A 260,454-nucleotide genomic window follows, 5' to 3' on the forward strand; every position below is an offset into this window, starting at 1 on the left:
ATTGCAAACAATCCCTACAATTAAAAAAAAAAAGATATAACCCTACGTCAAAACTACTTTTCAGATTTTCGTTCCAAATATTTTTCTTAATCGGTTTTATTTTCTACGAGCTCTCGAACCGATAGTTTTGAAAACTTAGTGATAGCGAATTTTTTAATTACCCTGGTCCATTCAGTTTCGTCAGAAGTGATATCTAATAGGGGCGAGTAAATTGAATTCTATACAGGTCCTATGGCACAAGGTTCTGAGACAAATCACGTAAAATTTTGCGTAATAATTAAAGATTACACTAAAGTCTTCTATACGCGTTTTTTTACGCGGGTTTGCTCCATTGCTCAAAGGTGGTACAAGATTTTAATCACGTTTTTTGTTTTAGAGTAAGTATATATCCATTTTCAAAGAAAGAATCACAATTTTTGGAGTAAATACAGGTCGGACTCGATTATCCGGAACATCAAAACAAAATTCGTTCTGGATAATCGAGTTTGCCGGATAATCGAATCACAGAAAAAATAATCTAACTTGCGATTAACGAACATAAAACAAATATTTCTTTTTTTAATTTTACTTGTATGGTGCAGAGAAGCATTAAAAAATAAATTGGATAGTGATTATTTTCACTTAATTCGAGTATGTCCCAAACATGCCGGAGGTGACATAAATGGTAACAAATATGCTAAAGGGATGGTAAAGGGGAAATTTCAGAATGAAAATAGAAACGAACACCAAAGATATAAAATTCCGGATAATCGAGTCCGACCTGTACTGAAATTTAAAAAAAAAATGCGTTTTGTCCTTTAGATTAACCACTATTATAGTCAAACAAGGTTCAAACATTTTTGGACAGTTTTCTTTGTCAAGCCTATTACTACACGGTCCAATACAAATCTTGAACGCATCCCCCGCTTCAAAAGACCTTAGTGATAAAATATGTTACCGCAGCTCTGTTTAGTTGAAAAATTTTTATTGAAGAAATCTGTCTTTCACAGCATCGCATAGAATTCCAACTAGAAATTGAGTTCCCCACCAAAAGACAGGTTAACCCGGTTGTATTATTGAACATTCTCGATTTCGATTCCACATTTCCAATAAGAATACAAACCTCACCGTTATTAAAACATGTGCACCCCTACTAAATCACTTCTGTGTACGATGGTCATTCTAGGCAAAGTTCACTCGTGCTTTGTTGCAACACAGGCAGTAGGGGTGATGGTATTGGTGTGAGCATTCGAGTGGTACACATTCCGATTGGAACGTGCGCGGTGCGCGGAAAGTATACAACAACCTACTACGTATAGCTTTCTGCTTCAGCTTTGTACCAAACCGTAGTAGGGTAGGAAGGGAACCCTGTAGACTCGACCGACGGCTGTGCGTGTATGCTGCTGCTGCTGCTGCTGCGTTGACTGGCGACGACGAGAGATTTTAGTTGCAATTGGATTTCGATCCAAGTAGGCAGCAGCAAGCAAGGGATTCGCACTAGTGGGCGCTTCGTTCAGCGTTCGGCCTTCTTCGGTGTGGAGTGAAGTTGTGGCAGAACTTTCACTAATCTGTCGGGGCCTAGTATCGATTGTCAGCCGGCGCTTTCAGTGTCACATTTTGGCCAGTAGTGAGTGCGAATTGTTTCCTACCTATTGTCGGAGTTCTATTTTTAGTGTTGGGGGGGAAATTTAGGGAGAAATGGTGCCACCAAGCGAAATTGTCTCTAGCTGGTAGAGTGACAATTAGTGCTGGGCTACCGCCGTCGCAGCGGCAGCGGAGGAGAGGTTTCATGAATCAGAGCCGAGTCGAAGGAAGATTTTGTGTTGGTGTCAGGAATCACAGGCTAATGAATCTTCGAGACGTGCTTTGTGTGTGTGTGCATCGTTGTTAATTCATCATTTAGGTCGGTAGTGTAGGATCGCAGTGTCCGTGAAAGGGTCCAAGTGTTTCTTCAATTGCGATTTGATTCACTTTATCTAGCATTTGATGCTTAATGCAGTGTGTAGTTGAATCAGTGATATTGATAAATAGAAGATGGAACCCGTTTCTGGAGTATTAATTGTTGTTTAGTGTTGCTGCAGTGCAGCTAGCAGTGAACGGTACGATACGTACTCCAAAATCAACAAACAAAAGCCATGTTGTGTTGTGGTCCACCCACACAGTTCAAGAAATGAATGAAGGCAACGAAACCGCACTGCACCCAATACACACACACACACACTGCAGTATAGTACCATGTATTATGCGAACAGTTTGATCGCAGCGAGCATAGATAGAATGTTGCAATTGTTTCCTAGGTGATTGCGGCATACGCGCTGTGGGATGAACACGGATGGGCCAAAGACCGAACCCTCATCCGTCTAATGTACACTTTAATATTTAATGTGATGTCTACTTTTTATTTTGGTTGATATCGATCTAGTACGTGCGTCTCTTGGGTTCGGCGGCTCTAAGTGAATTGAAATTTTTATGTGCATTCCTCCCCTTAGGAAGAACCTAATTGATTGGGGCAGAGTTTTGTTATTGGAATTCTAAGAAGAATTATAGTGCGAATACCTTGTTGTACGGTTGATAATACAGCGGGAAGCTGTGGAGAGGGTCTGAGGAGAAAAAACCGCAATCATTTTTCGCTATCAGTGTATTCTAGGTTCCATATATTTTTTATTTAATTAGTAGGTGCTGTTAAAGACTTTGTTGTGGTATGATTCAGTGGCGAAACAGAGCGAATCAATGGATCATACATTAGTGAACTGCATGCAGGGCATAGGCCTGCTATGTTTCTTCAGCATGCTGAATAAGGTGTCATAGAAGAAGAAGAAGAATGTGCGGTTGTGTGACTGAGCGAAAGTGGTTCGGTGAACTGGGATTAGACGGATTGACTTGTCAAGTGGGTTGGTTGAAGATTAACAACTACCAGCTTAAAACTACAGCTTAGAAAATGCAGAACACTGCTAGTAGCGTGTTGCACGATGTAGCTACTGGCGACGGTTCTTCTAATCCCACGGAAATTAGATATAGCAACGATATCGATCGGTCCAGTGCCAGTGCGGATGTTGGCGGATTTGTCAGAAGCAAGCAACTGCTCGGCCTGTTCGGTGGTGACAAAAATATTCGACCTGCTTCCTTGCCAATTAAAAAATGCTTCAACCATCATACGGACGATGGTGATGGTAGTGGTAAATTGGATACAGAGAGTGATTTAAACTCGTCGCGAGAGCTGAATCAGTCGCACGTCGCAGAGGCGGCGGCATTCCTGAGTCCGAGTGAAGGTCAATTTTGGAAACGCTACGCAGAGGTTTCCAAGTTTCGGAAAGACTACAACAGCGAAGAATGTTCTACGACAAAAAATCGTCGAAGGTAAATTGTTCTGTTGCCCTTTTCGCGTTGATATCCGACGAAATTCTCATTAAACCTCCTCGATTACAGGTCAGATACATCGTTCATGTTAGCGAAGCAGCGATTATCTTCGTTCAGTCTCGGCGGTGGACAAGGAGCGGTTAATGCAGAGACAATGGACGATGATTTAGCACCCCTTTTGCCCAGCAAGCAAGAACTATCGCAGGAGGATCTCTATCAAGTGAGTTTATGCTTTGCGTGATCCGGAATCACCGCATGAAAAGTTGTGTACTACAAAGAATGATTCCGTTTGACGGCAAACGCGTGTGCACATTTGCGAGAAGACAGTGAAAAAGAAAAAAAAACAATCTTCTCCTCATGTGCTCAGGAAGTGAGAAATGGCATAATTTATTTAAATTGTACGTGACGTTTTTGATATCCTTTGTGCTCATGCAAACTCGCAGTGGCGTTTTAGCCGGATTAACATAATATGGGGCGACCCATAATATAGGCTGCCATTTGTTGATTAATTTAAACAGCCTCCCTTTTATTAACCCTCATGATAATAATGCAAAAAGCCAAATTTCAGTTACTGTGTGGATGAGGATATTTTTTTGAGTATCATCAGAAAGCACTGTTTAACCTTTAATTGATTGGGTAGGGTGCGTCATTGTTTAGTTAATGTTAGTCGTGTATGCGTTTATCTTTGAAGCTGAACGTTATTTAGAGATTCTGCAATAAAGTCTTTGCTGCCAAGCGCCACAGATAAGACTCACTTCAGCGTGAAATTCGTTAGGGATAACAGCTGTAACACTAGTATGTGATGAATGTGGCGAGTGACATTTTGAAGCAATCGAAGCAATCATCGCCTCGAACGTCAAACGATATTTTCTGATCAAAGATTTTTTGCAGTTCCAGTGATGTTTAAATTTATTCGATCAAGTTTGATATTATAGTAGCAGATACAGCATTGGAAAACGTAAATTAGGTAAATTTCTTCGATAGGCTATGTTCGGACCGAACAAAATCAAAGAATTAGTCTTTCGTGTATTTTTAACTCTTCCAAATACTCCTGATTTATGATTGTTTAATTTGATGTTAAATTAACCACCGATTAGCGTTACACGTTTTCGTCCTACTGACTGTACTCGTGCTAACCTAACTTTCGATGTAGTTGTAGTTCGTACGGATTTTAATTGTGCTCTGTCCGAATATTCCACAGACTTAATGTCTCTCGACTTTAATTCTCGAATCGTCTCAGACAGTCCTTCCGTCCACTAGAGCTGTATAATTTTAACGTGTTATGTGTGGTATTTCGTGATCATAACTTTCCCTTACTTGTTTGTTGATTTTTAACTATTAATCGATAGGTGCCTGCCAGAAACAACCTGCACTGACTCCGCTTCCTTACTTTATTAGAATTTTTCCAACAAACACTTCGCTTTTCAACTGAATTTATCTTAACTTTATTAAACAATCTTTCGCTTTAACCTTTACTTTTTTCTTCTCCTTCCTGTTATCTCTCTATGACAACTTCGATATTTATTTACTCTACTACCTTGACGTTCCTTCCTGTCACCTCGATCCCTGTGGTATTTTACGCATTGCTTGGTAGCAGGTTGGCAGTGTTCCCAACATATTCCCCGGCCCGTAACCCAGGTCCGGAAGTTACTTTCGGTTCAATGTTACCTACTTCTAACTCCAGCACAGCCAAGTTCGCTACTGCACGCTTGTAGCGCTTAGTTCGCGTACGCACCCATGCTTGTCGAATGCGACCATCTCTGGATATGATAGGCTCCTCTACTATTCCTCTAACCCAACACTTTCGGTTGTTTCCCTCGACGATGTAGACCAGGTCACCCGCCTTCAACGGTTTCGTTTCACCAAACCATTTGGTGCGTTGGTTCAGAGTGGGGACGTATTCTCTAATCCAACGCTGCCACATCTCACCAGCCAACTGTTGTGATCGTTTGTACGCATCCCGCAGAGCTTCACTAGGATTTGCCGGCGGAATACCTACGTCTTGTCGCTTCGAGGGGGGGCCACGCAAGAAATGGTTTGGAGTCAAAGCTTCTGCTTCCTCAGACTCCTGAGACGTATATGCAAGAGGTCGGGAGTTTATCATGTCCTCGGCTTCCACAATCACCGTCTGAAGGATTTCATCCGTAAGTCGCCTGCCATCATGTAACGATTTCAGTGCCTCCTTTACCGAGCGGACTAAGCGTTCCCACACACCTCCCATGTGGGGTGAAGCGGGAGGATTGAACGTCCATTTCGTTTTAACGTTTGTGTACTCGTCCGCACAATCAAACTCGATGTCCTTAATGAGTGCCGCCAGCTCTTTGCTTGCCCCTTGGAAATTGGTCCCGTTATCCGACAGAAACTCTATTGGCCAATCTCGTCGTCCAATGAAACGATTTATCGCCATCAAGCACGATTGTGTTGTCAGTCCATGCACGACCTCAAGGTGCACCGCCCGCGTAACCAGGCAGGTGAATAGTGCTATCCACCGTTTCTCCCTTCTGCGTCCCACGGTCACTTCGAACGGTCCCATGTAGTCTACTCCAACAAAACTAAATGGACGAAGACTTGGTGTTAAACGTTGCACCGGCAACGGTGCTTCTCGGGGAACTCGCGGACGATTGCGATTAACCTTACACCACATGCAAGCCGATGATACCTTCTTTACCACTGCATCCATTTGAATGATATGAAACAGTTGTCTCAGTTTGTTCTTTACCGTTTGTCTGTATCCATGGCCACACTTTTCGTGAACGTGCTGGACGATCAGATTGGTGATCCTGGAATCATCCGGTAAAATGACAGGAAATCGAAGATCGAATGGAAGATCCTCGGCCTGCGCACATCGTCCCTCCATACGAATCAAGCCAGCCTCATCGATTAACGGAGTGAGCTTTCTAAGAGGACTAGATTTATCGATTTCGAGCCACTGACTTACTGGGCGGTTTTCGTATGGAGGGACGATGTGCGCAGGCCGAGGATCTTCCATTCGATCTTCGATTTCCTGTCATTTTACCGGATGATTCCAGGATCACCAATCTGATCGTCCAGCACGTTTTGAAATGGTTTTTGGAGCTCACCGCAAAACATACAGCTCCAGGTTCCGTTACCGTATTTTACTGTTTGTTGCTCTCCCATTTCTACATTTTTCAAAACGAAAAATAAATTCTACTGCAGGTATTTTTTGTGAGAAGTGAAGTGCCAATATATATGCACTTGTATCTAAATAACTTTATAAGTCCATGACTATAACTCTAGGCTGTAAATGTACAAATAAATTTGTTATTTAAATACCCGACTTTCGAAATTTCCTTCATTGTAAAATTATTTACTCATGTACAGTTTACTCGGGAGTTTTTTTTTAAATTTTCTGTAGTTATATTTGTACATCGATGTTTTTTTATTTTAGTTCTATTTCTAGGATTTTTGCAGAAATTTCTTTGGCTTGTTTTTTTTTCTAAAGAACTTGGACTGTGGGGCCTATTATAGAAGTCGAGTAGACTCGATTTGATCATGTGAGTTAAAAAAATGAGTTGCTCGTCTGTGTAAAATTTATGAGTGCTGAATTTTTGAAGCAGATGAAATCGTGTCTGGGGATATAAATATATTGAGAAATAGGAAAAAGTCTATCAAATCATAACTGCTTTACGCCAATTTATATCATCTATTTTCCTAATTTTTCTTTGTTGTATTTTTTTCAAATTGCTGAACATACTTTACTACCATAAAATTATATACATATATGTTAAAATGTATATGTTAGTGTGAAATTTTACAGTTTTTCCTTTTTGACGTGTGTGAAATAATCCAAACATTAGTTCGGCATTTTGTTACCAAAGGTCGAGTTTTTCGTTGCATTTGTTAAATTATGGCCACAAGAAATATATGAGTTTTTGTTTTGTCATTAATTTGTTTATTTAACGATTAATTTGTTTCTTTCTCAAATTGATTCGAAAATAGCTGATTTGAGTGAGTAGCAATGAATTTTGTTTACTTTTCAATAACGTACATTGTCTCCTAATTAGTTATCACACGCAGTACCTATTTTAGTCCACGAGGAAAAAATGTAACGAAGGACGCGTTGGCTAGAATCTATGGCGAAAAAGCGCTAGCGTTTTGCCACGTGATTAGTAGTCAGTAACGTTGGAAGAGGATAATACCGATAATCTCCTTAGTTGGAATTTAGTTTATGCTATTAGTTTATTGTTAGCAAATGTACGCTTACTGCTAAATGAATTGAAGTTGGTTCGAAAACAGCTTCAAAATTCGTTTATTATTTTAATTCGATCGTTAGTAAGATGGATTTGACGTAATTTAAATGTGACATGCTTGATTAAATAATACAAACTCTTTGTCGTTTGAAAAAGCGGTTGAAAGACTCATTCTGGACTAATTCGAATTCGAGCCGCTGTAAATAAATTGCTAGGCTCAAAATCACAGTAAGCTATGATCGTGGATAAAAATTTCTCAGTACAAATGTGGTTTTTGCTTTCTCAACACCACATTTCGCACTTCGATGTAATACTTTTTCTAAGAATACTTATTGTTTAAAAAATACTGATTTTGTGTAATTTACCGAAAAATGCATAAACTGGTGGCTGAAAGCGGTGTAACATTTTGATTAAAAATGCCATGGAAGATTTCACACAAGTTTTGTTATATAACGTATTTTCGGTTAATTTTTTTTAAGTTGAAGAAATCATTTTCAGCTTCACAATGGCCGTTAGTAAAAAAAATAGTAGGAGGGTGGTATCCAAGACATGACCGCATAGTTGACGTAGGACTGCAATAGTTTTATATTTCCCTTTGAGGCTCTGTTTGATTTGAGCTCGTTTGACTTCTGGCACGGTTCGATTTTGGCACACATGTGCCAAAACCGAGCGATTATGTTTAATCACATTTCTTAGTTTTCTTGATTATTTAAATCAATTTAAAGGGGTGTTATGGTTTTGCCTTTCTCCTAGAAAGGTATAGCAATCACTGGAAAAACCAAAGGTATAAAAGTGGTCCCAATGGCCGAATGTCATATACCACTCGACCCCTTTCGACGAACTGAGCATTTTCTGTATGTATGTATGTATGTGTGTATGTGTGTGTGTGTGTGTGTGTGTGTGTGTGTGTGTGTGTGTGTGTGTGTGTGTATGTATGTATGTGCAACTTTTATTTCTCACTCACTTTTCTCAGAGATGGCTGGACCGATTTTCATGAAATTAATTGCAAATGAGAGGTCTAGTTGCGCCATAGGTTGCTATCGAATTTCATTGTAATCGGATTTTTAGTTTAGAGGTTATGTATCAAAATGTAAAAATCACGAAACATCAATATCTCAGAAACCACACAACCGATTTCAATGAAACTGGTTTCAAATGATCGGGCTGTCTCCAGAATCCTTAACTTTCAAATTTCGTTATGGTTGAACATATGGTTCAAAAGTTATGTAAAGAAAAGTTATCCTAAGGTTGTTTAAACTCACTCATTTTTCTCAGAGATAGTTGAACCGATTTTCACAAAATTAGTGTCAAATGAAAGGTCTAGTTGCCCCATAGGTTGCTATTGAATTTTATTGCAATCGGATAGTAACTTTGTCCGTTGTTCATAAAAATGTGAAATCACATAATGAAAGTAAACATATTGATTTTCTCCTAACGATCACTGGAAACTTTTTTTCTCACTCACTTTTCTCAGCGATGGCTGAACCGATTTCAATGAAATTAATTGCAAATGAAAGGTCTAGTTGCCCTATAAGATCCTATTGAATTTTATCGTAATCAGATTTCTAGTTTAGAGGTTATGTATCAAAATGTAAAAATCACGAAACATCAATATCTCAGAAACTGCACAACCGATTTGAACAAAATTGGTTTCAAATGAACGGGCTACCTAAAAACCCTTAACTTTTGAATTTTGTGGTTCAGAAGTTATGGAAAGAAACGTGTTCTGGATACTATTTAATTTCACTCATGTTTCTCAGAGATGGCTGGACAGATTTGCATAAAATCAGTGTCATATGGAAGGTCTTGTTGCCCCATAAGACCCTAATGATTTTTTTTTGCAAACGGATTATTACTTTGCCTGTTATGTTTAAAAATGTGAAATTTAGCTATTGAAAGAAACATATCCCGAAGACTACCTGGACTCACTCACTTTTCTCAAAGATGGTTGACCCGATTCCCACAGAATTAGTATCAAATGAAAGGTCTAGCTGCCTCATAACACCCTATTGCATTTTGCTGTAATCGGAATGTAACTTCGTCTGTAATGTATCGAAATGTGAAAATCACGAAACTTCATTATCTTAGAAACTACACAACCGATTTGAACAATATTGATATCAGATGAACGGGCTAGTTAAGGGTTAACTGATGAATTATGATTGAACACGTGGTTTCAAAGTTTGGCTGCTTTATACGTTCCCTTTTCATTTGATTATAATCGAACTTAAGCAACCGTTATGTATTAAATTGTTAATAAAACAACGAAAGTCTATTATCTCAAAGATTACATGACTTATTGGAACATAACTTGTGTCATACGAACGAGTCATCTCTCAAACTTACAAATGATAAACTTCATAACAATTTGATATGTGGATCAGAAGTTATGAAAAGTGAAGAAATTAAGAGACTATTCAAAACTATACCTGCTTTGATCAATATATGTGACCTCAACATAATTTAAATATGTTATCGTTCAATTTAAACGTTTCTGATATTGCTGATGATTGAATTTAATTCAAATTTCAAATTTTATACTTTAGTTACAACATCAATATTTTAGTACCCAAAGAGTGAATATTCCTTTATTGGATTGCAGCGTTCATGTAAATCTATTTTTACAAATAATAAGTTTAAATGAGAAAGGCTGGGTCTGACCGCTAGGTGGATTAATTTAGGTTTTTATGTAGCCGAAGCGGATGACCGGAATCGGTAAAACGGTTCCTAGGATATGACCGGAACATGTGCCGGTAATATTATGATCATGATATAAGCAGTACTAATTAATTAAATTTAAATTAATTAAATTAAATTAAACAATATTTAATTGTCTTGTGAATGATGGCTCATTATCCGTTCACCAAGCGGCAGAGACGTCACATAAAAAAAATTTCCTGCAGTTCGTGGAAAAAATCATAATGAAAAATTACAGTTTTAAACAAAAATGTATATTCACAGAAAATTAAAAAAGGGCATGAGTAATACAGAGTGTAGAGTTCAAAAATAAACAACGCATTTTATCTGTACAATGAACCTAATTTATATACCCTGCTATCTGCCTCTACCAACACGTACAGAATTTTGTTGTTCCCGGAGGCGGAATGTATTTTGTGGCATCCGAATAATCATATTGAATTTTGATATTTGCTACACTACGAAACAAGAAGAAGAAGACAATTCAAACGGCAATTCGATTGTGTTCCAGATCACAAAACGATACCTACGCGTTAACCCAACACGCCCCACTGTGCGTCGACAGCGGCAATGTAGTCTTCACTTGGCTTGGCTGCACACAAATGAATATCGAGTTTTACTGCACTGATAGACGACGAATGACCAGCGCTCTATTCATACATTGCTCGGTGCAGTCCTATTGCCTGTGCCAGCATGTTTTCCTTCAAGACATCAGTTTTAATAACATTCTAACAGCAGAACGTAAAACTGTTTGATAGTGGAGGTGGTTACGAACTTTCCGAAAAAGCTTCACTTTCAAGACATCAAAAGAGTCTAGGCTCATGGAAGCGAACATTAGTTGACCTATTGGAACGGGGAGATTCTGTCAATTTTTTTTGTCAGTGCTATACAGGATATCACAGAAGGCAGTTGGTGTCTACTCATAAACTCTGTGCCAGGAGTGCTCGCATGTGATTGGTACATTGTTCGTGAAAACTCGACCTTGAAACTTTTATGAAATATTCACTGTTTACCAATGAAATGATAATGATAACTGTTTACCAATGAAATGATAATGATAACTGAGGAATCACAAAATTGTTCATCATTTTATCAATCCAACGACATATCGATTATTGTAATCCATCATGTGGTTACATCACTATTACCGTTTGAAATCTTTCATTCCAACGTTACACCTTGGATTTAGTTTCCGCAGAATGTGTCTCGATATAGTGCGGTTAGACGTAGTCCTACGTCAAAAAAAAGTGTTTAAACAATATTTATCAAATATCTATTTCTTCTTTCTCCAGTCGCAAAGCTCATTGGTATCTAGCTCCGAGGGAGGAATCCTGGCGGAAGGCGAGGAAACCTCCAGTGAATCTCAAGTATCGGATAACTCGCGCAGTCCAGCATGCGTTCTGGGTTTGGTCGAGCGTTTGCTACGAACTCATCCGGTATGGTTTCTGCCGGGGATACAACGTTCCGGAGCAGTTCACTTGCTACAGGGTAAAGAAGAAGGGGTATGTCACCTAAGCTATTTATAGTATATCGCTGTCTTCAATCGATCTTTCTCCCATTTTACAGAATTTTATTGTTCGTGGATCGAGCCAATCAAGAACGATGGCAGTTTCTGTTCGATTGCCAGCCGAATGCGGACCGTATATTGAACACTACTTAATTCAATCCAACGACGGGCTGCTGAGTTTGGAGAGTTCACGTTTTAAGTTCGACTCCATTCCCTCGTTGATTGCTCATTACTCACAGTGCTGTGATGAGCTTCCGGTTCAGTTGTGTCTCCCAAAGGCACTCCGGGAAGCGAAAAACCGTCAGCAGCTCTCGTCTCTGGCTCTGCTGGGTCAAGAGTTTTGGCGTTACCCAATGGCGTCGCCCAAACCGAGAACTCTTCTGTCGGCCAATTCTAGTCATTTGAACACTCCCTCTGACGCTACCCATTCGAGTGGCATCGGACTAACATTTAATAATCGAAACGCATCGAATTTTCACACGTTTGGTCACGAGAGCAACCCGAATCTTGTTGCGCCGGGCGAAACGCCGACGGACACAATATCGACGCTTAGCAGTTTTACCGTCGGACACGGCCAACAGTTGTTAAGTCCAGAATCGATTGACAGTGCGGTCGTGTGCTCACCAACTGACCCCAATCAAACCGGAATTATTGGTAAGACAAGCACATTTAAATCGAAGCGACCGCTTCCGTCACCAACGGTAGCAACTTCATACGAAGTCGAAAAACAGATTGAAATTTTCAACGCCAATTTAATGTCGAATAACAATAGCAACAATAGCAGTAGCAGCCATGATTCAAAGTTGAACGAATCCGCTGGTTCGGGTAGCACCCTCGAGCGCCAGTTGAAAACACCGCGGCCTACACCGCCGAATACGCTGAATATAAAACCAATTCGGTATGTCAATTAGATTCATTAATCGTTATGTAGTCCTAATTAATATAGCTTAATGTTATTCAATAGAAGTCCACCAGCACCACCTGCGCGACGTTTGAAGCCGCCTAGTAGCAGCACCATAAGCACTCCAAACGATTCCAATCCAGCGTTTTCCAATAACATCACCGTGACTACAACGGTCACTTTCAGTGTTGACAATCACACTAACGCACAAGTGATCGAACTAGTTCCGCAGAATGAGGGAAACTCAAACTTTGCAACGGTTGGTATAAAAGTGAATCTGCAACCGTTTTTCTATCTGCACACTAGTTTCAGACTACATCAAGGCGACTTCCACCGGATGGTGAATGCCACATTCCATGCACGCTGGCGAAGACACAAGACGTCGGATTAACTGACCGCGTTTCCGACTCCGACGGAAATTTCTCTCAAGCAGTGCAGTCGCCTCTTGGGCACCATGGGAACAATGGTTTTTCATTCCGGAAGAACGGCAAGGCTGATGCGAGCTCTTCGATACATAGCACCCGAACCAGCAGACGGAGCAAGCGTAAGGAATCAAAGCATTACCAGGTGAGTGATTCGCATTGTGGTTGTAGCTGAGCATCTGAAAATAGAGATGTAAGCCAATTCAGGTGTTGAGATTTAATTGCAAATCAGTATGAATATTAAAAAAATGCATTGTATTCATTTAAGAAAAAAAAAAAAAAACAGAAAAGTTGCAAGTAATGACCAAAGAAACATGTCAAAAAATAATAATATTGTATCATTTGACCTAACTGTTGTAACTTAAAACCCATTTTATTTACAGGAATCTGATATTCTCGAGTCGCCATCTGTTTACTGTAGAAGTAATCTTGGTGATAAGATTAGTGATTACGAGGATATATGGACGCAGGATAACAATGGTAACACAACCCTCATCAAATTGGATAAAATATCTACTTTCAAACCTGCATTAGAAAAACCGACTGATCTTCTTTCTCCAGGTATAACATTCTAAGAAATCGAGTCAAATTGTCCAATTTTTTTAAAACAATTTTTTTTCTCTATCTTTCAAGGAATGGTGAGCCATGAACATTTCAATCAGCATGCTCTGACGGAGCCTCCTACGCCGTACAATCCCAACTTCCACGAACACTCGAAGAATTCACTGTTGTCTGCGTTTAGCACGGAAAACGTTATACAGTTGCGCCAGCAGCGAGATGCGAGCAGTGATCGCAGCACGCCTACCGAGCTGCATCACCGCAATATACTGAAAACTTTTTCGCCCGCACCGACACCGACGATGCAGGATAAACCGCTCATCAATCCAATGCTGGAGCCACGCCACCGAATGGGATTTTGCTTCCCCAATGCGGTCGCAAACCGGGCTGAATTTAATATAGCTGATATTGGAAACACCAGAACTGAAACTTCGCCACTGCATAGCAATACTAGCAAACAGGATAGTCCATTTTATGCCGATCCAGCTGATATCTTGAATGGAATTGTGCGAAGAAGCCCGTTCCTTAGATCTAACGCTCTTGCCAGCAATCAGAGGCACTCGGAACCACCGAAGCAACTGCTCTCGTCCGGATTGGGTACGCAGTCTCCACTGATGTGGACCGCAACTGAACAGGACGCCAAGCAGAGGGTAAGTAAATATTTTTGTGTTTAAAATTTTTATTCGTCGTTGTTAAAATATTCGGTGGAGACGCATTGTATAATATACACATTAGCATTATTAAGAGCGCGATTATTAAGACACATCATTGCGGTTCACACATGCGACTGAAATTATATATTTCCGACCGGCGATAGGGTCATTCTGGTAGTAAATCAACATGTTGTCATAACAGCGCGCTAATCTATTGATATTTTGATCGCCTTCGCAATCAACTGGCGGTAACCGTTCGGGTGAGAATGCAGCTCGTAAACTGTCATTTGTTATTGATGCTGTAGTGCACGTTTGTTATTGTTATTGTTAGTTATTAGTGCATATTTATTATTGTCTCACTCATCATAACCTCAAATGGAGCAGCCTTTGCTTATCAATCCCAGCAGCCACACTGTCATAGAAACGTAATAATATCGATCGTTGCATCATCGGAAATTATATTTCTTTTTTTTTTTCCTGTTGGGTACATTCTCCACTGCGACCAGTTATTTGATCTATTGTGGCGGGCCCCGTTTGATGTAAGCCTCATCATAGTGTCCTACCACTATTTGATTGAGTGGTTTCCACTTGCTGATTATAGGCATCGTCCCAATAAGGTATTTTTAAACGAATAAAGTTCACTGCCTTATTTGGAGAAGTCATCCAAACATCTAATGGTTGTAACATGTTTTTATCAAAAAATTGCTTCCTTTTTTGTAAGAGTGCTTCGCAGTCACATAGTAAATGTTCCGAGGTTTCTCTATCTTGGTTACAGAAGCGACAGGCATCATCTTGCAACTTACCTATCTGCTTTAAGTAATATTTGCTTGAGCAGTGACCCGTCACAAGGCCACTGAAGGTTCAAAGATCTTTTTTTGAGAAATAAGGTAGTTTTTGAGTTACTGTTTTGTTGGGTGATATAAATCTCTTTGATTGTCGAGCTGTTTCATTGTTTTTCCAGATGTTATCTATTGTTGATTTTTCCCACTTCTTGAGTTCCATTTTGAGGGCACATTCTGAAATCCCACAAAATGGTTCTGGTCCTATGAATGGTTGCGTTGATCCATTTCTCGCCAACAGATCAGCTCTTTCATTCCCTTCAATACCACAATGTCCAGGTACCCACAATAGGTTCACTTTACTATTTCTAGCTGCCTGTTGTAGTAATTGAATACAATTCCAAACCAATTTTGAAGTACAGGAAGCGGATTTCAGTGCCTTCAGAGCAGCTTGACTATCCGAAATGTCTATAGTTGCGTCGTAAACACAATATAGCGCATTCAATTATTGCTTGTATTTCTGCTTGAAAAACAGTTGGCCATTCACCCATCGGTATAGATATGTTGACTCCGGGACCTGTTGCCCCAGCCACAACTCTATTGTTCAGCCTGGAACCATCCGTGTTACATTTCTTACAAAGCAACATTATTTCATTTGTCGAGCGGATCACTTGAAATGATTATCATCGCCATCACTCTGAATGTTCATTGTTTTGATTTTTTTCATTGGAAAAAAATAATTTGGTAAAATAGAGTTCAAACTCACGATCAGTTACAGTTGACTAGATTTTTTTTTTCTCCAAAGCTACCTGTCGTTTGGTTGGACAGAGCAGTCGTTTGTTTTACTTTGCAAATGTTTAGGTTCTTTCCATTAAGATAAACAATTTGCTTTTGTTTTACGGCTATTTACAAATATCCCTCTATTTTGCAGAATCATTTCGCCGCATCGCTTGATGAGCTGCAGAATCCTCGGAGTACTGCGCATCAACTCCGGTACGGCGACCGATTGGAACGATTCGAGCGATTATCGTTGGAGCAGACTGAAAACAACGACTATGATAATGACCTACGTTGGTTGGGCGAGCAAACAAAGTCGGAACAATATCAGCCCAAGAATGTGATAATGGCATCCCCATGCCAAGATAATAGCAGCAATAGCAGTAGTAATAGCAACAGCCAAAATCCTCACCAGCGCTGCCGGACGGTGACGGTCCATCAGATAATTGCCAATCGATTGCCACACCTTGACTTACCGGAGGTACCAGGTAATAGCGCCAACCCGGCAGAAGCAAAAGGAAACGTTGAGAACGGAGGGGCAGGTACTCTCACCAGAACCCAACGCAAATCTGCCTACGATAATGTAGAAAAACAAAACGTCGGTATGTAAATTTGTTGCTTTTGCGTATTTCCGAAGGTACAATTGGTTTTTTGTTTGTTTAGCTTATGCTTCATCCCTTCTAAATAGTGCCCAATCAGATGATGGGACTGTATTCTCCGAGCCGTGGGACAGTTCTCAATGGGACAGCTTTCTACCTCAAGACAGTAAGTTCTAACTAGAAGAGAATGATGTGTGTATGTGTGAGTGATTGATAAACATAAAAATGTTTTTTTTTCGATACAGGTAACAATGCTGACACTATGCCTGTAGGTGATGCGAATGGTCTTCAACCGGCACATGGAAGCAATTTGTGCGGCCAGAACCGGTACGGATCACGTAACGATTTGACCGGCAGTTACAGCAGCCTTTCGCTGCGTCGGGATGCACGAACGATAGTGAAAAAATGTAGCAGCTCAACGTCGCAAAAGATTGCGACCATTCTGCGCTCGAGAAGCTGCCGGGATCGAGAGATACTTTGTGAGTATGGGTTTGGAATTTTTTTGAGAGGAAAATTTTTATTGTCTATGTGTATTTGGGCTTTCGATAGTTAGAATGGAATTTTCCGGTGTTATTTGTACGATTGCTTTAAGTTTTCTCCGAGATTTAGGAATTTATTTTCGCTGCAATAGAATAAATTTTCAAATTGGGATTGATTGGATGTTACATCAAACAACACCGTATTGGGAAGTCCCACTTCCCATACTCGAAACAATTTGAAGATTTTTGTTGCCCACTTGCATTAAAATTTTTATTTATTGATAACTTTAATAACGTTGATGATTTTTGAAAATTGTGTTTGTTACAAGTTTTTACAGCTTGTCATTTGGCCGGTGTTAAGTCAGAGCGGACCAAGTGACATTTTGATCATTTCGAGAAAAACGAATTTGAAGTTTGTTGCTCTGGGAATTACGAAGTTTTCAATATTTTTGCGCAGTTTTGATGTTATGAGTTGGAGTAACTCTTTAACTGTATCATGCAATGTGACAATTGAAAAAAAGGAGTGCCGTGAGCTCATAAAGGACAGGTTTGTAATTGATTAAATGTACTTGATCCACTCTGATTGATTCAAAGAAGAATCATTAATGACTTGGTCCATTATGACTGAACAATTGAACATAAAATTTTAGTCCATTGATCGTCGAACAGTCAAAAAGTTTTTAATCTACATGGTTAGCCTCTGCGACATCAACAATCATTGGAAATAGTTTGAATAAGTTTTAAACTGTATTTGTTTCAACAAAGCAATGGTAGGAACGTAATGTTTCAATGGAACAAAAACATGGTTAATTCACTCAATTAAGTTAATCGTAATCATCCACTTTCTCTGTAACTTTGGCCAAAATTGCCGTAGAATTGATGGTGGACTGGATGGTTTCCTCGTGTGTTGGTTCTGGAATATCTTTCCCGTCTGGATGTAGTGCTTCAAGGACAGCTTCATGAAAAGTTGGCACAGGTTCACCATTATTGATTAGAAAATAATATTGAACAGTTGCTCTCTGCGATTGGGCCTTACACACTTAAATGTCAATCGAGTCAGCTTCTTCTTGTATTAACCCGTAAAGACCCGGGACGGAACTTTTTTTTAGAAAATGGTCGTTCTCAGCGATGCTGCGGCCGATTTGAGTAAACTCGGAATATTATTCAAGGGGAATAGTTGCTCTAAGTTTTAGTAAGGGTGCCACCCCTCTGAACCCCTCCCAGTTTATGTGAGACCCAAATATGTCTGTGCCTTTTTTTATTTTTTCCTACTGATTGAACAAACGCATGGATTTATCATACGTATCAAATGTCCTTTGCATCAAATTATGTCGAGTAGATGAAATACGATTAACAAAAGTAAATTTTGAAGTTACCAAATTATTTCAGTGCAAAATCACATAACTACGTATTTTCATAGAAAGTCAAAAAAGATGTTCTACTGAGGGAGATTGTAGCTGTGTCCTTCAAGTTTTCTACTCTACATTTTTAGAATTAGGTCTTCTAAGTCCAAATATGTTAAAAGATTCATTCTAGCATATACAGATTTTGAGAAAAACAAGTTTGAATTCACTAAAGTACGAATTTTCATGGAAATTCGATTTTCTCAGTCTCTCACAGTAGGTTTCTATTTTGTTTTTCCATTTTTCAACTTTGCATTTTTAGAAAAAGGTCTCCTGAATTCAAATATGGCGAAAGATTTATTCTAGCATGAACAGATTTTGAGAAAAACAAGTTTGAATTCACTAAAGTACGAATTTTCATGGAAATTCGATTTTCTCAGTCTCTCACAGTAGGTTTCTATTTTGTTTTTCCATTTTTCAACTTTACATTTTTAGAAAAAGGTCTCCTGATTTCGAATATGGCGAAAGATTTATTCTAGCATGAACAGATTTTGAGAAAAACAAGTTTGAATTCACTAAAGTACGAATTTTCATGGAAATTCGATTTTCTCAGTCTCTCACAGTAGGTTTCTATTTTGTTTTTCCATTTTTCAACTTTACATTTTTAGAAAAAGGTCTCCTGAATTCAAATATGGCGAAAGATTTATTCTAGCATGAACAGATTTTGAGAAAAACAAGTTTGAATTCACCAAAGTACGAATTTTCATGTAAATTTGATTTTCTCAGTCTCTCACAGTAGATTTTTGTTTTATTTTTCCATTTTTTAACTTTGCATTTTTATAAAAGGTCTCCTGAATCCAAATATGGCGAAAGATTTATTCTAGCATGAACTGATTTTGAGAAAAACAAGTTTGAATTCACTAAAGTACGAATTTTCATGGAAATTCGATTTTCTCAGTCTCTCACAGTAGGTTTCTATTTTGTTTTTCCATTTTTCAACTTTACATTTTTAGAAAAAGGTCTCCTGAATTCGAATATGGCGAAAGATTTATTCTAGCATGAACAGATTTTGAGAAAAACAAGTTTGAATTCACTAAAGTACGAATTTTCATGGAAATTCGATTTTCTCAGTCTCTCACAGTAGGTTTCTATTTTGTTTTTTCATTTTTCAACTTTACATTTTTAGAAAAAGGTCTCCTGAATTCAAATATGGCGAAAGATTTATTCTAGCATGAACAGATTTTGAGAAAACAAGTTTGAATTCATCAAAGTACGAATTTTCATGTAAATTTGATTTTCTCAGTCTCTCACAGTAGATTTTTGTTTTATTTTTCCATTTTTTAACTTTGCATTTTTATAAAAGGTCTCCTGAATCCAAATATGGCGAAAGATTTATTCTACCATGAACTGATTTTGAGAAAAACGAGTTTGAACTCACTAAGGTACTAAGGTACTGACTAAGGTACACTAAGGTACACACTAACACAAACGTTTTGCGGTGCCAGTGCTCACATTGATTTTTTTTATCTTCGTTGGTTTGGTTAGTTATTCGTAGTTCCGACCGTAGTCTCCGTATAAATTGTCCAAGAAAACAAAAAAAAAAACTCTATCGTCCGCTTTATTTACTCTAAAGACTAATCACAAGCCACGTGACTCTTTTTTTTGTTTTAAAACTTGAAAGGCTTTAATTTTTTTTTCAGTTCGTATATTTCTAAACCAACCCAAAAAATAGAAACCTACTGTGAGAGACTGAGAAAATCGAATTTCCATGAAAATTCGTACTTTAGTGAATTCAAACTTGTTTTTCTCAAAATCAGTTCATGCTAGAATAAATCTTTCGCCATATTTGGATTCAGGAGACCTTTTATAAAAATGCAAAGTTAAAAAATGGAAAAATAAAACAAAAATCTACTGTGAGAGACTGAGAAAATCAAATTTACATGAAAATTCGTACTTTGGTGAATTCAAACTTTTTTTTCTCAAAATCTGTTCATGCTAGAATAAATCTTACGCCATATTTGAATTTAGGAGACCTTTTTCTAGAAATGCAAAGTTGAAAAATGGAAAAACAAAATAGAAACCTACTGTGAGAGACTGAGAAAATCGAATTTCCATGAAAATTCGTACTTTAGTGAATTCAAACTTGTTTTTCTCAAAATCTGTTCATGCTAGAATAAATCTTTCGCCATATTTGAATTCAGGAGACCTTTTTCTAAAAATGCAAAGTTGAAAAATGGAAAAACAAAATAGAAACCTACTGTGAGAGACTGAGAAAATCGAATTTCCATGAAAATTCGTACTTTAGTGAATTCAAACTTGTTTTTCTCAAAATCTGTATATGCTAGAATGAATCTTTTAACATATTTAGACTTAGAAGACCTAATTCTAAAAATGTAGAGTAGAAAACTTGAAGGACACAGCTACAATCTCCCTCAGTAGAACATCTTTTTTGACTTTCTATGAAAATACGTAGTTATGTGATTTTGCACTGAAATAATTTGGTAACTTCAAAATTTACAAGGACATTTGATACGTATGATAAATCCATGCGTTTGTTCAATCAGTAGGAAAAAATGAAAAAAGGCACAGACATATTTGGGTCTCACATAAACTGGGAGGGGTTCAGAGGGGTGGCACCCTTACTAAAACTTAGAGCAACTATTCCCCTTGAATAATATTCCGAGTTTACTCAAATCGGCCGCAGCATCGCTGAGAACGACCATTTTCTAAAAAAAAGTTCCGTCCCGGGTCTTTACGGGTTAATATGAAAGGTCTTCTCCAAACAATCGCTTGTGCCTTTAGAATTGTAATTTCATTACGGGCAGAAATCTAATTAGCTTGCATAAAACAGTAACAAACATACACTTACCACTCATTTTAATCTTCTGAGAAAATAATTCATAGGTAAAATCGTTAAGTTTTAAGTCAGTACTACTACTGTAACCTGAACTTCTTTCTAAAATTGTGGAATTTTGTGTCACCCACACAAATGACTAACGTTTTTCATTTACGTGTTCAATCAGAGTGGAACATGTACGTTTTTCTGCTTTACTGGTAAAGTATACTTTTTTGACTAACGGGCAATAAAGCATCCCGATAAGTTGCCTGATAGTGTTGAAATCCATTCATGCTGACTTCAAACCGATGCTGTAAATTCCGATAATTTCAACTTTTTTCTACTTAACACATGGTCCACTTTGTCTGCACACTATAAGGCATGATATCAGGTCATATTAGTGACAGCAATAAACGGTCCAAAAACATATTAAAAAACACGGCAGTGTGTGAAACTTCACAGATTCCGATGGGGGGTGAGTAAAAGAGTTCTCTGATATGAAGAATTCCGGAAACACGCTTTAAAAATTCTTCCGTTCGTTCGCTTTTATCAATAGCTGAACGACCGAGTCTCCTTGAAAATAACCACTTGGTTCATTCTGACTGAACACTGTGATCGCTTTTCATTGGTCATGCAGACAAAATTCATGCTGTTATTTCTGCTGTTTTAAAGATAAATAAAATCTGATTGTTGTGTGATGTAGCTTCAGAAAATCTTTATCCAAAGCTATCATTAACTCGTTTTTTCTAATTTTGCGACTTGGTCCGGTCTGACTTAACACCGACCATTTGTACAAAAACGTGGTGGTCTTAATACCAATCTTTTTAAACCATGACTGGCAATTGTATTATTAGCCAATTTGTACCAGGTAAATGCATCTTCAGCGTCTTTTCGCTCGCTGTCTCGCTGTTGATCCATACATTTCATCCGATATTTATTTCCTGAAAGAAATCGACTAAATCGTACGGCTTGTCCGGTTATGTCTTGTGCTTTCCAGTGTGCCGCCAGTAACTCATGTTAGACCGTCCTAGTTGTTAAAGTCAGACCCAAACGGTCGAATGAGCTATTTTTGCCAGTAGGATTGTAGTGCTGATCCCACAAACGTGCTGCAAAAGGTCGAATTCCGAAAACGACATAGAGACACAGATCCATAGGATATCAATATTCAATATAGACGACATTTCCAGTGAACCTTTGAAAGTCGAAAGCGTGCAGTTGTAACCCTTCGAGTCTTTCTAAGAATGTGGGCCAAGGAAAAACTATCAGTAAACTGGACGAAAGAGCAGCTTTTTCGAATTATTAGGGTTCAGATTGCGACATAAAAGCCGTTGGTCTGTTCATCACAGCCAAACAAACCAAATCATCGTGTCATTAGTCAGATTTTGACATTTGTTGATCGTCATAGTTCACCTCTATTTCGGAATACCAGTGGCCCAACCATACAAACCGACGTCGACTCAGTCCAATCATCACATTGCGGTGGTGTCGCACGCCACATCTGTATTTGATTAACTAAAGCAACAAATCGATTGAAAGCTGCGTTACTTTGTTGAATAAACTTAGTCGCACTTTGTTGACCTTTGAACTAGTCGCACTTGACACCGTATCATCGAAGTCGAGATAGGTTAAAATTGAATATTGACACAGTTTCCGCGGAAAAGGACGTACATTTATGTCCAGCGTTAAGTGCTGGTAGGTGTATACTGATTGGAGCAAAACCAAACAAACTGAAAGGGCTGAAGTGCTGATGAAATCGTGCGTTTAGGTTGCGAAGCGGGCTCCAATTGGAAAACTGCGGGATTTAAATTTAACAAGCAAATTTTATTTACTACCAGCCTGAATGTACGGCATGTTTACCTGCGGGATGAAGTGACTTCAATTTTTGTTTTTTTTTTTACATTGGTTAGAACTGTCAATGAAATCTTCTACAGTAATACCCATTCTCTTATTTCTGCATAGTTCTAGTGGGTGGTGAGCCTGGATTTCTACGCATAGCCCACTAACCAGATAATGAAGCGCGCATTGATTTGTTTGCGGTGGCCTGCTTCGATGCCTGATGTTGTTCATTCACAATTCAGTCGCTAGTTGAAACCAATGCATGCGTAGAAGGCGGACCCGTCGACTTTACCATTACCACATTACCAATACTATCGAACGTTGCAGTTAATATTTTCTGCCTGTTTCGGGAGCAGGAAGATTAGCGCTGTATTGGTGGGAGTTAAGCAAAGGAACTCGGATTACGTTCTGCTTGACTGTTGTTGTCGCTTTTGTTTGTTCGCATCTTCCGAGAGGGAAAGTGCATCTAGATGCTTTGCGCTTTGTCAGCACATCATCAGTTTGTCGATAGAAATTAATCCGTGCGGAGGTACTAAGACACAGTAGTAAAAATAATTTCAATTTGTAATTTTGGTGGTGCGCATAAGCATGCAATTGCTTTGGTAGCACCCCATAAACGCAACGTCGTTGTCGTCACTTAAGCTTCTCGATTCGATCGCGTGTGCTTCATATCCCCAGTTCAAAGCTGTTCTGATGAGAAATTTCAGATTTCGCCGATTTGTGCAGTCTGGGAAAAACCGTTTCTCCATAAGCCATGCAGTGGTTCAAAAAGTGGTTACTCGGAAGGTCCGGGAGCCAGAATAACAACCTGACTGAGCCGGATACTGGCACGCATTGTGCGAGTGGGTTTGCTGAAATAAATCCGGCGGTAAATAGTCTACCACCAACGTCGACGAGCAACTCGCGGCTTAGTGTTGACAATTTTGCAATCCGCAACAGTGCTAATCGAAACTGTAAACAACCTCATCATGCTGATAAAGACGGCCTACTGCCACTGACGCTTGTGTCACTGGACGCTGGCTATAATAGCGCATGTAGTCGTCATTCGCCGTCCAGGGTAGATAGCAGCATATTTACAGCAGCAGGCGTTTGCGCGCAGTCTGTTGATAAAGTCGGCGGTAGCAAAAATGCAAGTGGCGTCTTTAACGATCGGACGAAATCATACGAATATGGGCTGAACCAGAACAGCAGTGCTGCATCTGAACTGGAGTATAGAAATATTCGCAACAGTAGTGCGAACTCGATTTTCATAAATGACGATCTGGAGCTGCTCATTCTGGACGAGTACGTGATCGTTGATCTAGACGATATTATTCCCATAGAAACATCATATTCCGCATTGGACTATTTTGTGCACTTCGGAAGCGGTGTAGAGTATGGGCTAGCGTTGGACAAGGTGCAATCAAAATCGAAAAAATCGTCGCTTATTTCATCTGGCAATCAAAGTCCCATAGACATTCTGTTGATTCAGCAGGACGTGCTGGATGCACTGAACCGATCACTGATGGGACCACTGTATCAGCCGTTGCAGAAGGAAGAACCGCCGCTAGTAGTAGAATCGCAGCCTCCGTGCTCGATCAAGGCGCTCGATCTGATGCGAATGCAGAACACGCCGGTGAGCGTACAAAAGCGTTTCGGACTGGACGATGCCGGTAACATCACCATCGACGTTGGCCACATCGAGGAGGAACGTGGCGAATCCGTGTATCTCAAGCCACGTTATCAGAAGTATTTCCGAAAGCTGGAGCACGCCGAGGAAATGTCCGAGGGAACTAAATTTCGCTTGAGTTGGCGGCAGCTGATACGGAAGATTTTACTCTGTCTAAGGTGCAGATTTTCGGAAGGTATGTTCATTCGCGATCCAACCCCCCATGTGTAAGGTATGTAAGGGATGATTTAAAATACTGATAGTGTTTTGATTGGTCAGGCATTTCCGTGGAATTGTTTACAGTTTATTAGAGGGAAACAAGTGCCCAGAATTGGGTAAATGTGTTAGAGTTGGATGCAACGGAATCAGTTGAATTGTATTTTCAAATTCAGACATGTTTCTATTTTTATTGTATACAAATTTGTTCATTCCGGCTATATATGGGAGTATTATTTATGTAATCAGCGTTTCTTCGATAAGACGCGATTTATACTACTGTATGAATCAGTGTTTATTCGCAGCAGGGTAACTATCAGTCATATAGCTCGAATTGTACGTATGATATATACCCTCGTGAAGTGATTGACTACCCGTCGTGGTAAATCTACCAAGTCGAAAGTTATATTTTGATTTGTTATATAACGTCACTGATATTACGTTTACTAATAATTAGTCACTGGATTCTGTATATCGTACTTTCTCATTCGGCTGCTTGTATTCTTCATTTTGCTCACATTTCTGAAATTGCCGATTATCCGCAACACATGTAAGAGTAGAATGGGATGAAGGTGTGTGTTAGAGCGATCGTGAACGAACAATTACGAAACTCTCATATAAAATTACGCGCTGGAATAGGAAGGGTGTCAAAAAGTACAGCTTAACGCGAATTTACTAGTGGAGTTTTTATTATGAATTACTTCGAATATGAAAAGGGAAGCTACATACTCTAATAGCGAAATTTCAATCGATAATAATCAATATGAATACGAGTGGCCAGGTGAATGACCTTTCGGGTAAAGTCTTAATGAATTAAAACTATAACAACAACAATATGAGCAGGAAAAAAATAACAGATATTTTATTTTAGAATAATCACTATTTTGGTATCAAAAATAATTGTAGCTTCTAATTTTCAATCTCTGCACCGTTAAGTGAAGTGCAAGGAGGCTTCGTAGCCAAACAGCGCTACATGTATTTAAAAAAAAGTAACGGTTAAAATTTCAGACTGATAGGAGGTTGATTTAAATTCAGGAAGGCACTAAGAATAACAGCAGGAAGAAAAAAGAGAGACCATATGTGAGGAAAAACAAAAGAAAAAAGAGTGGAGAGGGAGATAAAAGAATAAGAAGAATGAGGAAAATGGTAAAGGAGATAGGAAGAAAAAAAAGCAGAAGGAAAGAACAACATAAGAGAGTAAGAAACAGGACAGGAAAACGAGAAAGAAAGTATGGGAGACAGAGAGGGAAGTGAGACGGTACCGAGAGAGTGGTTGAGAGCGGTTAACGAAACGAGAGAGAGAGAGCCGAGTAGACGAAACGAAACCGAGAGAGAGAGAGGGGAGGAGAGCGAGAGCGAGAGAAGAGAGAGAGAGAGAGAGCGGGAGAGTGGAGAGAGAGGGAGAGAGAGAGAGAGCGGGAGAGAGAGAGAGAGCGGGAGAGAGAGAGAGAGAGAGAGAGAGAGAGAGAGAGAGAGAGAGAGAGAGAGAGAGATGGAGAGAGAGAGGAGAGAGAGAGAGAGAGAGAGAGAGAGAGAGAGCGGGAGAGAGAGAGAGGAGACGAGAGAGAGAGAGAGAGAGAGAGAGAGAGAGCGGGAGAGAGAGAGAGAGAGCGAGCGGGAGAGAGAGAGGGCGGGAGGAGAGAGAGAGGCGGGAGAGAGAGAGGGCGAGAGAGAGAGAGAGCGGAGAGAGAGAGGCGAGAGAGAGAGAGAGCGGGAGAGAGAGAGAGCGGAAGAGAGAGAGAGCGGAAGAGAGAGAGAGCGGAAGAGAGAAAGACGATGATAAAAATAGAAACAAAAGAAAGGAAAAAACGAGCGAGTAAGAAATAAAAATAGTGCACGACGACAAAGAGAAAGTGAGACTATGAAGGACTAAGGTTATGTAGACATCTCCAATCAATTGGCCCAGTACCGATAACTCGTTCCACAAGTACCATTTTGAAATATAACGTACGACAAACTTGAAGTCCACGATTAATGCTACAAGTTTGTCGAAGAAAGCAGTGCTCTAACTTTCACGCCTAAAGTGTGAGAGCCAATATTCAGTGGGATATTCAGCCAATATTCGTGGTGAATATAAAAATATTTACCGCGAATATTGGCTGAATATAGCACTGAATATGGGCTCTCACACTTCAAGTATAAGAGTTACAGCATTGCACTATTCGACAAACTTGTAGTACTACTTAGGGACTACAAGTTTGTTATACATTGTTTCTCAAAATTGTACTTATGGAGCACGCGGCGCAAAAGCACCTTAATTTTAATATGCAACCTTGTTTTTCACATCGCCCTAAACAACGATGAAAAATGTACTACTTTTTTTTTTTAGTTAAAAAGGCAACTAGAAGCCAAAATACATATCTGTTTATGGATGTGATAAGTTATAAATTTAAAAGTTAAATATATAACGCGAAGATTGTTCAAATTTTCACCCTACAAAGTGTGTAGTAGAACCAACGTATATTTAAAATTTTGAAACTTGAAGCGAAAAATAAAATTTAAAACTTAAAGCAAAAAATAAAATTTAAAACTTAAAGCAAAAAATAATTGCACAAAACTACAATGGCAAAGAATTGTGTTATAACATGTTATAACAAACCCCATAAATAAAGTAAAATGCAGAGTTCTAGTAATAGGGAGAATAAAGAAAAACAAACAAAGATAAACAGTAGGAGGATAAAAATTAGTGCTGACATTTTAAATACTACTATCTACTTAACTACTAAATACTACTACAGGCCCCGTTCGATTTTGACAACACGTCAAAATTTTCCATGTTGCCAAAATCGAGCCATGCCAAAAACGAACGGTTTTTTTCCATCATAGTTTTTTACTTTTTTTGTGTGCTATGATGACAAACTCTAGGAATGGCCACCAATGGGTTAGTTTTTGAGTTCCAAGTCGTTATAGGTGGCGCTTGGTGGGTTTTAGTCAAGGGGATGGCAACATGCTATCTCTTTCTATGTTGAATGAGTGAAGAGTCTTCCCGACAAAAGCGGTAAATATACGGAACTTTTGCGGGGCTTTATTTTTAAATTAAGCCCAGATATGTTGCCTACTGTCAAACGTGTAGAGTTAAGATAGGGCTGGCCAATGGCGATCCAGACACTTAATATTCTCGAAAACGAATTAGAAACACGTCCTGTTAGGTCAAATAACGATAGTGGAATAGCAAAATTTATTTAACATTTAAGTATCATGGCATACTATAAATATCGTGGATTGTTTTAATCTCAATAAAATAATTAGAGGCATGGTACATATGGTAGGCATGGCAATCGTTGTTTCTAGGGATGGGTGATACTAGCATCGATTCCAACGGTATCGATTCTAGCGGTCGCAGCATCGATTATTTTCGCAACTTTACCCCATTTTACGGTACTGTTTGGTTTCAAAACTTTCTTAAAACATTTATTCGGAACATTGTACACCCCAAAAATAATTGTTGTTCTTTAACCCGTAAAGACCCGGGACGGAACTTGTTTTTTGGAAATGCTCGTTCTCAGCACTGGAACAGTCGATTTGAGTAAACTTGGAATTTTATTCAAGGGGAATAGTTGTTCTAAGTTTTTGTAAAGGTGCCACCCCTCTGGACCCCTCCCCGTTTTTATGAGACGCAAATATGTCTGTGTTTTTTTCTAATTTTTCAAACAGATTGAGCAAACAATGGGATTTTTCATACGTATCAAATGCTCCATGTATCAAATCATGTCAGGTAGATGAAATATGGTATGTAAAAGTGAATTTTGGAGTTTCTAAATTATTTCAGTACAAATTCACAAAACTACGTTTTTTCATAAAAAAAATCAAATAAAAAATTCGTTCTTCAAATTTCAAGCTCTACATTTTTGAAGTAAGGTCTCCCGAATCCATACGCGATGAAATATTCATTTTAGCATGCAAACTAAAGTACGTATTTTCATGCAAACCGGATTTTCTCAGTCTCCCACGGTAGATTTCAACTTAGCTCTTCAATTTTCAAGCTCTATATTTCTAGAGTCTTCTGAATCCGAAGATGGTGAAAGATTTATTCTAATATGCATTTTTTGCAATTTTCCTGTTGTTATAATCTCTAATTGAGGTCCGGAAATACTTCAAAGCTTTACTGCCGCTCCAAGCATAACTGTCCCATATTCTGTGCAAACCTTATGGACGCTGGGACAGTTATGCCTGGAGCGGCAGTTCAGGTATTATCAAATTTCAAAAACTCTAGAGTTTACTAAATATTTCTCAATTTCCGGAATTTTTTGAAAATCAATTTCTCAAATAAATTCAAAATATCTCTAAGCCTTCTTTTTTAATATGATACAATTAAAAAATTTACCTAAATTTTTTGAATTATAGTCATTTTTTGACGAATTTCGAGAAAAATGTCGTTGTTTGGAAACTTCGAAATTTCGCGTAATTTCGCGCAGCTTTACAGCCGGCTGCCTTTTTAACCATTATAAAACAACCATTTTCAAAGCCACAATGCTTTTGTGTCAATTAGATTAGAGATGATTAGATGAGGTTTATTGAGGTTTTGAAGATATGAAGTTCTAAAGAGCTCTGACTATGAAAAAGCCTATTTATCTTTTGGCATAAACAATCAACATAATAAAACATGTTCAGCAAATCTACCCGGAAACGTTAGGTAACAGACGCTGCATTGGAGAACGCATTGCGCAGCCTGTTTGCCCATGTGCTTTGCGGCTTTCTGCGTCGTTGCTGTGTAAGCAACTTTAAAACGATAGTGTCAGTGCGAAAAAAGGCAAACAACAGTTGCCATAAAGAAACTAATTCTTCTGGGTTAGAGCTTTTACTTATCACTGCTAATCCTGCTTCTGTATCAAACCGGTATGTTCTCCATTGCAGGCCACCCGCGCAACAAGACGGTTTTCAGTGGACCGGGTGAAAGCATTGGCATGTACGCGTTATCACTGGCGGACGATACAGAGTCGACATTTTCCCGTAATATTTCCAACTTCATCTCCTGCACCAAGGAATCGAAGGCGGCTCCGCAGGTTGTGATGCGCAATATGCGACAGTTCATGAGCGGCATGAAAAACTATCTGGTAAAACACGGTGAGGGCGAGTTCGGCAACGAAGTTCAGAAGGCACGCTCGCAGCTCAAGTCAGACGAATTCCTCAATCTAGACTCGATCTTGGAGGAGGTTATGCACCGGTTGGTGATACTGCCACTACGAGAGCATCTCTACGGGTTGTTTGTAGACTACTACACACAGTCGGGTGATATTCAGCTGCTGGTGGAGAAAGTTAAACTGACCGCTGGCCGGGTACCGATGGTGTTTGGAATTAAGGTAAGTGAATTTTTTTGCATTAGGCGGATGAGATTTGTAATTTGGCAGTTTTCTCCTAAGAACACTGTGACTCCACCCAGCGCAAGTGCATTACGCCAGATATCTACCCTCTTCGTACGGCTGCAGGAGGCGGAGCTGCCATTGGAAAAGCTTGATCTGCTACTGACGGCAGTGTCGACTATCTTCGAAGCGACCAGTTGCACTAACGGCCAGCAGTTGAGTGCAGATGATTTTTTGCCAGTATTAGTACTAGTGGTAGCCCATTGTGGCTTTATTGGGGCCGAAATTGAAGCAGAATATATGTGGGGCCTCATTCAACCATCGTTACTTAGCGGAGAGGCCGGCTACTACTTGACAGCGCTGTGCAGTGCCGTTCACGTGCTGAAGAATTTCTCCCTGCAGGATCACGACGGTAATTCTGGGTCGCAAGAGGTGAGCTTTCCTTTTCTGAACTGCATGCGATGATGATGATGATCCATCACCTTTTCTCGTCAATACAGTGGACATCGTCAACTTTCCCTGAGTGTTCGTCGGTGTTACGGGTTATCATACCGGACGAATATAACGGTTCCATTCAAACGCGAACTCTCCCGATTAGACCGCACACAACGACGCGAGAAGTTTGTCGGATCATCGCCCACAAGGCACGAATCACCAACGCTCAAGACTATGGATTGTTTAAACTAATTGATGGAGAAGGTAAAGTAGAATGTCATTCCCTAGTTTTTCGATTTATACTGATTTCCAATTTGAACCTTTTGCAGAAACATTGCTCCAGGACAACGAGTGTCCGCAGGATGTACGCATGGCCGCCTGCGGTAGGCATTGTATGATCGCCTACAAGCGTGTTGATGCAAAAATCGCCTGGCCTACCGTGATGCCACCGACGACGACAACGACGACAGCGTCGACGGCGACGACGACTACCACGATGACTATGATGACGATGACTGATACCAATCAATAGCGTTATGAAAATAGGTTTTTTTAAATATACACTTTATTTATTGCAACTCTCACTATCGCAGCAGGCTACCACACTAGCTAGGTTTCGTACATAAAAAAAAACATTGCAAAACAATAGCTGATGATGATTTGAAACTGTGACAAATAAGCTCCTGATGCGTTTTTATATATACAAACACACCACTATATATATGCATGATTTTTTTTGAAATTCTGCCGGCACTAACTGATGATTTATCTGGGTAAGAATAGCTTTCCACTGCTAGCACGTATGACTGCGAATGACATTCTGCTAATCGTAACCAATCAATTAATTTAAGCAATCTCGTATTAGTAGTGAGTGGGTGGTCAAACAACGACCGTGAACCCTTCGGTGTGACTGATTTTCGTTCTGTGAAAGTGCTTTCTGCGCTGCGTGTGTCGACAAAGCTAACTCTAATCATCAGCGAGAACAGAAATGTTTGGAGGGCTTTCTTCTCGTTTGTTTTAAAAATGAAAGATGTTCATCTTTAGCGTTAGATTTTGACAGCATGGCTCTAAAGATGTTTCAAGGAGAATCAGCAAACGGTTCCACTAAAATGGAAATAATGGAGTTGAACGGTTTCCCGATCTGAACTATTTTTTCCCGGAGATGGAGCGGATGATCAATTTAGAATTTTGTTCGTTTAAATATTAGCATAATCAAGCTGCAAAGCTAGAGTGCAGTTGACGTTTATCGTGGTTTTGCTAGTAGTAGTTCGCCTGAAATTAGGCTGATTCCTGCTTTATATCCGCAGGGTTATTACGCAACTCGCTTTACTGTTGATTTCACTTTGCGAGTTAATTTTTGTCAGTGCAGTCTCGAAAATATGCTCAAAAGCACTCCCTTGACTGTAATTTTTATACCAGCGACGAACTTGAAACTTCCGATTTTTAAAGCTATTTCTTCAATTTTTTGCGATAAATGGGAAAACGCCCAATTAATAAGTAAAAGATAAGAGAAATTTTTATCGACAATATTAAAATTATACCTCTAATGACCGCAATTTTTTTTTGAAGAAATAAGTTTAAACAGTTTTTTCAGTTGTTTGTTAATCAAATTACTTGAACTGTTGATCAAATTACTTCTGAATCGGGATGTGGAATAGAAATGAGTGCCAAGATTTTTTAAATCAAAGACAAAAAAATCTAGAAAACGCATGTTCGTGTTGCAAATTTTCAGGCTCACCTATAGCTTTTTCCGCAGAATGAGAAAATAACAAAACTGACCAATTTACTTTGTTATGACAGTTCTGTAAATTGGGCATCAAAATTATAAATTTTGTCTTTTAAACCACATTCGATAAGTTGTCCACAGAATGAAAATTAATAACAGTTTCTCATATAGCTGCGACTGTAGAAAATGTTTGGGACATTTGCATTGATACTTCTATCAGTGAATTTTATTCGCTAATTTCGACTTTTAAATTCTATGTTAAAATTCTGGTCAATTTTTTCGGTTTGTTTGGCCTTCATGTATATTTTAAAAAGCTTCGCAGGAGAAGTGTTAAAAATGGGAACAGAAGCTTTTGCAAAGAAGCTGCTATTTGCGTTAGTATCTTTGCTAAAGTTTAGTATTTTCATTTTTATCTTTTTGCACAGGGAATTTTAATTTTTTTTTCAGATTTTCTTATACGCGAAAGATAAATTTTGCGTATGCACGAATCGATCATTTATTGTCTAACGAAAACGTCATTAAACACAGAAATTACATAACCAAAAAGTTTGGGCCGTATTACAGAAGCTGCGACGAGCGACTCGCCTCACTTGAAACACATGATCAATCAAAATTTCTGATGCTCACAAAGGCAAAGATATGAAAAATTCTGTAACTGAGATTTTAGGAATCACCAAGGATAGGATTAGGCGATTATCGCTTCTTGTAAAAACTCAATTTTATCAAAATGGACCGAATTTGGTCTGCGGGACAGTGGACACACTTACAGTCGAGGCTTATTCTCTATTCACTATTATCATCATGCAAAAAAGCACTAACCTTGCTCTGCCGACTGGTTTTGTTGCCGTTGAAACTATTTTTATCGACCGGACCTGTCCTTTCGATTTCGTTTGAAGAGTTCACTTCCAATCGAAGTTTCAGGAATTGTATTTAAATTAGGTTCACCTGTAAAAAGGAAAAAAGTGTTATTCGGTGATGAGCAAAAAACTTTACCAGAGCAGAAACTCATAAAATATCCTACCATTAGTGAATAAACTGTTCATTTAGTCTATATTTTAAACGAAACACTTTCACACTCCTTGCAAAAAAAGGAAAGCTGCGCACGTGATATAAGAAAGTTTTTACCGCCAGACTACTTTGATCTAAAAAGCATGGTTTAAAGGGTTTAAATTTTCTGCAAACATTTCTGTTCACGCTTCGTCGCATAGCAATCGTCGTCGTCAACATGATCGAAAACCAACCGGAAGTGTAGTGTATTAACTTTCCAATGAATATTTAACCCATTCTAAAACATACTGTTAATCGTAAAGTACTTACTTGAGCAATATAGCGCCACACGATGTAAATAATTTTAACCTTTTTACCACTAATTCGCCCTTCGATCGAACCACTTTTGCCAGTCTCATATTGTTTGTTACAAGTACTCAGAGCTGAACCGAAAAAAATGTTCAACGGTTACGTTTAGTAGTTCCATCCTGTTTTGTATCATTCTTTAACTCTTTGTATTTGTCATAAAATGACCAATCGTAGCGTTATATGTTGCCAAAAAACGGTAGAAAAGCAAACAAATTGTTTAACTGATAAGACCATTTTCTTAATATATAATAAGCTATAACAATATATTTACCTTCTGTAAGCGAACTGTGCATCAGACAATCTAATAAGAGGAAAAAAAAATCGAAACAGTATCGATGTTTTGTGATCGCAACTACTATGTTACTAAAAGAATAATAATCGTGTGTGTAATTCATCCAACTCTGGACCAAGTCAGCCCTATTTCTTCCCACGTTTAATCTGTTTTACAGCGAAAACATTAAAAAAAAAGTTTAGTTACTACCCTAGTCAGAAGATCGTTTATTTTAATTTTGGCTTGCTATATACATATTTATCGACTTTGTTGACCGTTTGTTGATAGTCCATTTTACTGCATAATTAGTTGATATGCGGCCCCCTCTAAATTCCCCTTTTGGGGTGAGCCAGCAAACCAATAACAAAACCCGACAAGCGAACAGCGCGTGCAACTCGTTCGAAATCTAATTTCATCAATCTACCTAAATCTAATCGATTTTATGCATTTTTGCTAATATTTATCTAACAGTTTACTTACAACATATTTAGACAGCTCTCCAGACGGTGTGTCTTTTGTCTTACGTAACGCGTGCATTTTAAAACTAGATATTCCAGTACTATACTAGTTTGTAACATTTCATACAAAACAAAATCCTCCGTATATTTGCTCATCGTTCTGAAAAGAAGAAAACTAAAAAAAAAACTACCTAAATTGAACTCAATTGATGCTCACATTTATACATACTAGTAAGTAAAACCAAACAAACAATAACTCCGAGTCCCTGCCAAACTTGCATCAGCACTCGACGTTTTCCTCCCCTTTGTCCCATGAGGAATCATCATCAAAAGCGTTTCTCTGAAAGCGGAGAATGTAGTGAAAAGTTAATATTTTTGATACCAGCACATTGCACTGTGTAATTCTCAAACCGTACCCTCTTTACTCTAAAACCACTGTGTGCATGAGCGAATTTGGTTTGGACTGTGAAAATTTACACTTTTCCTGAACAAAAAACAAAAACTTAACATCAATCTTGCCAAATGAGAATAAAATCAATGATAATATTATTGAAAATATTATAAACAAGTTTTTGGATGCATCTATTTTTACATGATAACCAACTACGTAAGCTCAATGAAAGTAATAAAGCAAAATAAAAGTAACATTCGGTGTGTTTCACATATCTTGATAAATATTACCTTCCCTGTGTGTTAGCGAAGTGGAAGATGAAAGGTATGGTTCGAATCTAGGCTGACGAAGGTGAGTGAAACTCAAACGCACCCTTTTGGGTGGAGTCAGAATCTTTCAAGTACCAACAGAAACACGTGAATTGCAAGAGACTTTTCCAATTTTTTTAATAATTGTATTGTACTTACCTACTTCCGTAGCGTCCGTTGTGAATAATACTGGGCAGATTAGTGCAATTTCGTCTAGAGCAGGAGTGTTCGATTCATATCTTCATACCATGAACTGTTATCAACCCTAATAATTGTCTCTGATAACATGAAACCGTTAAAATATTAGCCCTTGAGACAGAATAATTAACTTTACCTAGTAAAACTCAGCTCGGTATTTCTAATATTTTCTGTAAAATTAAACGTGAAAAAAGCAACGTGGAAACTTTACAACCGTTTGTGAATTCGTACGCCGCTTACTTTGATCGTTGTTCTAGAAAAAATTCTAGAATTCGAATCATCCTAAAGGGTTGTAAACGCAATGCTTTTTGATGAGGGTTGGGTAAAAATCATATCGACACACTATCGATTAAATAAACTCTGCAGAAACCACAAATAACCGCCTTCAATTATTTTAAAAGTACAACAGTCGGAAATAGTTAATGCGTCATTGTGAAAACACAACCACATGTTCACTGTGGTGATGTACGCATAAGGTAGTGTTTTTACCTGTGAAGCATTAACTATGTCCGACTGTTGTGCAGTTGCTGTGTAAAAGAAATAATGGTAGGTGTTAGTATTGTGGGTTGAAATCCAACTCAATGTTGATTGTGACACTAAACCTGGAAAAAATAAACGGCAGATTTGTCAAAATTTCGCAGAAGGTTAGATTCACCCAGCAAAAAGTGGAGAGGCGGGTTCGCCAATGGCTTAATTGTACAGTGTTTACTCGTGACAATTTTTACGGTGATAAAGATTGGTGGATTCACCAGAAGGAAAAAAGAACGGTTGTTTTACCATGAAACAATTTAACTGCGGGTTCGCTGAATGTTAGATAGTGGGTTTATCGTGACAAGAGCTATAGCGGTTTCGCTGAAGTTTAAAGAACGGTGGGTTCACCGTGAAAAAAAAAAGCAAAAATCGAAATCGCTAAAAATATATGAATGATGATTTCAAGACGAATTGTTGAAATAGATTGAAGGGCGATTCGCCAAATGCTCATGAATTTTACTGGTTCACTGCAAATGTCGGTGAAAAGCTTGTATGACTCGTTTTCTTATGGTAACGTAATATTTTTTAAGAAACTAAAAAAATATTACGTTACCATAAGTTCAAAAAAAAAACTGAAATTTCAAAATCAAAATGGCGGCCATTTTAGCAAAAAAAAGTTCTTTCATGAAAAATGATTATTTAAAAAATCATAGAACATTGGAAAAGTCAGATATCGAAAAACGGTCATGTAACAAGTTAGAATGGATCTTCAATACCACGAGATAGTGATCCGAGTCAACGTTGGACGAGGACCCTGCTTGATATGAAAATTCAATACTTTGTTCGCTTGGGAACTTCGATCCCGTGACATTCTACCTAACTCTTTCGGGGTACTCTACTGAACGAACAAAGTCTGCAGATTATGTTTAGGAATTTGTTAAAAAATGGCAAACAAGCATTTGTTAAAAAATGGTAAACAAGCAAGCGTATTTTGGTAAAATAGAGATTTTCCGTCCGATTATGCTCAACAAACAATTTCGTTATGTAACAGCTCATTGAACATATTGAATATATTGAACAGCTTCATAGACTGTAAATTAACAAAATGTTAGTTGGGTACCCCCTATTTAATTTTTTTTTCTTCAGTGTAATTTGTATTCAATGATTAATAATACATACTAGAAACGAATTGTTTTCTATGAGTACCGAATTCACTATAATTTCAAGAAAAATTTAAAATTGTACTTATGTTGATTTTTTTTGACGTTGCACGAATGTTGAGTTTTCATATCTACGTTCTAGCAACACTGCAAAACATTTCTCACCACCAGGCTTGCCAGGTCATTTTTTCAAATGTCTTCACTTTCCGAGAAAAAATGTCTTCAAACATGTTTTCCACCTTGAGATGGTTAGGGATACCATCTGGTCTTAGGTAGAAATTTTTTTCGACAAATTTGATCTAAGCCTAAGACGATGCTACGATGGTACGATGCTGGCCAGTTGTCTTAGCCTCAAAACTCACCCTAGGAGAGATTGTTGGCATTAATAAAATCGCAGCGCCAGCCCTGCAATTTTCCTGTATCCATCTTTTTACGCGCCATAATGGCGGACGCTGTAATTAATATATCGTGATATGCTACCTTCCCTTTTGAAAATTCTGCATACGTCAGTGTTGACTCTTCGTGTATTTCGCTAGAATAACTGTAAATCTAGCAACATTATTGTTGCCAAAATAACGAAACTTACGTAAGCACAGAGGTTCGTAAATTACGAACACTCATCATAGCAAAGTCTGTGTCCAATAAACAGAAAGGACAAGTTTCGACCTATGCTTTGCTTTTTTTTATCTACGCCTCTTTGATAGACTGTTATAGATGTGAAGAGACAAATAAATGAGTAGAATTATTGTTGAATGATTGTCAGAGAGGCACAATGTCGCAGTGAAAAGAATTAAACATCGGGTGATTCAAGTTTATTGAAACCGCGGAGCATTTCAAATGCGTGCGAGACGTTTCGCGGGACGTATTTCTAAGCGGGACATTTTTTTAAACGCAGAACTGTGTCGTCACTTAACAATTACTAGGTGTTTAACAATTTCAACACCTATAGAAGATTTTTCGCGTCACTTCGCTGAAATTAAACAGAAGAGAAAATTCGTTTGTAGTGAGCGTTGTGTCCCGAAATCGTGAAAGTTACACTACAAAATTGAGTATTTAAATAAAATCAGGACAAATGCCAGAATATGAAAAATAAATCAGGACGCTCAAGTAGGATCTCAAAATCAGGACATGTCCTCCTAAATCAGGACGGATGGTATCCCTGGAGATGTCTCGTTCAAACCGACCGAACACTGAAAAAACTACAGGCAAAACGGAAAAAATAAAAATCAATATCTTCCATTTGTCAACAAGGATGTCTTCACCGCAGGGTAAATTTTTAAATGTCTTCGATTTGAAGACATGTCTTCCAATCTGACATCGCTGCTTACCACAAGTTTTCGGCAACGCTGTTCTTTTTGACAAGTATGCTGTCAAAGTGGAGAAACGTGATCAATGAGATATATATCTAAGAGGTATATATAAGTGAGGAAGAAGATATTTGTCTGTGTCTGTAAAAACCACGTGCTGTTGGCTTGTGACGTAGATCTCCGAAAACATGAAAATGCCATTTGAAATTGTATTCCGCACGGGAAGGCTTTTTCTGCCGTAAACTGTCATAATTTGTGAAAAACTCTATAAAAAATTACCGAACATTAATTTTTGGACATTGTTTTGAACTTCTACGTCATCAATGTTGACAAAGAAGGGCCTTTTAAACTATTTACCTTACCTGTTTATAGTCCATTGGAACATAATGTACACTGTAAAAAATCGACACGTTACTGCCAAGTGGATTCCACTTACTTCTGTGCTAATAGATGAAACATTTCATATCTACGTGGAATACACTTGAGTTTTAGTTCACAGCACAAAATCAAGTATCTTACACTTCGGTTTGACATGTCATGCATACCAGAAGCAATCATTTTACACTCGGATTTTAATGGCTACAAACGTCGAATGCCTAAACACGTTAAAATAACGTGGATTCCAATAAAAATCGATATGGATTAACATAAAAAAATGATTAGGTTCGATTATTGACACTCATATGTAAAGAGCATCAGGGATTAACGTGCGATTTATTATCAGTGTACATATACAATAGGCCGTATGATTAAAAGAAGTTACTCTGCTTCTCCCGTAAGGATTGCCCGGGATGAATAAAGCAAACGCTTTTATTCATACGGCTTAATGAGAAAAAAGAAGACATTTGTCTGTATTAGTAGCGAAAACCAGGCAAAAAATACGTGCTTTTGGGTTGTGATGTAGATCTCAGTCAACGAGCGAATGCCATTTGAAATGGTATTCCAAAAGGCATTTTCTGAACCTTGACAAACATATTGGCCCTTTTTACCATCTTCTGTACCTGAAGGTGCGGAAGAAGGAAAAGTTCTTCAGCTAGTCCTTACCCAAGTCAAAATGCTTCAAAGGCTTAGGATTGTTTTGTTTTCGTTTTATGTTAACTTACATTAAAGTAGTAGTATTCTTAATTCTACTATTTTTTTTTTTTTTTTAAGGGGGGCTTTGTTAGTAGCTTAAGTATTTATGATAAATATTAGTAAATAATGAGTATGTGTGTCCAATCACAAATGGTGACTTCTCAACACTGTTAGAAATTTGTAATTTTAATTGTTAGGATTTGTTTGCTTTCGCAATTAGGACTTATCATTCGTAGGGATTTAAACCTACTTGTCAGAAAAGGGGAAGTAAACTTACAACTAACTTAATTGCTAACTTATTGGCTATAAAGAGAGCTTATCGTAGCAATTGAGGATTGCAACGATTTTTGTCGAAAATTGTTAATAATTTTATTTGACATAGCTTCTAATGGTTCAAAACCAGTAAGTCTATGTAATTCGAGTGTACCAAACCAAGGAGGACGCTTCAAAATCATTTTCAGAATTTTATTCTGAATCCTTTGGAGCGTTTTCTTCCTTGTTGAACAGCAACTTGACCAGATCGGTACAGCATAAAGCATTGCTGGTCTAAAAATTTGTTTGTAAATCAAAAGTTTGTTCTTTAAACAAAGTTTAGAATTCCTGTTAATGAGAGGATATAAACATCTCGTATATTTGATGCACTTGGCTTGTATACTCTCAATGTGCTCTTTGAAAATAAGTTTTTTATCATAAATTAGTCCCAAGTACTTAACCTTGTCGGACCAACTTAAAATAACCCCATTCATCTTGACAACGTGATTATTGTTTGGCTTGAGGAAAGAAGCCCTAGGCTTATGCGGAAAAATTATCATTTGAGTTTTAGAAGCATTGGGAGAGATTTTCCACTTTTGCAAGTAGGAAGAAAAAATATCTAAACTTTTCTGCAATCGACTGCATATGACACGAAGACTTTTTCCTTTTACGGAAATGCTTGTGTCATCGCAGAACAATGACTTTGTGCATCCTGGAGGCAAATCAGGAAGATCTGAAGTGAATATGTTGTACAGGACTGGACCCAAGACTGAACCTTGAGGCACACCTGCTCTGACAGGAAATCTATCAGATTTTGAATTCTGATAGACAACCTGCAGAGTTCGATCAGTAAGATAATTTTTTAAAATTTTGATAAGGAAAATCGGAAAATTAAAAGTTTGCAATTTCGCAATCAAACCTTTATGCCAAACACTGTCGAATGCTTTTTCTATGTCTAAAAGAGCAGCTCCAGTGGAATAACCTTCAGATTTGTTAGCTCGTATCATATTAGTAACTCTGAGCAATTGATGAGTAGTGGAATGCCCATGGCGAAATCCAAACTGTTCATTTGCAAAAATTGAATTTTCGTTGATGTGTGACATCATTCTGTTAAGAATAATTCTCTCAAACAGTTTACTTATTGAAGAAAGCAAACTGATTGGTCGGTAACTTGAAACTTCAGCTGGATTCTTATCCGGCTTTAAAATTGGAGTAATTTTTGCATTTTTCCATAATTTGGGAAAATATGCAATTTTGAAGCAGCAATTGAAAATTTTCACTAAAAATTCCATTGTGCTCTCAGGGAGATGTTTGATTAGTATATTAAAGATTCCATCGTCACCAGGTGCTTTCATATTTTTGAAATTTTTAATAATTGATTTAATCTCATTCAAGTTAGTTTCAATTATTTCTGCAGGTAAAAAATTCTGGGAAGAAATTAAATCAAATTGACGTGTGACTTCATTTTCAATTGGACTCACAAAATTCAAATTTGAGTTATGAACACTCTCAAACTGCTGAGCAAGTCTTTGAGCCTTTTGTTCATTGGATACAAGAAAACGTTCACCATCTTTTCAAACTGGAATAGGCTTTGAAGGTTTCTTAAGAATCTTCGACAGCTTCCAAAAAGGTTTTGAATATGGTTTCAATTTTTCAACTTTAGTCTCAAAATTTTGATTTCTCAGAAGAGTAAATCTATGTTTAATCTCTTTCTGTAAATCTTTATAAATAGTTTTAAAAACAGGGTCACGAGAACGTTGATATTGACGTCTGCGGACAGTTTTCGAACGAGTTAGAAGTTGAAGATTTTCGTCAATTATTGGTGAATCAAATTTCACTTGAGCCTTTGGAACAGAATAATTCCTGGCATCAACAATTGCACATTTTAATGCTTCCAAAGCGGAATCAATATTCACTTCGTTTTGCAAATCAAGCTCATTATTGAAATTTCTCTCAATATGAGTTTTGTATCTTTCCCAATTAGCTTTGTTATAATTAAAAACAGAGCTCATAGGGTTTAAAACTGATTCATGTGATAAAGAAAAAGTTATTGGAAGACGGTCAGAATCAAAGTCAGCATGTGTGATCAAATCACTACATACATGACTTTGATCTGTTAGCACCAAATCAATTGTTGAAGGGTTTTTTAGAGAAGAAAAGCATGTAGGACTATTCGGAGACAAAATAGAATAGTATCCTGAAGAACAATCATTGAATAAAATTTTGCCATTGGAATTACTTTGAGAATTATTCCATGAACGATGTTTAGCGTTAAAATCGCCGATTATGAAAAATTTCGAACGATTTCTGGTGAGTTTTTGTAAATCACCTTTAAAATAATTTTTGAGCTCGCGTGTGCATTGAAATGGTAAATATGCTGCGGCAATAAATAAAATCCCAAGTTCAGTTTGAACTTCAATTCCCAAAGTTTCAATAACTTTCGTCTCAAGATGGGGAAGAGCACGATGTTTGATTCGGCGATGAATAACAATTGCAACTCCACCGCCGGAACCCTGAATCCTATCATATCTATGAACCACGTAATTGGGATCATATTTTAATTTTATGTTAGGTTTCAAAAATGTTTCAGTAATAATTGCAATATGCACATTATTTACTGTTAAAAAATTAAAAAGCTCATTCTCATTGGCCTTCAATGAGCGAGCATTCCAATTTAATATTTTAATTGTTTTATTTAAAATCATTGCTAAATTTCAAATTAGAAACAATTTTAATAGTAAAATTTGTGCCTATTTGAATGGCTTCAAACATTGATTTTGCCTGCAACATGGCGTTCATAAGATCGAACATTGCCTGTTGCAAAAAAGAAAGTTTACCTGCCATAATAGGCCCCAGGCAGTTGACATTAGAAAAAATATTTTCGGCAGCAATATTAGCTGGAGTAATAGGTGTACAATTATTTTCTAGCGTGTTTTGCTTACCCATATTAACGGTCATTTTCGAACTACCAACACTAGGCGGTATAATGTTCGAACTACCTGTAACTTGTGCATAAGTTAAACGGGTATGCAAAGGAGTAGGTAAACTATGCGTCACTGGTACGCTTGGAGAATTTTGTTTTGAAGTTGGTTTTAATTGAGAAATTGAATTTTGTTTACCTTGCCTTGCCTTAACAATTGCTAAACGGACTGGGCATTGATAAAAATTTGACATATGGTTGCCGTTACAATTCGCACAGCGAAAATTTTTACTCTCTTTCACAGGACATGTGTCCTTTTTGTGAGAAGAGTCTCCACAATTAAGACATTTTTGGTCCATGTTACAGAATTTGGAACCATGGCCATAACGTTGGCAAGTACGGCATTGGGTGATATGCTTTTCACCTCCGCCATACTTCCTATAAGTTTCCCACTTTACACGCACATTATACAAAGCATGTGCTTTTTCAAAAAATTTTAAGTTGTTAACCTCATTGCGGTTAAAATGAATTAAATAATTAACAAGGGAAATTCCAGTTCTCTGACTGTTTTCGCCTCGTGATTTTTATTTCATTAGAATTACTTGGGTAGGGGCTATGCCAAGTAATTCTGTTAAAGTAAGTTTGATCTCATCAACGGTTTGATCGTTGGTGAGACCTTTCAAGACAACCTTGAACGGCTTGGCGTTCTTGGTGTCATATGTAAAAAATTTGTACATCTTGTCAGTTAAATACTGAACAAGACGATTACGACCCTTTACTGAGTCGGCTAATAAGCGGCATTCACCTCTACGGCCAATTTGATAGGTAACTTTAACGTCAGAAACAAACGTTGAAAGTTCCTTTTTGAATATATTAAATTCAGAAGAAATAGTTACCACAATAGGTGGAACTTTCTCCTTTTTTAAAGATTTTATATTTTGTATAGTTTCATTATTGGTAACTTCCATTTCACCAGCTTCTTGCTCAGGCAAAATATCAAAAGGATTGTCACTACAGACACTCGAAGTGTCAGAAAGAGATGCCTCTCTTTTCCTCCCCGCAGCGATGCAAGGTTTCTTTTACCGTCCAGCCATTTCAGGTGATACGAAAAAAGTTAAAACAAATGTTAAATTCAAAAGTAGGTAGTCTTGAGAAAGACTGATGGGAAATAACTTTCAGGTAGTCTTTAAAAGACACACTGACAAAACACAAACTTTGAAGCTATAGGCAGTCAAAGACCAGTCCACAAGCAACCGAAAAAACGTCTGATCTGTAGGACAGTTCAAGACGCACTGAATAATTCTACTATTCTTTACAGCCGTCCTATGCCAACCGTCATATGCAAGAAGTTGTATGATAGTCCCTCTGATGACCAAATAAAACTAAAAACCTAAAATAAAACTTGATGATCATAATCTAGGCAGAGAAATACCGTTATAGGCGTGCTGGATTTAATATACGCTATGTTCTGGTCAAATCAAGAGAATCAGTTATGATGAAGAATTTTGAGAGCGTTCAAAGATTTATCCGAAAACAATATGTCGCCTTGAATGAAAAAATGAAAAATTATAAAATTCAATCCTAAATCAGCATTTTACTTTACAATATCAGCGATATCATAGAGTAGTTTTGAAATTCGAATGATGGATAAAGTCATACACCTAACATAATATGACAAATCACGGCATTTATTGAATCATCATCTAAGTTCAGAGGAATTAAATTTTAATTGAATAGTCATTTTCTACAGAATTACGGCGGCGAGCGGTAATTACGATAAAATTCGTGGCTTGTTCCACCATAAATATTTCACGGCATGTGTTTTTACTTGCACGAAAACGATTTAAATGACACTAATAATCAATCATTATAAAAAGAAAACTCACACTTTTCTGTTTTCAAGACACTGTTGGAATATAATGTTGGCATTGAGAATTGAAACCAAGATAAAATTTATTGCTTCACATTTAATTTGGAGAATACATCTGAAAAGGCCCAAGCACAATTGATACGTTAGGGCTGCATTTGCGGCAATTTGACAGCTAGCCCAGCATTCTCTGTCAAATCAACGTCAACGCAACACAAATGTATCCCTTGTGCTCGGGCCTAAAGGGTGAAGATTTAGAGGAAAAGGGGTGAAACGTACTAAATTTGCTTACGTGATGGGGTAAAATCTGGTTTTTAAATTTCTCTCATTTTTTCAACAGCTGCAAGCCTCAAGAAAAAAGTAAAGATTAGTTTTAAAAAAAGAACATCAAAGACATTGTTTTGTCGAACAAATTTTTTTAACGAACAACGCCCATTCTCATAGAACTTAGCTGAGCGTTTTTGTCACTAGGTCCGTTTGAAAATGTTGTACATGAAATTTCTCAAACCAGCTCTCATTTGCTTTGTAAAAATCACAAGAAGGTTGTATGCAAAGCCACGACCGCAAGGTTGAACTAGAATACTTTTACAAGAAAGATAACCCGGCTGCTTGCGTGTCAGTCATTTTTCCTAGTAAATAAACGTTGACCGTTCATTGGCAGTATTGTAATTTCTTTTTGTCTGATATTTTGAATGCAGTTCATTGAATATTTTTAAATTTTGTGCAAATGAGAAGTTGTGGTGCTGCCGAGTTGTAATATGCACATTTAATACGACATCATTAAACGGGAACGGAACAAAGGCTACGGTTATGCAGAACGCGAATGCCGGCGCGATACGATTCGCCTTACCGTGGTGAAATGTACAGCTCTTTTTAAGGCGAAGTAGAGCTATACATTTCAACAGATTTCGTCTTGCCGAATCGCATCGCGCCGTTATTTGCGTTCTGCATGACCGTAGCCAAACACTAAGCGACGCAAACACGTAATAATAATCAGAGTATGCATGTAGATGAAGATAATTAACTTTGGATTATAGCGCAAAACGAGAAAATATTAACTCTTCAAATAATCATTTGTGTTCTTCAAATTTCAGTTGTTCAATTTAATATCCGATGAAATGTTTGTTTATTATCTGATGAAGCTCTTATATAGGCCAAATGATGCATTCCCAATTTACTAGATCCATAACTCTGCCGACCGTGCTAGGGAAAGCGCGGTGTAACGACCAATCAGAGGTCGAATTTTGTGTTTTGACAAGGCTTAAGAGTTTTCAATAGTACAATAGTTCGAATGATAAAATTGCAATTTCATGCATTTGGTAGAAATCTTAGAAGATTTTCTAATCAATTGCTGCAAAAACGAAGGAAATCCATCGAAAACTAACCAATTTATTAGAATTTGAAATTTTTCTCACTTTTTTCAGTTTTAGATTTTCATTTCACATCCCTATGTAGCCGAACTTCCTGAGAGAAGTATTCTAATTCAAAATTAAATCTTCATTAATTCATTTGTTGTCCTTATAAGGACAATTGTTCAATTTATCATAGGATGTATTGTTTATCTTACATCTCTGTGTTACCTTGATAGTGAGGACTAAGGCGCACGGTCAACACAATGAGAAAGGTGTTTTCACATTGAAAACTAGACACGGCTTTACTGGAGGAAGTGTTGGCAAATGCATCTACCGCTAATACCACCGCTATCATACGAAAGCGCGTCGTTCCATGTGGGGAATATCAACAACGAAAAATGACGCGCGTCTAAGCATAACCCGAACTGTTTCGCCGTGCTGCTCCCATTTACCTTTACATCGGCCTCAGGGAAGTACCGGCTGCATCTGCATCTACCGCTGAGGCTGTCACTAAGCTGCTATTGGTACCAAAAGCTATTAACTCTTCAAATAAGTGTGTTATTTATTCTCAAAAGAACAATTGTTCAATTCAAAATCGGATTTACGCAATCGCATCTCTGTAATATTATCGACAATAATATTCTTCTGAACAAACTGATACAACTGTCCCATTAGGCCTCTGCCATAATAGACGCGAACCGTTTCGCTCGGCTGTAGGTTAATGTACAGCCATCAGTAGAGCTGTGCATAAACCTACGGCCGAGCGAATCGGTTCGCGCCGCTTTTCGCGTCTACTATGGCAGAGGCCTTACAGAAAGTTGCTGGCTGATGTATTCACTTCATGCAAGCCTGCTGCTGATGCTTCCCGCTACCACACTGAAACAGCATTTTAGTGAAGGGAGTGTCGTTGCATCAGCTGACCCTGCTACTATCGATGCTGATATACCCGCTGCAACAGCTACGCTATGCATAGCCATGCCACAGTTGTGGCCGCTATACGCTGGCCCAACTGCTGAGCAACTGCAACGCTATCCGTAGCCATGCCACAGTTGTGGCCGCCATTGGTACCCGCTGTACCTGCTTATGCTGGCCCTGCTGCTATCGATGGTGAGATCCGCTGAAACTGCTACGCTTATCCGCAGCCATGCCACAGTTGTGGCCGCTATCGGCTATCGATGGTACCCACTGCTCGCTCCCGCTGCTGCTAAGGGAGGACTGCTGTCGTTAGCAATGGGCGATATTGTATCGGTATCTGAAATATCGATACTTTCGAGGCGATATTTCGATTTTTTGAATCGATACACAAGCGTCCGATACTAGACTGTAACGATACTGAAAACCGCGATATTTGTATCGATATTCTTTTATGCATACGGACCAGCTAGCTGACATCGCGCCATGTTACAAGGGCTAACATCTCGATGTGTACACGAGATCACCGCCACTTTTCATACGCTATGTTATGCTGTCTGTCAGTGTCAGTGGAGCCCACACATCGTAGAACCGCTGCGATGTTTGCTGCGATAAAGCAAAGCAAGTCGGATAGAGATGCCAGCTAATTGATACGAGCCGGAACCACAGAAAAGCTGCCACTGTCAGTATAAATATCGCACAAGTCTATTGGCACTAGCAAAACTTAGATGGAGAAATAGATAGAGAGAATGTTGTGAGCCAAACGAACTGTCAAAATCTGAGCCAAGCGCAGCATAGGGCCAAATTCGAAATTTGTTTTACTTAAGCCACACATTTAAAGCCAAAAAGGAGTGCTCAATAATAACGTGTTCTCGAATACAAAAAATGTTCTCGAATTCAAAAATAGGCATAGCTCTACGTTGCATTATTAAGCCACAAAACTTATATTGTTTCTCTGACAATTGATTAAAATATTGTTTGTTTACATTTATACTCAGCTTCATTTGTTTTTATTTCAATTAATTCTACTTTCTGCGTTAAAATGCATCCACAAACCCCTCAAACGAAATTCAACGTTATCAGAAATGATGTTTGGCTTCGATTTAGTTGGGCTATAACCCAACGAGCGGAAGCCCAACTAAACATAGCCCAACGAGCGAAATTTGACTGTATTTTAAAAACAAATATAAGTTTTCTGGTTACACTGTTCAGATCGAATATTTGCAAGCGGAAACTAACTCATGCTTTCCGTCGACACAAGTTAGAGTACAAGTGAAAAATAAAATTGCAATATTATTTAGTTAGAAAAATTCAGCGGTAGACTTCACTATCTTATTTTCGCAGACATATCTAACTTTTTTATGTCATCAACTTCCTCATCAATTAATATGGAAGTGTGTCAATAATTTATACAAATAAGACGGGAGCTTCACAGCCCATTGGGCCAGTGAATACAAATCTTGAAGATATAAGTTGTTTAATTCATTTGTTTGCCAAAGCTCAGAATTTCTGCATGACCTGTATGTATTTGTTTGTGAAGTCATTTGATTCACGCTGCCCTAGAGAATGCGGATAGATACCAGAAAAACAACAAAAAGTCGGCACATCAAATTTTTATTGCTGGAAACCACCAAAATTTTGCTGTGCTGTGCTTTCAGCAATCTGTTCAGCAAAATGAAATTTGCTAATTGTTCAGTAATGCTCAATTGCATAAAAGTGACAGTCGTTTGCTGCATGTTCAGTAAAACAAAATACAACTTGCTGGTTGTCAGCTATGACAATTTGCCGTTCATTCAGCAAAGCATAAATCAATTTGCTGGTTAACCAGTTAGTTCAAGGGAACCATGTTTCCGTCAGGCACCAGATTCCATCCGCCCATCGAATCATAGGCAAATTACTGTTGAACTAGAGATGTATGATTATCATTTCAACTTTCAAGTTCATCTAGCCCAACAAGGACTTAGCTATGGTCCCATATTCGCTATCAGGGGCTTAGCGATGATCCCGTACCAGCTGCACAGCGATTTGGCGTGTTTTACTAATGACGGCTTGACGTAAATTTTTTGCCATATCCATATCAATTCTTTTGCTGGATTCCAGCGAACATTCATTTATTGTTTTCTGTTCAGCAAATAGTTTTGCTGTATTTTCGCAAATCACTGAATCGATTACTGGTTTTCAGTAAATGTAAATATCAAAAATTCAAAAAATGATCGCAGCTATTGTATCGATACTTCTGGTATCGATACTGTTTGACCGATATTTTGGGTATCTCGATATATTTGGTTCCTCGGGTATCGATACTGAAGTATCGATAATCTCCGTCGTATCGCCCAATGCTAGCTGTCGTCACTGTTCAGAACTATTATGAGCGGCTTCGACTAAAACAGGCTCTTATATAGGGATGAAAATAGGAATGAATTATTTTACGTACGTGGTGGAATGATATAACTTGAAAAATATGTGTGACTTCATTCCGGCTCAGAGCGATCATTTGATAAGCTCCACCTCTTTTTTCAGTTTCTAAAGTTTTTCCTCAGTTTCGTAGCACGGATGCACAAAAATGATTTCTTGTCGAGCCGGACCGATAGCACTCTTATTGAAGCAACAAAATAACATGTTTTGTGTCGTGTAGTGCAGCTTGGTTGAAAAAATGTTCCCGTCCCCGTGTCGCATGTAAGCAGATTATTGCGTTCAGTAGACAGTAGATAGTGTATCCAGCGAATAAACACCGATGGTGCTCTCACACACGCAACGGTTTTAACCCGTATCTTATTGCGGTTTGTAACATCAAGCGATTTCGTTTGCTCGCTGTTGCGTGTTGCATCATGTTGCAACTTGGCAGCTGGGAGACGACGAAATTCTGTTTATGCTGATTGATTGAATCGACTTCATATTAGCTCTGCATAGTCGAACTAACTGCTTTTGTTAATGCGTACTAACAGGGCAGTTAATTATTCAATGTCGGTTATGCTGATCGCAGTCTTTGCGCTGCCCCTACAGTGGGGGGTTTACTAAATAAAGTGAAAGTAAAAATTAGACAACTATAACAGAATTTGATTGCATCCCGCACAGAATGTCTGCTTGTGTTGATGCCAGAAAATTATTAACCTTCAATTATTTTTTTATTTGCCTTGAAAAAGCATGTTGCGGTTCAAAATCGGTTGCTAATTACAACCTTTAAGCTGCCCTAACATTGGGGGAATTAAGATACACGGACAACATGCACTGTGGAAGCTATTTCACATTCAGTAAATTAGACGGGTGCGACAAATTTGAATTGCTAGGATGCAACACAGAATGCTTGCTTGCGTTGACAAAAATTATTAACTTTCAATGACTTGTTTATTTGCCTTAAAAAAGGCATTTTGATTTCCGAAATTGGATTTCCTGATGGCAATCATCATGCTGCCCCAACACGGGGGGAATAATGGCTGTCTGGCGACACACGCTGCGAAAAACTGCGCTGCTCCTGAGACGTGGTGACCAACCACAGGGCTAGTGCTGCTGTTAAGGAAGGACGACTGCTGTTGTCGCTGTCTAGAACTATTATGAGCGGCTCCGGCTGAAACAGGCTCTTATATAGGCCAAATAGCATGTTTTCAATTGCAAGGTATATGATCCTGTCGACCGTGCTTGGGAAGCAAGCATATAACGACCAATCAGAGGTCGAATTTTTCGTTTTGACAAGGCTTGACTATTTTCAATAGTACAATAGTGTGAATAATAAAACTACAATTATCTTATTTTGGGAAGAATCTTAGAAGATTTTGCAATCTATTGCTGCAAGAACGAAGGAAATCCATCGAATACTAACCGATTTATTAGCATTTGAAATTGGACATATTTTTCACTGTTTTCGATTTTAGATTTTCCTTTCACATCCCTATGTAGCCGAACTTCCTGAGAGAAGTATTCTACTTCAAAACCCGACAACCGATTTTCGGATGTGTACGATTACAGATTTGGTTAATATAATGGAGAATTCATACATCGGTGGTTCGACATTTTAGGTTATGAAAAAAAAAACAACATCACAACATTATGAAAAAAAAAAAACATCGGTATTTGTTTTTCGACTATTTTATTCACATAGTATGCAGTTACTGGTATCATTACTGTATCTAAGTTTAGTATTTTGTGTCATATGAATTATTTATGCTTGTAATTATATAGCTTTTGACCACAACCATCATTTTACATATCAGTTTGATAATTTTGTTCTGTTATTAGTGTTTAATAATTATAAAACGAATAAAAAATTCACCTCTCTATTCCTAGGTATGGGTTGGTAGTTTTTTTTTAATGTTGTTTGTTTTCAACTGTATATTTATATATGTGGTTATAAAAATGCATATTTTTTCTTTTTACTTGTATCTATAAGAGATCGTAAAATAAATATTCTGAAATAATTTTCACAACACTGTCTGCATGCGCATAAAATTCTTCCTTGTTTTTATATTCATAACACATTTTTGGGAATCGTAATCGGGCTACTGCTTCTCTACCACTTTCCTATCGTCAACTCGTGGGAAAGTATAAAACTAGTTGGATGTTTTAAACTTTTTCTTCTTCTTTTTGCTTCCATTGGTTCTTTTCATTGCTCTCAGCCATTGAATTCGCTATCAGCTTGTTTTGTTTCAGTATTTTTTGCTGGTTTTTTTTCTTCTCAATTCTCACCTACATTTTTAATGTAAATACTACTAGTTGAGTCGTTGATATAAAAGCAGTTATTTCACTCTTGAACCTGGGCTTAAAGTATAAACGACACTATATTCGTCTGACACTGCCAACAAACAGTCAGAATTTAATGCGCAAAACACTTAATATTTAATAATTTTATTAATAATTTTTATTAGTAATATAAGTATTATATTGTAGAATCATATTTCTTTTTTTACGTTGAATCTACTTTGGTTCAGAACCAATCTCGCTCTGCCGACGGGTTGCCGGTTTGAATACTATTAAATTTCACTCATGATTTCCTTTTCGTTAAGCGCCTTTCCCTTTTGTTTTTTATCTTCGTCTTCTTGTATTTCAGTGTATGTAGAATCACCGTAGAATTAAATTCTACTCTACCCAAATAACTACCAACATTGTAATTTGTGAGACATCATCAATTTTTCTCTGTTGTTTTTGTTGTTGTTAATCTGGTCTGAAACACGGTAAATAATCTCCGTCTTAACGATGGACAGAGTTTTTTTGTTTAGTTTAGTTTTGTTTCGTTTTCGAGAGTGTGGTGCATTGAAAGTTTTAGAAAAGGTCGAAAAAGTATGATATGGGACATTTCATGTTAGTGTTTACTTTGTATGTTGATTTGCTGTTTTCGCTCAAGTTTCGGTAGCATGTAATTCGTGTTTGTTGTTTTGTTGCTTTTTTGACAATCGAAGTGGGCCTGCACACTGGGCCAGTCAAGAAAATGGACAGGAAATATTCGATGCGTTCGATAAAACTATTTGCGTAAAAATTGTCTAGCTACGTTTGGAACGTTTGAAGTTTCTGGTAAGTGTTTGTGTGTGTATATGTGTCTGTGTTTGTTTGTTTGAAATTTGATTTTGTTAGTTTATAGAATAGACAGCGTCTGAAAAATGTTTTCTTTCTACAGTTTTGATGCCTTAACTGTAGCGCGTGATACTAGAAGTATACCGAGTGATTTGTGAAATTTGTGCAGAAAAAGAACTTGTATTTGAGAAAAAAGCCAAAATATTTAAAATCCGTCGATAGGATTTGCTTCCTTCCGGGAAGGTGGAAAATAGTCTCACTGGATTACTTTTTATTCTTACATTGGTACTATAGGAAAGATACACCAAAAAATGTTACACAGTTAGGCGTAATCTGTGACCAAATCTATGTTCACTTGATGGGATTTGATGCGGATTATGGTTTGTTAGTTTACGCGATAGATATACGGATTTTCTAAACTGTAAATAGTTAGAGCAATTAGCTTTGATTTAGTTTAGCCTCGCAAAGTTTACTCTGCGGCTTAGGTGGACCAACCGGATTTACATGCATACATACATACATACATACGTACATTGCTAGAAGCGCACAAACGAACGCAGGGATAAATTGCCTAAACTGCTGGAATCTACAGTCACCGGTTGGCACCACTGCAGGCCAGCAGTACCAGCAGCAGCAACATCATGCTGGTTAATGGACGCCACTTCATACAACCGCCGTGCTGCATAGCAGCGGGATTCTCACCTGTGCAAAAGAAGGAGAAGGGGGAGGAAAATTTAATAGTGGACCATTAAAAAATTATCGAAAAATTCCAGCTAGCCATGATGTGTGGAATGTGTGGATATCGGATAAAGTGTAAAGCTGTGTAATATGTGCTAAAATTTGGCGCCGCTGGCATCGCAGTAGATTGTATAGTTACCGTTGAGAACATGAACCGACACCGTTGCCTGCGCGATGTCCGCCAGTGCACACGTGTAATTTCCGGAATCGTACCGATTGGCGTTCGCTATGTACAAGCGGCTCATGGCGCCACCTGTCAGCAAGTCCGTTTTGACGCTGTAAAAGGGATACGGGAAAACGTGTTAATTATTTTGAATACAGCATATTATTCACACTGTGCTAGCCGCTGGTGTTAACTTGGGTTGTTTAAATTGTCTGTACAGTTTTTGGCTAGGATAAATTTTCAAACAAAGCCACGTTCGATTGAGTGGAACTATTTTCCATTTATTCTCCACCACCCCCCGGGGGATCTAAGCCCGCACTCGAACTGCCTGGCTACTAGAGATACTGCAGATTGTTTCTTGTTCCCCGTTGAAGAGCACATCGCAGTTGGCTGCTGCTGCTGCTGTCGTTTAGCTTGCCAGGCAGAACATTCATTAGTAAAAAGTACGGCAAAGTTTGCTGCGATAACTTTTGCTTTTTTCATCTGTTTCTGGAAATGAATATTAGCTGTATAATAGAACAGCATCATTAGCTTACGTAATGAAGCTGCCGCTTTTGAGAGGATGAATTAAAGCAATCTTCAGCGGCGGTCGGTTGTGAAACCGATGGGATAATTGTGTTTTTGATAGCTTGCAGGTTGACTTCTAATTTCTTTCTAATTATTTTTTTCAACGTTGAGAAATGCAAACTTTCAATTGTTGTTTTCGTAACAGTTTCTCTGTTACGTTATTTTAACGGTTTTTTTTTTCGGAAAATCTGAAAGTGTGGAATGAGAAAATATATAAATTATTAAAGATAAGAAAGTGAAACGTAATCAACCAGCCAATCGTTTGAAACGGGAAACTCAACGTTGGAAAGTCGAAAAATTGAATAAAAAAATAAAAAGTCAAAGAGTCACAGAAGATTCAAGTTTCCGGTTTCAATTTTCAAGTTATATTGTGGAGCATTTTCTTTTCAGTCTCAAGAAGCTTGCTCTTTAGATTTGTGCAGAAGTATAAATTTCAATAAATAATCATTTGTAAAATTATTTACTTCTAGATCATAGTTTAACCAATTTTTCCCCGTTTGTTCAAACGATAGCAGCAGCTTTAAACTATGGTTGTTCGACCTTTGATCGATTAACGTCAGCTTTTAGCCTCCGTCTTCTTCGCTAGTTATTCCACTATCCGCCCGGATCTCTCTCTCTCTGATAGCATGATAGGATCCCTTTCTATTATTATAAAACAGTGAAACTTCGCCTTGAAGTCGTGAAAGTTTCAATTTTTTTTCTTTTTTGTTTGCTTTTTATTAATTAGTCTAGTTCCGAGGGAAGATGCTAGTTAGGCCAAGCCAGTAGCAATGGGCGATCTTTGAAAAAAAAAATCGATTCTCCTGCATCGATTAATCAAAATCAATAAAATCGATTCATGAGAAAATCGAGTTGGGAAAATCGATTCAACAAAAATCGATTTTTGTTCGGTATAAGCTTTTTACGACCTTTTTTGGCTATATTTATGGAGATTTTGTTTTGTTTGCGTTTTCTGGTTTATCAATCATGTTCAACGAGTTTTCGTTCACAACATCTACTAACGATACGGCTTTTTTAGTTTATTGCCATCTTCTTTTACCGCGTGTACTCTTTTGGCGGTTTTTTTTCTACTAAGAGTTTTCGTTGTCGCCCATCCCATAGACCGTTTCACGAGACGTTTGTGAACTTGATTCATGAACGAAATTTTTGACAGAAAGTTTGGAACCGCTGACATAATGCACGTGAAAGCATCATCAACATCAGCAGGATCCGTGACACCTGTCAGTTCGTGAAATGGTCTATTGTTTCGGATGCACTAAGAGCAATCGAAACCTGTATAGTTGGGTTGTTTAGCTATTCACGGATTTCCGATTTTTATAAATCATCCAAAAGAGTGTAACTTTCTAAGTAAAACGTGATTTTTTAAAAATCTATATCATTTTCCTTCGGTTTTTAAGAAAAAAACAAATATTCGCTCTAAATCGCTACAATGGCAGTTGGTAGTTGGGCGATCTGTCATTGTAGCGGTTTCGAGCGAATTTCAAGCAGTTTCAAATCGTGATTTAGAAAGCGAAGGACAATGATATAATTTTTTTTAAATCACGTTTTACTTAGAAAATTCAGATCTTTCAGATGATAGAAAAAACTGATACAGCTGAACAACCCAATTCATGAAAAAATCTGAACATCCGCAGCACAAACTCAAATAAACAAAAATGGCGAGCGCGACACCATGCAGAACAGAATGCAGCACGGCATATACACGAACATTTAATTCAACTTTTGCAATATTTGAGTTAACGAGTACCCCGCTACTCATAGTTGAAAAATAAGCGCATATGCCTTTTCTACCGAAATCAAAAAATTGGTGCTTGATAGTAAACACCCACAACGATAGTAAACAACGTCCCTACGGAAACCAATTTTCAAATAGTGCACTTACAGAGGTAACAAATATAAAATAATGTTGGCTATTATCCAAAATGGTAAATTCAATATCCAATGTAATGCAAAATTTCAGCTAAATCGGAATTCAGGAGTATTTGGTCTAAATTTCACTTTCTCGACTTCTGAAGAAAAGCACAGTTTGTAATAGTTTTTTTTTGTGCCAAATGTCTTATGCCTTGTTCATACTATAGCAGATATCGCGTGATATCGCGTATCTTGAAACATACATACATCTAGTTTTCACGGAAAATTGGAGTATGGGATTTGAAATCAAGATGAGCAATATTACATCATGTGAACGGGTTATTAGAAATGTATAAAACGTCGGGGTGTTATCCAAAAAATCGAAATTTCGCTAACTGTTCGTGAGGGCGTAACATTGAACACTACTTCTAAATAAAACTGTCAAAGTCCATTGCCACCCCAATATACACCAATCAGTTAGTAATGATTGTATACAATATATGTCAAACTTTCGAGGCGGTCTTGTGGTCGGTAATTTATATTCAGTTCGAGGTGCAAACTTGTCTCGTCGTTTTTTTCATCCTCGCTAGGGGTGGGTGAACGGCTCACGAGCCGTTCATATGAACCGGTTCTTAGAAAAAGCGAAAGAACGAACAGCTCACGAAAAAGAACCACGGTTTTTTGGGCGCAGCAGAACTGTTTGGTTCGCGTGAACCCGAAGTTTACCGAGACTACACAAACTGTCAACGCTCGTGAATCATTGTGAACCATGAGTCAGTTCAGAGCCGCTCTTGCAAAAGAGCCGTTTCACCCACCCCTAATCCTTGATATATTTCACAACGCATGCGTATTAGCCAAATTTCATACGGGTTTGTCTATTGATGTCGCGTTTACAAAGGCAAAAAAATGGTTACTGCGTTAAAAATACTGGAGGGACTTAATTTGGCTGCGGATTGTACTTTTTCAGCTCGACGACAAGGTTATCCAGCTTTCCTGACCTACAGAAAACGTCAAAATGGGCAGCGTGCCCTATCCGCCATTACCGTTCGTGGAAAGCTGGATATTCTGGAACCTTGTGGGGGTGGTGACATACTCATGAAAAAAGTTGTCATGGACGTAGACAATTTTTTTTCCTCATCTATAAGACGTAGACAATTGTTTGAACCAACATAAACATTTGAAATGCGTTTTCCTCGGTTTCATGTCTATTGAACTTTAGCCCATTCTTCAACTATGGTCATCCCGGTAAAAATTGACACATTTTTCAGATCAGTGTCCGAGTTCCGAGCACACACTTCTTCGGAGAGAAGAAAAAATTTTTGTATACTATCAATGAAGAAATTTTCTTCTCTTCGAAAAGAGGTGTTCTCGGAATTCGGCCGCAGATTACGTTAGCAACAATAAATGCAATCACTATTGTCTTCAAAAAATCGATAAATCGGCCCGAAAAGATCGATTTTGCAAAAATTGGATCGACTTTGCCCATTGCTACAAGCCAGTCTTTCCATTGTCCTGCTTGGTAGAGCAAGAATTGACTGCGAAAATTGTTGAAAAATAGATGCCCAATTTATTGTCCACTTTTAACTTTCAACAGTCACACAGACTTTTCGTTTTCGTGCGCTTATTTCAGTGCTGAAAATTTGGATGCAGAATCTAAGGACGAAGCCGGTAACAAACTGATTAGCTTATAAGTTTTTCAACAGAAAAACGGTAAACGTTTTTTCTATTATCTTCCAGTTGTTCGAGATGATTATGGGCCGTTCGTAAACTACGTCGTTAAATTTGGCTAATTTTTATTTTGTAATTTTAATAAATTTTCCCTGTACAGCAGCGGTTTTCAACCGGGGGGGAATTCCCCCCTAGAGGGGAATTTGACCGTTGCAGGGGGGGGAATTGCGAGTGGAAAAATTTCACATGTAATGCGCAGAGTCTATGCTTAAGAGTCCCGCAAAGATGAAACCAAAGGAACCAAATCAGTGTCAAACGAGGGTACCAATCGAGCAATGTAAATAAACAAGGTGATAATGTTAGGAGTGGATGAAAAGTGTTGTAATTGAGTGTAATGAAGAATATGTGTTTTTCCGAAGTTTTACTTACACATTTTAATCCAACATTAAACCTGTACACTGGTTCACTTAAATTTAACAAAACATCACCGGTGTAATCTTTCAAAACTGTGTACCTTGTGAAGAATTTCAAAAAATGATATTCGCTTATGCATGGTGAAAAACAGAACTGTATAGTTCTTGGCAACAAACGGCACAAAAACTGTGTTGCCGAAACGATAGATTTTCTCTTCGTGCGACTCTATATACATAGACTCTGGTAATGCGCTTTTGTGATTGACGGTGGTGCGACATTTTTTTCAGTGTCCAATGAATTAGCTCGCAAAAAACCCATGCAACAGTTGCGAATTATTTTGCTCTACACGCTCACTCTGGGCTACTCAGGGGTTGAGTTGAATTTTAATCATTTTTTTCAGTTGTTCGAAGATGTCAAATTATGAGTAGAATTAAATTGATCATGGCGGCAAGTTTTCTCAAAATTCGGTAACTGGTGCTTGCGTGTTGTTTTTGTTATTTTTTTTTGCAATTAAAAGCAAACAGAAAACCAAGCAAACCGTCTGAAAAAAGGAAGAAATAGAAATGTTTGAAATTAGTTGTTATCGGTAGGTAATTCATAAACTAATGCCAATTTTTCTTTTTCGCCAGGACTCGTTGGTTGGATATACGGCGAATAAATTCAAAGATCTCCCGTGTCCCAGCGAACAAAGGTAAATTTCTTGAAATAACCCCTTTTAAAATAAAATTCATTAAAAAGGGAAAATATAATAATATCGAGTCAATAATGATAATTTTTCCGAAATTCCCTCATGTTTTTGAGTCGAAAATGAGTAACATTTACGCATCGCGCATCAGGTATAATATGGGTAATATTTACTCAATTTTTACAACATTCGGTGGTACTCAAAAATGAGTAAAACAACTTCTACTAAATTTTGAGTACATACGGTTTTAGCGAAACTGATTAGGTTTTGACTCAGTTTTGGGTTATCCAGAGTGAGCGTGTATAGGCATTCATACGTCAAATCTCGCCAAACATGTGAACATCGTCAACAAGCACATTTCTCGCCAAACATGTGAAAAGGGCACACCTTCACAAGAGATGCTGAATTGTATGCCCGTGTATTGATGTTCTCCTGTTCCTGCTTGAAATCTGATAAAAATTAAAGTTTAAAAAGTCTTATATTTTTTAATTACTACAACTTTTCTTTCATGGTGCCAATAGGGGGGAAAAGCTTGTGTAAATTATCAAAAGGGGGTGCATGAACTGGAGAAGGTTGAAAACCACTGCTGTACAGTGAGCACAAGAATATTGCAGATCATTTATAAAAAAAACACCACCTAATAAAACAACAGTATATTTTTCATTCGACCGAATTCTACAATGTCATCAAGCAAAAAATATTATAAAAAGTTTTGTGCAATTTATGCACTGATTCAGATGGTACTGGGAATTGATTGATATAATTTAATTCATTTAGACAAACTATATTCGAGCTTTGTATCTAAGCTGTTATTCGATCAAACAACAAATTTGCTAGGAATATTTCTCATACATATTGCAAGTTTTCTTCACATCTTGCTCATGAACATTTGTTTTGCAGCCAAAGTTGGGTATTTTAAGGCCTTCACAGTAGTATAATAAAAATAGTGAACTTCTTTCATTCACTCTACGAAGGCAGGTTTTATTAACATACTATCTCCAGAAGATATTTGGTATGTAAAAAACCTTAAAGAACAAAGAACTGACAAAGAACTTTAGTTCAGAATCCCACCGCTAGGGTCGCTGCAATATCCAACTTTTCAGTCTTATACACAGAGAGATGGTGTTTTCGGCAAAGTTGTAGATAATGTTATCACACAAACTCTGCTGAAGGAAGACACTTCTCTTCGAACTCTTCTTGTTTTGGAAATATAATGGTTTATATTGAACTAGTCGTAGAATTTCGACAGCCTGTCTTATTTCAATGTAAATCTTGCAATAGGTTTGGGAATACGATCTTATGATGACCCTGTTGAAAGAAAGACGAAAATAAATTGTGTAGAATACTGTGAAGTCTTTCAATTGTGAAGTAGTTGAGATTTTTCGACGATGGTTCAGATCGAAACGAGATCCGAAAACTAGCGCTGTGGAAGGAGCTGTTTACTTCATTGGTCCGTCCGCTAAGGAAAGCAGTGGTGCTGCCATCCGTTGTCTCTGTAGCTCTGCTGCTACCCGCTGCTACTTAGTTAGGACCATCTTAGTGGCCATCCAATAGTAAACTGACTGGTTTGAGCAGGAGCCGACCAATCAGATCAATAGAACAGTTTGCACATTTTCAATAGCCCAGTGTTTGCCTAATAAAGGCTTGACAATTTTCAAGGCTTGATTATGTGTTTTAGTGTCGTATAGGGTGGAGGGCCAGATAATAAAAGATGCCGCACTTAGTTATGAAACATTGTATAACGCTCTATTTTTACACTGTCTATCTTTCTCAATCTTTTATGTTTTTCACCTTCGTCCTTCTATTTTCTTTAAATTTTCAGTTTCTATCAAATTCGTTACTCTTCAAGACTACTGTTGTTGTTAAATTTTCTCGCTCACTATTGACAAATTATTCTCATCACGCGGATTTGGTGGCAATGAAAGTCTTAAAATTTGTCTAACACGAGAAAAAATCCAAAATCAGAACGGTTTGCTTGATTGGTATAATGTCTTTGGCAATATTGTTGACAGTAATTTTATCCTTTCAAAAAAAAAAAAAAACCTATACACATAGGCGCCAACTTAAGGGGTTATTTTTCCCGAGGTGCAGTGTATTATTTTGCTCCCTCAATAATTCTAGAAAGTCATTCGTTTCTTTTTTTCATGTTCTCGATAGTTTTATTTGTTATTTTCAAACATCACAACCTTCACGCCATTTTGCGAAATTGTGGTCTATGATAGTTACTCTTAAAACTGCCATTCCAATCACTTAACGTCAAGACGAATCGCACGCAAAAATTTTAAGCAATATATTTCTAGAATCAGATAAAACAGATTTTTTCGAAGTCCTTTTGCCCCTCCAATAACTTTATGAAGTCGGCGTCTTAGCCACTACACCATAAGACAAAAAAGTTATAAAGAGACCAAAATGAAATTGAATTAGATGTCAAAAAATCAACATTTTAGAAGTCTGATTTTTTCTACGGAAACTATACAATAATAGCTAAACATTGATAGTTGTTTGAGCTTGTAGAAATAAAAATTTAAAATGTGAAATTTTCCGAAATTTGTTTTTTACAAAACTTTTATTATAGTTAATTTTTTCAAAAGATAAAATTATCATGTCGAAGTCTCTCTGCTGATCAAACAAACCATTTTGGCTCTAAAAATATTGTTATCATTAAAGTCACGCGGCTCAGTAAGTTTGATTTATATGCCAGCACAAAGTTTGGGTGCCTATCTATATAATGAGAATAAGTTGGTGTCCGCAAATCAAGATTTACCTCAAGAACAGATCACCGGATTGGCATGAAAATTTGTACGTAAAGGTGTCTGGAACCGAGAAAGGTAATTATGCTGTTTTGGGATCCCTCTTTGCTGTGTTAAGGATGGGCTGCCATACAAATGAAACACAAATTTCTACATTTTTTTTTCTGTATGGACTTCCTCACCCGCACTTCTGTTAATAGCAATACCTCTATTGAGAAGTGGCATGCTTATTATTATTGTTCATCAGTGCTTGTGTGTAATGTGCTACTCTTCCTTACACGCTTACTGTTCTACTATGCCGATACTCGTTCCTCTTGCCAAATATCACCAATTATAATTCCCTGGAGAAGTTTCGTCGTGCGTCCTTCTGGCCAGTTTTATTTATAAGAGGGACTTATTTTTTGTTAAGAGGAAGTCACGCAAAGGTATTTGTAGATTTCAGCGTAAAGGAAGGGTGACTGGTGGGGAGCCTGAGAATAAACCCATGCTTAAAAGTCCTTTTTGACATCGGATGGCCTGATTCTACTAAGATTCGAACCCACGACCATTCGCTTGACAAAGCGGACTCTGTAATCTTGCGGCTACGTAGCTCCCTTCTACATAACTCGAGAACTAATCAAGTCAATCGAACCAAAATTAGTATGTGGAAGTTCTTAGAAGCATGAACTGGTCCTATGGTGGTTTAACAACCCTGCTTCTTCTGGAAGTGAGGGGCCCATACAAATGAAATGCAAGTTCCTGCCAAACTCGAGAACTAATGAAGTAAATGGAACCTAATTCGGCATGAGGAGGTATTTGGAATAAAGAAATACTTATGTTGTAGTTCGAGACCCTCCCCTGCTCTGCAAGGGGAGGGCTTCCCTAAAAAAGAAAGACAAATTTCTATATAACTCCAGAACTAATCAAGCGAATGGAACTAAATTTGACAAGAGATATTTCAGGGGACAAGACATTTTTTATGGTGGTTTGATATCCCTCCCTCCTCAGAAAGGATGCACAGGAGCTTCGATCGCAGAGGCCAAATACCATCCAATATGGGTATTTTCGAAACCAGAATGATTTTCAGAGGCCGGAAATTACCTCCGCAAGCTATTTTGAAATCCACTTCTCGGCTTCTGCTCTCTGGAAAATGACCCAGAATTGTCGAATACCACCTAATTTGTATATTTCCGTCCGATGCGCAGACACCATTACGAATTTAAAGATGACGACTTCCGGTTTTCCAGAAACAGCTCAAATTGGCCGAATATCACCCAATATAGGTATTGCCGACACCAAAATGATTTTCAGTGGGCAGAAATTGCCCCAATCAATGTAAATTCAAAAAGACGATTTCCGGTTTCTGAAATCTTTACAGGTATGTCGCCAGTTGAGAGTTCTCACGCTTTCACTGTTAAAAATAATTAAATAAAGAAAAAAATATGCGGGACAAAGTTTGCCGGGTTGGCTAGTTTATGATAAAAATATTTTTAGTGCCAAAACTGTTTGTTTGATCGGTATAGTGTCTTCGGCAAAACTATTGATAATAATTTTGTTCAAGATAAAAAAAAATTACAGTGTGTTTAATGTTTGAAAAGACAAAATTTATATCTACAACTTTGCTGAAGACGTCATAACGATAAAACAATTTGTTCTGACTCTAAAAATATGGGGGAGTGTCTTTCGGCTTCGCAGTCTTTAGAATGTGAAAAGAAAACGATATTTTTCTCTTACACCGACGTTTCGAATAATATATATTCTTTATCAAGGCTCTACAAGTAAATTAAGATCAAAACGATTTTTAGAAACAAATACATAAATTATGCACATAACATCATTACCGAGAGGACCATTTTCCAGTGGAGTGGTTCTTCGGCTAGAGCATTAATTGTCAAAACAGAAAGTAATCATCCTAACAGAACATCCAAAAATACATTAAATTAGCTAAACATGATATCAAATACAATTCATGCTTCTTACATTATGCAAATTAAAAAAAAAAACAAATTAAAAACTGTACACTTTAACGAAGCGGAACTCGTAGCACTCTCAATCATACTAAACCATTTTTTCCGTAACCAGCAACCTTGCATGCAAACTCTATTGCGCACAAGTTATGCTGTGTGACACTCGGTGGAAGCTGTCATCGACCGTTGACGTTTGCTGTTGTTTATTTCTGTACTCCGCTTGACGTGTTGCATGATTGCTGTATATGTTGTGCTTAAGCCTTCAACATCACTGCGTTTGTTTACCGTATGATCGTTCGTGATAATGTGGCACATTTCCAACACGTTCAACGCTGTTTTTCGCCTATGTTCATCCAGGATACACACCTCATTCAACTTGAATGAATGGTTCTTGTCGATGCTGTGTTGGAGTAAAGCAGTTTTTTCCCTCAGGTGATGTATTTTGGCAATAGTAGATGGGCTGGTGGCATGTTCGTTTGACTTGAGCTCATCCAGTTTTTTAATGTTTGACCGGTGGTTGCTGATTCTTGTTTTGAGATGCTGTGTAGTGAGTCCAACATAGCACGCATCGCAGTTGGCACAGGGAATTTTGTAAATGACGTTGCTGCGATCTAATGTTGCGATCCGATCTTTGGTGTTCGTGAACAAATGGCACCATGTCGAGATATGGAATTCTACCTTCCTCTTCTCTTTCACACGTAAACTGTAGGTTGCTGTCATAGCTATTAAATAATTAAATTAAATTAATAGCTATGACAGCAACCTACAGTTTACGTGTGAAAGAGAAGAGGAAGGTAGAATTCCATATCTCGACATGGTGCTAGTCCGCAAAGCAGACCAGTCCATCAAAACGGAATGGTATTCCAAACCCATGGCCTCGGGTAGATTCCTGGACTTTTTCTCTTGTCACCCGTTGCATATGAAAATGAATGCGGTTGCCAACTTTATCATGAGAGTACGAAAACTCAGCACAAACCTCCCCCCAAAAGCGATCAACGACATCATAGACGAACATCTTAAGGTCAACCACTATCCTTTATCGCTGCGAAATAGATTGCAGAACAGACTAATGAGGAAGAAAGTACAAGATGCCCCAGCAGAAACATTGCCCACAACATACAAACCTATGCCCTACATCGACAGATTAACGGCGCGCATAAAGAAATCACTGCGTATAGATTTCCCAGAAATTACCCTCGCTACACGTAATGAGCACACCATAAACCACGAACACCAAAGATCGGATCGCAACATTAGATCGCAGCAACGTCATTTACAAAATTCCCTGTGCCAACTGCGATGCGTGCTATGTTGGACTCACTACACAGCATCTCAAAACAAGAATCAGCAACCACCGGTCAAACATTAAAAAACTGGATGAGCTCAAGTCAAACGAACATGCCACCAGCCCATCTACTATTGCCAAAATACATCACCTGAGGGAAAAAACTGCTTTACTCCAACACAGCATCGACAAGAACCATTCATTCAAGTTGAATGAGGTGTGTATCCTGGATGAACATAGGCGAAAAACAGCGTTGAACGTGTTGGAAATGTGCCACATTATCACGAACGATCATACGGTAAACAAACGCAGTGATGTTGAAGGCTTAAGCACAACATATACAGCAATCATGCAACACGTCAAGCGGAGTACAGAAATAAACAACAGCAAACGTCAACGGTCGATGACAGCTTCCACCGAGTGTCACACAGCATAACTTGTGCGCAATAGAGTTTGCATGCAAGGTTGCTGGTTACGGAAAAAATGGTTTAGTATGATTGAGAGTGCTACGAGTTCCGCTTCGTTAAAGTGTACAGTTTTTAATTTGTTTTTTTTTTTAATTTGCATAATGTAAGAAGCATGAATTGTATTTGATATCATGTTTAGCTAATTTAATGTATTTTTGGATGTTCTGTTAGGATGATTACTTTCTGTTTTGACAATTAATGCTCTAGCCGAAGAACCACTCCACTGGAAAATGGTCCTCTCGGTAATGATGTTATGTGCATAATTTATGTATTTGTTTCTAAAAATCGTTTTGATCTTAATTTACTTGTAGAGCCTTGATAAAGAATATATATTATTCGAAACGTCGGTGTAAGAGAAAAATATCGTTTTCTTTTCACATTTTAAAGACTGCGAAGCCGAAAGACACTCCCCTGAGTAAACTAACAGTCGATAAAAAGTATAGTCTAAAAATATGTGTAATTATCAGTACCATTTTTACATAAACCCTTTCCAAAAAATAAGTCGTGATTCAAAAAAATACTGATTTTATTTTTCACTTTCTTTTCCTTTTTTGTGATTCTCTTGTCATTAGTTTCAATAATATACTGTCTAAAATTTTTCGTTCTTCCCATTCTCAACATTCCCAATGTTTTCATTTTACATTTCTCGTATTTTTTTTCGCCCTCTTTTCCAGTTTTGTTGAAAGTTTGTTCCTGGTTTCCCCGTCATTTCATCTTCTTGTTCTAATTTTTTTTTCAAATTTTATTTTATTCTCTTTCTTATTACCTACTTTAATTTTTAAATTGATTCTGTTTTTTTTTTTCATCTTTATATAACATTTTTAAATCAGTATAATAAAAACACTATTTTGCGAATTTTGGTGGACGCTTAGCTAACATTCTAACCGACTAAGATTCTAACTCCGTTGTTGAAAACTGACTTTGTTATTAGCATTCGAAATTGCACAATTTTCGTGAGGCTCTCAATATTTTCGATATTTCAATTTGCACCCTTTTCTAATATTGTTGCTGTAAGACGTAACTCTACGTCAGAATAAATAAAAAAAAATGGGAGTCACTCCTCCGTCATAAATCTGTGCTAGTGAAGTTGCACAACGAACCACGTACGTTGGGCTACTTGGGATTAGTTTACCATCTTCAATGTACAACGATGACGGCGCCGGCTACGTCCTTACGGTCATTACGGTGAGCAAGGAGATTCTAAGGAAGAAGATGTAACAGTCGTTGTGTCGGGGAACGAGTTTACCTCTGCACCTCCACGATTGTGACGGAAAGGAAAGGTTCGTGTCACGAAGGTAAGTGACAAAATCGAAAAATGTTGCGCGTGAAATTTCTCATTACGATGAAGAACCATACGTATCTTTCTTGTTACACACTGTTGGGGTAGAATATCATGATTGTTGAAAAAGTACACGCAAAAGTTGAAGTCTTGTACAATCGTTGTGTCTTCCCGATTCGCACAAATGTTGCACAGAAATCGCACAATAAATGTGTGAAACGCATAACGCAACAGTTGTACTGCGAATACATTGACATAGAATGAAATCAGAATATGTATCATATACCGACACTTTATTTCTCACGTCGAGTGTATTAGTGACTGCTACTCATGGATTATTGTTTGTCATTCTGTGCACGCGCTTTTTTCTCAAGCGACGAGAGAAATTTCTCTCTCGCTCGTAGAATTTCCATGTATGTGCGACAAGACTAGACACGTCACATACAATTTGCAGGTTGCTCTTTCGCTTCTCTTTCGGTTCGGATTGCGACGCGCAAGGCGATATCTCGTTGCTTCACGAAATGAGCGAAACACCCGTGCTGTACATACTTGATACCAGTGTTGTTGGTCTCACTCATACTGTCGGTGCGTGCTTGCTGCTATTCAGAGGAATGCATGAAGAAGAAAAAGTATCTCGAAAGCGTGTGTGCAAAATACTTGAAAAGCGTAGCATAGGTCTCGTCCTCAAGCAGAAAGGAGGAGAATGGTTTTGCTTCTCGCTCGCTTTGCAATGCTGCTTGATACCAGTTGAGACTGTTTAGGTGTAGTAGTTTGGAGCTACCAAATACATTGGAGAAACGCTAGAGCATTAATTGCGTTATGCCCAACACGCAATCATTGTACTGGTTCCGAATTACATCAACAATTGCGCTAAAAACGCACTATTTTGTACTGGTTTCGCACCATCCAACTTTTGCGTGTAGAGAACCCTAGACACAAGTGCATGGTTGAAGTGAGACTACTTCAATTATTATTCATGAATGTGGTGATCTTGATAAGGGCCGTTTTTATTGTTCTTGCGGGCGAAAATGGTAAAGGCTGCTTCTAAAAGCGATAATCACTCACTGTAAAAAGCGCTGGCTTCGCTTTGGAAACTTATTACGCTTTATACAGCATATTGGAAAATTTTAAGAAAGACGGTTCTAGTTTGACTTTACAGGAGCATTCCGAACTCAGAATACAATTTTGTTTATCCTCAGGCACAGTCGCAAGATGCAGTTGCGGTAATCACTGTTGCGTGATCGAGAGTGCTGGGGCTCCTGCTATCTGCGTCAGTTTGACACGAGAAGAATATGATTGTTTTTCTTTCAACACGATACAGCGTATTATTTCGTTGCGTGACCTCCGTCGATCGTATATTCGTATTAGATACGAAACATAATCTCTCTGCGTCTTGCAAAACTGGAGAAATATCAGAACTTGAAAAAAGGCGGAGACATTCACAACATACGTCTGAATCATCGTGAACAGAAAGCGAGCTTGTGATTGATCAACCGCTGCTCACCAATTAATGTTTACCGGTTTGTAATTGCAAAAAAAATATTTTACCAAAAGTTAGAGAAAAACTTCTCCAATCGATTGAAACATTATTGAACACTAATATTTTAGGCAACATCCATAAATTACGTAACGCAAAAAGCGAATTTTATGAACCCCTCTTCCCATATGTAACGAAACGTAACGCCAACACCTACGCTCCCATAAAAATTACGTTACGCTGTAGAAGAATTTTCCTGGTAAGAATGCTCGTTTTTGGCGAGTCTCTTCAGAGTTTTTGTATTACGTAACGCTGATCTTACCTCCTCCACTCCCCTATGTAACAAATCGTAACGCTCAAAGATACCCCTCTCCCCCCTATGAGCGTTACGTAATTTATGGATGTCACCTTATTCGATAAATGAAATCTTCAGTATGACTTTACACTATACCATCTATACCACTATACAATACTATACAAAATTTTGGTAACTTTGACCTTTCGATCAGCACATTGGCGTTAAAAATCCGTTTGACAATATGTATTCTAAGAGGGAACTTTTTTGTTACACTTTACACAGCATGTTGTCCCACTAAAGTAAAACGTAGTCCTACGTCAAACATTTGTAACAGCCAAGCAAGGTTTCGTTGGGATATCGCAGACAGTGAGGTCCAACAATTTTCCATTTGCTTTTCAACAAAAGATGAAATTATGTTTGATGTTTTAATTGAATTTTTTACTTCAAAAATTATTAACTTTAGTATGTACCGAGAAAGTAACAGTTTTTTGAGCTGAATGTTGAAAAATGGATTTTTGTTGGCAAAATCGTAAAAATAAATCGAATCGATATATTTGTTTAGTACTTAATAAAAAACAAGTATGGCACGCAGTTCAGGACCGACCGTTTCCTTTGCTGTGCTCTCTCTTGAGTGAAGACGAAATTCCGCAACGCGCATTTCGGGAATCGTTTGTTGGCCGGCCCGAAAACATTCGTTCCGGAAAGGCCGGAAGAACTGCGAAGTGAGGACTCGGACCAGACGAAACTTGGACCGGCGGATGGCTTAATTAGTTCGCTCACTTTGTGCGTTTCCTCCGACGGTCGTAAATCATTTTGAAAAATTTAAGGCAGGTAGGTATATTAATTACGGAAAAATGGCTCTACGGCCCCGACTCGGGCTCAGTTTTTCTCTCCATCTGTCCGGAGTCCGAGTCATCGTTTTTCGCTTACTCATTCATAGTCAAGTGGCTGGAGAAAACATAGCACTGCAAACATTTAATTCAAATTAACTACTTTCGCTTCTAATTCGAGCAGCACCGTCGAGCCGCCGAGTTCCGTTTCCACTACGGTTGCTTTAGCAAAAAGTATTTAATTATAAAGTTTCTTCACTTGCTCCCGGGTGGAAATATTCTATGAGCTTTGTGGTACGCAGATCGCAGCAGTGGAAGGTTAAAAATGGTACCCTCTCCCCTACAAAGGAGGCCGTCTCGTGGTTTGGGGCGGTTCCGAGAGTAGATCAAGGCGGGCTCCGGGTGTCACATTAGACGGCGAGTCAAGGCTTGAAATTGATTTAATGAAAACTTGAAGATAGATTAATTACCTTATTCCGCCCCTGCTGGTGTCATAATTCAGCATCCGGAGGCCATGCTTCCACGTCACGTAACTGGTCGGCTGCGGAACTTTACTGATGATACACTTCAGCTCGATAGTGCTTCCGGCTTTGTAAAATTTATCGACGGTTGCAACACCTCTTTCGTCAACAATCTCCACTTTCGGCACTGGAAAGTAAAGTGAGTTCAGTTTAGCTTGGGTGAATGGATGAATGGATTGTGGGCGTATAGGAAATCTTCATCTAAATAACGACGGGCCGTCTTTCAATCCGTTCTCATGCAACATGTCCCCGGGTACATATTTATGGGAAACTGCAATTCGAACAGACTGCTCTACGGGACGGACAGCCGATGGATAGGACCAAGTTCTGTGGAATTATTTTGTGGGTTGCTACATACCGACAACGATAAGATAAACAAGATACACCAGGGGCGGATAGGATGAAATCTGACACTCATAATGGCCCTCATCTCGTTCGTTTGCGTACTGGATCAGAAGCTGCCAATTATTGGGAGGCTGATACTGCAGCGAGTACCGAGAGTCACTGCTATACGTGTGGCGGCCGACCGTAATTAGGTGGATTTCGTCCCCTTTCCGGCGCACCCAGGATACCTGCCACAGGGAGGGAGAGTGAGAAAAGAATCACGGTGAAAATTATGTTAGCTTTCATTAAAATTACCGCAATGCACAAAACGCTAATTAAAGCAGGCTGTGTGATGAGTTTTTTTGTTTTTCTCCGAGAATCAGTTTCCCTCAACTGATTGTGGTTAATGTATTTTTTTATTATATTCGTGAAGCATATTGATGTGTCATGTAACAACAGGTGAAAAAAAATTGAAGAATAAAAAAATAAAACTGACAGGACTTTTTGATGGCACGGGTGAATAATTACATGCCATAATTGTACTGATTATTCCATGCGGTTGCGTTCAAAAACGAACGGAGAAGATGCGTAAAGTTTTGAAATCGTGGCTTCGCCAAAGTCAGAGTTAATTTAAAGCTTATGGCCGAACTTTGGTCGATGGGTTTGAGCTTGATGCGATTTGTTTTGGCAACTGGCAACCGGAGGGGAAGAGGGAAGGGTTAATTGGCGCTTGGGGAAGGCGAAATCCCACTGGTAGTAATTGAAGTCCAAATATGCGACGACGACGATGAAGACGACGGGGGGCTGCAAGAAGTCGTGAAAGAAATTTTCAATGACAAAGCAAGCGCAGCTTCAAACCGGTAAAAGCGCACACTTCGGGGGTAAGCGGGCGAAGGAAATCTAATGACGTTTATTGTCCTGTGTAGCACAGTAGTCGTAAACGTTTAAGATGGAGCTTTAACATTTTATGACGGAGTGCTTGGATTACAGCTGTACTTTAATACGAAGATGTTCAGCGGGGGGTAGAATTGTGTCATAGCGTGGCAAAACGGTAAATAAAAAGAAGAACATATCAATATGTGTTGAATTTGGATATTTGGGTGTTCGAATCGATTCTCGAAGGAAGAACCAGCTGGATGCATAACAGAAATTAATTGAATAAAAAAAACGGAGTTTGCTATTTCCGATTCATTAATTTCGAAATATAACATCCGTCAAGTCGGAAAACACGGGGTTTTTATGCAAAAATACTGTAACAATAAAAAAATAATGTTTCAAAACGATAAAAAAATTGAAAAAAAAAATATCTTCCTTCTGTGAATCAAGATACAGAAAACGTAAACGAACTGAAAGAAAAAAACCGATAAAAATTATACCGACTTTTCTGAGAAATTCGCATTAAAAACACTTTAATCTAGGTATGAATTTACTGTAAAATATTCTCAGAATTCCGTAAATGGAAAGGCACAATCAATCCCCTAGACAAAATGAGTCCTTCTTAGAATAAAACTGACCAGTTGGAAGGAGGAACGAAACTTCGATTTGACTTCTGGCTCCTGACAATATATACCTATGTCTGTTTTATAATAAAACTGGCCAGAGGAACGTTTGTGAAGTCTCTTCAGGGAATTGGCGTTATTTGTAGGAGGAAGAAGGGTCGGCATAGTAAGGCAGTAAGCTTGAAACAAAAGGGTAGAAACTTACAAACAGGCACTGTTATAAATGATGAGCGATATTGCCAATAAAATATGTCATAATGCCAATTAAAATATGTAGTGCGAATTACAGAAAATAGAATACCACAATAAATTTAATACTTCAGGAAAAATCACAATTTCTTGTTAGTTTATGTTTATAATAGTGATTTACTAAATTTACTTATAGTTATTTGTTTTTCTATAAAAGCTATAATCTTTTATTTTTCTCGCTTTTGTCGACCATGTGTTGCCTTGAAGCTCAAACTGAAACAAAATGAAAAATTCCACAGCGCAACATTTTTTTTGCTTTGGCGCTTTTGTGCTATTTTTTATGTATTCTGATGCAACAACAAATGTCCTCGAGATTGAGTCTATTTCACCTTAAGAGGCAAAACCTTTGTTTTCCCATACAAACGTATAAATTTTAGTTTTTTTTTGGAAAGTATGATAACAATTGAGTTGATTTCCAATGCTAACTCAAAAGTACCAAAAATCATTATGGGACAGTTATGCGGGTCAGAGCTGCGATTAATCCAAGCAACATGCTGACTATGACGAGAGAGAAAATATCATCGCACTCGCTTCTTTCTCTCATAAATAGCCAGCAACCATCACAGTAAGCGTGAGGTTCCGACAAGTGATTCAATATCTTGTCTCTTTTGTTGCCATTTTCGGCTTCTCATTGTCAATCGTCGTGAATATACAGAGTTCACTCGGAAATATCAGTGCAATGCAAATCAAGGTGATTTTTGGAATATCAAAAATCGTTTCAGTAGCGTGATTATGTCAGTGCTAGCTTGAAGTTTGTTGCTATCAGGATTTTTTGAAATTGATCTGCTTTGCGGTCTGTGACGATCCCAACTCAAGATATGGCAACCAATGAACTAGGATTATAATTTCAAACCAGTGGTTATAGGTGTCGCTTGATGGGCTGGCACAACAACTCCGAGTATTCGGAACACAACCGGAACAGGTCCGCATTTTTACATTTTTCAATGAGAGGCATGGTAGGATTTTAAGCACTTCTATGCACTGCTTTGATCATCGTTACCATGTTACTGAAACATATTCCGGTCATATATCCGAAACCAGTCGATTAACTCCGGCCATCCTCTTCGTTAAAAGAAAATATGAATTAAAACTAGGAGAAAAGCAAAACCGTTCCGAACCAAAATTGAACAGTTTCAAAGTTGAACCGTGCCAACATTTAACAGGATCTGTATATAAATATACATACCCATACATTATTAAAAGTTTTGCCACCCGCGATTCATTTTTTGCCGCGAACAACACTGTCTTTAGTTTAACCTACAACAAGCACAATATTCAAGAATCAAATTAATAAACTCATGCTGTCAAAAAAACAAATAAAAATGCAATATTATTTTTCAGATATGAGATCATTTGAAAAATATTAAAAGAATTCTTTTTATTACAATTGGTGTTATGAAGAAGCATATTCTCTACTGAGAATAAAAATGAATGATCATACAGATTCAATATGTACCAAACTAAATACGCTCAGTTACAAAACGAAGTAATAGTTGTTTATTGACAATGCTTTTAGTCGGCGTGCAGCCAAACCGAACCAAGCGTCGAAAAACATTTACCGCCGCAATTGCTGTGTACAAGCTGTTACAGAGAATTTTTGTTATAATATCGTTATCAAATGCTCAAACGATTTCGTTACTTCATAATAGATAGATATTTACTTCTCATATCCACTGGGTGTCAATAACTCAATCTGAGAAAACGGCGCTTAGTTCGGTCTGATCGCATGCCGACCATATATCAATATCATACATATCAATTGAAGAAAAATCATTGATTTTATGTTTGCTATCCTCATAACATCATGCTGTCAAAATGAACTTGATATTTCTGCTGGCTCAATCTCAGTACAGCCATACCCGAATGATCGAGAAAGATAGCAAGAAAAAAATGAGAGTGAGAGTTGACGCTAAGAGAATCATTGTAACATCGCAAACTCTTTTGTAATGAACCATGCATCGTAGTTGGCTGATTCTGGTGTTGCATCATTTTGGCGTAATGTCAGTAGTATGATATTGACTTTCCGCAGCTCTGATGCGGGTACCGGCAGCATAGCCAGAGTTGTTTTATTTTCGTAGGTACCAAAAGAGCAGCTTCTCCGGTTTTACAAGCTTGGCCTGACTTTTACGCCAAATTGTAGAGATAGAGTATCTCTGCAATTGCTTCATATGTGACTTGTTCGAATTCTGCTTCTTTGACAAAATATAGCCTAATGAGCATTCAAAGAAAGAAAACAAGCATGTGTGTAGGTACCCAAATAATAATCTTTTTAATATGTACCGTGCTGGATCGAAATCCGTACACCTAAGCACATGACAATCTTCGACGGTCAATAAAAAATCAAGAAATCACATATTGCTTTGAACTGACTTGTTCACTTACAGGTCTACTTATATTTTATTACTGTTTTCAAGCAAAATGATTAAAATCACTCTGAAACTCGAAAAATTCATGTTTAAATAGAACATGTTTTGAATCGAAATCCGTACACAGTTTTTTGTCTGAATCAAAACCCGTACACTTTTGAATCGAAATCCGCACACTCGCGATATAGACTGGATCAAAGTCCATACAGCAATGAATCAAAATCCGTATAGATATAGAAGTACAAAAATGAACATCTTTTATTTATAATTACACTTTAAATTTACGAATAAATATATTTTGAGGATCGATTATTTCCTAAAGTTTCACACGGTTTTCTAATTTTTTATATCAGTTAAAATAGAGCAATTTTCGTAGCGTTTCATTGCGGCACCCCTTATTGTGATAACGGAAGCATCCCGGTACGACTTTCCCTTGCGCACCTCAGTCACAGCTCCTTCGGAATTGTTTGCCGTATATTTACACTTGTTTCCTTCCAGTATATGCTGAAAACAAGAAAAATGTTCAACGATATATGCATGATACACACGCTGTACGGATTTTGATTCAAGCAATTAACAAGAATCAAAATCCGTACGGCACAGTTTTTGTTAAATAAATACTATTTACACTATTTACCAGACAATATACAGCTCGAAAATGACAAGGACTTACCATTTCCATCAATTTCAAAAAGATTCACAGAGTAAAACACTTATATCCCAAAAAAAAATCGTTTTTATCTGAAGAACGTTTCCTTAGTAAATTCTCTAACGATACAACGAAATGACAACTGAAACCGATACACGATTGATTTTTCATTTTTAATATTTTTAATTCATGGCCTACTGGCGCATAGTTTAATTCAACAGAAGGCCAACAGCTCAACGGATATGTACATGTAATTATCATATGAATTATCACTTTTATAATGCTTAAAACTGAAGAAAAACATCAAGGTGTACGGATTTCGATACTGTACGGGTTTCGATCCAGCACGGTACTGAGGGTCAGAATAACATAGAAAAAATTCTGCTTCCCCAAATCAATGAATTATTTATTTTGTTGAAAATTTTCGATATTGGAAAAAAATAGTTGAAAATTTAAAAACAAAAAGTAGAAAGAGATTACTATGAAAACGTTTGTTCTGTGTTCGAATACTTTCACACAATTCATTCTCAGAGGAACATTTTGTGGATTTCACACACTTGAATTTCATTGCCGAATTTCGGTAATATATTTGGACATTTGGCTACTACCAGAAATTTCGGCACAAACTATCCGAAACCTCGGTAGTGAATCATGGTTTCCATTTTTGTTTTACTGAATTAAGAATTTAGGAAGTAAATGGAGGTTAAACCTGGGTATCCAGTTTTTCACGAGCGGTAATGGCGGACAGCGCATTCAGCCCATTTTGACGTTTTCTGTAGGTCAGGGAATTTTCAACCGCAGTAACGGAATAGAAAATATAACAACGTCGAAACGTAGCATAGCAACTTCAACAAACAATGGGCGTTTTGTCATTTAAATTCGTCGTGCGCATGCGAGGATCAACATAAACAAAACTGTTTATCGAAGTTGCTATGCTACGTTGCAATTTTTTTATGTTTTTCACTCCGTTACTAATTACTCGACCAACAGAAAACGTCAAAATGGGCAGCGTGCACTGTCCGCCATTATCGCTCTTGGAAAGCTGGATAGGTTTTTAAACTTAACTGAAATTTTTTGACTGGAATTGATGTTTAATATAAGTTGTTGATATTTCGGCTTGCCGTCTAATGGATTGCGTTGATTTCTATCTACTCACCACCGATGTTTCGGTCTTTTTATGGGACCATCATCAGGGCCTACAATATATTAGACATTTAACGTAGAATTAGTCTTACATTAGGACAAAATTACACTATCCGACATTGTAAAAACTACTCACACGAAACAGTATACAACGAGTTGAAATATTGTAGGGTCTGTTGATGGTCTCATTAAAGGACCGAAACGTCGGTAATGAGCCAACAGAAATCAACGCAAATTATTAGACTTAAATTTTCAGAAAAAAGCCGTTGGAATAAAAAACGTGAAAAAGTTATTGTTAAAAAAATTCTGCACTATAAAAGTGGCTATCTAACATTTTTTGAAGGCTCTTGGGATTCTATGAGAAGAAAATACATAAAAAAACAGTATTGATAAAAATATGACTCTGATTTTTATTTAAATTTTTGAAGTTTTTGAGATGATTTTAAGACAGTTTATATACTTTCCGGCAATCAATTCCCTGCCCAAAATTTTGCAGATCATGCATCATCAGTACGGTAATATTTTTCTTGGAAGAAGTTTTCAAGAAACACAGAAAAATTGTTACTAAGTTATTGTGTATAATTTAGTAAAACTCGATCTTTGTTTTCTTGGACTTCCTGCTTCTTAGCGCTGTAAGTTTAATTACAAGGAAACACTGTGAACTGCTTTTTTACTTGATTTTAAACTGCCATTCATTTCCGCTCCCTATTTCAGAATAAAACAAAACTGAACAATTTCACTGCTTCGATCTTCCATCATAAACTCACAGTTCATTTTGCACGCAAAAAGTCGAGACTTTTGCAGCCGTTTTCCTAATTTTTGATACTTGTGTAGAATTTTTAGCACTTAAGCACGATAAATTGAAACATTTTGTCTGTTTCTTTTAAAACAAAACGCACTGTATTCGTCACAGAAATCGTCACAAGAAAAACTTTTTGACGACGATTTTTGCGTCGAATTTGGCGCGTTTTATTTCAAAAGAAACACAATGTTAGCGAAATTTCTTACTTTTACTTCTTACTTCCTTTTTTTCATTCATATTTGCGGCCGCTGTTTGTTTCAATTTTTATACGCATAAAGAGTTCGCATTATCAACTGTCACGAAAATATCCATTTGTTCTGAAAATAACTTTAAAAAATAGTTACGAATGAAAAAGAACATTTTGTTATAAGGAGCCAATATTTCGATAGAAGACAATTATTTGGTGCCGCAGCTTGCTTCAATCTTTGTTCTTTGTTGGCTTTGATACGACTTGAACATAAGTCTTTGAACTTTTTGAAAGTAAATCATATCGATAATTACGCATGCTGCTATTTCACTGTTCCGTATTATCGTATGAAAAGCCATATTCATTTAAAATTCGACCGCATACAATTTCCTATTTATCCATGAGGAAATAAGGCACCTACAAAATAAGTAAAAATATGTTTTGCAGGGTTTTTATCAAACTTCAAGGAAAAAATACAAGAAATTTTTTTGTCTGCTGTTCTGATGAATTCTCGAACTTTTCGTCGAATACTTCCCATCAATTTCTGCACAGTGGCAACATCTACTCTATCGACCATTTTCGATTCGCCACACTTCTTCAATTTACGCTTGACTATTGCCCAATATCTTTCGATGGGACGAAACTGTAGGAAGTTTGGAGGATTATTCCTTGTTCGATAACATCGAAATTATTCAGCTTGTATCATTCCACAATGGTCCAGAAACCAAGTTTAGGGGGAAATTTGGGTCTAGAGCTCTATAGCAATGTTTTAGAGAAAAACTTTCTTCTACAAAGTTGTTACATATGATAATGCGCTTATTGAAAAATTATCAAAAATTAGGGTGACTAAAATTTTCGAAGCAATCAACTATCTAACTTTTTTATCTTTGAAGATAGAAGAAAAACTTGTTCTACAATGTTATAGCTCCAATAATTTTAAGTAACTTTGTAAAAAAATGGTTTTTGGCGCCATTTTGAATTTGCAAGAAATCGAAAATTTATAATGTTTTTCCGACGCCATTTTTTAAAAATTTATATCTTAAAACGGACAAAAACTGACGTTTTCAGGTCGTTTTGTGGTTCTAAGAGATCAGCTAATGTCTAAATGTGGTTTTCAAATTATGTCTTATATAGAGGACAAAATTCTCGGAAATCTGATGGTAATCTGATCCACGTAAGATGTTAGCATCATGTCAATTTTGCCCCAATTCACAATAGGTTTATCCCGACGTAAGATTAACTTATTTGAAATCTGTTTTAAGTAATATCAAGAGTGTAAACGATACTCAAAGAGTACAGAAGTCGGAGCAAGTAACTTTTCTAGTCTCCAGTCATTGACAAGGCGAGCAAAACGTTCTATTAGAACACGCGAGTGAAGCTTGGTTGGTGACAGTTGAGTTACGAACGAGTCGAGCTACTCGTCCAAACATCAACCGACTCGCCATCTGTAATATCAAAATTAGTCAGGTGAATACTTCTCCGTCCGGCTTGTCTTCTGTAATAAGCCTAGACCAGTTTCGGACGGCGTTCAACTTTGTGTTTTATCAAAAACGGACCAGCATAGTCCACACCGGTGACTGCAAATGGTGGCAACGGTACCACTTTTGATGCTGGTAAATTCTCCTTCAGTTGAGTTGTGTTGGTTGAGTTAATCCGGAAGCGTCTGATACACTTGCGTGTAATTTGTCGAATTGTCGATCGAGTCCAGACTGCCTGACCTAAAGCTGTTCGATGTGCATTTGCCTAAGTAGAAGGCGTACTACCGGGTCGATATCCGATAAGATGATGGGATGGCGGCTTTCAAACGGTAGATGGAAGCAGTCCAACAGAACAGGACGCAAGTTTGCCAATTTTTGCAGGGTTCACTCGATGAATTTCGTCAGCCAGCCTGTATGATAGCTACGGTAGCCAAGCGCAGTTCAGAGATTGTTTGATGAGGATTTTTCTCTCGTGCGGTTGGGATCTTGATTCGACAGTTGAGTATGAATCGCAAGACATAGCTTATAACACTCTGTATCTTACGGAAGCCACTGTACCTAAAAACCTAAATTAATCCACCTAGCGGTCAGACCTAGCCTTTCTCATTCAAACTTATTATATGTTAGAATAGATTTACACGATTTAAGAGAAAAAACACTCCTTGAAAATTTCTGCTGGTTTCAGCACAACTATACCATTATTAAATACTATACCATTATTAAAATAAAATTAAAAACCTAACATTCACACACATATGAGCATACATTAATACATACATATGCAAATATAATGAAATAAATATGTTTCAAATACATCACGCAAAAATCCAGATGACTACTTCTAGTTACCGGAGTACATCCTAAAATGGCTAAATATTGCCTAATCCGGGTATTTTGATGGCGAAGATGCCGACTTCATCCATTATGAGTATTGCGGAAGCGGTACACTCAAAGGCCAGAAATCAACTCAGGACACCATCTTAAATTTCTAGATACTTAGTAGCTTCCGATTTCTGGAAAACAACCTTAAAGGGACAAACATTACCAATGTTTTTCAGGAACATTATCCCGGGCTCGAAAGCCGGGAGTAAACTCCATATTTCACTTTGAAACCCGATTTTGCAGCTTTTGGTTTCTGGAAAACATCTACACACGTACACACCCACACACAAACATATACACCAATACATGCACACATGCAGAAAATGCTCGTTTCGTCGAACTGAGTCGAGTAGTATATGACATTCGACCATTTGGATCACTTTTCTACCTTTTAGTTAGCCAGTGATCGTTGAGAGAAAGTCAACATGTTCAGTTTCATTATGTGATTTCACATTTTTATGAACAACGGACAAAGTTACAATCCAAATACAATGAAATTCAATTGCAACCTATGAGGCAACTAGACCTTTCATTTGGCACTAATTTTGTAAAAATCGGTTCAGCCATCTCTGAGAAAAATGAGTGAGTTTAAACAACCTCAGGATAACTTTTCTTTACATAACTTTTGAACCATATGTTCAATCATAACGAAATTTAAAAGTTAAGGGTTTTGGAGACAGTCCGATCATTTGAAACCAGTTTTATTGAAATCGGTTATGTGGTTTTTGAGATATTGATGTTTCGTGATTTTTACATTTTGATACATTAAACCAAAAATCCGGTTACAACAAATTTCAATAGCAACCTATGGCGCAACTAGACCTTTCATTTGCAATTAATTTTATGAAAATCGGTCCAGCCATCTCTGAGAAAAGTGAGTGAGAAAAAAAAAAGTTGCACATACACACACATACACACATACACACATACACACATACACACATACACACATACACACATACACACATTTGGCCGAGCTGCAGGCCACCACGGGTCGACGCCTGGCGACCGTCGAGGCCATGCACACGTGTGTGACCACCGATAGGTGTGTGATAACATCAATTAGTCCTGGACCGGCAGCGGGAGCTTGCCTAGGGAGTGGTGGGGTTTCGGGCATTGGGCAGTCGATTCCCCGTAAAAGCCACGGCCACCCGTAAGCAGCTTCGACGGAGCGAGTAGTGCCGCTCCCATCATCCAAATGCACTAACCTGCCTATTGGGGCTGATACCAGTAAGGTCCCAATTATGGTGTACTGGTCGCTGTGTTTTTAGGTTTTTGAGATGGAATACGATTTTATACCATGACGTTGGGCTGGCACCTGCACCGAGCTCCCTTAGTAAAGTCGTGTGACAACGGCTTGAACGGCGAGGTGGCATACGGCTGCAGGGGTCTCCGTCCCGTAAAACCTGGCAGGCCTTCCAGTACGTTCCGCGATCATTGCCTGATGGGAATCAGGCAGGAGTGGGATCAGATGCCCTTTCCTGACTTACGCCGGTCGGGAGGCGTCATAGCTGCTCATAAGGGGCTATGGCGACCTTCACTAGCCATGACCTCACTGCTCCGGCATAGGCCACCATGGGACCATATAGGCGACCACTCCACCATGACCAAGGATAGCGGCTGGAAGGGGGACCCTTTTAACCAAAATGTTTACCATTAAAATCGACGAAGAGGCGAAGGTAGTGGATGGGGCGGACGGGTTAGTAAACCCGTTTGCCAGGCGGGGCATCGCCCGGTCTCCACCGAGACTGGCCGAGACCGGTAAAGGGGGCGCACAGGTTGGTACACCTTTTGCGACACCGACGGGGGAATTCCGAGTTGGGGCAAAGGCAGGCACGCCTAAGCCAGCACCAACCGGAACGGCGAAGACTGGTGGTAAGGTGGAAACACCTAAAACCGCAAAGGAGCGGGAACAGATATCTGGGGCTATGCTACTCTCTGCGGTAGAAAGCCACATGAACAAGTTCCCAAGCGTGGAGGCGGTGTCCGTACAACTTGATGAAATACTCAAGTTCACGGACGAACGTAGCAACATTTCGAAAGACCTGAAACAATGTCTTCTGTTGCTACGTATGAACGTTTGCAGCGCGAAGTCCGAGCTTTCGCAAGCCCTTAAACGGGCTAACGATGCCGAAAGCAAGGCACTTGCGCTAGAGGCGAGGCTCAACCAGCCTAAAAAAGGGAGTGCTGCAGCTGTGTCTAAATACACACAAACAGCTGCAGCATCGTTTGCCGAAGTCTGTTCAACCGAACCGACTGGCAAACGTGCGAGGGGCTCTCCGGGGGAAACGGCCCCCAGGACGCAACGAAGGCGGTTGTTCGGTGACAGCCATGAAGCTGGCTCGTCGGTCCAGCCGAGCAAAGAACCAGCAAACGGCGAACCGGCAAACGGCGTAGCCACGGATTGGACCACCGTGGTGAATAAGAAGCGGCAGAAGCGGGAACGACGCGCGAAGCGCGGCGACCGCAATAAGAAGCCGCAAGGGGCGAGTAGGCGGAGCAAGGGTGACGCCCTCATTTTCAAGACCGACGCGTCTAAGTACGCCGAAGTCTTGAAGGCCATGAGAGGCGAACCCAAGCTCAAAGACCTCGGCACGGACGTCAGGACAATTCGTCGGTCACGCACCGGCGAGATGATCCTCGAACTCCGCAAAGAGGCGAAGGGCAAGGGCTGTGCCTATAAAAAGACGGCCCAGGAAGTGCTAGGCGAGGAGGTTAAAATCCGAGCCCTCACTCCTGAAGTGACTCTCCAGCTTAAAAACCTGGACGAGATCACCGAAGGGTGTGACATAGCACAAGCCTTCGAACGTGAGTGTGGAGTGGTAGTGACCGCAGAGGCAGTTCGTCTCCGCAGGGGCCCGGCCGGCACCCAGGTTGCTACCATAAAGCTTCCACTAACGGAGGGTAACAAGGCCCTGAAGAAGGCCACGTTAAAGGTGGGTTGGTCGGTCTGCCCGCTGGGCACCTTCCAACAGCCCGACGTTTGCTTCAGGTGCTTTGAGCGGGGGCATAAATCCTGGTCGTGCAAAGGGCCCGACAGGTCCAATTTATGCCGCCGCTGCGGTGGCGCAGGCCACAAGGCACGGGACTGCGATGCACCTCCCAAGTGTCTGGTATGTACCGGTAAACGGGACGCCAAACACGCCATGGGAGGCCCCAAGTGCCCGGCTGCACGGCCGGCTACTAAGCCGCAGGCCTGAGGGTGATACAGTTAAACCTGAACCACTGCTATGCGGCGCAGCAGCTGCTACACCAAGCGGCTGCTGAGTCGTTGTCGGACGTGGCCATCGTCTCGGACCCATACCGTATCCCAACCGGAAACGGTAACTGGGTATCGGACAAGTCTGGGAAGACGGCCATATGCACGACAGGCAATTCCCCGGTTCAGGAGATTGTGTCGACCTCCAGAGAGGGGTACGTTATTGCCAAAGTGGACGGAGTATTCTACTGCAGTTGCTATGCTCCGCCAAGTTGGTCTACCGAAACGTTCGCGCAGATGGTCGATCAAGCAACCGTGGAACTGACGGGCCTACGGCCGTTGGTGGTTGCGGGTGACTTCAACGCTTGGGCTGTCGAGTGGGGGAGTCGCTGTACGAACCAGAGGGGCCAGGTCTTGTTGGAAGCTTTGGCAAAGCTCAACTTAGACTTGGCTAACATTGGTACAAAATGCACCTACAGTAGAAACGGTGCCGAATCGATTATCGATGTGACGTTCTGCAGCCCGGGACTGATCACGAACTGGAGGGTAGACGACAGCTACACGAATAGCGATCATCAATCGATCCGCTATGAGGTAGGCGTGCGGAAGCAAGCAGCGAGTAGGGCCAATATTCCATCCTTCTACGGCTGGAAAACATTGCATTTTGATGCAGATGTTTTTGGGCAGGCAATTAGATGGAAGCACGAAGGGGGTGAACTGCTCCCGGATGTGGACCATCTAAATTCGATGTTGTCATGGGCGTGCGACGCCACGATGCCTAGGTCTCGTCCGCCTAGAGAGGGTAGGCCACCGACATACTGGTGGAGCGATACGATAGCAGGCCTGCGCAATGCATGCCTCCGTGCAAGACGGAGGATGCAACGCGCACGTTCCGACGAGCAAAGAGCGGAACGCGGTGTCGCATTCAGATCCGCTAAGGCAACGCTTAAGAGCGCAATCAGAGCCAGCAAACGAGCCTGTTTCGAACGACTCTGCGCCAGTGCCAATTCGAACCCGTGGGGTGACGCCTACAGGATCATTATGACCAAGACTAGAGGTGCGCTAGCCCCGGCCGAACAATCACCAGCGATGCTAGAAACGATCATTCAGGGCCTCTACCCAAGCCACGAACCAAGTCCCTGGCCTCCGGCTTACGAGTCACCACCTACCGTGAGTGACGGCAGCCGTGCAGAGGCTGACGATGCGGTAAGGGTGACGGAAGATGAATTGATCGAGATCGCAAACTCCCTGAAGGTAGGCAAGGCTCCAGGACCAGACGGAATCCCGAACTTGGCCATCAAGACGGCAATCAAAGAAGCCCCTGGGTTGTTCAGGGCGGTCATGCAGAAATGCCTTGACGACTGCCTCTTCCCGGACGTGTGGAAGCGCCAGAGGCTGGTGCTGTTGCCGAAGGTTGGGAAACCACCAGGTGACCCATCGGCATACAGACCAATCTGCCTGCTGGACACGGCGGGCAAGGTGCTTGAGAGGGTAATCCTCAATAGACTGGTGAAATATACAGAAAGTGAAAACGGTCTATCAAGCAACCAGTTCGGTTTTCGAAAAGGTAGGTCCACGGTGGATGCAATTCTCTCCGTCACCAGAACGGCTGAGGTTGCAATCCAACGCAAGAGGAGGGGCATTCGTTACTGCGCGATCGTCACGCTTGACGTGAAGAACGCGTTTAACAGTGCCAGCTGGGACTCCATAGCCCTAGCGCTACAGAGTCTCAGAGTGCCGACGTCGCTGTACGAAATTCTAGGCAACTACTTCCAGAATCGAGTGCTAGTGTATAACACAAACGAGGGTCAGAAAAGCGTTCCGGTTACCGCAGGTGTGCCGCAAGGTTCCATCCTGGGTCCGGTACTGTGGAACGCTATGTATGACGGCGTGTTAAAACTAACACTCCCTCCAGGGGTGGTGATCGTGGGCTTCGCCGATGACATAACTCTTGAGGTCTATGGCGAGTCTATTAGAGAGGTAGAGTTAAAGGCCGCGCTATCAATACGCGTAGTGGAAGACTGGATGCACTCCAGGAAACTGGAGCTAGCGCACCATAAGACTGAAGTTATTGTTGTAAATAACAGAAAGTCTGAGCAGGAGGCATCGATTAGTGCCGGTACATGCACTATCGCCTCAAAACGCTCGTTGAAGCTTCTGGGGGTTATGATCGACGACAAGCTCACGTTCGGGAGCCACGTCGATTATACCTGCAAGAAAGCTTCCATGGCTGTGGCAGCGCTGTCTCGCATGATGGCAAACAGCTCAGCGGTTCGTAGCAGCAGGCGCAAAGTCCTTGCTAGCGTGACCACGTCCATACTCAGGTATGGAGGACCAGTGTGGTCCAAGGTATTGAGTACCTCGTGCCATCGCGGCAAACTCGAGAGTACGTACAGGCTAATGTGCCTAAGGGTCGCGTGCGCATACCGAACAGTGTCGTACGAGGCGGTTTGCGTCCTGGCTGGCATGATGCCCATCAGCATCATCGTCAAAGAGGATGTCGAATGCTTCGACCAACGCGACACGAGGGGTATTCGCAACACCATACGGTCATCCTCAATGGCCAGGTGGCAGCGGGAGTGGTCCAACACTACAAAAGGTAGATGGACACACCGACTCATTCCAGAGTTAGCAGGCTGGATTAATAGGCACCATGGGGAAGTAACCTTCCATCTGACACAGATCCTGTCAGGCCATGGCTGCTTTAGGCAGTACCTGCATAGGTTCGGGTACGCCGAGTCCCCTATGTGCCCCGCTTGTACGGGTGCGGAAGAAAGCGCAGAGCATGTGTTCTTCACATGTCCGCGCTTCGAGCGGGTACGGTACGAAATGCTGGCAATAAGTGGGATGGACACCACGCCAGAGAATATAGTGCGTAGGATGTGCGAAAATAGGGAAATCTGGGATGCGGTCATCACGGCAGCATCACAGATCGTTAGTATTTTGCAGGGCACCAATCGACGGGAAACCATCGACGTGCCCCAGTTAGTTAACGGTTAACTAACTGGCCTGTATAGGCTGCTCTGCTACCCATGGAGGTAAGTGCGAAAAGCACGACGGGCCCTCTCCCTGAAGTAATGCCTAACGGCGGTCCCGGGGAGACAAAGGGCTTTAGCTGTTCAGCTTAGGTTGCTCAGCATGGGTAAAAGCAGACACATACACACATACACACATACACACATACATACATACATACATACAGAAAATGCTCAGTTCGTCGAAAGGGGTCGAGTGGTATATGACATTCGGCCATTGCGACCACTTTTATACCTTTGGTTTTTCCAGTGATTGCTATACCTTTCTAGGAGAAAGGCAAAAACTGGAAATGGTACAACATTCACAATTGCAATGACGACTGTTCCTTTCAATTTGAGAAGTTCCGAAATTAATTCAGGCATACCTATTAGTGTCGTCTTTCACGTCTTTCGCTGGAGAAACTCGAGGCCGTTCCACCTAAAGTTGTTGTTTTTCAAACTCTAAGGTAGTTGACTACGAGAGACGGTTTCGGGTTCTGATGCGATCGAACGTAATCCCAGCGGTATCCACTAGTGTGTTGTTGGATTATGGCAATTCGTTTCCGGACATACAAATGGAGTTGGTTAAGCCGTTTCTGGATCCAAGCCAAGACAATTGTGTCTTCGTCGACCGTATCGTTCCATCCGATCTTTAGTTGTCACAGTCGTTGAGCCGTCGAGGAACTTTGCAATTTCTGAGTACATCACCCTCTTAGTGATATGGTGTTGGGGATGCGGCGACTGCTTCGTATCATTTGCGATGTACCCCTTGATGTAGTCTCCTTGACTCCACGTTCAACAAACGGCACCCTCTCTCCGGAATCCACCGCTTCCTAGAAGCAATTGTCGTTGAGTCTCGATGGCTTCTTTTGCCGAGTCTGCACCGAGAAGCGCATCGTTCAATATAAATTTCTTCCTTCACTAAAAAGTGGCGGATGCTGTTCCGTAGGTCACTGTTAAAGTTCAAGAAATCGCAGCGGTCGTGATGGGTGGACTCTCCAGAAAACACGAATGAAACGTCGGGCTTGAGACACGTGTAGTACTTGCCGGTACATTTTGGCAATGTCCCCGGAAAATGCAATCTAAAATTTTCTGAAGCGAAGAAAGAGGGAATGCAAATCATTTTGTACCACTGGACCCACCTGAAGAACTTCGTTTATGGACAGCTGCTCTGACGAGGACTTGGCCCTTGCATAAAAAACGACCCGACACTTTGTGCTCGAGCTGAATGGACGTAATACCGCGTGGTGAGGAAGATAATATATTTGCTGTTTAGGTGTATCATTGGCCTCAATAATCTCCCAACAATGTCCGAAAGCCACGTACTCCCGGATAACCTCAACGTAGGTAATGCGCCTGTAGCTCTGGATTATTCATCAATCGTTTTTCTTGAGGAGTCTCTTAAGGACCAGCGCACGACAGACACCTAATATAGAAGCATTCTCGTTGAATGATAACCGCACTATAAATCTTCACTCATCGCGTTGGTACGTGGACAGGAAGTGTGCTTCGCAAGACATTTCTTCGGTTGACAAAATTGGAACGTCAGAAACTTCCTCGATTTGCCAGAACTAGATTTTCGAAAAAATCGACTTTCTGGTATTTTTGAGCTGGGAATCTTACCAGCATGTTTTATGATCTTTGGACATCGAAAATATCACACCAGGAAGATACCCCGAAAAAAAGTTACCTAGATCCTCGATCTTCATTTGGTTTGGGCACTGCACACTGTTTCCAAAGCTGCAAAAACATGATCGAAATTACTTTGACCCAAAAACATTAATTTTAGAGTTGTAACGTCTTCAGCAAAGTTGTTCAATTAATTATTCTCCCTATTATAGAAGTTGCAATTCCATGATTATTACACTCAACAGTGAGAAACAAATTTTATTTTCAAAAGAAACTACTTTGTGGAAGACATTATACTCCTATCTGTCTATTCAAATGGATTTCTATGGAGTTTTTTATAGATTACTACTTAAAATCTTTTTTTGCTTTTAAACTTTTTATAGTGATTTTATACAATTTTTGAATGTTCTATAAAATTGTTTGCTACAATGCACAATGGTCCAGAAACCGAATTTAGGGGGAAATTTGGGTCTAGAGCTCTATCGCAACATTTTAGAGAAAAACTTTCTTCTACAAAGTTGTTAAATATGATGAAGCGCTCATTGAAAATTATCAAAAATTAGGGTGACCAACATTTTCGATGCAATCAAGTATCTAACTTTTTTATCTTTGTAGATATAAGAAAAATTTGTTCTACAATGTTATAGCTCCATTAATTTGAGGTCACTTTGTAAAAAAAAGTTGTTCTCAATCTTTGAAAACAACCGATTTATATTGAAAAAACATATTTTACGCTCTAACTTTTTTATTTGAAGTTTCATCTCAAAACTGTCTTTGAACGACTTTTAGAGCTTTTCAAGAGAAACAATTTGCAGCGCTGACATCGTAAATATCTCAATTTTACTCAAAGTTATTAATATTTTTCATCAAAAGATATGCGTTTTTCATTTGTATGTCATTCTTTTTGGGGCAAACATAAAAAATATCTCTTGGTCTCATTTTGAAGGGCATACTTGACTCTATAAATGGAGGAACTTTTAGAAATATGTTATTTTTTAAATTTGAGCAAATTCAATTTAAAAACAAGCCGAAAATTTCAATAATTTTATACATTATGCATATAAAAGCACCCAGATTTATTTTTTGGTATTTTTTCTAATAACTAGACGTAATTACCTTTAATTTGACCCAAAAAGATCAAAAATCGATCAACTGGTTCAAAAGTTATGAATTTTTTCAAATAAAATACATCGAATATAGCCGTTTTTTATGGTCACTCTATTTCGGAGCTGGTCCCCTTAACAACCCAACGAAACAATACGGGTTTGATTATTTTCAACATAGATACATCCCTGCGATTTTGAGCACAATTGAAGCACTTTGCGTAACCAACTTCGAAATAGGGTGACCATAAAAAACGACTGTGTTCGATGTATTTAATGTACCAAAAAATAAATCTGGGTGCTTTTATATGCATAATGTATAAAATTATTGAAATTTTCGGCTTGTTTTTAAATTGAATTTGCTCAAATTTAAAACATAACATATCTCTAAAAGTTCCTCCATTTATAGAATCAAGTATGCCCTTCAAAATGAGACCAAGAGATATTTTCTATGTTTGCCCCAAAAAGATGATATACAAATGAAAAACGCATGTTTTTTGATGAAAAATATTAATAACTTTGAGTAAAATTGAGATGTTTACGATATCAGAATGGCAAATTGTTTCACTTGAAAAGCTCTAAAAGTCGTTTAAAGACAGTTTTAAGGTGAAACTTGAAATAAAGAAGTTAGAGCGCAAAATGTGTTTTTCCAATATAAATCGGTCGTTTTCAAAGATAGAGTAAAACTTTTTTTTACAAAGTTACTTAAAATTATTGGAGCTATAATATTGTAGAACAAATATTTCTTCTATCTACAAAGATAAAAAAGTTAGATACTTGATTGCATCGAAAATTTTGATCACCCTAATTTTTGATAATTTTTCAATGAGCGCTTTGTTATATGTAACAACTTTGTAGAAGAAAGTTTTTCTCTAAAACATTGCTTTAAAGCTCTAGACCCAAATTTCCCCCTAAATTGGGTTTCTGGACCATTGTGCAATGAAACAAACAATATCTCCGAAGAAAGTTTATTTTTATCTCACATATATTTTTGGTTGTTCACGATTTTTACTAGAATAATGCGCTAATTTACACTAATCCCTCTTAACTCGAAAAATAATGATTTTGGAGTCGCAGTGTCTTCAGTGAAGTTGTTTTATTAATTATTCTCCATTTTGTAGAAGTTAGAATTTTGTGATAATTCTACCTAAAAGTAAGAAAAAAGTTTTATTTTTCTCATTTTTGCATATAAAAATCCACTTTGCTGAGTAAAGTTTTAGCACATTTTTTAAGAAACAACTTTGTCGAAGACACTATACTTGTATCTGCTAATGAACTATTGTAAAGTTTTCTGCCCCTTAAATATTTCGTTAAGATAACTTTTTATAGTGATTTTCTAAAATTTTTAAATCTTCTACAATGTTATTTACTATAATAAAACACACAAGTTCACTGAAGATAGTTTATTTTTATCTCTTAAGTTTATCTAGTTATTAAAGATTTTTATTAAAATAATGCACTTATTTATTTACAAATACCTGCACAGGAGACAGCGAGAGACAAATGCCTATATCTGGATTAAATGATGTTTTACTTATACTTAAATCTAGAAATGGTTTAGTCTTAGATATTTACAGATTTTAAAGATATCTGTTATTAAATTAGTGCATTGTTTCAATAAAAAATCGTCAATAACCAATCAAATATGAGAGATAAAAATAAACTTTCTTCGATGAAATTGTTTATTTTGGTATAGCAAACAACAATGTAGAACATTGGAAAATTGTAGAAAATCACTACTAAATGTTTAATTGGAAAAATTGATTTTTAGTTGCAATCTGTAGAAAACTCCACAAAAGTCCATTTGAAAAGGCAGATAGACGTATGGTACCTTTGACAATATTGTTTCTTATAAAATGTGCAACAACTTTGCCGAACAAAGTGAATTTTTATATGCAAAAATGAAAAAAGTAAAATTCGCTTTTCACTGTCAAGTGGATTAATCACAAAATTTCAACTTCTAAAAATAGAGAATAATCAATGGATCAACTTTCCTGAAGACACTATGGCTCAAAAATCGTTTTTTTTGGGTTAAATTAATTTCGATCACGTTTTTGCAGCTGTGTACAGTGTACATTGGTTTCATTGGATCCTGTTATCATAGCAGCACGTGGGTAACCAAGAGTCAACACTAAATCTTTCTCAGAAATCGTGAAATCTCTACCCGCTCCTTTGAAAATCGGGTAGGCAGAATCAATTGAACAATAGAGTTAGGGAAGAAACTACCGACAGAAATTTTTTCTTGTTTATCTATTTCTAACATATTCCATAATTTTTCTAATCTACTAAAGCATGCATGCATGTTTCGCTTAAAATTGTTTAGTGCTACCTCCAAAAATCAAAACTTATTTATTTATACGTAGATGTTCGTATATAAATGTTTATTTTACGGTACTACAAAACTTGAAAAAACAATCAAAAAGGCTCTGAAGATAGTTATTTCATCGTATAAACCTGCCACTTGCGTCAAAATGCGTAATTTGAAGATAGTTAAGGTTAAAATACCCCCAAAAATATCAAAATATGTCAAAAACTTTTTATTTTAGAATCCAAATTTAAATAACCATTCAATTATTCCCACGAAAACGACAGAATACAACACTGTGCTCTGGTTGCGAGTTGGAGTCATTCGTGAGTAACGCTAGGAAGCTAGTTACACACTATTCTGAACAGACGAATTGACGCGTCACTTGTTTTGCTCTAGGCCTTGAACTTTAACCGTTCCTGTGAATTTTGGTGGCCCTCGTTAAGCTAGAAGTGCGTCAAAGGCTCCCACCCTCTTTCCCCCGAAAGCCAACCGTGCGCCTCATTCAGCTGTTGAACCGATGGAGACGCCTAGTTCACCATTGGCAGGGAACGAATTTAGTAGTAAATTTGGATCTAGAGCTCGATAGCAATATATATATATATAGAATATAGAAATTAGGGTGGGGAAAAGTGGGGCTTTTGGGGCCCCAAACAACCCCAAACTTACCGGAAGTCGATTGGTTTTGTCTCCGCTTGGCGCATTGCATTTCAAATTTGTATAAAAATGTATATGGAAAAAACCTTTTTTTTTTCATTTACCTTCCTAGAGAGCTCAATTATGATCTAATAATGCACTACATTATGTTAAAGTATAGTATTTTAGATGCCTAACAACTTTCCAGAAAGCACTGAAGAGCTAGGATGCCCCTAAGAAGAGCAATTGCTGTTCAAAGTTGAGTATGTCGATTTAAATGCAGAAAATCTTGTTTTCAGCCAACATTACCAATGTACCAGCGTCAGTAGGATTCCCATCAGAAATAACCTACCGTAACGAGTTTATACACTCAGCTGGACCAAACAAACAAATTCAGGTCAATATTCTAGGCGTAGATAGAATCTACAACGTGTTTCAGAGGTTACTTCTGATGGAAATCTGACTAACGCCGGTACACTGGCAGTGTTGGCAGAAAAATGATTTGTAACATAAATTTCGACATACTCAACTTTGAACAGCTCCAGTATTTTTTGGCATACCCTAGCTCTTTGATGTCTTCGGCTAAGTTGTTAGGCATCAAAAAACCTATCATTTTAAGTTATGAAACCTATGGTTTGAGCCACTTTGAGCTCTTTAGAATGAAAAATACAAAAACGTTGGCTTTTCCATATAAATCTCCATCCAAATTTGAAATGCAATGCGCCAAGCGGCGACTAAATCAATCGACTTCCGATAAATTTAGGATTGTTTAGGGCTCCAAATAGAACAAAAAAAACTTGGTTCTGGCTTTCTGCTATCAAGTTTCGTTTTTTTCCATATAACGATTTCCCACCCTAATAGATATATAATGAAACGGTTTCGATGAAATCAAAAATTTAACTTTCTTTTCTTTGTGAAGATTGTTCCACAATATTTAGGCCCCTTTATCTTCAAGCAGCTCAGTAGAAAAAAGTTTTTTTTAACCTATTTATAGCTTTGAATTTTGTTGCATCGTCAATCAGTTTTAGTATTCCTCCATTGTTAAAACCAAGTATTTTTCGATCGATAAAATAAGTATAGAAGTATTAGAATTAAACAAAGTTAGGTTGTAAATCATGTGGGTGAAAACGGGTGTGGGTTGATAACCAAACCCTTACAATAACAAAATGGAATGAAAAAATTCAAAAAATATCGAACTTAATTAAAGTGGGATAATCACATTTGTTAGGTGAAGGACGATTCTCGGACAAAACTCGACACAAACCTGAAGGACAGTACATGAGCACAAATGGGCAAAGTTCATACGTACGGTTCGTTCCCGCAAATCGTTCACTCGGCAGTGCAAATACACGTCGTTTCCCAGCTGGGTGGTAACGTTGGCCGTCATGTTCGCGTCGTCGAAGAACGGATACGGATCGTGGGTAGTGCTTTCCTCCGATTCCTCCTCAAGGTCGTCATCTGGCAGCTCGGTGAACGGGGAGGAGATCTCGTGCCAAAAATGTCGAGGCAATGCCTTGAATGTGTTGTCAATGGTGCCGATTCTGCCGACTGCCGCCGGGGATTGAACAAGAAGAAGAGAGGTGAAATCAGATCACATTTGCGTTTAACCCTATTTGTTAGGCATTCTCCCTTTCCCCATGATGTGGCATCGAACAACAATGAGCTGAAAAATATGCCGATTGGTGAAAATCCCTTACCTTGTGTTGATCCTGTTACATGGTGCAACGATACGAGGGCCAATATAATCCGAAACGTTGGATGCTTCATAGCAGCATCTTCTAGTAGGCGGCGGCGGGCTGGTCTGGTCGTGTGTGTGCGTGGGTGTGTATCAGCGTGCTCCGTATCAATCGTTTACTGTGACAGATTACTGACGCCGATTGCTTTCGTTCGAGACCTACAATCAATTTTCATTTTGTCTGCTTGCGTTTAGTCGACCTGCGAAAAGCGAATCAATGCGAGCAATGAATCGGTTTGGAGTCGGCAAATACCGCACAAAACAAGCAGAGGTCATCCGAAAGTGAAGTCAGGCGGAATAAACGCATTTAACCTAGATAACGATGATTGCTGTTGTCCTAGAACAGTATTCAGTAATGTCAGTGGGACATAACCTATGCTACCGAATCAACTTCGCCGTTGAAATTGAAGTTTGTTTCGATTAATTTATTAATGCAATCCACAACCGTCAGTTTGCGGTTCAAAGTTGGATGTTTGTTTACTGCAAACTCATTTGAGTTGCAAATTTACAAATTACACGGTAAGTGCGATTGGTCTTTATTTGCTATGTGAGCCCTGTGCTCATGGAGCTTTCCTTTTACATCACGTACATGTTAATCAGATGACGTTGATAATAAAGATAAAGCGTTTTTCATCAGCATTGAAGAAAAGATTAAATGACGAGTCGAAAACAATAAAACCACCGGTGATGATGGCCTTAGTGTGGATTTTTCCCCTGCTGAATCCAAGCAAGCTTCGATAGGAAATCCAATCAACAATTTAGCTCGATGTTTTTCTCAAACTGATTTGAGGGTTTGTTTTTGCCCCCTTTGATGCGGACTTGTTGAATGCACATGTCGCAGCCTGATTCGCCAACTAAATTTCCTGCTCAAACAAACAAAAACATATGGCAAGGAGTTTTTTGTTTTCGGTTTTTGCTCTCGGACAAAGAAAACTGATGCCGCGAGCTAGTGCTTTTCAATAGCTCACTTTCCAAACATTTAGCCCGCATTTAATTCCGTGTTGGAGCAGTTTGAATTATTGCAGTAATGAGCCCCAGAATAGCCAGCATATAACGAACGCCTGTAGCGTTCGCCATTATGGCACATAAAAGCCTGGCATGATTCGAGATATTCTACATCGCGAGGCAGGCGATTAATCGTTCCACCCAGCGACTGTCAATTTCGCGGCATGGGATAGTGATGAAAGATGAAGAGTACAAATTTAACATAGCAATCTGAAATTTTTTGGGTATATCTATTTGACCTTCAGATATTTTTAATATTTTGACACTTGTAACAATTTGTGACACCTTTGTTATTTTTGACATTTTTAAAATGTTCTTGATAGGTCATTGAGATTTTATTTTGAGAAATGATTGACGTTTTTGTCATGTTTCTCAAGTTTTTTGCATGTTTCTCTGGATGCTTTGGTTTTGTGATTATTTTCCATAACCTCTTGTATGTAAGATGAAAATGTACAGTAATTTACCATAAATGCCTTCTCGTAATTAGCTGCAATAGTACCGTCGAGTATGCCATCGTCAGTTAGATTTTACTTCAATACTGAGCGAAAAAAGAGCAGTAAATATTTCATATTATTGTAACTTTTTCATAATCGTTGCAAACAGATGGAATGTTTTAATACAAGGAACCCGGCTTCCTGTGCGTAGTATTACGCCACTAGCCACTAGCAACATTGTCAAAGCAATACCAGCGTGGCATAGTTCAAATGATTGCAGTTTATTGTTAGTTTGCTTTTTGTCGTCTAACCAACGCCACTGGTGTAAATTCCTAAATTCCTAACGCAGATTACAGTGAGGTCAGGGCAACAATTTCCAGCATTAACACACTGGAGTTCCATCGTAGTAGGAGGGGAAAAACTTTCTGTTTGTTGCCATAACTGTTTCATCCAAGGTTGATTAAATTTGCACATATTTGCACAAATACTGTCCGTTTCGTTGGAATATGGCTGGGAGGATTTTGTCTTGCGAGCTGTCTTCCTTTTGATCCCTCCGATCACATCTTCTTATTTCGAACGGAGCAATCTAATCTACTTTATTCGTTTCACCACCTATCCAATTAGATGCTATGGAGTAGAGCACCTGAATTTTGCTTAGTCCTCAGCCGGAATTTAATCGTTTTGAACGCAAACAAACAAGCCAACATTAGGAGAACAAAAAAAAAACTCCGAATGGCAGCGCCTTCTATGTCAACTCAAGATGTGTCATTAAACCAAGCATTGTTAAATGCTGCTGGTGAGTTTCCAGAAATGGCACCAGCTGTGCTGTACTGTGTGTGTGTGTGTGTGTAACGAAGGAAACCTTCATTTTGCCACATCCACTTCCATGCCGTGCCGGATCACGAATTCCTTGTGCGATTAACAACGGGGAAGAAGAACACAACAACAAAAAAGCACATATACAGAACTTCAGCGACGAACGGACGGACGTTCCACTTCTTGTTCCGGCTCGGTGTCTCCGGCGCTTTATGTACGGGCGCGTTCCGGACCGTTTTATTGCTTTGTTTTGGACGGCAACAATGAGCGCTTAGAGCGACGCGACATTTCGAATCGATTAATTCGGGTCGTGTTTTATTTGCTTATTTGCTATTGCTTTGCTGTTCGTCCTGGATCTGCTCTGGAGGGGGTGTGCATTTTGGTATTGATTGTCTAGTAAGATGAATAACAAGATAACGCAGTTTGAAATGTTTTTCCTTCATTTGTCATTGGGTTTTAGCATTGCTGGTTTAAATTTCAATACTTGTACCTACATGGCACGATATATTTGAAATGAGTGTTCATTTCATTCCGCTTCCACTTTTCAAGTGTCAACCATCAGAGTTGGCAAGAAGTTGGTGCGTGGGAAAAATGTACTAGAGCTAAGAGTACCATTAATATGGCTTGAACACATTCACAACAGTAATTGGGTGCATTTTACCTCTTCGTTATTTAGCAAACGAAAAGAGATTTTTTTCTGGCAGAGCTGCAGTAGAGCTTTGATAGAAGGAGAGAAGCCAGTGTAACGCTCTACGGTAATATTCAATGACTTGTCATTTTTGTGCAGGCTGCAGGGCATTAATGGTACGAAGACTATCGTTACAGTTGTGTAACTATTGTTTGAAAATATCTGTGTCTGCTCATAAATAGGACTTCATAATTCGTTTCCATATTTTGGGCTTTCCTTTCTGTCGATGAGGACAGCCAAAAAAATTGAAACCTCTCATTATCTGTGATACGAAAAAGTCAACAAGTTACACTGCGACGGTCGCAGCAGTCATTGATTGAAAAAGTTGGTAGTGGTACACGACGCAATAAATCTTAGTGGTTAAAACCGACGCTGTCATAAGTTAACATTTATTTGATGGCATTGAAATACTAAACAGACATTCTCGTGAATAAACTAAACACTGATTTGCAAGTAAGTACCAAGCAGATAAGAGGGAGGGTAAAGAGTGAAACGTATTTACATAATACACTTAAGACTCGAATACAATGGATACAGTTGTGGCGGTTTTGTTGCGAAAACAGACAAGTTAACCCACCAGAAAGTTGCCACAACACAACCGTATCAATTTTGTTTTGGATCTTTGTTGAATCTGTACGATGCAACTTGAGTCCGTTCCGTGTTCTAACCGATGTTCGATACATGGAGGTTGAAAATGCTGTAAGCATCAAAACACTGTTACGGAATTAAACTCTTGTGTAATAGTCCGCACGTGAAATTCTACGAAACACGTTATAAAGGTTGCAGCGGAATCAAAGCAGAATCTTGAAACTTGAGCTGCTTTCGATGATTTGAATGAACTTCAGTTTATGTGTATGGAATAATTAGAATGCATTAGCGGGATTTGAATCTCCTTCAAAAGGCCCGTATCGGTACCGACTTTGCATCCATTTGTAATATCGTTTATTTTCTCCTATCTAAACCTGGGCTCAAGCGAGTCTTCACATGTGGTTAAAGCCAATTATATAGAAAGCATAGTGTTGTTCGGGCGAGAAAAGGTATTAAATAATCATTACTGCTATGCCTTAGGTACCTCGTCTCTAGTCTCGCTTTCTCTGGTTAGAGGCAAGGCAATTCATTTTGGGGAAGTATAAAGCGGGATGCTTCTACACGTATTCGTTTGGTTGAATTGGCCTTCATAGTCACGCAAGGTTAGGTTATTAAAAAGTCAATGTTTAAAGTTATCCACAAAAAAGTTGATTGCCTTCACAAAAGAATCCTAAACCAACATTTACTAGAACCTAGTTTATGAAATACAAAATACGAACTTAAATTTGTCAAATTCATCAGAAATGTTAATAACGTCAGTGGCGTAGCCAAGGGGGGAGGTTCAGGGTTCAAGCTCCTCCCCCCTTCCCATTTGAGCCTTCGATTCTCAGTTTTTTTTCTTCTTCTTGCATTACTTTCCATTAGGGTGCCAATGGAATATATGAAAGCTTCGTCTTCTCGAAAATAGTAGGATGGTGGTATCCAAGACACGACCGCATAGTTGACGTAGGACTACAATAGTTTTTTTTTTTACTTTTGGCACGGTTCGATTCTGGCACACATGTGCCAAAAACGAGCGGTTATGTCTAATCCCATTTTGTATGATTATGACCAAAGCAGTACTATGTTTCTAAGTACTCGGGTGCTAACATCAAGTATCTAGATCGTCAGCCTGAATTCATCAAGCGACACCCCAAACGACTTGGAACTAAAATTAGTTTATTGGTGGCCATTTCTACTGTGAGGATCGTCTTTAGTTACTTAAAAAGAAAAAAAAGTCATGAAAATAGAACCGTTCATTTTTGGCATGGATCGATTTTGGCAACAGAAAAATACCTTTCATTCTAATACAGTCAATTTTCTTTAATACACGAAAATGCAACCTGCTTTGAAATAATAAATTGATTACGATTTAGTAGAAATTAAACTTCCTTCTATATCTATTTATCTTGTGAAAAATGGCTCACTCACCGATCACAAAGCGGCAAGATGCCACATAATCAGTGCGTCTTGAACTGTCCTACAGATCAGACGTTTTTTCGGTTGCTTGTGGACTGGTCTTTGACTGCCTATAGCTTCAAAGTTTGTGTTTTGTCAGTGTGTCTTTTAAAGACTACCTGAAAGTTATTTCCCATCAGTCTTTCTCAAGACTACCTACTTTTGAATTTAACATTTGTTTTAACTTTTTTCGTATCACCTGAAATGGCTGGACGGAAAAAGAAACCTCGCATCGCTGCGGGGAGGCAAAGAGAGGCATCTCTTTCTGACACTTCGAGTGTCTGTAGTGTCAATCCTTTTGATATTTTGCCTGAGCAAGAAGCTGGTGAAATGGAAGTTATTAATAATGAAACTATACAAAATATAAAATCTTTAAAAAAGGAGAAAGTTCCACCTATTGTGGTAACTATTTCTTCTGAATTTAATGTATTCAAAAAGGAACTTTCAACGTTTGTTTCTGACGTTAAAGTTAGCCGACTCAGTAAAGGGTCGTGATCGTCTTGTTCAGTATTTAACTGACAAGATGTACAAATTTTTTACATATGACACCAAGAACGCCAAGCCGTTCAAGGGTGTCTTGAAAGGTCTCACCAACGATCAAACCGTTGATGAGATCAAACTTACTTTAACAGAATTACTTGGCATAGCCCCTACCCAAGTAATTCTAATGAAACAAAAATCACGAGGCGAAACAGTCAGAGAACTGGAATTTCCCTTGTTAATTATTTAATTAATTTTAACCGCAATGAGGTTAACAACTTAATTTTTTTTTGGAAAAAGCACATGCTTTGTATAATGTGCGTGTAAAGTGGGAAATTTATAGGAAGTATGGCGGAGGTGAAAAGCATATCACCCAATGCCGTACTTGCCAACGTTATGGCCATGGTTCCAAATTCTGTAACATGGACCAAAAATGTCTTAATTGTGGAGACTCTTCTCACAAAAAGGACACATGTCCTGTGAAAGAGAGTAAAAATTTTCGCTGTGCGAATTGTAACGGCAACCATATGTCAAATTTTTATCAATGCCCAGTCCGTTTAGCAATTGTTAAGGCAAGGCAAGGTAAACAAAATTCAATTTCTCAATTAAAACCAACTTCAAAACAAAATTCTCCAAGCGTACCAGTGACGCATAGTTTACCTACTCCTTTGCATACCCGTTTAACTTATGCACAGGTTACAGGTAGTTCGAACATTATACCGCCTAGTGTTGGTAGTTCGAAAATGACCGTTAATATGGGTAAGCAAAACAGGCTAGAAAATAATTGTACACCTATCACTCCAGCTAATATTGCTACCGAAAATATTTTTTCTAATGTCAACTGCCTGGGGCCTATTACGGCAGGTAAACTTTCTTTTTTGCAACAGGCAATGTTCGATCTTATGAACGCCATGTTGCAGGCAAAATCAATGTTTGAAGCCATTCAAATAGGCACAAATTTTACTATTAAAATTGTTTCTAATTTAAAATTTAGCAATGATTTTAAATAATATCAAGCGGGGGCCTAGTGTGGTTGGTAACGTCTCCGCCAACCACGCTCGACGCCTGGGTTCGAATCCCACCGCCGACATAGGTGTCGATGGTTGTGAGGTGGCGTGATCCACTCACAACCAACCCAACTGGTCTAGATTCAATCCTAGCCGACACCGGGAGATTTTCTGAGGCGAAAAATCTCTGGGATCACGCCTTCCATCGCATGAGGAAGTAAAGCCGTTGGCGCCGGTCCGTTAATAAACGGGTCGTGAGTTAGGGTCCTGGGTGTGGAGTCGCCTCCCTGGGCGTCGGTGATTGGCCACAACAGTGGCGGAACTAGACCGACGGAAAATAAGCGAGAATAAAAAAAAAAAAAAAAAAAAAAATGATTTTAAATAAAACAATTAAAATATTAAATTGGAATGCTCGCTCATTGAAGGTCAATGAGAATGAGCTTTTTAATTTTTTAACAGTAAATAATGTGCATATTGCAATTATTGCTGAAACATTTTTGAAACCTAACATAAAATTAAAATATGATCCCAATTACGTGGTTCATGGATATGATAGGATTCAGGGTTCCGGCGGTGGAGTTGCAATTGTTATTCATCGCCGAATCAAACATCGTGCTCTTCCCCATCTTGTAACGAAAGTTATTGAAACTTTGGGAATTGAAGTTCAAACTGAACTTGGGATTTTATTTATTGCCGCAGCATATTTACCATTTCAATGCACACGCGAGCTCAAAAATTATTTTAAAGGTGATTTACAAAAACTCACTAGAAATCGTTCGAAATTTTACATAATCGGCGATTTTAACGCTAAACATCGTTCATGGAATAATTCTCAAAGTAATTCCAATGGCAAAATTTTATTCAATGATTGTTCTTCAGGATACTATTTTATTTTGTCTCCGAATAGTCCTACATGCTTTTCTTCTGTAAGAAACCCTTCAACAATTGATTTGGTGCTAACAGATCAAAGTCATGTATGTAGTGATTTGATCACACATGCTGACTTTGATTCTGACCATCTTCCAATAACTTTTTCTTTATCACATGAACCAGTTTTAAACCCTATGAGCTCTGTTTTTAATTATAACAAGGCTAATTGGGAAAGATACAAAACTCATATTGAGAGAAATTTCAATAATGAGCTTGATTTGCAAAACGAAGTGAATATTGATTCCGCTTTGGAAGCATTAAAATGTGCAATTGTTGATGCCAGGAATTATTCTGTTCCAAAGGCTCAAGTGAAATTTGATTCATCAATAATTGACGAAAATCTTTAACTTCTAATTCGTTTGAAAAATGTCCGCAGACGTCAATATCAACGTTCTCGTGACCCTGTTTTTAAAACTATTTATAAAGATTTACAGAAAGAGATTAAGCATAGATTTACTCTTCTGAGAAATCAAAATTTTGAGACTAAAGTTGAAAAATTGAAACCATATTCAAAACCATTTTGGAAGCTGTCGAAGATTCTTAAGAAACCTTCAAAGCCTATTCCAGTTTTAAAAGATGGTGAACGTTTTCTTGTATCCAATGAACAAAAGGCTCAAAGACTTGCTCAGCAGTTTGAGAGTGTTCATAACTCAAATTTGAACTTTGTGAGTCCAATTGAAAATGAAGTCACACGTCAATTTGATTTAATTTCTTCCCAGAATTTTTTACCTGCAGAAATAATTGAAACTAACTTGAATGAGATTAAATCAATTATTAAAAATTTCAAAAATATGAAAGCACCTGGTGACGATGGAATCTTTAATATACTAATCAAACATCTCCCTGAGAGCACAATGGAATTTTTAGTGAAAATTTTCAATTGCTGCTTCAAAATTGCATATTTTCCCAAATTATGGAAAAATGCAAAAATTACTCCCATTTTAAAACCGGATAAGAACCCAGCTGAAGTTTCAAGTTATCGACCAATCAGTTTGCTTTTTTCAATAAGTAAACTGTTTGAGAGAATTATTCTTAACAGAATGATGTCACACATCAACGAAAATTCAATTTTTGCAAATGAACAGTTTGAATTTCGCCATGGGCATTCCACAACTCATCAATTGCTCAGAGTTACTAATATGATACGAGCTAACAAATTTGAAGGTTATTCCACTGGAGCTGCTCTTTTAGACATAGAAAAAGCATTCGACAGTGTTTGGCATAAAGGTTTGATTGCGAAATTGCAAACTTTTAATTTTCCAATTTTCCTAATCAAAATTTTAAAAAATTATCTTACTGATCGAACTCTGCAGGTTGTCTATCAGAATTCAAAATCTGATAGATTTCCTGTCAGAGCAGGTGTACCTCAAGGTTCAGTCTTGGGTCCAGTCCTGTACAACATATTCACTTCAGATCTTCCTGATTTACCTCATTGTTCTGCGTCATTGTTCTGCGTCATTGTTCTGCGATGACACAAGCATTTCCGTAAAAGGAAAAAGTCTTCGTGTCATATGCAGTCGATTGCAGAAAAGTTTAGATTTTTTTTTTCTTCTTGCAAAAGTGGAAAATCTCTCCCAATGCTTCTAAAACTCAAATGATAATTTTTCCGCATAAGCCTAGGGCTTCTTTCCTCAAGCCAAACAATAATCACGTTGTCAAGATGAATGGGGTTATTTTAAGTTGGTCCGACAAGGTTAAGTACTTGGGACTAATTTATGATAAAAAACTTATTTTCAAAGAGCACATTGAGAGTATACAAGCCAAGTGCATCAAATATACGAGATGTTTATATCCTCTCATTAACAGGAATTCTAAACTTTGTTTAAAGAACAAACTTTTAATTTACAAACAAATTTTTAGACCAGCAATGCTTTATGCTGTACCGATCTGGTCAAGTTGCTGTTCAACAAGGAAGAAAACGCTCCAAAGGATTCAGAATAAAATTCTGAAAATGATTTTGAAGCGTCCTCCTTGGTTTGGTACACTCGAATTACATAGACTTACTGGTGTTGAACCATTAGAAGCTATGTCAAATAAAATTATTAACAATTTTCGACAAAAATCGTTGCAATCCTCAATTGCTACGATAAGCTCTCTTTATAGCCAATAAGTTAGCAATTAAGTTAGTTGTAAGTTTACTTCCCCTTTTCTGACAAGTAGGTTTAAATCCCTACGAATGATAAGTCCTAATTGCGAAAGCAAACAAATCCTAACAATTAAAATTTCAAATTTCTAACAGTGTTGAGAAGTCACCATTTGTGATTGGACACACATACTCATTATTTACTAATATTTATCATAAATACTTAAGCTACTAACAAATCCCCCCTTATAATAAATAATAATGCCACATAATTTTTTTTTTTTACAATTACAAGCTCGTGGAAAAAAATATCGATAACGAATTACAGTTTTTAGGCGGAAATGTGTATTCACATAAAATTTAAAATTGACATAGAATTTTATGAACATGTTAACATTCAATTCAGGTTAATTTAAACATATTCAGTATATAGAATCAATCAGAAATTTTTTATCAGTTTGAAAATACCAAAGAACAATGAAAATACCATATTTTAAAGTCATATGTCTGTTATCTTCAAAAATAAACCGAGAAAAACAGTGTAGAGTTCAAAAATAAACAACGCATTTTATCTGTACAATGCACCAAATTTATCTACCCTGCTATCTGCCTCTACCGACACGTACAGAATTTTGTTGTCCCAGGTGGCGCAGCGTAATTTGCGGCACCCGAATAATTATATTGAATTCTGATCAGGGCTCCTGATTCCTGCATTGAATCTTCATTCGCTTCGTGAACCGTTCGCTGTGGACTAATGTCAATGTAACACGAACGCATACTTCATCGGGCGCGTACAGGTGTTCGGATGAACTGAAACGATCGATTCATGTCTTTCCCTTTTCCTGCTGTTTCTCATTATTTGCCGATTGGATACGGTTAAAAATCACATCGATGCAACTCAGTAAATATTTGTATCGGTTCACCGTGGCATTGATAGATTCATCATGGCAAATAAAATCGGGACGAAGACAAAATAGCATTCGCATCGAATCGTTCACTGAAGCTTACCAGAATTTCTGAGCTTGTTCATACATTTGCTGGTGCTATGAGACAATAGGCCGTATGAGTTAGGACGAAAATATACTGGCGCGTCTTGCACTGCGGAGACGGTTTGCCTCGCCGTGCGTTAGCTGTACATTAACCTGCGGCAGGGCTTTACTTAGGGCTGTACATTAGCCTACGGCGCTAGTATGTTCACGGCCTTAAAGCGTTGGCTTTATTCGCCGCTGCAAATACTACGAGACAAGCAGGACAAACTTTTTTGTTCATACGGCCGGGATCAAAAAAGCTTTTATTTTTGTATCTATGTCGTGAGGATTCAATAAAACAGCGAGCATAGTTTCTTAAGAAAACAATTAATGTTGGAAATCATACAAAATTTAGTTGAATTTATTATGATTGACGACGGGGAACATATTGTTCATATTTTTCTCGGTTTTTGAAGATGCATGGCAGCGCCGTGTTAGTTGTAAATTAATTAATTGTAAATTAATACAACTAATCATTTGCTTAATTTGCGAAGTCTGTCTCATTTATCTAGAATTTTTAAGAATATTTCAATCCGAATAACCAAATTTTTGAAATAACCGAACAGTTAGTGTGCTTACTAATAATTCTTGTACTCGGTAAATATGGTTACATATATTTAAAAATTATTTTTTAATCGATGTTTGCAATATACGGTAAATAATTAAATTGCAGCTTTAACCCTCTAGTGCCCAAATTAATTTTCAGACGGACTTCGAAAAAATCACTTTGAAACTTTATAAACATTTTTTAAGTATTGATTGAAACTTTTCAGAGGTTCAACTGAAGACCGTCTAAAGGCGGCACTGGGTACTAGAGGGTTAATTTATTTATCTTGGAGATGAAAAAAAGAATTTGCAACCAACAGATTTTATTTTATTCAAAAGGTATAGCGCTTTCTTCAAAGTGTTCTCATTGCTCGGAGGTGGTTTTTCTTAGTTTTATTTTCGGGGTGAAAAATGCGATACAGCGAAATAATCTTTTGCATACACTTAAAGATAGGTTTGGGCATAGGAAAATGAATGTTGATTAAGAAAAACGCAAAATGGCATATTTTAACAATCTTGTGTGCTGGGTTGGCGTGCATAAACAAACTAAGGTTGCTTCATAGGCGTGTTTTAATCGCGGGTTTTTACGCGAATTCCGGAATTTACGCGGTTTTTTACGCGACACGTATCCCTCGCGTAAAAAGCGGCTTAAGTGTATACAACAATTACTTAAGTTATTTATACAAATTTACATTTGTTGCAAACCCGATCAGAAAGAAAAAACATAAATGTAACAGAAGTTGTTAGTTTGTTACGGGGAAAACCTTCCAGGCTGTGTTTTCAATTTGGTCCCGTTAGGTGTTAAAATAACAGAAATTATAACAGAAATGATTCTACTAGTATCAAACACATATTAAAATTTGTTACTAACATATTAGCTTTCTAACAAAATAAGATAGTATATAATACAATATAATAACAAACATTGTTAGAAACAACAGGTTTTGATAAAAACGAAAAGTTAGTTAGACTTGTTCCAGAACTACTTCATTACATGTTTTGTTATTATATATATATATATATATATATATATATATATATATATATATATATATATATATATATATATATATATATATATATATATATATATATATATATATATATATATATATATATATATATATATATATATATATATATATATATATATATATATATATATATATATATATATATATATATATATATATATATATATATATATATATATATATATATTCAGATTCAATTTTGTAGTCAAAATTATATGGAAAAATACAAAATTGTATCAAAATATGTTGTTTGTATCTCACGTTGATAGAATTTTGTAATGTTTTAGTTGTGCTCTTCTGACCGGGAAGACAATTAATTTTACCACAGTTGAGATAAAAATATTTCAACGTTCAATACTTCTATTGCTACATAGTAGCAATAGCATAGTAGACAGACAGATTTTCACAATGATTATGAATTGCATGATTACGGAATTGTGAATATGTCCGCCATTTTGTATGTTTCTTTTGTCGATATTTTTTTCTTAACTCTTAAGTTACGTTCAAATAAATACAAATGATTGTTTCTTTGTGTCGCTTGAAAACATCTCAAAAAAAAAATCAAAAGAAGAAACCCTTTCTCAGAAGTAAAAATCTTTTCTATTTATTTAAACGGAACAATTTGATACCCTCTACCTGTATCTTCCTAGAGACTGTTTCCGCGTCCTGGCTTAACAAGAGCCAACTAGATAAGCTACGGATCAAAGCAAATGACTAAGGCCGTGAACATACTACTTATTCAATCAGAAGCAACCCGCCGGACATAGTCATATATATGTAATATATATATATATATATATATATATATATATATATATATATATATATATATATATATATATATATATATATATATATATATGTATATATATATATATATATATATATATATATATATATATATATATATATATATATATATATATATATATATATATATATATATATATATATGTATATATATATATATATATATATATATATATATATATATATATATATATATATATATATATATATATATATATATATATATATATATATATATATATATATATATATATATATATATATATATATATATATATATAATATATATGTACAGTCATGGAGAAAATAATAAATACACTTTTTGTGTTGGATAATTTTTCGTATTTGCGCACTGATTTTAATTGTTGTATGATGTTATGTTACGTCATTATGATCCGCAGACACTCTTTTTAAAAGAGGCACGGAGAAATGACTGAAGAATTTTTTTTGTCGGTGATTCCGAAAAATTTGTGCGTGAGTTAGTGTTTTTAAAGTGGCAACAAAAATAAATACTCTATTGAAATATATATACAAAACAATCCAAATTAGCTTCATTTCTCTACATATCGTTAGCAAAGTGACCTTGAACGTTACAAAACTCACTTTCAAAATTTCGTGGCTTGTCCTTTGTTTTGTAAAGCCATATTCAATCTCCCGGGTATGCTTACCACCAGGTTTTCACGAGTAGAAGCTGAACTAGCATTTCGCACTGCCTGTCCGACGTTCCATAAGTCTGTTTTATTCTTTGGATGATGCTTTGCAACCTAGACTTTCCCAATCTTCCATAGAATTTCTAAAGGATTTAAATTAAAAGTCTGCGCTGGTCAAACTAATAATTTTATATTTTCGTTTGAAAATCATTTTCTTGTTTTCAATGCTGTATGTTTAGGATCGTTACTCTCCAACGAAGAAGCATGTTTTCTTTGGCATACGGAAGCATTGCGCTACGTAAAATATCTACACAGTCGTTGATATTCATAGTTTATGTTATAAAATCAATGGGTTCCATACCAGCATCAGAAAACAGTATTACACCGTTTTGTGGTCACTTCCAAATTTTACTACTTTCGTGGTCAATTGTGCTTTGAAGGCAGTTTTCACCGGTCTTCTCACCAGCTGCTGACCATTTGAAACAAAAAGGTTGAATTTCGACTCATCCGACCAAAACACGATGTGCCGTTTAGTTGCACCCTAATCTAAAAACTTTTTAGAAAATTCAGTTCTTGCCAAAAAGTGTCGCTTTTGAAGTAGAATAAAGTTTCCTGTGTACCTAGGTGGTCGATTTTGCTTCCATATGTCGAAGAAAACATGCCACTTTGCTGGATCTCTATGCAGTATAACGATCCTAAACATACAGTATTGAAAACACGAAGATGATTTTTAAACGAAAAAATTAAATTATTAGTTTGACCAGCGCAGACTCCTAATTTAAATCCTTTAGAAATTCTATGGAAGATTGGGAATGTCTAGGTTTCAAAGCATCATCCAAAGAATAAAACAGACATGGAATGTCGTACAGGCAGCGTGAAATGCCAGTCCAGCTTCTACTCGTGAAAACCGGGTGGTAAACATACCACGAAGATTGGATATGGTTTTACAAAACACAGGTCAAACCACAAAATATTGAAAGTGAGTTTTGTAACGTAAAGGTCACTTTGCTAACGATATGTAGAGAAATAAAGCTAATTTGAATTGTTTTGTACATATATTTCAAAAGTGTATTTATTTTTTTCGCCACTCTAAAAACACTAACTCACGCAAAAAATTTTTGGAATCAGCGACAAAGAAATTTCTCCAGTTATTTCTCCGTTTCTCTTTAAAAAAGAGCGTCTGCAGATCGTAAAGACGCAACATAACATCGTACAACAATAAAAATCAGTGCGCAAATACGAAAAATCATCCAACACTGCAAGTGTATTTATTTTTTTCTCCATGACTGTATATATATATATATATATATATATATATATATATATATATATATATATATATATATATATATATATATATATATATATATATATATATATATATGCCGTGGGCTTGCATTTTTTTTCAACTCAATGCGTTTACATAAATAAACGTGTTAAAGCAATGGGGTATGTTTTTCATCATATTTACTCAGATTCTATCAGATTAGTTTGCGTAATAAAGCGCTTCTGTTAATTTGCAAACGATTTAGATCTGTAGCGATTTTGTGCTTTTGGCGCTTACGTCAAAATCCTAGCCCACGGTAGTATAAGCTTCTTCCTCGGCAATTTTCATTTTTCGTTTGGATTCGCCCCGAAGCATCATTGCGATTGGTAATACCATTCACCGTGAATATTCATCGGCATTGATCTGAGTCACAAAGGCTTCTGAAACGATGTATTCCCATCCGATCGCTCAATATCGCTTCGGATGACTTGAGTAAATCGTAGCCAATACGAATCAAACACGAAGGTAATCATATTACGTTTTAATAACTATTCATCGCCCACAAGCCACTCATAACAGTTCAGTTCACTATAGGCGTTGTTTCCATTGCTGAGTGAATACACTGTTGCCACGTGTTGTTGTGCTTCGGCAATAATGAATGAATACGAATGCAACGAAGTAATATTCAGCAGCCCTGATTCTGATATTTGCTACTATACAAAATAAGAAGAAGAAGACAACTCAAACGGCAGTTCGATTGTGTTCCAGGCCGCGTTAACCCAACACGTCTTACTGTGCGTCGACAGCGGCAATGTAGTCTTCACTTGGCTCCGCTGCACACAAATATCGAGTTCTTTTGCACTGATAGACGACGAGTGACTGTTACCTGTGCAAGCTATTTTCCTTCAAGATATCAGTTTCAATAACATTCTAAAACAGCAGAACGTAAAACTGTCTGATGGTGGAGGTGGTTACGAACTTTCAGAAAAAGATTCACCTTCAAGACATCAAAAGAGTCTAGGCGCATGAAAGCAAACATTAGTTGACCTATTGGGACGGGGAGATTCTGTTAATTTTTTTGGCCACTACTATACAATATATCACAGCAGGCAGTTGGTGTCTATTCATGAAGTCTGTGCCACGCGAGCTCGCATGTGATTGGTACATTGTTCGTGAAAATTCGACCTTGAAACTTTTATGGAATTTTCACTGTTTAACATTGAAAAGATAACGATAATTGAAGAATCACACAATTGTCCATCATTTTATCAATCCAACGATATATTGATTATTGTGATCCATCATGTGGTTACATCAGTATTAACGTTTGAAATCTTTCATTCCGACGTTACACCTTGGTTTTAATTTCCACAGAATGTATCTCGATATAGTGCGGTTAGACGTAGTCCGACATCAAAAATCCTCATGCTAAGTTTCAGCTCTATCGGACTTCATGCTGTGGAGAATACTCAAAGCGGTCAAAGCTTCACTTTTCACTGGATAAAAACCCGCACAGTATCGAAATTTTTCACTTTCACTCAAGAGTGTCAACAAATATCAACCCTTGCAGTTACTGCCTCGGCTTTCAACGGAATTCTTGGACTAAGAATTCAACGCCTTTTCTTTTTTACAAATGTCTCAGTTTTTCGTCAATTATAACAAAAGAAGGAAAAGGGGGGTTATAAAAACGTGACGTTAGTAGGGGGGGTGGGTCAAGAAAGTTGTGACAGTTTGTGACAAAGGGGAGGGGGGAGTTAATTTTTTCCAAATTTTGCGTGGCATCATTAATGGATGGTCCCTAAACAGAGAGAAGTGAACTTAACTCTTTTCATTTTTGCATATAATGTAATTCACTTTGTCCGGTAAAGTTATAACTTATATTACAAGAAACAACTTCATCAAAGACACCATACTTATATCTGTTTATTCAACTGGACTTTCGTGGAGTTTTCTACAGGTTGCCACTAAAAATCTATAATTTCAAATATAAAATTTAGTAGTGATTTTCTACAATTTTTCAATGTTCTATAATGTTGTTTGCTATAACGAAACAAATAATTTCATCAAAGAAAGTCAATTTTTATCTCTCATATTTCGTCGGTTACTGACGATGTTTATTAAAACAATTCATTAATTTACTAACAGATATCTTCAAAATCTGCAAATATCTGCAGACTAAACCATTTCTTTATTAAAGTTTAAATAAAAGACCATTTAATGTAGATATAGACATTTGTCTCTCACTGTATCCTGTGTATATATCTGTAAGTAAATTTGTTATTTGTTATTTATTGTTGTTAAATCATCTGACACATTGGTGGTCTTAATGATAATAAATATTACTAACTAAATGCTAATTAATATTTACAAACGATAAGAAACACTTTTAAAACATTTGAAACACGCTTTAAAAACAATTAAACATGTCGTCTACGAAGAATTTGTTTGAATGTTGTTACTGAGATGTTGAAATCGAATGAATCTGCTACGACGTTGAAGCTAGCTGACATGAAACGAACGGGGTCGTGTTGCCCATATGATGCAGTGCGATGCGGTAGCGATAGAAAGTTTCTCTGCCTTAAAGACCTTTCCGGAGCATACAGGTTTAACTGCTGCAGGATTTTTGGGGCGTCGATTTCACCGGTTAAAATTTTGAAGACAAACACAGGCTGTGTATCGAAACGTCTTTGCTGCAGTGTTTCCATGCCCAAAGCTGGCAGCGATCAGAGTACGCCGGTAGCTGCTGCGGGTCTCGCCACGGAAGAAAACGTAAAGCGTACCGTACAAATTTCCTTTGCACGGATTCAATTCTTGCAATCCAGTTTGCGTTGAATGGACACCACACTACGGAGTTCGTTTCAAGGACAGATCGCACCAAAGAGTAGAATAATGATCGGCCTGAAGGACAGGGCTGAATCCAACGTAACACCCAAATCTCGGACCTGGTTAACTCTTGTTAGAGTTTGACCAAGCATAGTATAGCTGAACATTTCCGGAACATTTTTTCTATGGAACAAAATCACACAGCATTTCAGGATACTAACTGTCAACAGGTTAATAGAGCACCACTTTAAAAAAAAACGTCGACTAGTCGCTGAAGTTCGAGACAGTCTGAAGTATTTCTTATTGTCTTGAATAACTTGACATCGTCTGCAAAAAACATTCGGCAGTTTTCTGGCAACACTAACGATACATCATTTATGTACAAGATAAAGATCAGTGGTTCTAAATTACTGCCCTGCGGAACGCCTGATACATTTGAAAAAATGAGCAGAATGTTGCGATCCAATCTTCACGTAGAGTGTACGATTTACCAAATAGGACCTCAGCCATTGCACCAGAGCGGGGACCATTCCAAGTTTCTCCATCTTAGCGAGCAGGATACCATGGTCGACGCAGTCAAATGCAGCTTTCAAATCAGTATAAATAGCATCAATTTGGGCTCCTTCGGTCATATTCTGCAGGCACGTTGCAGTGAATTGAACGAGGTTAGTAGCGGTAGAGCGTTCTGGATAAAAACCATGCTGTTCGATCGAGATATAGTGTTTACAGCTAGCGAAAAGAGCATCATAAAAAACGATTTCAAATACTTTTGAACAAGCGCTAAGAGAGGTTATGCCTCTGTAATTCTGCACGTTGCGTTTGTCACCTTTTTTGTGCACCGGGAGCATGGTCGATATTTTCCAACTGGTTGGGAAAACACATCGACGAAGCGACAAGTTAAATAGCAAGCATAGTGGTCGTACGAAAACAGCTTTACATTTTTTCAGGATGCAAAAAGGAATGCCATCAGGCCCAGGAGCGAAAGAGGAATTCATTTTGTCGATTGCAGCTTCCACTTGGCGGTCGGTTACTGTGAATGAGCTGAAGTCAATGACGTCTCTAGGGATACCATCTAAAGCTGAATCTATTTCAATAGTTGTAGCAGTAGAGCAGCGGAAGATCTGCTGAAAATGTTGAGCAAACAAAGCGCACTTTTCGAATGTCGTGTTTTCTTGACGATTGTCCAAAACATGTTCTTTGGTAGACCTTCTTCTTTTTGTTTGCTGTTAACAAACGACCAAAAACGTCGGGGGTTTCGTCTGATACAACTCTGCATCCGAAGAGTATACCGTTTGTACAGGTAGCGATTATAAATCCGATAGGAGTTACTAGCATGATTAAATGTTTGTTTCGTCAACGGGTTACGAGTTCTGCAATATTTGCGTAGCGCCATAGACCGCTGTCGTTTCAGTTGACGCAAGCGAGTCTTAGACCATGGAGGCTTAGGTGCTGGCCGGCGAACAGGAACACACTGAACAAGTGTAGTCTTGATGGTGTCATTAAAATACCCAATTGCATCATCGAGGGAGGGTCCACACTCCAAAAATTGCCAGTCGATTTGGGAAATTTAATAGCTCAAATGGTCGAAGTCAGCTCTGCGGAAATCTAAACTTTGTTCGGTTGAACAATTCTCAAATTCAACGGGCACTAATTGCTGGACCGTGATAGCCAGCGCAGGGTGGTTAGAGTCTAGAGGTACTAGCGGCTCATCTGCCTCAGAAAGTTTACACAGGGTATCATTATTAGTCAGAGCCAAATCAAGGAGACGGTCATTACTATTAGTCACATAATTCATTTGCGATAGGTGGTGTGACTGAATCCATCCAACAAAGCAGAACTCCCAGCTGAGATTTGCGATTGGATATAGTCAATGACTGGCATATAATTATTCATACGGCTCCAAACCAATCCAGACTGGTTGTAGTCACCAAAAAGCAGCACGAGATTGTCTCGGTTTAATGAAGACAAAACAGATCCAATGGATTGGACATGTTTCTCGATGGCAGTAACATCAGCTTTGCGGTCGGGAGGCAAATAGATAACACCGACACTGACTCTGTGAAGCGGCATCGAAACTATAATCCACAGGTGTTCGAGTGTATCACAAACGGGAGCGGGGTCAATATAGCTACAAAAGCGGTTAGAGACAGCAATCAAAACTCCTCCACCACGCGTCTTAATGCTATTTTTTCGATTGCGATCGCAACGATAAACGGTGAAGGTGCTGCCAAAAAGTTGCACTGAGTGAATGTTGTCGTCTAGCCACGTTTTTTTTGTCGTCTATTTTTGTCCGGAGACCGCGGACGTTCTGGTAAAAAATCCGTAGCCCAGGATTAGTCTCGATAACGGGTTGGTTTTTCGATGGATGACTAGAAGGTGCGGGAACATCAGGTGTTGAATCGTTAAAATCAGTAAAATACTTGCCGATGCTAGCAAGCTGGAAGACCCCTTCCCCATACTCAAACACAGGACCGGGACGGCTGATGAGCGCAGGCTGCAGAGGCACGACTGTGATGAGCGGGTCAGGGGCTTCCATATTGTCTAATTCGGTGCGTCCCGGGCCGGATCCTAAAAACACAAGTTGGTCGTCAGTGGAATTCGTCAAGTCGATTGAAGCGGGGAAGTCTTTATGCGATGATTTTGCTAAGCATAGCGTTGTCTGGTCACAAACATCCATCGATGATTTCACGGTTAATTTAGAGTTGTAGCGTGTGTACTGTCTGAAGCTGTCGGTTGAACTCTATGTATGGTGCGAGGCAATTTCGGTGCATTCGGTCCCCAAAAATCCTTTGCGCTATTCCGTTCCTCAAACAGACGAAAATAAATTCCTTTTGGCCAATTCCTAGCATCCAGCGCAACCTCTTTGAGCTGGATATCAATGCCAACTTTAAAAGAAATGAACGCAAACGACCTTATGTCAGCGTCTTTTGAAGTAGAATACTTCTCTCAGGAAGTTCGGCTACATAGGGATGTGAAATGAAAATCTAAAACCGAAAAAAGTGAAAAATATGTCCAATTTCAAATGCTAATAAATCGGTTAGTATTCGATGGATTTCCTTCGTTCTTGCAGCAATAGATTGGAAAATCTTCTAAGATTCTTACCAAAATAAGATAATTGTAATTTTATTATTCACACTATTGTACTATTGAAAATAGTCAAGCCTTGTCAAAACAAAAAGTTCAACCTCTGATTGGTCGTTATATGCTTGCTTCCCAAGCACGGTCGACAGAATCATATACCTTGCAATTGAAAACATGCTATTTGGCCTATATAAGAGCCTGTTTCAGCCGGAGCCGCTCATAATAGTTCTAGACAGCGACAACAGCAGTCGTCCTTCCTTAGCAGCAGCACTAGCCCTGTGGTTGGTCACCACGTCTCAGGAGCAGCGCGGTTTTTCTCAGCGTGTGTCGCCAGACAGCCATTATTCCCCCCGTGTTGGGGCAGCATGAAGATTGCCATCAGGAAATCCAATTTTGGAAATCAAAATGCCTTTTTGAAGGCAAATAAACAAGTCATTGAATGTTAATAATTTTTGTCAACGCAAGCAAGTATTCTGTGTTGCATCCTAGCAATTTAAATTTGTCGCACCCGTCTAATTTACTGAATGTGAAATAGCTTCCACAGTGCATGTTGTCCGTGTATCTTAATTCCCCCAATGTTAGGGCAGCTCAAAGGTTGTAATTAGCAACCGATTTTGAACAGCAAAATGCTTTTTTTAAGGCAAATAAAAAAATAATTGAAGGTTAATAATTTTCTGGCATCAACACAAGCAGACATTTTGTGCGGGATGCAATCAAATTCTGTTGTAGTTGTCTAATTTTTACTTTATTTAGTAAACTCCCCACTGTAGGGGCAGCGCAAACGCTGCGATCAGCATAACCGACATTGAATAATAAACTGCCCTGTTAGAACGCATTCACAAAAGCAGTTAGTTCGACTATGCAGAGCTAATATGAAGACGATTCAATCAATCAGCGTAAACAGAATTTCGTCGTCTCCCAGCTGCCAAGTTGTCACATGATGCAACACGCAACAGCGAGCAAACGAAATCGCTTGATGTTACAAACCGCGATAAAATACGGGTTAAAACCGTTGCGTGTGTGAAAGCACCATCGGTGTTTATTTGCTGGATGCACTATGTACTGTCTACTGAACGCAATAATCTGCTTACATGCGACACGGGGACGGGAACATTTTCTTCAACGAAGCTGCGCAACACGACACAAAACATGTTATTTTGTTGCTTCAATGAGAGTGCTATCGGTCCGGTTCGACAAGAAATCATTTTTGTGCATCCGTGCTACGAAACTGAGGAAAAACTTTAGAAACTGAAAAAAGAGGTGGAGCTTATCAAATGATCGCTCTGAACCAGAATGAAGTCACACATATTTTTAAGTTATATCATTCCACCACGTACGTAAAATAATTCATTCCTATTTTCATCCCTATATAAGAGCCTGTTTTAGTCGAAGCCGCTCATAGTAGTTCTGAACAGCGACGACAGCAGTCCTCCCTTAGATAGCGGATAGCGGCCACAACTGTGGCATGGCTGTGGATAAGCGTAGCAGTTTCAGCGGATCTCACCATCGATAGCAGCAGGGCCAGCAGATTCAGGTACAGCGGATACCAATGGCGGCCACAACTGTGGCATGGCTACGGATAGCGTTGCAGTTGCTCAGCAGTTAGGCCAGCGTAAAGCGGCCACAACTGTGGCATGGCTATGCAGAGCGTAGCTGTTGCAACGGGTATATCAGCATCGATAGTAGCAGGGTCAGCTGATGCAACGACACTCCCTTCACTAAAATGCTGTTTCAGTGTGGTAGCGGGAAGCATCAGCAGTAGGCTTGCATGAAGTGAATACATCAGCCAGCAACTTTCTCGAAGGCCTCTGCCATAGTAGACGCGAAAAGCGGCGCGAACCGATTCGCTCGGCCGTAGGTTGATGTACAGCTCTACTGATGGCTGTACATTAACCTACAGCTGAGCGAATCGGTTTGCGTCACTTTTCGCATCTATTTTGGCAGAGGCCCAATGGGAAAGTTGTATCAGTTTGTTCAGAAGAATATTATTGTCGGTAATATTACAGAGATGCGATTGCGTAAATCCGATTTTGAATTGAACAATTGTTCTTTTGAGAACAAATAACACACTTATTTGAAGAGTTAATAGCTTTTAGTACCAATAGCAGTATAGTGACAGCCTCAGCGGTAGATGCAGATGCAGCCGGTACTTCCCTGAGGCCGATGTAAAGGTAAATGGGAGCAGCACGGCGAAACAGTTCGGGTTATGCTTAGACGCGCGTCATTTTTCGTTGTTGATATTCCCCACATGAAACGACGCGCTTTCGTATGATAGCGGTGGTATTAGCGGTAGATGCATTTGCCAACACTTCCTCCAGTAAAGCCGTGTCTAGTTTTCAATGTGAAAACACCTTTCTCATTGTGTTGACCGTGCGCCTTAGTCCTCACTATCAATGATAAATTGAACAATTGTCCTTATAAGGACAACAAATGAATTAATGAAGATTTAATTTTGAATTAGAATACTTCTCTCAGGAAGTTCGGCTACATAGGGATGTAAAATGAAAATCTAAAACTGAAAAAAGTGAGAAAAATTTCAAATGCCAATAAATCGGTTAGTTTTCGATGGATTTCCTTCGTTTTTGCAGCAATCGATTAGAAAATCTTCTAAGATTCCTACCAAATGCTTGAAATTGCAATTTTATCATTCGAACTATTGTACTATTGAAAACTCTTAAGCCTTGTCAAAACACAAAATTCGACCTCTGGTTAGTCGTTATACCGCGCTTTCCCAAGCACGGTCGGCAGAGTTATGGACCTAGTAAATTGGGAATGCATCATTTGGCCTTATAAGAGCTTCATCAGATAATAAACAAACATTTCATCGAATATTAAATTGAACAACTGAAATTTGAAGAACACAAATGATAATTTGAAGAGTTAATATTTTCTCGTTTTGCGCTATAATCCAAAATTAATTATCTTCATCTACATGCATACTCTGACTATTATTACGTGTTTGCGTCGCTTAGTGTTCGGCTACGGTCAAGCAGAACGCAAAAAACGGCGCGATGCGATTCGGCAAGACGAAATCTGTTGAAATGTATAGCTCTACTTCGCCTTAAAAAGAGCTGTACATTTCACCACGGTAAGGCGAATCGCATCGCGCCGGCATTCGCGTTCTGCATAACCGTAGCCTTTGTTCCGTTCCCGTTTAATGATGTCGTATAAAATGTGCATATTACAATTCGGCAGCACTTAAACTTCTCATTTGCACAAAATTTAAAAATATCCAATGAACTTCATTCAAAATATCAGACAAAAAGAAATTACAATACAGCCAATGAACGGTCAACGTTTATTCACTAGAAAAAATGACTGACACGCAAGCAGCCAGGTTATCTTTCTTGTAAAAGTATTCTACTTCAACCTTGCGGTCGTGGCTTTGCATACAACCTTCTTGTGTTTTTTTTCACAAGTTTGCGAACAACTGGCTGAGGCGCTGGCACACATTCTTTAATGAGCGCAGTAATTTCATCCTCAGTGACATGCGGGGCAATGCGCGAGAGATAGATCCAACATTTTTCTGTCGGTTGCGGAACTGTGTCAACCAAATTGGAACAATTTTCAGCCGATTTTGTTCCACCCATCAAGTCCGATAGAATTTTCGGTCTTCTGGGAGTTTCAGTCGGTGAGACAACTCTAGGCCGTTTATTTCTACGAACAGCAAGCGGGATCGCTGGTGTTACACTTGCCAACAACTTATCGGAAATCGAACCGATGAATGTGTTAATTTGACCAAGCTCGTTTCTAACATCATTCATGCAACAAGTGATCGATTCAGCAACAGAAGTTATAGCAGCAACGGCAACATCGGAAGAATTGTTTGCCTTCAAATTCTCGACAGAATGCATGGAATCGTTACACAGCCAAAGCAAGCTTGATTGTCCATTGACAAAATCTAAGTTCGCTCGAACCCAACCATACAGTCACACAAGTGGCATTTGATCATGTTGAGGTTCTTTATAGAATCACAGCATTTGAAGCAGTTTTTTTTTCCATTTCTGAGGGAGCTTTTTGAGAGGCTGATTGCATAACTGATGGCGTATTGATAACGGCTTGCGCAACTTGCAGTGACTAAGCACTGATGATCGAATTAGCTTGGAGTGGTTGTTCACAGAGAGCGCTAGCAAAGAAGACGAATTGCGCGGGGCGGGTAGAGCCGATGTCAATGCAAAGCAAAAGCAACTATCACTTTAAACAAGTTCACTCAACATAGTCTTTTCGGCAGCCGAGCAGGAAAGTCGTTTTTCTTGAGTGCTCTGTGGATTACCGAAATTAATATCTCGCTTCTTCTAGCGTTGGTGTTGTGTGGCGTGCAAATACGCGTCGTTATTGGTGGAGGAGCCCCGACTGTCGAACAGCGCCAGTGGTAGTGGTGCTAATCGGCGCGATTGCGCTGCGTTCGCGTGTGAAGGTGGTGAGTCGTGCTTGTTTTGGCGCGAGTGCTGAAAGGCGTGCTGATCCAGCATCAGCGAAGGTCGATTCCCGCAGTAGAGAAGTACGGAGCTGTGGTAGTGGTTAGTTGGCGCGTGTGATGTGGAACCCGGACGGGGGGAAAGCGGACGGCATCGCCGCTCTGCAGTTGAGGAGACAGCGCAGGCAGTGCTGCTGATTCTCATACATTTAAAGATAAGTGACAAAACCTTTACTTTTTTGCCTTCTTTATTCTCGTATATACATATATATAATTTAAATATTTTGATTTCGCATTTCCTCTCTTTTATTATATATAGCCATTCTTTTTAGTTTTGAATATATAAATATTTTCATATATTTCATAAATTAGTTATTAGCGGCATATAGTTCACAACCGCTATGGCGGTTGGTGGATTGCCTCTTCCACCGGACCTCTCATCTTGTTCAGAAGGTGACGAGTCCGCAATGGATTTTTCTGACATTCCGAATAATGGAAACAACGCTTTTTTTGACGTCGTTAAAAAGCGTAAAAGACCTCGTAAAACTGCCCCAATTGCCCCATCCACTAATGACGGGGCAACTCGGGTTAAAATGTACCAGGTGAACCAACCTGGTCTTCGTTGGATCGTGTATTTTCGACCCAAAAACAAGCCTCTTAGAGTTGTACAGATGTGCAAATCTCTGAAGGAAAAATACTCGAGCTTGACCGAAGTTTACAAGGTCAAAGCTGATAGACTGAAGGCAACATTTTCGGATCCCCGACAAGCGAACGATGTCGTCCTGGACCCGAATTTCAACATCGAATACCGTGTTTATATACCGGCACGCGTAGTTGAAATTGAGGGTGTTATCACCGAACCGGATCTTACCGAGAAGGACGTGATGGAAGGTGGGGGATGCTTTAAAAATCCCTCCCTCCCAAAAATAAAAATTCTGGAATGCAGGAAAATGTATTCCAAGGATAATACGGGAAAATACTCCCCGAATGACTCGTTTCGAGTCACTTTCGAGGGAAAAGTGCTTCCGGATTATGTCGAACTTCACAAGCTTCGACTCCCAGTAAGACTTTTCATACCGAAAGTTATGACATGCACGAATTGTTTGCAGTTAGGGCACACAAAAACCTACTGCATCAATAAATCGAAATGCTCCAAGTGTGGTGAAATCTCTGAGATTAACCATACTTGCGGCGATCAACAGGCAAGATGCTGTCTCTGTGGTGGTGACCCACATGAAGTTGAAGCGTGCCCAAAATACAAATTACGTTCAGACGCGTTGAAGAAATCTACGAAACAACGCTGTAAGCAGTCATTTGCACAAATGTTGAAGACTGCCTTACAGCAACAGGAAAATCCGTATTCCAGCTTGGAAACGGATGATTCCAATGATGACGAAGAGGTATATCAACCTCTTCCGTCAAGTGGGGCCGTGCGGAAACGACCAAGCGTATCTTCCCCCAAACTTCCCAGAAAGGAGCAGAAGAAAACGCATACAGACACCCCAAGAGGTCAACCTTCTAAGCAAAATATTGCTAAGACGTCACCTCCAGGATTCAAACTTAATCCTGAGGGCAACACTTTTGATAAAGAGTTCCCTAAACTACCGGGAAAGAAATCTGCTCCCGCCAATAAACTGTCTCCGGAATCTGAAATACCGTCTACTGATGGACGTATTTCATTTAAAATGATAGTTGAATGGATATTTACCACTTTTGGTTTATCCGATACTCTTAAAAGTATGATTTCAGCTTGGCTTCCAACAATTTGCATGTTGGGTAAGTAACTAAGCACCAAATGGCCCCTCCTCTCGTTCGTATCCTTCGATGTCTAAATCAGACAACAGAAGTGACGAATCGACAACAAGGATCATACAATGGAACTGTAGAAGCTTGATTCCCAAACTAGATAAATTTAAACTCCTGCTTCACGATAGCAAATGCGATATTTTCGCGCTATCTGAAACATGGTTATCAACGGATACGACAGTAGCCGTTCATGATTTCAATATAATTCGTTTAGACCGAGGAAACTCTTATGGCGGAGTGCTTCTTGGTATCAAAAAATGCTATCCATTCTTCCGAATTCCTCTCCCAGCAATTGATGGCATAGAAATTGTTGCTTGCCATATAACAATAGCTGGTGAGAGCCTCACGGTCGCATCAGTCTACATTCCACCTAGAGCTATTATTAACCGGTTGCAGCTGACACAAATAACGGAACTGCTGCCGACTCCACGCCTTATCCTGGGAGATTTCAATTCTCACGGTATAGCGTGGGGAGCACCTGGAGATGATAACCGGGCTATTCTTATTGAAAGCTTACTAGACGAGTTCGATATGACCCTATTGAACATACCTGGGTTAGCTACAAGAATAGCAAGGCCTCCAGTACGTGAGAGCACTTTAGATTTATCTATGTGTTCCTCCTCAATAGCTTTGGATTGTAAATGGGAGATTATTCAAGATCCCCATGGTAGTGATCATTTGCCAATAAGTATTTCGATTATGAGCAGGCTCCAGTCTGTTACCACAGTCGAAGTAGAGTATGATCTCACCCGGAATATTGATTGGGAAAAATTCTCGAACATGATATCTCAGGAGCTCGAAACAACCGACGAGCTTTCTCCATCAGACGAATACAACTTTCTTGCAACATTAGTTTTAGATAGCGCGTTGCAATCTCAGACGAGGCCCGCCCCTGAGAACAAGTTGAAAATTCGTCCTAACAAACAATGGTGGGACAAAGAATGCACCGAGATGAAAAAAACTCTGAAAAGAGCATACCTAGCATTCAGGAAAGATCATTCCATTAAACTTTTTGATCAGTTTAGAGAGCTGGAACTGAAACAGGCTAAACTGCACAAACTGAAAAAAAGATCGTACTGGCAAAATTTCATAAGCACGTTACCCAGAGAGGCTTCTATGAGCTATCTCTGGAATACGGCTCGAAAAATGCGCAATAGGTCCGACAACAATGAGGCTAATGAATATTCTGAACGTTGATTTCGCGAAAAAGGTATGTCCAGATGCTGTCCCACCACAGCAGAAATTCAGCGACACAACGGTGATCGAAGAACCAGAATTTTCAATGCTGGAATTTTCAATTGCCCTCGCGTCTTGTAAGAACAAGGCTCCAGGACCGGACAGGATCAAATTTAATTTGATGAAAAACCTGCCGGATTCGGCCAAGATACGATTTCTTAAACTGTTTAATAAGCTTATCAGGAACAATGTGATCCCAAAAGCTTGGAGACAGGTTAAGATTATCGCAATCAAAAAGCCAGATAAACCTGCCGCAGATCACCGCTCGTATAGGCCGATTGCGATGCTCTCATGCATACGCAAATTGCTTGAAAAAATGATCCTGCGCAGACTTGACAACTGGGCAGAAACAACTAACCAACTGTCAGAGACCCAGTTCGGCTTTCGTAGGGGCAAGGGCCCTAACGATTGCCTGGCATTGCTAGCCACAGAAGCAGAAATGGCTCTTGGCAGCAAACAACAAATGACCTCGGTTTTCCTGGATATCACAGGCGCATTTGACTCAGTTTCAATCGAAATTCTTTCCGAGAAACTGCATCAGAGAGGATTCTCCCCTATATTAACAAACTTTTTGATCAACCTGCTGTCTGAAAAGCATTTACTTTTCAACCACGGTTCTTCAACAATAACACGAACAAGCTACATGGGTCTCCCCCAAGGCTCTTGTCTGAGTCCGCTGTTGTACAACTTCTACATCAGTGACATCGACACATGCTTGACGGACGGCTGCATAATGCGTCAGTTAGCTGACGATTGCGTAGTATCAGTCACGGCGTCTCTGGCTGTAGATATGAAAAACAGCCTGCAAAATACGCTAGATAATCTGACCAGTTGGGCCAGCTGTCTTGGAATTGAGTTCTCGCTTGAAAAAACGGAGATGGTTGTCTTCTCAAAAAAGCGACCACCACCCCGTTTGGAGCTAGTTCTGTCCGGAAGACCCATCACCCAGTCACCTAGCTTTAAATATCTCGGAGTATGGTATGACTCTAAGTGCACATGGGAAAAACATATAAATTACCTGAAGCAAAGATGCCAACCAAGGATCAATTTTCTTCGGATGGTAACAGGAACATCATGGGGAGCCCATCCAGAGGATTTGATACGACTCTATCAAACCACGATTCTGCCCGTAATAGAATACGGCAGCATATGCTTCAGAGGTGTCGCAGCTTCACACATGCTGAAGCTCGAGAGGATACAATACCGTTGTTTGCGTATCGCTCTAGGCTGCATGCAGTCGACACATACCATGTCCCTAGAGGTCATAGCTGGAATACTACCACTCAAAGAGAGGCTGTTTGAGTTGGCTTTTCGTTTCCTCATTAGATCGGAAATAGCAAATCCAATGCTTATTGCGAACTATGAGAAATGTTTGGAAGTTGTTCAGAAACCCTGTATGTCAGTATACCAGCGGTTCATGTCCATGGAGATAAACCCTTCGGTTGTTGCTCCATCCCGTGAGATTTCAACATCGCTCAACAATTCTTCTGTTGTATTTGATTTGACGATGAAACAAGAAATCCATGGAATTCCCGATCACCTCAAACCAACAGTTGTGCCATCAATATTTTCGGCAAAATTCGGCCACCTCCCAAAACAGAATTCCTTTTTCACGGACGGATCTGTGATAGATGGACATTCCGGATATGGCGTTTTCAACACAGATCATCACATATCTCGCAAACTGGCACAGCCCTGCTCCATATACGTAGCTGAATTAGTTGCCATACACAATTCGCTGCGAATTATCGAGCTCAAGACACCAGACAATTACTTCATCTTCTCGGACAGCCTCAGTTCTATCGAAGCTCTCCGATCGATTAAACCGGTCAAGCACCCGTCCTATTTCCTTCCGGAAATTAGACGGATATTGGAAGTGCTGGTTGATCGGTCTTTCATTATCTGCTTTGTGTGGGTCCCCTCTCATTGCTCAATCCCAGGCAATGAAGAAGCTGATTTATTAGCAAAAAGGGGTGCCATAGAAGGAGATTTATTTGATAGACCGATCATCTATACCGAGTATTTTCACCTGCCTCGACAACTGGCTCTGGAAAACTGGCAGGAAAAGTGGGATAAAGACGACCTTGGGCGATGGATGCACTCGATCTCGCCCAAAGTGTCTACAAAAGCTTGGTTCAAAGGGTTAGATTTAACTCGTGATTTCATTCGAGTTATTTCGCGCCTAATGTCCAATCACTATGTTGCAAACGCACACCTCTATCGAATAAACTTAGTCGATAGTAATCTGTGCGAATGTGGAGGGTACGAAGATATTGACCACATAGTCTTCGTATGCCCTAAGTACCACAGAGCAAGGGCCAAGCTTATAGATTCTCTCCGGAAACAGAAAGTGACGTTTACAATGCAAGTACGGGATGTGCTTGCTAGCCGCAACCCCGCGCTTGTTATACCCATTTACGACTTTTTAAGAGATATCAAGTATCGAATTTGATTATCTCTATGCTTTCTCTCCTAATTTCTCCCAACACAACAATCTTAAAAAGTTTCACACTAATTCTGTTTTTTTTTCTTCTTTCTTTCGTTCATCTTTTTTTATAGAAACATGAATCATCGCTTCTTTTTGAGAGACATGATCCACCGAACTTAGATTTTGATTTCAAAGAGATAAGGAACCATCACCCTCAACGAATAGTAGTAAGGATTAGTATTTAGTTATAAAGAGAAAAACTTTGATGTTAATGTTAGTCGTAAGCTTAAATGACATGTATTTTTAAATTGTATTTTTAAAAGAGAAAAGATGAGAGGGTTTTTATGCCTGTTTGAGGAGGAGCAGTCGGGATACAGGCTCTACTCAAGCTGGCTTTTCCCTACTCCAAAAGATATTCGGCCCCGTTATGCTTCGCGGTTGGGCCTAAATAAATATTAGAGTTAAAAAAAAAAAGTTCACTCAAAAAATCACAGGAGGGTTGTGTGCAAAGCCACTTTTAGAAGAAATATAACCCGGCTGCTTGCGTGTCAGTCATTTTTTCTAGTAAATAAACGTTGACTAATCAGATCAATCCAATTTTGCGCTTCATTAAGAATTGACCGTTTTCAATAATATAGTAAGTTGCTTGTCATGGTTGAAGCTTGAAAATTTTTAAATTTTGAGATGAAATTTTTTCGGATGTCGTGCTCATGACTGGAGGAAAAGAAAATTCAATACGTTATGAGACACGGAGATGAAGTAAAGTTTATAACTTTTACAAATTTCAAAATGTGAATTAACTCATTAGAAAATATTAACTCTTCAATCAAGTCTTTATTTCATCCTGAAAAGGACAATTTGTTGTTCATTTTAGCATCGGATAAGATGCCGATCACATTTTTGCGATATCACTGACAGGGCGAATAATGCATTCTTGTGATAAAGTAAACAATGAAATGCTGATATAACACTCAAAACTAACTTTTCATTGAATGCATTTACTAGTGCCCACTATCGCACAGACTGCATTTCACTAAAGTGCCTCACTGCATCAGCCACTATCGATGCTGAGATCCGCTGCAACTAGTTCGCTATCCATAGCCATGCCACAGTTGTGGCCGCTATACGCTGCCATTGGTATCCACTGTCCCTGCATCAGCTGGCCCAGCTGCTATCGTCGCCGGAATCCGCTGCAACTAGTGCGCTATGCATTGCTACGCCACAGCTGTGGCCGCTTTCCGCCATCTTTGGTATCCACTGCACTGCTAGTGCTGCTGCTAAGGGAGGACGACTGCTGTTGTCGCAGTCTAGAACTATTATGAGCGGCTTCGGCTGAAACAAGCTCTTATATAGGCCAAATAGCATGTTTAAAATTGCAAGGTATATGATTCTGTCGACCGTGATTGGGAAACAATATAGCATATAACGACCAATCAGAGGTTGAATTTTCCTTTTTAACAAGGCTTGACTATTTTCAATAGTACAATAGTGTGAATAATAAAATTACAATGATCTTCTTTTGGGAAGAATCTTAGAAGATTTTCCAATCTATTGCTACAAGAACGAAGGAAATCCATCGAATACTAACCGATTTATTAGCATTTGAAATTGGACATATTTTTCACTTTTTCGGTTTTAGATTTTCATTTCACATCCCTATGTAGCCGAACTTCCTGAGAGAAGTATTCTTCTTCGAAATAGGTAAAGCACTACACTTAACTATCTTCACAGAAAACGATATCGCAGCAAGTCAACAAACTAATTTATAGGAGTATGAAGGCTTTAATACAGTTTAAAAATCAGCAAAATCACGGACACCAAAATAAACACAATAACAATACAAGCAAGGTTGCCAGAAAACATTAAAACAAATTAGTGCAATATTTAAATAAAAATCTTCAATAACTTAATAAATATGAGAGTTTAGAATGAATTCTCGGTGAACTCATGTGTTTTATTATAATGAACAACATTGTAGAACATTGAAAAATTTCAGAAAACCACAATTAAAAGTTATAATAAAAAACGATTTTAAGGGTCATTTTAAAGAAAACCTAACAATAGTTCATTTAATTTAGCAGATAGGAGTATGGTGTTTTTGACAAAACTGTTTCTCATAAAATGTGCTAAACCTTTACTCAGAAAACTGGGTTTTATATCCGAAAATGAGAAAAATTAAGTTCTTTTCTCACTTTTAGGTAGATTAATCACAAAATTCTTGCTTTCGTAAAATGAAGAATAATTAACAAAACAACATTGCTGAAGACACTAGAGCTACAAAATCAATTTGTTTGAATGATAAGTAATTAGTGTAAATTAGTATATTATTGAAGTAGAAATCGTCGGTAACCAAATAAATATGTGAGATGAAAATAAACTTTCTTCGAAGAAATTTTTTGTTTCATTATATAAAACAATATTGTAGAGCATTGAAAAATTGTAAAAAATCATTATAAGAAGTTAAATTGAAAACAATTGATTTTTACGGGTGATCTATAGACATTTAAATTGGTAGATAGAAGTATGAGGTCTTCAACAAAGCTGTTTCTTTCAAGATGTGCTATAACTTTGCCGAACAAAGTGAATTTTCAAGTTCCAAAATGAGAAAAGTAGAATTCGTTTCTCGCTGATAAGTGAAAAAATCACAAAATTGCACTTTCGATCACAAAATTTCATTTTCGATAACATGGAGAATAATTAATGGAACATTTTTACTGGAGACAATGTGGCTCTAAAATCAATTTTTCGGGTCAAAATAATTTCGATCAGCTGTGTAAACAGTATGCGACGTCGTTGTTTCTCCCGCGGGAAACGAACGGCGACTACGCAACAGAAGACTGCTTTGAATGTTTGTCTGTCTGTGGGAAGGGAATTTTGTGATTATACTTGGTTTTGGAATAAGGCTGCTGTACGAGAGAGCTGGAATTTTGATGGGTACTTTTTTCGAGAAGACAAAACTTTTGATACCTACCGCTGAACGAAATGCGAAAAGTCGATTTCCATTGGCACCCTACTGTACACGCTATGTTATGCGATAAACAATAATTCGAAAATGGTTCTTGACTGAATTACCCAACGGTTTAGCAGCACGCGCGTTGCACGGTAAGCGGTATCGCTAAAGATAGCAAACTAAAAGCTTACCGTCTACGTTGTTCTCCCCTATTCTCTCTTAAATACTCTCCTGCACTCATCTCTTCTACAAAATAACCCGCATTGAGAGTAAGTGATGTGAGCATGCTGAACCACTGTTTTTCTAATCCCGTTTTGCTACAGGATAATAATTGATTTAGGTTACTCTCTCTCTCTCTTCAATATTCTCATAATTCACATTTATTATCATATCCCCCCTCCCCTAGAGGGGTTTTTTTCACATTATCGACAATCTCACAAGAATACTCTGTTTCTTCTAGTTTAGCCCAAAAGCCGTTGATTTATTTTTATGAGGACAAGTCTAGCTCTAACGGTAGCGATACCCGATCAGAAGAGTATAACTAAAAAATTACAAAATTCTATCAACGGGAGATACAAATAACATATTTTGTTACGATTTTGTATTTTCCCATTTGCTTTGGAACAAATCTAACAACTTTTTCGTCTCTATCAAAACCTGTTGTTTATAACAATGGTTGTTATTGTACTGCTCTATGTGCTATCTAATTTTGTTAGAAAGCTGATACGTTAGTAACAAAGTTTGATATTAGTATAATATTTTTTGTTATGATTTCTGTTATTTTAACACCTAACGGGATCAAAATTAAAACGCAACTTGAGAGGTTTTTCACATAACAAACTAACAGCCACTGTTACATTTTTGTTTTGTCTTTCTGATCGGGTACCGTATCCAGCAGAAAAACAGACACACTTCAAGGACGCAATGAGTTCTGTGAAATAGTCGTGCTAAACCGACAACTTGAAGGCAGTGTTGCACTTTGATGGTCGGTAAAACGTTTTTGTGGTGCTAAAACATTGGTACAAACCAGTTTAGATGGTGCGGAAAGTATAAATCCGATGGTCAGCACGGATTAAATGAATTAAAGCACAAAACCGAATAGAAACACCGAAACAAAAAGAACCGTTTTATTTTGTTTCTTGATGATGTGGTTGATTATAACTCTAAATGGCGACCGTGTTTTAGATACAAAATTTGAAGCGATAAATTTTCAAGAAAATCGTGCCAATTGTTTGTCTTTGAGTCACCAGTATAAGTGACAGCGATAACAATCCTTGAAACTTCTCGAAAAATTTTCCAATCCCGAGAACACAAAAAAAAAACAAACTTGTGATTTGTTTGCAACCGCACCGTCACTCCTGCTCTAGTTTACGGTGCGTCGGCTAAAAATAAACGAAAAGCGAAATGGTGACGTCTTCACCGGACTGTGGCGATGACGAACCTGCTATTATTTGGTTGTTGGAGGAAAGTTATTTCCGACCAACCAACAACAGACTACATTATGGAAACGCCCAATTGCCAGCACTTCAAGTGTAGCAACATCCAATCATTCCTTATCGTAGAATAGCGGTTCCATTCTTCGCCCCCGAGATGGAGAGAATGAATGAAAATCCACTCGAATAAATCAGTTTTCGTGGCAGGATAGTAAATTTAGGATGGCATGTGATTCTGTTGAACTTGCCCGCTTTTTGAATGTGTTCCGGTTTCTGGAAGGATCGGGAAAAAAATGATACAAATTAGAATTCGTTTCACCCGAGGCAGTTTTCAGCATTATCATCGCCAGTCTTCGTGTAAAATTTTCCCGGCTTCCGTTTCTTCTACTCAATCCCGTTACATGTGTTGGTTGGGGGAAATTTTTCGGAAAAGTTCTCTACAGCCATACTCGTAGGTTGTGAAGAAACGTGCCGGAATTACCATATAAATGGAAACAGAAGCGAAAAAGAAAACACCAGTTAAATTGCCTTCCTAACGGTAATGGGAATCAATAATAATGTGTCGATAAAATTAGCTAAATTGCTTTGAACTGATTTTTGTTGCTTGAATAGTCGCTTGAATAGTAACAAGTGATAGATCATGTCAATAGAATTATGAACTTGGAATTCATCGACTGAATTAACATATTTGAAGCTGTTTCAGGGATGACATTTGAATTTGCAAATTGCTCGAAACACAAACAGCAACCACAAATGTGCGTGCGGTGCGGAACTGATAACACAAACAAAGCGGGAAAGATTTATTTTCTGTGGATTGCTCAATTGGGCAAACAAGCTTTCACTCGTTGCGCTCGTTTTGTTTACATTTTTCGCTATGCTCAAAATGAAACATCAACACTTTATGCATATTTCGAATGTAAATTATGTGAATTAATTACTATGATTTTTAAACCGATTATCACCAGTATGAATATCGGAACAATTTTTGGTACATGGGGAAAAAATAAGTCTTTTTCTCAACAACTTTATCCAATCAACTGGCGCCAACTCTACGAGTACTGCTTTTACGATCCTGGCAATTTAGCAATCCAATTTGCATCTGACTAATGTTTGCATAACATTTCCCATTCAACGATTTTAGCACTGGTTTTAACAAGGGGCTTCTCGGCAGCTGACGCTGGCTACAATGAGCGAGACCGGTCTGTTGGCTAAATCGAGGTCTTTCGGGGACAGCTTGAAGCCCGCTGAGTCCACATCATTGGAGCACGTCCTATCACTATCACTGTTGTTACCTATTTCTAGTACAGCTGCGGTGCTTAGTTCAAGTGTGCTTCGTGAACCGCCACCCAGGCAGGCTTCTTTGCCGGGAGCACAATTTTTGCGAGATTAAATACAAATATTACGTCCTTGTTATAATAGCTTGCAAATTCATTCCATTATTGACAACCAAACGATTTGAAAAAAAAAATCAATCTTTAATAAATGCAATGATAATTACGTATGAATGTTTTCATTATTTTAATAGTTGTTGAATCGTACTCATTACTCTCGCATTCAGATTGGATCTGGTTATCGAGCTGTCCAATCTAGTCACGGTCGCCATACCGAAATACAAGATAGCTCGTGCCATTACGGGCTATCAGTTACAAAATGTGTTCATGAAATTGTAAAGAAACTAAACGATGTGTTAATTGAATGCTATATTTTTCAACGCAATGAAACGTACTTGTATTTTCTCTATAATAACCCTCTAGACGGGTGTTTAAGTGAACCGTTGGGTAGAATAATGATGTGCTAACCGATGGGTCAACGTTGCGCGGCAAAAAATTTACACTCCAGACACCATTAGTTCTCTAGCCCATGAATACATGCTCGACACCACTCCTGAGCAGGCTACGAGTTACATTATTATTCATTATCGCAACTGTTCAACCGGTTCCAGCAGAGAAATTTTAATTCATTCAATGCAGGTTTACAGGATTTTTTTTGCTTTCAGTTCAACACTCTGTTAGTTTTCCCGCTACGACCATTGCACCGTATTTAAGCACCACAAAGCGTTTACTTTTTGTTATTGTTTGTCACAGCGTGGGTTATGAAACTTTTCTTCTCTCACTTGAGAACACATTCTGGATAAGTCTTGTTCGGTTGGAAAGTTTTGCTTCAGTTTCTAAATTGTTGATTGATGTTTTTGACATTTTTGAAATTTTTGTCATTTTTGAAATTTTTGTCATTTTTGCCATTTTCGAAATTTTCCGATTCAATTTAATTAAAGCAGATGGCATATGTAGTAATGAAGGGAAAATGTGATACAAACTTGAAAAAATATACCGCAACTATATTCAATTACGATATAAAATAGAAGCTGTTTTTTGTAAATCGGTGTTTAATTCGCTCAGTTACCTGTGTTTTATAAGGAAATCAGAAATTTTCATTCTCATCGAACAATATAATTTGGGCTGTTTATTCCACGCTGCTACAAATGGAAGAAAATGCCACAACTTTTGATACCACCTAGTGTAGATTGTCACGGATTTTAGAGCATTTAGAGCACATTTTTGTAAAAATGGGTGAAAATTTGTGACTAAAGTTAAACAAATTCAGAAACAAACATAATAGGTATATTTTAATTATTTTAAGACTCATTACATATAAGTGAAATCTATAGATTTATCTATATATTTTGAAAGCCCTACTTTTCGCCTTTCCAAAACGGCCTATATATAAAAAACTCATGGAAAAATGACATGAAAGCGGAGTTTCGACCATAATTTCAAATTTTAGGGGTATTTGAAAATCTTCAAATTTAGGCTAAAGTATCACACGACTAGAGCTACAACCTACACTAGGTCACATGAGAAGTACTGGCATTTTTTCCATTTGTAGCACCGTCCAAAATTAGCACCGTTCAAATATTATTGTTCGATGAGAGTGAAAATTTCTGATTTTCTTAAGAAACATATATCTCAGCGAAATATGTGCCAATTTACATAGCAAAGCTTCTATTTCATTCGTAGTTAAATAAAGTATCAAAGTTTTTGTGGACTTGTAGTACTTTTCTTACAAAAATAACTGACAAATTTAAAGTTAAGTTGAAAACTAGCATGGAGAATTATAAAATATTAGAGTTACGCTCGAATAACTCAACATATTTTAGTGAAGATAGTACAAACATCTATATATTTTTAATTCTTTATTCTTCCCCTTTCCAAAACGGCTAAAACATTCAAAATTGGTTGAAAAACCAACGAGTTAACAATGATTTTCATGCGTTGAGGTAAAAAAACCGGTATTTTGACCATAACTTCAAATTTTAGGGGTGTTCAAAAAATGTCTAATATGAGCGGAAGTTGCACTGGATTAAACATACAACCTTCATCGCGTCATTTCAAAAGTTCTTACTTTTTTTTCATTTGTAGCTCAGAATGGCCGAAATCGCTTTCTAAAGGCCAGAATAGGCCAAAAAAGAAAATGATCCTGAATTGACCTCAGAATGGCTGAAATCGCCTTCTAAAAGTCAGAAAAGGCCAAAAAACTAAATGATCCTAAATTGAGCTCAGAATTGCTGAAATCGCCTTCTAAAGGCCAGAAAAGGCCAAAAAAGAAAATGATCTTAAATTGAGCTCAGAATGGCTGAAATCGCCTTTTAAAGGCCAGAAAAGGCAAAAAAAGAAAATGAACCCTAATTGAGCTCAGAATGGCTGATATCACTTCTAAAGGCCAAAAAAGGCCAAAAAAGAAAATGTTCCCAAATTGAGCTCAGAATGGCCGAAATCGTCTTCTAAAGGCCAGAAAAGGCCAAAAACGAAAATGATCCAAAATTGAGCTCAGAATGGCCGAAATCACCTTCTAAAGGCCAGAACGGGCCAAAAAAGAAAATGATTCCAAATTGAGCTCAGAATGGCCGAAATCGCTTTCTAAAGGCCAGAAAAGGCCAAAAAAGAAAATGAACCCTAATTGACCTCAGAAGGGCTGAAATCACTTCTAAAGGCCAGAAAATGCCAAAGAAGTAAATGATCCTAAATTGAGCTCAGAATTGCCGAAATCGTCTTCTAAAGGCTAGAAAAGGCCAAAAACGAAAATGATCCCAAATTGAGCTCAGAATGGCCGAAATCGCCTTCTAAAGGCCAGAAAAGACAAAAAAAATGATGTCAAACTGAGCTCAGAATGGCCGAAATCGTCAGCAAAGGCCAGAAAAAGAAAATGATCCCAAATTGAGCTCAGAATGGCCAAAATCGTCTTCTAAAGGCCAGAAAAGGCCAAAAAAGAAAATGATCCAAAATTGAGCTCAGAATGGCCGAAATCGCCTTCTAAAGGCCAGAAAAGGCCAAAAAGGAAAATGATCCCAAATTGATCTCAGAATGGCCGAAATAGCCTTCTAAAAGACAGAAAAGGCCAAAGAAGTAAATGATCCCAAATTGAGCTCAGAATGGCCGAAATCGCCTTCTAAGGCCAAAAGGGAATATGATCCCAAATTGAGCTCAGAATGGCCGAAATCGCCTTCTAAAGGCCAAAAAGGAAAATGATCCCAAATGGAGCTCAGAATGGCCGAAATCGCCTTCTAAAGGCCAGAGAAGGCCAAAAAAGAAAGTGATCCCAAATTTTGCTCAGAATGGCCGAAATCGCCTTCTAAAAGTCAGGAAAGGCCAAAAAAGAAAATTATCCCAAATTGAGCTCAGAATGGCCGAAATCGCCTTCTAAAAGTCAGAAAAGGCCAAAAAAGAAAATGATCCCAAATTGAGCTCAGAATGGCCGAAATCGCCTTCTAAAAGTCAGAAAAGGCCAAAAAAGAAAATGATCCCAAATTGAGCTCAGAATGGCCGAAATCGCCTTCTAAAGGCCAGAAAAGGCCAAAATAGGAAATGATCCCAAATTGAGCTCAGAATGGCCGAAATCGCCTTCTAAAGGCCAGAAAAGGCCAAAAAAGAAAATGATCCCAAATTGAGCTCAGAATGGCCGAAATCGCCTTCTAAAAGTCAGAAAAGGCCAAAAAAGAAAATGATCCCAAATTGAGCTCAGAATGGCCGAAATCGCCTTCTAAAAGTCAGAAAAGGCCAAAAAAGAAAATGATCACAAATTGAGCTCAGAATGGCCGAAATCGCCTTCTAAAGGCCAGAAAAGGCCAAAAAAGAAAATGATCCCATATGGAGCTCAGAATGGCCGAAATCGCCTTCCAAAGGCCAAAAAAGGCCAAAAAGGGAAATGATCCCAATTTGAGCTCAGAATGGCCGAAATAGCCTTCTAAAAGTCAGAAAAGGCCAAAAAAGAAAATGATCCCAAATTTTGCTCAGAATGGCCGAAAAGGCCAAAACAGAAAATGATCCCAAATTGAGCTCAGAATGGCCGAAATAGCCTTCTAAAGGCCAGAAAAGGCCAAAAAGAAAAATGATCCCAAATTTAGCTCAAAATGGCCGAAATCGCCTTCCAAAGGCCAAAAAGGGAAAAGATCCAAATTAGAGCTCAGAATGGCCGAAATAGCCTTCTAAAAGTCAGAAAAGGCCAGAAAAGAAAATGATCCCAAATTTTGCTCAGAATGGCCGAAATCGCCTTCTAAAGGCCAGAAAAGGCCGAAAAGGAAAATGATCCCAAATTGAGCTCAGAATGGCCGAAATAGCCTTCTAAAGGCCAGAAAAGGCCAAAAAAGAAAATGATCCCAAATTTAGCTCAGAATGGCCGAAATCGCCTTCCAAAGGCCAAAAAATGCCAAAAAGGGAAATGATCCTAAATTGAGCTCAGAATGGCCGAAATAGCCTTCTAAAAGTCAGAAAAGGCCAAAAAAGAAAATGATCCCAAATTTAGCTCAGAATGGCCGAAATCGCCTTCTAAAAGTCAGAAAAGGCCAAAAAAGAAAATGATCCCAAATTGAGCTCAGAATGGCCGAAATCGCCTTCTGAAGGCCAGAAAAGGCCAAAAGGAAAATGATCCCATATGGAGCTCAGAATGGCCGAAATCGCCTTCTAAAGGCCAGAAAAGGCCAAAAAAGAAAATGATCCCAAATTTAGCTCAGAATGGCCGAAATCGCCTTCCAAAAGTCAGAAAAGGCCAAAAAAGTAAATGATCCCAAATTGAGCTCAGAATGGCCGAAATCGCCTTCTAAAGGCCAGAAAAGGCAAAAAAGAAAAATGATCCAAATTGAGCTCAGAATGGCCGAAATCGCCTTCTTAAAGTCAGAAAAGGCCAAAAAAGAAAATGATCCCAAATTGAGCTCAGAATGGCCGAAATCGCCTTCCAAAAGTCAGAAAAGGCCAAAAAAGAAAATGATCCCAAATTGAGCTCAGAATGGCCGAAATCGCCTTCTAAAGGCCAGAAAAGGCAAAAAAGAAAAATGATCTCAAATTGAGCTCAGAATGGCCGAAATCGCCTTCTAAAAGTCAGAAAAGGCCAAAACAGAAAATGATCCTAAATTGAGCTCAGAATGGTCGAAATCGCCTTCTGAAGGCCAGAAAAGGCCAGAAAAGAAAATGATCCTAAATTGAGCTCAGAATGGCCGAAATAGCCTTCTAAAGGCCAGAAAAGGCCAAAAAAGAAAATGATCCCAAATTTAGCTCAGAATGGCCGAAATCGCCTTCCAAAGGCCAAAGAGGAAAATGATCCTAAATTGAGCTCAGAATGGCCGAAATAGCCTTCTAAAAGTCAGAAAAGGCCAAAAAAGAAAATGATCACAAATTGAGCTCAGAATGGCCGAAATCGCCTTCTAAAGGCCAGGAAAGGCCAAAAACGAAAATAATCCCAAATTAAGCTTAGAATGGCCGAAATCGCCTTCTAAAAGTCAGAAAAGGCCAAAAAAGAAAATGATCCCAAATTGAGCTCAGAATGGCCGAAATCGCCTTCTAAAGGCCAGAAAAGGCCAAAAAGGAAAATGATCCCAAATGGAGCTCAGAATGGCCGAAATCGCCTTCTCAAGGCCAGAAAAGGCCAAAAAAGAAAATGATCCCAAATTTAGCTCAGAATGGCCGAAATCGCCTTCTAAAAGTCAGAAAAGGCCAAAAAAGAAAATGATCCCAAATTGAGCTCAGAATGGCCGAAATCGCCTTCTGAAGGCCAGAAAAGGCCAAAAGGAAAATGATCCCATATGGAGCTCAGAATGGCCGAAATCGCCTTCTAAAGGCCAGAAAAGGCCAAAAAAGAAAATGATCCCAAATTTAGCTCAGAATGGCCGAAATCGCCTTCCAAAAGTCAGAAAAGGCCAAAAAAGTAAATGATCCCAAATTGAGCTCAGAATGGCCGAAATCGCCTTCTAAAGGCCAGAAAAGGCAAAAAAGAAAAATGATCCAAATTGAGCTCAGAATGGCCGAAATCGCCTTCTTAAAGTCAGAAAAGGCCAAAAAAGAAAATGATCCCAAATTGAGCTCAGAATGGCCGAAATCGCCTTCCAAAAGTCAGAAAAGGCCAAAAAAGAAAATGATCCCAAATTGAGCTCAGAATGGCCGAAATCGCCTTCTAAAGGCCAGAAAAGGCAAAAAAGAAAAATGATCTCAAATTGAGCTCAGAATGGCCGAAATCGCCTTCTAAAAGTCAGAAAAGACCAAAAAAGAAAATGATCCCAAATTGAGCTCACAATGGCCGAAAACGCCTTCTAAAGGCCAGAAAAGGCCAAAAAGAAAAATGATCCCAAATGGAGCTCAGAATGGCCGAAATCGCCTTCTAAAGGCCAGAAAAGGCCAAAAAAGAAAATGATCCCAAATTGAGCTCAGAATGGCCGAAATCGCCTTCTAAAGGCCAGAAAAGGCCAAAAAAGAAAATGATCCCAAATTGAGCTCAGAATGGCCGAAATCGCCTTCTAAAGGTCAAAAAAGGCCAAAAAAGAAAATTATCCCAAATTGAGCTCAGAATGGCCGAAATCGCCTTCTAAAAGTCAGAAAAGGCCAAAAAAGAAAATGATCCCAAATTGAGCTCAGAATGGCCGAAATCGCCTTCTAAAAGTCAGAAAAGGCCAAAACAGAAAATGAGCCTAAATTGAGCTCAGAATGGTCGAAATCGCCTTCTGAAGGCCAGAAAAGGCCAGAAAAGAAAATGATCCTAAATTGAGCTCAGAATGGCCGAAATAGCCTTCTAAAGGCCAGAAAAGGCCAAAAAAGAAAATGATCCCAAATTTAGCTCAGAATGGCCGAAATCGCCTTCCAAAGGCCAAAAAGGAAAATGATCCCAAATGGAGCTCAGAATGGCCGAAATCGCCTTCTAAAGGCCAGAAAAGGCCAAAAAAGAAAATGATCCCAAATTTAGCTCAGAATGGCCGAAATCGCCTTCTAAAGGCCAAAAAGGAAAATGATCCCAAATGGAGCTCAGAATGGCCGAAATCGCCTTCTAAATGCCAGAAAAGGCCAAAAAAGAAAATGATCCCAAATGGAGCTCAGAATGGCCGAAATGGCCTTCTAAAGGCCAGAAAAGGCCAAAAAGGAAAATGATCCCAAATGGAGCTCAGAATGGCCGAAATCGCCTTCTAAAGGCCAGAAAAGGCCAAAAAAGAAAATGATCCCAAATTTAGCTCAGAATGGCCGAAATCGCCTTCTAAAAGTCAGAAAAGGCCAAAAAAGAAAATGATCCCAAATTGAGCTCAGAATGGCCGAAATCGCCTTCCAAAAGTCAGAAAAGGCCAAAAAAGTAAATGATCCCAAATTGAGCTCAGAATGGCCGAAATCGCCTTCTTAAAGTCAGAAAAGGCCAAAAAAGAAAATGATCCCAAATTGAGCTCAGAATAGCCGAAATCGCCTTCCAAAAGTCAGAAAAGGCCAAAAAAGAAAATGATCCCAAATTGAGCTCAGAATGGCCGAAATCGCCTTCTAAAGGCCAGAAAAGGCAAAAAAGAAAAATGATCCCAAATTGAGCTCAGAATGGCCGAAATCGCCTTCTAAAAGTCAGAGAAGACCAAAAAAGAAAATGATCCCAAATTGAGCTCAGAATGGCCGAAATCGCCTTCTAAAGGCCAGAAAAGGCCAAAAAAGAAAATGATCCCAAATTGAGCTCAGAATGGCCGAAATCGCCTTCTAAAGGCCAGAAAAGGCCAAAAAAGAAAATGATCCCAAATTAAGCTCAGAATGGCCGAAATCGCCTTCTAAAGGCCAGAAAAGGCCAAAAAAGAAAATGATCCCAAATTAAGCTCAGAATGGCCGAAATCGCCTTCTGAAAGTCAGAAAAGGCCAAAGAAGAAAATGATCCCAAATTGAGCTCAGAATGGCCGAAATTGTTTTCTGAAAGTCAGAAAAGGCCAAAAAAGAAAATGATCCCAAATTGAGCTCAGAATGGCCGAAATCGCCTTCTGAAAGTCAGAAAAGGCCAAAAAAGAAAATGATCCCAAATTGAGCTCAGAATGGCCGAAATCGCCTTCTAAAGGCCAGAAAAGGCCAAAAAAGAAAATGATCCCAAATTGAGCTCAGAATGGCCGAAATCGCCTTCTAAAGGCCAGAAAAGGCCAAAAAGAAAAATGATCCCAAATTGAGCTCAGAATGGCCGAAATCGCCTTCTAAAGGCCAGAAAAGGCCAAAAAGAAAAATGATTCCAAATTAAGCTCAGAATGGCCGAAATCGCCTTCTTAGAGTCAGAAAAGGCCAAAAAAGAAAATGAAATGAGGCCAAAAAGGAAAATGATCCCAAATGGAGCTCAGAATGGCCGAAATCGCCTTCTAAAGGCCAGAAAAGGCCAAACACGAAAATAATCCCAAATTGAGCTCAGAATGGCCGAAATCGCCTTCTAAAGGCCAGAAAAGGCCAAAAAAGAAAATGATCCCAAATTGAGTTCAGAATGGCCGAAATCGCCTTCTAAAGGCCAGAAAAGGCCAAAAAGAAAAATGATCCCAAATTGAGCTCAGAATGGCCGAAATCGCCTTCTAAAGGCCAGAAAAGGCCAAAAAGAAAAATGATCCCAAATTGAGCTCAGAATGGCCGAAATCGCCTTCTGAAAGTCAGAAAAGGCCAAACAAGAAAATGGTCCCAAATTGAGCTCAGAATGGCCGAAATCGCCTTCTGAAAGTCAGAAAAGGCCAAAAAAGAAAATGATCCCAAATTGAGCTCAGAATTGCCGAAATCGCCTTCTAAAGGCCAAAAACGAAAATAATCCCAAATTGAGCTCAGAATGGCCGAAATTGCCTTCTAAAGGCCAGAAAATGCCAAGAAGAAAAATGATTCCAAATTAAGCTCAGAATGGCCGAAATCGCCTTCTAAGAGTCAGAAAAGGCCAAAAAAGAAAATGAAATGAGGCCAAAAAGGAAAATGATCCCAAATGGAGCTCAGAATGGCCGAAATAGCCTTCTAAAGGCCAGAAAAGGCCAAAAAGGAAAATGATCCCAAATTGAGCTCAGAACGGCCGAAATCGCCTTTTGAAGGCCAGAAAAGGCCAAAAAAAGAAAATGATCCCAAATTGAGCTCAGAATGGCCGAAATCGCATTCTAAAGGCCAGAGAAGGCCAAAAAAGAAAATGATCCCAAATGGAGCTCAGAATGGCTGAAATCGCCTTCTAAAGGCCAGAAAAGGCCAAAAAAGAAAATGATCCCAAACTGAGCTCAGAATGGCCGAAATAGCCTTCTAAAGGCCAGAAAAGGCCAAAAATGAAAACGATCCCAAATGGAGCTCAGAATGGCCGAAATCGCCTTCTAAAGGCCAAAAAAGAAAATGATCCCAAATTTAGCTCAGAATGGCCGAAATCGCCTTCTAAAAGTCAGAAAAGGCCAAAAAAGAAAATGATTCCAAATTGAGCTCAGAATGGCCGAAATCGCCTTCTAAAGGCCAGAAAAGGCCAAAAAGAAAAATGATCCCAAATTGAGCTCAGAATGGCCGAAATCGCCTTCTGAAAGTCAGAAAAGGCCAAAAAAGAAAATGATCCAAAATTGAGCTCAGAATGGCCGAAATCGCCTTCTAAAGGTCAGAAAAGGCCAAAAAAGAAAATGATCCCAAATTGAGTTCAGAATGGCCGAAATCGCCTTCTAAAGGCCAGAAAAGGCCAAAAAGGAAAATGATCCCAAATTGAGCTCAGAATGGCCGAAATCGCCTTCTAAAGGCCAGAAAAGGCCAAAAAAGAAAATGATACCAAATTGAGCTCAGAATGGCCGAAATCGCCTTCTAAAGGCCAGAAAAGGCCAAAAACGAAAATGATCCCAAATTGAGCTCAGAATGGCCGAAATCGCCTTCTAAAGGCCAGAAAAGGCCAAAAAAGAAAATGATCCCAAATTGAGCTCAGAATGGCCGAAATCGCCTTCTGAAAGTCAGAAAAGGCCAAAAAAGAAAATGTTCCCAAATTCAGCTCAGAATGGCCGAAATCGCCTTCTAAAGGCCAGAAAAGGCCAAAAAAGAAAATGATCCCAAATTGAGCTCAGAATGGCCGAAATCGCCTTCTAAAGGCCAGAAAAGGCCAAAAAGGAAAATGATCCTAAATTGAGCTCAGAATGGCCGAAATAGCCTTCTAAAAGTCAGAAAAGGCCAAAAAAGAGAATGATCCCAAATTGAGCTCAGAATGGCCGAAATCGCCTTCTTAAGGCCAGAAAAGGCCAAAAAGGAAAATGATCCCAAATTGAGCTCAGAATGGCCGAAATCGCCTTCTAAAGGCCAGAAAAGGCCAAAAAGGAAAATGATCCCAAATTGAGCTCAGAATGGCCGAAATCGCCTTCTAAAGGCCAGAAAAGGCCAAAAAAGAAAATGATACCAAATTGAGCTCAGAATGGCCGAAATCGCCTTCTAAAGGCCAGAAAAGGCCAAAAACGAAAATGATCCCAAATTGAGCTCAGAATGGCCGAAATCGCCTTCTAAAGGCCAGAAAAGGCCAAAAAAGAAAATGATCCCAAATTGAGCTCAGAATGGCCGAAATCGCCTTCTGAAAGTCAGAAAAGGCCAAAAAAGAATATGTTCCCAAATTCAGCTCAGAATGGCCGAAATCGCCTTCTAAAGGCCAGAAAAGGCCAAAAAAGAAAATGATCCCAAATTGAGCTCAGAATGGCCGAAATCGCCTTCTAAAGGCCAGAAAAGGCCAAAAAGGAAAATGATCCTAAATTGAGCTCAGAATGGCCGAAATAGCCTTCTAAAAGTCAGAAAAGGCCAAAAAAGAGAATGATCCCAAATTGAGCTCAGAATGGCCGAAATCGCCTTATAAAGGCCAGAAAAGGCCAAAAAAGAAAATGATTCCAAATTGAGCTCAGAATGGCCGAAATCGCCTTCTAAAGGCCAGAAAAGGCCAAAAAGAAAATGATCCCAAATTGAGCTCAGAATGGCCGAAATCGCCTTCTGAAAGTCAGAAAAGGCCAAAAAAGAAAATGATCCAAAATTGAGCTCAGAATGGCCGAAATCGCCTTCTAAAGGTCAGAAAAGGCCAAAAAAGAAAATGATCCCAAATTGAGCTCAGAATGGCCGAAATCGCCTTCTAAAGGCCAGAAAAGGCCAAAAAAGAAAATGATCCCAAATTGAGCTCAGAATGGCCGAAATCGCCTTCTAAAGGCCAGAAAAGGCCAAAAAGGAAAATGATCCCAAATTGAGCTCAGAATGGCCGAAATCGCCTTCTAAAGGCCAGAAAAGGCCAAAAAAGAAAATGATACCAAATTGAGCTCAGAATGGCCGAAATCGCCTTCTAAAGGCCAGAAAAGGCCAAAAACGAAAATGATCCCAAATTGAGCTCAGAATGGCCGAAATCGCCTTCTAAAGGCCAGAAAAGGCCAAAAAAGAAAATGATCCCAAATTGAGCTCAGAATGGCCGAAATCGCCTTCTGAAAGTCAGAAAAGGCCAAAAAAGAAAATGTTCCCAAATTCAGCTCAGAATGGCCGAAATCGCCTTCTAAAGGCCAGAAAAGGCCAAAAAAGAAAATGATCCCAAATTGAGCTCAGAATGGCCGAAATCGCCTTCTAAAGGCCAGAAAAGGCCAAACACGAAAATAATCCCAAATTGAGCTCAGAATGGCCGAAATCGCCTTCTAAAGGCCAAAAAGGCCAAAAAAGAAAATGATCCCAAATTGAGCTCAGAATGGCCGAAATCGCCTTCTAAAGGCCAGAAAAGGCCAAAAAAGAAAATGATCCCAAATTAAGCTCAGAATGGCCGAAATCGCCTTCTGAGAGTCAGAAAAGGCCAAAGAAGAAAATGATCCCAAATTGAGCTCAGAATGGCCGAAATTGTTTTCTGAAAGTCAGAAAAGGCCAAAAAAGAAAAAGATCCCAAATTGAGCTCAGAATGGCCGAAATCGCCTTCTGAAAGTCAGAAAAGGCCAAAGAAGAAAATGATCCCAAATTGAGCTCAGAATGGCCGAAATCGCCTTCTAAAGGCCAGAAAAGGCCAAAAAAGAAAATGATCCCAAATTGAGTTCAGAATGGCCGAAATCGCCTTCTAAAGGCCAGAAAAGGCCAAAAAGAAAAATGATCCCAAATTGAGCTCAGAATGGCCGAAATCGCCTTCTAAAGGCCAGAAAAGGCCAAAAAGAAAAATGATCCCAAATTGAGCTCAGAATGGCCGAAATCGCCTTCTGAAAGTCAGAAAAGGCCAAACAAGAAAATGGTCCCAAATTGAGCTCAGAATGGCCGAAATCGCCTTCTGAAAGTCAGAAAAGGCCAAAAAAGAAAATGATCCCAAATTGAGCTCAGAATTGCCGAAATCGCCTTCTAAAGGCCAAAAACGAAAATAATCCCAAATTGAGCTCAGAATGGCCGAAATTGCCTTCTAAAGGCCAGAAAATGCCAAAAAGAAAAATGATTCCAAATTAAGCTCAGAATGGCCGAAACCGCCTTCTAAAGGCCAGAAAAGGCCAAAAAAGAAAATGATCCCAAATTGAGCTCAGAATGGCCGAAATCGCCTTCTAAAGGCCAGAAAAGGCCAAAAAGGAAAATGATCCCAAATTGAGCTCAGAATGGCCGAAATCGCCTTCTAAAGGCCAGAAAAGGCCAAAAAAGAAAATGATACCAAATTGAGCTCAGAATGGCCGAAATCGCCTTCTAAAGGCCAGAAAAGGCCAAAAACGAAAATGATCCCAAATTGAGCTCAGAATGGCCGAAATCGCCTTCTAAAGGCCAGAAAAGGCCAAAAAAGAAAATGATCCCAAATTGAGCTCAGAATGGCCGAAATCGCCTTCTGAAAGTCAGAAAAGGCCAAAAAAGAAAATGTTCCCAAATTCAGCTCAGAATGGCCGAAATCGCCTTCTAAAGGCCAGAAAAGGCCAAAAAAGAAAATGATCCCAAATTGAGCTCAGAATGGCCGAAATCGCCTTCTAAAGGCCAGAAAAGGCCAAAAAGGAAAATGATCCTAAATTGAGCTCAGAATGGCCGAAATCGCCTTCTAAAAGTCAGAAAAGGCCAAAAAAGAGAATGATCCCAAATTGAGCTCAGAATGGCCGAAATCGCCTTATAAAGGCCAGAAAAGGCCAAAAAAGAAAATGATTCCAAATTGAGCTCAGAATGGCCGAAATCGCCTTCTAAAAGTCAGAAAAGGCCAAAAAAGAAAATGATCCCAAATTGAGCTCAGAATGGCCGAAATCGCCTTCTGAAGGCCAGAAAAGGCCAGAAAAGAAAATGATCCTAAATTGAGCTCAGAATGGCCGAAATAGCCTTCTAAAGGCCAGAAAAGCCAAAAAAGAAAATGATCCCAAATTGAGCTCAGAATGGCCGAAATCGCCTTCTAAAGGTCAGAAAAGGCCAAAAAAGAAAATGATCCCAAATTGAGCTCAGAATGGCCGAAATCGCCTTCTAAAAGTCAGAAAAGGCCAAAAAAGAAAATGATCCCAAATTGAGCTCAGAAAGGCCGAAATCGCCTTCTAAAGGCCAGAAAAGGCCAAAGAGGAAAATGATCCCAATTGGAGCTCAGAATGACCGAAATCGCCTTCTAAAGGCCAGAAAAGGCCAAATAAGAAAATGATCCCAAATTTAGCTCAGAATGGCCGAAATCGCCTTCTAAAAGTCAGAAAAGGCCAAAAAAGAAAATGATCCCAAATTCAGCTCAGAATGGCCGAAATCGCCTTCTAAAGGCCAGAAAAGGCCAAAAAGGAAAATGATCCCAATTGGAGCTCAGAATGACCGAAATCGCCTTCTAAAGGCCAGAAAAGGCCAAATAAGAAAATGATCCCAAATTTAGCTCAGAATGGCCGAAATCGCCTTCTAAAAGTCAGAAAAGGCCATAAAAGAAAATGATCCCAAATTGAGCTCAGAATGGCCGAAATCGCCTTCTAAAGGCCAGAAAAGGCCAAAAAAGAAAATGTTCCCAAATTGAGCTCAGAATGGCCGAAATCGCCTTCTAAAGGCCAGAAAAGGCCAAAAAGAAAAATGATCCCAAATTGAGCTCAGAATGGCCGAAATCGCTTTCTAAATGCCAGAAAAGGCCAAAAAGGAAAATGATCCCAAATGGAGCTCAGAATGGCCGAAATCACCTTCTAAAGGCCAGAAAAGGCCAAAAAAGAAAATGATCCCAAATTGAGCTCAGAATGGCCGAAATCGCCTTCTGAAAGTCAGAAAAGGCCAGATAAGAAAATGTTCCCAAATTGAGCTCAGAATGGCCGAAATCGCCTTCTAAAGACCAGAAAAGGCCAAAAAGAAAAATGATCCCAAATTGAGCTCAGAATGGCCGACATCGCCTTTTAAAAGTCAGAAAAGGCCAAAAAAGAAAATGATCCCAAATTGAGCTCAGAATGGCCGAAATCGCCTTCTAAAGGCCAGAAAAGGCCAAAAAAGAAAATGATCCCAAATTTTGCTCAGAATGGCCGAAATCGCCTTCTAAAAGTCAGAAAAGGCCAAAAAAGAAAATGATCCCAAATTGAGCTCAGAATGGCCGAAATCGCCTTCTGAAGGCCAGAAAAGGCCAGAAAAGAAAATGATCCTAAATTGAGCTCAGAATGGCCGAAATAGCCTTCTAAAGGCCAGAAAAGCCAAAAAAGAAAATGATCCCAAATTGAGCTCAGAATGGCCGAAATCGCCTTCTAAAGGTCAGAAAAGGCCAAAAAAGAAAATGATCCCAAATTGAGCTCAGAATGGCCGAAATCGCCTTCTAAAAGTCAGAAAAGGCCAAAAAAGAAAATGATCCCAAATTGAGCTCAGAAAGGCCGAAATCGCCTTCTAAAGGCCAGAAAAGGCCAAAGAGGAAAATGATCCCAATTGGAGCTCAGAATGACCGAAATCGCCTTCTAAAGGCCAGAAAAGGCCAAATAAGAAAATGATCCCAAATTTAGCTCAGAATGGCCGAAATCGCCTTCTAAAAGTCAGAAAAGGCCAAAAAAGAAAATGATCCCAAATTCAGCTCAGAATGGCCGAAATCGCCTTCTAAAGGCCAGAAAAGGCCAAAAAGGAAAATGATCCCAATTGGAGCTCAGAATGACCGAAATCGCCTTCTAAAAGTCAGAAAAGGCCATAAAAGAAAATGATCCCAAATTGAGCTCAGAATGGCCGAAATCGCCTTCTAAAGGCCAGAAAAGGCCAAAAAAGAAAATGTTCCCAAATTGAGCTCAGAATGGCCGAAATCGCCTTCTAAAGGCCAGAAAAGGCCAAAAAGAAAAATGATCCCAAATTGAGCTCAGAATGGCCGAAATCGCTTTCTAAATGCCAGAAAAGGCCAAAAAGGAAAATGATCCCAAATGGAGCTCAGAATGGCCGAAATCACCTTCTAAAGGCCAGAAAAGGCCAAAAAAGAAAATGATCCCAAATTGAGCTCAGAATGGCCGAAATCGCCTTCTGAAAGTCAGAAAAGGCCAAATAAGAAAATGTTCCCAAATTGAGCTCAGAATGGCCGAAATCGCCTTCTAAAGGCCAGAAAAGGCCAAATAAGAAAATGATGCGAAAATGGAGCTCAGAATGGCCGAAATCGCCTTCTAAAGGCCAGAAAAGGCCAAAAAGGAAAATGATCCCAATCTGAGCTCAGAATGGCCGAAATCGCCTTCTAAAGGCCAGAAAAGGCCAAATAAGAAAATGATGCGAAAATGGAGCTCAGAATGGCCGAAATCGCCTTCTAAAGGCCAGAAAAGGCCAAAAAAGAAAATGAGCCCAAATTGAGCTCAGAATGGCCGAAATCGCCTTCTAAAGGCCAGAAAAGGCCAAATAAGAAAATGATGCGAAAATGGAGCTCAGAATGGCCGAAATCGCCTTCTAAAGGCCAGAAAAGGCCAAAAAAGGAAATGATGCCAAATTGAGCTCAGAATGGCCGAAATCGCATTCTAAAGGCCAGAAAAGGCCAAAAAGAAAAATGATCCTAAATTGAGCTCAGAATGGCCGAAATCGCCTTCTAAAGGCCAGAAAAGGCCAAAAAAGAAAATGATCCCAAATTGAGCTCAGAATGGCCGAAATCTCCTTCTAAAGGCCAGAAAAGGCCAAAAAAGAAAATGATCCCAAATTGAGCTCAGAATGGCCGAAATCGCCTTCTGAAAGTCAGAAAAGGCCAAAAAAGAAAATGATCCCACATTGAGCTCAGAATGGCCGAAATCGCCTTCTAAAGGCCAGAAAAGGCCAAAAAAGAAAATGATCCCAAATTTAGCTCAGAATGGCCGGAATCGCCTTCTTAAGGCCAAAAAAGAAAATGACCCCAAATTGAGCTCAGAATGGCCGAAATCGCCTTCTAAAAGTCAGAAAAGGCCAAAAAAGAAAATGATCCCAAATTCAGCTCAGAATGGCCGAAATCGCCTTCTGAAAGTCAGAAAAGGCCAAAAATGAAAATGATCCTAAATTGTGCTCAGAATGGCTGAAATCGCCTTTTAAAGGCCAGAAAAGGCCAAATAAGTAAATGATCCCAAATTGAGCTCAGAATTGCCGAAATCGCCTTCTAAAGGCCAGAAAAGGCCAAAAAGGAAAATGATCCCAAATGGAGCTCAGAATGGCCGAAATCGCCTTCTAAAGGCCAGAAAAGACAAAAAAGAAAATGATCCCAAATTGAGCTCAGAATGGCCGAAATCGTCAGCAAAGGGCAAAAAAGACAATGATCCTAAATTGAGCTCAGAATTGCCGAAATCGCCTTCTAAAGGTCAGAAAAGGCCAAATAAGAACATGATCCCAAATTAAGCTCAGAATGGCCGAAATCGCCTTCTAAAGGCCAGAAAAGACAAAAAAGAAAATGATCCCAAATTGAGCTCAGAATGGCCGAAATCGTCAGCAAAGTGCAAAAAAGACAATGATCCCAAATTGAGCTCAGAATGGCCGAAATCACCTTCTAAAGGCCAGAACAGGCCAGAAAGAAAATGATTCCAAATTGAGCTCAGAATGGCCGAAATCGCCTTCTAAAGGCCAGAAAAGGCCAAAAACAGAAAATAGGCCAGAAAAGGCCAATAAAGTAAATGATCCCAAATTGAGCTCAGAATTGCCGAAATCGCCTTCTAAAGGCCAGAAAAGGCCAAAAAAGAAAATGATCCTAAATTGTGCTCAGAATGGCTGAAATCGCCTTTTAAAGGCCAGAAAAGGCCAAAAAAGAAAATGAACCCTCATTGACCTCAGAATGGCCGAAATCACTTCTAAAGGCCAGAAAAGGCCAAAAAAAGAAAATGATCCCAAATTGAGCTCAGAATTGCCGAAATCGCCTTCTAAAGGCCAGAAAAGGCCAAAAAAAATGGTCTCGAATTGAGCTCAGAATGGCCGAAATCGTCTTCTAAAGGCCAGAAAAGGCCAAAAAAAAAGGGGCTCGAATTGAGCTCAGAATGGCCGAAATCGTCTTCTAAAGGCCAGAAAAGGCCAAAAAAGAAAATGATCCCAAATTAAGCTCAGAATGGCCGAAATCGCCTTCAAGCGCCAGAAAAGACAAAAAAGAAAATGATCCTAAATTGAGCTCAGAATGGCCGAAATCACCTTCTAAAGGCCAGAAAAGGCCAAAAAAAAATAATCCTAAATTGAGCTCAGAATTGCCGAAATCGCCTTCTAAAGGTCAGAAAAGGCCAAAAAAGAAAATGATCCCAAATTTAGCTCAGAATGGCCGAAATCGCATTCTTAAGGCCAGAGAAGGCCAAAAAAGAAAATGATCCCAAATTGAGCTCAGAATGGCCGAAATCGCCTTCTAAAGGCCAGAAAAGGCCAAAAACGAAAATAATGCCAGATTGAGCTCAGAATGGCCGAAATCGCCTTCTAAAGGCCAGAAAAGGCCAAAAAAGAAAATGATTCCAAATTGAGCTCAGAATGGCCGAAATCGCCTTCTAAAGGCCAGAAAAGGCCAAAAAAGAAAATGATCCTAAATTGAGCTCAGAATGGCCGAAATCGCCTTCTAAAGGCCAGAAAAGACAAAAAAGAAAATGATCCCGAATTGAGCTCAGAATGGCCGAAATCGTCAGCAAAGTGCAAAAAAGACAATGATCCCAAATTGAGCTCAGAATGGCCGAAATCACCTTCTAAAGGCCAGAACAGGCCAGAAAGAAAATGATTCCAAATTGAGCTCAGAATGGCCGAAATCGCCTTCTAAAGGCCAGAAAAGGCCAAAAACAGCAAATAGGCCAGAAAAGGCCAATAAAGTAAATGATCCCAAATTGAGCTCAGAATTGCCGAAATCGCCTTCTAAAGGCCAGAAAAGACAAAAAAGAAAATGATCCCGAATTGAGCTCAGAATGGCCGAAATCGTCAGCAAAGTGCAAAAAAGACAATGATCCCAAATTGAGCTCAGAATGGCCGAAATCACCTTCTAAAGGCCAGAACAGGCCAGAAAGAAAATGATTCCAAATTGAGCTCAGAATGGCCGAAATCGCCTTCTAAAGGCCAGAAAAGGCCAAAAACAGAAAATAGGCCAGAAAAGGCCAATAAAGTAAATGATCCCAAATTGAGCTCAGAATGGCCGAAATCGCCTCCTAAAGGTCAGAAAAAGCCAAAAAAGAAAATGATCCTAAATTGTGCTTAGAATGGCTGAAATCGCCTTCTAAAGGCCAGAAAAGGCCAAAAAAGAAAATGATCCCAAATTAAGCTCAGAATTGCCGAATTCGTCTTCTAAAGGCCAGAGAAGGCCAAAAACGAAAATGATCTCAAATTGAGCTCAGAGTTGCCGAAATCGCCTTTTAAAGGCCAGAAAAGGCCAAAAAAGAAAATGATCCCAAATTAAGCTCAGAATGGCCGAAATCACTTCTAAAGGCCAGAAAAGGCCAAAAAAGAAAATGATCCCAAATTAAGCTCAGAATGGCCGAAATCGCCTTCTAAAGGCCAGAAAAGGCCAAAAACGAAAATAATGCCAGATTGAGCTCAGAATGGCCGAAATCGCCTTCTAAAGGCCAGAAAAGGCCAAAAAAGAAAATGATTCCAAATTGAGCTCAGAATGGCCGAAATCGCCTTCTAAAGGCCAGAGAAGGCCAAAAAAGAAAATGATCCTAAATTGAGCTCAGAATGGCCGAAATCACCTTCTAAAGGCCAGAAAAGGCCAAAAAAGAAAATGATCCTAAATTGAGCTCAGAATTGCCGAAATCGCCTTCTAAAGGCCAGAAAAGACAAAAAAGAAAATGATCCCGAATTGAGCTCAGAATGGCCGAAATCGCCAGCAAAGTGCAAAAAAGACAATGATCCCAAATTGAGCTCAGAATGGCCGAAATCACCTTCTAAAGGCCAGAACAGGCCAGAAAGAAAATGATTTCAAATTGAGCTCAGAATGGCCGAAATCGCCTTCTAAAGGCCAGAAAAGGCCAAAAACAGAAAATAGGCCAGAAAAGGCCAATAAAGTAAATGATCCCAAATTGAGCTCAGAATTGCCGAAATCGCCTTCTAAAGGCCAGAAAAGACAAAAAAGAAAATGATCCCGAATTGAGCTCAGAATGGCCGAAATCGTCAGCAAAGTGCAAAAAAGACAATGATCCCAAATTGAGCTCAGAATGGCCGAAATCACCTTCTAAAGGCCAGAACAGGCCAGAAAGAAAATGATTCCAAATTGAGCTCAGAATGGCCGAAATCGCCTTCTAAAGGCCAGAAAAGGCCAAAAACAGAAAATAGGCCAGAAAAGGCCAATAAAGTAAATGATCCCAAATTGAGCTCAGAATTGCCGAAATCGCCTTCTAAAGGTCAGAAAAAGCCAAAAAAGAAAATGATCCTAAATTGTGCTTAGAATGGCTGAAATCGCCTTCTAAAGGCCAGAAAAGGCCAAAAAAGAAAATGATCCCAAATTAAGCTCAGAATGGCCGAAATCGTCTTCTAAAGGCCAGAGAAGGCCAAAAACGAAAATGATCCCAAATTGAGCTCAGAGTTGCCGAAATCGCCTTCTAAAGGCCAGAAAAGGCCAAAAAAGAAAATGATCCCAAATTAAGCTCAGAATGGCCGAAATCGCCTTCTAAAGGCCAGAAAAGACAAAAAAGAAAATGATCCCAAATTGAGCTCAGAATGGCCGAAATCGTCAGCAAAGTGCAAAAAAGACAATGATCCCAAATTGAGCTCAGAATGGCCGAAATCACCTTCTAAAGGCCAGAACAGGCCAAAAAAGAAAATGATTCCAAATTGAGCTCAGAATGGCCGAAATCGCCTTCTAAAGGCCAGAAAAGGCCAATAAAGTAAATGATCCCAAATTGAGCTCAGAATTGCCGAAATCGCCTTCTAAAGGCCAGAAAAGGCCAAAAAAGAAAATGATCCTAAATTGTGCTCAGAATGGCTGAAATCGCCTTTTAAAGGCCAGAAAAGGCCAAAAAAGAAAATGAACCCTAATTGACCTCAGAATGGCCGAAATCACTTCTAAAGGCCAGAAAAGGCCAAAAAAGTAAATAATCCCAAATTGAGCTCAGAATTGCCGAAATCGCCTTCTAAAGGCCAGAAAAGACAAAAAAAAAAATGATGTCAAACTGAGCTCAGATCGGCCGAAATCGTCAGCAAAGGCCAAAAAAAGAAAATGATCCCAAATTGAGCTCAGAATTGCCGAAATCGCCTTCTAAAGGCCAGAAAAGGCCAAAAAAGAAAATGATCCTAAATTGTGCTCAGAATGGCTGAAATCGCCTTTTAAAGGCCAGAAAAGGCCAAAAAAGAAAATGAACCCTAATTGACCTCAGAATGGCCGAAATCACTTCTAAAGGCCAGAAAAGGCCAAAAAAGTAAATGATCCCAAATTGAGCTCAGAATTGCCAAAATCGCCTTCTAAAGGCCAGAAAAGACAAAAAAAAAATGATGTCAAACTGTGCTCAGATCGGCCGAAATCGTCAGCAAAGGCCAAAAAAAGAAAATGATCCCAAATTGAGCTCAGAATTGCCGAAATCGCCTTCTAAAGGCCAGAAAAGGCCAAAAAAATGGTCTCGAATTGAGCTCAGAATGGCCGAAATCGTCTTCTAAAGGCCAGAAAAGGCCAAAAAAGAAAATGATCCCAAATTAAGCTCAGAATGGCCGAAATCGCCTTCAAGCGCCAGAAAAGACAAAAAAGAAAATGATCCTAAATTGAGCTCAGAATGGCCGAAATCGCCTTCTAAAGGTCAGAAAAGGTCAAATAAGAACATGATCCCAAATTAAGCTCAGAATGGCCGAAATCGCCTTCTAAAGGCCAGAAAAGGCCAAAAAAGAAAATGATCCCAAATTTAGCTCAGAATGGCCGAAATCGCATTCTAAAGGCCAGAAAAGGCCAAAAAAGAAAATGATCCCAAATTGAGCTCAGAATGGCCGAAATCGCCTTCTAAAGGCCAGAAAAGGCCAAAAAAGAAAATAATGCCAGATTGAGCTCAGAATGGCTGAAATCGCCTTCTAAAGGCCAGAAAAGGCCAAAAAAGAAAATGATCCCAAATTGAGCTCAGAATGGCCGAAATCACCTTCTAAAGGCCAGAAAGAAAATGATTCCAAATTGAGCTCAGAATGGCCGAAATCGCCTTCTAAAGGCCAGAGAAGGCCAAAAAAGAAAATGATCCTAAATTGAGCTCAGAATTGCCGAAATCACCTTCTAAAGGCCAGAAAAGGCCAAAAAAGAAAATGATCCTAAATTGAGCTCAGAATTGCCGAAATCGCCTTCTAAAGGCCAGAAAAGACAAAAAAGAAAATGATCCCGAATTGAGCTCAGAATGGCCGAAATCGTCAGCAAAGTGCAAAAAAGACAATGATCCCAAATTGAGCTCAGAATGGCCGAAATCGCCTTCTAAAGGCCAGAAAAGGCCAAAAACAGAAAATAGGCCAGAAAAGGCCAATAAAGTAAATGATCCCAAATTGAGCTCAGAATTGCCGAAATCGCCTTCTAAAGGCCAGAAAAGGCCAAAAAAGAAAATGATCCTAAATTGTGCTTAGAATGGCTGAAATCGCCTTCTAAAGGCCAGAAAAGGCCAAAAAAAAAAATGATCCTTAACTGAGCTAAGAATGGCAGAAATCGCCTTCTAAAGGTCAGCAAAGGGCAATAAAGAAAATGTTCCCAAATTGAGCTCAGAATGGCCGAAATCGTCTTCTAAAGGCCAGAAAAGGCCAAAAACGAAAATGATCTCAAATTGAGCTCAGAGTTGCCGAAATCGCCTTCCAAAGGCCAGAAAAGGCCAAAAAAGAAAATGATCCCAAATTAAGCTTAGAATGGCCGAAATCGCCTTCTAAAGGCCAGAAAAGACAAAAAAAAAAGATCCCAAATTGAGCTCAGAATGGCCGAAATCGTCAGCAAAGGGCAAAAAAGAAAATGATCCAAAATTGAGCTCAGAATGGCCGAAATCACCTTCTAAAGGCCAGAACGGGCCAAAAAAGAAAATGATTCCAAATTGAGCTCAGAATGGCCGAAATCGCCTTCTAAAGGCCAGAAAAGGCCAAAAAAGAAAATGAGCCCTAATTGTCCTCAGAATGGCTGAAATCACTTCTAAAGGCCAGAAAAGGCCAAAAAAGTAAATGATCCCAAATTGAGCTCAGAGTTGCCGAAATCGCTTTCTAAAGGCCAGAAAAGGCCAAAAAAAATGGTCTCGAATTGAGCTCAGAATGGCCGAAATCGTCGTCTAAAGGCCAGAGAAGACCAAAAACGAAAATGATCCCAAATTGAGCTCAGAGTTGCCGAAATCGCCTTCTAAAGGCCAGAAAAGGCCAAAAAAGAAAATGATCCCAAATTAAGCTCAGAATGGCCGAAATCGCCTTCTAAAAGTCAGAAAAGGCCAAAAAGGAAAATGATCCCAAATTGAGCTCAGAATGGCCGAAATCGCCTTCTAAAGGCCAGAAAAGGCCAAAAAAGAAAATTATCCCAAATTGAGCTCATAATGGCCGAAATCGCCTTCTAAAAATCAGAAAAGGCCAAAACAAAAAATGATCCTAAATTGAGCTCAGAATGGCCGAAATCGCCTTCTAAAGGCCAGAAAAGGCCAAAAAGAAAAATGATCCCAAATTGAGCTCAGAATGGCCGAAATCGCCTTCTAAAGGCCAGAAAAGGCCAAAAAGGAAAATGATCCCAAATTGAGCTCAGAATGGCCGAAATCGCCTTCTAAAGGCCAGAAAAGGCCAAAACAGAAAATGATCCTAAATTGAGCTCAGAATGGCCGAAATAGCCTTCTAAAGGCCAGAAAAGGCTAAATAAGAAAATGATCCCAAATTTAGTTCAGAATGGCCGGAATCGCCTTCCAAAGGCCAAAAAAGGCCAAAAAGGAAAATGATCCCAAATTTAGCTCAGAATGGCCGAAATCGCCTTTTAAAAGTCGAAAAAAGGCCAAAAAAGCAAATGATCCCAAATTTAGCTCAGAATGGCCGAAATAGCCTTCTAAAAGTCAGAAAAGGCCAAAAAGGAAAATGATCCCAAATTGAGCTCAGAATGGCCGAAATCGCCTTCTGAAGGCCAGAAAAGGCCAAAAAAGAAAATGATCCCTAATGGAGCTCAGAATGACCGAAATCGCCTTCTAAAGGCCAGAAAAGGCCAAAAAAGAAAATGATCCCAAATTGAGCTCAGAATGGCCGAAATCGCCTTCTGAAGGCCAGAAAAGGCCGGAAAAGAAAATGATCCTAAATTGAGCTCAGAATGGCCGAAATCGCCTTCTGAAGGCCAGAAAAGGCCAAAAAAGAAAATGATCCCTAATGGAGCTCAGAATGACCGAAATCGCCTTCTAAAGGCCAGAAAAGGCCAAAAAAGAAAATGATCCCAAATTGAGCTCAGAATGGCCGAAATCACCTTCTAAAAGTCAGAAAAGGTTAAAAAAGAAAATGATCCCAAATTGAGCTCAGAATGGCCGAAATCGCCTTCTAATGGCCAGAAAAGGCCAAAAAAGAAAATTATCCCAAATTGAGCTCAGAATGGCCGAAATCGCCTTCTAAAAATCAGAAAAGGCCAAAACAAAAAATGATCCTAAATTGAGCTCAGAATGGCCGAAATCGCCTTCTAAAGGCCAGAAAAGGCCAAAAAGAAAAATGATCCCAAATTGAGCTCAGAATGGCCGAAATCGCCTTCTAAAGGCCAGAAAAGGCCAAAAAAGAAAATGATCCCAAATTGAGCTCAGAATGGCCGAAATCGCTTTCTAAAAGTCAGAAAAGGCCAAAACAAAAATTGATCCTAAATTGAGCTCAGAATGGCCGAAATCGCCTTCTGAAGGCCAGAAAAGGCCAAAACAGAAAATGATCCTAAATTGAGCTCAGAATGGCCGAAATAGCCTTCTTAAGGCCAGAAAAGGCTAAAAAAGAAAATGATCCCAAATTTAGTTCAGAATGGCCGGAATCGCCTTCCAAAGGCCAGAAAAGGCCAAAAAGGAAAATGATCCTTTATTGAGCTCAGAATGGCCGAAATCGCCTTCTAAAGGCCAGAAAAGGCCAATAAGGAAAATGATCCCAAATTTAGCTCAGAATGGCCGAAATCGCCTTCTAAAGTCAGAAAAGGCCAAAAAAGAAAATGATCCCAAATTGAGCTCAGAATGGCCGAAATCGCCTTCTAAAGGCCAGAAAAGGCCAAAAAGGAAAATGATCCCAAATTGAGCTCAGAATGGCCGAAATCGCCTTCTAAAGGCCAGAAAAGGCCAAAACAGAAAATGATCCTAAATTGAGCTCAGAATGGCCGAAATAGCCTTCTAAAGGCCAGAAAAGGCTAAAAAAGAAAATGATCCCAAATTTAGTTCAGAATGGCCGGAATCGCCTTCCAAAGGCCAAAAAAGGCCAAAAAGGAAAATGATCCCAAATTTAGCTCAGAATGGCCGAAATCGCCTTTTAAAAGTCGAAAAAAGGCCAAAAAAGAAAATGATCCCAAATTGAGCTCAGAATGGCCGAAATCGCCTTCTAAAAGTCAGAAAAGGCCAAAAAAGAAAATGATCCCAAATTGAGCTCACAATGGCCGAAAACCCCTTCTAAAGGCCAGAAAAGGCCAAAAAGAAAAATGATCCCAAATGGAGCTCAGAATGGCCGAAATCGCCTTCTAAAGGCCAGAAAAGGCCAAAAAAGCAAATGATCCCAAATTGAGCTCAGAATGGCCGAAATCGCCTTCTGAAGGCCAGAAAAGGCCAGAAAAGAAAATGATCCTAAATTGAGCTCAGAATGGCCGAAATAGCCTTCTAAAGGCCAGAAAAGGCCAAAAAAGAAAATGATCCCAAATTTAGCTCAGAATGGCCGAAATCGCCTTTTAAAAGTCGAAAAAAGGCCAAAAAAGAAAATGATCCCAAATTGAGCTCAGAATGGCCGAAATCGCCTTCTAAAAGTCAGAAAAGGCCAAAAAAGAAAATGATCCCAAATTGAGCTCACAATGGCCGAAAACCCCTTCTAAAGGCCAGAAAAGGCCAAAAAGAAAAATGATCCCAAATGGAGCTCAGAATGGCCGAAATCGCCTTCTAAAGGCCAGAAAAGGCCAAAAAAGAAAATGATCCCAAATGGAGCTCAGAATGGCCGAAATCGCCTTCTAAAGGCCAGAAAAGGCCAAAAAGGAAAATGATCCCAAATTGAGCTCAGAATGGCCGAAATCGCCTTCTGAAGGCCAAAAAAGAAAATGATCCTAAATTGAGCTCAGAATGGCCGAAATCGCCTTCTGAAGGCCAGAAAAGGCCGGAAAAGAAAATGATCCTAAATTGAGCTCAGAATGGCCGAAATCGCCTTCTTAAGGCCAGAAAAGGCCAAAAAAGAAAATGATCCCTAATGGAGCTCAGAATGACCGAAATCGCCTTCTAAAGGCCAGAAAAGGCCAAAAAAGAAAATGATCCCAAATTGAGCTCAGAATGGCCGAAATCGCCTTCTAAAAGTCAGAAAAGGTTAAAAAAGAAAATGATCCCAAATTGAGCTCAGAATGGCCGAAATCGCCTTCTAAAGGCCAGAAAAGGCCAAAAAAGAAAATTATCCCAAATTGAGCTCAGAATGGCCGAAATCGCCTTCTAAAAATCAGAAAAGGCCAAAACAAAAAATGATCCTAAATTGAGCTCAGAATGGCCGAAATCGCCTTCTAAAGGCCAGAAAAGGCCAAAAAGAAAAATTATCCCAAATTGAGCTCAGAATGGCCGAAATCGCCTTCTAAAGGCCAGAAAATGCCAAAAAAGAAAATGATCCCAAATTGAGCTCAGAATGGCCGAAATCGCTTTCTAAAAGTCAGAAAAGGCCAAAACAAAAATTGATCCTAAATTGAGCTCAGAATGGCCGAAATCGCTTTCTAAAAGTCAGAAAAGGCCAAAACAAAAATTGATCCTAAATTGAGCTCAGAATGGCCGAAATCGCCTTCTGAAGGCCAGAAAAGGCCAGAAAATAAAACGATCCTACATTGAGCTCAGAATGGCCGAAATAGCCTTCTAAAGGCCAGAAAAGGCCAAAAAAGAAAATGATCCCAAATTTAGCACAGAATGGCCGAAATCGCCTTACAAAGGCCAGAAAAGGCCAAAAAGGAAAATGATCCTAAATTGAGCTCAGAATGGCCGAAATAGCCTTCTAAAAGTCAGAAAAGGCCAAAAAAGTAAATGATCCCAAATTGAGCTCAGAATGGCTGAAATCGCTTTCTAAAAGTCAGAAAAGGCCAAAACAAAAAATGATCCTAAATTGAGCTCAGAATGGCCGAAATCGCCTTCTGAAGGCCAGAAAAGGCCAGAAAAGAAAATGATTCTAAATTGAGCTCAGAATGGCCGAAATAGCCTTCTAAAGGCCAGAAAAGCCAAAAAAGAAAATGATCCCAAATTGAGCTCAGAATGGCCGAAATCGCCTTCTAAAAGTCAGAAAAGGCCAAAAAAGAAAATGATCCCAAATTTAGCACAGAATGGCCGAAATCGCCTTCCAAAGGCCAGAAAAGGCCAAAAAGGAAAATGATCCTAAATTGAGCTCAGAATGGCCGAAATCGCCTTCTAAAAGTCAGAAAAGGCCAAAAAAAAATGATCCCAAATTGAGCTCAGAATGGCCGAAATCGCCTTCTAAAGGCCAGAAAAGGCCAAAAAGGAAAATGATCCCAAATGGAGCTCAGAATGGCCGAAATCGCCTTCCAAAGGCCAGAAAAGGCCAAAAAGGAAAATGATCCTAAATTGAGCTCAGAATGGCCGAAATCGCCTTCTAAAAGTCAGAAAAGGCCAAAAAAAAATGATCCCAAATTGAGCTCAGAATGGCCGAAATCGCCTTCTAAAGGCCAGAAAAGGCCAAAAAGGAAAATGATCCCAAATGGAGCTCAGAATGGCCGAAATCGCCTTCCAAAGGCCAGAAAAGGCCAACAAAGAAAATGATCCTAAATTGAGCTCAGAATGGCCGAAATCGCCTTCTAAAGGCCAGAAAAGAAAATGATCCCAAATTTAGCTCAGAATGGCCGAAATCGCCTTCTGAAGGCCAAAAAAGAAAATGATCCCAAATTGAGCTCAGAATGGCCGAAATCGCCTTCTAAAGGCCAGAAAAGGCCAATAAGGAAAATGATCCCAAATGGAGCTCAGAATGGCCGAAATCGCCTTCTAAAGGCCAGAAAAGGCCAAAAAGGAAAATGATCCCAAATTTAGCTCAGAATGGCCGAAATCGCCTTCTAAAAGTCAGAAAAGGCCAAAAAAGAAAATGATCCCAAATTTAGCTCAGAATGGCCGAAATCGCCTTCTAAAAGTCAGAAAAGGCCAAAAAAGAAAATGATCCCAAATTGAGCTCAGAATGGCCGAAATCGCCTTCTAAAGGCCAGAAAAGGCCAAAAAGGAAAATGATCCCAAATTGAGCTCAGAATGGCCGAAATCGCCTTCTAAAGGCCAGAAAAGGCCAAAAAAGAAAATGATCCCAAATTTAGTTCAGAATGGCCGGAATCGCCTTCCAAAGGCCAAAAAAGGCCAAAAAGGAAAATGATCCTTAATTGAGCTCAGAATGGCCGAAATCGCCTTCTAAAGGCCAGAAAAGGCCAAAAAAGAAAATGATCCCAAATTTAGCTCAGAATGGCCGAAATCGCCTTCTAAAAGTCGAAAAAAGGCCAAAAAAGAAAATGATCCCAAATTGAGCTCAGAATGGCCGAAATCGCCTTCTAAAGGCCAGAAAAGGCCAAAAAGGAAAATGATCCTAAATTGAGCTCAGAATGGCCGAAATAGCCTTCTAAAGGCCAGAAAAGGCCAAAAACGAAAATAATCCCAAATTGAGCTCAGAATGGCCGAAATCGCCTTCTAAAAGTCAGAAAAGGCCAAAAAAGAAAATGATCCCAAATTGAGCTCACAATGGCCGAAAACCCCTTCTAAAGGCCAGAAAAGGCCAAAAAGAAAAATGATCCCAAATGGAGCTCAGAATGGCCGAAATCGCCTTCTAAAGGCCAGAAAAGGCCAAAAAGGAAATGATCCCAAATGGAGCTCAGAATGGCCGAAATCGCCTTCTAAAGGCCAGAAAAGGCCAAAAAGGAAAATGATCCCAAATTGAGCTCAGAATGGCCGAAATCGCCTTCTGAAGGCCAAAAAAGAAAATGATCCTAAATTGAGCTCAGAATGGCCGAAGTCGCCTTTTGAAGGCCAGAAAAGGCCGGAAAAGAAAATGATCCCAAATTGAGCTCAGAATGGCCGAAATCGCCTTCTAAAAGTCAGAAAAGGTTAAAAAAGAAAATGATCCCAAATTGAGCTCAGAATGGCCGAAATCGCCTTCTAAAGGCCAGAAAAGGCCAAAAAAGAAAATTATCCCAAATTGAGCTCAGAATGGCCGAAATCGCCTTCTAAAAATCAGAAAAGGCCAAAACAAAAAATGATCCTAAATTGAGCTCAGAATGGCCGAAATCGCCTTACAAAGGCCAGAAAAGGCCAAAAAGAAAAATGATCCCAAATGGAGCTCAGAATGGCCGAAATCGCCTTCTAAAGGCCAGAAAAGGCCAAAAAGGAAAATGATCCCAAATTTAGCTCAGAATGGCCGAAATCGCCTTCTAAAAGTCAGAAAAGGCCAAAAAAGAAAATGATCCCAAATTTAGCTCAGAATGGCCGAAATCGCCTTCTAAAAGTCAGAAAAGGCCAAAACAGAAAATGATCCTAAATTGAGCTCAGAATGGCCGAAATAGCCTTCTAAAGGCCAGAAAAGGCCAAAAAAGAAAATGATCCCAAATTTAGCTCAGAATGGCCGAAATCGCCTTCTAAAAGTCAGAAAAGGCCAAAAAAGAAAATGATCCCAAATTGAGCTCAGAATGGCCAAAATCGCCTTCTAAAAGTCAGAAAAGGCCAAAACAGAAAATGATCCTAAATTGAGCTCAGAATGGCCGAAATCGCCTTCTGAAGGCCAGAAAAGGCCAGAAAAGAAAATGATCCCAAATTGAGCTCAGAATGGCCGAAATAGCCTTCTAAAGGCCAGAAAAGGCCAAAAAAGAAAATGATCCCAAATTTAGCTCAGAATGGCCGAAATCGCCTTCCAAAGGCCAGAAAAGGCCAAAAAAGAAAATGATCCCAAATTGAGCTCAGAATGGCCGAAATAGCCTTCTAAAAGTCAGAAAAGGCCAAAAAAGCAAATGATCCCAAATTTAGCTCAGAATGGCCGAAATAGCCTTCTAAAAGTCAGAAAAGGCCAAAAAGGAAAATGATCCCAAATTGAGCTCAGAATGGCCGAAATCGCCTTCTAAAGGCCAGAAAAGGCCAAAAACGAAAATAATCCCAAATTGAGCTCAGAATTGCCGAAATCGCCTTCTAAAGGCCAAAAAAGAAAATGATCCCATATTGAGCTCAGAATGGTCGATTTGTATCCTTTCGGTAGTTAAACGCTTTGCTGTCAGAGTACTTTTTAAAGAAAAAAAAAATAGTTGTTCGAGAGCCCGCGGTGGATGATTTTACGGAGGGTCTCAAATGAAAGGTCAAAAGCTATATTTTCAAATGGTGAAAATTTTTGCGATGCCCATTTTTTGAAAAAAGTTGTTCTCCTTACACGCCGTGATGCTGATATGTCTAATATTTATTATATAAAAAAGAATTTCTGTCTATCTGTCTGATCCTTTTGGACTTTAAAATAGTTGAACCAATCGGTGTGATTTGTATGTAGGTTTTTTTAAGCCGAAAAAAAGGTCTTATGTTGGTTCATTCTTGCGTAACTCGAGAGCTAATCAAACAAATAGAGTCAAGTTTGGCATGTAAGGGCTTTGGATACGAAAAATGTTTCTATGATGGTGTTACATACCACATTCCGCAATAAACATACATTTCTGCATAACGCTAGAAGTAATGTTTGCTTTAATAAAGTGGACAAAAATTGCCAATTTTTCATGGAAATACCTTCACACGAAATGACGATACTTCCTATGCAGTATCAAACATAGTAACCCATGAATCAGAAGAAAAAAAAATTGACAGCTCTATCAGTCGAACTTTAACCGTGATGTCGAAAGTAGTGAAGCTACTCCGTTCAGAAGTGTGCACGTTCAAAGAACGGTATCCCGCCCCGTCGAAAACAGATATCAGGCGGCCAAGGTACGCCGGATACCCTCGTTCCGGCATCTACCTGGTTCCAGACGGCCGACGACCCTGAGCGACAAGAAGCTCCAAAGGGTGCTGAAGAGGAAGACCGAGGGAAAAATGGCTACATCGATCGTGCGTGCGCTTGGCTTGGAGGTCGGAGCACCGGGCTAACAGTGAAAAAGTATTTGACGAACATGGACATACATGTTAGGAAACGGTCTCAGAACTGCAGACAATGACGCAGCGGCAACGGCTGAATAACATGGTCAAGTCGATTTTCCTGACGAACCGCGACGTAGCGGTGGTAATGGACGACAAGACCTATAGCAGCCTGGATGACAACGACTGGCAGGGCGCTTTGTATTTTACTTCCCCTACGAAGGAGGTGAGCTCCGAGGTGAAGTTCATTTCACACACCAAGAAGTTTCTGCTGTGGCTGACCATCAGCTCTTCTTTCTCTCCGGACTGACCGTGAGCGGGGAAATTTATAGTGCCTGTCGGAAATTGCTTAGTTCATCAAGAAATACCAAAGGGGCGAAGACGCAGTGTTCTGGCCGGATCTGGTGTTGACCCATGACTCGAAACGATCGTTGAAGAAGATGGAGCAGATGAATAAGTGATGCCCCAGTGTTGGCCCCAGTGGCGTTTCATCGAGAATTTCTGGGCAAACCTTCGGCGTAACGTTTTATCGCGAAAAATGGGAAGGAATTGATCAATGAAACAAACATGCTTACACGCATGTTTTCATCCACCATGGCGAATGTTTCGGTTAACTACCGGAACCGTTCGCAAGGGCGTAAAATTTAGTTGCAAGTAAGCTAACATAGTAAGCTTTCTTGGGAAGTATATCAAACTCAATTATTTATCGTAGTTTCTGTCCATTTTTAATGCGAACGTCAATCGAGCAAATGAGCCATAAATAAAAATGGAGAATTTTAGAGTACAAGATATGTTTCGATGATGGTTTGACACCACTCCTTCCGCTGGATACCACACCATACAAATCTATATCCATAAATATCTCTGGTACCTATAACTACTGTACAGATTGCCGTGATAAGGGTACATAAAGTTTGTTGAGTACGGGGAGTGTGAACTATACATTAGTTTTTCTCTATCTCATAAGCGTGGCTAAGAGGATCCATTGTTACTCTGGAAGCTCGAAAACGTCTTTCATGATAACCGTGTTACTTTGAATACTGTTCGACTATTCGAACTATTGTACTAATGAAAATTGTACTAATGAAAATTGTCGAGCTTTGTTGGAACAATAATTACGTCCTCTGACGTCGATTGCTGCCTCTCCCTAAAAAGGTCGACAGGCTAGTATACCTAGTTAGCCATAGCGTAGCGGATTGCGGCAGTAACAGCAGCGAGTTGTGCCCGTATCAGCTGGCTTTCCAAATTTGCTTCCGGCTTAAACAAATCACTAGCCCGGTTGGTTACATGTCTCAGCAGCAGCGTGGTTTTTTTTTTCAGTATGTGTTGTCAGAGTGCCTCTATTCCCGCACTGTTGGGGTAGCACAAAGACTGCGATCATCATATCAGATTTTTAACAGCAAACTGCGCCTTTTTCAAGGCAAATAAACAAGTAATACCAAATCATGACGTTTCATGCATTTCTAAGACATATGGCATATGTGCTTTTTTTCATCGATATTTTTCGTGGAACTTTGATCGCTTAGAGGCACGTGTTCCCGATGTCCGATCGAGCTGAAATTTTGCATGGAGACTCTATTCGAGAAGACGAAACTTTTGAGCCCTACCGCTAAACGATATTTGAAGGTCAGTTTTTCTCATATATCTCATTGGCACTCTAATGTATATGGATAGAGGCCTTATAGAAGCAGATGTTTTTTTAAGCTTTATTTTTTAGCCGCTATCACATGGACAAGAAGGTGAGAGGTTTTATGAATATGAACTTTCCGAACTATTTATTCGATCTCTTAGGCCATTTGTGTACAGGATTTTCAAACACAAGAAGTGTTTCTGTAATATTGAATTCCCTGTTTCTCAGTAGCGTGGGCAAGAGGTAGTTTTCTTTTTGCATTCCTCCAAATATGATTACTATGAAAATTTATACTACAGTCATCCAAAATTTAGCGCGTGTTTTGCTATATTAGTTTTTTTTTCTTATCTCAGCGTCGAGAATTGGATTTATTTCGGTTAATTTTTTTTAGTTGTTTGTGGATTGTTCTTCAACTACCTATAACTTCAAAGTTGGAAACTTTTTCTCAACTTTTCAACTTTTTTCATATTGCCTGAAATGACAGGACGGAAAGAGAAGCCACGCATAGCTACGAAAAGGAAAAGGGAAATATCTCTTTCTGATTCTAGCATATCTAGTGAAAATTTAATTTATGTTCTACTTGAGTGAGCAGCCGACGAAATTGAGATTACTGTAACTGAAATGGTTTTAAACAGGAGAAAATTTCACCTATTGTGGAAACCATTGCTTCTGAATTTAACATTTTTTAAAGAACGTTTTTTTCGGACGTTAAAGTTACTTATCAAATTGGCCGAGGAATAAGAAAAAAAAGATGTATGAATTTTGCACATATGACATTTAGAACACCAAGCCGTTCAAGGTTGTCTTAAAACGTCTTACCAACGATCAAACCGTTGCTGAGATCATAAATAATTTGACGGAATTATTTGGCATAGCCCCTACTAGAATGATGATGAAACAAAAATCACTAGTGAAACTAGTAAAAGAACTGCAATTTTCCTTGTGAACTATTTGAGTTATTTTAACCGCAATGAGGTAAACAATTTAATTTTTTCAAAGCACATGCTTTGTATGATGTATTGAGAGAGCCGAACAGAATAGTTTCTACAAAAAATTTGTTCTCCGAAAACATGATAAAAAGACTGACAAGAAGCCACCATACATTAACCGGGAAGAGAAAGCCCCACTAATATTAGCTTACCGTTCTACCCAGTTTTTACAAACCCAATCAAACATCATTCTAGGACAACAAGGGTTTGCAGTGGCACACAAAAGTTGCAATCCACTGCGGCTAATTCTGTGCATCCTTAAAGATAAAATCCCCAGCGATGAGCAATTTGGAATCTATGAAATTATATGTAAAAATTGCTATTGCTAAGGCAAGACGATATGAACAAAATACACTTTCACAATCAAAACAAACTTTGAAACATATTGCTAGTTTTCCAGTTGTATACAATTTTTTAATCATGTTCAAGCATTCTTGACATATGGAACAAAATTGAAGAATAAATATAATTATTCACATACAATTCTCAATTGTTACGATAAGCTTTCTTTGTCCTTTTCTCAACAAATAGGCTTAAATTCCTATGAAGAATCAACCCTATTAGCGAAAGCAAACAAATCCTAACGATTATAATTACAAATTTCTAATAGTACTGAGAACTCACCATTTGACCATCTCAAATTATCAGCTGATAATCCATGAGATACCTTTATTACAAAGAAACTGTCCCTAACAAAAAAGGAAAATTTATCTCAAATCATACCCATCCACTTCATAAAATTTGAACATTCAACTTGTATCTCACCAGGTATCTATTCCTCATAAGCAAAAGCTTCGCTCTATAAAATTTCATATGGAAAACCTAATCTAATTTTCCTGGGAGCAAGCTCTGCTCGAAGGAAACCAATTCAGGCCACACTTGCATATGATTCGTAGATTGAGATACAAAATTACTGTTTCAGTGCCCTGCGGCCTGTAAACTAGACGCACATCACAGCGCAACGTGCTTCAGGAAGACGGAAAGCGGTTTCATAGTGAGGAGGACTGCCAAAAGCACCTCGGCTTCCAAAGAAGCAAGATAAAGTTAAATGGCTGTTGGAATAACTTCACCACATGAAGAGCTCTAAAATTGAAACTTTTTTAAATCAATGATTCGGGCAATTCCCCAAAAAGCGCAACTAAAAAGTTTATCCAAATACATTTTATGGGAATGAAATAAAAAAGAAAATCATATTCCCTCGAAACAGTGGCAAACTGAAATGAAGTTATCATTCTCCGGCTCGGCTTGTATCTTCCGACGGTGTGGCGTGGAGTGAAACAATTCATGCTGGAATCGAATATAGCGGTGTTTACTGCTTCCACTCCCTTGAATCTGTAATGAGAAGAATCGAAACTCGAACTACTGGTTCGCAGGTTCACCACACAGTTGTTTGTATGCAGGCACAGACTATCGTCATCGTCGTCGAGTGGGACTCTGCGAGGCATTCATGCGAATACGGAATGATGCGTACGTGTTTTCGACATGTAATCCGGATGAACCGTGCGCTGCTGGTCTGGCACTGTCTGTCTTTCTATCTCTCTACCTTACTTACATCGTCCTTTTCATATAGATAACAAAAGCAGCCCGCAACAAATATTCGGTGGTATTGATTGGTGTGCACAGTAAGGCTGTGCGGAATTTCGATTTATTTCGTATATTTTCTCTTATGAAACACCAAATTTTACGAATTTACAGCTTAGAGACATAGGAAAACATTATTTGATCCATGTTTAATTGTACAAAAATAAATAATTTGAGCCATGAAAATCCCTTAAGAAAATCAAGTAAAATACTGAAAAGCTGTTACAAATTCAACCGAAATCATATTTAATAACCTTGATTCTAGATGTAAATGTTAGTTACATTTGACTTGCAGGTTGTCGGTTTTTTTTTTCAGAAATCTACCTGCACCTTCAGTTGTACCTTTTTTTGTGGACCCAAAAATGAGGCCCTCTTTTGTTTCGTTTCCCACAGTTTTATTTCGCACAGCCTTACAATCTACGTACAGGCTGTCGATATTTGGGTGAATAAATTTTGAAATTTATGAATTCTACCATGACAACATACTGATCATATTTTTAAGGTATGGAATCTGATGTCCCGACCGACAACAACGATGTGCTTAGGAGGGTTATGCGTCGCATTTGCCTTACAAAATAATCTTCTAAAAAGTTTGTTTTGTATGTTATGTACAGTGCGTCTCCACCCGCTCCACGAGCTCCATCGGAGTTTGGTTTTCTATGCGTTAACATAGTAAGCGTTGGATCCGACATACTCTGGTGTGCTATAAATTGCGTAAGCGTGGCATGTAAAATTATCTTAGGTGGCCCTGATATTTTGTTTTAGCATAGACTTTTTTCTTCTTGTTTTTCTTTCCTTGTAGGACGACAAACCATTAGTGGAACGAAAATGCAGAACACTGAATCACATTTTTCTTCGAAAAATTATCATCCTTCGTCACCTTCGGTTTACCTCCTTTCGTTTGCATCCTCCACGTAGGAAGGCGCAGTCTGTGCGCCATGACAATTGATTCTTACTTCCGTTCGCTCCTGTTCAAGTTATTCCAAGCATAATCCAGATCCGACATTCCTTTATTCTCTTTTAAGCGCTTTTCCTCAGCATTCACTCACACTGCCACTTCTATGAATAATAATAACTTGACTTGCCGTTGGCCCCCACTATCTTCTTCAACCTAAAATTCATACTTTTATGATGCGAACTTGCACACACTCACAGGTACCACTGTGGGCCGATATAATTATACGATTAAATTATTCCACTAGAAACTGTGCAGTGGAGCTATTTTTTTCGGGCACCGAAAAGTCCCATCTTCTCTAGTCCCCGCCGCTCAGGATACCGCAGCGTCCGTGATCAATTTTTATGGTAATAGCCACTGCGTATAGCCAAGTGAGCGCACAGAGCACAGAACGAACCAAAAAAAAAAGTCTAACCCGATGACGACAACGGCGACCGCGGAAGGGAAGCAACGTTTCGGTGCTGGCTGAAGGACATCCGCGAATGCTGCGTTTGTTAGACGCTACTGGCAAAGACGACGAACCGACGGTCACTGGCAAACGCGGCTGCTGCATTACAATGGCACACCGACCTCCCAGAGAGATAGAGAGAGAGCGAGAGTCAGTGGACCATACAGTAGCAGCCTGCGAGAAACAGAACAGAACGGACTTTTCCACGCCGAAGCTGCGAGAGCGAAAAAAAGTGCGTGGCCTGCTACGTGTGGCGTGCAGGTGCAGTACTAGAATCGTCGGCTGTTTAGATGAGGAAAGATAGAAAAGGATCGTCCTCGTTGTTCATTCACAACATCAGCACGCGGGAACGAGGAGAGCGAGAGCAAGAGTGAATGAGAGTGAGCGAGCTGTGTTTTGATGCTCATCGAGTTCTTCTTTGTGTCACCAAGTAGCAGCAGCCTAGAGCAGCCGATAATGGCGATGCGATGCAATGCTTCGGGAGCCCTCCTGCCTGTTAATGCACACGCGGAGTCGGGAGATAATTTCATTCACGATGATTAAATTTGTTCTTTTGGAATGAAAACACTTTGAAAGGGTAGTTACACTGCTGTAAGGCTGATTGATTTATAACCTATTTATTATCAGTTTGATGCCAGCTTCTTGGTGTCTTCGTGCTTTGATTTCGTGGTTTTATGAAAAACTCAAAGGTCGGACGGACTTGAGCAGCTGTACGACATTGTCTCTCAGGATGGGGTTCATGCCTTCCTGTTTCACTTTGGACGATGGCTGCGAGTGCTCCCTTGCCAGATGGTACAGATCGGCGTAATGCTGTGAATATGCACAGATATAGATAGAAGAAAAGTAAAGGTTTCAGTTTATTTGGGGTACGTATTATTGTAAATCACTGAGCCGTGAACAATGGGCGTCCAATGTACGCATTTACTTACCCCCATACCCTCGACTGGTGTGGTGTTGAAAACGGGGGAAACATCCAGCGAATCCACAATAATACTGTAATCGTAATAGATAGAAATGGAGCCTATTAGGTGGCCTGTTTGATTGGTGAGCCCATGGACTGACTGTACATAAAAAAATAGTTGATGCAAACCGGATCATGATTCGCTGCCGATTGTTTCCCTCCGTGTACATGCATTGGGGTGTCAATGTGATGACTGAATGGTGAATTTTAGCTCATTCAGACATTACTCATGAGTGAATAAATATAGCTCTTCAACCATTCTTATGAATTTTGGTGCTCCTAGCCATTACCAAAACACATAGTAATTGCTCGCCGGGTTCGTCGTTTCAACGTTATGTTTACGAGAAAACTCATTTAAGTCTCTGAAAAAAGTTAGTAGTTAGGGAACCCAAAATTCATAGGGATGGTTGAATAGCTAGCTTTTGGACTCTACCTGTGTTGACCAGTGTATTTTTTATCACCATTTCCATGTTATGTAGTGAATTGACTAGATACTTTATCCCGGTACTAATGCCGAATCGAGAGAGTTACACAGTAGTTGAAACTTTTGTTGAAAACTACATATGTAAATTTGGAGCACCGTTAGAATTAGTTACGGATAATGGGGCAAATTTTGTAAGCGCACTCATGAAAGATGTGTGCAAGATTTTAAAGATCAAGAAAATTTCCACTAGCCCGTATCACCCACAGGCTAACCTGATAGAGGGATCGAACCGCGAGTAAAAAAGTTTACTAAGACAATTAATTGGCGGAAATACCCACACCTTGGATAAACCAGGGACTTCCTTTGTTTTCCGTTTGAGATTACACTTCAGTAAACTCATTCACGGGGTACACTCCTTTCGAATTGCATTTGCATTCAAAAGAAAAGCGCACGCAAGCGTATTCAGAAAAGCAAATGACTGGCAGCCAATATGGTGTAAATTAGTCCTAGTTAAATCAGTCCCAACCACGTCAAAAGCTCTAGAACATGTGGAGAGGATCTTATAAAGTCGTGGAATTTCCAAGTGGAATGACCATTGTAATAAAAAATAAGAACCGTAATCAAAATAAAGAAAAAAAGTGGTAACCAAAAAAAGGCCGCCAATTGATATGGTGACATCGCAGGAACGATGTTCGGACTTCTGTATGACAAGAATTATTTAAACACAAATTTCTGTGACTGATAGATGGAAACAAGAAATATTTCGGCTGCAGATGAGCCCAACAAGCATCAGTATAAAATCGCTTTAACTGAGAAAGGTCGGATCAATTGTTGAAAATTGATCAATTGAAAAAAATAATGAAATAAAGACATGAAGAAATACGAAAAGTCGCCGATAATATTTAAATAATAAATATTTAAATGGAAAGATGATTGAGGGCGTATTACAAAAAAATGTGATGAAGATAAATTAAATAACTAATGACAATGGGAGTAACATTAATGGGAAGGGAAAAGTTTTTTTTAAGGAAAAGACGCGTGAAGAAATAGAAAAAGTTGCCAAAAGAGGTACGCGAAATTCGAACAGCATTTTTTTAACAAAATATAAAAGCAATCTAGACGACACGAATAAGTCATCGTCAGGAGCTGAGAGGGTTGCTCCATTGAACCCAGGTTTTTGGAAGGTCGGGTGTCCACGGTCTAGAGAGGCGAAAAGCAAAGAAGAAGCCTAGAAGGGCGCCGAAGACAGCACAGCTCGAGGTCGAGTCTAACACTAGTATCGATAAGGCGAAAGCAATTCCATCACAAATTCAACGCAATGACGAGCGGTATGAATCAGAAACGATTGCGCCAACTCAATAGGCGATACACATTGAGATTATAGGAACGATATCCTATCTCATTATTAGAAGACTTAAGAGAAGTCTTTAAGGAGAAGCCAATCACGAAAATGCAAAATCACGAACGATCACAACGCCACGCGATGTAATGGAAGCGGGTCTTTAGAGACCCTGCACGGCCGGTCAAGGGCAGCGAGCCGACCGACTCTATTATACAACGGGACCACTGGCATCCACCGGACCATTTGCCAGGTGTCCATAAGGACGAAACCAACAACCAGGTGCGCAGGTGTATGCATTGAAGACACTAGACAAGCATTATAATGATATCCAAATAAGCTGATGGAGTCCTATTTGCTTGAAATGACGGTCAATATTTGCTGGCCGTGTAATATAAAATTCTTTGCTTCAATTATTTGTCAAAAACATTTGCTGTCTTATTCAGTCAACGAAAAATTAGGCAAATAAATCCAAAGGGTTTTTAATGTTGTTATGGCAAATAAAACTATATTGTTACATAGATTTTTTTATGAAAATAAACCGCATCGTGTGGTGGTATAGCAAATATATTCGGTGAAATATGAGCGAATCGACTTCGCTATTTTTTAAGCAAACAGAGTTATATTTGATATTGATTATAGTGCAATAATATAGCATATATAAAATAGCCCGAAGAAATATTTTGCTCAATAAAAGCAGTACCAAATATAGCAAATATTTGCCTTGTTTATTGCCTGATTAACACTCAGCTATTCAAATGTAGCAAGAGATGGAATCGGTGATTTAGAAATATTGTAGAAATCGAACACCAGCGGTTTTTCAGCGGACAGAATTTTACAGAAGGAAATTACATTATTTGGGTTTAACGGAAAATTGTCAGTGGATCTGAAGCGATTGTTTGACGACATAAAAACCTTGAAACCTACTCTTCTGCAAATATTTTCAACAAAAATCGATCGAGAATTTCTAATGTGAACTTGAATAAGTTTTGTTTTCTAATTCGTTTTTCATGCGAATTGATAACGAAATTGTAAACGATTTTTCGATACCTTTTATTAATAAACTTTGTTTGAAATCTTATTTTTGCTAAGAGTTTTTTTCCATTCCCGGTTCCCGGGAATTCCCGGGAATTAAGGTTTCTCATTCCCGTTTCCCGGGAAACCGATTTCCGGGAATATTGCAAACCCTAAACTGAATCGTAACAAAAATAGTAAGAATATCAGTCAACGTGACAGGCCGACGTAAGTCTTTTTCTTCAAGAATACTCACAGCATATCGAGGTGGGGGCGGATGTAACGTCATCCATCATTTTTCCCACACTACCCTACAGGGTTCCGTCACTTTGTTTGCTGTAGATAGACTCCGGAAGAGGACCGATCTTCTATCGGGTGATAAAATGCATAACGATATTACGCGAACTAGTACATAGCCTTCTGCTGTGTTTAACTTGAACGGAAACGAAGATCCGCGAAAATCTGCACATTCAATCAAAAGTAGGTCAGTTAGTACGACTTAGTGAGGCACAGCGGTGTAGCGAGTTCACAGATCGAGAGCATTAACTAGTAGCCTCTCTTAGCTCTCCTAGTCAATGGAGCTTACGCTCATATAGAAAGAAATGGCCATATAATGGCTTGAGAGAAAACAGGATAGGAGATAACTAATGAAAAAGTTTTTTCTCCAGACAAGTAATTATTTGTGGTTCTAGAGAAAATTACACTGAGCCTAAATAGCGATAAGTAATGCTGCCCCAAAACTTAAAATAGTTGCCCTAGAAAGATTATAGCTTTTAAACCATTCCTGTGAAATTTAGTGCATCTAGTCCGTGTAGAAATGCGTCGTCGCTTCAACGTTATGTTTACTAATTTAAGTCTCTGAAAACATGTTGGTACCAGGGGGCACCAAAATTTATAAGAAAGGGTAAAAAAGCTGTAATATTTAATTTTTTCCAGTTTGTGCTTTAGGGCCACACCTGTGTTGACCAGTGTTACCAAGGATTCAAATGTGTGTACTTTTGAATGTAAAAATTTTAAAATTGAAATAGAATATTTTCTGTGTTTGTCCTAAAAGAACCGCAAATAAATTAAAAGGGCGTATTTTGTAAAGGAGAACATCAATAGCTTTGAATACATAGTATTGAGATGAAAATAACTCCAACATCGCAAAATGTTTCTCTTGAAGAGGTTTGATAGTTGTTCGAAGTCAGTTTTGATGTGAAAGTTGAAATGAAAAAGAGTACAAATGGTGTTCTTTTTCCAATAAATCAGTAATTTTCAAAGATAGAACAAAACTTTTTCAGACAATGTTGCCTAAAATTAACATGGCTGCTTTTCTGTCTACAAATATGAAGTTGAATTCCTTTTTTTTTTTTTGAGAGTTTGGTTATTTAAATCGTTGATAACATAAAAAATTGTGGAAGAAAAGTTTTCTGTGCTCTCGATCCAAATTTTTCCCCCTAAATTAGATGTCTGGATCATTTGTGAAAAATTCATTTCATTATATATTGAGTATATGAAGTATATATACCATAATTCAAATTAATTATTACAAAACCTAGAGAAGTTAATAAAAATTCTATTTGAAATTAGGTATAGTGTTATATTGTACCAAGTAAGAAAATTACTCGCAGAAAATGTTAAACCAATTCCCTTGGCAACCCAACACATCCATTTTTCTGCCCATTGCGGACCCACCACATAGTAGGCGAGCGTTGCTGCTCAAGTGAGCGAATTACGGCAATTGAACGTAAATTGCAACCACGCGGCGTCTGAACTTGGTGAGTTATTTTCTCGGCATGAATTCATTGTCACATTCTCAACTCCACCCATCCGTTCGCAGTTAAATCGCTGAAGCCTAACCCCTGGTAATCCGGGCTACATTAGGATAGTCTTTATTTTATTATATGCGGACCTAGTGGGCCATAAATCACGACCGCTTTCATGTGTAGAGAGTGCTCCACCTTTTCAGCATTGGAGGAGGCGCACGATTATTGATGGCACTCCGTGCCTGTCTGCATATTCCATTTTCAGACAAATTGGCGAAAGTAATTGTTTCCCTTATGAGCTGAACTGGAAATCAATGGGTACTGGATTATTCCTATTCAATGTGTATTCGATGAGTACTCGACAAAAAAAAACTACATAAACAACACAATCTGTAGTACGGCAGCAGTAGGGGAGTGGCGAAACAAAAAAATTTGTCAACATATCCCGGTGTGTTCCAGCATCGATCGTGATTTGATTGGGTTTACTGCTTTGTGTATGTGTACTGTGTGCGCTTTGATTGGATATAAGCTTTCAAAAAAAGTTAAAGTCAACAACGAAATTGAGTGCTCGCCGTGTGCACGCCGGAATTGCTAACCTCGATTCGCGGTCTCTCCCTCCCTCGGTTGTGGATCGACATAATTAAATATTGAACAGTTTTTCGCACAAGTGCAAATCGTGTTGGCACTACAAATCTAATTTTTCGATCGTGTTTCCAAAATGGCAGACACTGAACAAAGAAACTACACTCGCAGTGGAATCGACAAATCATTTATGCGACTTGCTCTCATGAAATCCTTAGTATCTAGCCGAAGAATATTTATGGCAATGATTGTTGGACGAATGACAATTGGCTGAAATAACGATCGGATGAACGGAGCGACGGCAAGAAAGAGAAACGAAGTCATCAAAGCAGCCCAAGCAAAGAGTGATTGTGCAATTGCCAGAGGCATAATCCATCATAGCACAGGACGAATTGCAGTGCGATGAATAAGGGAAGCGAGGAAAATTAATTCCGAAGAGAAGATGGTTTCGTATAATAGACACACGCGGTTTAAAAACATTCGGTTGAAAAGCCACTGTAGGACTGGAATAGTACACATTTTACACGGCTAGGATTCGGTGTGAAAAGGATGCATGTATGGAATAAAGTTTGTGAAAAACGTTTTTACTCGAGTGAAGAGAATCGGAAAATTGAAACGAGAATGAGCTGTTTAAGCTAAAGCGAGTGAATGCAAGACGATAGAAGCGGTTGCTAACGTTGAAGGTTTATTCACTGTATAGCCATTTTTTTTGTATAGGGGAAGTCTTTTTAAATATAAAAAAATTACCATTGTTTAATTGTAAATGCCAAAAATATATCGCTGTCAAAAATGCCAACAATTGCGGCTTTTCGGTAATCTAGCTGTGCGTTCCTTATTGTTTGATGTTTCACCCTCCCAATTCAGATTATTTTGTTTTAAAAAGTGTTCTCACAGCCTTGCTTGTTTTCATAGGAAGCAAATTAAAAACAAAAATGCCTACTATGCTTACCGCTACGAAACCTACCGCAGTGTTCAAAAGTAATAAAAAAAACTTCGCATCGCGGTTAGCAAAACAGCTGCCAGTAGAATAATGTTTGAAAAAAAAAGGACCTATAAATGAGTTAAGGTTAATTATGTGGTAAGAGCTGCTGAGGATTTTTATTGTAATGTCATTCAGAGAAATTTGATGAAACGATTGAAAGCTGCATTTCATCCCTTTGTTTGTGATTAGAATGAAGCCTATTGGCAGTGAACAATAACTTACGCTTTCAGCGGTGTCACCAACAGTGTCGAGTGGTTTGGCACGCGGCGATGCTCGACGATTTCACGCATCAGGAGCACACACATCCGGCAGCCGGACAGCAGATTCCACCTGGACGAGCCAAAGTTATGGGTCAGGGCGAGCAGTCCCATGCAGTCGTACAGGTGCGATTCCATTATGGGATTCTTTTCGCATGACCCCTCGGAGTAGTTGAAGGCGTCATCCTCCGGGAACAGATCGACGGCTGCCAGCCGGAGGGCGGTAATCATTTTCCGCAGCGGCAGCACCTGACCGATGAAGTCCTGCAGCGCCTGGGTTGGGCCACCCTGCAGCGAGTTGACCCGGAAGCCAGCGTCGGTAATGGTGATTTCCGTGCTGACGACCGCTGCGGTTAGGCTGAATGTTACACTGCCCGGGCTGTAAACAAAAGGTGGCAAATATACGACAAGTGTTACTACAGAGCAGAGAGCATAATCGTTAGAGCAAAATGATTTTAATCGAACCACCACCAAATGAGGCGATTTGTCTCCATACGTGTGCCATAATGTAGTGTTGTAGTTAGTAGATGTTGTTGCAGCTAATGGGATTGGGAATAGAATGGAATGTTCTGTATTGGTGTTGGCGCACGTGTCAAGAATACATGTTGTAGGCGTCATCGCTGGCCACTGAACTGAAACTGTCTGAGCTTATGTTTTATGGGTTTTATGTGTATATTTTCTAAGTGTGCCATGATAACAAATGTTTCCGCTGTTGCTTGGGTGAGAAGTATGTAACATCAACATCAACAACAACTTGGCTGAAAAACTTTTTCGGCAAGCATGTTCTCCTGCAGATTGTTCGAGGGAAGTTATTGGAGTGTACGTAGAGTTTCAGCCTACACTTCGCTGTCGCGTTCTACTCCTGGTTGTTAGATAGGCTAGAACCAATTACATATTTTATTTTATTGACGCTAAATCAAAGGGAATAGTGCTATCAAGATGCAATTATTTGTTACAGTAGAATTAAAACGACGAAGTTCGGAACATATATGTTCACATTTTGACGATGATCAGTTATTTGGTTTTGATTAAAAGGTTCATTTTCAACCTTTGTAGCTTATTTCACTCCCTCCCTCCGCGTCCTTAAGTCCCACCACTAAGATACTTTTTTTTTCAACAAAATTTGCACGGTCACCCACAGTCAACAGTATATTTATCTTCTTAAGCACATACCGAATAGAGAATTAAACCAAAATGGGCCTTAACTACGCTGCTGAAATAACACAGAAATACACTCGATGCTCAGAAAACTTTGCAAAAAATGTACATGGTATTAGGATTTAGAGAACGATCAGAAATTCCCCCCCCCCCCTATGTTATCCACGCTAATGAAATAAATACTCTCATCCACGCTAATGATATCTTAGAAATATGATACTCGCAACCCTTAGGATTCACATTTTCAAGATGAACTATTCAATGAAGATTGGTACAACTCCCCCTTCCTTTAACTACGCCAATGAGATATATTTTACCCCAAATTTAAGAGCCCATGCTTACAAATTTGCGTGGTGGTCGAATTTGGTGTTTAATATGAACAAATTAACTGTTGTTAGATCTTTCTCCCTGCCCACGCTTATGAGGTAGATAATAATATTCGCTATTATAGTACCTCTTTGTTCCATGTTAGATGATTAACGGTCAGGAGGGTTCAAAATTTGCAAAGGCTGACAAAATTCATGCATCCCCTCTTTACTACGTCTCTGATATATGGCAAAGCCTCAGATGACCCAGTAATGTCGCATTGCAAGGCTTAAGAGTACAAATACAAACAACCCCCTTGCCCACGCGTATACAACAGATCATTATAGATCAACAACTTTTGTAGAAGATGTGAATTGAAGTTTTCAGTTTTTCAACAAAAACAGTTTCCCCCTCCTTACCAACGCTGATTAAATGAAGCGACACTAATATTTTAAAAACATGCTCGACACTCTAAAATGCTTGTTAATAATGTTTTTTGATGAACTTGTGTACAAATAATGAAATTTAATGTAATGTAAACTCCCCCTCCCTATTTAACCACTGAAATACAAGAAAACCTATGTCATAGAAACACACTTAAGAACCTAGGTGTAAAAATGTGCACGATAATCCAGTTAAGTGTTACGAAGCTTATAAATAAAAAAATACCCTTCTCCTCTTGCCACGCCAATGAAATAGACAGACGAACAGACAGACAGACAGACAGACAGACAGACAGACAGACAGACAGACAGACAGACAGACAGACAGACAGACAGACAGACAGACAGACAGACAGACAGACAGACAGACAGACAGACAGACAGACAGACAGACAGACAGACAGACAGACAGACAGACAGACAGACAGACAGACAGACAGACAGACAGACAGACAGGCAGACAGACAGGCAGACAGACAGACAGGCAGACTGACAGACAGGCAGACAGACAGACAGAGATAGGTTTCAAGCGCTAGACTTTGGAAGTAAATGCTCTCTTAATCTGTTCTGTTAGTGATATCGTATTTTTCTGTGCAAATTCGAAGCCGGTTATTCAAAGCCGGTTATCGGTAGCAACGAGAACCTCACTTGCGGTGTAACATGCTGTTTATGAGCGAGACTTACAACACTAGTTGCGTTCAGCATCATATTCAATTTAAAACAGCAAACTTATTAGGGCAACAAAACAAGTTTTTTAAAGATAAACCATTTTTTCGAAAGGACTCAAGTGACCACAGCCGTATATATCTTACTCCAGCACGATATAAAATGTGTATATTGTCTCTTACTCCATGTAGGGCAGTATTACTTTGAAGCGTTCATTTAATGAGAAGTTTTTTTATTTGAGTAAGCAATGTCTACTACAGTATGATTCATAAATGCAACACTCTCAACAATGCAGTTGTTAATAGTATGTGTAGTTCTACGTCAGTTAAGCGGTCGTGTCTTGAATACAACCTCCTACTTTTTATTTGGACATATAGCTTAACCCTCTAGACGAACTTCGAAAAAATCACTATGAAATTTTATAAACATTTTTTTAGTATTGATTGAAGCTTTTTAGAGGTTCAACTGAAGACCGTCTAAAGGCGGCACTGGGCACTAGAGGGTTGAAAATATTTTGTTGAGGTTACATGACGTTACATTCCATCGAAATGTTTATTCATGTGATTGTAGTGAGTTGAATTGACATACCGAAACACAGATTCATTTGCATATCTTAGCCCATTTTTGAAGCTTCTACTTAGTGTTTGTTAAAAGACAAGATCGAAAAATTACTTCAGTTTTTCGGGGAAATTTTTTTTCGTTATGCTATCAAATTTAGAAAACATTGATCTGAAGGTTCTTTTCTTAAATGTTTCAAACATTGTCGCCTGGGGTCATTTTGATTATCAAAAATAGAATATACAATATGATTTCTTAATTAACCCTCTAGTGCCCAAATTAATTTTTAGACGGACTTCGAAAAAATCACTATGCAGCTTTATAGACATTTTTTTAAGTTCCTATTGAAGAAGATCGTCTAAAGGCGGCATTGGGCACTATAGGGTTAAAGAAGCACCGATATTTCACCGAATTTTTTTGAGACAACTCTTCAAAAAACGGAAAGATTTGAAAAGAAAATGTTGTTGAATTGACGCAACACCATTTCAATCAAAGAAATAGTTATCGGTTTCCGTTATACTCTACTAAATTTTTTGGAAATAAATATTGAAATTTAGGTCTGGACCAGTCCACATAAGCACTGAGGAAGACTGTATGTCACAGTCGAAATATATATTCGCGGACTGAATTTCAATATTTATTTCCAAAAAATTTAGTAGAGTATAACGGAAACCGATAACTATTTCTTTGATTGATCTCAATCACTCTGCTAAGACGCTCGTTATAGATTTTCTAGAGGCAACACCATTTGTTTGAACGAACGAAATTGTGGCAGTGGAATGGCATCTTTGACATGTTCGTGTTTGCAATAGAAACTCTGGGAAATTTCGTTGACGTAAACGAGACCACGGCAAATAGCTAAAAAGAGACTGTGAAAAGTTTATGGCAGAGCTGAATGCCACCACAGGTCGGTAATTGGCGATTACCGAAGGCCACGGAAGTGCTCACTGCTAGCAAGCAGTCCCGGACCATCAGCGGGAGCTAGCCTAGGTCGTGGCGAGATTCAAGCACTGGGCCGCTGAATTCTCGCAAAAGCCACACTGGCCGGAAGCAGCTCCGACGGAGCGAGTAGTGCCGCTCCCACCACCCAAATGCACTATACCGCCCATTGGGACTGATGCCAGTAATGTTCCCAATTACGGCAACTGGTCGCATCACTATTCGCATCACTTTTCGTACCATGATTTTGGGCTGGCACCTGCGCCGAGCTCCCTTAGTAATGTCGTGTGATAACGGCTTGAAACGGCGAGATTACAACCGGTGCAGGGGTCTCCGTCCCGTAAAACCTGGCAGGCCTTCTAGTACGTTCCGAGTCCATTGCCGGGTGGGAACCCGGCAGGAGTAGGATCAGATGTCTTTTCCTGACTTGCGCCGGTCGGGGGTGTCATAGTTGCCCATAAGGCGCTATGGCAGCCGCCCCTAGCCATGGCCTCACTGCTCCGGCATAGACTACCTTGGGACCATTTAGGCGACTACTCCATTATGGATAAGGATAGCGGCTGGTAGGGGGACCCAATAAACAAAAATGTTGAACTCAAAAACAAAAGAGACGGGTGCGGAGGGGTTACCAAATCCCTTCGCATGAGGTGGCATCCAGCGGTCTCCGCAGAAGAAGGCGGAGACGGATGCGGCAAAGTCTGGAGGTGGAAAAACGGCGAATCCGTCGGTGTCCACACCAGACATCTCGGTAGACGGTCCCTTGCTAGTCAAGGCCGTCGAAAGGTGTATGGACACGCGGCCAAGAGTGGCGGCGCTGTCTGAACAACTCGATGCCATAATCGAGTTCTTGGCGAACAGGCGAAACATCGCTGGCGACCTGAAGCAGAGCCTCCTCCTGCTTCGGAGCACCATTGATGAAGCCAGAAAGGAGCACGAAGAACTCGTAGCTCGGGTGAAGGCGGCCGAGAAAGCGGCCAGGACCGGGAGGGCGACTGCATCTAAAGAGGTGCAGACAGACGCCCCCTCGTTCGCGTCGGTCTGCTCCACGGGGCAGGTCGCTAAGCGAACGAGGTAGTCCCCGGGGGAAACGGCCCCCGGGAACACCAAGGAACGATTGGTCGTGCTACTCCCACGGGAACACACGCCAACCGGTTCAAGGTCCACCGCGGAAAAGGCACAGGTGGAGGCTACGGGCAACCCTTGGACTACCGTAGAGGGTAGGAAGCGTCGGGAAGGTGCGACGCGACATGATGGCGGAGCGGCCAGAGGACCAAAAAAGGTCAAAAAGGCGCGGAGTAGGGGTGATGCCCTCATACTCAAGACGGATGGGTCGAAGTACTCAGAAGTCTTGAAGAAGATGAGGGGGGAAACCCAGCTCAAGGATCTGGGGGCGGATGTGCGGAGTATCCGCCTATCTCGCACTGGCGAGATGATACTTGAGCTCCGGAAGGACGCCAAGAACAAGGGGGCTACCTACAAAACGGTAGCTGAAAAGGTCCTAGGGAAGGAGGTGCAAGTGCGGGCACTCACCTCAGAAGTGACTCTCCAGCTTAAAAACCTGGACGAAATCACTGAGGGGTGCGACATTGCACAAGCCCTAGAAGCGAAGTGCGGGGTGGAGGTGGCTAAGGAGTCAATCCGCCTCCGCAAAGGTCCGGCGGGGACCCAGATAGCTACCTTCCGACTACCGTCGGCGGACGCTAACCTGGCCCTGAAAGAGGGCAAGTTGAAGGTCGGCTGGTCTGTATGTCCTCTGGGCATATTACAGCAACCAGACATTTGCTTCCGGTGCTTTGAGGGCGGACATAAGTCCTGGACCTGCAAGGGGCCCGATAGGAGCCAGCTGTGCAGGCGATGTGGAGGTGCAGGCCATAAAGCAAAGGACTGTGTGGAGTCTCCCAAGTGCATGGTATGTTCCGGGAAACGGGACGCCAAACACTTTCTGGGAGGCCCCAGGTGCCCAGCCGGTAAGCCGGCTGCGAAACCACGGGCGTAAGGGTGACGCAACTGAACCTGAACCATTGCTTCGCGGCTCAGCAGCTGCTACACCAAGCAGCCACTGAGTCGTTGTCGGACATCGCCGTCATATCGGATCCCTACCGCATCCCTCCCGGAAACGGTAACTGGGTTGCGGATAAGTCCTGTTTGGCGGCCATACGACGAGCAAGTTCCCGGTTCAGGAGGTTGTCTCAACCTCAGAAGAAGGGTACGTAGTTGCTAAGGTAAACGGAGTGTTCTACTGCAGTTGCTATGCTCCGCCACGTTGGTCTACCGAAAGGTTCACCCAGATGTTCGACCTCCTATCCATGGAGATAACGGGCCTAACGCCGTTGGTGGTGGCGGGCGACTTCAACGCTTGGGCTGTTGAGTGGGGAAGTCGCTTCACGAACCAGAGGGGCCAGATCCTGTTGGGGACTTTGCAAAGCTCAACCTAGATCTGGCCAACGTTGGGAACAAAAGTACATTTAACAGAAATGGTGCGGAGTCGATCATCGACGTGACGTTCTCCAGCCCAGGACTGATCAAGAACTGGAGTAGACGATGGCTACACTAATAGCGACCACCAGGCGGTCTGTTATAGTGTAGACAACAACGAGAGGCTGCAAGCGACGGGTAGAGCCAACACTCCGACCGTTCGCGGGTGGAAGACATCGCACTTTAATGCCGAGGTATTCGAAGAGGCAATGAGAAGGGAGCGCGAGGGGGGCAGTTGGCTCCGCCCGACTGCTGACCAACTAGTTGCTATGCTATCGCGGGCGTGCGACGCCACCATGCCTAGGACTCGCCAACCTAGGAATGGAAAGCCACCGGTTTACTGGTGGACGGACGCGATAGCCGACATTCGCAGTGCGTGCCTCCGTGCAAGACGGAGGATGCAGCGTGCGCGAAACGAAGAAGAGAGGACAGAGCGCCGCGCAGCATTCAGTTCGGCAAGATCGATGCTAAAGAGTGCGATAAAGGCCAGCAAGAGGGCCTGCTTCGATAGGCTATGTGCGAGTGCCAATACAAATCCGTGGGGTGACGCCCACAGGATCGTAATGGCCAAGACTAAAGGCGCGCTGGCGCCTGCAGAGCGATCACCAGCGATGCTGGAGCGTATCATCGAGGGACTCTTTCCACGCCACGAGCCAAGTCCTTGGCCTCCGGCAGTCGAGTCTCACGTCCGACGTTCCAGTATCTCAGACATAGACCAGAGATGGTCGGCCAACCTGCCGAGCATCCAATCCGTGAGCGACGATAGCCGTGTCGAGGCAGGGGAGGAGGCAAGGGTTACGAATGAGGAACTCATCGTGATCGCCAAATTCCTAAAGGTGAGCAAGGCACCGGGACCGGATGGTATCCCTAACCTGGCGATCAGGCTGGCGATAAAAACGGCCCCCGAGCTGTTCAGGGCAGTCATGCAGAGGTGCCTGGATGACTGTCTCTTTCCGGACAGGTGGAAGCGGCAGAGACTGGTCTTATTGCCGAAGGCTGGGAAACCGCCAGGGGACCCATCGGCATATAGGCCTATCTGCCTGCTGGACACCGCGGGCAAGGTGCTTGAGAGGATCATCCTCAACAGACTGGTGAGGTACACAGAGGTGTACACGGTCTGGCAAGTAACCAGTTCGGCTTCCGGAAGGGCAGGTCCACGCTGAACGCAATCTCTTCCGTCATCAAGACGGCGGAGGTAGCAATCCAGCGCAAGAGAAGGGGAATACGCTACTGCGCAATCGTCACGCTCGACGTGAAGAATGCGTTCAATAGTGCCAGTTGGGACTCCATAGCGCTCGCGCTCAGGAGCATCCATGTACCGGTGTCTCTGTACAAGATTCTGGAAAATTATGTCCAGAATCGAGTACTTGTTTACGACACGGAGGAGGGTCAAAAGTGCGTCCCAATTACCGCAGGAGTTCCGCAAGGTTCTATCCTGGGCCCGGTGTTGTGGAATGTCATGTATGACGGAGTGTTGAAACTCAAGTTCCCTGTAGGGGTTGTGATCGTCGGCTTTGCAGACGACATAACGCTGGAGGTTTACGGCGAGTCTATCGAGGAGGTCGAGTTGACGGCCGCGCACTGTATACGCAAGGTCGAGGACTGGATGCGCTCCAGGAAACTGGAGCTCGCGCATCATAAGACGGAGGTCACGGTTGTGAACAACCGTAAATCGGAGCAACAGGCGGTGGTCAGAGTCGAAGACTGCACCATCACCTCGAAGCGATCCCTGAAGCTCTTGGGGGTTATGGTGGACGACAAGCTCACGTTCGGGAGTCACGTCGACTATGCCTGTAAGAGGGCCTCATCGGCTATTGCAGCACTATCTCGTATGATGTCCAATAGCTCAGCGGTTTATGGCAGCAAGCGAAGACTTCTTGCCAGCGTGGTTTCGTCCATACTTAGGTATGGTGGGCCAGTGTGGTCCGAGCGCTAGGTTCTAACAGTTGCGAGTGCGTATCGTACAGTGTCATACGATGCAATCTGTGTCTTGTCCGGCATGATGCCTATCACCATCGCCATCAAGGAGGACAGAGAGTGTTTCGACCAACGTGACACAAGGGGCATACGAGATACCAGAAGGTCATTCTCGATGCTCCGCTGGCAGCGGGAATGGTCCAACTCCACAAAGGGCAGATGGACGCACCGACTCATACCGGAGATATCCGGCTGGGTCGGGAGACGACATGGTGAAGTGAACTTCCACCTGACACAAATCCTGTCAGGCCATGGTTGTTTCAGGCAATATCTGCACAGGTTCGGACACGCGGTGTCCCCCATGTGTCCCGAGTGCGTGGAGGAGGAGGAGACTGCTGAGCACGTCTTCTTCGTATGCCCCCGTTTCGTAAGAGCGAGGAGCAACATGATGGCTGTGAGCGGGCCTGGCACTACTCCGGACAATCTAGTCCGGAGGATGTGCGACGACCCGGACATCTGGAACGCGGTCTGTGCGGCCGCCTCTCAGATTGTTCTGGAGCTGCAACGTGTGTGGCGGGTCAACCACCAACACGCCAGTGGTAGCTAATTACCAGTCTCCAGGTAGTTAGCTAGGAGGTTATAAGAGTAAAGAGGGTGCATCACGCACAAAAGCCACTCCCCGACGTAATACTTAACCGTCGTTCCGGGAAGACCAGGGCTGGAGACTGGAGGGGTTTTAGTGGGTCGGGACAGGGATCAGTAGGTGTCTGGGCGAGTTTAACTACCCTAGCATCTCTCCCCTAGTCTCATCCCCACACCCTGAGTTCTCTTCTCAGGTGTCTGTTTGCAGATTTCCCCGCCACCTTTTTTTTAAAAAAAAAAAAAAAAAAGACTGTGAAAAGTTTGCATGGAATTTGTGTGCGTTTTACATCTTCCTCTGGAGTTACGCTGAAGATGCCTTGATTAGACAGACAGCAAATTATGGAAACGCTTCCGGCTAAAACCACACGTTGATTAGAGGCACGCAAGCATGATTTTACAAGGTTGTGGGAACATGAAACTATTCCGGAGAAGGGATGGGAAATTATATGAAAACGCAAATGAATAGTATTATATAATGGATAAAATACTAGTGTGAGAGCTTACATGTTTTTAATGTGCAAAAAAAAACTAGGATCGGTTTATATAGCAACAAAAATCGAATAAAAACATTAACATTATGATTTAATAATACTTGTAGAGGTACATATCGCTTCACTCCGTTAGCGCACTGAAAATTTGCTCCCACGAAAACATTTTATCTTCCTTCGTTTTGTGAGCATGATCATTGGATTAGTTTTAGCAGTATGAGAATATTTCTATGATATGCACAGCAATGTATTTCCGCTACAGCTGGTGATGCATATGATGGATGTTTGCGTTGGAGTGGCACCATATGGGAAGTGGAAAAAAGCATTCTGTAATCTGCAGGTGAGGATCATTAATCATGACTCCATTATTTAGGATAAGTAGCAGTCCTTCATCTCAGTTGCACCGTTTGACTTGCATATGTTTTGCACGTTTTGTTCGAGTCAGTGTGCAGAGTTATGATGCTTTTACACGAAGCGATGCAAATAACTAATAAATTTCCGTTTAGTTTTGATATCAACAACTCCAGTAGTAGGTCAATAAGTAAAAATGGTGTAATCTAAAAACATAGCAAGCGTTCATTTTGACATCATAATAGTTCTTCCAGTAGGCTGTAGCAATTTTGTGTGAAACATTGAAACAAAACCGAAGATGAACATGTTAACAATCGAAGAATGTGTGCATTTTATGAGTAGCAAAAAACAACAAGACAAGTGATTCGGAATCATATTGAAGCGATATCGATGTTCGTGAGTGGTATAATCCTGTCTCAATATGTGTAATGTGTCGGATTGTCTGCCTCCCTGCTACGGTAGAAAGCAGCAAGAAAAGTATTCGTTTAGTAGGCATCCATAGAAATAAAATTTTATTGCGAGCACAATAGTGTATGTAGAATGTGGCAGACAGCAGTGATTAGATATAGAAAAAAAAAACCCTTTGGAGTCGTTCCAAAGGAGTAACGAAGTGTTTTCATCGACAATTGTTGTCTAACAGAAGGTGAGAACGCACACGATAATTGACATAAACGTTGCTCCAAACACGTGGGATTCAGCAGAATTTCTTAAAATATCAGAAATTCAAACATTGACCCAACTATTTTGAACTTCTACAAAAAGATTGCACATGGTGCTAAAAAGCTGTGGCTGGTTCCATAATATGTAAAAAATAATTGCCATTAAAAGGGCATGAAAGAGGGATTTGTATTGATTCTGTTGAGGTTGAGACTGCAGTAGAGCAGGCACTGCCAAGTCGGTTTCCGTCATTTCTATTGGACCTTTTAGTCCTTTCATACAGACTACAGTGCCTGGCTTATTCAGTCGGTCTCTACCTCCTTCAAGAAAGGACAGGGAAAACCTCATATGGCATCTGATCACAGCATTAAAAATCTACCTTAGTGGGTGGAAAATCACAGCAACCTTAGAACTGATATTTGCTGCGAGCAATAAAAAACGCTAAAGCTGATGCGGCCGACATTGTTTATTTTTTCGTCGTTCGTCTCGATTACGGAGGCCAACCGCCTTTTCGGAATAAATTACCCATTTATTTCGTGCCTTACTCTCGTTTTATGCCGCCTGTGATAAACATTTTTCTTTTTTTTTCCTTTGCTTCGTTACGTTTGTTATGTTGATGACCGTTCCCGAGCAGAAGAGCAAAGGGGAAAAATAAATTTTTCGCCTTCAGCATTATGTATGATGACGCCTTCTTTCCCTCTCTCTCTCTATCTTGTTTTTTATTTCTCGTCAGGATGATTTGCTGCAATGAAGCTGCTGGCAAATTTGTACTACTTAAGTCTCACGTCGAATAAGTGCTGTTTAAATTTATAACCTAAATAATGAGTTTCCTGTTTGAAAATTAGGGAATAATGAGCCATTGCTCTAAATCTCCACATAAATTTCCGGTATGTTTTTGTTCAGACGATAGACACAACGTTTAATCAGAATTTTACTGCAGGTTATTCAGAGGAAAAAATGTTAAAGTTTGTCGGTCAAAACACGTGCTGATCGAAGTAAAAAAAGAGGATTAAAACGTATAAACGTGAGTGTCACTGCCAGAGTAAAAACGGCAATCCGATTATTTTTTATTGCAATATCATCTAGTAGGCACTGCGAACGATGGAGTACATATAAAAAACCAAAAGTAACAAAAAGAAAGAAAAAAAAGAAAAGAAAAACAAAGTCAGACTTACTTCTTAATGTCCGGTTTCATTTCCCACGTTTGGTAGGGCAAATTGCTATATCGGTTGGCTGCGAATCCGAACGCACCGAGTCGCCCGATCCGGAACTGGATGGTGAGTTTGTCCTCATTGAATTTCACATCATGGATGTCCCGCGTTGTCCACTTACCCATGTACTCCCGTTCCCGGTCCACCATAACGTAGTTGCCGACCTCGAGGATATCACCGTAGTCTACCTGCTCGTCGTCCGAATCGAATTTGCTCTTCTGCGCCTTTCGCATGCGTTCCCGCTCCCGGGCGGCCCTCTCCTCCGCGCGAATAATCTGCACGCTCGTGCGACCGTGATCAACCTTTCCGACCGTTGCCACAATCTCCTCTAGCTTGTAATCGAATTTGGGCGTTTTCATGTCAATCAAATCGTCCAAATCTTTCATGAATTTAGAAAACAGGTACTGCTTTTTCCTGCTGCTTCCGAGAAAGATATTCTTGGCGTTCGTTACACCACTTCCGACACCCTCATTGTCGGACTCCTCGTAATCACCCTGTTCATCACTGTCCTCCTCCGGTAGCGGTGGATAGCACTGTTTGTTCTTACGGTTCCAAATTTTCAATATCTTGTTGCCGCACCCCGGCGGAAACAGATAGGAAGGAATCTTTGTCTCGTAAATTATGTTCGTGATAGCCGTACCAGATGGCACCTTGGAGAGTTTTTTCTTTTTCTCACGTGACCGCTTGCCATTGCCGCTTCCACCTGCTCCTCCTCCTCCTCCGCTCAACTGTCGTTGGACCTTTTTACTCTCCTCCTGGGAGATGATTTTTGCCGTATAGTTATCAGGCAGTTTCGGAATAACGAAATCGGCAACAATCGCACTGAGCGCCACATGCGACGGAATGTCGAGGATGTTGAAATCTTCAATGTACTTCGTTCGCCGGTCTCGGGAAGCCTTAGCCTTTCGCTCCCGGGCCGCCTGCACCATCTGCGTGTGCTTGTCCAGGTATCGAGCGAAGCCCGGTTCCGACTCGAGCGTTTCCTCGCGCAGTTCCCAGCGGCACACAATTGGCGGCTCGAACCAGAACACATTCTCCGGCAGTTCCAGCGTAATCAGGGCCAGTTTATCGAGGTTTTCCTCCATCTGTTTGATCTCAGCTTCGATTTCCTCCGGTAGGCGGCGCACCCCAGGCTGGGGAGCCGGGGGCGGCCGATACGGTTGATAGAATTTTCTTCTCGTCAGCTGTCCCGGTTGAGGAACTGCACATATAAGATGGTGGGGGAAGAATGGAAAAAGCGAGTTGTTAGTGCGATTCGTGTAAATGTGTACTAGGATGTCAGTTGGTGTTTTATTTTATTTAAAAGTTCATTTAAAAGGTTTTGAAATTGGAAACTGCATTTGAAAATAAACTGAATTGTTTTATTTTTACTAAAAGTCGTCTTTCTGGAACTACGATTTTCGAAGTAGAAAGTAGAATATAGAACATTCATGAACAGGTTCCCGAAACTGTTTACAAACTCTTTCAAACTGCTGGTATGCTAGATTATATGATAAACATTTTCTTTCTCAGAATACATAAAAACTTCAATTTTTAGTATTAGGTGCGCAAATAAGTCTTACTGTATTTTTTAAATAAAATGGAAATAAAAAAAATAAAATGTCTAGAATTGTGTTACGATAAAAGTGTTCGTCTTTTGAGGCTATCTATCCATCTGCTCATATGAAGACATTTTTCAATGTCTGGGGAAATATGTTGGGTGAAATAGCACCCCCCTTTGTAGTGTTTCTTTGTAAGTTTTAACGACTTTGGCAGTATAAGGACGAGCGTTGTCATGCAGTGAAATCACTTTTTCGTGTTGTGGTCGTTTTCCACGCAGTGCTCGACTTAATCGCATCAATTGAAGTCTCTACTGTTCCCCAGTGATGGTTATGTTGGGTTTCAACAGCTCATAAACATAACAGCAACATAATAAACAGTATAACCTTCGTAGCGTGTGTATTCGGTCGAACTGACGACGTAGAAGCATGAACGAGTACTTTTCTTTGGGTTGTTGTACTGAATCCAGTTTTCATCACCCGTCACGATGCGATGTAGAAAAACCATAAACTTTGTCATTTAGTTTCTAAATACTGGTTTCATTGACATAATATCTTCAACAACAAAAAATAAGTGTATAAGAAGCCTTAGAGAATGACAATAAGTTTTAGTTAGAAACTCCGCCACTAGAGGCACTACAAAATCAAATTTTTCAGTCTTGCACTTTAGTGAAAAGGTGCCTTCAGCAAAGTTGTTGATTATTTTGTCACAGAAAATGTGCTGAAGACACTTTTCTTCTTAATTCTTTTGTGTAGGAGATATACCATTTCATATAAGCCTAGTCTTCAAAATTCGACAAACAAAACCTAGTAGACGAAAGCTACATAGGATGAATTATTATCATAATCACTCTAGGAAAACGATTGAAACGTTTGTCCCTTCCAGTATCTTTATTGCCTGATATGCAATTCTATAAGATATTGTCTTACATTTTTTGGCAATAATTCGGTGTCTAGAGGCTATACAAGGTCGTGTGTCTCGAAGATATACAAATGTATGCTGAACATTGTTGCTTTTTAAATGCTATAGGTTTTAAGAAATTAAAAAAATAATAGCGACGAAGTTCCGAACTAAAACTTGTGATTCCTTGAGCCTTTTTACACTAAATTTCTTCTGAGGATAATATCTCAATAAAACTAGTGCCGTTGTTCACAGGCGAAGGAACATCTTTGCAAAGTTTTTGTTTCAAAAATTTATCTAGGCCAACAATTGAAACGGTCTGAAATTCTTATGCCTTTTTTTATAAATCGATATACTTTACTAATGAGATGTAATATTGAGAGATAGAGAAAAGTTTTCGAAGAATGGTTTTTAAGAAATTGTCTGATTTTTCATTTAACAATAATGAAAAATTTTAATTTGAAATCTAACTTAACTGAAAGGAGTTGATTTTGAAAACAAAAAGTGATTTGAAAAAAAAAAAGCCATTTTAGATTTATTAAAACTAAGGTTTTTAGATAGACAATTTAGTTACCTTTAACTCTTGAATACTTTAAAATAGGCACTTCTAATAAAAAAAGTTTTAAAAAAAGTTTTTCGTGTCCTTGGAATATTTTTAACATGAAACAGTATTAGACAGGTCATTCCGCGTCGAACACTCGACAGAAACGGACGTGCAAAGTGGTCGTTCTATTACAATCCGGTCCGTGTGTACGAATAGCCAAACATAAGAGTGTATTATTCGCGCTAAAGGCCAACTAGATTGTGAGTTGTGTCGATACGTTCTGTACCCGGCTCACAACTTTGGCTGTATTGGTGCAAAATACCAGCTGCAGTTTTGATCTGTGCACAGTGAATAGATCTTTCTAATTCAAGGCCATCAGTTGACAGTCGAGTCGTATCGCTGTGCTGAGTGATCTCACACCCGGCTCACAGCTGCTGGCTGTATTGGTGCTGCTGTACTGGTGCTGCTGGCTGCTTTGGGTGCAGCTTCGAACGATCGGACAACCACTGCTGGAAGGAAGAAGTAAAGAGGTACGTGTTCTTGTCGGCGCTAGTGCGCTAGTGCGCTACATTTAGCGCAATGGATATAGATCCCTCGCCTCCCGTGCCACCATCCCCGAACCCCCCTGACCCTGACCCTTCTGTTACCCCCTCCCCTGTTCATTCTCCAGTCCCCCCTCGCCCCAGGCTTTACCCGGACGGATCTCAACAGGGCAGCTATACTGTTTATTTTCGTCCAAAGGCAGGAGTGAATTCAAAGCGTTTAAACATACTGCAAATTGCTAAAGACCTGACGAAGGTGTACAAGGTCGTGACCGAAATTTCAAAGGTCCGACCTAACAAGCTCCGTGTCGTGGTCAGTGATCTGGCACAGGCCAATGCTATCGCTTGCTCTGAGCTCTTCACACGCGAGTATCGCGTCTACATACCCGCACGAGACGTGGAGATCGACGGTGTCATAACCGATTCGAGTCTGTCTGTCGAGTGTATCCTAAAAAGCGCAACCGGTTGCTTCAAAAATACCGAAACACAGGCGAAGATTTTGGATTGTAAGCAATTGCGGTCCATGTCTCTCGTCGGCGGTAAAAAAGTTTACACTCCGTCAGACTCGTTTCGCGTTACGTTTGCCGGATCTGCACTCCCTAGCCACGTCTCGATCGACCGGGTTCGTCTGCCTGTGCGATTGTATGTACCCCATGTTATGAATTGCACCAATTGCAAGCAGTTAGGCCACACAGCCGCCTACTGCTGCAATAAGGCACGATGTAGCAAGTGTGGGGAGACTCATGCGGAAGATTCTTGCAGTGTTAATGCTGAAAAATGTATTCACTGTGGGGAAAACCAGCATGAGCTCTCCACATGCCCGGTGTACATGCAGCGCAGAGATAAAATCAAGCGGTCACTTAAGGAGCGTTCAAAGCGTTCTTACGCTGAGATGCTGAAGAAGACCGTGACCACTTCTACCATAACATCGAACCCCTTTGATCTGTTGCCCTCTGATGAAACCGATTCTGACGATTCATCAGCGGGAACATCTTAAGCCAATCCTGGGGAGTCTAGGAAGAGGAAAAATGTTTCTTCTCCTAAACTTCCCCGTAAAGGTCCTAAGATTTCCCAAAGTGTAATGAAAAGTACGAACAAACCAAACAGTGCTGCGGAAAAACCGAAGCAAACTCCTCCTGGGCTTGCAAATTTAAAGTCCCAGAAGGAGTTCCCAGCACTGCCAGGAACATCTAAAACCCCAGTTGTTCCTTTTGCACATCCAGTTGATGAAACAAACTCTGGATTAGTGAAATTTTCTGACATTGTGGACTGGATTTTTGAAAATTTCAATGTACCCGATCCAATTAAAATTTTTCTTACAGCATTCCTCCCAACAGTTAGATCATTTTTGAAGCAGTTGACTGCCCAATGGCCCCTCCTTGCAGCGATTGTATCCTTCGATGCCTAATTCAACTGCGTATATGAAGGATTCTATCTCTGTCTTACAGTGGAATAGTAGAAGTATTTTACCAAAAATTGATTCGTTTAAAGTTTTGATAAATAAAAACAAATGCGATGCATTTTCCCGTTGTGAAACTTGGCTTACTTCAAATATTGATCTCAACTTCCATGATTTTAATATTATTCGCCTTGATCGAGACACCCCATATGGAGGAGTACTTTTAGGGATTAAAAAATGCTATTCTTTCTATCGTATTAACCTCCCCTCGATTCCAGGCATCGAAGTTGTCGCATGTCAAATGACAATACAAGGTAAAGAGCTTTGTATTGCCTCAATATATATTCCTCCCAGAGCACAGGTTGGGCAACGGCTGCTCTTTGATTTAATAGAACTTCTTCCCTCGCCACGTTTGATTTTGGGAGACTTCAACTCTCATGGCGTGGCTTGGGGTTCCCCATACAATGATAACCGCTCCTCTTTAATCTATAACCTTTGCGATGACTTCGACATGACTATTTCAAACAACGGTGAAATGACACGTATCCCGAAACCTCCAGCGCGCCCAAGCGCTTTGGATCTATCCTTATGTTCGACGTCGCTACGGTTGGATTGCACATGGAAGGTAATCCTTGATCCTCACGGTAGCGACCATTTGCCTATTCTTATTTCAATTAATAACGGGTCAACTCGCATGCGACCAATTGACATTCCGTATGACCTCACACGGAATGTCGATTGGAAGTTATACGAGGAAATGATTTCAAAAGCGGTCGAGTCGATTCAACATCATCCACCACTTGAAGAATACAACCTCCTCGCGGGCTTGATTCTCGACGCCGCGTTGCAAGCCCAAACGAAGAAATATCCCGGCGTAACGATCAAAGAACGGCCTCCCACTCCGTGGTGGGACCAAGAGTGCTCCGATGTCTACACGCAAAGATCCGACGCGTATCTGACCTTCCGGGATACAGACGATGCCGACGACTTTAAACGTTATTCGGAGCTTGATACCAAGTTTAAAAGCTTGACTAAGGCAAAGAAACGCGGATATTGGCGTCGGTTCGTGAACGAGACGTCGAGGGAGACATCGATGAGCACTCTTTGGAACACATCCCGAAGAATGCGAAATCGCGTAACGGTCAACGAAAGCGAGGAGTCTTCAAGTCGGTGGATATTTGATTTTGCCAGGAAAGTATGTCCGGACTCTGTTCCTGCGCAAAACTTTGTTCGCGATACGTCTCCGGGTCACGACGCGATTGAATCACCTTCTACGATGGCAGAATTTTCAGTTGCCCTCCTGTCCTGTAACAATAACGCGCCTGGGTTAGATAGAATCAAATTCAACTTGTTGAAGAATCTACCCGGCAATGCCAAGAGGCGCTTGTTGAACTTGTTCAATAAGTTCCTGGAGCAAAACATTGTACCGCAGGATTGGAGGCAAGTGAAGGTGATCGCCATCCAAAAACCAGGGAAACCAGCTTCTGATCACAACTCTTATAGGCCGATTGCAATGCTATCCTGTATCCGGAAATTGATGGAAAAAATGATACTCCGTCGTTTAGACCATTGGGTCGAATCAAATGGTCTACTATCAGATACTCAATTTGGCTTCCGCCGCGCCAAAGGGACGAATGATTGTCTTGCGTTGCTTTCAACAGATATTCAGCTGGCGTATGCTCGCAAAGAACAAATGGCGTCTGCGTTCTTGGACATTAAGGGGGCTTTTGATTCCGTTTCTATTGACATTCTTTCGGGTAAACTTCACCGACAAGGATTTTCTCCAATTTTGAACAATTTTTTGCACAATTTGTTGTCCGAAAAGCACATGCATTTAACGCACGGCGATTTGGCAACTTTTCGCATTAGCTACATGGGTCTTCCCCAGGGCTCATGTTTAAACCCCCTTCTTTACAACTTTTATGTAAATGACATCGACGAATGTCTGGCAAATTCATGCACGATAAGACAACTTTCAGACGACAGTGTAACCTCTGTTACAGGAGCCAAAGCTGCCGATTTGCAAGGACCATTGCAGGATACCTTGGACAATTTGTCTGCTTGGGCTTTACAGCTAGGTATCGAATTCTCTCCGGAGAGGACTGAGATAGTAGTTTTTTCTAGGAAGCATGAACCTGCTCAGCTTCAAACACAATTAATGGGTAAAACGATTTCTCAGGTTTTGGTACACAAATATCTTGGTGTCTGGTTCGACTCTAAAGGCACCTGGGGTTGTCACGTGAGGTATCTGATGAAAAAATGTCAACAAAGAGTGAATTTTCTTCGTACAATAACCGGACAATGGTGGGGAGCCCACCCAGGAGACCTTATAAGGCTTTACCAAACAACGATATTGTCTGTTATTGAGTACGGGTGTTTCTGCTTCCGCTCCGCAGCAAACACACATTTGATCAAACTGGAGCGAATACAATATCGTTGTTTGCGTATCGCCTTGGGTTGCATGCAATCGACCCATACGATGAGTTTGGAGATCTTAGCTGGAGTACTACCATTGAAAAACCGCTTCTGGAGCCTGTCTTCTCGTATTCTAATCAAATGTGAGGTCTTGAACCGTCCCGTGATTGAAAATTTTGAAAGGTTAATCGAACTTAATTCTCAAACCCGTTTTATGACATTGTATTTCAATCACATGTCCCAAAATATTAACCCTTCTTCGAATATTCCAAATCGTGTCGACTTATCAAATACTTCTGATTCTACTGTGTTTTTCGATACATCCATGATAGAAAAAAACTCGTGGAATCCCGGATCATTTACGCGTGCAGCAGATCCCCAAAATTTTTTCCAATAAATATCGAAACATCAACTGCGACAATATGTTCTACACTGACGGATCACTTCTTGATGGGTCCACTGGCTTCGGTATTTTCAATAACAATTTAACCGTCTCCCATAAGCTTGATAATCCTGCTTCTGTTTACGTCGCAGAATTGGCTGCAATTCAGTACACCCTAGGGATTATCGAAAAAATGCCCACGGACCATTATTTCATCTTTACGGACAGTCTCAGTTCCATTGAGGCTCTCCGATCGATGAAAGATGTTAAGCACTCTCCGTATTTCCTGGGGAAAATACGGGAACATCTGAGTGCTTTATCCGAAAAATCTACTCAGATTACCTTGGCGTGGGTCCCTTCTCACTGCTCGATACCGGGTAATGAGAAAGCGGACTCTTTGGCTAAGGTGGGCGCAACAAACGGTGATATTTATGAAAGACCAATTGCCTTTAATGAATTTTTCGCACTTGTACGTCAGAATACGATCATCAGTTGGCAAAATGCTTGGTCCAGAGGGGAATTGGGAAGGTGGTTACATTCCATAATCCCCAAAGTATCGACGAACCCGTGGTTCAAGGGGTTGGATGTAGGTCGGGATTTCATTTGCGTGATGTCCCGGCTTATGTCCAATCACTATAGATTTGACGCGCATCTCCGTCGTGTTGGGCTCGGGGAGAGTGGTATCTGTGCCTGTGGTGAGGGTTATCACGACATAGAGCATGTGGTTTGGTCATGCCCTGTACACCGTGACGCCAGGTCTAGATTAATAGCTTCCCTGCAGGCCGAAGGTAGGCAGTCGGCTGTTCCTGTTCGTGATGTCTTGGCGAGCCGTGACCTATCCTACATGTCCCTTATATACGTTTTCCTGAAATCCATCCACGCCCCAGTTTAGTCCTATCCCCTTCCGCCTACATCCAACCAAACGACAAGAACACGTTAAGACCCCGGATCCGGAAACAGCAACTAGACCCGCACGATACTCTCAGGCCCCGAGGGAGACAACCCAATATGCCAGTCCGTAATATCTTGGCCCAGCAGCGGAACATATTCAATATGCTGCTTACCTGTGGCGATGGAAAACCATCAAACAACAAATCAGTGCTTTTCATGCAAAACATTCTAGCTTAAGTTAGATTTAGTTTCAGCTCGTAGTCGGCAGCGAGGATAAAAAATTTGCTCTTAGTTATTAAGATACTTTAGAAAGTAAGCTACCAGATATAATTGGCGCCGTTAAACATTGAATTGTATTTGTGCCGTGTCAAATAAACTATAGATGAGGAAAAAAAAGTATTAGACAGGAAGAATTTGTTGTTAAATAAACTTAGTTTTTTCCTTGGAAGTGCCCATGTTAAACTGCGCAGAAGATTATCTAAAACTTAATTGTCTATATAAAAAATTTAAGTTCAAAAATCTGCGCTGACTGATTTTTTTCACAAATTTTTTGGTTTTAGAACCATTTTTTCAGCGTGTAACCATAAAATGAATTTCTTGTTTGTTTTTAAATAAAAACTAAGACGAATTCTTAAACGCCATGGGATCCGAATATCGATTCAAAAAAAGGGCCTAAAATTTTCCGACCTTTCCAAATGTTAGTATAGTGGCCATTTTTGCAACATCATGCGAGTTTCTTGATGTTTCTTTTTTACTCCAATAATAAGCCATGAAAATTTGAAATTGATCCGAGTTCATTAAATGGACCCACAAGCCACTTATATGTGAAAAAAAAAAATAGATTCTCACAATAATTGCTGTTTCTTATCCCTTTTGACAGTTTTTTGCCTTTGTTTCTTTAAACAGTTGTATATCTGCATCGAAAGCATATCATTACGGACATGTATATATTTCGTAACGCGGAATTTGGTAATTTTTGAACGTGGAACGCTTAGTTGAATAACCCCTCCTATTCTGAGCGCATTACGTAATATATGTAGAACGGATTGCAATTCTAGTGAGTTACGATGGAACAGCAAATTTCTTGGGCGCGCTCAAGATTGATTCGGACTCCGGCAAATATATCACCGAAGGAGTTTATAATACGCTAGTGGATTGAAATATTCAAACAAGTTTGTGGTGCTGTTTTCTTTTAAGTCATTTGCTGGGTCAAAAACTAACCAATCTTACCTATCCTCTTCATATCTATGAACTTTTATGCAATATAAGATATGGGAAAAACAGCGCAGCTTAAAAATTACACTAAAGTCGCTTTATACGCGGGGAATACGTGCAGCGTAAAAAAAACGCGTAAATTCCGGAATCTGCGTGAAAAAAAAAACGCGTAAATTCCGGAATCCGCGTAAAAAACCCGCGTAAAAAGCGACCTTAGTGTATCTTCAACCGTTTTACAAAAGTGCTAAACTAAATCAATTCATTCACACAATAGTACGGTCAAAATTTTTTGATAAAGATAACAATCAAATCAAGCAATTTTATGCAAACCAGCTCAAACGCAATCAAGTTCGCGGTGATCACGAAAAGTTCTAAGAGTTGGCATTCACATTTCTTGGTTGTATGGCGGCCCCTTTTCACTCAGCACACGCAAGAATCATGTCAAAAAACATTTAGTGCCTGTTTGCTCCGATTATATACCATAAAAGAGTTAAATTGCATTCGAGACATTTTAATTTTTTTAATTAAGCTTTACATTCAGGTGTATTTCTGATGTACGAATGCTTTTCAATGCCCTAATCAAGTTATGAATTTTATAAAGTCGTTTCAGACGCTCTAATTGAAAAAATAAAGAACCACTTGTGGTATTTAAGCCCAGAATGCGTTGGATTAGCAGTTTTAGACTCAGATGTCCTGCTTGAAATTAACAAAAAAAGAGTCGATATCCTATTACTTCAATAGAATGCTATTCCGAAACATCGAATATAGAGTGAAACGGTAGAATGAAAGATTTCAAATGCTTACAACTTTGTTACCACTGAACGGTTTTTAGTCATTGGTATCTCGTTGGATAGAGAACAAATTTCTCTAGTTTATGAACGATTGATTTTTGATACTTGAAGTTCAAATTTGGCGAAAAAAAAATTTTGAAGGCAATTTCTAACACTCAAAACATTTTTTTCGGGAAAAACGTTGCACTAAAAACAAAATACTTATGAAAATGATAGTTCAGATACCCGGCATACTTCTAAACTAATAAAATAATATGAGTTTTATATTTTCAGTTGAACGGCCGTTACTCCACAAATAATAGGTATTTCATTCAAACAATCGTGTTTTCTTGTTGTTGATTAATAGAACTTTCAGAAAACTACTACTTTTATGCAATAAAATACTACAAGGTATACAGGGTTGTATGAAATGGTGACGTGGGACTAAACACTGTAATTAGGAGATTTTTTGTTCCAAAATATATAGAGTCTGCAGACAGAAACAATGTGTTTGCTCAGTGACTGTGAAATATATTCAACAACACGCATATTTGGCGATATTATGCCTGTAGTATTTTTTTGACCAAACAACATGTATTTGACAAGGTACAAGCATATCGTGCTTGTTGAAAAAGCATCAAGAATTTCTTGTAATGCGTCAAAGTCAGAACTAACTCTATATTCTCAAAAACCAAATCCAATAATACTTACGTTATCATCATGAATGGTTTTGTCTTATTTAACTCCGATTAAATCAAATCTATCTTACTTTCAAAATAAAATGGAAGCCCTTTCAAAGGTTCAATAATTGACAAACATAAGAAGACATGTTAAACAAAATTATTACCAAGTTCCAGCAAAAAATCGTAGGAATCAACAATTCCATTTTTGTTTTTTGCTTGACTTTTTTTTTTTCATTTGCCTACAACTACATTCGTTGTATTCCGAAGACAGCTAATATACGTTTATATTAGCAAGCAAAAATAAATTGACCTATTGGGACGGGAAGACTCTGTCAATTTTTATTTCGATATTGATACAGAAAATATCACAGGAAACGGATGGTGTTCATTCACGTCGTCTGTGCTAGGAATACTCGCATGTAATTGGTTCATTATTCGCGTAAATTCGTCATTGAAACTTTTAATCAATTTTACCGCTCAACAATGAAATTAGAGTGATAACTATCATATTACAAAATTGTTACACATTTTATCTATTCAACAAAATGTTGGTTATTGTTATCCATCATGTGGTTATGCTGTTATTAACGTTTGAAATCTGACGCAACAATTGCCAGTTTTATTTCCAGTTTTACAGATTGCATCCCAGAATAGTTAACAAAGACGTAGTCCCACGTCAAAAGGTGCCACACGCTCAAAAAAAATCCAAAATTTACTTTTTTCACTCGAGCAAAAAGGTATACAACCCCTTAAGAACGTGTTCGTGGCCTTACGAAAGACCAATAGAAATTGGTAGGATTGGTACTTGGTAGGAGGAACGAAATAGTTCACTTTGAGCTAGTGTATTTCGTAATAGCTTTAGCTTCAGACTCAGCGTACTTAGCTAGCTCTCCTGGTAACAGAAATAGTACGGGAGTCTTATCTTGGCTGCTCTACCGCTTATCTGAAGCCCGCTTGTGCCCTTTTTTCTCTGTGTGGACTCATCATTGGAGCCAGAAACATTTGATCTATTGTGATATTGCCCAGATGTTCCGCACTTCATATTTTTGGCCAGTATCACTATTGAAGTAAATAATACACTTTTCATTTATATCCGCGCTTGTGTATTTCAAGCTTCCTTCCGTTCCAAGCCTACTGCTCTACAATACCGAGCCTCTCTCTATCCTACCACAGTTTTATTATAAGCAGAAATTTTTTCAAGAGGAAGGAGTCTTATCGAAACCTCGTTCTTCCAGCCAAGATCGTGCAATAATCACAATTTCCTGTAGAGAACTATTATACGTTACTCAGACCAGTTTTATTCTAAGAGGGACTTATTTTTGTTAGGATGAAAGTCAGCAGGGATACTATAGAATTCAGCTAGGAAGGGTATGTAGTGGAGAGCCTAAGAATAAGCCCATGTTAAAGTCCTTTGACAGCCAAATGGCCTGATTCTACTAAGATTCGAACCCACGACCACCCGCTTATCAAAGTGGACTCTGTAACCTTGCGGTCACAAAGCTTCCTTGTCCCCCGCTGGTGTCCTTGGTGCCATCATGAAGATATGCTTGTTGACGGTTGACGGAGTCCAACCTATTTTTTTACATTCTTCCATAATACCACATCCGCGGCCTCGCCTACTTGTGGCACAGCATACTTCGATTGATTCCTAGCTTTGTAGAAAATTATCCCAATCGTTCTTTTAGGAACGATTTCTAGCTTTCGATTAACGTGAGTTTACTATCAACAGCAACAAGCAACGAAATTCTTGAATTAGCCATACTTAAAAAAGTCAATTAATAGCATTGTAAATACCTAACCAGAAGACACAATAATAAATATGCAGCCTGCGATACATTTTTTAACGAGTTCATCAACTTCTCGTGCGAACATGTCTGAATGTAGACAAAACAAAACTTAATTTTTATAGATTGCAAACCAAAAAGCGTATTACTAATAAAAACTTTCATCCGTTATGTTTGTTTGCGAATTGGGCTGTTGAGAAATTTGCAGCACTTGCGTTGTTCAATAATCCATGTTGGCTATTCAATGAAGAGTTACTTGATTTGAACAATTGAAAGTAAAGTTTTAGACTCAATAATGAAACACTTTCAACTATGCATTTGTTAATACCAACCCTACAAACAATTATGATATATAACAGTTTATTGGGCTGTAGTTCTGCCGAAATCCGTTTAAAAGCAGCATGAAGTGTGCATATTCTACATCAGTTATGCAGTCGTGTCATGGACACAACTTCCTACTATTTCTACACAACTCACCCCACTTAACGTTTTGCAGAATTTCGAGAATTCTATCTGTGTTGAACAAAATCTATAGAAATTAAGTGATATTCACGTGAGTGGCCATTTAATGTTTATAAATATAACCAGTATATAGGGTATCGAACGTCTTCGTCAGTGGTTTTCTTCGGCCCCCTTTTGTATAAGATTGCTGCAGAAAAACTGCCGACGAAAACCACTGACGAAGACGTTCGATACCCTACCAGTATTTGGTTGAGGCCCAAATTCATACACGGCGTGACAACGCCTTCCTGGCAAAAATTGTGAGTACCTTCTTGCCTTCTAGTATCTGCCACCTTCCACTCGTCTGCACGGAAGGCACAATTGAGCCGTCTTGAGCTCCACCGTATGCACACCTTCTCGTCGTCATGCCTTCCAATTTGTGTTTATTTATGTTTGTTAGAAGAAAAAATTAAACAACACACCGTAATGCATCAAATTTCGAACACTTAAGCTATGATGTAACTTCTTGCACTAAAAAATCAACTAAAGAGGAGTTGTCTCGTCGATCTCAAAATATTCTCGTCGTCATTATTTTTGTTGCAATTAAGTGCTATTTATATAGATTCAAACATGTTTTGTTTATTAAATTAACGAGAATTCAGAACTCGGCTTTGATTCAAATTCCGAACACTGTTACGCTTGTAACACTATGTAATAACTAAGAGATAGATAGGCAAACCGTCTCAACACTGACTGTCACTTTTTCAACGCCTGCTGGTTCCCTGGAAGTGGTCCTACAGTGAAGAGTTATACTGCCGTTCCAAGCATAGTTGTCCCAGCTTGCATAAGGTATGTGTAGAACATGGGACTGCTATGATTGGAACGGCAGTATACATCATTGGAGGAACTAAATGGTATATAATAATCATACTTTTGATTACTCTAGCTATAATAATGTGGTTTTTATTCCAAAGTGTTCCAAGTTTGAGTCAAAACGGTACTATTCGAATCATCAGCAGGTGGAAAATTATACAACACGGTGTTGCCAGCGCCTTCGCCTATAGAAAGCGACACAAGGCCGTGTGGAAAGCACGATGCGTCTACACAAAAGGCAGTCAAGTGCGCAGTAGAAGGCGGGCACCCCCTTCTACTGCGCACTTGGCAAAGTTTGAAGGACCATTAAAAATGTTGTTTTTCGGTTACTTATACACATTGTTATACGTCTTTTCTTCTTTCGTTTTTGGATAGATTACGAGAATCAAAAGCTCGCGAATCGCAAAAACCAAAACCTTCCATTCAACAAGCAATAACACGAACAAAGTTCGAGTGCTTTGAAAAGTGGGTCAGTCATTTTTCACAGAATTACTTGAACTTTTTCACTTAATTATTGGAAATACAACCTCTACACCCTCGCCTACTGGGTACTCAAATGACGCTAGTGTTGTATACAAGCAACTTGGAGAAGTTTGTGAACAGTTTCAAGAACTGCTTCAAGAATGTTTCAAAAGCTAACGAAAAATATGCCTGAAAGAAAATTTGTAGCAAATGTTCCGAGATACTTTTTTTTTTTTTTTTTTTTTTTGTAAAAATGCGGTTTATTGGTCAAGAAAATAATAATACTAATTTACATGAGTTCATTAATTAAACTTCGGTATCCAAAAAAAAATCCTAAATTTTGAATATCAATCTCATCGTTATGTTCGTTGATGTAAGCTATATAATTATTGACAAATACTAATATACGAATCCTGAGTGGATATGTAATTCCTAGCAGTTGAGGTCTAACTAGCTCCGCAGCGGACAGCCTCCGCCATCCTCGAAAAAATGAATCAGTTTTGCGACGTAAAAGCTCCCAAGCTGGTACGACTCTTTGGCATTCGGTGAATTTATGCTGTAGTGTTTCTCTAGGTGCATTGCAATGTTGACAATTCTCTCTGTCGGTACGGCCAATACGTGTGGAGAGAATACGGTGTTCGAGTTTTTCATTCACAAGCATATAGAGTAGATTCTTCGCTTTACAACCCAGCTGTTTCGTACCAACGTTTCTCCAGCACCTCACCCAATTCGTATTTGGATACTTCCTTTCTACTCGGGGTATATCTGTTAAGCTGATGTAGTGTTGGTGTATCAGACCAGCAATCGGGTTGTACTGCAAATTTATAGGCAGTTCGTTAAAATGCTGTCTAATCATTCTTACATCTGGAAGATTAGGCGGGATGATAACAGCTGAATTATTTTGGGTTGGCATGATTAGAGATTTGTAGTACGGCATCGCATCAATCTCTCTCATGTGTCTGCTAATTAGCAGAGCTTTACATTTTAGAGCTGGAAGCTGCAGCTTAAGGCCACCTTTGTTGTGATCACGTGCAAGTTGCTGTATTGCCACTCTTGCAGCTTGCAGGAACTCTGTTCCATAAAAAACGTACCTATAGTAGCGGTAATTTTCGCGACGTGTACGTTTTTTTGGAGGCAAAATAGATGACATAAACCAGATCTTGGATGTCATGTATGTATTGACTACCACTATCTTTTGGTGAAGAGTGAGTATCCGCAATGTTTGTAGCCATGCATGTTGGGCAAAGCGACTTACAAGAGCATCCCAATTTAATTTGACCATTACTCTGATAGAGTTGGCAAAATATACTCCGAGAACTTTTATTTTGTCTGCCGTCTGTAACCAAGGAACTGGTATTGGATTTCCATTAATGAAACCGACATCCATCGACATTGTTTTGCGCCAGTTGATTTTTGCTCCCGATATTTCCTCAAATTTTGAGAAAATTTCCCTCATTTCGACGATCTTCTCAAGAGAGGATGCGATGACGGTTATATCGTCGGCATAGGCCACGATCAGATCATTTCCACTAATACGTTCGAGCTGTTTAAGTAACGGATGTGAGAAAAGGACAAAAAGATGCATGCTCATCGGATCACCCTGTCTAACTGAGCGTTTGATCGGGAACGGCGCCGATAGATGCCCGTTTATCATTAAGCGTGAAGACGATACACTGGCAATATGGGATAGTAGTTGAACAAAATCGGCATTTATTCCGAGAGCATACATGGTCCGATGGAGAAACGAACGACGAACTCTATCAAAAGCTTGCTCAAGATCAAACGAGACGAGCTTTGCTCTCTGTTTGTTCCTGATCAATTTCGCTATTCGATCCTTCAGAGCCAGAGTAGCTTGGTATATGTTACCGTCGGGATTAGCACACTTTTGCACATTGCTTATGATACGATGTTGTCTCATCACGTTTTCGAGTCTCACTTTCAGGATTCTAGCTAGAAGCTTGTAGTCATAATTTAAAAGAGAGATTGGCCTATACGCTCGAACAGTGTTGTCGGAGCCTTTCTTTTTCACTAATACGATCACCCCATCTACAAACTCCGATGGAACATTTGAATTTAGTGCCTCATTCAGCACCAGATTCAGCTCTCGGTGTATGATATCAAAACAGCGCAGGTAAAACTCTTTGGGTATGCCATCAGGTCCCGGAGATTTTTTTGCAGCACTAGATTTAATGGCTGAGTAAATTTCGGCAGTGGTGATTACACGCATACAGGCTTCATTTGCATCATCTTGCTCCGGGATGGCTCTGTCGTATTGAAAAGAGCCGTCATCGGGAACCTCGTTCTGCGTGTCGGCGTATGAACTAGTAAAGTATTGCAGCATATGTGATTCGATTTCTTCAGTGCTCTCCAGAACTTCTTCCCGATCGGTTTGCAGTTGTGTGATTGTCGTCTTCTTCCGTCTTCGTTCTCCGAGTTGATATGTTGATAGCGGCTCTCCAGCTAGAACGGTCTCGTTGATTTGGATGAACATCTGTGAAAATTTGCGCTGTAGGGTTAGCATTTTGGCTTTCAGTCGATTTATGGTCTGCAGCGACTCCGGGTGGCCAAGTTGTCTGTTGTATGCTTGATTTAGTGCGTATAATCTCTGGAATTCACCGTGAAATTCGTTGTAGGCGGCTCTAGATTTGTATTTAAAAAAATTTATTATTTGTGGCTTTGCGTAGCTCAGCCACCTATGATTGGTAATTTCGTCGTTGACGCGTCCAGTACTGCCAGCGATTTTGAAGCTCTTCAGTGTTTTCCGTTGTTATGATGTGAGGACTAGCAATGGGCGATATTGTATCGGTATCGGAAATATCGATACTTTCGAGACGATATTTCGATTTTTTGGATCGATACACAAGCGTCCGATACTCGACCGTATCGATACTGAAAACCGCGATATTTGTATCGATATACTTTTATGCATACGGACCAGCTAGCTGACATCGCGCCATGTTACAAGGGCTAACATCTCAATGTGTACACGAGATCACCGCCACTTTTCATACGCTATGTTATGCTGTCTGTCAGTGTCAGTGGAGCCCACACATCGTAGAAGCGCTGCGATGTTGGCTGCGATAAAGCAAAGCAAATCGGATGGAGATGCCAGCTAGTTGATACGAGCTGGAACCACTGAAAAGCTGCCACTGTCAGTATAAATATCGCACAAGTCTATTTGCACTAGCAAAACTTAAGCCTGTATAACACTCTTTGACCAAGCGTCTAATATTTGGCACTTTTTGACAGATAAAAATTTGGTCGAAGATAATTATTTGTCACTCTCCAATTTTAACATGAGGCAAACACGGGCAAACAACAACCATGATGTCAAATAAATTTGACCATTATGTCAGAAGGTCAAATATTTGACCATTAGACAAAGAGTGTACTACAGGCTTTAGATGGAGAAATAGATAGAGACAGAGCCGGATTTACGATTGTGGGGGCCCGGGGCCCAGTTTACAGTGGGGGCCCCAGAATAAAACAAACCCGTTTTTTTATCGTACGAGTTAAAAACACTTATTTCTCACTGAAAAGTTACCAAAAATTTGCTAGAATTTTTTCTTGCGAGTTTTTTTTTTTGCAGAGAACTTATTGATTGAATAATCAACATTCAGCTCCTTCAGAATATTGTACTCTCAACTTAACAATGCTAAGTTTGACAGCCTTTCACTCTTCATAGTCGTACGCAACCTATTTTCAATCAGTTTCATCTTCGATAAAGACCTTTCTCCAGTTGCGTTCGAGATCATTAGGCTCAAATAAATAAATGTATGCAACTGCTCGAAAACCGGAATTTTTTTCTTGATATCTGAAAAATAAAAACCTACCGCAATTCGAAAAAAATGCGATCCGCAAGCAAAAATTTGCACACAATTTGAGAAAGACTGCGCAAATATAAGGCTACGCTGGCAATAATCTACAGAACCTAGGAAAGAACTAGGGGTAAGCGGGGCAAGACCGCCCCCTTAAGCAATTCTGTTTATAGAAAAAAAAAGTTGCGGCTGCAATTTCATTTTTTCTTCGCTAAGAGGTTCTTCTATTCAATACCCGCATTTAAAAAATAAGAACTGAAATATTTTTGTTTATTTTCCAGTTTTTTTTTTTCAATTTTTAAAAATTCATTGAAAATGTGCAGATCTTTTTCATGCGGGGTAAGCCCGCCCACCAGCGGGGTAAGATCGCCCAACATTTTTTGAGGATAAACAATATTTTTAGAGCCGAAACGGTTGATTTTATCGGTATAGTGTCTCTGACAAAGTTGTGGATGGTTTTTTTTTTTTTTTAAATAAAATACAGACTGTGAAAAATCTGAAAAAAAAATTTCTAAGTTTCAACTTATTTTATTTTCTGATTATTCAAGTTCAGATCTATGTTTCGGTAACTTTTTTGGTTTTCAAAATAAATAGATTTTTCAGAATTAGGGGTTTTCAAGATATTGAATTCATAATATACCTATCTTTAAGCTAAAATTTAAAACTCATTAAACCTGTCTGTATGATTCTTTTGAAGACTTATTATGTATAGAAAAATACTAATAATTATTCTTTCGTTTATTTATATTTTTAATTTTCTATGTTTTTTTTTTGAGAACAAAATTATCAACGACTCTATACACCAAACAAACCGTCAAAAAAAAATTCTTCACAAAAATTTAGCTATTAATATTTCTATTACTCCATGATCCAACAACCATAAAATTTTAGCTTACCTTTTGTAGATTTTACAGGCAAAAACATATTTTTTCAAATAAATTTGAAAAAAAAAAATATATTTTTAATTCTATTTTTATATCTTTTCTTTCAATTTTTGTGTATTTTTTTCGGAAGTAAAAAACTACTATTTTCAATTCTGCCGGAGACGTCATACCAATCAAACAAACCGTCATGGCTCTAAAATTATTTTGGTTCATTAACACCATTTTCACACAGGTTTACTTTTTTCAAAAATAAGTCTTGTTAAATTATATTACTAGAAAAGCTTCAACAAAATCGAAAATGGTCGATTAACATCGATGTCTTATGTGGCTTGAAGTTGCTTTACTGATCCTGTAAATATTCCCTTTGTAGTGTCGAGGCATTTGGGTCTTGAAGTAAAACAACAAGCAGTTGGATACGTGGCGGTTTTACCCCTTGTATAGTGGGCGACTCTACCCCCAGTGGAACATTTTCATATTTGACCAAAAAGTAGTCAAAATTACAAGATTACTCACGGCCTTCGATATTCCCGAAAGAAGATAGATTCAGGCAAGCGATGAACCGTATATTCACAAACAAAACAATAGATTTTTAGTATGAAAAACCTTAAGTCCCGTTGCCGCAAAACAATAGCGCATTGACTGGTTGCCAGCTGAAAGGTTGTTTTTGATTATTTCTGCGACCGTTCGCGCACTATCAAAACAGAAAAACGTGCAAAATGTTATGTAATTATACTGTGATAGACACGTTAAAGAAATTTTTCAATTATTTTATAACTTGGTAGTAAACTACAGTGGGCGGTCTTACCCCGCAGGGCGGTCTTACCCTGTTTACCCCTACACACTTCTGCAGGTCAATTAAATCTGCACACGGACTCTGAAAATCTGCATTTTGCAACGCAAATCTAGTATCCCTGATTCGGACAGGTAAACTTATTTTCGGAATCAACAGCAATGTATTAAAAAAACTTGTGGATTATTTTCTTTCCTGCTTGATCTCCCATGCGCGCTGGTTCGATTCAAATGGTGTGTTAATGTGTGTCATTCCAAGAGAATCGAAGGTGAAATCTTATGGATGTGGTTGTGATACTGGCGCTCGCGAAAAAACAACACTGAAGGAAAGTTTCAGATTGAAATGGTCTGTTCAAATTTTCTTACTGTAAATTGAACTTTTGATTGAATCTCATTTTTGATAGAGAAAAGAACTTTTTCTCGTTTTGTGGGGGCCCCAAAAATGTGGGGGCCCGGGCCCCCTGGGCCACCCCTTAAATCCGGCTCTGGATAGAGAGAATGTTGTGAGCCAAACGAACTGTCAAAATCTGAGGCAAACACAGCATAGGGCCAAATTCGAAATTTGTTTTACTTAAGCCACACATTTAAAGCCAAAAAGGAGTGCTCAATAATAACGTGTTCTCAAATACTTTCAAAAATAGGCATAGCTCTACGTTGCATTATTAAGCCACAAAACTTATATTGTTTCTCTGACAATTGATTAAAATATTGTTTGTTTACATTTATACTCAGCTTCATTTGTTTTTATTTCAATTAATTCTACTTCTCTATTTCTGCGTTGAAATGCATCCACAAACCCCTCAAACGAAATTCAACGTTAGCAGAAATGATGTTTGGCTTCGATTTAGTTGGGCCATAACCCAACGAGCGGGAGCCCAACTAAAACGTAGCCCAACTAAACATAGCCCAACGAGCGAAACTTGACTGTATTTTAAAAACAAATATAAGTTTTCTGGTTACACTGTTCAGATAGAATATTTGCAAGCGGAAACTAACTCATGCTTTCCGTCGACACAAGTTAGAGTACAAGTGAAAAAAAAAAATTGCAATATTTATTAGTTAGAAAAATTCAGCGGTAGACTTCACTATCTTATTTTCGCTGACATATCTAACTTTATTATGTCATCAATTTCCTCTTAAATTAATATGGAAGTGTGTCAATAATTTATACAAATAAGACGGGAGCTTCACAGCCCATTGGGCCAGTGAATACAAATCTTGAAGATATAAGTTGTTTAATTCATTTGTTTGCCAAAGCTCAGAATTTCTGCATTGCCTGTATGTATTTGTTTGTGAAGTCTTTTGATTCATGCTGCTCTAGAGAATGCGGATAGATACCAGAAAAACAACAAAAAGTCGGCACATCAAATTTTCATTACTGGAAACCACCAAAATTTTGCTGATTTTTGGTGTGCTGTGCTTCCAGCAATCTGTTAAGCAAAATGAAATTTGCTAATTATTCAGTAGTGCTCAATTGCATAAAAGTGAAAAGTCGTTTGCTGCATGTTCGGTAAAACAAAATACAACTTGCTGGTTGTCAGCTATGACAATTTGCTGTTCGTTCAGCAAAGCATAAATCAATTTGCTGGTTACCCGTTTATTCAATGTTTCCGTCAGGCACCAGATTCCATCCGCCAATCGGATCATAGGCAAATTACTGTTGAACTAGAGATGTATGATTATCATTTCAACTTTTAAGTTCATCTAGCCCAACAAGGACTTAGCTATGGTCCCATATTCGCTATCAGGAGCTTAGCGATGATCCCGTACCAGCTGCACAGCGATTTGGCGTGTTTTACTAATGACGGCTTGACGTAAATTTTTTGACATATCAATTCTTTTGCTGGATTCCTGCAAACATTCATTTACTGTTTTCTGTTCAGCAAATAGTTTTGCTGTATTTTCGCGAATCACTGAATCGATTACTGGTTTTCAGTAAATTCAGGGTGGCCACTCAATATCAATTTTCAATTTCCCGGTTTTTCCCGGTTTTCTCGATGATATTTAGTGAAATTTCCCGGTGTTTTATTTTTAAAACATATGAGAAAAAAATCAATTTTCACATGCTTATTTATGCCTTGCAAAAATAGTGTTACAAAACTATGAAAAACATTCCTCCTTCATCGTGTTTAGCTGTTTGCATGGGCGCAACTACGGGGGGGCTAGGGGGGCTGAAGCCCCCCCTGGAACGTGTCTAGTCCCCCCTAGAATTTCCCAGAGAATGATTGTATTCAATATATATACATTCCATACTACTTATCAGAGCATCAAAATCCACACAAATTGAGATGTCGTCATTCATTGGCTAAGAACTAGTTCTGCACCCAGGATCGATTCTCAACCCTTGCTCTCTTACTCACCTTACCAGTCAGACGAGAGCTGTAGTAACTCGTGCTGTATCAAGTAGTCGCCAGTTTACTCGGTTTTGGGCTGTGTTTCACCAGTTTCCCACAGACGTCTCATCACTCGCAAGTCTCTTTCGATCTGGTCGAGCCACCATGCACGCTGCGCCCCTTAATTTCTTGTGCCGGTAGGGTTGCTGAAGAGAAGTGATTTCACAGGGTTGTCGTCCGGCATTCTTACGATGTGACCGGCCCACCGCAACCTAATGTCTTTCGCCAGGCTCATGGTTCATGCGCTGTAGCCATTATCCGTCGTCCGCTTGTGCTCCACCGTAGATAGTCACCTTCTGTTCGCCGATAGGCACCTTCTGTTCGAAAATATCAAAAGGACTTCCGTAGAGGACTACCGGTTATCAGGGTTTTGTAGTTTTTTGTATCGAAGTGGTCATGTCCGATCATCACCGTGATTGGTGCGTACGTTTGTAATGTCTGAGAAGAACGGGCCGTCGTTGAGAACGTGGTCAATTTGTTTTGCTGTACGTTGGTCGAGGTAAGAAGGGACTTTGGACTGCTAATCCGCGGGAAGCTGCGAAATTGGTGCATAGCAGGCTGTGCGGGCCGATAACCTTCCGTTCATGTCCCCAACGACGATCTTGATATCTCTACGCGAGCAGCTATCGTAGAGTTTCTCCAGCTGTGCTTAGAACGCTTCTTTCCCTGTATCAGGTCTTCCTTCGTGAGGGCAGTGCACATTGGGAACAGTGTAGTTGTGGAACCGGCCTTTAATTCTCAACAAACACAACCTGTCGCCGATTGCCTGCCGCTTTGGTGGTACTGTGCCTTGCGGCCACAAATCCACCGTACCTTCTCTCCTTTCAGGCAAAGCTCCTGGAGCGCAACGATGTCGAGGTGGCGGGGTTCTAGCTGATCCAGCACAATCCGGTCGACATCCGGGTCATTAAGCGATCTACTGTTACATGTACTGAGCTTCTAATCGTCGTCCTTATTTCGTCGGCTGGGTCATTGCCGATTGTTCCGGTTCGTTTTGAATTCTTGATTCTCCGTAGTATGTTTATTTCAGTATGCTGCCTTACTAGGGCTGCGATGCCTAGTCTTGCGACGGAGCTGCCGCCATGGGTGTAGCCGGCGAGACACCGCATTTCATAGTTCAACCGTTCGGTCCGGATCAGTCGCTGTTTGAGCCGCCCCTAGCCTGTGGGGTAGACGCGCAGACAACCTGCTCTCTAAGGAGAACAACTACCCCACCGGTTCACCGGTTTTTCCTTGGTTGCTCGTATCCCAGTCGGTACCACGTGGAGGTAGGAATAGGGCATTATGCCTTGAACCACAGTGGGGTCTACTTTATTCTAACTAGTACGGGTGAACTGTTAAAAAGCACTGCCCAGCCGTTTACCAAATCTAGCTCTCCTCAATATCGAATCATTGTTGCTGAAAGAGCTTGGCGTTGACGATGTGTTCAAGATATTCAGTACATCTTCGGAGATTCTATCCCGAAGTGAATTTTTCTGCTTTTACGATACTATTTGAAGCGTCATTAAAAAAGCATATTCAAACTCTTTTTTCTCTTTTTTAAAATGACATACATGAAAACCAGCCCCCCCCTAGAAATGTTCCTTAGTTGCGCCCATGGCTGTTTGTCGACTATAGCAAGTACCTTCATGGTGATCTGCTGCACAATTTTCGCCCTCTTTATCTCCAAATCGTTGACAATCTTTGCCTTCTTGCGCTTTTTTGCTTCCTTCTGCATCTTTCTCTGTCAACCTTCTCTCGAGCTTGCAGTGCTTCTGTATCAGGATGCCAATGAAATGCGTGGGATAAATTCAAGAGTTGGGGCATAGAGTTTTTGTCTACTAGAAAATGTCCTCAGGCAAAACTTCAAGCGGACTTTGGGAAGTAGAGCCTCAGAGTGACCAATGAAAAAAATGCACATGAACTGTCAAGATGCATTTTGCAAAATCACGATCTGTTATTTCAAAACAATTTTTTTTTCGAAAAACTTCGATCCTGGGATTTCAAAATTTTCGAGCTGGGGTCAATGTATTGTATAAGAAATTTTCTCATGGTCCGTAAAATAAATTCAACTGACACTCTGAATAAACAATTTGAAAAAAAAAAATAATTTAGCTACTGTTTGTTTTTGATATAGAAAAAAAAAACTGAGAAATCTTTAACAAATAGCTCTTCAAGGTGGCGTCTTTCCCCAACAAAATCAAGTAGACAAAAGGTCCAACACAGAATGAAAAATTTATTTTGCTGCTTGTGGTTAAAATCATACCAAAAATCGGGAAGTACAAACCGGGTAGCTCCGTTCCGGTCCGGTTCGAAATAAAATCAAGACTCGAAGTTTCCGGTCCTATTTGACTTTTGACCGGATTCTCCCCGATGCGATGTCGAACACTATTCACAAGAAGTTTCAATACGCCTCCCGCGACGCTGATAACTTTTTGACTTCTTTAAAATCTGACAATATATGTTACGGAACAGTAAATTTATCCACCTGATCAAGCCTGATTTTATTTGACGCAGATCTTGCTGCGAAGCCGCTGTCGACTTTAACTGAAACCAACAACCAGCTTTCCCCTAGCCGGCAGAATCATGCCAGTTAAAAAACATGAAAAAAACAGGGTCTCATGTTGACATTTCCTCAGAAACTGTTGAACGAATAAAGCGGCAGACATGAAGAAGGATGATTTTCCCGGCGTGAATCCTAATTTCCCGGTTTTCCCGTATTTTTTTCCCGGTGATTTGAAATTCCCGGCTTTTTCCCGCTTTTCCCCTGAGTAAATGTATTTATCAAACATTCAAAAAATGATCTCAACTATAGTATCGATACTTCTGGTATCGATACTTTTTGACCGATATTCTGAGTATCTCGATACTTTTGGTTCTTCGGGTATCGATACTGAAGTATCGATACTCTCCGTCGTATCGCCCAATGCTAGTGAGGACGCAGTGATCAAAACCCTTTACCGTTTGGCCGTAGGTCCGGGTTCTCTCGCTCTCAAATGCTCCCATACATCACACAACTGGAGTTGCCGTACGGTTGCTTGTAGAGAAGGGCTCATGTTGTATCCCGTTGCATCACACTGTCGTATTACACTATTAAAATCTCCACCAAGGATGATGTGGTCAGTTCGTTGGCGAAGGTAAAAGGCAATTGTTTCGTTGAAAAACCGTTCTCTCTCCGCCCGAGCAGCGGAACCAGAGGGTGCGTATACGCAGGCGAGAGTTGTGTTCTTTACACGGAGTGCTATCATTCGGCTGTCCAGACTCTTTTCAACGTGGCTAAACTGTATATAATCCTTGAGGGCTATGGCTGTCCCTAGGGGTGTGCGAAACTGGCTTTTCTGGTGTCGAAACGAAACGAAACGAAATTAACCCTTAATTTCGATTTCGCCAAATTAGTCGAAACGAAATCAAGGTGGATTTCGAGTTCTCGAGACGAAACGATATTGGGCTCTAAATTTCGCGAAATTTCGCGAAATTTCTAAAAATAAAATAAATGTTTCTGAAACATAGCATCACAATGATTTGTAACGTTGGAGCGTACGCTAACGAAGTACGAAGAGTACCGTAGGTATTCAGATATCGATAAACTGATAATGACAAGAAAATCAAAAATGTTAAAAACTAAAATCTTGATGCATTCATTAATACAGATTATATTGCAGGTAATAGCACCTCGATAGATACAAATTATATAAAGGTCAAACTCGAAATGTTTTTTGTGAATAATAATTTAATGAACTTCTGAACTGATTCTTTTGGTTTGAATGCAACTATGTTTAAAATAGTCATCCTTCTTCCATAGCACTTTCATCATTCAAAATCCAAGTTTTGTCCTAGAGCTCGAACTGGAAAACATGAGACATGGGCCCTATGCAAACGTAAAAGCGACGAATCCGATAAGCAATTCCTCGGCGGCCTTCTGATGCATTTCTGCATTCTAAAAGCAGCAAAATTCACAGGAATGGTTAAAAGCTGTAAAACCTTTGGAGGGCAACTTTTTTGTCGCTTTTGTCGACCAGTGTTATTGAATTTTTTTTAACACTGTTTAGTCAGACTAGACTAAGTGACATCTTTATCAATTCGAGGAAAACAAAATTTAAGTTAACTATTCTGTAAACTTGGAAGTTTTCAATATTTTTGCACATTTTTTAATATAACTTGAAATAACTTTTTAACTGAGCAGTTCCACAAAAAATGTCCCAGTTTCAATATTTTTTGACATTTTAGATTTGGCCTAAACTTTGCATAAACGTTTTTATAGGCTGAGAAGCTATTGAAAATGCTATTTTGGGAGGGTTATTGTGATTATAAATATTTCCAGAGCCAAAAGTTTTTTGATCAGTGTGACGTCTCTGGGAAAGTTTTAGACAGTAATTTTATCTTTCCGATAAAAAAAACTCTAAAAAATTCATTTTTTAATGTAAAAGAAACATTAAAATTAAAGCTTATTTTTCAAAAATCTTTTTTTTTTTGTATAAAAATTACAAAAAAATTACCGAAGCGATGAAGGAGTCGAAAAAAAGTTATATTTAAAAAAAAATTTACAACATGTTTATTTTTGAAGGGACAATATTGTTATCTACAACTTTGCCAAAGGCACTATGCCAATCAAACCAACTGTTTTGATTATAAAAATACTTTGATTACCCACAGAGTGTCCAATCCGAGATTAAAATTATTTTTCCAGCTAAATCGGTTTGTTTGACTGGCATAACTAGTGTCTCTGGTAAGGTTGTAGAAAATAATTTTGTCCTAAAAAAAAAATGCCCTGTGAGTTTCTGCGAGACCAAAAATAATAAAATGCATTTGGGACCATTCCTAAACTACGTGGTCATATTTTGATCCCTTTTATACCCCCCTACTCCCCCGTGGTCTTTCGTGGTCTTTTGTTTTGTGATCTTATTCTGCAAATATATGTACAATAAAGTATGAAAAATTTATAAAAAAAATTAAGGTTCAAGAAAACTGATTATTAGTTATTGCGCAAATTGTAAATAGAATTTTCAGTATTATCATTTTCTCACAACCAAAATAACAAATAGATATAGTTGTTTAATTTTTGATAATATTTCATTGTCTTTAACAAATATAATAATTTCCTTACCTGAAAGTATTTTAAAATATGTTTTTCTGTTGAGTATATTCAAAATGATTTTTAATTTGTTGTTGAGTATCAAAATAAATAAAATTTGTTTAAGTAGTTTGATCATCTACGATAAAATTTTCGCTTATAGTTATGGTAAATTGTATACTCATCTAGAAATCATCTAGAAATATATCGGAATATATATAGTTTGCTTGTCTTTCAGTCACGCGCACGACAAACGAAAGTTACTCAAATTGCCTTTTTCCCAAGCAAACTCTGAAGCTGAGGTACACTAAAGTTTGTTTTTTTTTTTTGTGGGTAGCAACGCAAACACTCCTGTTCTGACTACAAGTTACCTTTGCTTTTAGTCCTCCACTCACCTCCTCTCGCCTGGTATGAAGCCAGTCGTAAGGAAATCAAAGCTAATTGCGTCTAAAACTAATATTCGGCACACGTGTTAAATTGGCACATGGCTATAGGTTCTGATTCAGGTGCATCGACAAAAACCGCCAAAAACGTAATAAAGGGCGGAAGGCAATTTTAAGATGTAAGAAAGACATAGTATCAAAGATATCAAGCATGTAAATGAAATCTAAAGTTAACCAAACCACTGTAGGTCGATTATGAACGTTATTTTATAGTTACATGTCCAATAAGTTCTGTAATGTCATGGAATTGACATCAAAATTGGGTTGTCAAGTGATGGAATAAGGCAGTACATGTTGTAATTCATTGATGATAGACACTGAAAATGTCACGAACATGATGGGGATTATAAACCTTTTTGCTCGAGAAAATAAGCAGTTTGGATTTTTTTCAAGTGTGTAGCAATTTTTATATGATTGAAATTGTAATTTTTCAATAGTACAGTTATTCGATTGCATGAACTTGTTTGTTTATTAGAAAATCAATTACGACCGAAGACGTTAACATTTATAAAAAAAAAATTGAAGATAACCGGCTGTAACTCGGCAAAGCCATTTCATGCAAACAACATATCGAGTTTCAAGTTTAGCTTATAGCGCCGTGACGAGCCGCACTTGAAATCTATCTAACTTTCTTCCTATTACTCAAGGCTCTAACAAAATTTACAAAAATGTTCTCAAGAAGTTGTACTTAAAGATAGAGCAATATAATTTTTTTTCGATATTTTTAAAAATAGCAAAGACATTTAACCTTCACATGACATGCTGCACATATTGTACCCCAAATTAATTCTTCAAGTGTACTACGACGTTCAATATGTACGGAGAAAGGGATAATTATTTTGCTGATACGTGAAAATTTTAGCTGTTTCAAAAAAACTTAGAGTATAAGATAAACCCATTCCCGACGAGTGACATTCAAACTTTGATTCAAGTTCAACAATTATACTTGAAAATTTTCACGATGAAATTATTCAGTAAGGTACAGATTGATCTTTAATTTGCAATACAGTTTGTGTTAATTATGTTTATATTTGATGAGTAATAAGAGTTTTTTTTTTTCATTTTTTTGAGGTAATAACTGATTTCTCTCCGCCGGGATCGGGTTAAGCTATTGGCCATTATTTTTGAACATTATGTAAAATCTGATCAAAAGTTTGGATTTAGGATATTTCGGTATATCGACCTTAAATTTTTAAATTTTTTTAAAATTAAACATAGGTTTATCTACTATCCTGCAAATGCGCTACAGTAAGCCAATTTTTTTAATTTTTTATCAAATAGTATTTGTTTACTTATGTAGAAGAAGACGAAAACAAAGTACCCAAGTAACACACGTTGTTATAGAACAGTTGGGATAACTTCTCTAATACAACCTTCAATTATAGATTTTAGTTGACATTACCTTTTCCATGACATCTCTATCACCAGAAAAGCGCAAAAATTGAAGGCTACTATAACAAGTACTGGTGCTATATGAAGTATTATATAACTCCATGAAAGCAAGCCAACTTGTTAGACTGAAGCTGCAAAATACATCTCCAGGTTATTTTCAAGTTGTAATTGCTAACTAATCAAAACATCGTTGACGCAAGCATAAAACTTCAAAGTGAAAAATTTGCCGAACGGCGCTGATTTATAGTAGGAACAAGAAAAAATAGTGATTATGGCGTTTCGAATAATCACCGAAAAATAAGAAACAATATTAGATCATCCTTTCGATATTTGTAATACAAAGTTCTACGTACGCGTCAAATTTCATGGTGAAACATTGTTTGTTACTTCTGAAAAAAAATCATGCGCCATTCATTGGATACCGTTTTACCACCACCGCATGGGCTTAGTTCGTAAACAATTATCTGGCATCTCTTTCTTACATGCGTAGTAAATCGCAATGTCGTTTTTTTTCTTGGGTAGATCTGCACTGACTCAGTGCAATAAAGAAATTTGCGCATTCGTGGGTCAGAATTCGTTATAACAAAACGCATGCGCAAATGCGTTGCCATGACAACATTTACCCAGCGCATGCGCAAATGTATTGTTAATGTATTGTTAAGCTAGAAAACATTGTTAGATATATGGTAACATAAAGTGAAATGATATTAGTTGCACTGCAAGCGTTTTGTTTATCTTTTCATGGCACATTTTGACCCACCTCGAATAGTTTTATGGAAATCGTTTAAATAATTTCAATAACAATTTGATCAAGCAATTTAGCGTTGGCTGCTGAATACTAAGACCAAGCAAAGCACTTTGCAGGTACGTAGTATCGTTATTAAGCGTGTAATATTGAATTGGTGCGGCTGCTCCGGCTGGGCATTTCAAACACAGTTTTTCTAATAGTCTAAACATCTGGTAGACATTTAGAAAACAAGTGCCATTCATGTAATAGTTATTGTTCGCTTAACCCATGCTGTTGAAAAACATCTCCAAAACCAGGAAAAACCGAGCTTGTTTTCGAAATGTGGTTGAATCACTGATGAAAAATAACTTCTCACAAATGTTGTATTTTAAGTTGTTTTCTGTGCAGTTTTGATAACATCATAAACACAAGTTACAGACGAGCAGCGGTAGTTTATATTCAATAATCTATATAATACAATTATGCTATAAAAGAACATCTCGAGAATAACAATATAACAACACAAGTTTTCAATTGCGTTTATAGTACTCTTATATGACTACTGTCATTGTGAAGTCTTTTCTAACATGTTTTGTGTGTTACTTGGGAAGTAGACAAAGGTGGTGGTGATGGAATGAGGATTGTTATGTTGTTTCGCAACACTATAAAAGGTTTCTGTGATGGAACGCAAATGTCAGATGTTTCATGCGCGTCATTTATCATGTGTGAAGTTATATCGATGTATTAGAGAGGGATTTGAACTACCCATCAAAGATTAAAAGAGGACAGTACTTCGTCATTCCAAGCTTTGCTTTTGTTAATAACAAATTGCAGAGACAAATGTGTGAATGTTGCATGTTGCATAAATGTTGCTTGTGTGAATATTTTTTTGAGCAATCCAGAATTTTTTTTAATGAGCAATGGTTTTTTTTTCCTTTCTTTTCAATCACTTTCATTTTCAGTTATTTTGTAAGTTTAGTTTGAATATAACATATGAAACATCAAACAATTGAGAAAATGAACTATTATTCAAGTTATGAAATTTAAAAATAATATTAAATCGTTTTTCGAAAATAATCAAATAATGGAGAAAAAGTCTTTAGATATTGGATAAAACAGCTGTGCAGTGGATCCGTATAAGAAGCGAGATTCAGAGTCGTTTTCGAGTAAGCAATCAATCCACGATCTACTGAACGAAGGATTTATCGTAGTTTAAATAATTAATTTAGTTTTAAATCAGCGCTGGTCATCTGCATCGAATTGTCGATAGTGTCATAGTTACATCTTGAGCTTCAACTCGATTTTTCAAAAATAAAAATTCATCTTAGATTAAATACCAACTTTTAATAGTTTAAAATGCATTTGAAAGTGACTAGCCTATAACTATCGCTTATAGTTATGGTAAATTGTAAACTCATCTAGAAATCATCTAGAAAAATATTTAGTTGATAATAAGTGAAACCTTACTTTTAGTGATTTTCGGATATCGGATTTGTAACTTAGTTTTTTTTTAATAAATTACAAAGTTTTTGAATGTCGAACAAAATATAAACATCTTTCTTTCTTCCTTCAGTTCACGAACATCCAGGTCTTATATATTGTTTTTAAGACCAAAACGTTGATTTGTTTTACCGGTCGTTGAGTATTGAAATATACTTCCAGGAAAAATAACATAAATCCCGACGCAAAGCAAAATAGAACTATTATTCTAAAGAAGTAAATGCCATATAAGGCAAAGCCTGTTTAAAACAAAAAAAAAAATTTCTTCGTTCGGATAAATTTGAAATATGTTTCAAAAATTTGATTACAGTTAATTGCTGACAACTCTCAAACTTTCCGTGACACTTATTAATTAGTCGTGTCAAATAAATTTATTAATTAAAAAATTGCGAAAGCTTCGTCTTGACTTAGTGGCAATAAAAAATTATAAGTCAGAAAAAAGACTACGTGGTCTATTCGTAAACCCCCACACCCCCCACGTGATTTTTCGTGGTCTTTTGATAACCCCCCCGTCTCCCTATATATGACTACGTGGTTTGGGAACGGCCTCTTTGAAACAAACCAAAAATTATTTTTCTTTTAACCAATCAACAGTTAGGATGGAATGTTGTAATGCAACAAACAAATAGTTTTCTCTTTACTCAATTAAGTTATTCGTAATCATCTTCGTTCTCTTATTTCTCGTTCTTTCTAACCTCTCTTTTCTTCTACCTTGTATATTCGTCAAGTGCAAAGTCAGAATCACTTTTATGCTATAATCTGAACTTGTTTTTGACATTGTAAAATTTTGTGTCCCATAAAACAAGAGTAACATTTCTCAGTTATGTGTTCAACGAGAGCGAACCATGTACTTTTTATTCATTCATTGATAAAGTATACTTTTTGGTAACACGTTTAAAATATTTATGATAAGGTACCTGGCAATATAAAACCTATGCTGACTTTGAAGTCAGAGTGTTTTGAAACAATACTAAAAATTCAGGCAATTACAACTTTTTCTGCTTGACACATCGATCACTAAGTCTGCACACTATAAGGCATGATATCCCGTCAGCCTAGTGATAGCAATGAACTATCTGAAAAAACACATTTAAATACACTACGGTGTGCGAAGAGGAGTTCTCTAACACAGAGAAATCCGAAAAAACGCTTGAAAATTTTTACAAGTCGAGTAGCATAGAACATTTGGCCTGTAAGATAGAGCTTCAGAGCTTTAGTTTTGACAGAAATTGCTATGCCCTCCTAAACGAAAGACTAAAAGTTACCTCTTTAACCTTGTGGGCTGCAAATATAACCACATTTTGATGTACGTAAAAGATGCGTAAAATTTATTCCTACAAACAAATTACTAGATACCTTGTAGCGCATTTGGACGTCTTCATATTCCTCGAATATGACTTCAGTGATGACATGAATTTTATGCTCTGCGTGAATAAAAAATACCGCATGATGTTACGGTTTTGTCTTTAAAAACAAAAATTACCGGCTGAGAGTTTATTCTTCTATGACTGACTTAGTATACCAGATATCTGTTGAGATATATTCAATTTAATTTATAGTCGCAATGAGCACAAACTAAATAAATTTAATAATGTGCATCGGAAATTTGGTCCGAAATTTCGCGAAATTTCGTAATCGTCGAAATTGGAAGTTTAATTTCGCGAAATTTTAGGCGGAATTTAGCGAAATTCAACGAAATTTTTCGGCAATTTCGCGAAACCGAAATTTCGCGAAATTTCGGGAAATTTCGAGTTTTGCGAAATTATACGAAATCATTCGAAATCTCGCACAGCCTTAGCTGTCCCTCTTCTAGTTTGATCTACGTTGCAGATCACGGTGTATCCAGGTAAGTTCAGTTTATCATTTTCGACCTCTTGAAGGAAAACAATGTCAAGTTCCATGGTTCTTAGGAAAGTACGCAGCGCATCCAGTTTCGTTGTGTTGGTGATTGTGTTTATATTAATTGTGGCAATGTTGTAGCTACAAAAATCCATTACAGCAGTTCATCTTCTCCATCCATTTGTATGACGTCATCGGCTTGTTTACTTTTTTTTATTCGTTTCGAACGTCGGCTACCTAGTGATGATGTAGTGCAGTCTGCTTTTCCATCGTCTTGTTTTTGAGTTGAGGAGTCCGACAAATTGTCGTCTTCAGCTGAGAAATGCGGATTTGGTAGAAGTAGTTGTTTCAAGGGCATTACAGTAGTCTGCGTTTTGTCAGCTGTCTCAGATCCATCGTGTGACGAAGTCGGGAGTGTTAATATTCTATCTTTTTTTCTGCTTACAATTTGCCAGGATGAAGTAGTCGTTCGTCTGTCGGTGTGCATAGTCGGTTGGACGATTTCTGTTTGATTTCTTCCAATTTCGTTTACGCTGGTCGATTGTTTCAGCCTGCTTGACAGTCTTTGTGTCAGTGTTGATTGGCGTGTTACGTTTGCGTACGATTTTGCATTCTGGTCAACTGAGAGCTTCTGCATCAACATTTTTTTATTCTGGATGCAAGAGATTCCAGAGTGTGAGAACTCAGCACAATGGCGACAAGTGAGTTGTTGTCCGTAATATGAGACGTTTGTTGTCTCCCCTTCAATCGTGATATATGACGGAATGTTTTTTTTAATTATCATTTTGGCGATACGAACACCAGTTGGGTATCCTCGAAAGCGGCAGGTCTCACCCCACATTTGTTCATTGATTGAGAGCACTTCTCCATAATCGCGTAAGAAACCTCCGATTTGCTCATCAGTAATGTCTATTGGGAGGTCATAGAGCTTGACTTCTACAGCTCCATCTTTAGTCTCAGTCTGTACATCTTGCCATCGCATTCGATATCGTGTTTGTCGTCGTGTTGCTCAACCACTCTCTGCGCAACCGACAAGGTACTGGCGGTGACGAAAGCACAGCCCAGCGTTCTGCTGCATTGAATACGTTTCACATCCTCATGTGTGATTTCGAGTACTGTTCCAATGAACTCATGTACATCTTCGAATGATGGCTTTTTCGGCACGTTAGCATACACGATGCGAAACGTGTTTTCGCGACGCCTCATCTCCGATTCGATCACGCAGTTTCCTGGCCCGGCAGTGCCAGATAAAATATTAAAACGCGGGAGAAAAACTTCGATAAATAGCCCGTATACGACTTCCGTACAAAAGGGAACACATCCACTCAGTTTGGAAGTTGAACACTAACTGTGTTTTTTTTTTCCTCGTCCAGACGGGACTCGAACCCGCAATCTCCGTTGTCTCCGGCAAGGTGTTTTGGCCAATTAAACTACTGGGTAAGGGTAGATACTCAATTTATGTTTAGAAAATTTGGTTGGCACCCTAGTGTACGCGTAGTGCGAACATAGGATCGAAGTAAAATCCATTTTCTTCGCTCCCCATATATGCTAATCAATCTCGTTTGTTACCGAATAAAAGATCAGAAGCAACGAAACGAACAGAAAAAAAATCACCGGAAAAATCAAACCAATTATTGAGCACGAAGCGTACCGGAATTCGGATGATGTAGTAGGACTTACCGGTTCGCAGCAACGACTTCTTTCCGATTTTCACCTCTTGCATCGGCTGCTCCAGATAATCGATGCAATAGACACCGGCAATTATGCGATGGCTGCGCATGTTGACGTCGTGCTCGAACAAACTGAGTGCCTTGGCGCCCTTCTTGGCCCGTTCCTTCTTCATCAGCTCGTCCGCGTGTTCGGTGTAAATTTTATCGACATCGATAAACTGGTGCGAACGTTCGTCATCCTCCGAGTCGTCGGGGCGCTTTTCGCGTGGCTCTTCGTAAACCGCCTTTAGGATTTCCTTCCGCTTTTTCCACTCGATGCGGCTAATAATCCGCAGATCTACGATCCGTGTGCGTGTGCGGGGGAAGGAAAAACGAGCACACAAAAACATGAGAAAGATTTACTAGTAACAGTAATCGTAGGATAAAAGAACGAGAAAAAAAAAACGAAACAGCTTTACCAGCTCGATGATCCTGGCGGTATGGCATATCATAAGTCGGACAATAGTCACTGAAATGGTCATAACTTAACCATAAACCCCTTATTGCTGAGTGATGGCACTTTACGGCTGCCGGCAGCACCAAATGGAATCCCAGCAGCGGAAAGTCAATATCGGTATGTTTGCTGTCCTCTTTGGCTTTTTCTTTCGGGTTGCTAGGGAGTGATAAATCATTAGAATACCGTTCACAGCGGTGGGTTGTTCACTTTTACGACTTACAGCTGAGGCGTGGGCATATCCCGGAGACCATAAAGCTGCGTCTTAAACACCTCCGATTCGTACTTGTGCGTAACCTGCAGCAATCCGGTCAGCGTCATGTCACGGTTGATGTTGGACAGAATTTTGTACGCGAACTCGTCGATGTAGTTGGCCAGCACCCGCCGGAATTCCGTTTTCATCTGAAGTAAACGTACGTTAGTCATCATCGTGCGTCTCCATGCGAATTGATGTTTCGATGGAGACGCATGGTGTCGTAATAAAAATATGAACAGGACCGCAATTTGTTATACAACCTAACCAGTAAGGGTGCGGAATGTGGGCCAAATTGTTCGCAATCGTTCGTTAACCCGTCAAATTGAAGAGTCATCGTGTTTATTGGGCATCGATTCGCTCAACTTTCATCCGGGTCAAAGTAATGCCATTTTGATGGTCAGCAGTCGAAGAAATACTTTTTCAATTGCTTTCGATATAACAGTGTTTATACCACGAAGTAATACCAATTGTGCAAGCAGAATCGGTTATGATGTCCCATTCGGTGTGCCCGCTATGTACTCGTAAAATTTTACCAGTGTGGTTTGGTAAACGTTCTCGAACTTTGCAGACTGCTTTTGTGGAAATTTGAAATCAATCGTTTTATTGGTTGCATACCCACATTTTATTTATAGCAAATGTTTTGCGACAAAAGCTCACATTTTTGTCATTCAATATGAACCATTTTCTGATTTGCATTAAATTAGAGAGTAGCGAAAGTCATGTTTTCTGTCAGAGCGCTATATTATTTTTCACTCGATGAGTGGCCAATTGAAATCTTTCCAGTTTACAGCCGAAAACCATTTGTCGCCCCATGTACCGCCTCAATTTCAATCACATTAAATTATGCAAATGTCCGTTCAATGCGCTGTTAAACTGCCAATTGTCGTTTGTCTTACGACGTTCGGTAGCTGCAGCACAAAGAAAGCTCAAGCAAATCCAATTTCATGCCAACCCGAAACTCTCGCCCAAAACCGTCCAACGGGGGAGACGAGCGATATTCATATGATTTATGTAACCATCGACGATGGGCTTTCTTCGCTTTTATAAATATTAAATTATGTACCTCGTGCAGGTCATCAATCATGGCCGCTGTCATATCCGTGTCGTGTAGTGCGTCGTCTATCTCTTCCAGGATGCCGAGTACTTCCTTGGTTTTGGCCGCGTACACGTTCCCGATCTCTGGCTGCTGCTGCTTGAGGGCCTCCCGAGACATGTTGGCCACGGTGACGTCCTGTGTCAATATGCTTTGCTCGTTCGCACTCAGCAGCCAGTTCTGCTCCCGCTCGTTATACTGCCGTATGCTATCGCACCAGATGTGCAAATATTTCCGCAAATCGGCCGGATCGAATGCGTTCGGTAGACCGTTGCACCGCATGTACTGCTGCCACTGCGGGTGGAATAATTACACAAAATGTTGGTGTTTTGGGGGGTGAGTTGGTAGCTACATGTTGAATTGGTTTGGTTCCGATAAGAGATCACGAGGGCTGGTTTACCGGCCGGCCGATGACGATGATGCGGTTTTGGGTGGCATCTTTCGATAACAAGATGATTAATATTAGCACACCAAATTTGACCCAGGGACCAATTAGAGACCGTTGGGGTGTACATGAATAAATTCAAGATAAACATGGCAATGCGTAATGGTCATAGCCGTGCGTAAGGAGGTGGTTTAGAAGGGATTCAACCATTTTCTTCGTCCGGATGAGAAGAACGCTTAATGAAATCAATAAAGAATATCTGATAACAGAGTGTTGAAAAAATAGAAAACAATTAAGAGTTAATGGGAATTAAAAAGTAAATCTTTAGGATATTGACAGATTGAAATTTTAAACACAGAAAAAAGGGGGGCGCTGCTCAAACTGCGGCTAACAATTTAAAAATGAATTGCCCCTTACGTGAGAATTCGCACAGTAATTTCTCGCCGGGTTCATCGCATCAACGTTATTTTCACGAGAAAACTCATTTAAGTTTCTGAAAAAAAGTTAGTGGCTAGAGACACTAAAATTCACAGGAATGACTAAAAACCTATAATCATTCATTTTTTCTAGTTTAAGCTTTAGGGCCACACCTGTGTTGACCGCTGTTATTTTTTAAATTATAGATCTTAACATTATGATAGACTATTTTTTATCAAAATGTTTGTGCCAATAACTTTTATCTAGCAGTAATAAAATAACTATCTGAAAATAATATGAATGCCCTGGAAAGATTCAAAATAGTATCTGGGGTCAATTTTTGGCTCCAATCACGGAAATAGCCATTGGTTGGTGTTCGGTCATTCTTGGCTGTTTTACAGACACCGGAAGCCGTTATATTAGAAGTCAAAATTGTGTCTAGGGTCGATCGTAGACTTTTGTGCATCATCCCGAATACGAAAATATCCATATTGGGTGATATTCGACCATTATGGGCTGTTTTCAAGAGAGCAGAAGTCGCTATCTTGAATTTCAAAATGATAATCTCTATAATTTTGAGCTGTTTCCCGGATTTTTTTTTTTTTTTGAAATATGTGTTTCATAGGTGTTGAACCCCTTCCCCTTCTTCCAGAGAAAGGAGGGGTGTCAAATCATCATAGCAACATTTCTTGCATTCTAAAATTTTCACATTCCAAATTTCTTCGAGAATTTCTGGGCAAACTTGAAGCGCAAGATCTATTCCAACAATTTTGTCGCGAAAACGGAGGAGGAGGAATTAAAAAAAAAACGAAGAAAAAGCTTAATAACATGCTTACACGCATATTTTCGTCCGCCATGGCGAATGTTCCGGTTAACTGCCGGAAAGCCGCTCGCAAGGGCGCAGATTTTTTTTGCAGATGAGATAACATAATTACCATGATTGGGAAATTTAACCAACTCAATTATGTGTCTTGGTTTTTCTTCATCACCATCTGAAAAAGTCCTTTTTTTACTGCAAACGTTATGTAAAAATGCTTAGTTTTCCATCACATATAAAAATGCCAATATCTAGGCCTCCCGATAAGGTATGAAGGATTTTTTTCTCATGTAAATTTTCACGTTTGGGCAACCTATAAACATTTTAAATGAATAAAAATTCATGCATCAATTTAACGCCAGAATAAGATTATCTTTCCAGGGTTAATATTAGTGTTTCATAGACAAATAAATCTTCCAGAGAAAAAGGTTTGGGTACTTTTTTATATTCAAGACGGCCTAACTTCGAAAAAAAGTAGTCATTGCGTTTTTAAGCGTACCTTGAATATACCTTGTAATATACCGTACCGTAATTATGATTCACTTTAGCGATTTTCCAATGTTCATTATTATCGGTGTCAGTCCTTAGAAGATCACTTTTTGTGCAAACATTTTTATTGCGTTAAAATAAACTTCTCTCAATACAATTTAAAGCTTTTTTCAGAAATACACAAAAAGAGAAACCATTCATAAAAATGATCGTTCTCAGACTCAGAATAACCCCAAACTAAAATGATTTCTTTTAGTTTAATGACTGCTGTTGACCTGCAAGATCTCCATCATATTACCTCAAGCCTCTGAAAAAAAAAATCCTTCCTGCTGCATAGTGATACGGAGACGACCCTCCGAAGTAAAAAACGCTACCCCACCTCGCGCCTACTTTTTGATCAAACCATTACACCATGTTCTACTCATCATGCATAGTACTTCGATTTGCTTATACAATAGTTTCGAGATTTTTTTGTAAGACAGTCATATTGAATACTGGTTTTAATATTCAGTGACATTCTCTTTTGAAGTAGAATACTTCTCTCAGGAAGTTCGGCTACATAGGGATGTGAAATGAAAATCTAAAACCGAAAAAAGTGAAAAATATGTCCAATTTCAAATGCTGATAAATCGGTTATTATTTGATGGATTTCCTTCGTTCTTGCAGCAATAGATTGGAAAATCTTCTAAGATTCTTCCCAAAAGAATATATTTATTATTCTATTATTCACACTATTGTACTATTGAAAATAGTCAAGCCTTGTCAAAACGAAAAATTCGACCTCTGATTGGTCGTTATATGATTGCTTCCCAAGCACGGTCGACAGAATCATATACCTTGCAATTGAAAATATGCTATTTGGCTTATATAAGAGCCTGTTTCAGCCGAAGCCGCTCATAATAGTTCTAGACAGCGACAACAGCAGTCGTCCTCCTTTAGCAGCAGCACTAACAGTGTAGTGGATATCAGCGATGGCTAAAAGCGGCCACAGCTGTGGCGTAGCAATGGATAGCGCACTAGTTGCAGCGGATTCCAGCAACGATAGCAGCTGGGCCAGCCGATGCAGGGACAGTGGATACCAATGGCAGCGTATAGCGGCCACAACTGTGGCATGGCTATGGATTGCGCACTAGTTGCAGCGGATCTCAGCATCGATAGCGGCTGATGCAGTGAGGCACTTTAGTGAAATGCAGTCTCTGTGCGATAGTGGGCACTAGTAAACGCATTCAATGAAAAGTTGACTCATTTTGACAACACGTGAGCCGTCTAGTTTTGAGTGTTAAATCAGCTTTTCACTGTTTATTTTATCACAAGGAATATTTTATTCACACTGTCAGTGATAACGCAAAGATGTGATCGGCATCTTATCCGATACTTAAATGAACAACAATTTGTCCTTTTCGGGATGAAATAAAAACTTGATTGAAGAGTTAATATTTTCTTATGAGTTAATTCACATTTTTTAATTTGTAAAAGTTATAAATTTTTCTTTATCTCCGTGTCTCAAAACGTATTGAATTATATTTTCGTTCAATCATGAGCACGACATCCAAAAAAATTTCAACTCAAAATTTAAAAATTGTCAAGCCCTAACCATGACAAGCAACTTACTATATTATTGAAAATGGTCAATCCTTGTTGAAGCGCGAAATTCGATTGATCTGATTAGTCAACGTTTATTTACTAGAAAATATGACTGGCATTGCAGCCGGGTTATCTTTCTTGTAAAAGTATTCTACTTCAATCTTGCGGTCGTGGCTTTGCACACAACTCTCCTGTTATTTTTTTAGCCACAAAAATATTAGATGTTAGAAAGATTCAATTGATCAACTGATTTTAAATAAGGTAAGCTAACATTCTTGAAACTGTGTCAATACCAACTAAAACTAGAACTTGGCAGTCTTTTGCGTAACAAGAAACCTTTTTTTACACGATTTGCGTCGATATCCTGTACATAACTATTTTATTGTTTAAGCTAAGTTTTGCATTTCAGAGCATGTTAGAAAGCTGCAATTGTTAACGAAAAACATGATTTGGAAAAAAAAATTGAAAGCCATAATTCATGCAATTTATGTTTATCATTTCCCGAACGATTTGGAAAAATCCTAAGTTGATGTGTGCTCGCAAACAAACTCGAAACATACTCTACTTTATAATTAATAGGTACTCGGCTCAGAAAGTACTCTAAAAGTTTGACTTATTGAGTGAAAATCATGAAAAAAATGCTACGTCATTTGGATATGTTCTCTAAATCTATAGCTTCATGGTATGTGGTAAATTGAGCATTTCTATTTCTAAAGGACAATTCAGTTTTCCTCCATCATTGCATTTACGGCAGCCTGTAGCGTCTCATTGAAAGTCAAACATTTCTTGGTTTTCTGTTCAAACGTTCGCTTTCCGAAATTCCAATCCTTGAGGGAAGTAACTCATAATTGCAAAAAAAATCGTGTTACTCTTTCATTCCTAAATACATGTTGAAATCACTTTCATGGTTTGCTTTGACAAATCCGAGACAACCGGAACCGAACTCTATATTCACATCTGCAATCAAAAGCATAAAACTATAGCCACAAATTGTTTTCTTATGTTGACAGCTTTTATTACAATTATTTTTATAGTGTACACTTAAACATTTATAAATATGAAGATGAAATGTAGATAACTTTCACCAAATCGTTCATCGTTTCAAATAAATAGTTTTCATAAACAAAGCACATGCTGTTTTCGCTTGGTTTTAGTTCGCATCACGGAATGTACCATCTCCGCTAATATGTGCCCAGTCAACCACAAATCGTATATCAATGAATAAAAATTATCGTGAATATATCTCAACGAAATCGAAATCGTATATAGTGCTTGTTATTTTTTTTTTTTTTGTATGGATCCGACTGCGACCAGTATAGTTTTTTGATCTTTTGTGGCATTGTCCGGACGTTTTTGCTGTTGGCACATTTTTGTTTATTTATACCCTTCTGCAGTGTTACTTATTGAGAAGTAACCTGCTCCGTGTTGTTTGTGCTTTTTGTCTTCTTATTCAGACTTAGTAACCTCCTTCTTCTTTATCGACTCTATCATGTCCTCCTGCAAGTTATAACTCTAACAGCGTATAACGTTGTATAGTGCCTATGATATAATCGAAGCTTTAGAAGATTTTGTGTGGAAGAGCCTGAGAATGAACCCATACTTGAAGTTCTTTTTGCCAACGAATGACTTGGTTCTACTAAGATTCGAACCTATGACCATTCGCTTGTCAAAGCAGACTCTGTAACCTTGCAGCTACGAAGCTCTTCTAGTGCTTGTTATCATACACAGAAGGTAGTTTTTCTATTGTATATCATGCCGGAAGCAAACTGATTTACGATTTTAGGCATGAAATCGTAAAACAATGTGAAATAAATTGCTTTCAGTCGGATATTCTCATATATATCGATACTTATATTAATGAAATGCATACTATTATTCCTCAGTACATGTATCGCCTCCCAAACAGTATGCAGTTTGTATGATATTTCAATCGAAACACGAACATGCGTATAAAAATGTTGACTGAGTGATCAACTAGCGCCTCATGTATTAAATGAAAAGTACTGGAAATATGTGAAATAAAATTTTGCCGGAAGTTTCCTTTACACAGCATAAAACTATTAATAAGGAATTTAATTATGCGTTGTGCTAGGTTGATTTCAATTTGGCTAGCTTTGTTTAGACAAAATGTTTCAACTTGAAATCCGAGTAGAATTGATGGTAAATTTGGCACCAACCTGTATTTATCAAATGTCCCAACTTAAACTACACTTCATTTTGTCATTAAGTCTTTTTTGTAACTAACTAGCCCCGCTCTAGCCTACTATAAATTTTTTACCTTTTTCTCTTTTCTACTTAGTCATATTACCATTGATGTTAAATAAATAGTAGGATGGTGGTATCCGGGATACGACCGCATAGTTGACGTAGGACTACAATAGTTTCATATTTCTATTTGAGGATCTGTTTGATTTGAGCTCGTTTTACTTCTGGCACGGTTCGATTTTTGCACACATGTGACAAATCAGCGATTATGTCTAAGCACATTTCATAGTCTTCTTGATTATTTCAACCAATTTAAGCTCAAAATCTTTCAAAAGAAGGGTATTTTGGTTCTTTATGTTGCCGAAGCGAAAGACCGGAATCGGTAAAACGGTTCCTGGAACATGATCGGAACATGTGCCGGTAATATGTATAATGATCATGATCTAAGCAGTACTAAGTCTCTAATTACTCGGGTAGTACAGTAACTATTCGCTAACTGGGCACGCTTTACATGGCTTTTTTTTAACTGGGCGCTCGCTAACTGGAAGGATTCCCAGTTAAAAAGACAACAAACGTCAAATATATAAACGAACGGGGGCATGTAGATTGGGAACGAAAACTTAAAAATTTAAGTTTTTCTAATCGAGCATATTTAAAATACAAAAACAATATTATAGCTGATAAATGTACTCGCTACATAAAACTAAAGTTTAAAAGCTTTATTTGAAAGATAAGTTTGTAGTTGTGGCTTCTCTATTTGGTGATCAACTTGAGAACAGAAGTTATCCATCGAACTCCCCCTCGGCGTTTAGATGATATCCCAGTTAGCGAGCTGATTTTAATAACTGGGAACTGCTCGTCGCCCAGTTAGCGAACAGTTGCTGTAATATCAAGTATCTAGGTCATCAGCATCAATTCATCAAGCGACACCTCAAACGACTTGGAACTAAAACTAGTTCATTGGTGGAAATATCTATGGAAAAACGTCATGAAAAGAGAACCGTTCATTTTTGACAAATTCTGCCATGTCGTGTTTGGCAAAATCACTCCGTTTGATTTTAATTTTTTTTTTATTTTGATTATTTATTTGCAGCACTCTATTACTGAAGAAAAAATATTTTTTTCAACATTGATGAATACCTTTTGTTCTAATACAGTCAATTTTCTTCAATACGCGAAAAGGCAAGCTTCTATGAAGACCTAAATTGAGTACGATTTAGTAGAAATTAAACAATATTTATTTTTCTTGTGAAAGATGACTCACTCTCCGATCACCAAGCGGCAAAGATGTCACAGAATAAAATATTCCTGCAGTTACAAGTTCGTGGAAAAAATAACGATAAAAAATTACAGTATTTAAACAAAAATGTATATTCACAGAAAATTTAAAATGGACATTAGAAAAACAGAGTGTAGAGATTTTTTTTTTTTTTTTTTTTATAAAAGTATAAGTTTATTTGTCGCTATATTGTTTAATTAAAAATTATCTTTATAATTGTATCAAACACCGACTTCTAAATTGAAGTTCAATTCTTCGACATTTATCCTACCATTACAATTATCAATGATGGTAATGTATCTAAACAAGAGTTTCAAAATTTCCCTTCTTGATGTCGCTGATATACCTTCAAGCGAGGGCCGCAAGAGTTCATCAATCGTCAGTGTTCGTTGATAGCCAGTCCAAGCAAGCAGCTTTTGTTGGAGTAGTTGGTGCGCTGCGCGCACTCTGGTGCAGCCAAAAAATTTGTGCTGGATGGTCTCCTCACCAGCTCTACAGTGTATACACACTGGCTCATCAGTTCGTCTCATTTTGAACAGCAGTTGACGATGTGGCAACTTATTGTTGAGGTACATGTATAGAGTACTTTTTTCCGCAGACAGCAGACTTCGACCACAAATATTTTTCCAAACACGGACCCAATTGGTTTTTGGATTTTTGATCTCCACTTTTGGTTTGTCTGTTTGTTCGATGAAATAACGATGGATCGAGCAGGCGGAGGGGTGTAGACGGATTTGAAGGGGAAGATGTGTAATATTGCTTAGGATGATTTTAAAACAAGGAAGATCGCGGATGGAATTTAAGTTGGGAGGAATTGCTTGTTGTAGTAAGGAATTATAAAAAGGAAGGGAGTCTAATTCGTGTATATGTCGGTTAATCAATAAAGCCTTACATTTAAGCGCCGGTAAATGCAGTTTGAGGCCACCATCCTCTCTGTTGCGTGACATTTGCTGCATAGGTATAGTAGCATAACACCCACGGAAGAGATAGCTACGCATGGTGGCCGTTAGTTTCGCTATGTGTGCTGGAGTCGGTGCTAAGTTGGCTGCCATGTACCAGATTTTCGATGTCAAGAAAACGTTTAACAGCGTAACTTTCTGATGTAGCGTCAAACTGCGCAACGAATGATGCCAAATTTGTCGTCTGAAATTGGTTACCAGAGTGTTCCAGTTGAACGAAACCATCTCCTGTACTGAGTTTGTAAAAACTACGCCAAGTATTTTGATAGTTTCCTCCGTCCGCAGCCATGGTACTGTCATAGGGTGATTAGTTTCACCGACGTCGATTGCCGTTGTTTTTGCTTCATTCAAGCGGGCTCCGGAAGCATTTCCAAACCGCCTGATCAGATCTCGCATTGTATTGAGCTGCTCCACACTGGTGACGATGGCACTAATGTCATCTGCATAAGCAACTACCAAATCAGTCCCACACACGCGTTCTAATTGTCGTAGGAGAGGGTGCAGATATATCACGAACAAATGCATTGAAAGTGGGTCCCCCTGACGAACCGATCTCTGAATTGGAAATGGTGCGGAGAGGTGTCCGTTGATGAGCAGTCTGGAGGAGGAAGCAGTCGATATACGAGAGAGTAGATTCACTAATGCCGTGTTAAAACCCAGGGATCGCATTGTATTGAATAAAAATTGTTGATCGACGCGATCAAACGCATGATCCAGATCAAAGGAAATAAGCTTTCCATGTCTGCCGTTTGCTTTTAATTGTGCGATCCTATCTTTCATGCTAAGTGTGGCTTGAAATATATTTCGCCCAGTATTCGAACACTTTTGTGATCCGGTCAGTACGGAATAAGTTTGTAACACATTCTCCAAGCGGTGCTTTAAAATACGGGATAAGATTTTATAATCGTAATTGATGATACTGATGGGCCTGTATGAACGAGCGGTGTTCCCCGCACCGCGTTTTTTTACCAGAACGATCACTCCGTTCATGAACTCGTTTGGAATGTTTGATCCGATGGCTTCATTCAAAATTAAGTTTAGTTCTCGGTGAATCACATTGAAAGTTTTTAAGTAAAACTTTTTTGGAAGGCCGTCGGGGCCAGGAGATTTTTTTGATGAGCTGGATCGAATAGCAGATAGTATTTCGTCTGTCGTGATTTCATTCATACAGCCTTCGTTCGCCGCATCCTCTTCTGGGATGACTCTCTCGCATTGGAATATTTCATCCACTTCCTCCACATTCTCTCGTGCATACAGACCAGAAAAATATTGAACCATATGATCACGTATATTATCAGCGTTGTCTATTATTTCGTCCGTTTCGGTCTGCAGTAGTTCGATGGTGGTTCTCTTTCGTGCTCGTTCTCCTAGTTGGTAGGTAGACAGTGGTTCTCCGGCGACGAACATTTCGTTTATTTGCACGAACATTTCGGAGAAGCGGCGTTGATGTAGCAGCATTTCGGCTTTTATCCGGTTGATGGTGGTGAGCATGGCACGGTTGTTGTAGTAGTCGTCATATGCTTGCCGGAGTAGTACGTAGAGACGTTGTTGTTCCCGATAAAAGCAATCGTACATTATTTTGGACTTCCATCGAAAGAACGATTTAATTTTCGGCTTCGCCACTGCTAGCCACCATTCCATCCATGACTGGAAATTGCGGCGTTGACGAGTCCAGTACTGCCACTGTGTTTGGAACTCTTCGATGTGTTCGGTAGTGAGGAGGTGGGGGCGGAGACACCAAAAACCGTTCCCATGTGCTTGGTTAGGAAGAGGGAGACATACCCTAGCGGTGACGGCTTTGTGGTCAGAGAAACAACATACATGGGTAGTGACGGATCTTAGCTGCTCTCGGAGACCAGCACTCACGTAGAATCGATCGAGCCTGGACGAGGAGTTATGAGTGATATACGTATATGCAGTATCTCGTGGACGTAGTTGTTGCCAGACATCAAGCAGACGCAGTTGCTGTACGGTGGCTAACAGAGCAGGACTCGAGTTGTTTCCCGTCGCATCGCATTGCCGTAGCACACAATTGAAATCGCCCCCTAGGACGGTGTGGTCAGTGCGATGGCGAAGATAATATGCGATCGTGTTGTTGAAAAAACGCTCTCGTTCGGCACGCAGAGCGGTTCCTGACGGAGCATACACGTTACAAAGTGTCGTGTTATTTATACGCAGAGCAAGCAATCTCCCGTCCAGACTTTTTTCGATATGAGAGAATTTAAGATGCTCTTTCAGGGCGATAGCTGTTCCTCTCCTAGAGTGATCGACGTTGCAGATGACATTATAGCCGGGCAAAGTAAGCTGATCGTTCTCAACCTCCTGCAGGAAAACGATATCTAGCTCCTGGGTGCGGATAAATGTGCGTAGAGCGTTTAGTTTTGTTTGGTTGGTGATTGTGTTGATGTTGATAGTTCCGATGTTACAGCTGACGTGGTCCATTACTGCTGCATCTCCTCATCGGAAATTAGTTCGTGTTCGTGCTCGGCGGTGGGGGTATCGTTGTCTCCTTCAGTGGGTTTTATCTTTTTGACCACCGGTTTCTTGTGTCTTCGGCTACCGTTCGAGGTTAGCGAGTATTGGGAGCTGTCGGTTTCGTAGTCATCCTTGTTGAGGTGGTTGGTAGGGACTGTACCGAGTGAGATCGGTAGCGGAGAGAGTTTGGCGATCGTTTGCCTGGATAGTCTTGCTGAAATCGGGGCCGCAGGAGGCGGCATCGAGATTTTGACTTGCTTGTTAGCAGAGTGTACTCCTAGGAGATTCAGGGCTCCACCCGAAGTGCTTGGTCTACCGATTTTCCCCGAACTACTGGCCATAGCCCGTGTTAGTATTCGTGTACCTACCGGGTTTGAGGAAGTTTTAGTCGTTGTAGGTTCGGACGGTTTTCCCATCGCTACTTTCGCATACGATTGGTCTGCAGTGGCTTTTTGCACCAGTAATTTTCTGTTTTGCACACAAGGAATACCAATATGAGCAAATTCGTGGCAGTGCAAACAGGTTTGCCTTTGGCCCTTGTAGGCTACCGTGGTTTCTTCGTCCTCAATTTTAACGAGAGAAGGTATGTTTTTCGTTACCGCTACCCGAGCAACACGAACACCAGTTGTGATGCCACCTAGCTCACCATATGCGTCATCCCAGATCAAGTCACGAACGTAGAAGACTTCGCCGTATTCGGCGAGGAAAGTGGCGATTTGATTGTTGGAGATACCTTCGGAAAGGTCGAAGAGCCTCACTTCTACCGCCCCGTCCTCCATCTTAATGCGTAGCTTGTACGACTTTCCGTCAAACATGAACTCGTGCTTACCATCGTGTTGCTCCACGATCTTCTCGGCGAGCTCGAGGTTGTTCACCTTCACAAAGGCACATCCCAGCCGTCTACTGGGTTGAAGTTGGAGCACATTTTCGCGTGTAAGACCGAGTTTTTTTACGACAAACTTATGAATCTCATCATGAGAAAGCTGCTTCGGAAACTGGGAATAGTCCAGACGGAACGTATTTTCGCGACGCGGCATCACGAGAAATCACGTCTGACGCCGCGGCAGAGGCGAACGCAATGATTGCTCTGGCAATAGGAAACGTATATAAGAAAAAGCCCGTGATCGACTTCCGATAACTGATCGCACAAAAATATCGACTGATCGGCTCAGAAGTTGAACGCTAACTGTAGAGTTCAAAAATAAACAATGCATTTTAACTGTACAATGAACCTAATTTATATACCCTGCTATCTGCCTCTACCGACACGTACAGAATTTTGCTGTCCCCGGTGGCACAGCGTATTTTGCGGCACCCGAACAATCATATCGAATTGTGATATTTGCTACTACATATACGAAACAAGAAGAAGAAGAAGATAACTACGCGTTAACCCAACACGCCCTACAATGCGTCGACAGCGGCAATGTAGTCTCCACTTGGCTTGCCTGCACACAAATGAATATCGAGTTCTACTGCACTGATAGACGACGAGTGATCGGCGCTCTAGTCATACATTGCTCGGTGCAGTACTGTTGCCTGTGCCAGCATGTTTTCCTTCAAGACATCAGTTTTAATAACATTCTAATCGCAGAACGTAAAACTGTCTGATATTGGAGGTGGTTACGAACTTTCCGAAAAAAGCTTCACCTTCAAGACATCAAAATAGTCTAGGCTCATGGAAGCTAACATTAGTTGACCTATTGGGACGGGGAGATTCTGTCAATTTTTTTTCACTGCTATACAGGATATCACAGCAAGCAGTTGGTGTCTACTCATCAAGTCTGTGCCAGGGGTGCTCGCATGTGATTAATACATTGTTCGTGAAAATTCGACCTTGAAACTTTTATGAAATGTTCACTGTTAAACAATGAAATGATAATGATAACTAAGGAATCACAAAATTGTCCATCATTTTATCAATCCAAAGACATATTGATTGTTGTAATCCATCATGTGGTTACATCGGCATTACCGTTTGAAATCTTTCATTCCAACGTTACAACTTGGTTTTAGTTTTCGCAGAATGTATCTCGATATAGTGCGGTTAGACGTAGTCCTACGTCAAAAAAACTTTTTTAGTGTAGTGTCATGTAATTGAAGTTGGTGGGAAAATGTCAAAGAAAACGGTGGCTAAAGAGAAATAACGTGCCGTGAAAACAAAACCAAAAACCTTTGAAGACGCGGAATTGGAAAAATTGCTCTATGAGGATGCATGTCAAACGCAGGAATAGTTTGCATTGATTGTAAGAGTTACCCGCCTAGCAATTTCTAATTGCTTGCTTGAGAATGACTCAAAAAACAAGGAACTGGAGTTCTTTATGGTTTAAAGCCATGTGATGTTGAACGTCGTTTTTTTTTGCCTGTGGACAACTGCTTCTGTGGCAAAAAATAAAGAGTTTTCTTTGACGCATTGTGACAGGGCACTTTCAGAAATAATGACGTCAAGGACGAACAGAAAAGCAGATAGATAGTATATTCATGAAACAGATAGAAAAAAAATTACCTTGGAGAACTGAAGAATATGTTCAATCCTTCTTGACGCTGAGATGATTGAAACTGTTTTTTGTTGCAATGATAAAATTTTGCAATCAAAGTACAAATGTAAAAAGAAACACGAAAAAATGATCTCGACTATTAATCGAATATGTGTACTGGGTGTTGGGGTGATGAAAAGTAAAAATAATTGGAAAGTTTATAAAATTGATGAATGTAAAATTTTCCAGAGCACCGATAGCATTACTCCTCCAAACGAAAATCCTACGCACGGCTTTGAACCGAGGGAACCAATTAGAGGCTGTTGGGACATACATGGATAAAATCAGAATAAACATGGTCATTTTCAGTCGACTACTTGCACTGACCAACAGATGTGGTGATGATGAAAATGCCTTACCTCTCGATCCTTTTTCAGCTGGGCCTGGAAGTGCTTCACCTCTTCGGTAATTGAGGAAAAATATTTGTAGCTCTCTTCCAGCTGGACCTTCCGCAGTTTGTTTGCCACTATTTCCTGCACCTGCTTCCGTTCCGCTTCCTCCTTCTCACGGACCTTGCGCATCTTCTCCTCCTCGATCTTCCGTTGGCGTTCCCGTTCCAGTTCCATTCGCTGGTGTTCGGCCTGCTCGGCCTCTAGCCGGGCGCGCTCCTTTTTGGACATCTTCTTTTTGGGGCTCTATGCAAACACACATTTATACACAGAACAAAATGGCAAAAGTAGGTAAACACTTTGTATGCTGTCCGGTTGGTTTTTATTTAATTAAACTCTTTAGCCCTGGGCTTCCAAGCGTGGACACCAGCCACTGCCGGCATTCCGAAAGGTTTTTTTTGTCTGTTTCTCAGGCCGGCACAAACTCAGAAGGAAAATCAATAATAACCAGAAACTTCCACCTTCGGCTGAAGCTAACTGCTAACTAAACTGCGGTTTGCTACTTTTTCCACGCTCTAACCCGACTTTATACAACGATTGCCAATTATGAGAACTATGTATATGTATACAAACAGTATGAGACATTAATTTTCCTGTATCCTAATGGATAAACAAAACAAAGAAAAAAAAGGACAACCAAATCGCTTACCATTGCCACGCATTAACTTGTAACTGAAACGCGATTGCAACCAGGGGTAAACGACGGCTATTATTATCCGAATGCTTTCGGTGTGCAACCCGTTGTTATAAACATAGAACCATAACAACCGGGAATTGGAACAGCCGTCCGGCTTTTCTTTGGCAAAACGGATCCATCCGGCTGCCTGGCAGCAACCTCGACAGACAACATGTTACACCACTGCCACTTCCTTGCAGAGTTTTGTGCATCTATTATTTTGTTTGGCTTGATGTTCTACCGTACAAAAACTCTCTCTCTCTCTCTATCTCTGTCTCTCTCCATCCCTAAAGGCAAATAGAGCACAGATGGTGCAACGGTAGCACGGATTTAGCAATTTGTTGTCTTGTAGGTCGGTCATTCACCAAACAATGTCGAAAGTTGGAAAGCTTACAGGACAATGTCTCTTCGGAATGTATAATACTTACAGAAGCTTACCAGCGGGGAACGTGCGGCAAAAACATTAGGGCCCCATAATGTTGCACCCAACACAAAGTATGACATGTACACGAGCGGTTCAATCTCACGTCGAACGGCACGGTATTGTCTGTCGGCTGCCAGAGGCGGAACCTGCTTTACGGCACGGCCGGTGTCGTATAATATTGGGAAGCTATAAGCGGCGTAAACACGCTTGGAATTCGATCAATACGCCACTTAACAAGACGGAGGTTTGGATTGAACAGCCGGAATGTACACTGCGCGTACTTCTTCATGAAGCAAGGCGAACATTCTTCGGGTGGATTTTCCCGGTCTTCGACTTTCGTTTCATTAAAGAGTGTTCAACTGGAAATTTTCGCGTGCAGGAGAAATGACGGAGTAATTTTAAAGCAAAACCCTGAGAGCAGCCAAAATAAGATAACCAGCTAGCGTAACTTTTTTCGAGTGATGATTTTTTACTGGACAGAGGAAAGTTTCTTTCTCAACAGTAATGTTTTGTTTTGTGAAAGTTTGATACGTGCTTGAAGGGAGAATCCGACTAAAGGAATTACTGATACCTACAATTCTGAGCTGTCAAAACTAGCACAGGATGGGTGATGCACAGCATGGATAAAAGACTGTTGACAATACCAACAGGACGGTCAATGGAAAAATGAGGAGGTGCTAAAAGATATTAGAAACTAGCGGATAGCCGGCGTTATTGTAGAAAATCACGTTCAAAAAACGCATAAAAATAATCCGCGTAAAAAGACCTCATGGCTATGAGGCTGTTTTGAAGTAGAATACTTCTCTCAGGAAGTTCGGCTACATAGGGATGTGAAATGAAAATCTAAAACCGAAAAAAGTGAAAAATATGTCCAATTTCAAATGCTAATAAATCGGTTAGTATTCGATGGATTTACTTCGTTGTTGCAGCAATAGCTTGGAAAATCTTCTAAGATTCTTCCCAAATGCAGATAATTGTAAATTTATTTTTCAAACTATTGTACTATTGAAAACAGTCAAGCCTTGTCAAAACGAAAACTTCGGCCTCTGATTGATCGTTATATGATTGCTTCCCAAGCACGGTCGACAGAATCATAGACCTTGCCATTTTAAATGTGCTATTTGGCCTATATAAGAGCCTGTTTCACCCGAAGCCGCTCATTATAATTCTAAACTGCGACAACAGCAGTTCTCCCTTAGCAGCAGCAGTAGCAATGCAGTGGGTAACGGCCACAGCTGTGGTATGGCAATGGATAGCGGAGCGCGTCTCAGCAACGATAGCAGGACCAGGTGATGCAGGGCAGCGGATACCAAAGGCAACGGAAGCGTCCACTACTGTAGCAACGGGGATAGCGCAGCATCAATATAAGCAGGGCCAGGTGATGCAGTGCGGCATTTTAGCAAATGCATCCAATGAAAAGAACGTTCTGGAAAGCTTCTCAGTGTTTATTTTCCCCCAAGGAATACCTTATTCGCACTGCCAGTGATAACGCAAAGATGTGATCGGCATCTTATAAGACATTGAATTAAACAACAAATTGTCCTTTTCAGGATGAAATAAAAACCTATTTGGAGAGTTAATATTTTCTCTCAAATCGATATACACTTTCAAGAAATTTGGAACAGATATATGTGGCTTCATCTCCGTGTCTCAGAACGTACTGAATTAGCTTTTCCTTCAGTCATGAGCACAACATCAAATATCTTAAAATAATATAGTTCACTCTCGAATTTCCCATATATTTCCGTGAAGACAGACAGGGGACACCCCCTCTTGTGGTGAAAAAGGTAACTAAACTCATTGCACAGTGGTACAGTAAGGCAATTTAGGCGGACATGAGCTTTTCGTTGCGATTTTGGTTTGCGGTTTAAAGCCATAGTTTTGTAAAAAGTTGTTTCTTATACATATTGCTCTTTTTATGTGCAAATGAAAATTAGGGTGGTCCTAAAATCAACGATATAAAAACAAACTAACTTGTTTTTATTTGCATAAATAATTGTAAACATTCTTTGGCAAACTTGTAGATCAACTAATTCTAAGTAACTTTGTAAAAAACTTTCTTGTAGACATTAAATTTGGTTTCCAAAACCAGTCTTTTCGCTCTATTTTTTCAATTCAAATGTAAAAACTAAGTTTTCTTCGGTAACTTTAATCAAAAATACGCCAATTTTGACGAAAAACATTGTCGATATATTGTACAGATGAAGAGTTTTCACTATTTAAAATATTGATGTCTCCGTTTAGGGCAAACATAAATAATATTTTTTGGTATCATTTGAAAGAACAAATATTGTATAAATATTGTGAAGAAATTCCGAAAGGTGCTTAAAATTAGTTGATCTACAACTGTGCCGATGAATGTATACATTTATTTCTGCCAAAGTTAGTTTTTTTATTTAGTCGATTTCAGGACCACCCTAATTTTCATTTGCACATAAAAAATAGACTAAATATAAGAAACAAGTTCTTAGAAAAAAATTTTACTCTAAAACCACAAAATCGCATCGAAAAACTCATGTCCGCCTACATTGCCTTACTGTACCACTGTGCATTGTTGTTGAATTTCTGTGAGCGTGTGACATTCTCACACACGAAACTGAATCTACTCAATTTTAGATTTAGTTGACTCAATTTCATACTTTCACAGAAAAAATATGTTGTAGATTTCGTGCGTATATTGTTTTTATGTAAAACTAACGCCATTCCGGGAGTTAAATATTGATAATATAATAGTTGTAGCTTATCGAGGCACGAAGAAGAAATATTCAAATAATCAGGCCACGACGTGTAAATGGTAAACTAATCCCAAGTTGCTATAGACGTGGTTCCCTGTGTAATTTCACTAGCTCAGATCCATCACGGGAAGCAACTACGAAATGTGCGGCCGTCAAGCTCAAGCTCAATAATCAGGCCACGAAGTGTACAATGAAATGTATGTTTCAATTACCTCGTGGAAAAGATAAAAGGAGAAACCGCACAATGGTTGTCAATAGTCGTATATGGTTGTTGTGCAACTTTAAGCTTAGATAACACTTGAATGTTCTATCAATTTAACAATTTAAGTATGGATAAATATAATGTTGTAATTGGTTTAAAAGCTTTATTATATTATATATAAAAGATATTCAACAAAACAAACATAATTAGTGATAACAACTGTTATGCAAAAACTATTATTTAATGTTTAGTTTTCTTCGTTTTGAAAGTATTTTTTGTTTTTTTTTTTATCCCTCCGAATTTTTTGCTCTCTAGTTCTAATCTTCGTATTCATCACTTGCAGCTTTGCTTTAACCAGCATATTTATGTATTTATTAGCTGACCCGGCAAACTTCGTCCCGCCTATTTTTGTGTTTAATTTAATAATTTTCAACATTCCAAATTCATTGATTTCTTGCGATTTGTTTATATCGTTTGAAATTATTGGTTTTATCGGAATGACAACATCCTCAACTTTTGCCTTTAGTACATCACCTCTATTCCGAAAACACTCATATTGGGTGGTATTCAGTTATTTTCGTTGTTTTCCAGAAACTGAAAGTGGTCATCTTCGAATTCAATATGGTGTCCAGGGTCAATGCTTGGCTTCTATACATTATTTCGATTACGGAAATATTCATATGCAGTAGTATTCGGCTATTTCCCAGAAGTTGCCATCTTACAATTCAAAATGGTGTCTGAGGTCAATTTTTAGCTCCATGCATTATTCTGGTTAAAGAAACTCTCATATTGGGTGGTATTTAGTCCCTTTAGGCTATTTCCCAGAAACCGGAAGTCACCACCCTGGATTGAAAATATAACCGATTGAAAAGTCACCACCATTTTGAAGCATTTGGAGACAATTTCTGGCCCCTGAGCGTCATTCTGGTTTAAGAAACACCAATACTAGGTGTTATGTAGTCATTTTCGGCTGTTTTACAGAAACCGGAAGTCACCATCTTAGAATTCAAAATGGTGTCTGTGGTCGATTCTTGTTCCTGTGTATCATTCTGGTATCGAAGCATCTCATATTGGATGGAAATCGGCCGGTTGAAGAAATACCCATATTGGGTGGTGTTTGGTCATTTTCGGTAGTTTTCCATTCACCGGAAGTCGTCATTTTACAATCCATTATGTTGTCTGAGGTCGATTTGTAGCTTCAGTGCATCATAACAATCCCGGAAATACCCATAATGAGACCAGAAACCAGAAGTCGCCATATTGGATTTCAAAACGGCATTTGGAGACAATTTCTGGCCTCTGAGCGTCATTCTGGTTAAAAAAAAACACCCATATTAGAAGGTATTTGGTCATTTTCGGCAGTTTTCCAGTCACCGGAAGTCACCATTTTACAACTCAAAATATTGTCGGCGGTCGACAAACGTACAAACCGTGGAACACCACCCCTAGATTGCCTCATACATAGGCGAACTTTATTATTATAAAATATTCGGCCGAGTCCCTTCACAATAAAATTGCATTTATTTCAGTGTACCCATTAGGGTAATATTGTTGTCAAAAGTTACTCTTTTTCGCATGTCGTGTAGAACAAAATCAGAAGTGGCGCACCTAGCGGTCGAAAAGGTGACTAACGCTTCTGTCATTCTCGATTTGTCTTCATAATTTCCCGTAAGTGAACTATATTGGTATTTAAGATATTTGACAACATCCAAAAAGCTTTCATTATCAGCATAAAAATTAATTTTTCGCATAATTGAAATTCAAAAATTATCAAGTCCAAATCATGACGAGCAACAATATTATTGAGAATGGTCAATCCTTGTTGAAGCGCAGAATTCGACTGATCTGATTAGTCGTTAACATGATTGCTTCCCAAGCACGGTCGACAGAATCATAGACCTTGCCATTTTAAATTTGCTATTTGTCTGTATAAGAGTAAGGGTGGGAACTATCGACTGAAATGGCTATCGATAGTTATCGATGATTTCCTACTACTATCGATAGGTTTTTCATCTCTATATAAGAGCCTGTTTCAGTCGAAGCCGCTCATAATAGTTCTAGACAGCGACAACAGCAGTCTTCCCTTAGCAACAGCAGTAGCAGTGCAGTGGATACCAGGCGGATAGCGACCACAGCTGTGACATAGCAATGGATAGTGCACTAGTTTCGGCGGATCTCAGCTTCGATAGCAGCTAGGCCAGCTGATGCAGGGACAGCGGATACCAATAGCAGCGTATAGCGGCTAAAACATTGGCATGGCTACGGATAGCGTAGCAGTTGCAGCGGGTTCAGCATCGATAGCTGCTGATGCAGTGAGGCACTTTAGTGAAATGCTGTCTCTGTGCGATAGCGGACACTAGTAAATGCTTTCAATTAAAAATGTTGACTCATTTTGACAACACATAAGCCGTCTAGTTTTGAGTGTTAAATCAGCTTTTCACTGTTTATTTTACCTCAAGAAATACTTTATTCGCACTGTCAGTGATAACGCTAAGATCTTATCCGATATTGAATTGAACAAATTCAAAAATGACTGACACGCAAGCAGCCGGATTTTCTTTCTTGTAAAAGTATTCTACTTCATCCTTGCGGTCGTGGCTTTGCACACAACTCTCCTGTGATTTTTCACTTTTATTTGTAACTATTTTTATTAGGTTATCATAAACATTTTTGATCTGTCTGTATTTATAGTGTGATAAAAAATGATGCCGATTTACACCGCTACCATTGCCTCCGCTGATCGCTGAGACATCGTTACCGACAATAGAAAGGTTTAAAACCACATTAAAGCTTTCCGCTGGCCAGGCTTGTGCCAAAATGAAAAAGAGCGTGTAAAATTTTTTTTTCGCTCGTTCTAACTGACCTTCAGAAGTTACTGTGTAGTGCGCACGAACTTCGAAAACCATTCATTTGCGTAGCAAAAGAATAGATGAATAATTCAATAAACAAATAAGTACGTAACCTTGTTTGGCGAGTTCCGCACAAAATACTGTTTAGCAACTTCTAATAATTCCAGCTGAGGCGGTATAAATTTCCAGGATAAACGAATTCCGTATCCCCCTCTGACGCTGTCACTGTCGCTTACTACGATCGAAGCAACCATCGCGCATCGGCCGCGGTTAAAACGATAATTTTTCATGTTGTGATTGCTTTTCGCGTACCGCACAAAATATAAATCTCACTCTCAATGTCGGAAAAATCGGCGAAAACGTTTATCATTGAAATAATTATAGTGCGGTTTTGCTCTCGGTCGAAAGCAGTTGTAATTAAAGTGGATATATTTATTGGTGAGTGGGTTTCTGGCTTTTCCAAGTAGGACAGTATTACGACAGTTCAATGCTATTTTGTCCTCTCAACTTCTAGAAATAAATGACTACAATCAATATTTGAAAATTAACTGAAACGTTTAGTGAGAATTAAACTTAAGCTCGAACAACAATCACGCCACATCTTAGACGCACTCATCTGCTCTAGCTGCATAGACGTCAGACCAAAGTATGAAGCCATTGTTACCCTATGGAGCGGAAGCTGAACTCTGAAAGCTACATGTTCGCCTGTCCGGATAAAAACTTTTCTCCGAGCCGGCCAACAACGGCAGGAAAGCACAATTGCGTGATGAACATTGTGTCGACCACAAACTCATTTGTTTCGATTTTTAACGCCTTAATCGCACAAAACCACACTCCACAGCTCTAGCATCAGCAGCAGCCGCAGCATCATCGATAGGGAAGGTATCTCCTGGAATGGGATTGAGTTTTAATGCATTGTATCATACACTGAAAATAAATCGCACGTTAATCCCTGATGCTCATTACATATGAGTGCCAATAAACGAACCTAATCATTCTTTTATGTCGACCCATATCGATTTTTATTGGAATCCACGGTATTTTAACGTGTTTTGGCATTTGACGTGTGTAGCCATTGAAATCTGAGTGTAAAATGATTGATTTTGGTATGCATGACATAGCAAACCGAAGTGTAAGCCACTTGATTTTGTGCTGTGAACTGAAACGCTAGTGTATTCCACGTAGATATGAAATGTTTCATCTATTAGCACAGAAGTAAGTGGAATCCACTCGGCAGTAACGTGCCTATTTTTTACAGTGTACGTTTATCGTATCGTCATGTTGGTTATACACACATACACACACACGCAGACGGAAACCGCCTGTCGATCAGTTCCATACTGTTCTCTGGTGGGCGATAAAGTCCACAGGCTTTCAAACGAAGTCGACGACAGAAAGTGCGTACGTTTGCAAACAGAAAAAATCAATTCTATCCACCCATTGGTGCGAGCTGCATGTTCCTTTCTTCATTTTTGTTACATATAACTTTAAACTGACAGATTGAAAGAAAAACCGCACCTTAAAAAAATTTCTGCTTCTGCTCGCATTCTCTTTTTTGTAAGAGAATAAAACAGAAAATCAGAATGAAAAGAAAATAGTAGCTGAAAGGTAACGAAGCATTTCTAATTTTAGAATCTTCACATAAATTATTGAGCCTAGCAAAAATATTCTTCGATGGAAACGAAAATTTATGCAGATCACACCACTTACTTTGTATGCGAAAAGTGTCTGTTTAGGGCCTGATTTGGCGGTTTGTTTTGGTATTTTGAGGCTTCACTTCCTGCTTTCGAACGTTTATTTGTGCTATTCGTGTCTTACCCCAATGCCTCGTCACTTCCAAAAGTCTGCGCTGTAATTGTCCAGGTAGCTCAAAACGACACATAACAGCTGTCAAATCAATCAATTTCATTTCTACGATCTCACCGAAGCTCTACATGAACTCCTATTTTACATAAAACTAAGCAAATTGTTGATTTTATTCAAAAATTCATTCTTCCCTCCGACCCTATGCCAAAATTATTTACAGATGCTGCATTTGGATGTCTGTTTTTACAAACCTGGCTTAAAAGTTTCTTGTTTTCGTAAACGAGCATCATCATGAAATATTTAATAGCTTCCACTGGGACTAGCAAACTTTTCTATTGCGATGACCAACTCAACTCGATTGAACCGTCTTTGGTTCTACAGTAAGGTTGGACACTTTTTTCGCAAAAGTTGACTTTCCTTCGAATTACAAAACCTTTCTCCCCAGGGGGAGAAGTGTGAAAGTCCGGTGCCTCAGCCTCAGTCACTTTTGCATTCTCACTCCGGCAGGCCAGCGCCGATGGGTCGACCGATAACGACATCAGAAATCGAAGAGTGGCACTGACAGCAGCACTTGTTCTCCGAGGCCGTTCTCGTTGTCCAGACAACCGGAAATATTTTGCGCCCAGCAACCGACATCCGTCGTCGGTGAGTGTCCCTGCAGTGAAGGGAAGGATCCGTATTGGAAAATTTTCCCATCGAACCGGTTTGTACCAAAATCTCAATCATTGCATTAATGTAGGTGCGTTAGTTCTACACTTTTCGGATGCTTTATGTGTCGGTTCGGCTGAGTAAGTAAACTCAAAATGGATTCCATGCAGCTTAGTTTTGTTTATCTTCGTGTGGTGCAGAAAATGAATTTAAAAGGCCAGTAGCGGAACTCGACCGTCATTAATTCATTTCCGCCTTCATCACAGCTCAAGAAACTCTTTCGGTTTAAACGAGAAAAATAACCGTCCAAATTTACAAGTCTGAGCTTCTGTGATAAAAGCATGACCTATTTAATATTCAATCTACATTAGGTTCTAACGACGAAGAAAAAGTGTTTTGCTTTGTTTGCTTCCGAGCGAGTTGCCATACACAGATGAAGGAAAAACGGAGGACAGTAGTGAAAGATAAAAAACAGCTTTTGTACACTTCGTTACACTTGGCGGCCGACGGAAAATAGTAGGGTAGTGCACCATTACTGGATCAAATTGGACTGTTTTTGACTCTTTTGTTGCTTTTCCACTCTTATCACATGCAGTCAGAAAAAAATTAAAATTAAAATCTGTCTTTTTTGTTTGTGGATATAAAATAGTTATAGATATTGTGTATGAGACACGACTGTAAGTTTAACAAAGGTGGTGAACGCTTAACCAATTTTCCAATTGATGCTGTATTCATGAAGTAAATTCGTCAAAAACTGACTTGAAATTGAATAATTTTCGTGCCCCTCTCAATGTTAAGATTTTTTATTTACACCCTCCATCAGAGTATTACCGTAAGACGTCAAAAACAGAAAAAACGGCCCTTAGCAAGGCTACCAATCCACTTATATAATGATTTATGGTTTACCTTCTACTCATCTTCAAAAGTTTCAATACATAACAAACCAAAATAAGTTCAATGAGAATTGTAAGTTTCAAATTTTACGTCGAAATGGAAATTCGTATGAGTCGAAAAAAACCTACTGTTGTTTATAGCAAAAGCATTTATTGTCAAACCCCTTAAGGCAAGACTTCCGGAAGTCCGATTACAAAGGCTAAGTTACTCTTTTAGACCTTTATCAGGGACTTGTAATACAGAATTCTCCGTACGTGCAGAAAAAATATAGACCGGTTGGATTCAAGTATGTCGCTAATGGTGATTTTTTTGAACAAATTTTGCTGAATTCCCTTATGCTTTATCTTTAATATTCTCTTGCACTCATTTTGAAGTAGAATACTTCTCTCAGGAAGTTCGGCTACATAGGGATGTGAAATGAAAATCTAAAACCGAAAAAAGTGAACAATATGTCCAATTTCAAATGCTAATAAATCGGTTAGTATTCGATGGATTTCCTTCGTTCTTGCAGCAATAGATTGGAAAATCTTCTAAGATTCTTCCCAAAATAAGATAATTGTAATTTTATTATTCACACTATTGTACTATTGAAAATAGTCAAGCCTTGTCAAAACAAAAAATTCAACCTCTGATTGGTCGTTATATGCTTGCTTCCCAAGCACGGTCGACAGGATCATATACCTTGCAATTGAAAACATGCTATTTGGCCTTTATAAGAGCCTGTTTCAGCCGGAGCCGCTCATAATAGTTCTAGACAGCGACAACAGCAGTCGTCCTTCCTTAGCAGCAGCACTAGCCCTGTGGTTGGTCACCACGTCTCAGGAGCAGCGCGGTTTTTCTCAGCGTGTGTCGCCAGACAGCCATTATTCCCCCCGTGTTGGGGCAGCATGAAGATTGCCATCAGGAAATCCAATTTTGGAAATCAAAATGCCTTTTTGAAGGCAAATAAACAAGTCATTGAATGTTAATAATTTTTGTCAACGCAAGCAAGTATTCTGTGTTGCATCCTTGCAATTTAAATTTGTCGCACCCGTCTAATTTACTGAATGTGAAATAGCTTCCACAGTGCATGTTGTCCGTGTATCTTAATTCCCCCAATATTAGGGCAGCTCAAAGGTTGTAATTAGCAACCGATTTTGAACAGCAAAATGCTTTTTTTAAGGCAAATAAAAAAATAATTGAAGGTTAATAATTTTCTGGCATCAACACAAGCAGACATTTTGTGCGGGATGCAATCAAATTCTGTTGTAGTTGTCTAATTTTTACTTTATTTAGTAAACTCCCCACTGTAGGGGCAGCGCAAACGCTGCGATCAGCATAACCGACATTGAATAATAAACTGCCCTGTTAGAACGCATTCACAAAAGCAGTTAGTTCGACTATGCAGAGCTAATATGAAGACGATTCAATCAATCAGCGTAAACAGAATTTCGTCGTCTCCCAGCTGCCAAGTTGTCACATGATGCAACACGCAACAGCGAGCAAACGAAATCGCTTGATGTTACAAACCGCAATAAGATACGGGTTAAAACCGTTTCGTGTGTGAGAGCACCATCGGTGTTTATTCGCTGGATACACTATCTACTGTCTACTGAACGCAATAATCTGCTTACATGCGAAACGGGGACGGGAACATTTTCTTCAACCAAGCTGCACTACACGACACAAAACATGTTATTTTGTTGCTTCAATAAGAGTGCTATCGGTCCGGTTCGACAAGAAATCATTTTTGTGCATCCGTGCTACGAAACTAAGGAAAAACTTTAGAAACTGAAAAAAGAGGTGGAGCTTATCAAATGATCGCTCTGAACCAGAATGAAGTCACACATATTTTTAAGTTATATCATTCCACCACGTACGTAAAATAATTCATTCCTATTTTCATCCCTATATAAGAGCCTGTTTTAGTCTAAGCCGCTCATAGTAGTTCTGAACATCGACGACAGCAGTCCTCCCTTAGATAGCGGATAGCGGCCACAACTGTGGCATGGCTGTGGATAAGCGTAGCAGTTTCAGCGGATCTCACCATCGATAGCAGCAGGGCCAGCAGATTCAGGTACAGCGGATACCAATGGCGGCCACAACTGTGGCATGGCTACGGATAGCGTTGCAGTTGCTCAGCAGTTAGGCCAGCGTAAAGCGGCCACAACTGTGGCATGGCTATGCATAGCGTAGCTGTTGCAACGGGTATATCAGCATCGATAGTAGCAGGGTCAGCTGATGCAACGACACTCCCTTCACTAAAATGCTGTTTCAGTGTGGTAGCGGGAAGCATCAGCAGTAGGCTTGCATGAAGTGAATACATCAGCCAGCAACTTTCTCTAAGGCCTCTGCCATAGTAGACGCGAAAAGCGGCGCGAACCGATTCGCTCGGCCGTAGGTTGATGTACAGCTCTACTGATGGCTGTACATTAACCTACAGCTGAGCGAATCGGTTCGCGTCGCTTTTCGCGTCTATTATGGCAGAGGCCTAATGGGAAAGTTGTATCAGTTTGTTCAGAAGAATATTATTGTCGGTAATATTGCAGAGATGCGATTGCGTAAATCCGTTTTTGAATTGAACAATTGTTCTTTTGAGAACAAATAACACACTTATTTGAAGAGTTAATAGCTTTTAGTACCAATAGCAGTATAGTGACAGCCTCAGCGGTAGATGCAGATGCAGCCGGTACTTCCCTGAGGCCGATGTAAAGGTAAATGGGAGCAGCACGGCGAAACAGTTCGGGTTATGCTTAGACGCGCGTCATTTTTCGTTGTTGATATTCCCCACATGAAACGACGCGCTTTCGTATGATAGCGGTGGTATTAGCGGTAGATGCATTTGCCAACACTTCCTCCAGTAAAGCCGTGTCTAGTTTTCAATGTGAAAACACCTTTCTCATTGTGTTGACCGTGCGCCTTAGTCCTCACTATCAATGATAAATTGAACAATTGTCCTTATAAGGACAACAAATGAATTAATGAAGATTTAATTTTGAATTAGAATACTTTTCTCAGGAAGTTCGGCTACATAGGGATGTGAAATGAAAATCTAAAACTGAAAAAAGTGAGAAAAATTTCAAATGCCAATAAATCGGTTAGTTTTCGATGGATTTCCTTCGTTTTTGCAGCAATCGATTAGAAAATCTTCTAAGATTCCTACCAAATGCATGAAATTGCAATTTTATCATTCGAACTATTGTACTATTGAAAACTCTTAAGCCTTGTCAAAACACAAAATTCGACCTCTGGTTAGTCGTTATACCGCGCTTTCCCAAGCACGGTCGGCAGAGTTATGGACCTAGTAAATTGGAAATGCATCATTTGGCCTATATAAGAGCTTCATCAGATAATAAACATTTGAACAACTGAAATTTGAAGAACACAAATGATTATTTGAAGAGTTAATATTTTCTCGTTTTGCGCTATAATCCAAAGTTAATTATCTTCATCTACATGCATACTCTGACTATTATTACGTGTTTGCGTCGCTTAGTGTTCGGCTACGGTCAAGCAGAACGCAAATAACGGCGCGATGCGATTCGGCAAGACGAAATCTGTTGAAATGTATAGCTCTACTTCGCCTTAAAAAGAGCTGTACATTTTACCACGGTAAGGCGCATCGCATCGCGCAGTCATTCGCGTTGTGCATAACCGTAGCCTTTGTTCCGCTCCTGTTTGATGATGTCGTATTAAATGTGCATATTACAATTCGGCAGCACTTAAACTTCTCATTTGCACAAAATTTAAAAATATCCAATGAACTTCATTCGAAATATCAGACAAAAAGAAATTACAATACTGCCAATGAACGGTCAACGTTTATTTACTAGAAAAAAATGACTGACACGCAAGCAGCCAGGTTATCTTTCTTGTATTCTACTTCAACTTGCGGTCGTGGCTTTGCATACAACCTTCTTGTGATTTTTTTTACTGCAAACGCAACCTGTACTGAAAGTGAGTGATGTGGGCACGCTAAATCATTGTTTTTCTAATTGATTGATTTAGGTTACTCCTACGTGTGCCCTCTCTTCAATGCTCAAAATTCATTTTATTTTCTCATCAACAACCCCCCCCCCCACACACCAACGGAATTTCTGGTTACGCCACTGATACACAGTATGGCTCAATCCAACTCCATTGTCACTGCAAGACCGCCGCTCATCAACTCAAATATGTGTTCAGAACTTTTAATAACATAAAAAACACCTTGTTTTCAGATGGCCTTAATATCTTTCTGGCCAATTACTTAGTTTTTACAATAAACACAATAATCCAAATTAACATTTCACTTTATTGACTACTCCTAAATTACTTTGAATGAAACTTAAACTTTTTACTCTATTAGTTGAACTCCAAATTTTACTTTAAACTCCTTCTAACCTTCAATTATATCCGCCTTTTCCTAACATCTTCATAATTCTTCAACTTAATACACGCGCGCACTACTCTTTCTTTCAAGGGTCTTGGAAAGAAAGGTCGGATTCGTGCCAAAGTCGAGCTTTAAAAGCTACTAATCTAGGCTTGTAAACTAATGTCGTTTTCGTTTTTGCGGTGTAGCTACACCGCGTACTACACTTTGTCCTACAGCTGTTTTTTTTTTATTTTCCGAACTATCCCGGACTACCCTTTTTCTGTCCCGGACAGTCCGCTAAAGAAACAGAGTGCAGTTTTAAAGACACCAACACATTCACACGTATGTGTCAAAATCAAATAAAAAATATGTCAAAATCGGTTAGCTTTGATTATCGTTCTTCGCGTGTTAAACATCAGGTTGGATTTTATTTATTTTATTTTATTATTTTGTCATTTTTCAGTAAATTGGCAAATTTTTCGTACAGTAGCACAAACGCGACAGAAAGACAATGGCGATAATGATCAAAACAAAAGTGACAGCCACCTCTGGTATCACGCACACCATTGCAACTGCTCGGAAATGTTTTTTTTTTCAGCTGCAAAGTGTAGTCCGGGACGGTATAGTCCTGCCGTAAAAACGAATTCGACATAAAGTTTCCTAATTGTACCGACTTTTGACGTTTGTTCTGGTTCCTCTTTGTTGGCAACCCTTTCTTAATCATCTGCGAACTATCGAATCACTACATCGGCGATGTTTTGGAGTCCGTTCACAATAATTAATGCGCCTGTGTGGAATAAGAGTGTATGGCTCTGAGTTCTAACGCTTTCTCTCTGAGTGTACTTTGGCAGTGCAAAACGCACTTAATGCTACCAATGCAAGAAAAAGAAGATTCAATTGGGCAAAAGAGCCGAACCGAACGGTTACGGAGATGTGTAAAAATCATTTTTACTGCATCAATAGAAAATATGTGGTCGTTCCAAAAAAGACGGTTTGTTCAAGGTTTTACAAAGCTGGAAATTCAACGAATTAGGCGGCATCCATAAATTACGTAACGCTCATAGGGTGGAGGGGGAATTTTTGAGCATTACGATTTGTTACATAGGAAGGGGGAGGTAAGATCAGCGTTACGTAACGAAAAATCTCTGAGGAGACTCTCCAAAAATTGACATTTTTATTATGCAAATACTTTTACAGCGTTACGTTATTTTTATGAGGGGGTAGGCGTTGGCGTTACGTTTCGTTACAAAGGAGGGGAGGGTCCAAAAATTGGATTTCCTGCGTAACGTAATTTATGGATGTCGCCTTATTCTATTCCTTGGATTGCCAACTTCAGATAACGCGGGATGATTCTCGTTTTACTATTACCTCTAGCAGCGTTCTCCACAATTCCAACACTTCTACAACAATATTCGCCATTACAAGGTAATCCAGCCCCAATGCGCATATTTTCCATAACGCAGCAGACGATGAATTTGACCTAACACGATTTAAAGCCCAGCACAAGTTGAACGAAACTTCTCCTTTTCCTTGAGCAAGGATACCCCCAGCGTTGCAAAGCGAGCGAAAAGCAAAACCTTTCTCCTCCTTTCTGCTTGAGAATGAGACACATGCTACGCTTCTCATGTCTTTTGCACACACGCTTTCAAGATACTCTTTCTCCTTCATGCATTCCCCTGATTAGCAGCAAGCGCGCATCCGATACGCAAAAACTCTTTTGTATTGCTACTCAGCGACTGAAAAAGAGAACGCGAACTCCTGCTAGCGAGTAGGAGTACTCGACAAAAATTGCTCGACTCCAAGAAGTGCTTGAGAAAACGTGCTCGAAAACGAAAATGCTTTCTTCTACCCGGTTTTGCTTCGTGCACCGACAGCCGAACGTGGGGGAAGAATCTGTAAAGTATTACACACTGGAACGTGTAGGGTATCGGACTGCTTTGATAAGTTTTTTATAGTAGTTTAATGCAAAACCAGCCGAAGCAAACCGCTACCGCAGTAGTCCGTTACCCTATTTGAAATATTTTTTTTTGTCCCCCAGCAACTATCGTTATGCATCTGAAACAATGGTACTCAGCTGGTTGTTCTCCCGACAAGATTCACGTATTCAGCTAAGCAGATAATCTGGCTGAATTTATTAAAAATCGTGCCCCGCATGTTAAAGACGCACGTTTCATAACATTTTCAAGCGCAATGTTGAACAGAAGACAGGAAAGACCGTCGCCTTGTTAAAGCCCCTTCCATGTTTCAAACGGGTTATCTTCACACAGGAAGATTTCGGGTGCGTTATCAAGCCCGTTTGAAACACGCAAGGGACTTTGACTAGACGACGGACTATTCAACATTGCGCTTGAAAGTGTGATGAAACGTGCGGCCTTTAACATGCGAGGCACGATGTTCAATAAATCCAGCCAGTTCATCTGCTTCACTGACGACGTGGACCTTGCGTTCCAGGCGGTTGCTGAACAGCACACCAAACTGAAACGTGAAGCAGAAAAGGTTAGATTAAAAGTGAAAACGTCAAAGACTAAGTATCTGCTAGCAGGAGGAACCGAGCGCGATAGGGCTCGCATAGGCAGTAGCGTAATAATTGACGAAGACGAGTTCGAGGTGGTTGACGAATTTGTATACCTCGGATCTTTGGTAACGTCAGACAACAACTGCAGTAGAGGAATCCGCAGACGTATTGTAACTGGAAGTCGTGCTTACTACGGACTCCACAAGACGTTGAGGCCTGGTAAACTTCGCCCCCGTACCAAGTGCGCCATGTTCAAGACGCTTGTAAGACCAGTAGTCCTCTACGGGCACGAGACATGGACAGTGCTCGAGGAGGACTTGCAAGCGCTGGCTATTTTCGAACGACGTGTGCTTAGGACTATCTTCGGCGGAGTATGTGAGGATGGCGTATGGAGGCGAAGAATGAACCACGGGCTGGCGCAACGTCCACAAAACCGGCTTGATAACTTCCCACAAACCTTCGTGCTAGTGGCAAGAGACGGCAAAAGATGATCCGGGAGAGCACTTTGTAGGCTACGTTGGGAATCGTGATCGCTCGGTAGTTCTTTCTCCGGTAGCTGTCCTGTATCCCACATCCTGAATATCAGCTGATGCAGACAGAAAACCAACCTATCCGGGCCCAGCTTGATAAGCTCCGCTGCGATGCCATCCTTTCCAGCTGATTTGTGATTCTTGAGCTGATTGATAGTAACCTTAACTTCACTTATCGTGGGAACGGTATGTCTCCCTCATCCACTGTGCTGATGAAGTCGTTTCTCCTACCGCCTTGGTCCTCTGCCTCTGTGCCATTCAGGTGATAATTGTAGTGTTGCTTACAACTGTCGATCACCTAACGTTCATCCGTCAAGATTCCTCCATCTTTATCTCGACAAATTACAGCACACAGCACAAAACCCGCGCGAGATGCGTTTAGTTTCTTGAGAACGATACAACTCCTCCATTTGCTCACACTTCAGTTTTTCCAGGCGGCGTTTTTGTCCCGGAAAAGATGAGTCTACTGTCTTCGTTTCTGTTTGTATTGACTCACGTTATGACAGGTCTTTTGATGCAGCCTCAATGCCCGCTTTGACACTTCTCGTCGAACCAACCGTTAATGACAGTGTTGTTGGAGGCGGCGAAGTCAATGAGTTGAAAGTCATTTTCGTTCGTGAGCCGGTGGACGCTGAACTTTCCAATAACCGGTCTGAATTCCTCCTCCTGGCCAACCTGAGCGCTGAGATCTTCGATAACGATTTTAATGTCATGTTTTTGTCAGATGATAACATTGCCCAGGATACATCAACCAGTTGTGTCCTTGTTTCAGCTGGCAGTCTATTGTGTGTCCAGGTTGTCAACTCACCATTTGAATCCAACAAAATTAAAACCTGTACGATGAAAACACTCGTGTGATTATCTTAAATACCTATATAGAGTACCAACGCAATAAGTAGGCGGCGCGACGGGCGTAGGTGAGAGAATGAAGAATTCGAAAAATAGGGTGGACTGCGCTGCACATCGTTTGAAGGTATTGTGAGTTTCACTGAAACTTGCTCGCCGCGCTATAAACAGCAACTCTGAAACCAAATGCCCTTCTTGGTTGCCGAGTTGATTTTATTTTTTTGGGACACTGTAAGCAACAGCGAAAATTAAATTTACCTGCTTTGGTATTGTACTTGAGAGTGGTGGCCGTAGATCGGATTTACTACTAAATGGAAATACGTCTTAACTTGACGATGGACAAACTAAGAATGAACGTTTATTAAAATTTATTCTACGACATTAAAATGATTATTCGTCGCTTGCTAGGTTTACACCTCCAACACTCCTCCTCGACGGGAGAATCCTGGCTCCATCACGAAATAGTGTTTGCTTGTTACGTTGTAGCGGCTTCGTCATCATGTCAGCTAGCATTTCATTCGTGGGAAGGTACTGCTTCAGTTGACGTGCATAGTGATATTTGGTATCAACATGCTTCGAGCGGCGTTCACTAGAGCTGCACTCAAGTTGCTTTTTGGCACTCTGGTTATCTTCATTTACAATAACTGGTAATTGAGTGTGGATTCCCAAATCGTCGAATAGGCGTAATATCCAGCATAATTCTTTGCAGCTTTCCGTAATAGCGACATATTCAGCTTCGGAACTGCTCAATGTTACGCAATCTTGCTTCCTGGAGCACCATCCAATCATTCCTCCTGCGTACCGGATCAAATAGCCCGTGGTTGATTTCCGGTCCTTGGTATCGCCGGCCCAGTCAGCATCGACGAAAACTTCCAAGTGCGTGGAATCTATTCCCAGGACTAACTCGTGGTTGATGGTACCTATAAGATACCGCAGAATATGTTTCGCCTCCACCCAGTCAGCTTGCGATGGGCAGCTGGTTTTCCTGCCCAGGATAGATACAGCTGCGGCGATATCTGGCCGGGTACACATGGCCACGTACAGCAATCCACCAATCAAGCTTGAATATTGTTGATTATTCGGCAGCGGAATCTCCTCCTTGGGATGCAAGTGGCCAGGATCCAATGGGATTGTCGACGGCTTTGCTTCTTCGAGACCGAATCTTGTCAGAAGCTTCTGGATGTACGTTCTATGATTGAGTGCAACGTACTCATTATAACGGGTAACTTGGATTCCGAGGAATAATTTTATGTCCCCGAGAGACGTTATCTTGAAGTTTTGGTTCAGCTGTTCGATGATGCCTTCGTATTCCTGTTCTGACTCACATATTATGACAAAATCATCAACGTACACAGCAATATAAACGGTTTTTCCATCGCTCCTCCTGACGTAGAGACAACAGTCGTTCTTCGACGGCTTGAAACCCATTTGCACGAGCGTCTTGTTCAGTTTGTGGTTCCAGATGCGAGCAGCTTGCTTCAACCCGTACAATCCTTTACGTAGACGACAAACCATATTATCTCCATCCACCGTGATCCCAGGAGGTAACCGCATGAACACTGGATCTTCTAAGTCCCCATTCAAATATGCTGTTCTTACATCTGCATGCTTGATGAGAAGTTTCCTTTGGTTGGCAACGGAGATTAGTGTGCGGAACGTTATTTGCTTCACAACAGGAGCAAAAACTTCATCATAATCTACTCCATATTTTTGTGTGAAACCTTGTGCAACTAACCGCGCTTTGTGTCGGATGACTTTGCCATTCTCGTCCGTTTTCTTCTTAAAAATCCAGCGGCATCCGATGGTTTTCTTGCCCGCCGGTAATGTGGTTAGCTCCCACACGTTGTTATCTTTCATCGACTGCAATTCTTCCAGCATGGCTTTCCTCCATGATGCCTTCTCTGCACTCTCTACTGCTTCTTTATAGGTACGAGGCTCATCATTCTCGTGACGTGCTAGTCTACCATCTGGACAGTAGTATTGAGGTGGGATACCTTTCGTAATCCTGGTCGATTGCCGACGTACATCTAGAGTTTGTTCTAGCTCCTTTTCAGCTTCTATATTTGATTCTTCTCCATTGGCATCCTCGTACAGACTATCGTCCATAATATCACGGATTTCTGCATCTTGGTTTACTTTACCATCGGAATTCACGACATCTAGTTCCACTTTCTCAACTGCTGGTTCAATCTGCCCCAGTTCTTCCACTACCTCCGCATCACAATCGGTTTGTTTGAACAGCGCAAAGTGATAAAATGACATACTGTCATCTTCGCCAGAAGCTTCCACTTTGTCTCTCATGATAGGTATGAAACGAGCATCCTGACTTATCGTCACCTTGTTGGTCTTCGTTTCGATGAACCGCCATGCCTTATGCTGTATCGAATAACCGACAAAAGTCAATTTTTCGGCTTTGGATTCCAGCTTCGATCGCTTGATCTCAGGAACAAACACGTATGCTGATAATCCGAAAACTTGCAGGTTCGAGACATCTGGCTTGACTCCATTCCATATTTCGTACGGTGTTTGATCAATCGGTTTCGTTGGTAGCATATTTTGAAGATAATTCGCCGTGTTGACTGCTTCACCCCAGTAACGGTTATGCATACCTGCTTCTAAAAGTAGACATCTGGCCATCTCCACCAGAGAACGGTTCTTTCTTTCGGCCACACCGTTCTGCTGCGGTGTATATGCTGCTGTGAACTGTTGCTGAATGCCTTCACGTTTTAGGAACGCCATGAGTTTGAAACTACGATATTCTCCTCCTTGATCGGATCATAGAACTTTCGGCGGCCTGCCGAACTGCGTTTTCATTAACACCACAAACTCTTGGATTCGCTCGAATGTTTCTGACTTTTCTCGCAAAAGGTACAACATTGTATACCGGCTGTGGTCATCAATCAGCGTCAGAAAATACCGACGACCACCCGGAGTTACTGTCCTCATTGGTCCACACAGGTCACTGTGTACCAGATCCATAACAGCCGTTGTTTTATTTTGGGATCGCTTTGGAAATGGCAACCTTGCCATCTTTCCCTTTATACAAGTCTCGCAAGGTAACATCATACCACACTCCTTGATCTTGATGCCAGTTGCTAATTGTCGCTTTTCCAGTTCCTGAACCGCCTTGACTTCACGATGACCTAGCTTCCGGTGCCAGTCATGTAAACAATTCTTCTTGTTGCAATGCTCGTTCACGGCGCCCACGCGTTCCACCATGTGTAAGTGATAGAGTCCGTTGCTACGCCTCGCCACAGCTGCAATTCGTGCCCCTTTGGCAATTGTACAGCCGTTCTCGTTGAACTCAACCTTTGCGCCTCTCTGAACTAATTTTCCCACAGATACCAGATTCATGTCTAGATCGGGAACGTACAGCACACCAGTTAGTCGAATCTGCTTCGCTTCACCATTCTGCCCATAACAGTGAACTTGGCAATCACCAACTCCTTTCACAATGGCTGTCTTCCCATCAGCAACCGTAACGAATCTTGGAACATCATCTCGTGGGTCCTTGACAGACACGAAAAACTCCAGATTAGCGCACATGTGTGAACTGGCACCAGAATCCACAATCCACTTGGTCACTGGTGCTTCACTTACAGTGAAAACGAAATCTTCATCAGCAGATTCCGCTTTTCTCGCTTTCGCCGGTTGTTTAGCAACTTGTTTAGTCTCCTTGAGAACGGATTTTTCGTTGTGAGAAAACTCACCCTGGTTTTGTTTTTGCCACAATCTGCAGTCTCGCTTCTTGTGACCGGCCTTCTGACAGTGGTGGCAAACGATGGCTCTCATCTTTCCATCCACTTTTAATACCGCCGAATCAGCCGAAACCATTCCGCTTCGTTTCTGAACCTCATTAATGATTTTATCCTTCACAAGGGCCAGCGTAAGTTCGTCTTCCGACCGGTTTTCCAGGGTAGTCGACTTCGGAATACTAGAATTACCTGCAAATCGTCATCCAGTTTAGTACCGGCGTTAGCCAGTTTGTCAAACATGCTTTCGAATACTTGCAGATGATTTTCGACGTCATCTCCGTCATGGAAATGCAGGTCACAAATTCGCTTCAGAAGATGAACTTTTGCCGTCAGCGACTTTTTCTCATGCTGCTTTCGAGATTTTTCCATACTTCCTTTGCAGTTTGCGTCCCCCGGATATGACCGTGTTGATTCCTGCTCAGCAAAAGTCCGATAGTCGCACGCGCTTTTTGATCCCCATCGTCCCAGTATTTCTAAAGACCTTCGCGTACCAACAGAAATTCAACTTCAAGTTTCCATGCTTCATAGTTTTCATTCGTCAGTTTCGACCTATTGTACTTGAGAGTGGTGGCCGTAGATCGGATTTACTACTAAATGGAAATACGTCTTAACTTGACGATGGACAAACTAAGAATGAACGTTTATTAAAATTTATTCTATGACATTAAAATGATTATTCGTCGCTTGCTAGGTTTACACCTCCAACATTTGGCAACCCTTTCCAAAATCAAAACAAACTTCGATTCTGGCAGCACACTGAAGGCGTTAGCAGGGGTGCCAGGCTTACAGATTAATCTAATATAAATTGATATCATAATGCTCAAAACAGAAACCACAAAGTGTGTATATGATGCGATAGATTTTCCTCTGGTGATTAGTAATCCTTTTTAGTCTCCACTGTCTCCAGCAGTGATTTCTTCAAAGATTTTCCCGATACTTTAACAATGATGGTTGATGCAAACGAAAACAGCATACATCTGGCAACTCAGCGCGGCCTTTGATTCAAGCGCGGTGTTTGGATTAGACCGCGTTCAGTTTTGGGCAAATCTCTTAATATATAAACGACGAGCACACCGTTGAAAACACAGAAAAACATTACCAAAGGCGACAAGAAGTAGAAGAAGATGCCCCATCGTAAGGAGAGATATGCCAGTGAAGTTCAGACTTTCGTACGTTTACTGTTTGAAAAGCTAGCCAAGCACGCTATTTCCGAAGGAACTAAACTGAAATATACTAGCTTCAAGTAAATGATTTAATTCCTCCTGCCAAGTACAAATTACAATCATCCCTTTTCTGGGCCACGAAGTAATGCTGAACTCTCTTAGCTTGCAAATTTTCGAATGTTCAGTTATACATTCATTCCAAGCGATAAAACAGTGGCGGGCGCTGAAAAAGAAATATTTGAATCATATTTTGATTTTCGAGTTAATTTGAGTTATGTAAATTGAAATTTTGTTGTTGTTGTGATTGAGCCATCTGACGGGTGGCACTATTGTGGTAACACCTATGTCGCACTCCGTAACACCTATTAGCACTCTGAAATATTTTTTTTGAAGCAGTTAATGTTACCACTTGCCAAAATATTGCGTATATGAAGTGGCGAAGAAATGTTTCGTTTTCTCTTCCAACATGTCATCTACAAGGCTCCTCCCTCGCTGCAAGTTTACTTATATAACGTTTTATTGTCGTGCGTGAATTTTAACCATTTTACTATGAGAAAAATGTTTCAGAAAATGGTTTCATAAAGTAAAATTATTTGCTCTTTTGACGTGGGACTACGTCTTTGTTTTCTATACTGGGATGCATTCTGTAAAATAGGAAACGAAACTGGCAAATGTTACGTCAGATTTCAAACGATAATAACAGCATAACCACATGATGGATAATAATAACCAATATATCGTTGGATAGATAAAATGTGTAACAATTTTATAATACGCTAGTCATCATTATTATTTCACTGCTCAACGGTGAAAATTGATAAAAAGTTACAAGAAAATTTACGCGAACAATGAACCAATCACACGCCAGCATTCCTAGCACAGATGATGTGAATGGACACCAACCATTCCCTGTGATCACTGTTGAAGACAGCAAGAACAAGGAAGAAAAAGTCAACAATAGCCCGCGCGTTGCGTCGCTACTTGGAGTAATCCAGTACCCGGCGCAAGGCTGCTTGGCTGTATTTGTGCTGCTGTGTGGCTGGAGCGGCTGCAGCTTTTGCTACCGGACTCTTGTGTGAAGGACTGGAGATTGGCATCGCCCGTGCGCTGATTGCGGTGGAGAGCGGTTGCAGAAGCTAAGTAGTTTTTTTTCTTGGTTTTTTTCTACAATATTATTTGTTGATTGGCATTTTGCGTGTGTGGCTTACGCGTCCAACATGGACGACGAACGCGGGGATGAAAACCCGCTCGTTCTACTGCCTAGCACTCCCGGATACAAAGTTCCAAGGGTTAAAAATGGAGCCCCGCAGGAAGCTACCCATAGGCTTAAGCAGTATCCGGATGGCGAAGCTGGTATTGGGGCTGTATTTTTCCGGCCGAAAGTGAAAGCATTGAACACAATGCAAATATGTAGAGATCTGGCACGGTTTACAGCCGTGACTGAAATAACCAAAGTACGCCCGAATAAACTGCATGTTTTGGTATCCGACCTCAAGCAAGCAAACGAGATTGCTGCTTGTGAGCTCTTCACGCGGGAGTACCACGTGTACATTCCAGCTCGCGTAGTTGAGATTGACGGTGTGGTAAGCGAATCGAGTCTGACTGTCGAGGACTTGTTGAAGGCTGGAAAAGGCCTTTTCAAGGATTCTAGCCTTGAACCTGCCAAGATACTTGAATGTAAGCAATTACATTCAGTATCGCTCGACAAGGGTGTAAAAACTTACACCCCATCAGACTCTTTTCGCGTGACTTTCGCCGGGTCTGTTCTGCCGAGCTATGTGCTCGTGGGTAAGGTGCGTCTACCCGTGCGCTTGTTTGTACCGCGGGTAATGAATTGCCTCAAGTGCAAACAGTTGGGCCATACGGCCTCCCACTGTGGCAATAAAGCACGTTGTGGCAAGTGCGGAGAGCAACATGTGGATGACGCCTGTAAAAAGGGTGCTGAAAAGTGCCTTTATTGTGGGCAGACTCCGCATGAGCTGTCTGCATGTCCCGCGTACAAACAGCGCCAAGAAAAGATCAAGCGGTCTCTGAAAGAGCGCTCTAGCGCACTTTCGCAGAAATGCTCAAAGAGGCCGCTGCCACCAAACTGTTTACCCCGAATCTTTTTGAGGTCTTGTCATCCGATGAGTCTGATTCTGACGATTCAGTTGGGGAACCTTCTTTTGTTGAACCCGGGAAGTCTTGGAAAGAGAAAAACCTTTCTTCCTCTAGACTTCCTAGGAAAGGACAGAGAAGGTCTCCTTCTGGAGTGACTGATACTAAGAAACAAAAAAGTGCTGTAGAAAATCCGAAGCAAACTCCTCCGGGATTGGCAAAATTGAATTCAACTAAGGAGTTTCCGGCACTTCCAGGAACATAAATAAACCCAACTGTTCCTTCTTTTTCGTCCAAGATTCAGCCAGAATCTGGACTGCTGAAGTTTTCAGATATTGTGGACTGGATTTTCGAAAATTTTAACATAACTGATCCTCTTAAAAATCTTCTGCTGGCATTTCTACCAACAGTTAAAACGTTTTTGAAGCAGTTGACTGCTAAATGGCTCCTCCTTGTAGCGATCGTATCCTCCGATGGCTAATTTATCTGCGTATATAAAGGATTCTATCTCTATTTTACAGTGGAATTGTACAAGTATCATCCCCAAAATTGATTCAATCAAAGTTTCGATTGATAAGCATAAATGCGATGCATTTTCCCTCTGTGAAACTTGGCTCACTTCAAATGTAGATCTTAACTTCCATGATTTTAATATAATTCGCCTCGACCGAGA

General features: G+C 39.7%; 3 protein-coding genes across 11 annotated transcripts; 1 reads left to right on the plus strand and 2 right to left on the minus strand.

Moving 5' to 3' along the window:
• The first annotated feature begins 1,410 nt into the window (after window positions 1–1,410).
• On the plus strand, window positions 1,411–34,991 carry LOC129729604 (protein sprint). 7 transcript variants are annotated; one of them, XM_055688304.1, is made up of 16 exons: window positions 1,411–1,606; window positions 2,617–3,336; window positions 3,406–3,556; window positions 11,537–11,746; window positions 11,811–12,649; window positions 12,716–12,911; window positions 12,959–13,219; window positions 13,458–13,635; window positions 13,708–14,282; window positions 15,996–16,443; window positions 16,505–16,606; window positions 16,686–16,919; window positions 29,653–30,098; window positions 30,159–30,530; window positions 30,599–30,797; window positions 30,863–34,991. In XM_055688304.1, exons 2-16 carry the CDS (start codon window positions 2,918–2,920, stop codon window positions 31,063–31,065), a joined length of 4,833 nt encoding a protein of 1,610 aa, XP_055544279.1. In that variant the 5' UTR covers window positions 1,411–1,606; window positions 2,617–2,917; the 3' UTR covers window positions 31,066–34,991. The 7 variants fall into 7 exon arrangements, with proteins under 7 accessions (XP_055544279.1, XP_055544278.1, XP_055544283.1 ...); XM_055688303.1 differs by having other exon boundaries at window positions 2,653–3,336; XM_055688308.1 differs by having other exon boundaries at window positions 2,653–3,336; window positions 16,029–16,443.
• A 15,632-nt stretch (window positions 34,992–50,623) lies between these two features.
• On the minus strand, window positions 50,624–164,563 carry LOC129729620 (zwei Ig domain protein zig-8). Of its 2 annotated transcripts, none has more exons than XM_055688333.1 (7): window positions 164,021–164,563; window positions 92,160–92,397; window positions 91,772–92,010; window positions 69,356–69,569; window positions 68,947–69,124; window positions 52,936–53,072; window positions 50,624–52,760 (listed from the first exon to the last, which is right to left on the minus strand). In XM_055688333.1, the coding sequence occupies exons 2-7, from the start codon at window positions 92,227–92,229 to the stop codon at window positions 52,651–52,653; spliced, it is 948 nt and encodes a 315-aa protein (XP_055544308.1). In that variant the 5' UTR covers window positions 92,230–92,397; window positions 164,021–164,563; the 3' UTR covers window positions 50,624–52,650. The 2 variants fall into 2 exon arrangements, with proteins under 2 accessions (XP_055544308.1, XP_055544309.1); XM_055688334.1 differs by having other exon boundaries at window positions 163,956–164,563.
• A 498-nt stretch (window positions 164,564–165,061) lies between these two features.
• On the minus strand, window positions 165,062–235,547 carry LOC129731427 (dynein axonemal intermediate chain 7). 2 transcript variants are annotated; one of them, XM_055691422.1, is made up of 10 exons: window positions 235,413–235,547; window positions 234,279–234,554; window positions 220,743–221,066; window positions 219,647–219,825; window positions 219,389–219,582; window positions 218,941–219,267; window positions 183,550–184,786; window positions 171,740–172,153; window positions 165,397–165,460; window positions 165,062–165,277 (listed from the first exon to the last, which is right to left on the minus strand). In XM_055691422.1, exons 2-10 carry the CDS (start codon window positions 234,537–234,539, stop codon window positions 165,140–165,142), a joined length of 3,138 nt encoding a protein of 1,045 aa, XP_055547397.1. In that variant the 5' UTR covers window positions 234,540–234,554; window positions 235,413–235,547; the 3' UTR covers window positions 165,062–165,139. The 2 variants fall into 2 exon arrangements, with proteins under 2 accessions (XP_055547397.1, XP_055547396.1); XM_055691421.1 differs by lacking the exon at window positions 235,413–235,547 and adding an exon at window positions 234,958–235,063.
• Window positions 235,548–260,454: the final 24,907 nt, after the last annotated feature.

Source organism: Wyeomyia smithii, chromosome 3 (assembly GCF_029784165.1).
Source record: "Wyeomyia smithii strain HCP4-BCI-WySm-NY-G18 chromosome 3, ASM2978416v1, whole genome shotgun sequence".
NCBI classification, from domain to species: Eukaryota; Metazoa; Arthropoda; class Insecta; order Diptera; family Culicidae; genus Wyeomyia; species Wyeomyia smithii.

Bases quoted from the DNA above. Each gene is read 5' to 3' on its own strand.
- LOC129729604 (XM_055688304.1), top strand. From the start codon at position 2,918: ATGCAGAACACTGCTAGTAGCGTGTTGCACGATGTAGCTACTGGCGAC. The intron at 12,650-12,715 runs GTATGTCAATTA...GTTATTCAATAG, and splicing joins CTGAATATAAAACCAATTCG to AAGTCCACCAGCACCACCTG. The intron at 16,444-16,504 runs GTATGTAAATTT...TTGTTTGTTTAG, and splicing joins TGTAGAAAAACAAAACGTCG to CTTATGCTTCATCCCTTCTA.
- LOC129729620 (XM_055688333.1), bottom strand. From the start codon at position 92,229: ATGAAGCATCCAACGTTTCGGATTATATTGGCCCTCGTATCGTTGCAC. The intron at 69,125-69,355 runs GTATGTAGCAAC...TTTACTTTCCAG, and splicing joins TGTTTATCTTATCGTTGTCG to TGCCGAAAGTGGAGATTGTT. The intron at 53,073-68,946 runs GTAATTAATCTA...TCCCTTTTACAG, and splicing joins ACCAGCAGGGGCGGAATAAG to CGTCAAAACGGACTTGCTGA.
- LOC129731427 (XM_055691421.1), bottom strand. The intron at 221,067-234,278 runs GTAAGGCATTTT...TTCCACCCGCAG, and splicing joins AGCTGAAAAAGGATCGAGAG to TGGCAGCAGTACATGCGGTG. The intron at 165,278-165,396 runs GTAAGTAAATGC...GCATATTCACAG, and splicing joins CACCAGTCGAGGGTATGGGG to CATTACGCCGATCTGTACCA.